Source organism: Podarcis cretensis (assembly GCF_951804945.1).
Source record: "Podarcis cretensis genome assembly, chromosome: 11".
In the NCBI taxonomy this organism is placed as follows: Eukaryota; Metazoa; Chordata; class Lepidosauria; order Squamata; family Lacertidae; genus Podarcis; species Podarcis cretensis.
In genome coordinates, this window is record NC_137180.1 from 3,245,832 (window position 1) to 3,518,905 (window position 273,074).

Here is a 273,074-nt window from a genome sequence, read left to right on the forward strand (position 1 = left end):
AGAGCAGCGCACAGAAAGGCTATTTACCTTCCCACTGGAGTGGTACCTATTTATCTACTTGCACTTTGATGGGCTTTCGAACTGCTAGGGTGGCAGGAGGTTTCATTCATGTAGCAGTCACTAAACCTATCTTACTTGTTCAAATAATGTCAGATGTCCAAAGAAGTGGTTTATTTAGTTTTATTTGTTTATTTGTGAAAGTTTTAGAATAAATAAACAACAGGTACTAGACACTGCATCTTCCATGAATACAAGTTAGGTAAGTACATCACACCAGAATGAGACCTGGGAGGACAAAGGTTGCAACACCTCATATTAGCAAATCTTAGAAACAGAAACCATATCTCAGTGAACTTATCCTTTCAGTTTTCTCTTTGCCCTTCTGCACTCCTGTGTTCATTTTTCAGCTAGGGAGAACTGCCACACTGGTGTATCAGCTACATATGGACAACTTTTATTCACAAACCTAATGTCAGTGAACGGACTTCTGTGTAGCCATATGTAATGATTCAAATGTATCCACAACAACATGAGAAACAATGGGAAATCAAATCACTATTCTAGCACAGGTCTTCTGAAAATCTGTTTCTGAGGTCAAATCACAATTTGATTTGTCAACCTAGGACTTGGAATGATCTAACCGAGATTAAGCAATTTTGTTTAATTGAGTTGAATAGGAAAAAAGTAAACAAGTGTCTTCATTCCCCCACTTGACTCAAGTCAAAATGTCCTAAGTTAATGTATGTTAGCAATTATTAGTTTTGCCCAGTTTTGTACCTAATTTGACATGCAGGAAACCACATTCAGATACCCAAGAACAGTAGGTCTTTCTTTGTTTACAAAGAGATATCATCTTTCTATATACTTATTATCTTGTGATTGTCTACAAATTATCCAAATATATTTTTTCTTCTGAAGAAGTCAAAACTAACTGGGAAATGAATTTGTAAATATTTTGATACGTGTGCAAGATGAGTTTTTAAAGTATCTGAAAATAAGGAACTAATTAAGGATTGCATGACTCTGAAGGCAAAGAAATGCATTGTCACCAATAAAGTGGCTGAGATAATAATTTACCCAGAGAGAGAGAAAGAGAAGATAATGGACTGATGAAAATAATGGGATTAGTGTATATCTTGTTCAGATGGAATTTCTTCATGCAAGGGGTTGCTGAATAATGGAACAAATTGTCAAAGGCACTGATAGGAGCAAGTGTGAATTATTCTGACAGATTTCTGGAGGAGAGAATTGGAGGGGATAGTTGCTAGCTAGATTTCCAGGATGATAACTGATGATGTATGAACTGATTTAATTTCAGCCTGTGGAAGTGTTGATGGGAATTATGGACTAGAGTATTCGGTGAAACATACAGCATTAAGAATAGTAAGGTTAGTCTGGAAGGTCTTAATGGATCTCGATGTTCCGATGTGAATGAAATTTCAAGTAATTGCAGGACAAACACTATTGCAGGCCATGACTTGTTCACAAATGATTAAAAGTTATCACCATTCAAACATTGTCTTAATTTGATCATTTTTAGGCAAAGGAAGGATCCATTTTTCAGAAATAATGAAACCAAACCTCATAAATGTTCTGTTTCCACACGCCATACGTCACATATTCAGCACAGCGAATCTTTTATGCTCTTATAGTTGGCTTTACAAGAGAATTTGACAAATTCACTGAAGAGAGGGCTGTTGAAGGCTCTGCTCTGCCTCCACAGTTAGCGGCAGTAGTGCTTCTGAAAACTAGTTGCTAGAAGCCACAGGCGGGAGAGTGCTCCTGTGCTCTGGTTGGCCACTATGCACACAGGATGCTGAGTAGATTGGCCATTGGCCTGCTCTTTATATGTTCTTAATTTTTAATCATTTGTTTCTATGCTATTTTCTGACCGATTTTTTTAAAAATTGTGTTCTTTTGGTAAAGTTTACAGTTGTCACATTGCCTATCCAAATTAGGTAGTTATTGCTCAGGGGACTGAGGGAACTGTCTCTCATTTACATACACTTTCTGGGATCACCGGTTGTCCAAAATGATGTTGCAGATGCTTCACATGGTGATTCAGATTGAGGGGAAACCTCTGCAGAGATGGGTCAGTGGGACTCCAGGTTCCCAAAGATCTCAAGCTGACTTGCCCTGTGGTCCAGTCTATGGGACAACCAACTCTAGGCTACCCAGAGGCAGAGGGATTAGTATCTGACTGTTCTTCTGAGGTTTGCAGTTCAGACTTTTTTAAAAAAGTAAAATTAGAACCTACCACTCCATCACATTTCCACTCCCCCAAGACTCCTCACTTCTCTGTAAAATCCCTGAGGCCATTCAGAGGTGTTGGCATGCGAGGTTCCAACCCAGGCACTTCCTTTTGGAATTCTTGCAAACTTAAAACTAGAGGCAGAGCTTGAATCCTGTACTACTACTTTGCTATTTGGGTGTTCAGTTAAGCTAAAATCCATGACACAAAAACTTCCATTGTTCCCAAGAATTTGCACTGGGAAGTGTCCCAGGTTCGTGTCTGGCTAATTTAGCTGCAGGTACTGGAAACCTAAACGGGACGCAGGTGGCGCTGTGGGTTAAAGCCTCAGCGCCTAGGGCTTGCTGATCGAAAGGTCGGTGGTTCGAATCCCTGCGGCGGGGTGCGCTCCCGCTGCTCGGTCCCAGCGCCTGCCAACCTAGCAGTTCGAAAGCACCTCCGGGTGCAAGTAGATAAATAGGGACCGCTTACCAGCGGGAAGGTAAACGGCGTTTCCGTGTGCGGCTCTGGCTCTGGCTCTGGCCAGAGCAGCGATGTCACGCTGGCCACGTGACCCGGAAGTGTCTCCGGACAGCGCTGGCCCCTGGCCTCTTAAGTGAGATGGGCGCACAACCCCAGAGTCTGTCAAGACTGGCCCGTACGGGCAGGGGTACCTTTACCTTTACCTTTTACTGGAAACCTACTATCTGCTAATCTTCTTGGTTTTTAAACCTGGTAGCATTGCCATCCATTTTATTCTCTCTCTATAGTATTTCTTTGAGCTTGTGCACATCACAGACCCTCCAATTGTTCCTCTTTTCTAGGGACAGTCCCAGGTTTACAAAAGCCATCCTGGTTTCTGATTTCATCCCAGAATGTCCCGCTTTTCCTTGGGACGTCCCTATTTTCATGGGGGGGGGTGGATTTATGCAACTCCTGAGATATCTTAAGAAGACATCTGATGGCAGCCCTGTATAGGGAAGTTTTTAAATGCCCCAGAGTGGCTGGGGCAACCCAGTTAGATGGGCAGGATATAAATAATAAAAATTCAGTTCAGTTGGATTAATTGTGTTTAGCAAGCAGTCATTACACAGAAAATAATTATAGAAATATTGGAGGGTATGACATCATGGTGAACATGGAAGTGTTTCTTCACTTCATTGCAAGTCTTTTTTAAGTGGTGAGGGGAAAGCAAGTGGAGTGGTAGGTCATTCAGTCTGTATGATGAGGCACCGCATATTCATGTAATGACAAATAACATGATGAGATTAAAAATGGCCACTATGTGGTGGCTATACTGCATGCATCAGGTTAAGTCTAATAACCTGGAGGCAGGTGGGTGGTTTGGTAAGTGGTCCCCCAGTTTGGCCAGGAGAAGCAGACAGTGAGTGGTTCAGTCTGTACCTGAGTGACAATTTCCTTGGACTGAGGAGATAGGCCAGAATCAGCAGATTTATAAGGCCAAATGGGTCCCTATTGGCTTCTGGTATCAATTGATGCATAGTGGTCTGATAGCAACAATACCACCCTCTGGCTATCTGCAGAACTTCAGAGATCAAGCCAGCAAGTCCCTTGGACAGGGAATAAGGTGCCTGAGACCCTCTACCAAATTTTAGATGTTAAGATGGACCCACCCACATGTCAGAGTTGGCCCATGGGTCATGGGGAATTTAAGAATTTGGCCCACCATCTGAATTCAATTCCCACAAACCCAGGCCACTACCATAGTCTTAAAAATTCTACATTGGATTCCTGGAGTCAACCAGTCTTTTGAACAGATCAGTACAAAGGGTCCTTTTAGACTTCAATTCCACTTTTTCCACATTTGAGGCATATATATAAATTTATGTGTGTGTTTAGAACAATTTTCTAAATATCTGATTTTGATTTCAACAGCTATAGCCTTTCTTTTCCTTCCTTCTTTCCACTTAAATTAAATTAAAGGTTCTCCCACCTTTGAGGTTGATTGGGTTGAAAGTGACTGCCCCAAGACCATCCAGTGAACTGAATAGGGATCTGAACCTTTGTTTCTTAAGTCCTAATCCAGTACTTTAACCCCTATACCACATTGACTCTCATTCTAGGGAACACTATGAAGAAATCATACTTATTTCTAGAACTCCAGTTTTCTATAGAATCCGTCATCCATCAATGCATCATTGTTTGCACAAGGAAAAGAAAACTTCAGTAAAACTTGGCACTATTCCCCCCTCCCTCGGCAAAGCCCCCTCATACAGGTCTTCACGTTGTGGAATTTATTTCCATATCCCATTGAAACCCATTATCTAGTCATTATTTATCATATCAAACATCCCTTTTTAATTTCTACTTCAATGGAATTTTTTGTTCTTGCTCCCCACCCTCCTCCTCTCCCCTCTCTGCTTTTATAAAGTTGCACAACCTTTGGGGAAAAGGGAACGTTGTTTACAATGTGTAATTATGATACTAAAAAAGAAATCAAATCACAAATTCATTGTGGAGTGTTTGATCCAGAATATTGTTAGAAACATAATTAATAACTGAAAATATTTGAAACAACACTTTTTAACTGAGGGCATATTTAAAAAGCCAGGGAAAAAACACCTACCTTTTGAAGGAACAACACTTTGAATAAGTTGATGTTTGCTTTCCTTTTCCTAATACGAAAAGGTATTTTTGCTAGTATTTATCCATCATTATTCCATTGCTCTGCATGTGTATTTGGAACACATTTGTTTATAACTGTATAATTTCTCACAAATAAAAATGCAAAATGTAACACTCTTAGAGGCACATTACTAATTGGCCTGTATTCTTCAGCTTGACCCTATAATTGGCCTTCCCCAAAAAATTCAAATGGGACTTAAGTTCGTATGGCTTCACGTGCCTTGCTATCAAGGCACATTTTATTCATAAAACTTGCGCAGTATGAACCACATAATGAATGGTTGTAAGCAAAATGAGAACATCTGCACCAACATTGCTGATTTGATCTTTAAAAAAACCATCTAGCCAATGTCAAGATTGGAATTCCCACCCAATTGTTATGGTTAAAGAGAGGAGAGCAACGTATTTTAATACTGGACTCTGGCAGGTTCATAGAACACCAGCCCAGTAAGTAACTTATGTACAACAATGCAGGAGGGTTTTTTTTTTTTTTAAAAAAAAGCATCAATAAGAAGACTACCCTTTTATTTTAATTGAGGAAAGATTTCAACCTTCTTTTGCCAACGTTTTTTCTCCTAGCATTTTTCTGTAGCCTCCCAACAGATGATCTCCTCATCAACACGTCCAAAGAGCTGCACTATTAAATTTGATTTAATTAAATGTCACTTCTAATAAAGAGATAATAGGGCAAGTAGGGGTTTATGTGATATTAAAGGGGGGGGAGAGAATCTTATCTTTGTGTTTCAGAATAAAAGTTCCTGATAGATATAATTTGATCACTCAGATATCTGGCTCTTTTAAGAATTCTGTTCAAAGCTAAGTCAGAACAGAAGAAAATGCATTCTTGGCTAGTGGTCAAGATTAGAAGGAAAACCTTTTTGCATGCAGTTTGAAATGCTGAAATTTAAGGACCAAGAACAAAGTGCTGCTTTTCTAACTCTGCTGCCATCTTGCCCTTGTGGTAATTGAGACTTATTGAAGTCCAGGCTTCTCCAGTGGATTTTGAAGTAGACGAGAGGACTGGAGAAGGTGCAATCATATCTACTAGTTCAGTCATCTTATCAGTGATTATGGGCCAAATATTTTGAACATGTGAGCTGCAAAAAACAAACAAACTACCAAATAGGGATGAAATTGCTTCCAGTACTCTGCACCTCGCTTGTACATCTTTTTCAATGCATAAGGTGTTATAATCTACCAAATAACGTAACAAGTGCACATTACAGTAAATTGAGGCTGGAGATGTAAAGTCTTCTTTGAACATGAAAACTCAGGCTGTAGCTCATGAATCAATCCCAGACAGAGAGTACCTCCTGGGCCACATGAGTACAAGAGGAATGGCGGAACCTAGGATTTCCCTTTCCTTCAACCTGTCAGATCTAGCTCCTGCCAACTCAAGGAAGTAATGTACCATATTTTTCCATGTATAAGACTAGGTTTTTCCCCTAAAAATAATGTCAAAAATTAGGGGGCGTCTTATACTCTGGGCCATCTCCCCCCTTTTTCTTAAATCGGAGTCCCCCAAAATAGGGGGCATCTTATACATGGGGGCGTCTTATAGATGGAAAAATATGGTAGGTCCTGGAAATGAGACAAAGTTGACTGTAGTGAGATGACAGCAACACAGGAACAAATGATACCCAGGCAGGAGTGTAACAAGGCAAAGACTTGACCTGGAAGTATTTATAACTGAGGGGATTGATGACATGCCCCAGCCAACAGTTGTACAGAAGCAGGAAATCAGTGGCCCCTCAGATGTTGTTGGGGACTCCAACACCCAGCAGTTCCAGCCAGCCTGGCCAATGGTCAGGGATGATAGGGGTTGTTGTCTATAAACTAGGCCACAAGTTTTCCATCCCTCGCAGAAGTTAAATCTCTGGTTGGTAAAACGGTATCAAATATATGAGAATTATGTAAGTATGATAACTTTTGTTCACCTGCCAACTGTCCCAATTCAGCTGGGACAGCCATCATTTTTATAACTCTGTCCCAAGGAAAATCCCTCCCTCCAACCATTCAGATAACCAAGAAGAATGCATAGTGTTCTTTCTCACAGTACAGATGCCTCTGGTAGCTAATGCTGATATCAAGGAAGCAGATATGGCAAAGCCTCTAGGTCTCTTACGGCATTCTTCTTCAGTTTAATACAAGGGGAAGGCATGAGGCTGAGCATGCTAGCTATCCCCCCCAGCCCCCCCAGCCACTGTTTCCATTACCCTTCACAAGTTGGAGGGCAAGCATCTGAAGCCAGAAGCCTTCTGAAACACAGGGGGCTCTCTACATACACATCCAATGACTTCCCTCCTTCCCCTTCCATGGTTCATTCAGTTTATTCACCATTTCTGCATATTTTGCTATAACCATCTAATTCTGTTCCCCTGTCTTACATCACTCCAATAATTATTACACTGTTGAATTTACCTTAATACTGCCAGTGTTTTCTTTTTCCTTTTTCTTTTTTTTAGTACCCTAATTTTCCAGTGTTCTAAAATGTGAGAAACTGAGGGAATCCACTCATTCTGACTCATAACAACTACACAATACCAACTCTGTAAATTGTATACTAAAGAATAATAATTATAAGGTGTAATAGGAAAAAATAACTTGGTTCCATAAATGGGAAAGAAAGCACAAGGTTTCAGAGCAGACATCACTCAAACTTTTATGAATTCACACATCCTGCACTTGGTTCACATACTGCATTGGTAATACCTGAAGTTCCATATCTCATAAATTCTCCCTGTGCCAATGAGACTATTGGTGAGGTAAATACCATGCAATTTGGGTAACTGTGAAATTCCAGACATCGTCAAAGGGGAGTCCACCATTGAGAGCCTCCACCACATCTCTTTAATGTTTGAAGCAGACCTCAGAGAGGACAATTAATGGGGGCAGAAATGTCTTCCAGATATTAGATGTGTGAAAATTTGCATATATGGCTCTTTGTCTTAGGTTATTTTTTATTTCTTTTTAAACAGATTAATTATTCATTTGCATAGGTGCACACATATTTGTTAACTGCAAGAAGTAGTTGTTTCATATTCCAGCATCACTGAGTGATCAGGCATGAAGTGACAACGGCTATGTTTCCCTGCAAAGAAGAGTATTTTGAGTAAACAACAAAACCTAAAGGTGATACCGGAAGGATATTACAAAACATGAATTTGGGAGCATGTATAATAAGATAAATACACTTACCAAACTCCACTATGGAGTGGCGCTGAATGACAAAGAGGAAGCAGTGCATTCTATGTCTCTCATTTTGATTTCAAAAACCAATTTGACTTTGTAATCAATAACTCAAGGCAGATGCTTAGTACAAGGCTTCGACAACAGACATCACCTTGTTAATTAAAGTCTTTGTGCTTGAAGTATCATCTTATTTAAACAGCAAGGAATGCAACACCTGATTTAGAAATGACAATTTCAATCCACAAATGAGGAGCCAAGACACAAGTTCTGCAACAAAAATGGGCCATGGCTTTCATAACAATGGGATATTTGAATGCTCTACTTACAAATATCTAACTCCTACACCCCCACTGTGGGTAAAATACCTCTTGGGGTGATTTGATTCATCCTAGCAGCAATCCCACGTGACCCGCAAGTGTCTCCGGACAGCGCTGGCCCCTGGCCTCTTAAGTGAGATGGGCGCACAACCCCAGAGTCTGTCAAGACTGGCCCGTACGGGCAGGGGTACCTTTACCTTTACCTTTTTAGCAGCAATCCCAGCCTAGATCTGAGTCTGAAGCCATTTTAAGTAAAATACAGCTCACACAATTTTTTTTTTAAATAATATTTATTAAAGTTTCAAAACAGTTACAAGAAAAAAAAGGAAAAAAAACATGAAATACAAAATACAAAAAAGTAAGAACCATTAAAAACAAATCAACCTTTCCAAATCTTGACTTTCATTTACTTGTTTCCCTGACCTCCTCGCACCTCCCTTTTTTGTATTCTAGTTCAATTAGTTATTTCAGCAAATCCTTTCCATTTTTGCTTTTATCTTAATAATTTATCTTAATATATTATAACTTTACATTCTCACCTGTTAATAATCCATCTTTTAATTCCTTTATAATATTACCGCTAAAACCACATAGCTTCATTCCAGCATCCTTCTAACATTCCTTAATTTTACAATATTTCTGTAGATAGTCTTTAAATTTCTTCCAATCTTCTTCTACCGACTCTTCTCCCTGGTCTCGGATTCTGCCAGTCATTTCTGCCAGCTCCATGTACTCCATCACCTTCATCTGCCATTCTTCCCGGGTGGGTAGCTCTTGTGTCTTCCAATACTTTGCGATGAGTATTCTTGCTGCTGTTGTGGCATACATAAAGAAAGTTCTATCCTTCTTTAACACCAATTGGCCGACCATGCCCAGGAGAAAGGCCTCTGTTTTTTTCAGGAAGGTATATTTAAATATCTTTTTCATTTCATTATAGATCATCTCCCAGAAAGCCTTAATCCTTGGGCACGTCCACCAAAGGTGAAAGAATGTACCTTCAGTCTCTTTACATTTCCAACATTTATTATTGGGCAAATGATATATTTTTGCGAGCTTCACTGGTGTCATGTACCAATACAGCTCACACAATTGAATTCCCAGGTGCAGGATTCCCACAGCCAGGTGAAGAGCCAACCAGAAATAGGACAAAAGACTTTGGTATTGGATTGAAATAGGCCATAACTTTATTGATTACAGATGTAAGCAGGTTTTGGCCAAGGCATTGGATATGTATCTGATATCAAGCAACCTGCCTGATGGTTGATAAGTAAGGTGGGGTTTGACTCTAACTGAGAGTCGCCCCCAACAAGCACCAAATGTTACCATCCTGCCAGGCTGCCACTGGGAAGGGTGTTATGGCCCACTGGCCCCCATGTGGACACCCAGAAAGAAGCACCCATTCCTAGACCCCTTTAATGAGGTACCTGATCCTCTAAGGATCCAACCCAATGCCTTAGCCACCAAAAGGTGTGATGATTGCTATGAGGTAGGCAAAAACATACAGACCACACAATTTATCTGCAGGAAAGATTTCTCCTCGGCCCCAAATATGGCAACTGAATGTACCATAGCTAGGTACTTACACTGCCCTGCCCGCTCACATTTCGGGAACATACAGACTGGTGAATCCAACAGTGATCCAAGGGGGTGTGTGATTCAGATGCAGTCTTCATTTAGAGGGCCACAAGCCCTGCCCCCGACCCCTGAATGCTCCATGTGAATAGGCCAATGCTTGCATGGTCAGAGTCACCACCATGAAAAGATGAGGATGCACACTGCAAAGGGTTTCGGTACCATATCCTTCCTCCTGGGAGAAGTAAACCTGAGAGGCTGGCCTATGGATGGTTAAATCTGTCAGTTTCAGTTTCTCTCAGTTTCTCATTTTTCCAATCATAAGTTTAGTTCTCCACACATTTTTGTAGGCAGTTTTTGCCTAATATACATATTTTTGAAAAGCAATTTCCGCTAATATAATGCATTTTTGTACATTTTTTTCATGAAAGTATGTTTTTTACCTAATATATGCATTTTTGGACACACTACATGACTGGAGAACTGAATTGCAACATTCAATGGAGTGAGGATTTTAAAGTATGACTTAGTTTCAGTTCGCAAAATAGTTTCAGGAAGGGTGAATGTATGTGAATTGAATCAAATTCCTCCCCCATCCCTAAGCAGAACATGCTTTAATCTTTTCTAGCCTATAATGCTCCCTGCTGCAGAAGTTATCCCTCTCTCATGGAGCATGATGGGAACAGTGACAAGGAGGCAAAGTTAGTGTGCTCATCTTTGCTCTCCTCCTTATGTGTTTAGAAGTAGAACGCTTTAATAGGGTTTCAGTGGAAATCTGTGGAAATCTGTGCAAGGGCCTCCCCAGATTTGGCCGAGAAAATAATTGTTGTGTCCTGCTTAGTTCATGGTGGCAAGAAGCCCCAGAGTAGTGGAGTCTGGTGATGTACAAATAATTTCTGTATTCACTTTTCCTTCTGCAAAATTATAGAAGTTTGTGTCTCAGTAACCATTACCACAACAAATTAAGGTACACTAATGCTACAATTCTAACCCACTGAACTGAGAGTAAACTGCATTGAATTCAATAGAGTTTACTTCTGAGTAGACACAATTAGGCTAGTGCTGCAATTTTGTGGTTCCTGAGAGAATATCCCAGGGTCCATAGGATATTAAAAACTTTCTCTGGCATCAGAGACAGGGCTGTGACATTGGACCAGGAGAGTCAGTGCCAGAGCCTCAGTTGCTGGAGGTTCTCCCAAAGTACTGGCCTAACTGACATTGGAGCCCTGGCATAGGACAAGTCCAAAGAAAGGTTATTCTAGGAGTGTGCCAGGAAGAAGCTGGGACACTAAGGATCCTAAGCCCTCCCAGTCTCCTGATATGCCCCTCAAATGTGAGAGAATTTAGACATGTTCTGGGCCATGTCTAAACCTTTTCCACCCATTGCTTCTAATGGGAGGGAATATGTGGGGAGAAATTATAAAAAAGTCTATACCTTCAGGTCTACCAAGCTGATGAGAGCCTGGTGGGAAGTGGGATCAGGCAGTAGAACACATTCCAGTTTTGCACTGGATTGAAGTGAAATAGTATTATTATCCCATTGAACATGGAGGTATCGGTGCAGTACAGAATAGTCTTAACTCAGGACAACCAATGAGTTTGTGGTGGAGATTCAAACTGAGGAATCTTCAGTCAAAACTTTTAACTGGAGTTGGCTAATGGTAACATCACTTGGTGCAAATGATACAGTCTTCAGGGACCTTTGCCCTCCGTCTCAACAGATGAATACTTCTGCCCATTGTGTACCCCTCTAAAATTACTAAAAGTGGGGGCTTTTTATGCTGCCCAAATGCTTGCAATCAGTTCACCCTTTAGGCTCAGTCCTCACTTTTCAGCACAAATGTCTTTTCAACTTTTATCTCAAGCCTAGGAGACATATTAGGCTGAGGGAATCCACAAGTCTGCAAAGCATCCTTAGGCAACCTGTGAGCTTCTTGGCTGTTAAGAGAGTAACCCCCCCTCCCCCGGCGCATCTCCCTCCATATCCAAACAATAGTGTCTGTTGTCCCAGACTAAACCTCTGGCCTTCATATGCTTTTTAGAAAACCTTATGGGTGACAGAATCAGCAGGAAAACCAAACTTGTCATTACAGCTTGATGGGTTTTTGTGTTACATATTCAAATGAATTTATGCCTGGTTGACCTAGAAGTTCACTAGAGCACCATCAAATATCTGGTCTTTTTATTTTATTTATTTTTAGTAAGAAAGAAAACATGTCACTAAAATATATAGTGTATATATTTTTGTTCACGATTTTGGTGAGGATGGAACATTGTTTCAATTACAGCCAGTAAAAAAAAAAATTCCTCTGTGAAATAGCACAGGAAGCCCTTATTCGACATTTTGCTTTGGCTCTTTCCATTGCTTTGAGTAAATCTGATGCTATAAGCATAACTGACTCTCTGAGGACCTCTTAAATAATTTAAAGATGCTGAGCCTCATATTCTGCAGCCGAAAGATGCTGACATTATTTTAAATTAGGTTTTTAGACTTAAAATGTATTGAAGTGCATTTTGGGGAGATGAAGTTTTGCTACCTGTGCTTTTTTCCCCTCAAGAGTTCCAGTGTACAGTAGTAGTTAGAGAAGCGGCATGAGAATAAAAAAGAATAGCCACCTTTTTTACTTAAGGACATTATATTTTCTGTCAAAGACTAACCTGAAATATCCATTTCATATTCTAGAAATGTGTCAAACTTTCTCTTTTTGTTAGCCATCATTTTGTGCCTAAAAATCAGAAGTGTTCACCTTTGTAGTTTTTTTGGTGACTGATTTTTGATGTTTTGACAAAAAAGATGTTCACTGTGTGTTTCCCCTCTCATAAAGTGGAAGCAGGATTCCTGCTCACAAACAGAATTAAAACAGTGCAGATGGTCTCCAGAATTTTTTCTTCTGAGATATAACTTGGCTAGCTGGCTTATCTCCTCTTGAGCAATTTTATCTGCAGTCAGTGCCCTTTTTGGATCAGTCTACTAGGCTATTGACTTGAGCCGATGGCTGCATTTGAGGCAAGGAGTTTGTTTACTGCATTTCTGCCAAGGCAGTTTACAATTTTGACATACTAAGAGAAAGATGTGATATAAAATGCAAAGCTGGGCCTGGGGTGGGGACAGGGAACCATCCACCTGGAGCAGGCTGTGATGCTGTCTTCTCCTGCCTGCCCCAGTCTCTTTTTACTTCCCTCAGGGCAGATGGTTGCCCTGGAACATATTGACTAGATAAACTTCATCAAAATTAATGCAAGTGTGATGTTCCTGGGGTTCCCTACAAAGACCTGTCCCTGGCTGGTCACGAGGATCTGCCCCTCATTCACTCCACTGAATCCAGACACACCTGCTGCCACCACCTACTGACTTATGGGTAGAAGAAGTCAGACGCTCCCTTTGTATTGTTAGCCATGCACATCTGCACCAGACTTCTGAGATATATTCATTGGTGGCCGGTGAGGCACCATGATACATAGTCAACTGTTGATTGCTATAATGGTGGCTCCCAGTGAGTAATGAAGATAGTGACCATTTCATAGTGGCAGCCATTTTGAATTATCAAAAATTCAAAAAACATCTACAACATTGCTTTCTGGGGAAAACAAAATAACAAGTTTTTCGAAACTATGCAAACTTACCACTCAGTGTTATGGCAAACTGAGGCTGGCAGATCGTGGAGTTTGTCATCCTGCAGTATAAAGAATGCATTTGCTCCTCTAACCTTCATTTTTCCAAGGAGAACCATGAGAACAAAAGCAGGGTGTTTTTTAAAACACACACACACACACACACTAAAAAATGGTGAAATCCCCTGTTCAAGAGTATGAATTGCTGCTGTAATGAAATCAGACCTTCTCTTTTTCCTTAAAAAAACATTTTCCTTTAAGCAGCTTCACCATAATCTTGAGCACTTTTGTCATGGTGGTTTCAGATGGCATAATTGCTGCCCTTGTGCCTTTTCAAGCCTTTCATTTTATAAAAGAGAAACTTCAATCGGGAGGTTACATTCCCTTGTTTTGATTTCAGAAGAAAAAGTTTGAAATGCTGCAATCTGAAGCAGAGCTGAGTTTTGAAGGCGCAATGGTGTTGACACTGGATCTTCAGATTCTATCTTTAAAGATTCAAGGAAATGAAATGCATTAAGAAGTGAAATCTTCCTCCTTTTTCCTTTTCTTCTCCATGGTTTTCTTTTTCTTTTTTTCAAGTTTGTGCTTTTGTTTTAAGGATTTGGTTTTCATTAATTGAATGTTTCATGCACTGATACCCTCTTTATGTTCTCTAACAGGAGAGAATTTAAATGACTGATACACCACAATCATGCAAATTTCCTGCTTTTCATATTCATAAACCCTACACCTAACATAGCCAACTTCACAGCCTCAATAACACACCTCAAGGGTGTACAGCTTAAAAAGAGGCAAAGTCAGCAACTACTTTACATGACTTTTATAAAAAAACAGAAGAAGAAGAATACTTGGAGAAGTTTCAAAAAATGTAAGAGTGCAAATTATTTCTGCTAAGGGCAGAAACAAAGTTTATAGAAATCTTCACCGTCACTGACAGATACAAACTCTGAGTACTTATTTTTCTCTTGCAAAGGGCAAGAAGAATGATTCGTTCTATCCTTTGAAACTGATGCCTGCTCTACAGAAGTAGCAGAATTTACTAACAGAATATACAGACTTACCTTGGAGATATTGTGGGTTCTGCAATGAAGGGAATATTGCAATCAAGTGAGTCCCACAAACATTTTGGTTTCCCTGTGCTCCAAGCCTACCTGCCCCATCCTCTTCCATACCACTAGCCCAGGAGGCAGCCCTGACTGGCTGCTTCCTCCTCCCTAGTCCGATTGGTGGGAGACTCAGGACTAAGAAAGGAAGGACTTCTTCACACTAACCATAGCTACATGATGGACTTTGCTACCACAAGGGATGTAGGGAATGACAAGCAATCAGGATAGCTTTAAAAGTAATTAGAAGGCATAATGAATTGAGACACCGTCCGAGAAATGTGGACCCCTTTCTTTAACCATGTTAATGACCAAAATAAAGACCTTGTTACACCACCCACTGAATATTCTCTTACTTAATGTGGAGAGGGTACATTAAGTAATATATCTGAATGTGTAAGTTTGTGTCTAGAGTCAATGGATAAAACAAACTCCATTAGATGTACAGCTGGATAAGTGTTTAATGGTTTTTGTATTTGTATTGTATTTTATTTTGTATTACCTTTTTAAAAAACAATTTTGTATTTGTTTTTACACAAAGTTTTTAAACAAATACAAAATTGTTTTTTAAAAAGGTAATAAGAAAAAATGGAGGATAAGACTGTCAGTGACCACCAGCTTCTAGTCATGCCACTGTCAAAGCCTCTGGATATAAGTTGCTGGAAACATGAACAGAATAATGTTGTTGCCTCAGGTCCTTCTTGCTGACATGGGTATCTGGGCAGGCACTGTGACAACAGGATGCTGAACTTGATAAGCCTTTGGTTTTAAGAGCATCAGAGCCCTGCTGCAGCAGACCAAAGCCCTTTCTAGTCCAGCATCCTGTTCTTAAATGCCACCTTGTTGCCTGAGATTTGGTGGGTGACAAAACACAGAAAAAGAGAGACAGAGCATGTACTCTGAATTTTGGTGCCCAGATTGTGGAGTAGCTTGTCTAGGGAGGTGTGCTTGGGATGTTTTCACTGCTGCTTTTATTATTTTATTGCTGGGTTTTATTTATAATTTTGAGTTTATAAATTGTAATAATATTGTGAGCCACCTTGAGTATTCTTCAGTGTAGAAAAAAAATGGATTACATGAAATTTTTATTTAAAGGTAATTTTCTGCTGGTTATATTTTTTAATGTGTGGATGGTAATCTATAGTATTGTATTTAAGTATTTGTTTTTCTTTTTTTAAATTACACAGGTATTGAAGTTGTTAAATTCAGCTAAAACAAGCATTCATAATATATTTATAAGGTATATGGTTGTACATTATCCTCTATTTTGTGATTCCAAAACATAAGGAATACCATCCTATATAAACTTTCCTGGAAGTATGCAATTGGACACAGAGGAATTTACCTAAATATACCATATTTTTCGCTCTATAGGATGCACTTTTTTCCCTCCAAAAATGAAGGGGAAATTTCTGTGCGTCGGTGCGCACTGACCCCTCTCGCTCTCCAGGCTTCAGAAAGCTATCCTCAAGCCTTCGGAGCCTGCAGGAGTTCCCGCCGGGCTCCGCAGGCTTCTGGATAGCTGCCTGCAGCCCGAAGCCCGGGGAGCGTGGCGCTGCGCACCCCGGGCTTCGGGCAGCTATCTGCAAGCCTTCGGAGCCTGGCAGGAGTTCCTGCCGGGCTCAGAAGGCTTGCGGATAGCAGCAAGCTCCAGGAGCGAAGGTGAGGTTGCATGCAACCTTGCCCCCGCTCCCGGACTCGTTCTGGGGGCTGGGGGCTGGGGGCGGGGGAAGCTCGGGCTTCCCCCACCCCCAGCCCAACAAGTTCCGGGAGTGATGGCGAGGTTGAGCGCAACCTCACTGCCTCTCCCGGACCCGCTCTGGAGGCTGGGGTTGGGGGAAGCTCGAGCTTCCCCCACCCCAGCCCCACAGCTAAAAAGGAAGCCAAGACAGCGAGCGGGAAATTTTTTTTTCTTTATTTCCCCCCAAAAAAACTAGGTGCGCCCTATGGTCCGGTGCGCCCTATAGAGCAAAAAATACAGTAAATAGGAGCAAAAGAGGCAGGAGGAATTTTTCTTTATCAAATATTTGCATTTTTCTTGATTAAAGATTAAATATAAAGGTAATTTCCACTAAGACTAATTTTGTAACAGAGAATGCCTTTTTCTTGTGCATTTTATGATTAAAAATAAACCGGAACATGAACTATGAACAATATAATCTGTGAAATATTTCATTTTTTCTGCCATGATTGTGGTGTTCTCTTTCTCTTGGCATAATACATACTTTGCACAGATATATAACATTAAGTGATGAGACTCTAATTTTTAATAAATCCATTAACTTCACACCAGAGCAGAACAGTGTCTTCAAAGACATCCAGGGTACGTGTGTTTTTAATCAAAGGTATAGAGTGAGAAATTTGTTGGAGATCAAATGCATTCAGCTGCATAAAAAGGATTGTGGTAGGAATGTATTAAGGAATTACATTAAGTTAAGAACTGCACATGCACACACACAAATCAGAAAAAATAGACACTGGTGCCGTTTTAACTGTCCAGTGGCAGAAAAAAATGTCATGCAGCATGTGATAAAACATTGCCCTAAGAGAGAAAATCAATGTACAACAATGGTGGGGAACTTGTTGTCATCCTGATACTGGTAGACTACAACTCCCAACATCCTTGACCATTGACCAAGTTGGCTACAACTGATGGAATCCAACAGCATCTGAGTAAGCATACATAGGATTGTGTTGTTGGAGAATTACAGCTATCCATCTGCAATATTGGGACGCAGGTGGCGCTGTGGGTTAAACAGGACTTGCTGATCAGAATGTCGGCGGTTCAAATCCCCACGACGGGGTGAGCTCCCATTGCTTGGTCCCTGCTCCTGCCAACCTAGCAGTTCGAAAGCACGTCAAAGTGCAAGTAGATAAATAGGTACCACTCTGGCGGGAAGGTAAACGGCATTTCTGTGCGCTGCTCTGGTTCGCCAGAAGCGTCTTAGTCATGCTGGCCACATGACCTGGAAGCTGTACATCGGCTCCCTTGGCCAATAAAGCGAGATGAGCGCTGCAACCCCAGAGTTGGTCACGACTGGACCTAATGGTCAGGGGTCCCTTTACCTTTACCTTATTTGCAATATAGAAATGTTCATAATTCTAAAGATGGCTATCCTTGATAGACTTGAAGTTTTATCTGTGTAAATGCCAGCTGGTGAACGGTGCTTGATTGCAGCTACAAAATGAAATAAGAAGTCAAGTAACAAGGTTGGGTTAACAACAGATCTTCAGTGGGGACAATGGTGCAGGATACTAGAAACATAGGAGGTTGCCTTATACTGAGTCAAATCATTGGTCCATTCTTCTCAGTATTGTCTCCTCTAATTAGCAGGGGCTCTCCGGGGTTTCAGGCATGCATCTCTCCCAGCCCTGCCTAGAGACACCACAGACTTAACCAGGTCCTTCTGCATGCAAAGCAGATTTTCTACCACTGAGCTATGGCCCTTCTCCATCTGAAGATAACAAACTGTGGATGAGTCAAGCCTGCTAAGGCTGAGGGGTAGCATCTCACCAACCCCTTCCCTTAAACCCCATCTTAGGCGAGTAGGGAGGCCTTTCTTAGGGCCCCACTGAGATGTTGCAGGTCGGCCTCAAATGCACTCCTAATAATTGAAAAAGAAGCGAAAGAGGAGAAAATACTTAGAATAAAGGAATGGATGGAGAAAATGAGAAGCAAAGAACAAATAAGAGAAGCTCTAACAGGAAGTAAAATAACTTGAAATAACTGTATACAACTGGAGCAATGGACAAAGAAGTGGTTAAGGGAGAACAAGAACTGCAAAGAATATACAAAATTTGGGAAAAAATTATAAAAAGGGGAGATAAAGAAGAAAATATAGTGATAAAGGGGAAAACCTGTGAAATTTATAAAATATTAGTAGAAATGGAGGATCAACAAAATCAATTTAAAGAAGTGTAGGAAAGGGAGACAACAGGGCAGATAAATAGTCAAAGCTGGGGGGAAATATGGGAGAAACACATTTTGAAAATGTTGTCTATAAGGATAAAAGTAAATTATTATAAGTTAGTTTGGAAATGGTATTTAACACCAGTCAGATTAAATCAAATAAACAAGGAATATTTGGTGTTATGTTGGAGGGGATGCCAAGAAACCAGGACTTATGTTCATATGTGGTGGGAGTGTAAATATGTACAATTTGGGGGCCAAAGGGTGCTTAAGGAGATAACAGAAATCACTGGGTTAAAGCTGACTGAAATCAATTTACAATGGGGTGTAAGTTTCACAGGCTATGAAGGACTTGCTCACAAATTTATTGATAGCTGCACCAGTTACAATATTATAGCTAGGAGGTAGAAGGGGCAAGGTGAATATAAAATGGAAGAATAATATACAGAGGTGTGGGATATAGCTATTAATGTTAAGTTAGCATGTGCTATTAGGGTAAGATGGGGAATATGCAGGAAAAATGATTTTGAGGAGATATGGAAGGTGTTTGTAGAATTTGTACTGTTAAAACAGAAAGAGGTCAAATCACTGCAAGAGGTGCTGAAATTTTGGGAGGTTGGATAGTTACAATGGAATGGTCTTGGGGGAGGGGTGCACATTTTTTCTTATTTGTTTATTATTATTACTTTTTCAAAATAAAATAAAATAAAATAAAATAATATTTTTTAAAAGGCACTACTAATCATGCCTGCAAGTCCCTCAGCCCCAAAGGTAAGTCTTAGGACCGTTCATCCTGAAAGATGCAGAAAGCTGCTGCTCACCATTCCTTAACTATATAATAACTTCCCTGAGCTACCCACCATGAGCGCTGACAAGCATCAAGGAGCTCATGCTGCAGATCTGACAAAAAGAAATTGTTGCTCAACAATCTGAAAGATGCACACCATCAACCTAAAAAGTTCTCCCCAAGCGTGATGAATTTGAAGATGGGGAATGAATGCTGCTGGGGACTTGATAGTCCTATCAGGTCCCTGGATGAGCCCAAAGGGGAGGGGGACCAAAGTCACAATTCAACCAAACAGATAAAAACAAGTGGCTCTTCACAACCTAAACAGCAGAAGTGATGAAGCTTGTTGAAGTTCAGCTGGTAATGTGTTTCAGAGATCTTGAGCCAATGAGGAAAAGTCTTGTGACAGCAGGTTTCCTGCATTGGCAGAGATTGTAGTAGGGAACCTGTGGCTCTCCCTCTGTCTTTGGATTCTACTTCAACAGGTCCAGTTGGTCAGGGAAGATAGGAGTTGTAGTCCAGCAATATACAGTGGTGCCTTGCAAGATGAAATTAATTCGTTCCGCGAGTCGCTTCGTCTTGCGATTTTTTTGTCTTGCGGAGCGCGGATTCCCCGGGTATTAACGGTTTTACGAAAAAGGAAGCAAACCCGCAAGACGTTTTCATCTTGCGAAGCAAGCCCATAGGGAAATTCGTCTTGCGAAGCACCTCAAAAAACGGAAAACCCTTTCGTCTAGCGAGTTTTTCGTCTTGCGAGGCATTCGTCTTGTGGGGCACCACTGTACATTTCAATAAACCAATAAACATTCCAACTGCATGACACTTGCCATGTAGGCACTATCAATTAAATACCTGGCTCATGGCCCTTTAAGAGTCACAGCTATGACCCAGGAGGCCAGCTTCTGGACAGCTGACTTAGAGGTGTGGCCTGGTGGTAAGAGCTAGTTACCACTCTGCCAGCAATCAGGCCTCATCAAGAGCAAAGTTTGATTTCCCTCCACCTCAGCTTCTAGCAGGTTCCTACATAACAACAGAAATGGTACATTTCTTCATGAATCTCATCAGTTTCTTCTGCAACCAAATTTTCATCTTTCCGTCATCATATCTGGCTGTCATTCAGTGCTGCAAAATATAAAAATATATTCAAAGTAATTTTTTTTAAAAAAAACCTCAAATGAAAACAAACCCTCCCACATCAATATTCAGCTATTAACCAATCTGAATAAAAAGGAAGTGACAGAGCATTTTACCTGGAGTAAGCCAACAGGGTCATTATTCAATTGCCATTGCTCAGTAGACAGTTGTCAATAAAATGACTGGTAAATCATGAATCTAAGCCCATGGGGCAGCATAAACATGCCGTGTAATTGAAGTCTGACCATTTACTGACATTTCTATCAAATCAAAGTGCCTCAACTGGATGTGCTTTAGAGATATATGCATTTGCTTTTAGTTTAGAATAGTGCTTTAATGTATGAACTTCCTAGTCACCTGCCTTGGGAGACCCAGATTTTTTTTCCTTATTGAAAATTTCTAAAATGGGGATAGCAGCAGGAACCAAAGCTGTGGTCCTGCTAATAAAATGGCTAACACTGAGGATATTTCCTCTTCTGAATCTGATATCTAATAAAACTATGCATTGCTGCTAAGCTAAAGTTAATCAGATCTCATCATCTTTATTCCAAAACTCCAGAAGCTTCAGCCACATACAGTGCTGCTTAATTGAGATGTTAAATTGGGTAGTGGTTATCTGTGTTGGCAAATTAATCCATTATGAACTGCACTTCTCTCCCCCACCCCTTTCTTCCATTGTTGTAATGGATTTTATTAACCCAGTCTTTGCTATGCATGAGACTGGGGTGCAGAGGGAAGATTTATTTTTTTGTGGGAGGGGGAGGGAAATCAATGGGTATTGTAAAACATTAAGCTGCAGAGAACCTGATGTGCTCAGAAGAACCTTTGCTTCTCAAAGGAAATGCACTAAACATTTTCAGAGGTCTTTATCTTAGCAAAACTGGCCTCTAGTATTCTGAACGAGGCAAGGGTCTTGCCCTTTGCAATCACCACCAGAACATTAATGAGCAAAGCATTAATCTTCTTAAAGAAATTTAGGGGCACTTTTTGAAGCAACTAATAATGTGATTCCAAAATTGCCTTCTATCATTTCACTTGGGTTATTAAATGACAGTTGAGCAACCAAGTTTGTGGGATAACTGTAACAAAAAAAATTGAATATAGGGGATATAACCGGGTTGGAATCTACATAGGAGACATATCATCAGAGAATGCTATACCATAGCAGAACACCACAATGCAATGGATTCAGCCATGCCTCACCTTTTTAAACTTTCCATTGTGTACAGTCTGCAATTAATAAGGTAACAGAAGGTGCTTAAAAGCCCAGAAGAAAAAGTTGTACATTGCCTTCCTAGAGCCCCTTTTTGGAAGGGATGTAGCTCAGGTTCATTCTGAGTGTCGCCTTTAATCGAGTACAGCAGAGTTTGGCTAGTACTGGCAGTAGGGTTGTCATATGTCCGGAATTTCCTGGACATATCCAGAATACTGCAGTTGGAAGAAGTGTCCGGGCAGAAATTGCCAAAATGTCCGGGAAAATCTGGAAGTTTGGTAACCCATGTCAGTAGTGTCATTTTTGCCAGTTTTCCTTAAAAACAGCTCAGAAACATCAGTTGCTTAAAGGGCAACAACTTTGGGCAAAACTTCCACAACTGGATTTTCACTGTTTGAAATCCTCTAACTGAAATCCTCTTAACTGGTAGCAGCAGGACATTGGGGGGGGGGGGGGCAGAGCAGAAGCCGTGACTTCTCACTGCTCGCCAAGGCATGGATTGGTCAGGGTGGGGTTACAGGAAGCTAGTGGTTAGCAGAGGCCAATCCACAGCGCCCCTGGCCTAACCACTACCTCACCCTGACCTATCCCACGCCCAGTGAGTGGTGGTACTGCCGTTGAGAGGGCACTGCCCCCATACCACCTATGTACCACAAGAGGCTAGTCGTTGCAAGAAGTGAGTGGTATTCAACTATGCTTTACTCACTAGCTGCTGCGATGCACACCTTGCAAACCCCTACATCATCTCTACAGTTGTTTTTCTTTAGATTGTGAGTATGTGGGTTGGAATCTCTGTATTCATGTTGTAGATGTTGAACAAATAATTAAAGGTCTTTTGTCAGTTGTTTTTTCTAAATTTGTGGATGTGAATAGGTTTTGTTTTGTTTTTTTAATGAAAGGATCATGCAACAGTACTGCAAAACCTATACAGTAGTGCCAAATCTTCAGTAAAACTTTGGAAGCCATATCTTACCATAAACATATTTAAGGGGAGTGGATTATTTTTTGAATGTTTACCACTATCCTGTTGTGCATTTCCTTTAACCCAAAACTCCTGTTATAACAAGATTCTCAGCAGCAGAATGGCACATTGCTTCAGTTTACCAAGGCTGTTCATGTGAGTAGGGATCAAATTCTTAAATAGCATTTATAATAGTGGTTTGGAAACACTTATCTCAGTTTAGCAGGTACAGAAATAACTTTGCTAGCATGTTCTCTACTCTCTTGTACTTCTGTATTTATGCTAAATAAAGTATAGCCACTGTGACAAACTGGGAGTCAGATTTTACAACTGGAGTATATGTTTGCCAAAAATGCTGCACTGTATTGCATAAAAGATGGTGGCAGATGGCAGTTTGCTGAGTCGGGATGGAGGCGTCCTGTTATAATGTAAGGGGAAGGCTTATTATTCATCATGGCTTTATTTAACATATATATCAATGAGCTGGAAGAAGAGATTAATAGTAGGGGTGTGTAGAGACTCCAAGATTCACCTTGTATCTGTATCTGTGCATTTTAAAAAGTTCCAATCTGTTTCTGAGTCGCTCTGTACACTCTCCACTTTGATTTGTAATTCAACTCCTGAGTTGTTCTGTATGAATCAAAATTCTTTTTTCCTCCATTCAATATAACAGGGAATCTAAAAACAGCTACAGGCAGCTCCCTGTCTGCATGGGGCCCCCAATGTTCAAAATAATGTTGCACCAGGTCTGATGAGCCAGTGCAGCTTCAGGAACCAGCTCCTCCTCCTCCTCCTCCTCCTCCTCCCCTGGAGGGGAACGAGGTGGAAGTCAGCCCCTGGCCAGTGGCAGAGAAAGGAGGAGGAGGAGCTGCTGGCCATTGAAACCACACTGTTGCCACATTCCTGGCTCCTTCAAGACACCATGCATGTGATGTCACCCCCCCCCCCAATCTCCCTCACAAGTTGGTGCCCCTGGCACGGGGGTTGTGTTTCAGGTCATTGTATATGTCAGCAATAACATGTAAGTCTGTTCTTCCCCTGCCTTGCCCCCCATTCAGGGCCAAAAACCACTTTAAAAGGTAAAGGGACCCTGATCATTAGGTCCAGTCGTGGACGACTCTGGGGTTGCGGCACTCATCTTGTTTTACTGGCTGAGGGAGCTGGCGTACAGCTTCCGGGTCATGTGGCCAGCATGACTAAGACACTTGTGGTGAACCAGAACAGCACACGGAAACGCCGTTTACCTTCCCGCCAGAGTGGTACCTATTTATCTACTTGCACTTTGACGTGCTTTCAAACTGTCCAATTGTGACCGTTTTAGATGTGTTCAAATGATGGATAGTCACAAACATGCAGGTGATTTTGGACAGTGTGGAACGAGGCGGGGCAGAACGTGCTTATGCATGCTCCACTGACGCACGTGAGGGCTGGGAATGAAACCCCAGCACAAAATGCTCACTGCCTGTGTAGCTTTTCCCCTTCTGGACAAAGTAAATTAAATTTATAGTCATGAGAGCCCCTCCAGAATGGATTAAGCCTGCCAAATCGCAGACAAGTGGGCCATGGTTTGTTTGTTTTTGTGGGGGAAGTAAAATGGACTTGCTTTTCTCAATCCCTTTTCAGGAGTGGGAAATAGGGGGCACTGTCTCTTGCTCCCCCCCCCTTCTGGACAAAGTGGGTTAAATTTATAGTCATGAGAGCCCCTCCACAGTGGATTAGGCCTGCCAAATTTCAGACAAATAGGCCTAGGAGCTTTCTGTGGGAAAATTAACAATTAGGTTTTCCCCATAATTCCGTATTTCAGGGCAAGATTTGTTTTTTCCTTATCTTAAAATAATTAAGGGTGGTGTGTATTTTTATTTGTACATTAAAAAAATATATTGCAGCTTCACACAAGCCTTTATTTTCGGTGGTCATTTGTGTCCCCCGATAGGCTTTACAGAGCTCCTGATGGGGCTTTACAGGTTTCCAATAGGCCTGGTTCTGCTGAAGCTTGATTCCAAGGCAAGGAAAGCAACATGACCCTTTCACATTTGTGAGCTCAAACTGAAACCCCTGCAAACTTAACTGGATCTTCACAGTTATTTGAAGACCACCAAAAATTAAACTTGTGGAACTCATGGTGCATGTACAGTGCCGCTGTTGTGGCAGCAGTCTGAGATGAGCTTGGAACAAGATGCAATGGAATAAACCAGTTAGTCAGAACCAACAAGGAGGCAGCATCAAGGAGCAAGCCAGAAGGCAAATTAAGCCCCAAAGACAAACCACAGAGGCAGGAAGGAGGTTCAAACCAGAAGTTGGAACAGAAGGGCAAACAAAGGACAGAAGAATGTACCAGAGCTCAAGAAGAATTTGCTGCTTACACAAGGAACAGGAAGCCAGACTTCCAGCTTCCTGCTGTCAGAAATGGCTGCTTCCCACATGAACGGACCCCAGCTGTGCCAGTAATTCAGGGTTGATATGGGGGTAATTAGCCCTGGCAGACTCTGCAGGGTGGGGGAGGACTGTCTCACAGACCCACAGATCGTCCATGATCTGTCGCTCGCATCAAGGTGCGGCAGGGACACTGGGTCTAAGAGCACGGCACAGCTGGCACTCTCCAGAGCCACTCCTATATGCAGGAGATACCTGTTTTACAAAATAATAAGATCTGGGGGGCGGGGACAACAGGCATGTTCCAGATGGAGGAGATAAAGGGGGGAGACTGCCAAGCTGTACAGTCATTGGATGCTGAATTTTGGACTTCAAATGGACTCTCAATTTGAAATGTGGATTAAGGAGGTGAGCAACCGCTATCTTTCCATACTTGTTATATTACATCACGATTTGGCGAAGCTCATCTAGAAAGAATTTATTTATTTAAATGAAACACAAGAGGTGAAAAATTTAATATAATGTATGATTCACAGCCCTCAACGGACTCTAATTAGAATCAGAGCTGGCAAAATAAGATCAGATATGGCAACTCAGGCTGAAGATGGAAACAAAATGGTGATCATTATTGCACAGCTACAAAAAAAGGAATTCTTATGGGAAAGAGCTCCTTTGGACTTGGGGTGTACTTTGTTCTAAAATACTTCTGCTTGTATGGATTATTTTTATACATGATTGTGGACAGAAATTGTGGACAGAAGGATGGAGAGTCCTGAATCTCTGCCAGCTTTTTTGGGACCTGGAGTAGCTGGGGGGGGGGTTCCTTTTGCTCTTGGGGGAATTTAAATAATTTCCACATAATATATAGCCGGGAAGCATGCCCCACAATACAGCATTATATACAGACGTATAGGGACATTAGCTCTTTAAGAGACATCAGAGAGAACTTGTTGACTTGCCATTTATAAACTTTGTTTTTGGAACAATGCCTGGTGCCTTTAATGAGAACTTGACAAACAAAGGAGAGATAAGAGGACCAAACACAAAAATAACGACAGAGAATAAGATGGGGACAAAAAACGCCTTCTGTGTGTTAACAATATAAAAACTTTGCTACAGAAGATGTGAGCCACAGAAACGACTGATCAGACTGAGAATAAGGATGGATAATACTAGTTTTGAATTTGAAAAATAGCCAAAAATGCAGAGAAATGAATGAGGATGATTATCTCTAGACATCTGGAACATGGGAAGTCCCAAAGTTTTTATTTTTTATATATAATTGGAATATATAATTGGTGGTAATATTATTATAATTTGGATTGATTTGATTTCATTTGTCATTAACTGGAAGATTGTTATTGAAAATAAATAAAAAAATTAACCCCAAAAAATGGAACAGGAAGTCCTTCTATACTCCTTTCTGTCTAGGAGAAGTCAATGATCAACCTAAGTGGATGGGTTCAGTCCAGGACCTGGCAGATGCTACAACACAGCCCAGTGGCTCATCAGCTGCAAACAGATCCAAAAGGTCCTTAGTTTCAGTCATGGCAGCACCTCACAGCTATTGAACTATATCTTTGTAGAACCAAACTGGTTCTTTCTCCAATACCCATCTAATTTACTGTAGTATTTCGATCGCTGCAACACCACATGCAATACATGCAACACCAACATCTGAGTGATGGCAAGTGAACAAAGCTCCTCCACCCTCTATTGTCATCTCCATTGCCCTCCATGAGTGGGTGGGTGAACTTCTGAACAGGCTTTGCTGCTTCTGAGGGCTCCCTGCACACTTTACAACTGGAAAGATAACAGTCCCAAAACTTTAGGGTGCCTCCTTCAAGTCCAGCTTTCAGCTTGTGGAGAATGATGGGAATGGTGACCCGGGTGGAGCTTAGCATGTTCATTCCCACTCTCCTCATTCATGTGTTGCTTTTACAACAGTGTAATTTCTGAAGACGGCATGATTGAATTTATGTATCTATTTCAACCAATCTTGTCTGATTAACAATTCAGTTTTATTTGTAGCTGTGTGCATGTATGTATGTTGTTGTTGTGTGTGTTACACACAAAAGTTAAGGAGATTTTAAATATAATTTTTGTTTGCTATTAATACACCTGGCTTTGCTTCTACAATATTTACTGGATCCATATTGATCCTCACTGCGTCAGACTGCAACCCTTACTTATGCTCACATATAGGCTTCAATTTTTGTACCTGCCATTTCATTTGCCTCTCTCTCTGACAAATGCAGGATGCACTAGCTGGCCACTTAATTGCCATAATCAATATGAGACCAGCATAGTGACTGTAATTAAAACTGTGTGGTCAATAAACAATGTGAGTCTGAAACACTACAGCTTGCATAATGGAGAGAAGATATGTAATTAAAATGAGCTATGTAGTCTTCATGGGAAATAGGCTAGCCTAATTATAATGAATGGCTGTTTAACTTTAGAAATAGATAAGTAATCTGTAATGAATATTTTCCCCACCCATTGATAAGATATATATTCTCCTCATAACATCTCCGGGTGAAGGGCAGGAAGGGGAGTTCACACTATTCAAAGGCGGAAGAAGCACGGCAAACAACCCACCAGATGGAAGAGAGGACTATGTCGGTGCTTTTTAGAGGGCCATTTCTCTTCCAAGAACACTTATCATCCTCCGTATTTTAGGTTAGTCATACTCAGATTACACCCACTGGAATAAATGAGGCAAAGTTGCTGGTCCATTAATTGCAACAGGTCTACTCTCAATACGACTTAATTAGATCTCACCAGTTAATAGCAAGCTGGGCGCCTATCCTTACACAGCCAAAACAGTCCCAGCCCTGTACAAGAGGGAGAAGGGTACAATGCAGTGCTTTAAGAATCAGTCTTATATGATCCCATCTTGTTACATTCTGCACCAGATGCAGTTTCTGGACTGTCTTTAAGCACTGGAGTATTCAGTCCAGCACAGTGAGTGCTAGTTAACCTGGCTGCTATTTTCTGAACCAGTTTCAGTTTTCAAACACTCTTCAGAGGCAGCCCTAGGCAAAATGCATTGCAGTAATCCAGTCTGGAGCTTACCAAAGAATGAATGACTATGGCAAGATAATCATTTTTCAGGAGGTGACACAGCTGATACAGGAATAAGTGTTATTAGCCGCAGGATTAACTTGGGCTTTCATTTAGTGATCTCACTTCTGAACTACTCAATCAGCCCAGAAACAGTGCTAGCAGAGAACCAACAAACACCACCTCTATGGCCAATATGAATCATATGCTAACATCTGCATTTCCATTTTGCATGAAATAAATTTCAGTTTACCAGCTCTCATTCAGCCCATTGCTGGCACTAGGAACCTTTCCACAATAATTACTGCTATAGCTGAATTAGAGAAGGAGAAGAAATAGGACTACCTATCAGCAGCAACCTGATGGTGTTTCTCTCAAGTTATTCTGGAATGTCCACACCTACAGGTTTCAAATATATGGTTAAAAGAATGGAGGACATGGTGTAAATGCTGCGGAGCGCTACAGAAGTTCCCCTGAATTCTATCATATTTTATCTGCAGTTTACTTTACTGGTAGAAATGTATCCAGCAGAGTATAGTGCCTCCAGTTCTTCAGGAGATCTAGAAGGTTATCAAAGCTGGAGATAACAGAAAGGTGCAGAGGATTCAGGAAAATAAGCAGGGGCCACCCTCCCCCAGTCTATCATGCAGCATTACTTATCTACCAAGGCAACCAAGGCAGTTTCTGTCCCCAAATTAAGCAAAAAGCCAGATTGAAATAGGTCCAGATAATTAGTTTCATTTAGGAATGACTGGAGATCAAGCACATGTACAAGGATAGATTTTGCAATGCAGTCAGATCAAGCATCAGCACCTGGCATACTGAGGCACCTTTTGGGGCCCAGGCATCTCAGCAGCCATGAGTGCAGATGGAGCCTTAATTGTTTTAAGGTAAGAAAGACCAAGAGACAAACCTCTGTTCATCTCAGAGGAACAGCCTCCCTTCCAACCCTCATAATGGATTGTGAAAAGTGAATCCCTTTTACATAACCCTGCAAAAGGCCCTGGTGGGCATAATCCACTCTGGAAGAGCTCTTGTGCCTGTAAATTCCACCCACTTTAGCCAAAAAACAGGTTTTTAGATTCCCCATTACAATGAATGGGGAAACAGAGCTTTGTTTTATACAGAGCAGTTCAGAACCTGAGATACAGGTCCAAGTTGAGCAGGCAAAGAGCAGTTGAGGTGCATGGGATCAGGACTTCCGGGTTGGCGCCTCCGGCAATGGCGGAGTTCCTCCGATCGGGAGGAATTTGCTCCGTGGAAATCAGGGTCTGACTGCCATGGCGAAGGCGGAGACCCACTAAAATCACAGGCGGGAGAAGCCTGTGAATGTGGGATTCGGCTGGCACCTTTTGCGCCTCCCCTACTTGCAGGGAGACCTGGTTTCGGGGATCCGGAGCGACGTGGGGTGAGTGGCGCGGTGCTTCGAATTGACTGCTTTTTTCACGGAGTGAAGCCGCATTGCTGTTGCCGGAGAATGCTGACTTTTTCCTGTGGACAATTTGACTTTAAACAACTACCCGTGAGTAGAACGGAAAATTGGATTTATAAAAGTCTTAATTTGGTACCGAAACGGGAAGGTTTCAAACAGGAAGTCTGCCTTCCCCTTTTGTAAATAGATTGAAGCAAAGATGTTGCAAGCTAAGGTCTTGGAAAGCCTTATGTAAAGGATTAAACTTCCATCGATTAAAATCATTTAACCCCCCTTGGAAGCAGGAGAAGAGGGGGAAAATTTTGGATCATGTAAGCCTGCAGGAGAGAGTGATAAAAATTAAATTACCACTGCTCTGAACCTGGAAACGGGCTGCCAGTAGATTGACGTCTTGGGAGAGTTCATTGACTGTGAATAAAACATGTTGACAGTTAGTTAAATAAGAGAAATATATTGTTTCCATTGTCCTCTTCTGCGTTTAAAAAGGAGGGAAAGTAACTGAAAATTGAAACTAACTTTACTTTTTGAACTGTGCTTGAAAGGATTGATACAAGTGGAGACTGTTTCCCTCTAGAGGGAGCTTTGGAAACTGTTACAAGAGTGGAGCTGGGGAATCTCCAGCTGCAGGATAAGAACTGTGAGAATCAGGGATTGACCTTGGACCATTTAAGAATGTCGAAAGGAGAAGCCTTAGTGTCTGCATTATGTAAGATAAGCTATTTGTTGGAACAGCTTCACAAGAAGACCGATGTTATGACTACTAAAATTGATAACTTGGGACAAAAAGCGATTAATTTGGGACAAAAAGTGAGCACCAATACAGAAATTATTCAGGATTTGGTACAGGAATCTATTTCAGCAGAACAAATTGTGGAGAAGGAGAAGGAGAAAGTTGTTGTTGTCAAACCTAAAGTAATACAAGTGGGAGTCTCAGCCTTACAGAGGCAAACTGAAAGATCCCTCCATGCAGGGATTAACTGAATTTTGGGACATGGACTTGGGTCAGGAGGAGACTGGAGTTCTGGGGGCCTTTGGATTTGGAGGAATCTTGAAACATGTCCTGAAATACTTTATGGATCTTAGCTTTAACTATGGAAATCTGGCTGACCTGTCGAGGAGGAATAAAAATATTGTTGGGTCGGAGTTTTCCCAAGATCTGCTCTATAGCATCAAAGAATATGAAGAAGACCTGCAGAAGGGACTTGGGAAAGAGTTAAGAGCCTCGGACATAAGATCTCCAGGTTGATGGACTGTATGGAGTTGACGGAAGTGACTGGCAGAGTCCAAGACCGGGGAGAGGAGATGGTGGAAGAGGATTGGAAAATTTAAAGTCTGTATATAGAAATACTGTAAAATTAATGAATGATAGAAAAATGTTGGAATGAAATTTTATGGCCTTAGTAGAAATGTTATAAGGAGTTAAGCTTAAATATGTATATTAGTTTTAATGGAAATAAGATTAAAAATATGTTAAGACATTTATATGACAGAAAATAGAGAAAGATGGAAAGGAATTGCTGAAACAATTAATAGAAGTGGAATACAAAAAGGGAGGTGAGAGGAGGTCGATGAAACAAGGGAATGAAAGATAGAGTATGGAAAAGGTATGATGTATGTTTTTAAATTGTTTTTGTTTTGTTTTGTTTTGTTTATTGTGTTTTGTTTAATGTGTTAAGGTTGTGTTTTGTATTGTTTATATATTGTACTGTATTGTTTTTTCTCTTTTTTGTTTTCTTTCTCCTGTCTTTTTTCTTTTCTTTCTTTTTTGTAAGCTTTAAAAGTAATAAATATTATTTTTTTAAAAAAAAGAGGTGCATATTAATATTAACCCCTAGTTCCGAGAGGGCTGTTCAGGGTCATCACGATTAGCCACCTCATTAGGTCACATCTGGCCTAAATTGAGTTTCTATCATATGTCAGAGTAGTCTTGACTAAATAATTCCTGAGATTATCAGGCCCAAAGGGTGGTAGCTCTGTGGCAGAGTACATGGTTTGCTTCTGGGAGCTCTGTGTGTTGTTGTTGTTGTTTAGTCGTGTCCGACTCTTCATGACCCCCTGGACCAGAGCACGCCAGATACTCCTGTCTTCGGAGCTCTGTGTAGGGCTGGGAATAACTCAAGCCTGGAATCCTAGAGAGCTGCTGCCAGATAATACTCAGGCAGATGGACCAGTGGTCTGATTCCATATAAGTCAGCTGCCTGTGTTCCTATTAAGCGTTGCCAGAATGCTGAAAAGATTTCTCCATGATGCTTCCTCTTCAGAAATTAAAAACCTCTCAAAGAGTATGGATAGCTGTATAAACCTCTCTGTGTGTACATTTTTCTAAGCTTTTTGCTCAGTATTTTCCAGTGTTTCCTAGGAAATGTTGCAAAAGGGAGATAATGTTTGACTGGATTTTTTCACCTGTCTACAACTTCACAATTCTGAATGCATCAAGCAGCATATAAGAGTCAAAATAAGGTTGCATTCTTTGTGCATCCTCCTCAAATTTGTCACTTTTCTTTTACTTCAGGACTCTGTTTATTAGTAAATGGAGGTTTATCAGTTGCAGCTGTGATTGTTCTGCAATTCAGCAGTGTTCTTTTGGGTGCAATGTAACCAAGGAATGGATGCTTTGGACTGGAGGGGAGGAGTATGTAGACTGGTTACAGTTTGTTTGAATTTATCTACTTAATGTCTAATTCTGCGAGTTTGGGCAATAGGTTGCTGGCGCTGAAAAGGCTGTGGTACACAGGATCTACAGAACTTCATTCAAGCTGTGTCTTGATGAGATGAATTCTAATGACTGCCTCCCCAGTTCACTGAAGCTTAATCCCTATTCAAAGAGGATTAGTATTCAAATTTATCATCAAATCAAGAGTGATTAGTGGCCTAACACATACAGTATGTCACTGAAGAGTCTTTGAAATCCCAAATGGTCAACTCTTGTTTATAAGTGTAGGTTGGGCTCTTGTTATTTTTAAATTTCATAATATATTTGATCACTTAGTCATCTGACCCTTTGAGCATTCTTCTTCTTTTCTTCAGAAGAAATGATATTACTGCAATTTTTATTTTTTGTGTGTAGAGGGAGACCAAAGTCTGACTGCATGTCGTCTGCAACACATAGCAGCTGTATGCTAATGACCTGGAAAAGTTCTACATAGCCTTGAGAGCATGTGAGGCTTCAGTCCCGGATGTCTAAAGAAGTTGCTAATGGGACACTTCATAGAAAGGACTGGTTTTGAGGAAGGCCTGTGATCACATCATTTCACAGAAGGGGATCGGCTAGTAATTTATCTCTAGGATGAATCTGTCTTAAGAGATGCCCCGTATTGAACAGATTGAATGAGCTTTCCTTCAGAGAAGAAAGGAAGTGATGGCAGAACTGTAGAATTTAACATGCTCCTCAGGTTTGAAATGGGGCCAAAAAGATGTCTGACTTCTTTAAATACAGCAATATTTGAAAATTTACATGATATGAGCACTACTCATTTCCAATCTTTCCAAAGGCAAATGCTGAAAATGCCTTGAAAATGTCTTGGACGCCATCAAATTGTGAAAAATAACCTGAACAAAGGATTAGGAAAATTTTGAAAGTTACCTCCTAAAGCCAGTACTTGGGAGCACAGGAATCTACATCTGCTCCTGTATTCTTATGGAGCAAAACCCCCAACACATTTATTTAAAAGTAACCAAACTCAGACAACACAGCTCATGTAATTACCATTGTGCACATCCCGGTGCATTATTTTCTAATCATGGATATAGGTCTGAGATGAGGGTGGTGAGGCCATATTAATATCAACAAACAGCACACACCAGCAATGACATGGGGGTGGGTGTCTCAAAATAACATTCAAGGTCCAGGCCTACCCAAAGTGTCTTGGGAGAAGGAAGTGGGTGGATGGAATTTCAGGTGAGGGATATTACTTGTGAAGTTGTGTTCTGTACAACAAGCATGAATTTGTACATTTTAAAAATAGTTGCAACATGCATCTCAGTGAAAACTAAGGTTCCTTGAAGCACCACCACATAGTTCTAGGGACCAGCCTATGTTCAACTTTGATACAGGGTATTTCCTTGGACATGCAACAGTATGTTAGGCAGTGTATCAGTGAGAGTTAATTTGTTCAGTAATAACAACAATGGTGAAATAGAAGTTGGAGGTTAACCGACACTGAGGGATGGAATGTTGATGGAGGGAGAGAGCGTGTCATTTCCGAAAAGTCAGGGGTCATCAACCCTGGGTTCCCAGGTCTTGTTGGACTACCACTTCCATGATCATGGGTCGTTGGCAAAGCTGCATGGGGCTGATGGATGCTGAGAGTCCAGCAACTTTTGTGCACTGAAAATAGAAGAGACCTGGGTTAGAGTGAGGACAGAGGGACAGTGAGACAAAGCATGTATTCATGTCATAGACAGCTTCCCTCAAATAACCCTGTAGTTTCCAGTATCAGTAGGTACTGGAAACTGTAACTTTGTGTGGGATACATTATTGGTGCCAAGATTTTCAGATGTCATATGCCTTTGTAGGGACGCAGGTGGCGCTGTGGGTTAAAGCCTTACAAAAATCTTTGTAAGATTTTCAGATGTCATATGCCTTTGCAGGGACGCAGGTGGCGCTGTGGGTTAAAGCCTCAGCGCCTAGGACTTGCCGATCGAAAGGTCGGCAGTTCGAATCCCTGCGGCGGGGTGCGCTCCCGCTGCTCGGTCCCAGCGCCTGCCAACCTAGCAGTTCGAAAGCACCTCCGGGTGCAAGTAGATAAATAGGGACCGCTTACCAGCGGGAAGGTAAACGGCGTTTCCGTGTGCGGCTCTGGCTCGCCAGAGCAGCGATGTCACGCTGGCCACGTGACCTGGAAGTGTCTCCGGACAGCGCTGGCCCCTGGCCTCTTAAGTGAGATGGGCGCACAACCCCAGAGTCTGTCAAGACTGGCCCGTACGGGCAGGGGTACCTTTACCTTTACCTTTATGCCTTTGTAGGCGGTGGCAGAGAATACCTCCAGGGGAAGTAAACACTCAGTGGAGTAGCTAATGGCAACATGGGGACAAACCCTTCTGGGAAGACTAGAAATAGGTTTACCCATCTAGGTCACACACATAGAAGACCCATTGTAATCAATTGACTTAAGTATATTGATTTCACTGAGCTTACTCTGACTTAGTTGTATACATCCCAAAAGTTTAAGGGGGAAAAGTTCTATATTACATTGGAAGAAAAGAGAGGGGGGGGGGACACAACTCAGACGTACGCTGCAAGTCGATCTCTGTCCTGCAATCCAGCTTTAAGGTGTCAATGCAGTAGCTATTTGGAGAGAATATGTCATTTTCCATAGGAAAGAGAGTACACCCAGTTAGAAATTAGCAAAAGTCAAAATCCCTAATCCTCATCCAATCAATTTGGGAAGCTTTCCCCCCTTCCTTAATACTGTTTTCTAATTACAGCTCTGTCTTATGTTCTCAGCAAGTGTCTGCCTGTTTTAAACAGGATGCCAGCTCCTTGTTTAAGTAGTGCAGGCTTACCTTGCAGATGCCTCACATTTAGTCTGCATACATTACTTAAGCCTTGGTTATATTACCGCACCTTGGCTCCGCAGCTGGCTGTGCTATTGCAAGGGGTTGTTATGGATTATACTGCTGCTGTCTCCTGACCAGGTATTAATAGAGTTCTCCTCAGCAGCCCAGTAGTGATTAATGAGATGAGAAGATAAAATACTCCACCTGCTGCAGCAGCCATGAAAACTGAATTAATGAGTGCAAACAAAAAAAAAAAACCAACAAAAAAATGGGGGAGAAAAGAAAGCAATCTCAAGGCCTTAGTGCATAGTACAAGGCATATCAGCTGCTTATTTACCGCAGCGCCTAATGATGCTATTTACGAATGAGTTAGTGCTTTCTAGATTAGTGTGGTAGGAGGCAGCCAATCCAGGGGAAAATTATACATTACTATAATAATTACTGTGTTCCATAAAAATGCTTATCTATCGTCAAGACTGTAATCTTAGGAGAAACACCTTCTTCTCATTACTCCATTATGGATCTTTTGTAAGTGCAGTAATTTGGCTATGGAAATACACACTGGAGTAAAGGCAGTGATGGGAGCTTTGCACACACCGAGCATAACGAGAGCACACAAATTTTCAGCTTTACTTTGCAACACAGAAAGGGAGAAGAATAGCTTTGCCAAGTGGAGGGTGCTTGCAGCAATGGCATAAGTCAAGGGTCTCAGCAAGGATGACCATTTACTCTATGAAAGCCGCTTTTAAAAACCAATACCTTTGGGAGGTTTTCTGTGCTGTTTAGACTTGCTTTGCACTGCCCTTTCTTGCTCTCCCTCTCCTGCAGTTGTCTTTGTTTGACCTCATTGTGGTCCTCACCTGACTGGCTGTTTAGTGAAGCAATGTCTTGTTTACATCCTCTTCTCTGATTGGCTAGAAACACCCAGGTGACTGAGAACTGAGTGTAAAGAAAGACCTAGTTTCAAGAACAGAACTGATAGATCAGTTGGGAGGCATATCAATACCATTTTAATATTAATATACTCCTGCAACTACTATAATAATTTATTTTTCTCATTCTTCTACTAAAAGTACCCAGAGTGTTATACAACATAATCAGGAAGGGAACTGCAAGAACAACTAAAACAAAATTCTGAAAGCAATAATGAAAAACACTTAAAAACAAATCAAAAGTGTAGAAGCAACAAATGTAAAATATGTTACATTTTAATACAGAGAACAGTCAACTGGGTGTTACACATTAAAAGTCTGTTGAAATAAGAAGTGCCTACAATCTCTGGCAAAAGAGGAAGAAAGGAGGAGTTTGGTGGCTCCTGGGGCGGAGAGAGCTTTGAATTCCACCGCCAAAGCACCACCACTGGAAAGGTCCTGCTTTTCATTCTCATACACTGAACATCCCAAGATGGCGTTGAGAGCAAAGCCTCTGATACTGATCTTCAGTTGCAAATTGCTGCAGCCAATCTTAATTTCAAATCTTAAATTGCTTTTTGGATCTATCATATTAAAAAGGGAGATATGAGTCATTTCATTAATTCTGTAGATGTTTACCAACCAGTAAGGGACTGAACATTTCAGAAAGCATAAGTGCTGACAATATTATAACTACACAAAGTTTATTTCTGCTGCCTTCCTATGCATCCCAGAATCTCAATAGTCTATTGTTTAATAAGCAGTAAAAAAAACCACTTATTCTAAATGTAACCATTATTTAAATGCAGTTTAAAATGCTAAATTCAGCTAATGTAAAGGAAATTCTCAACATGATTTTAGTCCATGATGGATAATAAATTCTATATGCCAAATAGTCAGCTATCTAATTTATTAGTAAATAAAAATCTCAAATAATTTATTCATTAAAAAGGCCAATGCTGAAAGGATAAATTATTCATAATGAACAACCCAGCCATCCAAACTCTGTATAGAAAATGCACTTGCTATTTGGCACTCATTTATAATATTTCTTTAAAACTTCCATCCCAGTGGCTTCAGGCAGTTTTCTGCAGTTCAAGTGCACTAGAATCTGGAATAAAATCTGCAATGGCAATGAACTACCCACTCAAAATAACTTAGACTAATTGTCAATCTAGTTTGCCACAAGGGGCTGCATTGAAGAAGTGTCGTTTGTGTGCTTGGACATTGCATGAGCTAGACCTCCTCCAACTGTCCTCCTGGATGCAGGCAACAGGACCCTAGTTCTATGAAGGTGAAGCAGATACATATCATCTAAGAGACAGTGAAAGGAAAGGGCAAGAGACAGCCCTGCTTTGTGTCAAATGAGGTGGCTGTGCTTAGCAACTGAGCAAACATAAGGAGCTCTGATAGGATGTTGCTACACCTCCAGGCTTGCAGTGCATCTTCACTTCTTCTCCATAAGATGCTCTATGACTGCTTTCCTGTTAAATGCAGGTGCAATTTCCCTCCCACATAACAGTCCTGCTGGTTTAGACCAAAGGCCGATCTGGTCCAGCATCCTGTTTCCTATAGTGGCCAAGGAGAGGCTTATGGAAAGCCCACAGGTAGGACATGAATGCAGTAGCCCTCTCTCTTGCTGTTGTTTCCCAAGGGAAGATATTCAGAGGTCTGCTGCCTCCATTCCTGCAATGGAGCCTTCAGAACGAGGATTGGAACAAAAAACTGCCAGGCAGCTTTTGCAAAAAGATCAGACTACCAGTAAGAAATCTGAACTGTGGAATCATAGTTACGGAACCTGGATGGGAGTCATTAGTGGTACTTTTCCTTGATCTGGTGATTAGGAAAGCAAATGATAAGAACTAGAATAATTCTTTGTTTAGTGGCCGTTACCAAATTCCTTAGAGTCCCAATAACATTTTCCCCATATCCTGTCTCATCTTGTAGGTATGAAATAGGTTTTCTTGCTTGTTCTGTGCAGTCCCATTGAATGAATAATTCTCTCTTTGGGGAAAAAATAAATAAGCTACAGGTCTTGATCAGACTCTGCCACACTTGACCAGCTTCCAGACTCTTACTCTGAACTGTGATCAGGAATTTAATGTCAAACTCTTCAGTCCAGTCGATGCATTAATTGCTCCAAAAATACTACAGGCATTGGCAAAATTATGTAAAAAGGAAGTAAATATTTTCATGATGTGAAATAGCCCACATTCATTAGTGGTCTTTCATAAATCTAAACCAGGAGGTTGCTTGGATCTGGACAGAGACACAGTGAACACCCTGCCATGATCTATGATATTGTAAATCAGGGGTGGGAAAACCATGGTCCTCCAGATGTTAAACTACTACTCTCATAATCCCTGACAATTGTCCATGCTGGCTGGAATCGATGGGATATGAGGTCCACAAAATCTGGAGGGCCAGTGGTTCACCACCACTGTTGTATTTGAACCACAACAAAGAAATACCATCACCTGGTCAAGGATGCTGGGATGGCCCACAGCTATTCTTTTGCATAGAAACAAAAGGGGATGGTTCATGACAGGAAGAAAACATCAAACCATTGCTCTCTACACTACTTTAAAGGCTTTTAATCCTTTAAGGATCAATTGTGCTGCACAAAGTGAAGCATTTAATTGGGAATAATAGCAAACCGTAGTACCTGTCTCACACTTGAGACTGAAAGAAGATTCAGACCTTGCATAGCTTAGCAGAAGAGACTGTACAAGCAGGCATCTGAGGCCCAAACTGGCGGAGGCACCATTCCTGCATTAGCAAAGGTCTTTTAAAAAGTAAATAGCAGGCATGGGCATCTGTTCTAGAATGGAACCCTAGTGTGGGGGACATGGACACTACAATGCTTTGCCCCTCTGCTGAGATCCTACTCCAAGTCCCTTCTTTGAAGTGAACTCATAGGATGAGGAGAAGGGGAAAATCTATTGCAGTTGATGCTTCCTATCTGTGGAATACTTTCTCCAATGAGGTTCACCTTGCACCTTCCCAGGCATCTTTTCAGTGCCAGGTAAAAGCTTACCTTCCACCACCAACACCCGGCTTTGGATGTACTATGATAATGATGTTTTGCTGTCAGGGTGCTGCCAAAGCTCCCTGGGGCTGCTATGAGGCAGGAGATGGATGGATGGATGATAGATAATTGTATATGTTTTGTATGCATCTATTAATACTATAATATATCTATATTTTAAATACGTTGCAAGTCACTTTGCATGCCAAGCTGCTATGAACTCTTATTGTTAATAATAGTAATGTCTAAGTCTGGATCAGGGCTTTGCACCTGCTATTTCCATTAAAAGAAAAACTTCCCATTTCACAGCAATTACTTCAAATGCAGAATCTTATACATGCTTACCTGGGAATAAGTTTCATTGATATCAATGGGGCTTACTTCAGAGTAGGCCTGTATGGGATTGCATTGCACTTTTTAATAAGAGAGTGTGGCATCCTCAAGATCCACTTGCATAAAAAACAGCCTGAGGTTTTACTTCTACATGAAAGCAAAGGCAAGAACAAAAGTGCATAAATGCCTCTTTCCCCCTCCCCCTCCCCCAAAACCCATCTATTTTCACTCAATGCCAGTGATCGTTTCTCTAATTAGCAAGATCCCTCGTCTGCTTTTTACCTTTATGGAGGCGTTAGCATTTCAATGGTAGCTTTACGGTTTTTATAAAATTTTATCAAGTAAGGAGCCGAACCATTTGCTCCATTTCCCAGAAAAAGTATGCACAAATGCATAATTCCCCCTGTCAGATTGCCTTTTGATGTAAGTTTGTAAGTTTATTGTGGTAGCATTCAAAGGCTGCGCCTGAGAAGTTCTTTAACATATGCCATATATTTAACATGGCTTGTGAATTAAAAATAACAGCCTGCCATCTGCCTTTGTGAGCAGATTTTATCAAAGTCTAAATGAAAAAAAGGCTCAAAGATGTGAATATTGTCAATTAAAATATGAAATACTACAGTGTAAAAGAGGTCAGACTCACCTCACTTGAACTTGAGTCACTAACTAGCTAGCTAAGGTGTTCTGATTTGAATCGACCTTTTTATGCAGGAATACATTGTCGAGCAGATTAACTTTCAAGAATGTCCTTTGTTTTGTCAAATTTCCAACTTCAGACCTTCGCCTGCGTTTGCCATGAAGAACAGAGGGTTGCAGTGCAGCAAGGTGGTAAAAGGAATTAAGAGGGAAATCCTTCTGACTTCCGTGGAAATCAATGTGAACACGATCCTGACTTCATCAGGAACAGAATCTAATGCTAATGGCCAATCTTCAAAGTGCTCCACCTGTAATGAACCTGGACTTTGCACCCTGCCACTGGCCTTTAGGGGGGCAATGAATGGGTTCAAGTGGAGACGACTGTTTATGCTGTGCTGTAAACAGTGGCCCTTGGAAGAGTCAAGGCAAAGACCCTTAATTCCAGCAGCAGTCTGCAGAAACCTGAGGATTTGTTTACCAAGACAGTGGTACCTTGGTTTACGAACTTAATCCATTCAGGAAGTCCGTTCTTAAACCAAAGCATTCTTAAACCAAGGCGTGCTTTCCCATAGCACCGGGGGACTCAATTAACAAATGGAACACACTCAACAGGAAGTGAAACATGTTCTTATTCCAAGGACAAACCAAAACACCTACTTCTGGGTTTGCAGCATTCTTTATCCAAGTTCTTTATCTGAGAGCCAATGTGGTGTAGTGGTTAAGAGCAGTAGACTCATAATCTGGAGAACCGGGTTTGCTTCCCTGCTCCTCCACATGCAGCTGCTGGGTGACCTTGGGCCAGTCACACTTCTTTGAAGTCTTTCAGCCTCACTCACCTCACACAGTGTTTGTTGTGGGGGAGGAGGGGAAGGGAGAATGTTAGCCGCTTTGAGACTCCTTCGGGTAGTGATAAAGCAGGATATCAAATCCAAACTTTTTTTCTTCTTTTTCAAGTTGTTCATAAACTAAGCTGTTCTTAAACCTAGGTACCACTGTACTTTGTTCTAAATGTAAGGTGAGCAGCCTGCCTCCCTTCTCCAAAGCCAGGTTAAAAAACTATTCTCATGCATCTTCTGCTTTCACCATGAGGCCAGAAAAAAAAAGATTTATTCATATGTATGGGTCAAAAAATCATTGACTGAGAATAAAGGCTCAGTATATGGTAATAACCATTTCAGTGACCACACATAACACATTTTACATGTGTGTGTGAAATGGGGCCATGACAACTGGTCCCACCCCAACATCCATGCACAGGCCATTTCTCCTTAGTGCACATCTTTGCGTGCAGTTTTGTCTGATATGCACATTTTTGCAATGCAATGCATTTTTAAATATTTTCAGAGCTATATGCATTTTTAAGCACACCTTATCTCAGAATATGGGACGCGGGTGGCGCTGTGGGTTAAACCACAGACCCTAGGGCTTGCCGATCAGAAGGTCGGCGGTTCAAATCCCCACGATGGGGTGAGCTCCCATTGCTCAGTCCCTGTATCCATAATCAGGTCAGGGATGAGGGAGATTGGAAGTGAATGAATCTGCCTCTTCCCTCCTTCAGATTAGGATTCTTATGCTATGTTTCAATTTACGGATACACAGATAGAACAGATTGTTGATCTTTATACAATATCCCCATTTTATTGGCCACAGATCCAGGGCTCTTTCAGAATTCCATCCCATTCATTTGAATAGGATTGAGTTTGGAAGCAAGCAATACTGATGCTCATTTGGCTTACCCCACCATTTTTAACAGGAAAACCTGCTGTTTACTGCTGAATTGGAGCAAATACCAGTCAGGTTTTCTCCAGATTGACGCATGCTCTGATTTGGTGCTAAAAAGTAGGCTTTCTGAGGGAAAGTGGCAGGGCAAATGCAAAACTGTTTGGACCTATGCCTAGAAACCAGAGACAAGCAGAAAACTGCTCAGACCCAAGCGGAAGTGTAGATGAACCCTAAGTCAGTAGGCCATTCTAAATAAAATTTGTGTCTTGTGTATCCATCTACTAAGTGATTTTTATGTTCTAGAACTCCTTTCTCTAGTGGAAATAAAAGACAGGTAAGCAATGGTTCATTCGGAATACAAGGTTGTTACAGAAGGACTCACTGAGTAGGCCAGCGGTGTAACAGCCTGCAGTCATTCTGAAATGAGTAGCTCCTGATGAAGAGGTCAGTTGTTACCAACATTAGCAGATGTTGTTGCCATTTGTCTGACAAAAGTAAACTGTCTGCAAAACAAAGTCTCCATTAAAAGAAAATCCAAGTCTATCTTCCCCAGAGGATTAGACCACCATTTAATTTTTATTCTGGCATGTTGCCATTGTATCCTGGGATGCTGTAAGAATGTGCTAGGCAAACAAACAAACAAACAAACCTTCTTGTGCAGCAAATAAAAAATGTTTGAGTTTGTCTCTCATAATGGGGGGGGGGAGAGAATTGCCCAGCAAATCTTCTCAACACTGAATGCCTTTGGGTTGCCCAGGTTGTATTTCATTGCTGTTTGATGTGTAAATGTCTCACTTGAAAATTTCTGGTTGCAATATAGAATTGGCACTTCCAAATGGGAACCTTAAAACATCGCTGTACAGTGGTATCTCTGGTTATGAATTTAATTCGTTCCAGAGGTCCTTTCTTAAGCTGAAACCGTTCTTATCCTGAGGCACGCTTTCACTAATAGGGCCTCCTGCTGCGTGTGCCCCTCTAGCGCGCGATTTTCGTTCGCATCCTGGGGCAAAGTTCGCAACCAGGAGCAGCTACTTCCAGGTTAGCGGAACTTGTAACATGAAGCATTTGTAACCAGAAGCATTCGTAACCAGAGGTAGCACTATAGTTGCAGTTCAAGATAAAATATAAGACTGAATTGGTTTATCATTCCTCAGTCTAAAGAAAGAGTTACAGTGCAGCCCGGGGGGGGGGGAGGTTGGGGGCTTTGAAGTGGAAGATTGACCATCATATTCAAAGCCCTGCTGGCTTACGCTGGCTAGAGTGGAGGGGGGTGTTGTCCCCTCCCCCACCCTGCAATGATCTTCTTTTTCTTTAATTATTGTTCATTGGTCTCAATTGGAAGGGGATTAGACATGCAAGCACAGGTTGGCACAAATGGACTGCTGGATATCTGGAAGGAACTTGGTTCCAGGAGCAGGAAGGAAGCATAAATATCCAGGAAAGAAAGTGGAAATGTTGCCCCTCAGCAAAGTCCAAATCTCCAAATGGAGATTTCTATCCCTGTTGTTACTTATTAAATTCATATACTGCCCTTCATCTGAAGAACCCAGGGGGGTTCACAAGAGAAAAATACAAAATGAGACTATAAAATACATAATAAAACAAAAACAAACCAATGACTCCCCCTCCCACAAATGCATTTAAAAAGGGCTGGGAACTCCTGGTCGAAGAGGAACATTTTCACCCGGCACCTAAATGCACATGATGAAGGTGCCAGCTGAACCCCCCGGGAGAGCATGCCACGAACAGGGAGCCACTGCAGAGAAGGCCCCGTTCTTGTGTTGCCATCCTCCAGACCCCGTGTGTAGGAGGCAGATGAAGAAGAGCCTCAGATGAGGATCCCAGGGGCCGGGTAGGTTCTTATGGGAAGACGCAGTCCTGTATTGGTGTTAGTATTGAACTTCAATTGATTCTATATATCTGCTGTTCTGTTTTAAACTGTTTTCATATATACATCATTCTTTTTTATATAAAAAATAGCTATATATGCAATTACTTTAACATATATATGTGTGTGTGTTTTATATATGTTTTATTATCTTTAACTATTTTATATACGTTTGACTATATTGTAAATCACATCATGATTATTACTATGGGAAATAATAATAAATGTTTACAGACAATTCAAAAACAGTACAAATAAATAATCAATGCAGAGACCCAGTTTTTATTTCATTTGTTCATTCGTTCATCCAGTTGGAAAAGCATGTCAAAAGGAAAACGTTTTCAATTATTTCAGGAAAGTACAACTAGTGAGCACCTGCCATATCTCAATGAGGATGCAGTTCCACAAAACAGGGGCAGCTGCCCTGAAAGCCCTAAGTTACTGTGGAGAAGGCTTTGATATTTTAGGAACTTCAGCAAGAGACTCTCCTACAGAACACAGTGATCTACTGGGTACATAAGGTGGTCTCTTGGGTAATTTGGTCCTTGTTAATCTGACAAGAACCTTCCCTGAATCATCCCATTTCACTCTGTAATTTGAGGGACACACTTCTAGTAAAGATGCCTTATGAACAGGTTCAGATAGCTTTGTATTTGTATTTGTATTTGTATCATGATCCACTATAGGATTAGTGTAGCCATTTTAATATATTTATATCTATATTTTTGAGCTGATGTTTAGTATTATTACTACTAGTAGTAGTAGATCATCTGAAGATCTCAGGGTGGCTCACAGCATAAAATACATAATAAAGCAACTAAGTACATAATAAAAACAAGAACAAACCAAACCAATACCCTCCTCCCAAAACAGTATTCTAGCTGCTTTTAGCAGTGGCGTAGCGTGGGTTGTCAGCACCCGGGGCAAGGCAAGTAATTTGCGCCCCCTAACCTGCACGCCTGGCACACCCCCCCCCCTCCACAGTGGGCGGCGACCCGGCGGCTCGGATCGGATTCGCACAGCAGTGAGAGAGAATGAGTGAGCCAGGTAGGGGCAGAGAGCTGCGAGTGCGAGCACCCCCCCCAGATGTTGCGCCCGGTGTGGCTGGCCCCCCCCTGCACCCCCACGCTATGCCACTGGCTTTTAGTAGGAATGCTATTCCACAGAACAGGGGCAGCCACACTAAAAGCCCTGCTCCAAGTAACTGTGATGATGAAGATCAAAATGATGACGGAGATCAAAATATTCCTGTACCACTTTTGTGGCAAGTTCTATGTTTGCAATAACAAAAATACAATTAAAACCAATGCTATGATAATATAGAAACAGGCAAAGAAAACAAAAAGGAAAGCAAAAAGGAAATAAAAATTGATCTTACCCCAGAATTTAACTGTATAGCATCAGCTGATATTAATAGTTCAAGTTTTTTGGTCTGCTCTTATAAGTTATTGTATTATTTTATTTGTATTGTACCTCACCCAAACGACTTAGGTAATAGGAAACAAATTTAAATAATCAACAAACAAACAAATGCAGTGTGCATGAGAGTTGGAATTTGCCTTTGTGTGTGTGTGTGTTTTGGTGTGTATGAAAGAGAGATCATACACATTCATTTTTACAAGTATTGGTGTGACTCGTTGCTTTTCTCTTTTTAAATCTACAAATCATATATGTCTTTTAGGGGCAGTTCTCCTCTAACTTGGGTTTCCAAACAAAAATATTTGTTGTTATTAAGATTGGGGGTGGAATATGGAAAATACAAGAAATCCTTTTAAAATAGCCTGTGTTTTCCCTCTTTTTTCTTTTTCTTTTTGCCTTTACAATCCTATACATGTCTACTCAAAAGTAAGGCCCATTGAATTCAATAGGTCTTATTCCCCAGGAAGCCAGGTGCAAGACTGGCATCTTCGTTTTCTCTATAGCCAAGAGCAGGTCTTTGAAATGTGCTGTGAATGTGAATCTCCCAGCCCTCTGCTGAATTCCAGAACTAGACTGATTCCACACGATACGCCAATAAGACAACTCTCACTGATAGCCTTTTGACTTGGGGAAGATGATTCTGTTCCCCATTTCATGCCTGCTTCCATCTCCTTATGGCTAAGTGTTTCAATTCACCCTTCTCGTGCAACCTGATTATGCCAAGCCATCCAAATAGATTATAACCAATTTATATGGTGTGAGGGGAAATGGGATAGACTCATTAAGATCCCCATATTTTGGCAAGGATTTCCAGTACATTTATTATCTCAATATTAAAGGAACATCATGAAACAGTTTCAGCATGAAATGGAAAATTGCTTGCTGGAGCTATATATTTTCTCTAGGTTGAGAAAAGCCTTTCTACTCAAACTAATGAGAACTATTCCCATTGTGAGAAATCTAAGGCCAAATGTTAGGACACGCACAGTGAAGTTCTATACATGCATGGCATATAAGAAGTAATAATAAGATTTATTTATTTATTTATTTATTTCTCTATCTATTTATTTATTTATATTTCTTTTCTTTCTTTCTTTTGTCCAGACTGAAATGTTTTTTTAAATTTTTTAATTAGGTAACTCAACAAAACATATTATCTTAAAACATATAATCCTTATTTTTTTTCCTCATTCCCCCCCCCTCCGACTTCCCTGAGTTCCAATCTCTGGTTTCTCTATAAATGCTATTCTCTGCATGTTACAGAATAGTATAAGTCCTTAATTTATCTAACTAATTATTATCAATAAAAGATTTGTGAGTGTTTATTCAAAGCCTGCCAAGGAATCCAATTCACTTTGTTGCGTCTTTAGGTACTTTGTAAAAGGTTCCCATTCCTCTTTAAAGTCACACTTATCCTTGTCCCGTAGTTTATGTGTCAATTTTGCCAGTTCTGCATAGTCCATCAGTTTCTCTTGCCATAATTCTTTAGTTGGGATTTCCTCAGTCTTCCATCCTTGTGCTATTAAGACTCTCGCCGCTGTTGTCGCATACATGAAGATGTTTTTCAGCTTCTTTGGCAGGTCTTTCCCTACAATCCCTAACAAAAATGCTTCCGGTTTTTTGACAAATGTTAGATGGAACACTTTCTTCAATTCATTGTATATCATTTCCAAAATTTCTTAATTTCATTACAATCCCACCACATATGGTAAAATGTCCCCTCCTTTTTCTTACACTTCCAACATAAATTTGAACTGGTTTTGTATAATTTTTCCTAACTGCACTGGTGTCATATACCATCATCTTCATATAATTTTCTTTCAACAAAGAACAATATGTAAACTTTAAATCAATTTTCCATAACCTTTCCCAATCTTCCATCATAATGTTGTGACCTATATCTTGTGCCCATTTGATCATGACTGATTTTACCTCTTCATCTTTCGTCTCCCATTCTAGCAGTATGCTGTATGCGGCCTTCAATAGTTTCACTTTCCCTTCGATCACTTCTGTTTGAAACCTAGAACTTGTATAGCTGAACCCTTTCTTGCTATCTTCCTTATATGTTTCATATAGTTGTCGATAGTGCAACCAACTCTGAAAGTGATCTTTGATCTCATCATAATCTCTTAATTTCCATTTTCTATCATGGTTCTTTAATAAATCAATATATGTCAGCCATTTCCTTTCTTTCCAAGTGGTTTGAGCAGTAATGCTTCATGTGGTGAAAGCCACCAAGGAGACTTTTGTTCCAATAGATCTTTACAGTGGTGCCCCGCAAGACGAATGCCTCGCAAGACGAAAAACTCGCTAGACGAAAGAGTTTTCCGTCTTTTGAGGTGCTTCGCAAGACGAATTTCCCTATGGGCTTGCTTCGCAAGACGAAACATCTTGCGAGTTCTTGCGAGTTTTTTCCCTTCCCCCCCCCTTTTTCTAAGCCGCTAAGCCGCTAATAGCCGCTAAGCCGCTAAGCTGCTAATAGCGCTAATCCGCTAAGCCGCTAATAGCCGTGCTTCACAAGACGAAAAAACCGCAAGACGAAGAGACTCACGGAATGGATTAATTTCGTCTTGCAAGGCACCACTGTATATTTCTCCCATACTCTCATTAAAGATTTCCTAATTATATGGTTATAAAAGCTTCTGTGAACCTTTCCTTTCCCATACCATAGATATTTATTTATATTTCTATACCACCCATCTGACTGGGTTGCCCTAGCCACTCTGGGTGCCTTCCAGCAAATAAAACAATCAAACACAATAAAATATCAAGCAATCAAAAACTCGCCTATTGTGATGGCCTGGGAATCCGATTCAGAGGCTGAACCGGAGGAATCCCAGCCTGCACAGGAGTCCCCGCCTCCAGGGCCGGCTGAGCTGGGGCAGGGCCTTGATTCTGAAGCACCTGCACCTGTGCCGGATCCTCAGGAGCAGGCACCAGGTGAATCCACTCTGGCTCCGGAGGTGGTTGAGGACTCAGTGCCTACAGGTGAGTCTCCCCCTGGGCCCAGTAACCCTTCAGCCTCTCCTGAACTGCAGAGGCTCAGGGCAGAGAGGCGAAGGGAACTGGTTTCTCCCAGGAGGAGTGCTCACCTTAAGGCCAGGAGAGGCGGGTCTCCTGGGGGCCGGGACCACCCCTGGCCTCAGAGAAGATAACGGCCAGTCAGCCTGGTCCCAGGTTGCGGGAGCAACGTCGTTGAAGAGCTGTTTCGGCCAGCATCCAGTCCTGTTCCCCCAGAGTTTCTGTCCTTGCCCAGCTTCTCGCTGTGGACCCTGCTTCGCCCGTGGAGGACTGTCTGTCGACCCTCAACTCAGGTCCTGGACCTCGCCCCATGGTAATCTCCCCCCTGGACCAGCACACCTATACAGGGCTGCCTTCAGATAGTTATTTATTTCCTTGACATCTGATAGGAAAGTGTTCCACAGGGTACCACCACCAAGAAGGCCATCTGCCATCAGAGCTGGATCTCAGTGTCCAGGCTGAATGATGGGGGTGGAGATGCTCCTTCTAGTTATACAGGGAAGAAGGCATCATTTTGTGTTCTGTCCTGCAATTGTCACATGCAGCACTGTTTCCATTCTGCTGCAATTCATCTGCTAAAAATTACGTTATTCATCTCCCTATTCATGGTTGGAATGTTATGTAACTTAGCAATTTACGTAATTAATTTCATATAATATGTAAGTTCCATTGTCATTACATTATTCTACCCCATTAATTTCAATGCAAAGGAAATGTATTTGTATATACAGTGGTACCTTGGGTTACAGACGCTTCAGGTTACAAACACTTCAGGTTACAGACTCTGCTAACCCAGAAATAGTACCGCAGGTTAGGAACTTTGCTTCAGGATGAGAACAGAAATCTCACAGTGGCGACAGCAGGAGGCCCCATTAGCTAAAGTGGTACCTCAGTTTAAGAACAGTGTCAGGTGAAGAACGGACTTCCAGAATGAATTAAGTTCTTAACTCAAAGTGCCACTGTGTTTTACAATTTTATATATGGATGTTTTATGATGGCCTATATTTGTTATCCCTAATAAAGGTTTGGTGAAGTAACTAAAAAGTAAGTAAGCAAAGGAAATGCAATGCAAATGGGGAATTTGTGTATTGTTTCTGGACTGAAAGCAACAACAGCAGCAAATACAAATCATATTCACTGGATGGATTTCCACTCTTGACAAATGAGCCAACATGGGTAATGTTGACTCCCATTTCTGCCTTTGGCAGAATTCTCCAACATCCCTTCTCAGAAGTACCATATTTTCCGTCTATTTTGGGGGCCTCAAAATATAGAAAATAGGGGGGATTGAGCTTTTGGAAAGGATTATTTGGGGGGAATGCCGAAAATTGCTCACCTGCCGGAATGCAGCACACAACTGTTTGTGTCGCAGCTTCCTGATCACCGCCATTAGCTCTTGTGTTTGCAGCTGCGGCAGCCAATAGACACCTGCCCTGGTTGCAACAAGCGGGAGCATGATTGGTGGCCGCTGGCAGCGATCAGGGAGCTGATAGGTGGTTTCTGAGCTGATAGGTAGCGCAAGCCCAAGTTTTTAAGTGGCAGTTGGCCGCTTGATTGTTGGAGGGGAGAGAGAGATGCCGAAAATTGCTCACCCATCGGAACAAAGTGCGAGCCCAAGATTGTAAGCGGCAATTGTAAGTGACACGAGCAGTTGTGTGCTGCGTTCTGGCAGGTGATGCTAAAAGATGATTAACAACAATAAGCCCACAAAATTACCAATAAAACAAAAAAGTGAATATAAAAGCAGCAGCCAGCAAACACTAGTAAGACTAGACTGCAACAGGGGAAAGCAACAATTGTCTCAATAGTCCAAAGTCCATTTGAAACAGGAATGTCTTCACATAGCAGTGAAACGTCATCAAAAAAAGAGGCCAGGAATTGGGTCTGAATGGTGTACCGTGACTTTTAAATTTTTTGCCTCTAGTGGAGTGCAGTCAGACTACACTTCAGACAACAACATGTCTTGGTCCAGCATGGCCACCCCCTGTAATGTTTCTGCATGATTCAGTTTTCCTGTCTTGTTGGGAACATACACAAAGTTCTGACTCACACAGAGATACAACTAGCAGTGTAGTTCTGTGTGCATCTGGAGCAACTGAGTGACCCTCTCACACCCAGCCAAGAAATGTGCCAAAATCACCCCACCACAAGGGTTGCAGGCAATAGATCATGCAGAAATACAACCAGCAGCCTTCTCCATAGGGGAAGGTACTTTGTGCTCATTGGAGGCTTTCATGATTTAATCCGTTCATTTCCCATGTGGCACAGTTTGAGCATTTCTCACTTTAGTGCAAGCCAGGCAGAGATGTGGATGCAGGTCTCTTGTTGCATTGCCAAGCAAGTGGAACAGTCCTCTCCCAGAGTGGGGGATGCTGGTTAGGAAGGCAGCAGAGTTATTCAAACAATCATATGGCTGCCCAAAATGTGAAAGTCTGAGAAACAGCAAGCATCTCTTTAGCATTCAGCATCAGCTACTCTTGTGCTTCATCTGTGCTGAAAGCTCTAGATCAATGGAGTGTTGTTAGGGAAAACAAATGTCAGGGGTTTTGTTGATGCAGGTTCAAAGCAGCAGTTGCATAACCCCCTGCACTCTCCCCCATGCTTGGCTTCAAGTGCCAAAAGAGATGCATAATTGACAGACAGTTAAATGTAGCAGATTTTAGTCAAATCACAATGAAGAGCTTGATTATCTGAAGAGCAGGGAAGCAATTCTAACAGTACAATGAAACCTGCTCGGCACTTTTATGTATGCTGTTAACATCTGGCAAATAAATGGTCTTGCTGGCATGATGACAGCAGCACTCAAGCGCCTCGCATGGCTGTGGAAGACTCTGGCCTGAAAACAGTGACTTTTGCATTCATGGGCTGCTTGAGGATAGGCAAGAAATGGGAATGGCATCTTTGATAAGTGGGCACATTGATCCAGCTGTGGCGCTTTCTGCATATCTCATTGCCAACCACTTTACAGAAGCCATTTAGAAGCTGCAAGACCTATAGTCTTCTAATCTTCTATTAAATGCTGGGAAATACAGACCTGGAGCAGATCCACATGATACTGCTAAGAATCTGTCTATATTATTTCTGGCAATAATTCTCTGGGATTTGGAAGGAGGGGCAAGGCGTCCGTGTGGCTCTTAGATCATTTGAGCAGGGCTCTGAGCATGTTCCCCCTGACCATCTGCTATTGCTATGCCTGGCAAGAGTGAGCCCATGGATAGTCCTGTTCTGTGGAGATATTATGGGCAGCTCCCAACAAAAAATAGGAAAAACAACAACACAACATCATACACTAAAAACTTCCCTGAACAGAGCTGCCTTCAGATGATTGTTTGGTTTTTTCAATTTTTTGTTGGGAGCTGCCCAGAATGGGTGACATATAAACAATAAATTATTACAACTACTACGACGACTACTTCTTCTTCTACTACTACTGTTGTTGATTTTAAAAGGCATGGCTCCTAAATATTAGGGTTGTTCGCCATTGTTCACGTAATTCACAAGGAGAGTATTCTCCAAAAACAAATAACTATACTGTTGTCTAGCCCAAGTGCTTGGCTGCATCCTCTTGAGTAGACAGGTGGAAACTCTTGTGGTTTTTTAATTTCTAAAACAGAAAGTGACAGCCAGTAAACTAGTACCTGCATATAATTGGCTATCTCTTTGTTTAGAATCCTCCAAACTCATTAATCCTTGTCTCACTTTCTAAAGTCTAGCAATCTTTAACTGCTGCTGTGGAATATGAAATGCATCCTTTAATTACAGGAAGCCACACATAATGGAAATGTAGACTTGCAAAATGTAGACTTGCTACACTTACCACTTATAGTGGTAGAGTGGCAGTTTTTAAGGATTTTGTGGCATGCTACTATACAATGTTGTCAATATTCAACTAGTATTCTGGAATACAGTACCCCCCCCCCCCCCGCTGTTCTTATACTGCAAAAAAATGCAACTTTTGTGAAAGATCCAGAATGCATCCTCTGTATTTTCATTTGTGTGGCATGTGCACACACATCACCCCAGTGGGCATGATTTGGGAGATATCTGTTTCGTGCCTCTTCCCACTGATTGGTGGGAGCAATCAGCTTGCGAGCTCAGTTCGGAGGAGATGGCAGATAGTGAGGTTGGTACTGAGTCAAAGTCCTGCCCATGAGAGCAGTCATTCACTGCAGGTGACAATAGCCATCACAATAGCCAGGTTCACCAAAGCCATGTAATTTCTCTTCCAGTCTCCTATACTTCCACAATATTAGAATGCCAAATTCCTAAACTTTAAATACATCCTCAAAATCCACAAAGGGCTGTTTCCACAGGCAAGCTCCTAACGCTGACATTTCCTAATGGTGGAGCATGAGGGTGTATCTGTGTCTACAGCCACAGAACTTTTCCCAATTCAGGCACAACCCACCATTCATGACTAAAGGGTCAGTCAGCTCCACCCTCGCAGCCATGCCAGGGACCACCAGGCCTACTTCACATCCATTCCCAAATTAGTTTGGTGAGAATGTTTAATTAGGGTTAGAAAATCCTAATGAAACACAAAGCCGAGCAGGGGAGGGGATTCTTTTATGCAGGGTGCTCCTTCACAAGCAGCAGCTTTGCAGAGCAGCCTCTTGCAAGCGAATTCTGTGCCCCATGTAGGATTGATACCTTAGTTTGACAGCTCTTGTGCAATCATGTCCCTTGCAGGGTGCAAGTGGTGTTCTTGCAAAAAAGGCACTTGCAAAGCAGCACCCCTCAGGACCAATGCCTCTGCTCAACAGAAAGGTCCTAAAAATGTTCCTGCTCAACCATGGAATTTCATGGTGGGTAATAACCAGAAGTAATAACAAATTAAAGAGGAGATATAGGTTTCAGGGGCTAAAATTGAGATCCCTGAAAGTTCAGCTGCATGCACCGTGGTTAAGATTTTGTCTAGAGCTAGGCATACTTATCTGGAGGGAAATCACATTGAACATTGTGGCGCTTCTGAGTAAAAACGCTTAAGATATTACTATAGGTTGTATAAATGAGGAATGGACAGAGGGAGATCAGGCTGAGTTGCAGTAAATCAGTAAGGATTTCTGACTCCTAAAATGCTTAACAATTACAAGAACTAAAAAAGTTCCAAACCACTACATTAAGCTGCTGAAATGTTAATGCTTGAGGGAAATTAGGAGAGGGATATTGCATGAAAGGACTCTAAGTTCAGTTCTGGTACTGAAGACAAATTCTTGGGCTAAATGTTCCTTAATTCTGAATGCATATCTGCCTTCCCTCCAATCAACTATTTTGCTCGTGGCTGTAATTAGTGAACTTCAGGATTATAGTAGAAAACACTGTAGATCCCACCAGCCTGAAGTTTTCCCACCCTGGCCTAAGTTTTCCCAAAGGATTTAAAAAATAGTGTTCTAATTATTCTCAGTCAAAATATTAAAACAAGAATACATGAAAAAAAGAAACTTTAATTGCACATGGATAAATCCAAATAACAGTGACAAGTGAGTGGCAGATTCTGCATGTTGAGAGAGGAACAACAACAACAACCCTTTTCTGGAATACTTTCAGTACAATCATACAATTGCACCATGTATTCTTCAGTTCTTCTGGGCTGCTTTTATGGACTTTTCAACTTATACTTTCCTGTAAATGCTGTAAAGTATAAGAACATCCCCAGAAGAACTGAGGATCATAAACAGAAGTGACCAACCTCTTTTGACAACCTAAGTCAAAACTTGTCAAATAAAACCTGAGAAGAAATGGTCCAGGAACATAAGATGATGGGCTGATTCAGCAAAACACTTGGTGATACCAGAGAGTATCCACACTAAATGTACATCCACTGGCATCTTTTGGTTTTTCAATTTGCAAGGTGGCAAAGTTGTTCTTGAAGCTGCAGCCTTCAAAAATCAAAGCAGCAGTCTATGATTAATGTCTTTTAAGCAGGATGCATTTAAAATCAAGTCCATGCCTGAGCACTTTGAAGAACACAAAGCAAAAAACTAACTTCTTGTATCTACATAAATATCCTTGTAGATGGCAAAGAAAGAGGTTAACACTGTTCTGGATTGGAACCAGGCTATCACTTTTATTAAACATTCAGAATAAGCCAGATTAACAGCTTGAGTCGAGAATATGGGGTGGAGGCACTGGAGAATGATCCATCAGGCTGAATGGGGCACTGCCCACCCAACCTCAGTCACTCCTCAACCACCCCCCACCAGGCTGCCTTGTTATTTACATCCAGTCCGGGGGGTGGCATTGACTGACAGCGTCACCTTCCTTAGTCTCTATGTTGCCCTTGTGCAACTCACCAGGGAGGGGGAGGAAGGCAAGTACTGCTGTGATCATGACCTGGCCAAAATGGCCTTGCAGGCCAAATGGTGATGCCCACGGGTTGCAGATTCCCCGGCACTGATCTAAACAATGTCTGGTTTTTTGAGGTTGTCAGCTAGTTTGGAGATTTATGCAAGTGAATTGTTATATTGAGAATTGTTTCGTTAGTCTCAAAATAATTACCAGTGAGCTGGAAAAATCCAAGCCTGGAGATTTCAAATGGTAAATGGTTTTGTTCCACCTGACCTCTTCTGTCTTTCGTCACAGAGTTCAGTGTCAGCTTGCTTTATTTTATTCATATCCAGGAGTACTCCTGAACTGCTCCCCACCATAGTGTAATGCTGTTCTGGGAGTCGGTTATAAGAGAGCTCTGCTGGATCAGGCCACAAGCCCATCTTGTCCAGCACCCTGTTCTCACAGTGGCCAAGTCGCTGCCTCTGGGAACCTCTTGTGTACTTTCACTTAGTATGCATGCTAATTGTATGTATGGCCTACTTATGTATGCATGTACAGATTTTATGGATGAACCACATTTGAAAATGCAATCGGCTATAAGTGACAGCATGACTGTGTACCAGAATTATGCAAGCCAAAAACAGTCATGAAAAGCATAGCGCACTTATGGTTGGGTTGTTGTTTTCTAAAGGAAACGAATGGTCAAGTGTAGTTCCTGATTTAAGGATTGATATATGAGATAGCATGGGCATAATTTACATTTGCACTAGGTTCAAGGCTGGTGGGGCCCTAAGGACTAGAAAATAATGAATAAAATATCATCAACATTGATGAGTTATTCATGATGCTGTTTCTTGCCACAAACCTAAAGCATGCATTTTGCTTTAAAGATCTGAGATGCTGGAAGTGGATACTTAGTTCCCTTTCTTTTTTCTGCAGCTTTTATTTAAAAATCTATGCAGTTAAGTTCCTATCATCCTAAAATATTCATTAAAATAAAAAATGTATCTTACACAACTTCAGGGGAAGGTGCAGAGTTCATCTAGGACACAACATGTGTGGCAGGAAAAAGTCGCTAGCTATAGGATGCCAGGAGATAGGCCCCCTGTCTATGATGCTGGGAAATTGTCACTAAACAAACTGGGTAGGCAAGTAAATTGTCTGTACATATTCATTCATTCATTCATTCATTCATTCATTTAAATTATGTCCCACCTTTTCTCCAAGAAGATCAAGGTGGCATGCATAGTTCTCCCAACCCCATATAATCCCCACAACAACCCTGTGAGGTAGATTAGGCTGAGAGGCAGTCACTGGCCCAAGGTCACCCAGTGAGCATGTTCAAGGAGGTAGTCAAACTCTGGTCTCCCAGGTCCTGGTCCAGCGCTCTAACCACTACACCACACTAGCTCTCATATTCTCAGTGCTTCAAATTTTCTTTTACAGCACTGCATTCATTTCTCCAGGTCCCCCCCCCCCCCCGCACATATTCAAACAGTTCTTTAAAGAACAGAGTGTTCAGAACAGGATGAATGCTCACCTAAATTGTCTGTTCTGTGAATGGAGGAACTGTAACAGAAATGATATGCCTTCCACCATAAGCAGACACCCTGGATCTCTTCCTCCTCTCTCCTTCAGTAACATCAGACAAAACAAGATTTTGTTGGCTGCGGTACAAATGGCAGCCAATGAAATGGTACAAGGGATGAAAAAAGTCACAGTGAGATGACGCCGCATCAGATGTCTTGCATTACTAATTGTTACAGGGGAGATGCAGAAGGGCCTCTCATTTGGAGACACAGCTAGTCATAACACATAGCTACAGCCTCTATTTTTTTAAAAAAGCATGCTTGCTCTACATTGATAAAGATAATCTTACACGGGTTGTTAGAAAATTGGCAGTTGTGAATGTTTCTCACAACTATTTGTTTACTCCTGCAGGGCACAGGGCAGTAGTACTTAAGCCATTTCAGGTTTCTTGTATAACACTGTGATTTGAATATAAGAAGAGCCCTACCAGATAAGACCAAAAATCCATCTAGGCCGGTGTCCTTTTTAAAAAACACACACAAACCAATGATAGCTGATTAGTTAAATCTGGGAAGCCCACATGAGAGCAGTTGTCCTCACCAGCCACTTGTCCCCAGTAACTGGTATTCAACGCTTTCCTTCCTTTGAAAATTCCATTCAGCAGACATGAGAAGTAGCCATGATTTCAATGGCATCAAAGTCAGTAATCCCCACCACATCTTACAGAAGAATGCCATAAGTTAATTACGTATTATATGAACTACTTTCTTTTGTCTGTCCAAATATGGCCAACCAGTTCACTGTTCAGATGTATGAGAAGGCAATGAATGCAACATGTGATGGAGGACAAGCACACAAACTCTACCTTCCATCTCCATCTCTGTTGCTGCTCTGTGAGCTGAAGGCTGTCTGTCTGAAGGGTGAAACATGCTTTAACTTAAGGAGGCTGGTTTTTCCAGGACTTTGCATTGCTTAGGCAGCCTCCATGAAGATTGGAAGCAGTGCATGAGGTGGGGAACTGCTGCTGCCCCCACTCTTCTCTTTGCGGTGGGTGTGTAAGGATTGGGCTGGGCAAATAAGGACTGGAATGAGACAAATACACAAACAAGGAGCTTCCAACTAAGATCATCAGAGACAAAACTAGCCTAAAGTTCAGAGGCACTGAAGAGTAAAGTCTTGGTGGCCCATTTCATCTCAAGGTGAGGAGTGAGGACATAGGCTAAACCTGACAGGGCAGCTTACTCTATGATTTAAGCCCTTCGTGCATTAATTAGATTCAAACATACCAGTGTTTTGATGCTGGAACCCTACATGCTTTCCATGAAAAAGTCCTAGATTCAATCCAGGGAAAACTCTTCCCTGAAACCCTGCCAGTGAGTGCTGACAGTACTAAGTTAGGTGGACCAACAGGCTGACTGTATCAGGCAGATTCCTATGTTCCTGTGCTTTTAGCAGATATGTATCTTCAGTGGGATTTTCTTTTTTTAATGCATGTATCAACAGAGCACTATAAAGTTCTCCACTTCAGCTGAGAGGACTTCAGACACATCCTGTTGCTTTTTCTTCTATTTGCTGCTTCAAGTTATTGGTTTGGGGGAAGTGGTATATAAATGTTGTTCATAAATAAATGTGTTTGATAATGTCCCATCATAATAATGATAGTAATGGACTGTTTCATAGGCACTGAGGGGGGGCTGAGGGGCCAATGCCCCCAATATTTCCATTGAAAGGACCAGGCACCCCCAAAGTTCCAAGGGGCATGCTTGTGTCATATGTGCAAGTCCACACGACACATCAGCATGTCCCAGGGCATGTGTGAGTGACATAAGCACACTGTGAGCAAGCCACGAGGTGCGCTGACATTGTACAACTCCAGTGCCCCTCAATCGTGGGGACAAGGCAGCAGCCCTGGGCTGTTTGGGTTTTATTTCTATTCCACATTTCCCAAGCTGCCAATTCCTTGCCCCAGAAGCCTTTTCTCTTCATTGAATAGGTTTTGTGCTTTTCTGTTCTGACCACTACATTCTGTCTGTAACACATGTATCCTCACAAGTAGGGATAAAGTGCATTATTTTATTTTATTTTAAGTTACCCACATGAACAATGTAAGAGAGCATCTCAGTCTTAATTGACTTAGGTGTGATATCATTAACCAAGCAGCTGAAAAGGAGTTCAGCAAAAAAGGGGAAAGTATTATTTTAAAAGAAATGGAGATGATATAACCTCTCACTTAAACAGAAGATATGTGCTGCTGTTGTACGGGCATATTATTTTTTTCTCAATTTCTCCCCATAATAGTGAATCCTGGCATTAATTTATATAAGGGTAACTTCTAAGTTGTTGTTCATTTCGGTCTATAGAAGCAAATACAACTGCAGGATAACTCTCTCTCTCTCTCTCTCTCTCTCTCTCTCTCTCTCTCTGTGTGTGTGTGTGTGTGTGTGTGTGTAGGCAATTGCCCATCTAGTCCGGAATGCTGTTCTCACAGTGCTGAACCAGATGCCTGTGAGAAGGACCCACGCACATGAGCACTCTGTGGTTTCCAGCATGTGGGATGCAGAAGCACTACTGCCTTGGACCACAGAGGCCGAGCACAGCTCTCAAGACAACACTGGATGTAAAACAGTGCAGGCGATTCACCCACACAGGGCACCAAGCCAAGGGGATGCCAAATAATCATCCCCATTATCATCATCCTATGTTAATATGGGTAAATACATTTTTAAACTGTACCAAAATGAATTATTGTGAAAATAAGAGGGGGGCAAACCCCGGCAGCGTGATCCCCAGGGTGCCATCGTGGATGCCCCCCCTCTGCCCTGCTGGGCACCCTACCCTTGTAGGCGGCATGCCCTGCCCCCAGGATGGCACACCCTGCCCCCGCCTGCTCTCCGCCCCCGGTGCCGGGGCATGAAGGTCCGCCACTGCTCCCCTGCTCATGACTTGTATCTGGCCATCTAGGCTGGTGGCTCCCTGCCTCCAGTGGGAGTAAGTTCCATTGTTCAACCAAGTGCTGCATGAAGAACTGCTTCCTTTTATCTGTCCTGAATTATCCAACATTTAGCTTCATTCAATATCCATTTCTTCTTGTGTTATGAGAGAGGAGAAAACTTTTCTCGGCCCAGTTTCTCAGAAGACAGGGGAAGGGGGCTGAAATTCTTCTTTTTCACATCCCCCTAAAAAGGAAGGCCACTCTGAAAATGTTCTACAAATAGTCTCTATGCTAGGGCTGAAGCATTGTGAAGGATACAAAATGGTGACCAGGCCACCAACTCAGCAGCAGCAGCAGCAGAATAAAACCTTTTTAAAAAGAGCAAGAAGCTGTTCTACGGCAATCCCCAATGCCAGTAGTAACGCCCATCCATGAGAAACTGCTGAAGAATTTCACCTCCCCTAGAGGCATCTAATGAAATGATTTTCTCCCCACCTTCCAACTTCTCTTACCACCAATATGGTGAGTGTCCACATGCACACAACTCAAGTGTTAGTACATTTCATATTGCAGGGCAGAAAAGAAAAGAAAACAAATATTGGAACAGCACAACAGCAGCCTCACGTTCTTGCAGGGCTGCCAGACTGACCTGTGGAAGCTACAACTGTAACTTTATGCATGCCATAGCAAGGGGAAAGTCTCAGCTTCAGAAACAATGATGGTAGCTCACAGGCCCACATCACCAATCACACAAGCAAATCAAGGACCCAATCCTAACCTAAAAATTCAATGTGAACGCTAAACGTAAAATTAAACATACCCACAATGTAGTATTATTAGGCAAGGGTGTGTTTGCTGCATTGTTTTTGGTACCTGCTAAAAAAAAAAAAAGTTTCATCAAGCCTACTAAGGTATGTGAAATTTTAACATGTAATTTGATTGTGTATCCTTTTTTATAAATTGCTGGTTTCATTTACATTTTAATGTTTGGTTTTTTGTAATGAATATTTTCAATTATTCTTTGTAAACTATTAGAGGTCTTCTGTCAAGTAAGTGGTCTGTAAATTTTGTTAAATATATACATGAATAATAATATATACATGTATTACTCATGTATAGACGATAAACATGTGGAAAGTGGGCTTGGGGATTCATCTTGGGCCCCACACACGTCCGAGTCCCACTCTGCCTCCTGTCTCCATCATGGTTGTTGTCATTTCCAGGCTAATGTCTGTCTGGAGGAGACTTCTCCATGTATGGAGGCTTCCTGGGTGATCAGGTTTCTAAATGTGAGACAAAAGGAAAGGGAGAGCATACAAATTATAAATTAGCACAGCCTAGGATCTAAGAAAAATTATCACAGTAGTTGCTGAAGGAATCGTTTTGTGTCCATGATGCTAAAAAACTCTGCTCCACCAAGTTAATAAAATCTCTCCTGTACTCACACTGTTGTCCTCGTATTGCAGCTCAGAAATTTGCTTGCAGGAAAAAAAAATCTCATCTTCAATAAAGCAAATACTATATTTGCCTCTGCCTTTTTGTCTCCCATTTCCACCCGCCCCCTTTTGCAGAGGTCAGGCCAGAGTGTCATGAGATTACAATAAACTCAGAAAGAGCAGAATTAACTCCTCCTCTCTGCCACAAATTGCTGTAATCATTGCTGCCGTAACTTATAGATGCCCTTCTTTGGCTTACAACAAGCACTTAGCTTAACCTTGGATGCCCTTACATTCATAGGAGTTAAGAGGTGGCTCTTCAGATGCTGATACTAATATACAATCAGAAAAGCATAAGTATGGGCAATCTTATCATAAAAGGCTGCATGCATTAAAAATTCCTGTTGCTTTCTTTCCAGGCTACTCCAATTGTGACCTGCTGAAATATGGAAGCAGCAAGTATTTGTTCCATGAGATACTATGCTTGCCAGAGCATAATTTTTGTAACTGACACCCGAGATCTATTTTATAAACTTCTGTGGACCTATGGTGTGTTTATAATAAAGGAGGTGTAAAAGTAAACGGTGATCTTCTAGAATGAAATAATTTATATTTAACAGGCTATAGAAGATTGAAAAATCTTCTATAGAAAAATCTGATATCCAATGGGGGAAATTGTTATTTGCTGAGTGAAAACAAAACTAGAAAAAGAGGGTCATATATTGAGATTCTCTTGTTTAGATCTGTTTTATCTCAATATTTCTCCAGTTCTGAATTCACATTTTCTTCCTGAAAATATATTTATGATCTGTTATATGGATCCTGAAACAAAAGACTTGGGACACATTTTGAAGAATTTAGGAGTCCTGATATAAACTGGGGGAAAGAGAAGAGGTTATATTTACAAATATGGTTAACCTCAGAGCCTTAAAGAAAAGTGACATTACAAATGAATTTTGGTTTTATATCAGGTTTTTGTTTGTTTGTTTGTTTGTTTTTTTACATCAGTTTAACTTTCATGGCTTTGTTGACATCAGCACACAGTCCCCTCAAGCAGAGCCCACTGCTATTCCAATGCCTGCCTCAGGACGCCTGCATTGGCCAAATGAATCATAGAATCATAGAATCATAGAATTATAGAGTTGGAAGAGACCACAAGGGCCATCGAGTCCAACCCCCTGCCAAGCAGGAAACACCATCAGAGCACTCCTGACATATGGTTGTCAAGCCTCTGCTTAAAGACCTCCAAAGAAGGAGACTCCACCACACTCCTTGGCAGCAAATTCCACTGTCAAACAGCTCTTACTGTCAGGAAGTTCTTCCTAATGTTTAGGTGGAATCTTCTTTCTTGTAGTTTGGGTTGAGGAATCCGCCATTCTAATGTCCCCCTTTGGAGTATTGTGGGAAATTCAGGTGGTGTCTGCAAGTTGCCCCACACGGATCACAGCACTGCACTTGGGGCCCACCATTGCCACTAGGGATGGGGGCGCAATGGATTTGAATTTGGTTTGCATTTTAAAACTACTCAGTCCACACTTCTCAAAACAACATGTGAACCAAGACATAACTATCCTTTGAACTTTGCTCTGAATCTTACAATACTTTTCCAACCACAAAAATGTGATTATGAGAGGAATGAGTACATTAAAATGCATTTATTAATTTTTAAAACAGCCCATAAAAATGAATTATAGGCAATGGAAACTGCTTGCAGAAATGTGTATATTAAGCAAAACTGAGTTTCTCCTGATGTACAAAATTGTGAGTATCAAGAGAAATGCACACAAGAATGCTGACAAATTTTCATGATAATTTATTTTGAAAAATTCATAAACTGATGCAGAAATTTAGAGAACTGAACTCAAAAACTGGGATGAAGCAAAATTGCCAGATTTGTCCATTTGTAAATGCCACCAGCACAATGTCCATCTGTGACTACCAAAGTATTAAGGGGACACACGAGAAAGTATTTTGCCAAGGCCCTTACTCAGTGCTGCCTCAAAGAATCCTGGTAAATGCAGTTTGCGAAAGGAGTGGCAGCACTCTCAGAGAGCCCTGCAGTACCCAGGATTCCTTGGGAAGATGTTAGACCTGTTTAATGTGCAAGGTAGATGTGCCCTGAGAGAGAATTAAATATCTCAATAGCTGCTACAGACTCTCGATTGTCTCCTCAGATTTCATGTGTGCTGTTCAGCAAGAGGGGCAAATTTAGTTTGACAATCTCATCTGAAATGCTTCAGTTCTCACCTCTTTTTATATACCCAGAGCCTTATAACCCCCCCCACCGAAAAAAGTCTTTTCATCTCCTACGTTATGAAGTTTGAAAAATGTAAATAGCTGGCCATATGCTTGCATGGTTTTCATGCCCCAAAGTATATACCAATATACTTCAAACCCTGACAACCTTTTTTTTCCTTTTTCTTTTTTTGCATAATTACAACCCTCCTACTTTCCATGGTTGATATATTTTCACACCAAAAAATCAGCCAGCATACAAGCTTCACAAAAGAACAGAATCTTTTAAAAGGATTCTGTTCTTTAAAGACAGAAAGGAGGAGCCCAGCCAAACCAAATTTCTGCATATAATACCCTGGGAGAAATACAGTAATAATAACCAAACACCTCAAAATTAAAGTGGAGAAAGAAACGCTTATGTGGACAAGACAAGAGTGTAGCCAAAGGACCTGCTGCTATTATAAATGATCTGCAACTTTGCAAAAGAAATTTGTGCTGAAGCATCAATAGCAAGTATATCTAGAAACTCTCAAACTTTTGACAGGCAAGCCTCTCCACAAACGGAAGTGCAACCGGTTTCATGATCCTCACTATCATTACCTAAGGACCTCATATATAGCAGAGAGAGAGATGCAAAGCAGCGCTATTGAATAGGCTCTGCTGAGAGATCAGCTTCTCCTTCCCTCAACAGTCACTGGGCCTGGAGCGAGAAAGTGTTTAGGGGGGCCATGACCCCTTTGTGGTGATGACGAGGAAGAAGAGCTGTGTATCATCAGGATACACAAACATAAGATTGGGAGGGGGGCACCTGGCTTGCCAGTAGTGCATGTGAAAAGGATCTAGGGGTCTTAGTAGACCACAAGCTTAACATGAGTCAACAGTGTGATGCAGCAGCAAAAATAAATAAAGACTAATGCTATTCTAGGCTGCCTAAATAGAAGTCTAGTGTTCAGATCAAAGTAATGGTACCACTCTACAGTGGTACCTCGGGTCACATATGCTTCAGGTTACATACGCTTCAGGTTACAGACTCTGCTAACCCAGAAATAGTGCTTCGGGTTAAGAACTTTGCTTCAGGATGAGAACAGAAAGCATGCTCTAGTGGCATGCTTGGGAGTTGGTGGACTCTCCTTCCTTGAAGGTTTTTAGGCAGAGGCTGAATGGCTGTCTGTTATGCATGATCTAGTTGAGATTCTTGCACTGCAGGGGGTTGGACTAGATGACCCAGGGGGTCCCTTCCAACTCTACAGTTCTATGATGCTATGATTCTACACTCACCCTGTATGGTTCTATGAAAAAGCCCTCGTGGGACTATGAGGTGTTTGATAACCCCTGCCCGGGTGGCCTAGGGCTTTGCTCTTGCCTGCTTGTCACCACTCACTACTCCTGACACGCAGACACAGAGAGAATAATTTGATAATTAATAAGGCACACTGGGGCAAAGAAATTAAGAACATAATTTTAAAAATCAGAGACAGAATATAGACTTGCACTACTAAAACAAGCAGAGGGAAAGAGACAGAGAGAGAGGGAGATGAAATTAATAAAATATAATCACTTGAGACAGCCTAAAGAAGGCTACACACGGAACAGCCCCATAACTATTCTGGGGGTGGGGGCTATTTATATCAAAATATCACAAATTGGAGCACTGTAGCTCAGTGATGTTTTTATCACAGAAATTATTATTATTTATTGAATTCATATACTGCCCTATACCTGGAGGTTTTAAAGGTAAAAGGTAAAGGTAACCCTGCCCGTACGGGCCAGTCTTGACAGACTCTGGGGTTGTGCGCCCATCTCACTTAAGAGGCCAGGGGCCAGCGCTGCCCGGAGACACTTCCGGGTCACGTGGCCAGCATGACATCGCTGCTCTGGCGAGCCAGAGCCGCACACGGAAACGCCGTTTACCTTCCCGCTGGTAAGCGGTCCCTATTTATCTACTTGCACCCGGAGGTGCTTTCGAACTGCTAGGTTGGCAGGCGCTGGGACCGAGCAGCGGGAGCGCACCCCGCCGCAGGGATTCGAACCGCCGACCTTTCGATCGGCAAGCCCTAGGCGCTGAGGCTTTAACCCACAGCGCCACCTGCATCCCCCACCTGGAGGTTTTAGGGCGGTTCAAAGAACAAAATCAAAATATAAAACAACAAAATATATAATCAAAATAAAAACAACAACCCAATAACACACACCCCCAAAGCCCCACATTTTAAAAGGGCATAGGATGTCAATCAAATCAACCAAAGGCCTGGTTAAAAGGAATGTTTTTGCCTGACGCCTAAAGATGTGTAATGATGCCAGGCGAACTTTCCTGGGGAGAGCAATTTCACAGACAGGGAGCCACTGCTGAGAAAGCCCATTCTCGTGCTGCCCCCCTCCAGACCTCTCAAGGGAGAGGCACACGAAAAAGGGCGTCAGAAGATGACCTCAGAGTCCAGGAAGGTTCATATGAAAAGAGGTGGTCCTAACAAACTTTTACAAAACCCAAAGGTGTTTCAGCTGTGGTCTTCCTCCATGGTCTCTGTGCTTGGCAGAAATGTAATGATAGCTCAAAGTGCAATAAGCCAAATGGAAATGTAGCACCACCTGCAAATGCGAAATACAATAATTAAAAGTGGTATTATTCATTTGAAAATTAAGGTTGACATTTTTGTGCTTCTTGATGTTTCATGAACTACGTTTGTTCAGTTGGGGTTTTTGTCAATATATACTGTTTGTATTCCTTTGCTTTAGGTATAAATAAATATTTATTTCTACCTAAAGCAAATAAATAATTGAATTCATTAAATTATGTTTTATATATCATATGCATTTATATTAGTTTGTAACTGTTTTGGCTCCAGTCTTTTTATTATGCTCTCAGTTTGTTGGTATTTAATTTCTTTCTTTCTTTTACCACTCAAACAAAAATGTAACCATAGCAAGATTAAATCCAAAGGATTTTTTTTTTAAAGGATTGTAATGATTTGGAAGGAAATGGGTTGATTATACATAGGAACCAGGTGGTTAGCAAAAGCTTTCAGCAGAACTCTTACACGTTGCTAGTCCCTTGGCTTGTGATTTGTTCAAAGTCACTGCCCAGCCTCCTAGTCACAACCCACCACCTGATGATCAATAGTATACAATATGAGATGTGCAGCCATAGAAGAACACACAGCATCTTGTACTTGGCTTGCATCTATCTAGGAATTGTAAAGCCTTTCAACACACTGATAATAAAGATAAGCCGCCTTTTGTTCAAAAGAAATCAACATCACACATGAACTGTACTTGAGTCAACGTAGTGTGTTAAACATTTTATTCCCAAGTACAAAATGTAGGTACAAAATTCATGTACATAGTGTAGTTCATAAATGGGTGTGCGAGTTTCAAATTTGTCAAACATATTTGAGAATAGCAAGCAGAAAGATGTGGCTTCTTCTCTGTGGTGATTTTTCTAAACAAAGACTGCACTGATAAATTGCATTTTACACATGGGTTTTGTGCTTGGATGTCACTTATCAAGTGCATAATATTTCATCAAACAACACTTAATTTTCCATGTGTGTTTAGCTTTCTCTTCTCTCTTTTTTTCCTGTGTGTGCGTATATAGGAGAAATGACTGTGGTGCTTCTTGAAAGTCTCCCACTTGCCTGTGCACAACAGTGCTGTCAGTTGAAATATCTTCTACTCTCCCTCCCTCCCTCCCCACCCTGCAGTTGGCCCCCCGAGAATTCACACAGAGATGGTTTTCTCCTGAAAGCAAGTACTTGCCTTCTTTAGTGGAAAAACTGGATGTTAGTTGCTGAGCTGTTTTTCTCGAAAAAAGACTGAATCTCCAACAGCATAACTCACTGGTTGCTTATAACATTTTACTCACTGAGATGAGAGCTACTCATCTCTTCTATGAGCTGAATTAAGCTTTTCATGGGTAAACAGTTCATGAAAACTGTCTAGCTAGGGACAAGCAGACAGATCCAAACTGAGCTGTCACCTTATATTAGTTATACCCATGAACCCTTCTGTATAGCAGTGCCTTGATCCCAGGATCGCAGAAAACTTTTCTTTTTGTAGAATAATTTGTTTTGAGATTAATTGTTTGTATGTGCACATAGGACCAATTGATTGCAAAGGTACAAAAATCTCCAAGATTAACTTGCTGCAATTTTATCATAGTCATTTGGATAGGAATTCATTGTTATACAATTGAATCTACAGACTAAACAGTTACATTGTTTACCAATTTGCTTCTTTGCCCAGATGTAGCTTCTCCCAGACATTCACACATACAGTCCTATATTTCCTATTTCATTCTTGAAATGAGAAAGCAAGAACATTTCAGTTTGCCATTTTGCCTTGCTTTTGTCTAAAATGCAGCTTTCATTCTCTTCGGTTCCTCTCAGAGGATTTTGCGAAATCATTAGGCAGCCATGCTCCTCAAGATACAAGAAGAGACCTTCCCCATTTCCCACCCCCATTCATCTATTCCATTTTGTTTCATCACAAACGATGGGGCAAGAAATTATACAAGTATACAGAGGGTTGTGTTTTCATAACACCCTATACTCTCTAGCATATTGAGTAACAAATATGAGGGATAGTTGTTTCTGAGGTCACAAGTTGTGTTTTTCCTCCCCATCGGCTCACAGCCATGTGTGCGCGCACAGACACACACACACATCCTTTACTAGCCAAACCAGTGAGTTTAAATTTCACATTTGCTTTGACAGCCTGACAACTGATATTACATGACCATAGCTAGGAGTGCTGCATTACTTTTTAGTGGGAGTTATTTCATTCTGTCTTGGAGCCCTAAGGGTGGGGTGAAGATTTAACTGAAAATTAAATTCCAGCAGGGAATCTTTTAATATAAGGGGAGGGGGGATGGTCAGAAAGAGAGGGGAGAAATGAGAGGGTTTAGGGGGCGGGGAGAGAAAAGGCCACTAGGGAAGTTCCATTTAAAATGAACATGATTATTTTAAAATGCATTGGTCGTGCTTGACAAGAAATATATGGGCAGAGTTAAAAGGCAAGAGGAAATCAGAAAAGTACAAACCACAGCAGAGCAGAGGTGGCAATTTGAATGAATTATACAGCCCAAGACTTTAACAGGAGTGCTATTCAAGTCAAGACAAAATGAAAGTTTTACTAACACCCAAACTTCTGATATTTTTATTTTATTTTAAGCAGGAAAAAAATTCACATTACTTTGTAGATTTTAAAACCGTATTTTTACTTTATAGATTTAATTCATGAACACCTGACAGTTTTGTAAATTGTAATTGGGAAAAATCAGGAAATTACAATATAGATATAGTTTTAGATAGACAGACAAACAGACAAAAGGGGGCTATAGAGTATAATGATTGATAAGACTCATACACCCAGAAGGTAAAATGAACTAAGTGTTGACCTACTTATATTTCATTTGTGAGAACTGTATCCATACTTATACTATGTTTTTTTATATTTAATCTGTTTTATCATTGAACTAGAAGCCAGAAAAAATGCCTCCTTAGCTATTGCGGGGGGGGGGGGTGTTGTTCATGCACATATAGCATTGTGCAGGCATTGATATAACATGCAATTATGATTCTCATTTCTAGAATATTTTAAACCCCCACCGTTACTCCAGATGTAACTGCAAATGCGCTCCTTTGCTTTGTATGATCTGTGCCTTGCTACATTATAGATTTAAGGATTTCTTCATAGGAACTTATCTTGGTCAAGATTTGTTACTTTATTGCTAAGTCAGAAATTAAGAAGAATCTCCATCCCCCTCTTCACTCAAAAAGAGAAGGTACAATGTGTCGCAGGAAAATCCTTCTTTGGCAAAGCAGCCTGAATAGTGGGAAAAGCGAATAATATATGAAATCTCGAAGAATATATATATATATATATATATATATATATATATATATATAATATCTTTTGCTGGCCCAAAACACTGGAGTCTGAAAAAATAACCCACTTTTTTTTAAGCGGGAGGAGAAAAATTCTATCATAAGTTAAAATATCTATGGCCATTTAGATTGAAGAGTTCCTTCTTATGGTGATGCACTGAATAAAAATCACAACTATATCTGGTCACTTGCATCCATATATGAGTTCATTGAAAATGACGTGGGGTGTTCTGATCTTCACTGGGTGCACATAATCTCCACAGAGTTATGATGGCTTCTACTAGCTGAACTGCTAACATCAGCATCCTTATATAGAATGAAAAATGTGCACTTTCTATTGTAGGAAAATGTTGCTATTGTTGTTTAATTGCAACGGTTTTACAAAAATGGTGTAAATAATGTAAAATTAGTAGCCTCTTGTGCATACAAACAGAATAAGACATTGCCCTAAGTGCCTACTAAATACCTAGCTCTACATTTTGGAGTTTTGCAAGGGGGAGTTGAGGGAGAATTTGATTTCATCTGTCAAACAAGTTAACAGACATTTTACTAAATTTTGCAAAATGAATATCTTCCTTGTTGCTAGTCTCTGAAAATGCATGTTTTCAATGGAAATATTAGCTGAAACATTATGAATGCACAACTATAAATGTCATATGGGTCATTTTAAAGTGGGGAGGATACATTTTCTATCATGTTAAAATATCTCTTAAAGCTATTTAGATAAAAACCTTTCTTCACATGGTTAGAATGCTCAGTTGGTATTAATTCTTTCCACACAAAAATTAGCAGTGGTGCATGTTCACATTACATTGTATTGTCATTTCAACAATCCAGTGTAGGGTAAACTCATGGATGACAGAACATGGTCATTTTTTCTGATTCCATTGCTGACATCATGCACCAGCCCCACCCTCTGACATCCATGAGTTGAGCGAGGGTGTTTGCAAAGAAGAGTTTTATGCACCTACTGCCCAGCTGGAACACTGTGTAGTTGAGATTCCTGTTTGTGTGAAGGTGGTGTGTGTACAACTCTATGCATTTTGCATGGAAGTCTAACCCACAGACCGCACCCAACTTTGCAATACGTTTGGGGGGCAATAAAAACTTTGTACTTTGAACAGAACTGAGTGGGAAAGGAGTTTTCTTAACAGGGAACTCTGGAAAAGACTGACCACTGGAAAGCAAGAAAACTCTGGTGCTCTGCTGGAAGATTCTGCAGCTGATCACACTGGTTGATGGATGGTGTCATACCATCAACAGATGGTAGACCCAAGTTTAACAGGTTATGTACCAGCTGACTTGTACAGGTCTAATGGTCTATGTGAGTACTGATGCACAAGCCAGGATCTTTAGCATGGAGGAGCTAAGTGCCTCATTACATTAATTCAGTAGAACCTCAGAAGGTACTTCATATCTAGGTGTGGACAAAAACAAGGTTTTAGAACATTTGAATTTGCCTTTTTTATTGTTCCTTGGTAGGTCATTTTTATCAGTATATATACTGTGGTTAAAAGCAGGATAATGCTTAATTAATGCTGTAAAGGTACATGCTAGTTAGGAACATTCCCTGGAGTCCTGGAGACTATTATTAGAATCTCATTGTAATATATTACTGGTCTTCTTTTATTTTTGGTAAAATTATTCTATCGATTGCTCGCCAAATTGCACAGAAGATTGGAGACCAATAAATTCAATAATCACCTCATCAACTAGTAATCAGGTATCCCTTTTGGGTGAGACTGCTTTTAAAAATATCTCATAGTAAGTTCCTTCACTGAGGAAACAGCAAACCTAGATAAACATGTACATTGGATATAATTCAAGTATTTAATTGAAATGCAACAGTGGGTAGATTGTTTCATCAATTCCCAAATGGCATTGCAAATGTGTAAAAAGCATGGGCAAAGAACAACCAAGTTTTCAGGGTAAATGGGGACTTTTCCCCACAAGATTGGTGATTTTCTGCAGTATATTATAATATATGCACCACTGAGCAGAATGTGTCTGGAAAGGGGGTTTGTATATTGCAAGGACCAGTGCAGTGAATATATCTCTGCAATTGCAGGCCTCTGTCCATAAGGGCCGGTGTAGGATGCAGTGGGCTGGGTTTAGGATTTGCCCCTGTGGCTTGTCCACAGTTCCATTTGCCCTGCTGCTTTCCCAGGAAAATCTACTTTTTAGCGCTAAACGAATCTGAGCGAACATCAATCCATGAAAACCCGATTGACATTTGACTCAGCAATAAAGATCAGGTTTTCCCAGGGGAAAGTGTCAGGGCAGTTGGGAGTCTGGTTGAGCCCACTCTATAGAAACATATTTGGCACCCTGGCCTGAGCTTTCCACCTTTTATATTCCTGTGACTGTTCCCCTCCTTCCTCTCCCAATCCATTGTCCTGTGCCGCAGCTTTTCTCAGCCAGGTACCCTCCAGATGCTTTGGTCTCTAAGTTCCATCAGCCTGTGCTGGCATGGCTGGGGTTGATGGGACTTCTAGTCCCAGACTTCTGGAGGGCACCTGGTTGGGGAAGACTGCCTATGCTGGCTTGAAAGGCTCTTCATTCTCCAGATGCTTCCCCTCCCGCCCAGTGCCATAAATTCCCAGGATTGCCATTTACACCATATGAAGAAAAATCAATTGCTCAACTATGTATTTTTAATGACACACTCCACAAAGCATGATGAACGTTTGAAGCTATAGCGAGGCTATAAATGTGAGGCTCTCCTCATAATGTATCACATTATGCCTATAAAATGTTATTTAAACAGATTGCTTTGGAAGGAAACCACCTTTATTATGACACTAGTTCACTGTAGATTTGCAAAGTGTGGTGACTAACCATGACAGAGGAAAATACTACTTTACTGAAAATAATGTAAAGCTAAACAAGCAGAAATAATAAACATTTTCTTTTTTAAAAAAAGAACACCACCACACTGCAACAAAAATGTTTGTTTTTAATGTATTAATTGTCTGTGGCTTAACCTAAATGGTGGCAATGCTTATATCATCTATGTCTACGTTCAAATCTGATGTAAATATCTCCAGTCTAAATCAATGTACTTGTAAAACACAACTATAGACAACACATATTTAATAATGATAATGATAGACCCGAGGCATTTCCAGATGATAAAAAGCCTTAGAATTTGCTTTTAGGGCCATGACACTGGGGGTGTGGATCTTACAACAGGACAGCCATATTCATGTGTACCATTTATTTTAAAACAACAACAATAAGGCAATATTTATTCCTTTATATGGTATTTGTTTAACACATTTGAATGCAATCCTTTTCCCAAGAAGCTCAGGACAGCCTATGTTGGTCCTTTTATCCTGATAACCATGAGAAGCAGATTAGGCTGTGAGATAGTGATGTTGAAGGCCCATCCATTGGTAAGAGCAGAGAAGAAGCTACACAGACTTCATAAAAAATGATTCTGAGGAAGACATACCCTTTCTGGTATTCACCATTTTTGTTGTTGTTAAATGGTTTAGATAGGCAGTCTTTTTGGGAGGGAGGGGGGTTGTAAAAGGAAATATTCAGCTATTAAACACCATCCTCCTCATTATCAACTTAAGGGACAAGAGGAGGACTCATGCCTATCACCACCAGTGATATCACTGGAACTGCCAAATATGTGTTCATCACATTTCACAAAATCACATTCCACACAATGCTCAGCACTGCAATTGGTAGAAATCATTGAGATGTGGGGTATAGCCCTGTTTCCAGTGACAAAATACTATGTTTAGAAAGCTGGAGAATATCGCAACTCACAACAGAAGCACATGTAGATATACAATGGGATCCAATTCCAAGGAAATAAGGCTAAGCATTTAAAGGATGTTTAAGTGTGGAGCCAGCTGCCTGCTCTTTGCCTTTCTGCACATTACATTTGCCAGTCCTTTGAGCTGAGCAACTGACAGATAATATCCAAGTGAGGTTACTCCTCAAGTTATATCTGGACAAAAGAGTGAGTCACAGACCCATTTGTTGAGAATATTTATATATACCTTTTGCATAGTACAAGTTGGCTTGTGACCATGTTTTGTAAAAGGCTCTATGTGTAGGTCTTTCACCCAAAGCCCAAAGGACAGACTTCCCCTCCCCTTGTGCTGATTTATAGAATCATAGAATAATAGAATCATAGAGTTGGAAGAGACCACAAGGGCCATCGAGTCCAACCCCCTGCCAAGCAGGAAACACCATCAGAGCACTCCTGACATATGGTTGTCAAGCCTCTGCTTAAAGACCTGCAAAGAAGGAGACTCCACCACACTCCTTGGCAGCAAATTCCACTGTCAAACAGCTCTTACTGTCAGGAAGTTCTTCCTAATGTTTAGGTGGAATCTTCTTTCTTGTGGTTTGGAACCATTGCTCCGTGTCCGCTTCTCTGGAGCAGCAGAAAACAACCTTTCTCCCTCCTCTATGTGACATCCTTTTATATATTTGAACATGGCTATCATATCACCCCTTAACCTCCTCTTCTCCAGGCTAAACATGCCCAGCTCCCTTAGCCGTTCCTCATAAGGCATCGTTTCATAAGGCCTTTGACCATTTTGGTTGCCCTCAGGGTCCGTCTGTCTCAATCTCGGCAATAGACAAAGAGTAAGTGCTTCTGAGAAGCAACCTCTGGGAGCATAGGAGCCAACGCCTAGCAGCTGAGGTCTCTTCAGGGGCCCCATATAATATTTGAGGGGCCCCCAAAATTGACGGGCATTGATATTCAGGTGGTGTGGGTGTGCTCTGTCCTGTGATTGATTACATGGTGCAGGGCTTACTGCTCCCCCCCCTTTTATTCAAGTTGGCACCCCTGTCTGGGAGCAAAATCTGGGAGGGGAGCAGGTGGCAAAATCCAGGTCTGGAGGTTGTGCCTGCTCCTGCCCAACAGCTCTTCCAAAAGATTTGGTGGCATTTAAAATCCTCAAAGGATGGGGCTTCATGGAGTTGCCCTCCTCCCTCTCCGGGTCGGTTGCGCAGTGACTAACCATTTGTGTGACAAAAACCATCCCACATCAAGCACCACATACGGAGCTTTCATCTCAGCTCAAGCACAATATGTTTAAATAGAAATTGCTCACACGGATTGCTGCAAGTTATCAAGTGCTGAAACTCCATGAGAAGCGACAAGACGTGGAGTAATGAGCATGCATATGTAAATTAAACTTTAGGAAGAATTATACTTGGAAATAGTCAAAAATGAATCCACTGTGGTTTGTATCCAATACTATCCTTCTGCTGATGGAAAGGTCACTGATGCAGCAGATCCTCCATTCAACAGAAGGAGGCATTTTTCACCTGTTTCACCTATTTACAGGCAGCACCTGAGCTTTGTAATTCCCTGCCTATAATGCTTTAGACACGTGCCAGCTTCTTTCTAAAATACTTTTATTTGTTTTAGAAGTTGTATTGATTTTATCTTTAGTTTTAATGATGGTGGGTTGGTTTGTGCATATTTGTTTTTCATTGGTTTGTGAATTTTTGCTGTGTTCTACTTTTTATCCGTACACTTTTTGATCAAGAGATTTATAAGTTTTCTAAATCACTAAATATTATGGTCTGCACCCACCTACCCACGTAGGAGCTCCCTGTGCTACCTGAAGGCCCTCTCTTTCCATCATATGGAGCTGATTTACTGCCAGAAGCTTACACAGAATCAAAGAAGGGTGTTCTGTCATTGGAGGCACTTGCGTCAGAGGCAGCTCTATAGTTCTCTTTGCCAGGGGCATCGTGCCCATAGAGGCAAGTGGTGCAGGGCGCCAGGGCACCAAGTTCTGGAGGATGCCAGGGAAAAGGTGGGGGCTGGGCCCGGCCCGGCACCTCCTGGCATCAGCTCACTGCCCCCACCTCGCTGAAGCAGCGCCGTGCCCGGAAGCTCCGCCTCTTCCCCGCCAGAGGAGCCGCCCTCCAGCTGCTGCCCGCCTCCTCCAGCCCCGCAAAGCTGCAGACAGAGCCGTAAAAAGGTCAGCAACTCTGGGAAACCGGGGGGGGGGGGGCAGAGGGATCTTTGAACCACGGCGCCGGATATACTTAAGATGACTCTGCTCTTTGCCCTACCTTGTTATGTTATTGGAAATACTACACAGTTTCTGTCTAAAAGTGAGGAGAAAGGGAATAGGTGGGTCTCCCTGCCCATTTCCCCACATTCTTTCTTTTCAAAAATTAATCTCACTTTTCCACATTCTACACCATTTCAGAATGAAAAATCATATTGTTTTCTGTATTAAGCCACCAATTCTTACACTAAGGAAATACATTTTCCCTCAGTAATATATTATTACGCTTACCAGGCATTATAGGTACATATTAAACACTAATAGTTTCTCTGGTGTTTATGTTAAGGCCCTCAAAATAAAGTGAAAAATTTCCTGATGTTTGTGCAGGATTGCTAAAAATATCCTAGCAACATAGAAGCAAAGCTGTCAAGAGAGCAAAATTAAGAATCACTGGTTTAAAAAAAAGTCTGAGTAGGTTTGCTAAGAAACATTGACATTCATCGTGAATCTCATTTAGGAAAAGAGAAAAAAGAGAGCGGGAAAGAGGAGTGCTGAGATGACATGGCATATGTATTTCAAATGAAAAGGGTGAATGAATGTTGCCATTTATGGGTCAGTCCTCCTTTGCCATGCATTCACTGAATGCATTTATGCAGTTGGGATAAATGTTTAACCCATTCAACATTCATCTGAAAATAAGTGCAAGATTGTAGACAGTCAGATTCATACAGGACACATAGAAGGATGAGCAGATTTATGTCATTATGTTCCTTTAATTTATTTTCTTTCATAAGATTAATATACCATTTTATTGGAAAAGCCACTTATTGCTGGTTGCATAAAATGATATGAAATATTTATTTTAAAATACCAATAAAATCAAATGTTAAAAACAAGTTGTCCTAAAAAAAGTAAAATGTAAGTAAAATCAGCCTGTTTAACTATTAGGTCTCAAAGCAGTTTATGTAATAAGTACTATATAGATCTTTTTATATAGATTATATATATTACATTAAAGGTAAAGGGTAAAGGGACCCCTGACCATTAGGACTAGTTGTGGCCGGGGTTGCGGCACTCATCTCGCTTTATTGGCCTAGGGAGCCGGCGTACAGCTTCCAGGTCATGTGGCCAGCATGACAAAGCCTCTTCTGGTGAACCAGAGCTCACACGGAAACACTGTTTACCTTCCCGCCAGAGCGGTACCTATTTATCTACTTACACTTTGACGTGCTTTCGAACTGCTAGGTTGGCAGGAGCAGGGACCAAGCAACGGGAGCTCACCCCATCGTGGGGATTCGAACCGCCGACCTTCTGATCGGCAAGTCCTAGGCTCTGTGGTTTAACCCACAATGCCACCTGTGTCCCATATTACATTAAGAAACATCTCAAATTATTTACGTAATAACAAATGTGTAAAGAATATCCATTATCAGTATAAATAAAATAAGAGAGTACAACAAGACAACATTGTGTAAAATTCAAACAAGCACTCACACAACCGCTGCAATCATTGACTCCCTCAAACACTCTCTCTGATACTTAAACCACCCACAATGAACAATATTACAACCCACATACAAAGGAGCACTGCCAAGCAGGCACATATAAGATACTCTTCCCATCTCTGGGTATGATTTAATGCCAATTTCTTAAATTGGGCCCAGAAGTGTAATAGGTATCTAGTTCCTACAAGTGTTTTAGCAGCTGTATTCTGCACAAAGTGCAGTTTCTAGACTACCTTTAAGGGCAGCCCCACCTATAGCATATTAGCATAATTTCTCCTGGATGTGACCAAAGCACAATATTACTGAAGCAAAGTGTTGTTTCTCTAAACCAGGTGTAAAAAGCTGTTAAAAAAAAAAAACCCTCTGATGCTACCTGCACTTCCATATATAATGCCTAGCCTTAGTCCAAGAGTACTCCCAAACTACATTCCTGACTCTTTAGAGAGTGCAACTCTATCCAGAATCGTTTGCACACCTCAGCCCAATTTCCAACCCACAATACCTCCATCTTGGCTGTATGCACAACATACACAGAAAGTGCATTGCTTCCCCAAAGAATTATGGGCACTGTAGTTCATCCCTCAGAGAGCAACAGTTCCCAGCACCCTGAACAGACTGCTGTTCCCAGGATTCTTTGGTGGAAGCCATGTTCTTTAAATGTACTGTCTGCACACAGCCCCTCTCTGGTTTCAGATTGCCTTCATCCAGCCCCAAACCACCTCCATACACCTGTTCAGGAGTTCAACTGCCTTCTTGGAATAGGGAATGGAAAACAGAGGTAAAACTGTGGGTCATCCACATATTGACAATGTCCTGGATGACTAAGCCCAGGAGCTTCATGCGGATCACAAAAAGTCCGGGGGGGGGGGGGATTAAGCCCGGAGATGGATGGAGCAACTTAATTCTGCTTTGCTGTTGTTCAATCATAGATTGTTGCTGCCTCTTTTTGTGCAGGTATTTGAAATAATATGCAAAAAGACCACATTTAAATTGTACTCATTTTGTATGCCCCCTTTTTTACATAAAATAAACATATTTGGTGCACATCATAAAATATGGAGAAGTGCGTTATCCAACCAGGAGTTTTATTCTGATCCCAAGACCATTTAGAAATTGCAGGGTTGGGTCAATCCATTATGAAAAGTGGACCCAACTAATTCTTCCTCCATCACTAGTGGAGACTTGAAGCCCCACAAAGCCGTTGGCCTAGAGGTGGAACAGAAGTCACCCAGCTCTCCCTGCTGCAGGCAACCTGCCAAACAGAACCAGAGCACTACAATGCCTTATAGTGTTTTTCCAAACTGTACATTCTAGAAAATAGAAAGCACCCCGCAAAAATGTTAAGTGAAAAACATGAATATTTCTTTTATCATACAGGATTTTTTTATTTTTAAAAATGTCTGCAGTAATGAACTGCTAGATTGTACCAAAAGTGGGGGGAAATGAAAGGTGAAAAATATCTTCAATGAAGAGTACTTTCCACTGGGGACTCCACTGGCATTCAGCTGTCTCATTTAATTATCAGTTTCCTAATTCAACCATTATTCATGAACTTTGCCTTGTTCTTAAAGAGCTCTGAGCTTTGCTTGCCAATGTTATGGCATATTATGAAGTGTAGCTATGTGGTGGGGGAGGTGAATGGGGTTGGGGAGAAGAATGCATCACTTTCCATTGCTGCCATGCATTTTCTTTGAACTCACTGCCCTCTTGAAGGTAGCAGAGGGGGAAAACCTTTTTTGACAAGCCACAAAACCCAAACTCTGTGTGGGTGTCAAATTCAGCATTGTGCAGCACTGGGCTGGCACCAAACCCTCTTGCATTATTTAAGTCAAATACAAGCAGACAAATTTGTGCAGCAAATCAGCAGTAAAAATAATTTGCATGGGGATCTACAGTGGTTTCCATTTGACTGCATTCCTCTCTGAAACCAGGTTGAAATAATTGTGCAAAAAATAAAAATGAAGTTCCTATCAGATGTGGGCAAGAAATGTTGGAGTAGATTCTGCTTAATTTTAATTGGCAATTGGTAATCCATATGTAGGGACGCAGGTGGCGCTGTGGGTTAAAGCCTCAGCGCCTAGGACTTGCCGATCGAAAGGTCGGCGGTTCGAATCCCTGCGGCGGGGTGCGCTCCCGCTGCTCGGTCCCAGCGCCTGCCAACCTAGCAGTTCGAAAGCACCCCCGGGTGCAAGTAGATAAATAGGGACCGCTTACCAGCGGGAAGGTAAACGGCGTTTCCGTGTGCAGCTCTGGCTCGCCAGAGCAGCGATGTCACGCTGGCCACGTGACCCGGAAGTGTCTCCGGACAGCGCTGGCCCCTGGCCTCTTGAGTGAGATGGGCGCACAACCCCAGAGTCTGTCAAGACTGGCCCGTACGGGCAGGGGTACCTTTACCTTTTTAATCCATATGTAAGGCAGAAACATTTATATCACTTCTCTAGTTTCTCTCTCTCTTTAAATGAAGGGCCAGGAGTTTGAACTGAAACATTCCAAGGACCAATTGACTCCAGATCTTTTTGTTGTTGCTTAATTACTGACAATGAAACTCACTTGTTGAATACTCATGAGCGAAAAACTACTTTTGTTAGCCATAATCAGATGTCATCTATTCCCATAAATGACTTTAGTGATGTGGTTCAAAATTGGAGATGTGAAAAAAACGGTACCTCAAAGGAGAGGGTGCACTCATTCGCTGTTTTGCCCTGTGTATATATATATGTGTGTGTGTGTGTGTGTGTGTGTGTGTGTGTGTGAGAGAGAGAGAGAGAGAGAGAGAGAGAGAGAGAGAGAGAGATAAATATCTCACAACACATACATCTCTCTCTCTCTCTCTCTCTCTCTCTCTCTCTCTGTTTATGTGTGTGCTCTACTGACTATCCACCCTGAACCACTAAGCTCTACTTTCTTACCAAACACAGCTAGTCTCTGTTGCTGGCTTTCCCCATTTCTAAAAAAATTAAAATAACAGATTGGCAATCTTCAACTGATCCTATTTGGTCCTCATACTGACCCATCAGACTGGGTTGCTGCTTGCACACGGGGGCTCCACATTTGCAGGACACCATCACAACTGGGTCATGTGGTACAAGCTGTTGCTTCTGAGCTGTTGCTTGTGCAAAGGGTTCCTTTTTCAGACATCCATCCTGAATGTGCAAACATCAGGAGAAGGCTAGCCTGGAGACCTGGCATCTGGGGTCAGACTGGTAGTGCAGCTGCCGTCCACCTTCAGCTCATGTGCTCTGCAAACAAATTACAGGAGAACAAGGACATGATCAGTCTTTGAATTGTGCTTAACCACACTCAGCCTGGTAGAGTCCAACAGTGTCTATCAACAGTAGCTAGCAGAGATCAGAAGAGTGAGCCTGCAACCCCTGTATCAGGGCCTATGAGGACGTAGGAAGTTGTCAGGAACAGGGATGAGGGGGCATGTTCTACCTTGCAACAAGCTATGCAGAACTGGGGCTATGTTCGCATTAGGTGTCATGAGAGTTAGAAATGGCATATAAAACTCACACCCCCCCATAGTGTCTGCAACACACTGACCTATCTGTTTGGCACAATGGGCTATGTCTGGTCACTCTGTATGGCATATGAAAATGTTGTTTTGCTTTCAGGTTTGTTTGTTGGTTTGTTTTGCTAGCTCTGATCAGAGATAGTCAGAGACAAGTAATGTTTCTGAATACCTGTTGCTAGAAGCCATAGGAGGGGAACGCTCTTGTGCTCAGATCCTTCTTGTGGGTTTCCACTGTGAGAACAGTGCTAGACTAGATGAGTCATTTGCCTAAGCCAGCAGCCTCATCTTACGTTTCTAATTCATAATCATTTGTTTCTCTGCTCTTTTCTGTCCAATGGTGTTTTCATCGGCTGTGGGGAGGACTGCAGGGCCTGCTCCCTTCCAGGGCCTTTTCCAACTGACCCAGGGGGCGTGGCCCAGGCCCTTATTTGGAACAAACTTTTGGGGAAGTGTGGGAAGTGTACTGCCATTGCTTCCCTGTTCCAAGTGGTTAATGTGTTTTAAAATGTCCTCAAGCAGTCGGTGGCAATTTAAATTTTTATTTCTTTTTTTCTCTTTTTTTCTTTGTTGGGGTGGGTGGGATGGATATTTGGTTGGGGATTAATTTTAGTATAATTGTTCTGTTCTTGTTTTTTGTTGTTTTATTGGTTCTGTATAGTTTGTGTTTTGTTTTTAAGGGGCGGGATCAGGGCTGCCTGGGAGTGGGACCCCAGCCAACAGGATGGCTGGGACAAGTTCCACAGGGGGGGAAGCACTGGGACATCCAATCTCGGTGATCATGGGCAGGAGGCGGAGTTACGCTAAGACCAGACCATGTCATTACCGAGCAGGCAGGTTTAGTCGTTGTTTGAAGACTATCCCTGCCTCCGGATCTGGCCAGGTCAATTATGAATAAAACCACTGCCATCCACGACCTGATTGTGGATGGAGGATTTGACCTGGCATTTGTGACAGAGACCTGGTTGGAGGAAGCAGATGGGCCTGTCCTTGCCGCTGCTTGCCCACCAGGTTTCTCTTATGCACAGCAACCCAGGCCTTGTGGGCAGGGAGGGGGGGTTGCAGTGATTTTTAGCAAGTCATTAGCTTGCATCAGGCATCCTACTGGGAAGATCCAGTTTTCTGAGTGCATGTTCTGGAAGTTGGGCAATAGGGGCAGAACAGGATTCCTTTTGGTGTACTGACCTCCCCGCTGCACCAAGGATTCCCTGTCCGAGCTGCTTCAGGTCATGGTGGATGTTCTCCTGGAGACACCTAGTTTGGTTGTCCTAGGGGATTTTAACATCCATGCCGACACGACCTTACAAGGGACCACTCGGGACTTCGTGGAAAGCATGGCCTCCATGGGGCAGTCCCTGAATAAGTTTGGCCCAACTCATAGTCATGGACATGCCTTAGACCTGGTGTTCACCTCTAGTGACGTGGGTGATCTGACACTAAGTAATAGTGAAACAAAAGTGCCATGGTCAGATCACTTCCTGGTGCAACTGGACTTCTCCACGACCCTTCCCCTCTGCAGGGAGGTGGGACCAATTCGGATGGTCCGCCCCCGCCACTTAATGGATCCAAATGGTTTCCAGAGAGTGGTAGGGGATGCTTTATCCCATGTTGATGGCCTTTCAGCTGATTCCCTGGTGGCCCGCTGGAATGCGAAGTTAACCAGGGCTATCGACTGTCTGGCTCCGAAGCGCCCTCTCTGATTGCATGGAGCCCGGACAGCCCCGTGGTTTTCTTCGGAGCTGAGGGTGATGATCAATCGTTGAGACGGCTAGAGCGTCGGTGGCAGAAAACTCACTCTGAATCTGACCGGACACAAGTTAGAGCTCAACGTCGAGCCTACCAAGTGGCGATAGCGATGGCGAAGAAGACCGCCTCTATTGCATCTGCAGAAAATAGTAGCAGGAGACTCTTTCAGGTGGTCCGCAATCTGGTACATAGGCTGAGACCCTATCTGCCTGCAGACTGTCTCGCCAGAGTGGTGCATGCTCTGGTTGTCTCCCGCTTGGACTACTGCAATGCGCGCTACGTGGGGCTACCTTTGAAGGTGACCCGGAAACTACAACTAATCCAGAACGCGGCAGCTAGACTGGTGACTGGGAGCGGCCGCCGAGACCATATAACACCGGTCTTGAAAGACCTACATTGGCTCCCAGTACGTTTCCGAGCACAATTCAAAGTGTTGGTGCTGACCTTTAAAGCCCTAAATGGCCTCGGTCCAGTATATCTGGAGGAGCGTCTCCTCCCCCATCGTTCTGCCCGGACACTGAGGTCCAGCTCCGAGGGCCTTCTGGCGGTTCCCTCACTGCGAGAGGCCAAGTTACAGGGAACCAGGCAGAGGGCCTTCTCGGTAGTGGCGCCCGCCCTGTGGAACGCCCTCCCATCAGATGTCAAAGCGATAAACAACTACCTGACATTCAGAAGACATCTGAAGGCAGCCCTGTTCAGGGAAGTTTTTAATATGTGACATTTTAGTGTATTTTTTGTTTCTATGGAAGCCGCCCAGAGTGGCTGGGGAAACCCAGCCAGGTGGGCGGGGTACAAATAATAAATTATTATTATATTATTATTATTCTTTTGGTAGAGTGAGATTTACTTTGTATATAATTGTCACAGTACCAAACTCATTTAGGAGGTTGTTGCTCGGGGGGCCATGATATGCTGTTCTTTCAAATGGGGGTGAGCCAGCCTTGCTGTATTTAGGGGGGTCCTTCTCTTTCTGCTGAGCGGGACCCTGGATGTCTGCCCCAAAGTCCCGTCTTGATGGCATTGCTGCTGGCTATAAACATCTTATATGGAGAGCCAACTTCATATTTGTCCTTCTCATACATTAAACAAGCTACAAAACACTTACCGGTAGTCTCTCAGTGAAGAAATTGGGACTCCACACTCTTCTTAGCTAATGTGGTATGCCAGCATTGGAAACCACCTGCCCATGGGCCTAATTAGGTTCAGCAGAGGTCCTGATTTGGCCATTTCCCCCTAAGATACAATAGGGACCCTTCAAATGTGGCCTTGTATTTGACACCTTTTCAATTTTGGTGCCAAATGTTAACCCCATTGGGATTAGTTCCACTCAGGAGGTATTGATCAAATCCCAGATGTATGCAGGACCTGACATCAGTGCTAATCAATAGTGGCTCCTAGGATTGGCTGCTCTCTGACATTCCCCAAAAACATTCCTTTGCAGTGAGGTGTATGTTCAATCCAGACTGCAAAGAAAAAATGTGTCACCCATCAGTGTGGTGACATCAGGTGATTGGCAAATGGGCAATCCCAACCACCTGTCAAAGTGACCCACAGGAGGGAGGCTGTGGGTGCAGACCACTGGCTGAATTCTGTACCTCACCCTGTTGTATGCCATGGTTCTACCAGAAAGTGACGACTAATTTAATTTCATGTGTTGGTGTCTGCCTCTTTCTTCTGTCCCTCAGCTAGAATCAGCATTGTCTCCACATTCTTCGTGGGTATCAAGCATACTGATTCAGTGCACTTACACTAAACAAAACAAACAAAATCTTCATGTGGAAGTATCCCTAGAGAAAACTCCAAGCGTGTCACAGCTAATTTTCCTTTAAAAAACTGCAAATTATCTTCAAGTCATTGAATTTCATGTATTAACAGCAATAATCCTGAAGAAATTGGCCATTAATGAAGTTAACAACCAGTTTGCTAGAGTGCAAGTTGCTATTGGCATTACCCCAGGTCATTAAGTCAAAAACCATCACTTGTTAATAATGACTGATTTTTTATTTTTTTTAAAAAAATCATTGCTTAAACACTAAATTGGCACTTGATAGGCATTTAAATAAGCTGGAGAACACATTTAAGATTAAATTTCTTCTTTTATCAGTGCAGGCATCTTACAAAAGCTTGTTAGACGTTTCCCATAAAAAAATAAATGTAGGAATTTACTCAGTGCTTTGACATATATTCTCTTCCTATCATCTGTTTTATATTATTATTATATTAATTAAACTGAGCAGCCCTGTGTTTGTACTACTCTGTGCCCTCCTCAGCCCAAAGCTTTCTGATAAAACTGCCTACCTATTATAATAAATCTTAGTAGCTTGCAAAAATAATAGGGCCTATGAAAGTAAATTCAGTCATTTTAAAGCCTAATGTGATTGTGTTGAACAAGACCATACTGAACAACCCTGCCCAGGCGAGATTGAAATTGTAATTCAATGAAATTATTTGGCATCTTTATATGACTTACACAACACATTCTGGTACTCTGTGCTTACAAAGCATTGAATTATTAAGGTGCATCCAGATGTGGGGAGATTGCATTAGTTTTCCTGATTATAATGCTATCACTTCTGTCTTGCTTTCTAACATTGCTTCTCCTCCAGTCCTTCTACACATGCTTCCCATGATTCTCCCATGAAAGCAGCAGGAAAAAACAGTATGGAGGTGTGCCGCCACAAATTTCATCACTTTACTCCTGCAGTTTTCCAGGGGCAGTTATTCTGGAATCAAATAACTTGGAAATGAACTCAAACATAATGTGGAAATTAGCAGTTGGGAAACACAGGGGGGATAAAAAACCTGCCATGTGAATGCAGCCTTAATGTTTTGAACATTTGTGCAAAGAGTAGCCTCTCTTTGAAACAGTAGAGCAGGAGAAAGTGGGGGAAGGAGAGACCTGCTAAAATACAGGCTAGCAACTACAGCATGCAGAAAAGTTGCTAAGGCTTCCTTCATTACTTGAGTTGACCCATTACAACATACCTCCCTCTTTCTGAACAAATGTTTGCCGTTCTTCATACCCTGTGCCAGCCTGGAAAATTAACAGCACAAGCATTTACCAGGAATCTTGAGAAAGGATGTGGAACCTCAGAGGCTGGATATGTTTGATGTATCATAGAAAATGTGAGATTCAAACCTATGTTTGTTTGTTTTAATGAAATTCCAAATAAAATTTTAACACTACAATATGCAGGTTCACAAAAAACTGAACATTGTCTTAGAACTTAAAACTCAAATCTCAAATTCAGATTCTGACCTTTCTTTTAATATCTGCATGCACATAATCTCCTTTAAGAAGAGAAAATAAAGGAAAATAAAAAGTGTGTTGTTTGGTTCTCCATTTTTCATTGTCTGTTAAAACCAGGGTTTGTTTGTTTTTTCATCAGAAAGTCACCGGAACTTAGTTCTGATACCTCTCAGGTGGGCACCATTGCCATTCTAAGAGAATGAGGGAGGTGTTCCAGGTGAGTTCCGGCACCTCTTTTTCTAGAAAAATAGCATATGTTAAAAACAAGCAGGTATAGACACATTCCCCACTCACACATTCTCTAAAGGGTGTGTTCTGGTAGTGAAAATGAAACAGGTGTGGGAAGAGATGTGTATTCTGCAATACTGATGCTGAATTTAGACCTCATGTCAGACCATGGTTCGGAAGTTCAAACTGTGGTTTAGAGCTGTGTGACTTCTTTCCTTTCCATAAAATATTCCCATCTGTAAGAGAAGTAGCCTCCAGAGGTTGTAACTGGTTGTAACTATAGTTTTTCAATTCAGAATTCATGACACTTCAGAGCATGAAACTTAGAAACCCACTTCAGAGCATGGATTTTGAATCTGTCTTCCTGCCTACTCACACACAATAACTTTTTCAATTTGGACACAATACCATGGCATAAGCCATAACCATGATTCAGGATGAAACCAGAATTCATTCCGAAACATCACTAATCTTTTCTGACTCTGGGCCAAAACTAACAAAATGATTTCCAATAAGGACAAATTTAAGGTTCTACACTTAGGCAGGAAGAACTAGATGCACATGGGAGATATCTAGATTGCCAGTAGTACATGTGGAAAGTATCTGGGGGGTCTTAGTAGACCACAAGCTTAACATGTGGCGCAGCAGAAAGAAAGAAAGAAAGAAAGAAAGAAAGAAAGAAAGAAAGAAAAGCTAATGCTATTCTAGATTGCATCAACAGAAGTATAGTGTTCTAATCAAGGGGGCAATAGTTCCACTCTATTTTGCCTTAGTAAAACCACACCTGGAATACTGTGCCTAGTTATGGGCACTACAAGTTAAGGAGGATATTGACAAGTTGGAACATGTGCAGAGGGCAACTGATCAAAGGGAAACCAAGAGCAGATTGAGAGGTGATACGATAGCCATCTTCAAATATTTCAAGGGCTGTCATGTGAAAGATTGAGCAAGCTTGTTTTCTTCTGATCTGGAGGCTAGGACCCAAACCAATGGCTTCAAGTTACAAAAAAAGGAGGTTCTGACTAAAATCAGGAACTTTATGACAGTAAAGAGCTATTTGAAAGTGGAACGGTCACCCTCAGGAGGTGGTAGACTCTCCTTCCTTGAAAGATTTTAAGCAGAGGTTGGCTGGCCAACTGTTATGTGTGATCTAGTTGAGATTCTTGCATTGCAGGGGGTTAGACTAGATGACCCTTAGGGTCTCTTCCAACTCTACAGTTCTATGATTCTAAGCTTTATTTTGTTGTTCTGGTTTTTAAAAAATCAAACCATAGTTCATGAAAATTGTAGGATATAGATCATCATTCATACATTACAATTTATAGCTAACTTTGAACATAACTGTACATTTGAAAAAATTCATAAATATATTTTAATCAATAAATTGTATTTTAACGTACATTTCTTGATGTGCTCTTGGCAGTGCAGGAAAAAATTAAGGTTTGAAGTTGCATCTCAGTATTGTAAAATATTGTAAACATTCTAGAGGTGCAGTATGATCTTTAGAAAAATTAACACTCTTCATGTTGATTCAATTAGAAGCATAGATAGAATATTAGGACTGGATTTTTAACTGTGCTGAGCGAACTATTGAATCTAATAATGCATAAAGACATAACGTTAATAATATTCTTGTGAAATATTTTAAATTATGTAACTGATTATGTAAAGTATTGCTAATTTAACAAGTTTTTCTTGGTGTTTTTAAAACACACCTTGCTATACAAATCAGAAGAGAATGACATGCCCTTCAAGAAAAGGGAAGCATATTAATGCAACCTGACATAAAATGAATGATAAGCTATGCAGGAGTTTGACTAGACATAATGTTTCTCTGTGCATGCCTTATGTATCATTTTAAAGCAGAGAGTAGCAACAAAGAAGCAGGGAAGAGTTACATAATGCAGAAAGTGAGCTCCAGCTCCAGCTTCTCAGAGAGAGACGCCTGTGTTCTTGAAGCAGCAGAGACAATTTTCTGCTTCCATGTTTGTAATGCAAATGCTTAAAAGAAAGTTTCCAAGTACTGCATTCAGTGACTTCTGAAAGGTAAGGAATGCCTGGCATTCAAGTTATATTTGCTTCGGGCAGATGCAATTCAAATATTGCACAGTGCCCTATCCTGCCTTTTAATGAAGCACAGAAACAAATAGTGATTCTGGGTCACATAATTCTTTCTTTCCCTAAAACAGAAAGAGGGGTTATTTGAAGGGGGCGCAGAAGCCATTCAGTAGGTGCAAAAGGCTTAATGACTATGTTTTCTCTCCAGTAATTTTTAATGAAGTAAATAAATTAGGCATAATGTGGTACGATGTTAATGCAGCTCTGATTGTTGTCGCTTAGTTGTTTAAGAGTAATGAAGTGCTGCGCCCTTTAAGCATAGCCTTAAAATATGTCGCACACACAGCTGCTGAAAGGTGCTTCTGTTGCTGACTATTTCGAATGCAACTTTTCTTTGTTCTACCTGAAATCCACACATATGAATGATGTACTAGTGCCCTTTGATAATTCTTTATTTGTTTTCAGCTTGTTAACTAACATATTTGAAACTAAGCGGAGGAATTAGACTCAGTTTTTTACCAAATAAAATCCAACCTCTGATCCAGCAATTTACATAGGCATCTGATAGCAACCTAGTGCACAGAATGGATATTTTAAGCGTACAGATTTGTAAAGAATCCCGTTCTGTGGTGAGAAAAAGAGATGATCCAGAAGTCTCCCTTCTACATGTGCAAGTAAGCACACCACTTGATGTCAGGAAGCTAGATGACACATGCAGATCCAAGGTTGTAAATGTGCCTGCGGATGCACATCATCCTTGGGAATCCCCAGAGAGCCAGCACAAGGGAGGCAAAAATGCAATGCACATGGGAATGTGACTCTTCTTATGTGCTCTTGTCCCCCTCCCCTCCACTCATTACTAGGCATGCATTACTACTTAGCTAACTCTGATTCAGAGGCATACAGCATAATAAGGAAAAAAAATTAGCATGCCTAAGTTGCAATGAATTAGCTCAACAAGAATGGTCGTGTGAATATTTCTAAACTGCAGCGCATACTGTTGCTGATACTGCATAGATTAGCACTAAACAGGAAGTGCAGGAAATGCTTCTCACCACATTTGAGGAATAGGAGGAAGAGCAGATTGAATATGGTTGTTCCATTCATTTTGCATCTTGCTTCAAAAATTCTGATGGTCATTCTGAATTCTATGAGACTGAAAGCAATATTCACAAAACTTCAAAAAGATTGTTCATTGTCTCAGACAAAATTCCTAGTTTGCAACTTGAATGTGAAATTACCTGAATTTTGCAACTGAGTTCTCAACCAAAAAAATACATGCAAAAAAGTGCCTCTTAGGAGGAAGTGTGCACAAGATGCATTTATATGTGCAAAATGCTTTGTATTAGGGGAATTTATTGTAAACATGTGTATATCAGTCAAACCACCATACAAAAATGAGTATATGAGAAATGTGCATGTGATGAATAATAATTTTTGGTGCTGATTTATTTATTTTTAAGTTTGCAAACTGACATGGCAATGGGACAAACTGAATTTAAACCTTAAAAAGATGAAGAACTGGTAGAAATAAGTATTAACAGACTCGTCTATCCCTCTCTGATGAGCTCAGACATTCTTCCCTACATTCACTGAACGTGGGGAGGAAAGGACTAGAATCCAATCTGATGCATCCGCCTCTGAAATCCGCTAACCAGCTAGCCCCAACCTTGACCTCTACACACACATATGCAGTACAAGGTGCTTCTATATAGACTATGATTGAGAACTCTGATCATGCAATGTTCCTCACACAAGCCTCCTCACACAAAATTGCCTTTCCTGCCTCATGTGCAGGTAGAGTCAACATGCTCAACCCTGCATGGAGGGAACCTATGAAGAGGCCTATTATTGAAGCAGTATCACTGTACAAATGGAAGACTTCAGCAGCTGAACTGGCAGCTGGATTTTCAGTGTATACATTTGGGCAACAGAACTACACAAAGGAATTGCTCCAACATGATTTGCATGTCCTCTGGATGCCACACTTCGGTACCTACCAGACAAGGAGGTAGAAACTTCAATCAAAGCAGGGGCTTTGAAATCCTAGGTTTGGGCAGTCCTGTCTATGCTGAGCCTGCCAGCTGTTTTGGAGATCAGTATGGGATTCATCATTGCCTTCAGAAATTTTGCAGGTGCCTCTTACACTGAATTAGTATGTCTGACATCCAAACAAAAGAAACCCCGGCATCTCCAATCACCCTGAGTCCTTAGTAGGAGAGAACATTGTGACACTTTAAAGTAGGGTTGCAGAAACTACGGCCCTCCAGACGTTGTTGGACTCCAACTCCTATGAGCTCCAGCCAGCATGTGCAATGGCCAGGTATCCTGCAACATCTGGAGGCCACAGGCTCTCTGCTTTGAAGTCTCCCTGGCTTTCTCTGGCATGCGCTTAATAAGCAACAGCCTACTGAATCAGAAGCATGGTGTGAGCTTCTTCGGATGTTCTCACAACTATTTGAAAGAAACCATGTCGAATAAATTCTGTGTGTTGGGCGGTTTGCCTCCTCTTGAAGACGGGACCCAGAAACAAGCAACCTCTCGACCATCTTCTGGGCCAGGAAGAGAAGAGAGAGGCGGGGGGGGGGGTCCCCGCGGGAGAGGAGCTTCAATGGAGGGGGAGTCCGCGACGGGACAAGCGGCTTTTCGAAGGGCGCCCCCTCCGCCGCGCTCTCCCGTCCTCAAGCGGAGCTGCCCGGCGGGGTGGGGCGCGTGGACGTTTGATAATCTCTTCGAGTTATTTGCGGGTGAGGGGCTGGCAGAGATGGGGGGGGTGTTTGTGGGGGGCCCATTTCCAGAGGGCGAAGTCCTTCCCGCGGCCTCCTCGGCTTGTAGAGAGAGCGCAGCTTTTACCCCACGGGCGGGCGTCTTGTCACGCAGCCAGAGGCGCGCCAGCCCAGGCCAGCTTCGCGTCTCCGTGCGCCGGCGCGCCTTCTCCTTGGCCCCGCCCCCGTCTCCGAAGCGTCCGCGCCCCCCCCCTTCGCCCCCCGCGTCCGAGCCGGAGCTTCTCCCTCAGCCGGGCGCCCACCTCGGGCGCCTTCCGATTGGCCGAGGCGCTGACAGTGGGCGGGGCCTGAAGTCGCCGGCTCCGGCCCGCCCTCCGCTATAAGCCTCTTGCCAGCTTTCCCTCAGCACCTCTCGCCCTCCGTCTCCTGCGCTCGGCGCGTCCCTGTCAAAAGCCAAGCCGGGGAAAGAAAGCTGCTCGGACAGGCGCGGCTGTCATGTGAGAAACGCACAGGCTCGGCCCTCGCCACGGCCCTTGTCTTTCGGCGCCTTTCCCTGCCGGCGTCTTCTTTTTCGAGCGAGAAAGAAACTCCCGTCCCCCCTCGCGCCCGCCTCCCGCCCGCATTTCTCTCTCCGGCGACCACTTGCCCTCCCGCGGCCGGCGCTCCTCAGTTCACGGGATCACAAAAGAAATCTCGGGAGTCGCTCGGGGGCGCCTTGGAGAGCGAGCGCGGAGGAGGGGCGCCCGGACGCCCAAGCGCCACAACCCAGAAAGACCCTGGGCCGAGGGCCGAGGGCGGAGGCGGCGGCGGCGGCGGCTTCTCCGGCCGCGGTCAGCAGTGGCGTCTGCGAGCGCAGCCTCGGAGGAATGCTCTCGCCGAGAAGGGGATTTTAAAGCGGGGAGCTACATGACTGCGCGGAGCAGGGAAGCGCCAGCATCATGCGAGGTAAGGGCTGCTGCCTCGGGATCCGCGGGGAGAGCGGGGCGTCGGGCGGAACCCCTCTCCAGGCGCCGGGGGGCTCTTCACAAACCTGCTTCGGGGCGTCTAGAAGGGATCAAAGATGGAGAGGAAATGGATGCTGACGTTGTCAGAAAGTTCTCACGTTCGTGTCTCTCTTTTTCGGAAGCATGTCTTCGATGATGATGATGATGAAGGGTGTCTCAGCCGGGCCTGAGCGCTTTCTCCGCCTTCTTCTCCTGATACTCCAGCAGAAGTTCCATGAGCGGCGTCCTGCGGGACAGCTTCTCCGGGAGCGTCTTCTAAGTTAGTGGGAGGCTTCCTTGGGGGCCAGTTCAGCGCCACCCGCTTCCTGGGGAGAGAGGCTGGCTTGGCGCTTCGGAGGCTCGCTCTTCGGGGAGGCGGGCGCACAGTTGGGAGCGAGTTTCGAAACACAGCTCCCAACTCGGTCTTCTCCCGGGGGGCGCCCACATCCACTAAGCAGGTGGCCGGTGCTCAGGGCTGGAGAAAGGGAGCATCGCTCTTCTTTTCAGAATAAAGGGGGGGGGCACATATTTGCGTGGAGAGCCGGGATATCTTGGTCGGCGCACTGAGCGCAACTTAGCCCAAGGGGTGCAGGTAAAGACCGCAGGCAGAGCACCCCAAACTTGAGACGCGCCCATTTTTAGGAGGGTCCGCGATCCCTCTGCCTGCTTGGGGGCAGCAGGTCCCGGAGGAAGGAGCGGCAGCTGGAGGCTCCCCTTGACACAGATGGCTCCTTTTCCTGGGCACCTTCGTTCACCTATGAAGGTGGTCCCCACAGACAGGCATCTCTCTCGTGCTTAGCCTGCTGGCATCCCAGTCTTGTTGACTGTCTTTCTTTGGAACTCACCACTCGTGGCACCATCGGTCCTTTGGCATCACTGTTCGAGTCCAAGGCTGGCGGCAGGGGTGGGGAGGCGGGGTTTGAAGGGGGGTGAGCTGAGATGTTTGAAGGACAGGGGGCTGAGCTGCCTGCGGCCCTGGATCCTGCCTCTTCGAAGGACTGCCGGGGTGTCCCTCGGTCAGGAGAGTCCCCCGAGGTGCGGTTAGGCAATTCTAGGCTCCGGACTCCATGGCCTTACGTGCGGGAGGAGCGGCTCTCTCTTTAGATGTTAACGTGGATTCCTTCAACTACTTCAAAATGTGACGAGCTCCCCTCCCCCCCCCCCAGCTTATTCTGCTGAGTGGACTTTTCTGAAGTCTCTCTGAAGCGCCCCCCCCCGCATGTTGACTCGACTCGTTTTTAATTCGCGAGGAGTTCCTTGAACCGACACCTGCTTTCACCTCTCTCTCTCCTCCCCCAAAGAAACCCAAGCCATCATTCCCAACCTCCATTTCCCAAGCACATCCCACCACTCCGCGAGGAGTCCACACGCGGATCCTAGTACTCCAAGTTATCAGCCTCGTATTCCCTAAGCCAGTGAAACTCGAGTTTGCTGCCGTGGGCCCTCTCCGGCCTGATCCTTATATTGATGTTTTTATTCCAAGTGCTTTTATACCGCGCTTTCCGTCAGAAAAGATCGCAAAGCTGTTTAGAAAGGTCCCCGAAGCATTGGATGGAGAGGGTGGGGGGCGCAGGGAGTGGAGTCCAAAAAACCCCCCGCCCAACGTTGATTATTATTATTATTATTATTATTATTATTATTATTTAAATGTGTATACCGCCCTTCACTCAATTCATGTCCATCACTCCTTCCGTGCAAAAGTGTTTTTCAAATGATAGACTTACAGCTCAATCCTAATCATGTCTGTTCCATTTAAGTCAATAGTGCTTACTCCTAGGTAAGTGGGGTTAGGCTTGCCACCTAAAACAAAATAAAGGGGGAGAGGAATGTATATTCCTCTCCCGTCCAGCGCGTTTTCCGCTGGACCAGAAGCCTTCGGCCGCGCCGGTGGCACTGCTCCATCTTTCTGTCTTGCGCGCCTAACGGAACTTGCGCTCCGCTTTCTGGTTGGTCTTCTGACCAGCGCTCTTCGCCCTGTTCTCATGTTCAAGAAGGCCGGCCCAACGGGCTTCCCGCCCCTTCACTCAGTAGTGGATTGGCCGGTGCCTTTGAAAAGGAGAAGGCCACTGCTGTCTAGCAGGTAGCTTAGAAGAGGCCCCCTTGCTTCTTCGCTACCCAAGCACGCAAACTTTAGGATTGCGCATGGCTCTGTTTCGCTCGCTCTTACTGGGCCGCTCAGAAGTCTGATGTGACGGGCGCTTGCGCGTTTCCTCGCTCCCAATATCTAACCCACTCCCTACTTAACCCGGGTCCCTTTGAAGGAGACTTCGGTAAAGCTGGGAAAGGGGCGGGAGAGTCTCACAAACTCAACTCACGCTGCTTGCTGGATATGTATTTGCTGAGTGAACTTTTCTGTCTCTGCTGTCTCTCTCCCGCAAACGAGTAGGAGGCGGGGAAGGCAAAAGCGGAGATAAAAACTGACAGCGCCCTCCAAGGCAGAAGGGAGGGGGGGCGTATGTTAACTTGGTAAGATGGGGAAGCAAAAAAAACAAAAACCCACCTCTCTGTGTGCGCGCCCTCCGTAACAGTCTCACTCCTCTCTAGATCCCCGGAGACAGGCCGTGCGCAAAGGAAAATAATTTGGGGTTGGGTTTTTGAGGGTGGTTGGGTGGGGGTGTCGAGGGGTTCAGTTTTAACTTGTTGATCTAAGGAGAGGAGAGACTCAGGGTTCATCCAGACTTGCTTTTGTGCAGTGTTTCTAGGCAAAGGTACGAGTTCGGTGTCGGAGCGAAATTCCCGATTCCTACTAAATAATACTAATACCAATACTAATACTACTACTACTACTAATAATAATAATACCAGAAGCGGGGGGTGAGATCCCTGGGTGTTGATGTGAGGGGGCAGTTTCCTTCATGCCTGTAAGGAATGTGGCTGTGGGGAAGAGGTGCTGTGCCTTGCAGGATGACTTTGAGCCTAGGGACAAAAAAGCCGAGGATGATTCCCCGGAAATGGAGGTGCTTTGGGGCTGAAAGCAGGCCGGCCCGTCGAAGGGCGCGCGCAGTCGGAACGACCCTGCTGGAGGGGCGGCCCGCCTGTGTTCTGTCGAGGGCCGGAGAAGGCCTGACAGCAGGCGGTGCCGTGAGGCCTTCCTTGCCATGGCTGGGCCTCGGAGAGTGGAGGAAGAAGGAGCAGCACTTGGGGGGGGGGAGTAAAGATAAGCTGGGAAGAAGCCGGGAGGGGACGAATATGGGGGGGCGTTTCATATCCACTCCATTGATGCAAATGTATATCTTTTTGTATGGAGAGGTTCCTGGGGTGAGGCTGGCTTGTTGGCTTTCTGACCTCGCAGCTCAGTATCTAGGGAAATGCACTCTGCACGCGCTCAAAGCCATTCTCAGCTTCGTTTCTCACTTTAGATGAACTGGGTTTCAGAGGCTCGGCTGCGGAAATCTGGGGTTGTTTCCTTCCGGCCTTCTCTTGAGTCCTGTTTTTCTGATGGAATGGGACGGAATTGGAGGCGGCAGCTACAGTGGCTAGAGTGGACCACGAGGGTGGGAAGTTCGAAGTCAGATCGAGGACACTCCACACATGCCGGAAAAAAGCCCAGACGGATGACCCGGCTTATGCAGGAAGTGGGGCTACTGTAGCATTGTAGAGTTGCTATATTTTGAAGAGCAAAATGACGACCATTCAAAGCAAATAAATGCAGTTTGTCTCAATTTTTACCCCTGAGAAAGAGGACGTGTCCTGGAAAAAGAAGACACATGACAACCCCATTAGAGACTAACAGTTTTTTATGCCGTGCATGTTTCCTCGGAAGTAATCCTTGCTGTGTTCAATGGGGCTTACTCTCAGGTAGGTGTGCACAACGAGGGCTAAGCACACTTATTAGGGAGTAAACCGCTTTGAGATGAGTGGGATTTCTTTCGGGGGTGGGGGAGGGCATGCTCCGGCTTGAGTTGCGTGGTCGGACTGAGTTCCATGGGACTTCCAAGTAAACATCGCTGAATCGACATTTTTTGTGTTGGGATATTTGGAGAACATGATCCTGTTGGGTCATATGCATGAAGAGGTGGCAAGCCTGAGCAGTGGAAAACCAAGCGATCCACCAGATATGCGGAAATGCGCTGCCAAAATAGAAGGCGTTGCTCTTGGTTTTGGGGAAAGCGCCTTCTGGACTCGGATAAGGCACTTCGCTGATTCGGAAGCCTCGCGTAGTTCTGCGGCTTCCCATTTCCCTTGGCCAGGGAAGGCTCTCCTTCACCCGCGTAATGTAAACCTTCGAAGAGCATTGTTGGCGAGCTATGCGACTTGAATGGTCCTGCAGGTCGACCAACCTCGGGCATTTCTACCTGGGGAAGCAAACCCTATGGCGACCAACTGTGCTTACTTTCGAGTAAGCACGCAATAGGATCGGGACCATGCACGTCCAGTAACTGGGTTGCTGAGCACAAAAAGGGGCAGGCAAGGATCTAGAAGGTGTAGCTGACTTGAGGGTCGATAAAGGGCCTGTGTCAGTCCGACCAGCCACTGTCTGGTCTGAAACCCGTTTTGCTTTTACCTAAGCTATGAATCCGGCAGCATCTGCTGTCTTTTCTCCGTCTGTCTGTCTCTTTTGTATGTTTCTGTGTTGGAGCCGGGGCTTGTCATGTGCTCCACTGACCCACTTCTTTCGGCTGAGAAAACAAGTCCAGAGACCAGGGCAGGATCCCCTCCGCCCAGTCTCCAGCGCCTGACAGGCAGAGATTACTCAGCGAAAGCTATCCAGATTTTCCAAGCGCTTTTCTTTCATAAATATTTTTATAGGTTCTATATATCACAGGACATCACACACACACACACACACACATCTTGCCTACGTCTTCCTTAACACCATGCGTGAACGGCAGTTCCATTTGGACTGTAGGTTCCTTGCACGTAGAATCAACCTGAAAATAAATTTGCAGGACTGACACATGGTTTTCCAATTACTCCACAGACAGATGCAAACGAAGCTTCGGTGGGAAAATATAGAAAGGCTGAGTTATAGTCCCTTCCCACCGAAAAATTGCGGGGTTCGTTTGTGTACGTCTGCTTTCCTCTCCATCCGCAATGTGCTGCTTTTACAATATCTGCTGTTCCCCCCACACCAGTCTGGTTCTGTTCACCCTTACGCAGAATGAAGCCCCATTCAACTCAGTGCGACCTATTTCCAAGGACGCTTGGGGTGCAAGTTTGCTCTCATCTAGTTTTAAAAACGGCCTTTGCACCATGTCGTCAAATCTGCCTGAATAAAACGCGAATGAAGAGGTTCCCCCCGTGGTTTCCCGAAGGATGCGAAATTCACATCCGCTCCAAAACTCCGATGGACCTTCCTGGATCCGTGGACTTTACCCCTTCCTAAGTAAAATGGGTTTGGCAGCAGCCCTAACCTTTACCGGAAGGAGCTAAGGCCCAAGAAGTCAGCGGCATTTACTTCCAAGTAAGTGCCTTCCCATGAGTGCACTTAGAGCTGCTGGCTTTGCAATCAATGCCACGGATGAGGCCCCGAAGGGGAGCGCCGTGGCTGCTTCCGTTTCTGCCGGCCTCTGCATCTTCTCGCTCGTGTCCCGCACGACCAAAGGCACCTCCTGCCCCCTTCGCCTTCTCCGCGCGACCTGCAGGTGACGGCGCCCCGCCACCAAGACCACTTTCTCCGGGCAAGGCCCGCCCCCGCGTCCCCAGAAGCCGAAAGTTCGGCCGAGGGCGGGGAGGGCGGCAAGAGAGCCAATCAGAAGGGCCTTCTCGTGACCAGGAATCCCTCCCGCTCGCCCTTGTAAACGTTTTGTTGTGACGGGGGTGAAATCGGGGCCGACTCGAGGGCCTCGACGTCGGGAAAGAGTCCAGGGAAACTCTCCTCGCCCCTTTTGCTGGCGTAGCGCGTCCCCTCCCCGCCACCCGCCACCAGCTTTGCAAGCTCGGGGGAGGGGGCTGGCGGCGGGATCTGGAAGGCTGCGCCCCCCGCGGCAAAGAGCCCAGCCGAATGCAGAACCTGCGGGTCTCTAGGCCTTTTTCCCCGGCGGGCAGCCGAGGCGGGGAGCTGGCCTTGGGATCCCGCCCCAAGGAGCTGCGCCTCGCGCTCGCTCCCGGCCCCTTCCACCACAAAGCCAGCTGGAGGACCGAATGGCGTCAACCAGCCTGGAAATCGACGGGGCGGGAGAAGAGTCAACTCCGAGCCATGCTAGAGCTCCTGTCTTGGTTGCCGGCCTAGGCCCCTCTTGCAGTAGGGGGGCAGGCTTGACTTGGGGCGCATAGGTTGGGTATAGCGATACGTGAAACATCAAGGCGTCTTGTAGCATCTTAAAACCCAACAAATGTCTCATGGCCCACGCGCATTCCTGAATTAGATCCTGTATCTATCCTGAAATATACTCAGAGTCACAAACATATCCGATTCCGACCAAGTGGAGTCCAGTATTAAAAAGCGTTGCTAAGTTAAACCTAGTAGGCTTTAAGGTGCAACAAGACTGCCCTCTTCTCTCCCCCGCGCTCACCCTCTACCAGCTCTGCCCTCATCCACCGCTGTAGGCGGAGGCTTCGTCCCATGTTAGGGGTCCACAATGGTGGAGGCAACGTTGTCTGGATATGACCACAAATTCTAAATAAATCTGGGTATGCTGAGCAATTTGCTTGCATTTATGAGTAACGGGCCTTTGTTACCACGGAAGAGCAATGAAACGAAACGTTGGCACGAAGTGCAGACAGAATAAATCGACCGGGTAAGTCAACATGACAGACTTCTAATAGTGTAGAGCTGCGCTCCAAGCCCGCATCGCGCAGCCCGATCCTATGCACGCTTACTCGGAAGCAAGTCCCACCGTCCTCTGTACGGCTTAAGCCCATGTCAGTATGGTTAGGCTTGCATCCTCAGGCCCGCTGCACTTGGTGGGGCTTCATGGCGAGGAACGATGGTTAGCACCGGTGCTCAGATTGAAGTTGGACTCAAAACGCCTCTCCCTTTGACATCTCATTCTGCTGGGACAATGGTGCCAAATGAACCCCGATATGTCTTTTGTTTTATTTAAAACAACAACAACAACAACAGCGAGTATCCCAAACGCCGCCTGGTTCATCTAGGATCCTCCAGCCCACAATCCTAGAGAAGGTCGAGTACAATACTGTACTGGCGATTCGTTCGATTTAGGGCCGGAGTTGTTTGTTAATGGAATATTAATCACACCGCATTTTCAGTTCTGTCCCTGAAGGGGAAGAGGACGCGGGAATCAATAGATTTATTGGCATTCAGCAAAATCAAAGCACGTTAACCTTGCGAGGCTGAACACGCGGTTATAGCAGAGGAGGCGATAAAGGTCTTACTTAGCGGCGATGTATATACATCTCACCATCTCCACTTTCGAAAGATCCCGCATTTTTTCGCTCCTCTCCTCCTCTCTATCTCCGCCCCTCCTGGTTGGTTGAACTTCAAACTTCAAGTCAAAGTAGGCGAAAGGGCGGCAGAAATGAATTGTTGATCTGCCAAAGTAACGTCTGAAGCGTGGGTAGATGAGGAGGGGGTCGGTCTGATTTTCAAATCTTGAGGGGTGCTGTATCCCTGCCCTGACCAGAATTCGATGAGTTGCAGTGTTTTTTCAGATCCCAGAATGAGGCTCTCTGTATTAAGGCGAGTCTCTCGTGTCTTGTGCAACAAAATTTCACAGGAGCCTGGGAAGAGCCAAGTTAACGTTTTCCTGTAATTCAAGAATTCTCTGCTATTGCCACTGTATAACGGAACCACAGAAGTGTATTTAGCATCTGGTTTGATGCAAGCTTCTTTGTGCGTTTCACACATTAGTCTTTCCCTCTTCAACTAATCGCTGTAGTTTGCGATTAAAAGATCTCTGACTCGCAGAATTGTTCGTGGTTGTGGGGACGGAGGAGCTGACAGAAAAAAATAACTAAAGAATTCACATGCAATTGTTAAAATGCCCATTTGATCTGGACATTTAAAAGGCACTGCCTGATTCTTCCAAAAAGAAAAGAAATGCAACATCTCTTGAACACCTTTTTCACATTAAAATACATACTTATAGAATCAGTGGGTAGTCCAGATTTAAAAGAACAAACACATCTAAATTGTGGCTTTCCCATGCAAAAACCCCATGGATTTTGATGCTCTGTGAGATACTTAAAATGTCAAGGGTTTTGATACTTCTTAGTGTTGCTGGGTCTGTAACCAAAATGGTAGAGAAGTGACAAGGTTAACTGAAGCTGATGAGATCCTAAGCATGCCTTATCACTAATAAGTATCCACAACCCATCATTTATTGTAAAGATGTGTTAAGCCAATACATCACAAATTGTTTTCAAATCTGTTTACAGTGGCAGCAATGCATTCAATCTCAGCTTCACAAATCTGGCATTCAAGTGTGTGCGTGTGTATTCTTTTTAGCCTCAGAATAGGCCCCTAGGAAGTAGAATGGTTCCTCCAACAATTTGGAGGTTTTTGGGATGATCAAAAAATGCATAAAACTCAATCTTCATGACTCAAAATATATAATTTGTCTGACAGTGAAATGTAGGTAATTTCGCAAGATTATTAACATAAATAAATTTCTCATTTTATTATCAATAATTGTGTGTTACTGAAACATGATGATTAATTCTGAATGCCATCCTAAGGAATTATTTTTTTATTCTTAATTGATTTGGTGTAATATCTGTGAAACAGTCAACAGCTATCCATAATACATTAGCCAGAATTGATACTTTTATTTGAGTTGGTCACCACTGGGGTTCAGTTTTTATTGATGTGAGCAATGAAAAAAAAATCAGGGAACCATTGACCATTAAATATACTATTTATATGTGGCATAAATAGATACGACCAGGCTTATTAAAGGAACTGTGAGTAGAAAGGCCTTCAATGACCATAAAACACAAGCCAACTTTGCAGCAATACTTAACAAATCTAGGGGACATACAATGCTGTATGATACTGCTTAGTACTGCTTAGTACCTTGGATACATTGGTTTCATTTTACATGGACTGATATCTTTCCAGTCATATTACATAAATCTAGCCTGAAATTGAAAATGCCGTGATCTTTTTGAAACTCTTTCCATAGATTAGTATTTTTCTTTTCTCACTGTTTTTTTAATTAAATAACATATTGAAAGGCTTTACTTTAGTAAAGTGCTTACAAATAAATATAAGAACAATTTTAAAAATATATTTAGCCACCTTTGAAGCACTTTTAGTAATAACAATTCTGCCTTGGTCATATGTTCAACCTCTTTTAGATTTTTAAACATATTCTGTTAGACACAGCCCCTTTGAGGGTGATCAGTCTAGACTATTATAAGAAACAAATCAAGTGATATGAAATTATCAGGGGGGAAATTCAACAATGAAACCAAAATAATTCAAGAACCAACCATACGGTCCAAACATACAGAACTTACTTTTGAATTGCCCATGTTAATCTAAACAGTTTGGGATTTTTTTCCATTTAAAATTAGATATTAGTATTGAAACATGTTCCTATTTTCAAAGGAAGGCCAAGAAACTTTAGGAAATGAAGAATTAATTTATAGTTAATTTACAGAAATATCTCACATTATAAAGCACATACCCCTTTTAATCCAAATGTATTTGGAATCAAATGAAATATTCTGTGACTTCCTAGGTAAAGCAAGGGTACAATTAATGCTATGAATACCAGTAACAGCCACTTGCAATATTTTTGTAATGGTTATGTAGGGCAAGAAAGCAATATCAGAAGGGAAAACCCCCAATAAGCCATCAAGCTGCGTTTTTGCTTTACGCAATGGAGTCAGAGGAAAATGCCTTGGCGTCTGTGAAACTGAAGGATGTCTGCTTTTGTAACTGAAGACAAAGGAAGCACATAGGAATTAATATTGATTGAAGTAATCATCAGATGAATGGAAATTAGATTTACCAGTGTACCAATACAATATACGTGAGTCAGCCCTTTCATAGTCCATGTTGTGTCTTCATTGCATGACCCTGCCCATTCATACCTTTACAAGACAACCCACGGGTATTTTAATGACAATCATACTAATTACTAGAAGTGTAAGTAACTATCAGTAATTACACAGAACTCATAGTGAGCTAGATAGAGAGTGCAAAGAAATTCATAAAACATTAAATAAGAGCATCCTGAATAATACAGAGACCTCAGTGACTCATGGAGTCATATACTGTTTGGATATTAATAACTCATTGTTGGGTAAGAATACCATTTAAATCATTCTTCTATGGTTTCTATGAAAACTGATTGTACAAGATCCTGGTAAGGTTACAGTGAACAGGGACAGTCTATTTTATATGTCTTTTTGAATGACTAAAATGTGTTGTTTGCCTTTTCCAGTTCAAATATAATGCAGTCTACCTTAGTTGGAATGTAAGTTTCATTTTAGAATTAAACTAAAATTAAGTAATGCCCTGCAGTAATAACATTTACGCCTGTACACCCAATACAATAAGGGCTATAAATTGCCATCTGTGCTATGTCTGAAAATGCCCTTTGATTCAAAGGGTTTCTTAGTGTTTACTTGGTTACCAAATTTATTACCAATATCCAATGTTGGTTCCTTCAAATTCATATACCGTGCTTCTCCCATTTTTCATCAGACTTACCTTTTTTAGGTCTAAACTACAATTACACACCTTGTGCAGGAAAATCTACATGCTGAATGTTGTTTGGATCATGTCCATTGTGTTGCACCTTTCCAAAACACATAGTGCTGAGAATTTACTTTGAGAAGTGTTTGCAATTTATCTCAACATGCAAAGTACACTGAGTGTACTTTTTATGGTGTTATTATCAAACTATTCTGATGGACTGTAAATGTTTCAAGAACTAGCATGAGGCTGTATAATAAAATACCTAAGGTTTTTTTTTAAGACAATGCCAGATTATCTCTGGATTAAAAGCTCCATAAACAAAGTATTCTTTCAAGAAAAAAAAAGGTCAAGCATTGGTGGTGGATACTCATGAGATGAACTCATTATTTGAGAGATTATTTCATAGTCTACAGGGAAATTTTGCTATCCTGAGGCTATTCACATGAACAAGAAAAATCAGATTAGAATCTGTGTACTGTATGCCCATCTGGTGGCTTGAAGTTTTATGAAATGCAAAAGATTAAACATTGCCTGAGATAATCAAAGCTATAAAAGCATTTAGCATTTTAGAAAGGGTGCAGTCCTGGTCCCACTGAAGTCAGTAGTAAAACTCCAGTTGATTTTAATGGGTTGCTGCCAAGCTTTGTTGCCACAGAACTGTACAGTCTCCAAACTCCCGTTGAAGGTATGAATATGAAACAGGAGTAAATTTTAAAACGCCCAGTTGAATAGATGTTGTCAAGGTAGGATTCAGAGGAACTTCTTCCTCTGGATGAAGAAGGTGCTCCTTCTAATGAAAGAAGGTTTACTCTGCTGCAGGAAGTTCCTCTGGATTTAGCCAATAGTAAGGAAGCAGGGAAATCTCAAATTTACAAAGTACTCGGAAGTAAGCTCAGTGGGACTTTGAGTTCAGTTGAGTTTATTCTCCAGTTAGTATGGTTCAGATTGTAGCCTTGCTGCCTTGATTCTACATACCCAGTTGACTAACAACACAACCCTACGTTTATTCAGAAATAAGTCCCATAGTGTCTAATGTGTCTCGCTAGCAAGTGTCCTTAGGACTGCAGCCTTAATAAGTAACACAGTTGGCTACCCAAAACTCAATAAACCCCTAGTTCCCAGAGTGTTGGATAATTCTCAGTTTGTCTTGCAGGAATAACTAAAGTGGCTTTATATTGTCTTATTAGACATTTTGTTAATGTTGTTTGGTAAAAGGATTTAGAGAAGACTGGGAAACTTGATCAAAAGGAAATTGACAAATATATAATTGGACCATTTTAACATGTAGCACTTCAGCCGGGTTTTGCAATTCCTTAATCTGAAATTTGAATGTAAAATATATACAGTACAAGGCTTTAAAATTCATTTTTGTTTTCTATCCTGCTCATTCATACATGCAGTCAAATAGCACGATAGAGGCTGTCCAAAAAGACAATACTAGCATTGTATGTAGAGAAAACCCCAAAGCTGTGTTCATTTCTTCCTCTTCTATTTTATGGCTGTTTGCATGATTTTATATTAAAGAAAGGACTTTGGCTTGATCTTTTATAATCTAAAAAGCATTAGTCTTTAATTCTATGCACAATTTTCCTTGGGTGTATAGGCTTCATGTCATTCTACCTATGCAATGTCACTGAGAAAAGTAAAAGAAAATATGTGTTCAGCTGATCAATGCACAATCATTGTTTTATAATTCCTTTATTAATTCCCATTTTGTAATTAACAAGTTGCATAACCATATTATGACATACTGTGCTATATTCCAGAAGGTGTTGGGATTTAATATTTTGTTGTATCTGCACAGTAATTGCCTGCACAGAGATTTGTGACTGATCATAGACTTCTGTGGGTGATAGCCAAAGCTGTTGCTCCACTTGCACAACAAACTTCTGCATGCACAATGGAACTACCTCCTTCCCCTCCAACCTCTGCAGTCCCCTCAGAATATGCTCCAGAATCCCAAAGGATCCTCCAGAGCAAATTATGGGGAGGCACAAGAACAAGGGGAGGTTGAGTTGCGTGAACAGAAGTCTGTGCACAACGTTGGATACTCCCATATTTGTGTTGATGCAAGAAAACAGGGAAAGAGTTGTGATAAGAATTGAGTTGTTTCAGTTAGAAGGCTTCTAGGTGGCCTGCAGACAGTAATAGATTCTGTTTCAAACAAATCTATAAGAAAAGATGGTGCTTGTATAATGGGGTAAACTATTTTACCAATAATATTCACTGCTGAACTGTTGTTGTGACAACTTTATTGTTCAAATGATGTGTTACTTTGCATGATCATTTGCTAGCTGCCCTGGAAGGGGAGAATATAATAATCTTGAATGAATGAGTGAAGTAATCCAGTACACACTAAAGAGTAATACAAGTATTGAGGGATCATATTGGTAGGCTAAGTAGGTTCTTGGAATGGCATAATTCAAAGAATTCCATCTGTGCTGGAAGAAACACATGAATTTATGCTGCTCTGCTGTTTCTGGGCTGCCTAGTTCCCTGTGTAAACTGAGAGTGCATTTCAAATGATTTGTGATATCATGGGGAGTATTCTTCAATGCATTCCAAGGGCTACTTTCTGTACTGCGTTTCCTGTAAATTTTTATACCTAGGTTGGTTTTTTTAAAGGGACCATTCAAAAACGTAGGGTGTGAATATGACAAACAGGAATCTGGGAATGCACATACTTATGGGTACACCTGGGGTGAGAGTGACTGTGCTCCCTTGTCAAGTGTACCTTTCATGATTGTGTAATGCTTTCTTCACTTTGTGAAGTTCTTGGACGTATTCTTATCATGTACTACACTCTGCAGGTAAGCAAAACCCCCTGATCTGGTTCTGGGATGGGCAAAGAACCTGTATTAAAAATTACGGACACCAGAAAATTGTGCCTAGGCCACTTCAGCAGAGTTATGTGGCTTGAGGTGGATTTTTACTGTGAAATGCTTACTGTTTACAAAAAGCTAAATGACAAAAATAGCAGCCATATCTTTGGTGCTGAATATATGCACATATCCTGCCCCCAAATACACCATCACATATTCAAAAGCAAAATAATAATAATAATACATTTTATTTATACCCCCGCCCCTCCCCTGCCAGAGCCGGGCTCAGGGTGGCTAACACCAGTAAAATTACAGTAAAAACATAATTGGGGGGGACGGGACCCCAATTTAAAATACAGGTTAACATGCAATTTTAAATGCAGCATTTGTGCATTTTATGTGACTAGATTTTAATTGATTGATTTTTATTCTTATTTATTTATTACATTTACATTTCATATTTCTTCCATGATGCAACTGAAAGCAGCATACAAAGAATTTTCAGGCAGTCTCCCATCCAATCACAGTTCAGATCCAGACCTGTTTTGCTCCATCAAGGTGGTTGCTCCTGCCTTCAGAGTACCCTTCAGAGAAGAGCTTTGCTTAAAGCTCTATGATTCTATATGGTGTTTCCTGCTTGGCAGGGGGTTGGACTCGATGGCCCTTGTGGTCTCTTCCAACTCTATGATTCTATTCTAAAGGCACAGGCTACAGCTAACTGAAAAGCGCAGGGAATCAGAATGTTTTATTACAAATGGTCTTTCCAGACAGGCCAATCTCAGTTGAAGTGCAAATAAGTAAAGGCAAATTTAGTGCCAGTTGTGATTTCAGAGGATTTAGGATTGGCTTAACTAGTATAAAGATGTTACATATTAAATGGAAGCAAGTTTGGCACCTGTGACTGATGAAGAAAATGATACAGTCTACAGATATCAGTTTGATCCTAGTAGGGGGTTTTCCTCACACCAGTTCTATGTATCTGCACCTGAATAATCCAAAAGAACTACATTTTTAAGATTTACCTTTTGTATTGACATTCCCAACTTATCTTTCAAAATTGCTTCTTCACTGACAAATATCTAATTTTAAACAATGCACTGTGCTAAGTCTGAAGCAGAAATATAATGGAGTGGCAATATTAAACTCTAAATGAAATCATCTGCTCCTTGCTTAAACCAATTTTATGAATTGCACCTTAAAGTTTACATTTTCAAGAAACAAAATACTGTTACTTATGGATAGAAGCTCCCCACTTCAAAAGCCAGTCCTTGTCATCCCTTAAATAATTGTTAGTGTGCAATACTATGCATGTTTACTCAGAACCAAGCCCCACTAAGTTCAAAGGGGCTTAGTCCTAGATAAGTGTGCACAGGATTGCAGCCTTAATAAACATTCCAGATAGATGCATAATAAATTCTGCAAACTACAAAATATTCATTTGTACAGATCTAAAATGATACACTGCTCTCATCCAGGGAATCCTGTGCATGGTGGAAGCCTGTGTGTAATTGCTTCAGTGCTTGTGACTCCTTAAATCTGTTGCATAGAAATCAGAATGGGGAGAAACATATGGTTCCATGTGCATTATTGGCAACCATAGCTCTGAAACAGTTGTCGTCTTGCTTGACTGCCTCAGCCTTTTGTGTGCTTGCTACAGCTGGCATGCCCAGGAGAAACTGTGGATCACTCGCCTGGATTAGGATGTCTATCTGATTTTTAAATTATTCACAATCAGTGGCATGCTTGCTTACTCAGAAATAAAGACCCATTGAATTTAAACACCCTAATCCAGGATTACAGCTTTATTGATTTTGATGGTCCATAGGATTACAACTTTATTGATTTTGATGGGGGCATCCTGCTTAAAATCAAGCTGTGATTTTACTGATCTGCATTTCCGTTATGCAAATATACATGTTTTCTAATAACTTCTGAAGGGCAAAAGGATGGGGTCAGATCATGCTGTGAAAATAATCTAATGATAGACTATGATGGGCTTCCTCTCTGCCATTGCTTCTTAGTGGCATATTATTTATATCTATAGCTGTCTTCCTAATTTATTCAGTAATTGCCATTGGCAAAGAAAAGGGAAGCACCACAATTTGCAGGTAGCTGTCTTCATTTCTGCATGTGGCTTTGCATCCAATACAGGAAATAGGCATTCACACACACACCCCGCCACCACTCCCCCTTTCCTTTTTTCATCTCCTTCCATCCTTGTTTACCTATTGTTGTGTTTACAGGGCAAATGGTACAATTATGCTGTTCACTTCAACATTTGTATAAATGTCAGGCCTTATCCCCTGGCTAACTTTTCAGCTCTGCAATATTGGAACATGCAAAGCATGCAAACGGCATGAAAAATGTTCATTTCAATTGCTAAAATTAAGAATGATCACTATCAAATCATGCAAATCACATGTTTGGTTCAGTTAAAGGGTTAATGGGTTTTGTCTCAGTGACAGAAGCAGAACCTGTAAAACAGAAATTCACCAGTCCAGCAGGTGAGTGGCTGTTTTTGAATCTCCAATTTTTACTCAATATATGGAGAAACAAAGCAATTGTTTCTGTTCACTTATTAAGGAAGCATTTATTTAATTTGCCTTCGTTGTGGTCAAAACTGGTTGCGTAGTATATTTACACCATCCTATTTACAAAATGATCCCAAACAGGCTGGGTCTGGGATGATCGGTGTGGCTTATTGAGTAAATATTGCCTCTCTCTGAACTGGCTTAGTTTAGCCTCAGTGATGTCATCACATAGCCAGATCCAATTTGGTACATAGTGCTGAGATATCACCCTGGTTACTCTGTAATTAGTGATTAGTTGGGCTCAACTATGTGATAAATTCTGAAAGAAGGGACAGTAATTTGATGGGAGACGGAGTGCAAGGTAGCAGCATATAGGGAGAAAATGATAGTGAACAATATCAAAGTTAATATAATATTCTATGACATCAGAATTTGGGGGGGGGGGTTCTAAGAAAAACTCTACTTTTGCCTCATAAATTGAAATGGAAATATGTTCAGTCCATTTCTAGTATTTAGAAACATTCTTTGCATGTTTATTCAGAAGTAAGTTCCAATGAGTTACTTGCCAGTAAATGTTCATACAGAATTGCAGCCATTAGACCTTGAACCAGAGCTCAGTGAGTTCATGTGTGTACGGATTTCCCTATTCATTTTTCAAAAGTCTCATTCATGTCTTTGTGTGCCTCTCATTGAGTGTCTGGAGCCGCATCTTCCTTCAAAGTGAATCGGGAAATATTGGTGAGCTTTGTGTGTATAAGGATGCCATCCACAAGTACCAAGTAGCGCTGGCAGGGCCAGTCCAGCCATCTGGCAGAGTGAAGCAGCCGTCTTGGGTGGTGGAATCCCACAGGGTGGCACACTAGTGGTCTCCCCGCCCACCCCTGCCGCCACCACCAGGGTCAGGTGGCGGCATCCAGCCGAGGCTCACTGGAAGCCTCCACAGCCATCTCAGCTGCATGACCCTGGTGAGTGAGGCTTCATGGGGAGGAGTAGCAGGGGCAATACCTTCCTGTTTGCCTGTTTGGCGTAAATAGATGGGCTGCCCCTGATCACTGGATTAATTAGACACAAATGTGGGTGAGTGTATTAAATGCTTCCTACTATACTTAAAATCATGAATGAAGAGCAGATGTTTTTGATAATACTTCAGCTGAACAACATTCACATTTTGGTAACACTGCAGTTTGTTTCCAAAGTCACCAGTTCTGAAAATGGACTAAGCAGCATGCAATGTGATGTCTGGGGCCCAAGTCGGCACCACTGTGTGCTGATTTGTTTGGTGTCTCAGAAAATGCTAAGACTGCCTTGTTATATACTTCTTTGTCACCTGAAAGCCAGCTAAGGGTCCAAGGGTTTGGGAATTGTTAACAGCTCATTTCTCTGTTAGGACAAAAAAATTTTTTGCATAATTTTCACATTGAACAGTCTCAAAATTACGACTGGCTATGCCTCAGAAAATCTCAACAGAGGGATCATATTTAATATGGGTAGGAAAAAGGAAGAAGAGGAAAATAAAAATAAATAACTTGTATATTCCTCTGCATCTTTTGGGCTACAATATCTTAATCGTGTTGCATAGGGCATTGAGATCAGAACCACAAATAAAACACTGTGTGTGGACTGTAGAATCTCATACCACCGGTGCCAGAAAAATTAGCATAAATTAAATGACTGATTGGTTTATGGAATCAGAATTATCATTTATCACGATCATTTTCATAGCACTTTGCATCTATGAGCTGTTTTACAATTGTTATCTCATTTCACTAAGTAAACTAAAGTTGTGTGGTAGGTTATTCACAGAGGAAGAAAGCGGAGTGCCATGCCATAGTTATTTATTTATTTACTATCTAAACCATGTCACTCTTACCTTTCTTCAAGAGAGCTCAAAATGGTTAACATTAATTGATTAAAACTATGGATTATGAGCTGGGATTTATTTATTTGTTTGTTTAATGGGTATATGGATTTCAACCTGAATGTCCCATGTATAAATCCAACACATTTAGACTCATGTACTGTAGTTCTGTAAGATTTTCCCTGCTGTTTGGAAGTGACCAGTCATTGCGCTAATAACATGATGTCTATTTGCAAGGGCTTTGTTAAATAAGTTGGTGGTCTCCATCTAGTTCTTAATGAACTTTCTCCACAAGACCCAAAAACAAAGCAAAGGGTGGGGGAATGTGAAATCCTGCACTGCAGTTAGCACTAATTGAAATTCCTGGTAGCAATCTCAGCAGTTAAGGCCAGGGCTTGAATGGACTGGCAAGGGGGTGGCTTCTCCCCCGCTTCTTCCTCCTCCTTTCTTTCCTGGCTTTGGCGGACACAATAGTGGAATGGCATGAGAGACACTTGTGCTGCTGCTCCTTAGAGTCCCTCCATCCCCCCCCCCCCGCCAAAGATTTCATTATATTAATTTGACATGGCATCAAGTTTTCTGGTATTAGAGTGCATGTCAGAAAAAATGTAAACATGCTAAGATGTAGCACAAAGTGTTATACAAAAACAGAGGCAGCTACACTGGCTGCAGTCCTGCATTTCAACAAGTTAGAGGCTTAACTCTGTGTATATTTGCTCATTTCCTCCCGCTCTACACACAACATGTCCTTTTCACAGCCCTTCACATCATTTCCCCCCAAATAAGATGTCTCACTATTTTTTAGCTATACCATCCATGATTGCACTTGATCTATCTCTTAGGATCTTCCTCCTAAATAAATTTGTTTAAAAGTGAGACCCATTGCTGGTGCTGGTGCTTTTAAAATGGAGCTTGTATAGTTTGAAAAGGTTCAGAGGAGGGCAACCAAAATTCAGGACAGACAAAAGAAAGCACTTCTTCACACAGCACTTATGGAATTCACTCCCACAGGAGACAATGATAGACAGCAACTTGGTTGGCTTTAAAAGAGGATCAGACAAATACATGGAGGAGGATATGGCTATCAATGGCTATTACCCACAATGGCTCTGCTCTGCCTCCATGGTCAGAATGGCTTCTGAATGCCAGTTGCTGGAAAAGGCAGAAGGGTGGATTGCCGGATTGCCCCTGCGCTCACCTCCTGCTTGCAGGCTACCACAGGCATCTGGCTGGCATTAGAGGAACCAGATGCTGGACTAGAGAGGCCTTTGGCCTGAACTAGCAGACTGTTATGTTCTTATGAGGGGGTTGTCCTGCTTCTGTTGCACTGTAGCGCATTAATGCCCTTCATGATGGCAATAACATAGTAACACTAAGAAAGCATCCCAAACCAACTCTAGGGGCTCTGGATGCCCGAGCACCCACAAAAAATCCTGACACAACATCCGGAGTCTTGTGAAGCACTGGAAGTCACATCCGAGGCCTCGCAAGACCTTGGAGATGCTTCCCTGTCCCAAAGCAACTGATAAAGCAGAATTTGTTTGGACAGTCCACCACCAATGCACTATTATTGCATAAATGACATTTTGCCCAACACACCTGCAAAAAAAGAAAAAGAAAGATGCCAGTCTGGAGGAGTCTGCACCCTCAGTCCAATTTCATAATGCAGAATGAGAGATGTGTCTTTATTCTTCTTGGTTTATTTTCTGCAATTACTTTGGCCTTCAGAATTTGAGTTGTCAGAGCTATGAATGCTAATCAGTAAGATAAAGCCCACATGAATATTGTCTTTTCTGATGATAAAGTAAATTGATTTTATCAAAGGGACTGCAATAGAAAATAGTTTTTAAAAGAAATGTATTTGGAGAGAAATAGAGAAAACAGCAAAAGCAGTTGTATTTGAGAGATAAAACAAAATCCTTGGCTTGGAGAGGAGGATAGAAGTTGATCACAGTGTCTGATTATTCATTTCCCTCTTATCTCATTGTTACTTTCAAAGGAAAAGTTTCAGCAACATAACAAGTAGCATAATTATTTTTTGCTTCTACAATGATGGATTTCTAATTTAGAAATAAAATATCTATCATCTATCTATATATCTATCATCTATCTATTAACAGTATAACTTTGCCATCTTAGAAAGTGATGTAAATAACATGCCAAACTAATACCTGTAAGACTGATTTGGAATATTAATCAAATACTGTTCCCAGCCAGCCTCTTTTCACTTCCTTGAATGTTCATGGTGTAACAATACCTGTCTCAACATCCCATATACCTGAAGCTAAAAAAAGGCAAACATTCCCCTCTTGAGAGCGTGCAAAATGCTAATGAGAGAGAAGCTCCACTATGAAGGCTTCAAGAGCCTACACAGCATTAATGTTAAAAGATCATTGGCTGAAGAAAGACCACCGCTTAGTGGTGGAGCACCTGCTTTTTGCATGCAGAAGGTCCCATGTTTAATCTCTGGATTATTCGGAGGGGACTGGGAACATACTCTGCCTGAAACCCTGGAAAACGGCTGCCGATCAGTGTGAACAATACTGAGATAGATGGATTTAGGGTCTGGCACGCTGTAAGGCAGCTTCCCGTATTCTTCAAGGCTGCAACTAGCAAATGGTTCTGTGTATCAAATATGAAGCTTCCAGTACTGTTAGCTACCAAATATAAAACAGCGTAAAATATCTGTAATAGGCTGACATTTATAACCAGGGGCTTCGAATGCCAGGCTGAGGAGTTCCTTGCAGTTTGTAACAGGCTTCACTTTATGCCTTCCAAACCTACCCTTGCAGTGGACTGAGACATCATAAGGAATTGAAAGCTACACTTCACAGGTTTCTCAGTATTTTTCCTAATATAATACACAGTATTTGTGTGCATTTTTGCCTGATATACACATTTCAGCAAGCAATTTTCCTAAATATAATTTCTGCATTTTATACACATTATAGTAAACATTATTTGATGGAAAACTGCACCACCAAATTATGAGTGGTGCAAATGTGTTTTGGTTTGCATATTTTTCCAGAAAGTGCAAATTAGTCATATATTAGTAGTCATATATTAAGGTAATCAAATACTCTCAGATGCCTACTGATAATATACTATAAAATATTGAATATGTTATGGATGGTTCACCAGAGAATTCCTAGTAAATATATTTGTGGAGCCTGAAGGGCAGTGGTGGGGAACTTTTGCATCAGCTTTGTTTTTACCCCAAATTCTGAAGAAAGTCCTTACATTTCTAAATCAGATAGAGCCATTAACAATATATTTCAATTTGTATCAGGGATTCCCTAAGCATCCAAATTGTTCTGTGCTGTTTGCTGTCCATGAACCAGATGGCCATTCCCCCACCCCTAAGAAATGAAGTGAAGCTGACCAGGGAAATGCTCAGAGTGGGAGGGGGGAGGTGGTGGGCAGGATCTTTTCTTTTGACAGACAGGTCTAGCTTTTAGGCGCAGTGTATTATTTCCCAGGGCACCTCCAATTATGGTGATTTGAGGGAGGCATTAAAAACTGCATTTGTTATAGACTTTTAAAAATTATTTTTAAAAACCAAATTATAAAGGTGCCATGGTTTAAAAAAACAAAACCCCAGATGGGTCTGCCTACAATTTGGCTGGCTCAATTCACATTGAAGGGGCTGCTGTTCCTGTAAATCTCATCCACTTTTGTGAAAACGGGTAAAAGTTACTACTGTGCTTATATTTCCCATTGTAGTGAAGAGGGAAACAGAGCCCCAGTAATGAGTTGAATTGGAAAGACACTGGATGCCTCCAAAACCCATTGGGCTGCTACCCAAAAATATTAAAAAATATACAAGGTGGCTCTTGTGTCTGGTGTGCACATCCTTACTTGTGACCCTCCAGTTTTTTCTGGATTCCATCTCCCATCAGCCTCTGCCCAACATCTTAGCATTGGCCTAAGGGACCTGTGGAACATTTTTCAACTCAAAGGCTGTGTTCCTGCATGGAATCTCCCAGGGACTACATCCCCATGGTGGGTGGGGCCACCCACATAAGTTGACAAAGCAAGCTATGCGACTTAGCCTTTGACAGCAAGTGCCATTCACCTTGTACAGCAGACTGTGAGTCAAAGACAGAACTTCCGACACCCAGACCTGTCCATCTAGGCCAGGAAGCCTTATCACAGTTCAGGGACACATTCCAGCCAGGCAAAAGCACTTGAGGAGGGTGCAGAGAGGACCAAAAAGGGGTGTAGCCTGGGGAGAGTCCCAAAGGTTAAACACAGAGATCTAGAAGGCTGTATTTGCCCTCCAGGCCCGAGGTCCTCCACTCCTGCATTGTACTGACCATCTGTATCACCACTGAGAATACAGTGGTACCTCGGCTTAAGAACTTAATTCGTTCTGGAGGTCCGTTCTTAACCTGAAACTGTTCTTAACCTGAAGTACCACTTTAGCTAATGGGGCTGCCGCTGCGCAATTTCTGTTCTCATCCTGAAGCAAAGTTCTTAACCCGAGGTACTATTTCTGGGTTAACGGAGTCTGTAACCTGAAGCGTCTGTAAGCCGAGGTACCACTGTACTACACAAGAATACTAAACAAGTTCCTAAAACAATGAACATGTGAAAACACTCACATCCCATCCTCTGCTTTAGCCTGCCTCTCCTAGTGCAACATGGTAGTTTTACCTCTCTTCACTCTTTAGGACTGAGAGGCTGAAAAATCAAATTGAAGAAAGCAGAAAAATTATGATCATGATACTTGATCATTGATAGTTGATATTTATTGATAGTTTTTAATTTATTTGCTTGGGGAAATTTCCAGCCTGGTACTGTAAATTATTGCAATGCAATGTTGCAGCTGTGCAGAAGAGAGTTTCCTTTTCCCAACCCTGTTTTGCAGGGAGGGTGAAGCAAGTGGGTTTAAATATTGGAAAACTAGGGGAGACACTTTAGCCTCTCCTTCAAGTACATCTCCCTCCAGAGTACATTTACTTCCATCACAATGGACTAGAAGAGATCCTTGTTTAGTGTGGCAGTGCCCCTGAGACCTAATTTAGCTTTTATAGGAAATTCAAAGAGACAGAGTGAGCAAGAGAGAGCAGAACAAAGATGTGAGTTTGCACAGGGAATATTGATACTTGCCGTTTGCTTCTCTAAATCCTTAAAAAGATTCTGCTGGGGCGGGGGGAGTGCTGACTTGGACTTTTTCTGAAAATGGACAGCTGAGCTTAAGTGCTGCGTGTTAACATTCCATTATGTATGTTCTGTAGTCAAGAGGTCCTATCACCTTGATACAACTATTTTGTCACTTTCTAAAATATATCATATCATACTGTTTAGAAACAAACAAGTCTTTTTAAAAACAAAACAAAACACTGCTCGTGAATGTTAGTGTGAATAAAATCAAGGCATCCCCATTCCTGCCTCTTTTTAAAAAAACAAATACCTCCAAACTAGATGAGAATCGTGCTTTTAATAAAACACACTTTCAAATGAACAAGGCTGTGTTTTCCCCACTGCCAAGCCCTACAAATGGATCCCGACAGGCCTTTTTCATGTGTAACCCACATGAATCGTATCCAGCAGAGTTTGCTCAGTTTTTGTCCTGATTACCCATCCCCTGTTGTACCCATTACATAAGCTCCCCTCGGATCCTGAGTAGCGCTACTCTAAAAACACAACATGAAGCTATTGTGTGCATTTGGAGAATTTTTAGTGGGAATCAGTCAATTAAATTGCTGTGAAAGGAAGTAGCTGCGGTGCATTGTGTCATTCTGATCTCAGTCACAGCACATGAGTGATTCTTTAATGTGCTGCTGGCACTATTATGAAATACATTTTTCATTAGTTAAAAAAACCAGGTAAACTATCCTTCAGATGATGATGATGATGATATTTGTAAGCAATTGTGTGTATGAATTTGTGTTTGATTGTTTTTCCCTTTTTACACTGTTCCTCATATTAAACACACATGCTAAGGGTTTCAGCCATTAGATTTCCCAATTTCCTCGTTTAAATGTTCCTATTTTGTGAGGATCAGCTACCTGGATCTGATTCTTCCTGATATTACAAACATTTGAATATTTAAAACATTCCCCCCCCCCATATTCTTATATAGTGTGTGTGTATATAAAAATATATATATTCTGTTCATCCAGATGTGGCTTTCATTTTTTTAAAAGACCTGTATAAACTCTGACCTGTATAAACTCTGCCACCATATGGAAAATTAAACAGAACCAAATGGTTTCTAATAATATAAATATCTATGTTTATTTAATCAGCTTATTCAAGCTGAGTCCCTTTGCCATTTCCTTCTGTTCAATAATACAAAGTATCTGATAGACTTCCTACAGAAACCCACACCAAGAGAACTAGTTTGTTCCATAGTTTGTATCATATTGCTCAGCTGAAAACTATTGTTGCTGTTGTTGCTAAGCAGCTAGATTTATAGACACTGATAGAATTATGCAGTTTATCCAGCCAAGTTCAAATAAAAGGTCAGCCATCTACATCAACACAGCAGTAGAGCCAAATGAAGTAAAATAAAAAGCCATATTCTTAAATATTATTGCTTTTCGTAATACAGATAGCTCAGGTGTATTGCAACATGATTATGTAACTGAACTACACCTCTTTGGTTCTGCCTTCAGCTAATTTGATTACCAGTAATAGGTCCAGTCATAGTAAACGCCGAATCCCTGCGGCGGGGTGCGCTCCCGCTGCTCGGTCCCAGCGCCTGCCAACCTAGCAGTTCGAAAGCACCTCCGGGTGCAAGTAGATAAATAGGGACCGCTTACCAGCGGGAAGGTAAACGGCGTTTCCGTGTGCGGCTCTGGCTCGCCAGAGCAGCGATGTCACGCTGGCCACGTGACCCGGAAGTGTCTCCGGACAGCGCTGGCCCCTGGCCTCTTGAGTGAGATGGGCACACAACCCCAGAGTCTGTCAAGACTGGCCCGTACGGGCAGGGGTACCTTTACCTTTACCTTTAATAGGTCCATCCAAATCTATTTTGTTCAATTTCTTTTATTATATGCTCTGAAAGCACATATGATGTTCGGGGGGGGGAGAGAAGATGATCACTGCAAAAAATAAAAAGTTTTAAATTTTACAACATAGTATCTATTATTATTTTTTTAGGGGTTTTGGTTTCATTGTAGACCTTAGAAGCAGCTGCAAGATGCCTCTCTGCACAGTAAAGTCTATTAGTGACACACCTGAAGATAAGCAGTGATACAGTGGATTCCGTGGTTTGTCCCCCAAATACAGGAAGCTGCCTTATACAGAGTCAGTCTATTGAACCATTTGCTCAGTATTGTCTACGCTGACTGGCAGCTGCTCCCCAGGTTTCAGGCAGGTTTTATTGCAATCTGACTTGCAACCTTAATGAGGTTCAGGGAGAGCCCTTGCCCTTTCCCAGGCAAACGTCATAATGTGAAGAGAGGGAACCAGCAGTGTGGCAGAGACCCTCTTGACTCCACCCTTAAGGCCTTACTGCCCCTGTGGATACTTCTCGACATCTATTTTCATTGGAATGCATGGGAATGGTAGCACTTTCCAGAGGAAGCTGATTTAAATCAGGCTGGGAGGCATTGGAAACAACATCTCCTAAGCATCCAAGTGACAACAGGTGCTTCTGAGTAAGTCTGAGCACATCCAATATGTCTGCCTTGGCAATCTTCTCTTCTGATCCTGCAAGGCCATGTTTGCTTGGGAAAGAGGAGGAATGTGGAGGACTGTCCAGAAGCTCACTTGAGCTTCAGCTTTCTAAACTTTCTTGGATTACTGTAATAAAGCCATTATGTTTGAGAAAGACTGGAAAAACCAAGCAAATTGCAAGGTGAGCCAGGGGGAACTCACCCATCCTTAAAGCAAGACTGGTTTGTCTGGTAGGTCTCATACTGTATAGCAAAATCAGGATTTGCCTCCCTTTTCATTTTGTTTCATGTGACTCAATGAGCTTAGTACAAGTGCCACCATTCTATCAGAGGGAAATGGAAAATTGTTTTACCATGAAAATTATGTTTGCAACCTTCAGATAAGAAAATAATAATTCTCCCTTTTAACAAAAACTAGTACAGAGATGCCAGCTTGTGAATGAGATGGGGGGGGGGCACCATGCCTGTCACATCATGTCCAGATGTTGTTCCTGGTTGAGGATCCAGGAACATGGCAGCAGCAGGGCATTAATGGCCAGTGGCTCCTCCTGCTGCTGCTGCTGCTGCCGCCATGGGCCAGGGACTGTTTTCCCTCTCCTTTCCCAGACACAGATAGGAGTGTTCCCCCCCCTCCCTCCTTCTTTCAGGCAAGGTGGGGCAGCATAGCTGAGAAGAAATGAAGTGGGTCAAGAATTCCCTCAGCTCCAAGGAACGTCACACGAGAGTGGACGCAGGTCAGCTACTGGGCCTCAAGGAGCCCCCCCCATCACACTTCACCCCATGGCCCATGCAGGGCTCCACAAAGCCAAGGGAAGATGCAGAGCAGGTAGGTTGGGCAAGGGCAGGATGCAGCTGCTGGCAAGAGGAGAGGTTCCCGAGCCACAAGGGCTCAAAAGATGCACCGGTGCTCTGCTTCTTGGGGATGCGGCCGTGTTCCTAGCACTTCTGACCTGACATGGCGAACATTGAGTCACACACCCCCTTGTCCCCAAGGATTCAGCATCCCTGCTTCAGTAAATCAAAATCAGAGGAAAGCACGTAATTCAGTGTTTGTGTGTTTAAAGTAAAAAGACTGAAGGACATAAACAAGATGTGCTTAGTCTGTCCTTAATACCTACTGTGCATTATTAAACTCTTGGCAATGTAAAATGAAGACATTATAACGAGTTGGGAGAGTATATTGATTTTTTTTCATTATTAGCTAAAGGTTTGCAAGCAGGAGAAACCCTATTCAAACACCATGGCAGCAAGCAGTCATATTTCCAAGATTCTTTTGTAGAATACAGCAGGAGACCAGGGAGCATTTTGCTTTAGTTAAGTCAGTTGTGTGGTTTGATTTCTTTTTAAAGAACTAGGAGGCTAATGTTCTTTTTCTTTCTTAATAATGACAGTTGTGTGTCAATAAAGCAAAAGTCTCTGTAGCTTGGGTTTGCCTCTTTCTCTACTGCTGCAGCATATAAAATCAGGGACATGATCCTCCTGCTGCTCAGTTGCATGAAGGGAGTGGAGTAAGGATCAATGGCTCCCTCTTTTCTCCATCCAGCACCCATGACTAGTCCTTGCACTCAATTAGTTTGATGACCATGGCTCTGGGAAGGAGACTTTGAGCAAAGTCAGTAGAATCTAGGGATGTATAAATGTGCCTCAATCAATTCTAAAAATTCATTCACACTTTCATCTTGTATTTGTCATTCAGCTGCAATTGGTTTATTTTGCCCAAGTCTTTCTTCCATTTCATTGGCCACTGATGTGGAAATGTAAGAATTTTTACTTTTATGTATATCATAGAGCACAATATCTCAACCACCAGTAGATATTTACAGATAAAGTACCCTTCCTTGGCACTACTTTTCAAAAGTAATGAATTTCCAGGGAGGAAGCCCTGTTAGACTTCTGCTGCAAAAACAACTAACAGTCTTGTAGCATCTTAAAGACAGAGTTAATAAGGTGACTAATGGTCCATCACGAAGCTATCTATGACTGCAATTCAGCCATTGAATATACCTATTGAATCCAGTAAAAGGTAAAGGTAAACTACCCCAGGATGGTTAAGTCCAGTCAAAGGCGACTATGGGGTGTGGTGCTCTTCTTGCTTTCAGGCCAAGGGAGCCGGCGTTTGTCCACAGACAGCTTTCTGGGTCATGTGGCCAGCATGACTAAACCGCTTCTGGCACAACACCATTTACCTTTCCGTTTACCTATTTATCTACTTGCACTGGTATGCTTTCTAACTGCTGGGTTGGCAGGAGCTGGGACAGAGCAAGGGGAGCTCGCCCTGTTGTTGGGATTTGAACCACCAACCTTCCGATCGGCAAGCCCAAGAGGCTTGGTGGTTTAGACCACAGCACCACCCATGTCCCTATTGAATCCAGTATACCCATTGAATCCAGTGACCCATAGACCAATATAAACATGGTGTTCTATCTTTTTCCTATCACTCAGGCATCACAGAGAAAAGGTTTAACATCCTGTTGATATTTTGCTCTTTGTGTGTCCAGATTGTATGAATTACTCCTCACTCAGCCTAATGCCTGCTTTCTTTTTAATTGCAACATTTTATTTCATAAATACATATTTTAGTCAGAAAATGGTTGTTCATGTGTGCCTGTTGAAACATAATGCTCAAGCTAATTAGTTTGAAATGTTTGTTTTATGTTTGAGCACTTTAAGTTCTTTCTCCTACCATGTAAAAAAGAACTTTAATAAAGAATGGAAATGGGACAAGGACACTTTTAAAACAAAGGGGATAGATGGATGGGATGGCTTTTCTCACCTTGGCAAAGAGGCTCAAACTTTAACTCACTGAGGAATGCAGATGAAATCTACGGTAGCAAAACAGTTCACATCTTTCCATGTGAAAAGAACAATAAATAGTGCATTTCACTGGTTTTAAAAATTCCCAATAGGAAGCAGATTGACACTGCAGTCTAACCCCATTGGTCCCTTTGAATGCAGTGGGTCTTACTTTTGAGTGGAAATGGTTAAGATCCTAGCCTTAGTGCATGTTGGCTGCCTCCAGCAGTGAAAAACAACACTTAAAAAAAAGCAATAAGGCAACTACTGAGACAGCACCAATTATGCAAAAATGAATATGTAAGTAATGTACACTGTAGAGCAACTTACGTATCAATCTTCATATAACGTGTGGATGTTTTGTTGTGCAAAACTAAGATAAAAATCACTCATAGCAAGGGTCCATGGCATGATGGGAGATGAACAGGTGGGCAGAAGGAAATCTGCTTGATGGTCTCTTTCCTCCAGCACCCCTAGCAAAACCTAGTTTTTCTCTTTCTAGTGAACATTTCTACAGAACTCTGTCTGCACCCTGCACCCCTGGTTCCTTTTGTTTCCTGAGCCGAAAAAGCCTCATGGGAGGAATTGCTCCCTGGTGTCTTTTCCTGGACATTAACTGAAGCACTGGAAGGCTAGCTGATTTTGTTGTTATCCTTTTTCATTTAAATTGGTTTTTCTTAAATGTAACAAAAATTAAGAATGAAAAGATGTCAGGGACATGGTAGGCAGGCTCCCCGGCTTACTGTGTTACAAGGAAGCCTGGGTAAGGCCATCACGTGGATTTCAAAAAGCCCAGACACTTTGGAAGACTGCAGACGCAGAGCCCCAGAGGAAGGATTTGTATCATGAAAGAAAGGACATCCTCAAAACCTTCCAGTCATCTTGAAAGTAAGGTAAGTGTAATGAAACCTGCACATCCCACCCAGTAACAATTTCCTTGATTGTTTTCCCCCTTTCCTCTTTGATAGTTTTTGAATGAAATTACTTTTTCTTGTTAATTGATGGCGATGGGTCAAAAAATGCAGGAGACATTTTCAGCCCAGTACCAGGTTACCACCAGTGGTTGTGTTGGCAGCAGTGAGTCAGTCATCTTACCTGGCTTCTAGGTTCACTGAGACATGTTATAAATTTTTAAAAATATATTAAGCATTAATTTTGTGATGATAATTTTGACAGTTATGCTCCATGATGTACTTTCTAGAAAGCAAAACACATAAAGTTATGTTGCTGAAATAAAAAAATGGTAGTTTACCAGCATTTTGAAAGTATTGGTAAAACACCATGAACAAGTTTCTTTCAGCAGAGGAACTGTGACAATATCTTCACTTAATCAGCTTTTTCTCTTCATTCCCGACAGTGTTCCCCTTACTTGTTACTCAGACCTGTTTGTTCCTGCTGAATGGAGCAAATCCTTCTTAGTGCTACATATGCATGAACAGTTTGTACTATAAAGAAAACAGCTTTCTGTTTGACCACACTGAACAACAGCAGGACACTTAAGCCATCTGGGAAATAAGATTTGATCAGAATTGTATGAAAACAAGTACAACAAATTTAGGAGAAGGATTGTGTCTGAGGGGCAGAGCACCTGCTTTGCACCCAGAAAGCTCCAGGTGTGGCTGGAAATGCCTCCTGCCTGAAACCAGGGAGAGCTGCTGCCAATAAGTGTTGACAGTATTGAGCGAGAGGGACCAGTGGTCTGACACAAGGCAGCTTCTTGTGTTCTGGAAATGATAACAGAGAGGTGAATAGCTTACATTGCTGCCCCTGTGAATCATTGAGTACTTGCAGCCCACTCAAATCTTCTGAAGAGATTGCCAAAAGAAGAAGTATATGCTTGGTGGCAGCTCCACAAGGGCATCCTTGTGGAGTATCATATTAGCAGTGACAAGGTGGAGGTTGTGCATACGGTCAAGCCAATCCATGTGCTAGACAGATTGCATGGAGACACTGTCAATGAAATGAACAACGGTTTTTGTATGTGCCTTTCACAACACAAATTGAACTTACTTATTTTTCTGCTGTGTTGTGCCACCATGAAATATTCAGGTACATATATGCAGCTGATTTTGACTCCGCTGTTACAGTAAATGAATCTCAAGGGGTGTCCAGAACACTGCCTAGTCCTGTTCTGTTGAATGAGTTTCAGTTAGTAAGGCTCAAGGTGATTGTATCAATCAGGGCAACCATGTGTGTTTTAGACCCTTGCCCCTCTTGGATGATAAAAAACTATCAGGGAGGGGACATCAGGCTGGGCCAGGGAGATGATTAATGCCTTCTTGTGAGATGGGGTAGTCCCTGCCTGCTTGAAGGAGGCATTGGTAATACCACCCCTCAGGAAATCCTTCCTGGATTCAGAAAATCTAACTACAGGCCTGTTGCCAAACTCCCCTTCTTGGGCAAGGTTCTTGAGAAGGTGGTAGTGGCCCAGATTCAGGAGTTCTTGGAGGAAACTGATTTTCTAGATCCATTTCAGTTGGGGTTTAGGCCCAGTTTTGGCACAGAAACTGCTTAGGTCACCCTGTATGTTGACAAACCACATTAACTTGATCAATTGGAAAGAGACCCATCTCAAGTTGGCATTAAATGCTGACCTGTAATGTTCTGTTGTGTGTGTTCTTACTGTTTGTATCCTCTTAGGAACTGCTTTCCATCAGGTCAGACCATTAGCCTGTCTAGATCAGTATTGTCAACACTCATACCCTCCAATGTTTCTCAGATGAAAATAGGGACATTTTCATCTGAGGAATGTTGGAGGATATGCTGCCCCTTCAGTATCAGTGTTTCTGCCACTGCTCCCTCCCCAGGAGTTCTCATCCCCCCACAACTGACCCTCATTGATTTCCCCATTTTCAGTCCCCTTGAAATTCCGGAACTGTCCCTGGAAAATTGGGACACTTGGGGGATATGTGTGCTGACCAGCAGTGACTCTCTAGGTTCTCAGACAGGCATACAGGTGATTGGACCTGGGCCTTTGCCTGCAATGCAGATATTCCACCACCGTTCGTTCCCCTTACATCTTACAGATATAAGGTCTGTGTATCCAAGCAGAGATTGCCTTGTACGTTATATATACAATGCTTTCAGAATACGATACTGTTACTCACACATATGAAGCCCAAGGATGGAGGGATTGGATTCAGTAGATCCTACAGAACACCACAGAGCCTGAGAATGAGAAGGTTATTTCTGCCTGAAGCAGACACTTTCATGCTAAATAGATCAAAAGAAGAGTGTGTGCCTATTTGTGTCCTGGTGTTTTGCTCTGAAATGCTCTTTTTATACACGCACTGCCATGAAATGGGAAAGATGATGGAATGGCACTGGGCCCCTCATGGCTGACTTGGAAGACGATGGCTGCTCAGAGTATTTTGACACAATAATAAGACATTGCTTCTATGGTTATTGCATCATAAAGTTGTTGCATCAGGAAAGCATTGCTTCCTTCCCCTCCCCCATCCATTTTCTTAACTACAAAACTAAGTTCAGAATTCGATTTGGCAGCTGCTGAGGCTCCTTAATATAGCAGCAGATGAACCCAGGCAAGGAACAGATCTATCACTGTATCTGACTGATCTTTCTGCTTATGCACAGTGACAAATTCTCACCTCTCCATATAGATCAGCAGACACTGTAACCAGCCAGTCACGCATAAGTTATGACAGCACATCACATGCTTGGCAATTTGGAGCCCTGGGGAACAAGGTGAAACATGTATTTATTTTATATGGAAACAGCAGCCTTTTCCACAGGAATTGGTTGGGTTCCCGTGCATCCTAATGCAAAAAGGCATAGATGCTCCCCTCACTAATTCCAAAATAGGTACAAAAATGTATCAATAAGGGAGAGAGGAAAAATGCTTTAAACCAACCTACCTACCTTCCTTCCTTCCTTTCTTTCTTTCTTTCTTTCTTTCTTTCTTTCTTTCTGGAGTCAATAGTTATGAATGGAATTAAATTAATGAGTCAATAATTAAGAATCTAATTAATTAATTTAAATTAAATTAGCAAAAGAATAACAATCTGTGAGAGTGTTCTATTTTACACACATCCCCTTCACATACATGCATTCACAAACATACACATATGTTCTGGATGCCAGCTTTCCAAATTTGCAAAATAATAGTAAATGAGGGGTGGGGAATCATCAGCTATATCTTTCTATATCCACTTACATACCCGCTCTATGGCTTTGCACCTACCAGTGGGCTAAGGCTTTTTCCACCTGGCTCATCTAAAAACCTGGTACAAAACTGGGACTCTTTGAAAGCAAGTTGCTACCTATTAGATTCATTTTTTAGGATAAAAGCACTGAAACAGCTTTAGGTTTTCATACATTTTATCCATTTTCATATCCAGGTATCATGTTTGAGAGGGAACAAGGGGGGTGGGAGGCAGTCCTTTGAGGTGCAGGAAAGAACAGTGACTCTTAGATTACACAGAACCCCCTAAGGTTTTATTATCTACTTACAATACCTTAAAACTCTAAAAAACCTCCCATCCCATAATATGGATAAATTCCATTAGACAGTCCTTTATAGATGACAGAGCCTTTTTACACATGGAGAGATAGCCAAGGACAAAGCAGGTTTAAAACTCTGGACTAGTCCATCATTCTAATCTGAAAGGAATTTCATAATCATCTAGTATCACTTTAAAGCACAGTTGCAGTCCCCAAACTTTTTGATGAAAGAATATCTTCTGAAGCACTAGAAAAGTAACTTGCTACAAATTCTCCCTGTCACTCTTTGGAATTTACCTGATAAGAAACAAAGTTGTTTGATATTATAGATGGATGAACTCACTCAAAATAATTCCATGGACAAAGTCTACTCCACTCGCTCCATGGAATTTGGAAGATCTTGCACAGCTGAGACTTGTCAAAGTCCATCACCCAAGCCCATTGCTTGTCCAAATTAATCTCTGCACTTGAAATTGGATTTAAAATGGGGGTCCAATACTCTGACCATTGACATATTTGATTACTAGTGAGAGGAGAAAATGCTGGTGGATCTTCTGAAAAGTATGTTATTAAGCAGAGACATTGTCCCATTAAAAGACTCCTAGAGTCAAGGTACATATTATGTCCAAGCAGGGATGGGGAAGGAATTATTTTCAGTTAGCATTAAAAGGCATCTCTACCTAATTTGCACCTTCCAAAGCAATGCATGAACTGAAACACTGCCATCCTTTGAAATTCACATGTTTCTGAATTTTGCAATGTTGTTCTCTAGACAAGTAATGTGTACAAAAATGCATATACTAAAGTGTACATAAAAATGGAAATATTAGTAAAACTAACATAGAAAAAATGTGTTATATTCAGGAATGTAATCTGTACATTAGGCAAAATTGCATACAAACATTAGGAGAAACTTGCACCCAAGACCAGATGAATTTTCACGAGGACTTAAAAAAAGAAGAAGCAAACAGAAGTGGAAATGTGGAGAACTGGACATAAGATAAAGACACTGAGACAAATTGAAATGGGCAGATTCTCTCATCCCTATATTTAAGCTAGGATGCACCTTTTTTCTTACTCAAAAGTAATTACGGGGAGCCAATCCAGATAAGACACCACAAGGACAGGAGGTTTAAATATTCCCTCCGGAGCTGCAATCTGCAGTCTCCCAAGACTCCTTCACACACAGTTCAGTGTGACAGCCAGTTTAAAGCAGCTGCAGCTAACTTTTAAAAAAAAAAATTATTAAGTTTCCAATAAACACATATAAACACAAATACAAACAACAATAAAAACATACAAAAACCAACAAACAAAACAAAAACAAAACAAGTATAAATTCAAACCTTATTTTCCAAACCTAATTTCACCGACTTCCTCACACCTCCCCCTTCTGTATTCTAATCTCATTTATCTTGTCAGCAAATCCATTCCCATATTTCCCATAGTTTTTAATAATTCTATTCTTTTTCCTTAATCAACGCCCCAGCAAACCACTAATTTTTAAACCCATATCTTTTTAAACTTCATTAATTTTATAATATTTATCAAGATAGTCTTTAAACTTCTTCCAATCTTCTTCCACTGTCTCTTTGTCCTGGTCTCGGATTCTGCCAGTCATCTCTGCCAGTCCCATGTAGTCTGTCATCTTCATCTGCCATTCTTCCAGAGTGGGTAGATCTGGTGTCTTCCAATACTTTGCAATAAGAATCCTTGCTGCTGTAGTGGCATACATAAAAAAGATTCTGTCCGCAGCTGCAGCTAACTTGTGGCAGATGTTGTTGGACCTCAGAGGCCATCATCCCTGATGACTGGTGATGCTGGCTGGTTCTGATGGGAGGTGGACTCCACCAACATCTAGAGAGTCACAGGTTCTCCATGACATTTTGAAGAAGAAATACATTTGTGCACAGCTGCCTTCCTAAAACTGGTCACATGAATTACAGTTAAGAAGTGAAATTTCTCCTCAAGCGTTCCCTTGTGAGTGAGTAAATGATAATGCTTCTCTTCATCAAATAGATTTTTGTGTGCTGCTGCTTGGATCTAAGAGTACACAGCATAGGTGAGTGGATCATGTTATGAATTTTGAATTTTCTTCTTTAATTTCTGTAGCTTTCATAGAAAATTTTGGTAATTCATTCTGGCTACCTTTAGAAATGGTGTTTCCATGTGCTGCTCTGGTTTCGCCAGAAGCGGCTTAGTCATGCTGACCACATGACCCGGAAAAACTGTCTGTGGAAGCAGACAAACGCTGGCTCCCTCGGCCAGTAAAGAAAGATGAGCGCCGCAACCCCAGAGTTGTTCGTGACTGGACCTAATTGTGAGGGGTACCTTTACCTTTACCTTTAGAACATATCTGTGAACCTCCTTCTTGTCACAGTTGTTTCCTGTGGTTCCAGAGAGGGAAATCCAGATCAAGCAAATTGGAGAAGTTCCCTCTGAACTTTTGTTGTTTCTTCTCTGAGGCATTTGGGACTTAAAAACTCAGCCCTATATGTGTTGATGTTAAAATAAGTCTGATTGTGTTCAATGGAAGGTAATTCTAGAGAAGGGGGCATATATACTGGTGTGTGTGTGTGTGTGTGTGTGTGTGTGTGTGTGTATCACACACACACACACACACACACACACACATTTATAGCCACCCTCTCCTCCAGAAGGCTACATGGTATGCATCGTACACACACATTTAATTTCACAATAATAATTCTGGAATACCATTGTTCCATCTAGTTCAATATTGCGTATATTGACTGGTCGTGGTTCTCTTGGATTCCCCATAGAAATCTCACACAGCCTCACAGGAGGATGCCAGGAATAGAACCTGGGTCCTTTATTTTTTTATTTAGCCCATTCAATCTCAATTACATCACATCACCCTGCCACACTCAAGGTGGTGTACATGCTTCTCCCCTTCCCTCGTTTTACCCTCAAAACAACCCTGTGAGGTAGGTTAGGCTACAGTGGTCTTCATAGCTGAGTGGTGATTTGAACCTTGGCCTCCCAGCTCCTAGTCTGACCTTCTAGCCACTGCCCCACCCCCAGTCTCCAAAGGGCTTCCACTCTCCAGAGAGACTGGTAATTTAGGAAGCTGCCTTGCACTGATACTAACACCTTATACTATGCTGCCTTATCCCACCCACATCATACATTTAAAGCACTCCTATATCACTTACACCACTCTTATACAGGGTGGGTCTTTTAAAAGAGGCTACGTGGAACATGTGTACTCTGTATCCGCGGGGCCTCTTTTAAAGGACTCACCCTGTACCATCTAGCTCAGTATTGTCAACACTGACTGGAGCAGATCTCCAGGGTTTCTGACAGAAGTCTTGCCCCAGCCCCACCTAGAGACTGAACCGGGGAGATTTTGCATGCAATGTAAATGCTCGACCGCTGAGCTATGGCTTTCCCCAAAGGGAGGTTCAGTGGAATGATGGGTGCCAAATTACCCAGTGTGTTTCATAGCTGAGTGGGGATCTGAATCTGCATGTGCTTGCAGCTTAAATCTTGTTGCAAGTTCCAGCTTCTAGAAGGAAATTATTATTATTAGTAGTAGGAGGAGGAGGAGGAGGAGGTGCTTATTTCAGTCTCTCTTTTTTAAAAAATGTCGTTTTCATTGCTAGCTGTTTTTTCTTTTGGCATGTTATTAATGCTGGTGCTTTGTTTTGGCTGAATAATTAAAAAGTGGCAATCTCCAGTGTATCATGAAGTAAACCTGAGAAGGAAAGTCAAGGGCTACCTGGGGTTTCAGTTTCTGCAGAAGTCCAGTTTGAATATTTCTCTCCTCTCTCTCTCTGTTTTTTGTTGTTTTTTTAAAAGAGTGAAAGGCTGGTGTCTTATTTCATTCATCACTTATCTGATTGCTGCTTTGAGACAAGCCAGTTTTTGTTGCAGAACGAGTTAATACAAAGGGGGCCGATGAAGAATGGGGGTGGGGGTGGGGAGGATTGGAAACAGTAGCCTCAAAAATTCTGACGACCACAAGGAATATTTGGGAGGCACCCGCCACTTTCACTGACTCTCCTCTCCTCTGCTCACCTCTTTCCTCTCTTTTCGTTTCCTTTCCTTTCCATCAAAATTGCATATCTAACCACAGGCAGCCCCAGGGTGCCTAAAATGGAAATGGTGTCATGTTGTCATTCTAGTATTGTATATAGCATCTCGTTTTCGAGAGGGAAAGAGAGCACAAACAGGCTCAAGCTAAAACTTGGGAATGCAGCGTATCATAAACCACTAATTAAAGCAAGTGGTACTCTGCCTCCTAGATTGCTTCTCCATCTCCCTTTGCTTTCCTGACAGCTACTATGAGGCCTAAGTTCAAAGATGTCTGCAGTTTGCTCCACTCCGTCGCAGAGGTGCTGTATTTTGCTCCATTCATGAAAGCTTTTCGGCACTCTCTGTATAGCATATGACTCTAAATCTTATTTTTCTGTAAACTACAGTAGAGACCTTTGTCCCTACTGTGATTTAGCTTCTTTTATTAGACCGTGACGGGGCTCGTATCCAAGAAATGAGCGGATTTACTAATCTTGGGACAAGTGAAAAGCAGGAACATTAAGAAAAGCTATTATATTTTGTGAAAACCGCAAATCAGATCCAGCTTATACTTTTGATTTGATTATGTTCTATAATTGCAAAAGCAAACTTTTTGAGGGAGGGGGAATTACTGTTTATTGTCATGGCAAGATTCCAGTTTGGCATTAAAACTGAAAAAGAGTAAGTTACTTGACTGGAAGAAGGAAACCAATTCCAGTGTCCACGCTTTAGGGAGGGCTGCTGTTCCAACTAGATCTATTTGGAGCCCAAATAGATCATTAACAGGTTAATCTTGCATTTGTCTACTCAGAAGCAAGCCCCATTGATGGCAGTAAGATTAGGACTGTGTACATGCTACAGTGTTACAGCATGGTGAACTCATCAAAGCCTTCAGCTGATTTGCAGGTGGGGGGTACCATGGTCACCATGGCTAAAAGGAAAGATGATCTCCTTGCAAGATCTTGAGGGAGGGGCTTACATGCCATGTAGTCCAATCAGATCTCATAGATGGTCAGAGTAGAGGCTCCCTTTAAAACAGGCATTGGCAAGGTTTACCGGCCATGGGCTGGATCACTCCCATGGAGATCGTCCGTGGGCTGGACTGGCACAGCGCAACGCCAGAAATCGCAGCTGTGCATGTCAGAGGTGCCATAAATTGCTTCTGCACATGCCCAGATGCCGAAAATCGTGCCTGCACAGAAGTGATTTTTGGTGTCTGGACATGCGCAGACGCGATTTTTGGTATCTGCGCATGTGCAGACGTGATTTCCAGCACCGCCCGACAAGTCCCCACACTGCACTGCAGCGGTTTAGCGCAGTGCGCGGGGGACTCGCAGAGCGGGTGGCTCAGTTCAGGGGCTGCTTGTGGGCCGGTAAAATGACCTTTGTAGGCTGCATCCAGCCCATGGGCCACACGTTGCCATCCCCTGCTTTAAAAGGACTGACTGCCATCTCACCCAGCTCCTTCATCCTTTTCCTCATGTAGAGGAAACTTTAGATGTGATCTGGCACTGGGACAGAGACCAAGGTTGCTGTGGCAAGAAGGCCTGTACTGGATGGCACAACTGGGATGGTTTACATGTTGATGGCCCCCTACCAATTTGCAGGCTGAATGGGGTGCAAAGAAGAGTGTTAATGTACATGGGGGTCACACAGACCTGATAATCCCATGTGCGTTTTTGTGCATGTTTGTCCACACATAATCACTTTCAACTGAACTCTGTCTCAACATTTCCCGTCCACACTAACAAGCAGTGCTTGATGAGACATATTTGCACTGCATTGCTGTCCCCTCACCTCAATTAGCATCTCCCCACCCCCTCCCTGCACATCAGAAACCCAAAGTCCATTGTGAGCATGCATGCAGGGATTTGTCTACCTGAGCATGGGACCATTTTAAAATTATTTTTGAGACACAAGTTTTCTGATATAAAAAACAGCAGGGGGGTTTTAAACAACAACAACACATGTGTTTCACTACTGGCCCACCAGCAGTTTAGCAATGAGCATATTTCCAATAGAAGTCAGGGCACAGTGATAGATGGCACCCATGTGTAGGCAAAACAACCTGCCCACACAATGTGCTTCAATATGCCCAGTTTATTAGCATGCAATTTTGTGCTGGATTTTATTTTCCTTACTGTATTATCTGCAGATGAGGAAAATTCAAATGAAAGGAGGGGGAGGTCAGGCTGTCACTTAAATGCAGGGCTGGCCCACTCATGAGGCTGGGTGAGGAAGCTGCCTTGGGTGGTGCAAGCCCAAGAGGCAGTGCTGTGTGGGTGCCACTGGCAGAGAAGTCGTGCTGGCAGCAGCACCAGTTTCTGGCGAGATCTCACAAGATTTGGCTGGAACCTGCCATTGTTTCTACTGCTTTGTGGGTTCTACTGCTCTGCAACCCAGGTAAGGGAGGCTTCGGCAGTGAGGTAGGGCAGCATGTTCCCATTTTACCTCAGGCAGCAAAACAAGGCACACTTCCTCTGCCTGAATGAAGACAATGTCACATGGATGATGCAGAAAACAGGCACATGTGGCATGTATTGTGTCCACTTTAAACTGCTATGTGTACACAGCCTAAATATCAAACAAGAGGGTTTAGGATTGCAGCCTATACACACCTCAGTAAATCTCACAAAACTCAGTGGAGCTTACTTCTGCGTGCAAAAGTATAGGACTGTCATATTAAACAGTCAAAATGTAAAAATGTTTGGGGCCTTCACGGAATTGGTAGAAGGTTGCCTAGGCTTGAAAACAGTCCTTTGCCTGGTCACCTGTGTTGATTAAGAAATATTTTTAGGGGACTCGACAGAAGTGCTTTATAAAAGTTAGACTGACAGAAGTATGTTTGCGCAATTTATGTGGAAATAAACCACTGAGCCTAGGGCTTGCCGATCAGAAGGTCCGTGGTTTGAATCCCCGCAACAGGGTGAGCTCCCGTTGCTCAGTCCCTGCTCCTGCCCACCTAGCAGTTCAAAAGCATGTCAAAGTGCAAGTAGATAAATAGGTACTGCTCCGGTGGGAAGGTAAGCAGTGTTTCTGTGCGCTGCTCTGGTTCGCCAGAAACAGCTTAGTCATGCTGGCCACATGACCCAGAAGCTGTACACCGTCTCCCTTGGCCAGTAAAGCGAGATGAGCGCCGCAACCCCAGAGTCATCCGCGACCAGATCTAATGGTCAGGGGTCCCTTTACCTTTACCTTTACTTGAAAGGCTGGATAAACAACATGGGTTTCAATAATGCTTCTGCTGTCAGAACGCTGTATGGATTATGCAATACATTGCCAACAGCAGCATAAGCTTGCATGGGACTGTTTCACACGACACCTCCCATCATTCCTAGCCATTGGCTGGGTCTGAGATTTGAGAGCCCAAAGTGTGATTAAAACTTCAGGCAGGTGCTAACATTACTGCTTTCTGCTGCTTCCAAATGTGGGAGTTGACAGGGCAGTTTGTGTACAAAATCAGTATGGAAGAACGGAGGAGGAATAACCAGGAATAAGCCTAGCAGAGGATAAATGACATGCATCAAGCTCCTACTGTTGAATGCACTATTTTGACACTTTAAGAGTACTTATCTTTAAGCTCTTAAAAATCCCATCACTTGCAGATGACTTGCCAAGCTTCTATTCAGCTTCTTTAAAAGTCATACAGTGTATAACATTATCTGTTCTCTTCTGCATATATTTCTTCTCAGATTTCACAGTAGAGCATGCATATTTCTTTAGAGATCAGAGCAGCAGCAGCAGCATTAACACATCCAATGTTAGGGTTGCCATATTTCAAATAGTGAAAATCTGGACAGAAAAGTTGTTGAGCTGACATGGATTGCCATACACCTGGATTTTCCCAGACATTTTTAGCGATTTCTACCCGGACACTGCTTCTGACTGCAGGATCATCTGCTATCATCTGCAAGATCACCCTCTGCTATTCCTCTTTGCCCTTACCTTAGCAGTTTCCCAGGGATCCCTGAAATAATGTTTTACAGCAACCCACACTCCGTGTCCTGAACTGGCCCAAGTCTGCTGAACTTTATAAATGGACCTCTTAAGTTATTATTGTTCAAGCAACCTCTTCATGGATTCATGATGGCTCCTGGCTTGAATGCTGATGATCACACTTTAAGAATTTCCATTGTAATGGCTTTAGCACCAGTGTAGTCCACACATCCCCTTCATTTTCAGACTTCACCCTCCATTCACACTTGTTTTGATTAGGGCTTTTAACTTGGATTCAACAGCTCTGCATCCACACTGGTCCTGTATGAAGGCTGACATCCCTTATTAGCTATGGATTCTGCAAGCACTGCTTCAGAAATCAACGAAAATGAAGTCCATGTATTGGCAGGATGACACTGTTTGCCATTGTTACTTTTTATATTTAAATATGAGACCTATAAGCACACACAGGCAGGAATGCCATCACCAGCTCTTTCATGTGCACACAGAGTTAATTCTCCACAACAACTGGCAATGCAAAAGACACACCAGTGTATTCAGGGCTAACTTATGCAACTATTATCATTATGTAGTGGGGAAGTCCACTGCTTTTTAAGAGAACTCACTTTGTGTCTTAAGATTAGGATTCCAGTATTTTTGTAACTCAGGCAGTGCAATCCTTATACATGTTTACTTAGATGTGAACTCCGCTAAGTTCAGTAGGACTTACTCCTGGTCTGTGTTCATCGGACTGCTGTCTAAATGATATTAATAATGCTTTTCAAAAGGTTTTGATATCATGGAAGTTCACTTCTGGGCTACCACCTGTTTCCTTGGCCCATATTACCTATAATGAAGCCTTTGGTAATTTTGTAACGTGTACTACTCAATTAAACATCATTTTGAAGCATTCTAATTGCCACTGCTAATTATATGATGAAATTATAATCAGCTAGTCATCATGAAATTGTGACCTAACTATTTAATCCCAGAATGCTTAGAGAAAGGTATAATATTTTTGAATTAAAATAAGATAGTAGAGGTGTGTGTGGAGGCGGGGGAGGGGGGTAATCTTAAACAGAAACCAAAGGCAAGGGTTTGTGCATTTTTGAAATTCAATTTTATTTAATTGAAAAGCTATTACATGTTTAAGCACAGGAAAAGTGGCAAGTATAAGAGAGAAGGAAGGCAAAACTAAAGCCTAGGATTTATTTATTTTAAGATGCAGAAGTTTGACCAGCTGTAAATACTACACAATAGATTGGCTACAGTTAAAAGAAAGATTAACGCTTCCTGCTTCCTAACATATTTAACAGAGGAAGGACCATGGCTCAGTGGCAGAACATCTGCTTTGAGCGCAGAGGATCCCAGGTTCAGTCCCCAGCATCTTTGGGTATGGCTGGGAAATTGACTGGCAGCCAGTGTAGACAATACTGCACCAGATAGACACCTGGTTCTGCCATTGCTCTGACCCCCTTCCCTCCCCATAGCTTCCCATCCTGCCCAAGGGGGGGAAATGGTTTGCCAGTGGAGAGGGGTGCACTTTGGGGCAGGAGGGCAGTGCAAAAGAAATGCTTGTAAATATGAAAGAGTATCAGTTCCCTCTGGGCTGGAAGAAAGGAAGCAGCAGGGCAGGGGATCCAGTGTTGCTCAGGCATCCTTCTAGAACTGGATCAAGCCTTTGGTAATGTCCTCACTCCACAGGAGACGCTTACAAGGCATAACCATGCTGCGCAGGGCAGGGGTTGGTGGGCCATAAGAAGAGCCCAGCTGAATGAGGCCAAAGGCCCATCTGGTCCAGCACTATGTTCTCACAGTGGCCAACTGGACACTTATGGGAAGCCTGAAAGCAGGACATGAGCACCAAAACACTCTCCCCTCTGGTGTTCTCCAGAAACTGTTCCCTCTGATACTGGAAACAGAACATAGCCACTGATAGCCTTTTCCTCCACAATTTTGTCTAACTCTCTTTTAAAGTCATCCAAGTTGGTAGCTGCCTTTCAGGACATCTTCGGGAGAAGAGAAGGCTAAGGAACAAACCCTATACAAATCCAGAGTGGAGTCCCTAAATCAACAGAATTGGAATTATTATTGTGCTTCAATAATCCAAAAGATCTAAAATGCTAAGATAGTGACAAACAGAAGTGTAGGATTTGCTACTGATCTATAGTTTGAATTGCTCTTTTTGGGGTTTGTTTTATTTATTCCTTTAAACAATTTACAAAGGGGAAAAGGGAATAAAAACGAAGTAGAAAAATGAATATGGCTGACTATGCCAATGACATTCTAACTATATACGGTAAGCTTTCGCCATGGGAATAATTTATCTCTTTTTTGTTTCTCAGGGTTTTTTATTTGTAATAGATGACATTTTCTCTTCTGTGTGCATGTGTCTATTCGGTATTGTTAATGTTTTTTTAAGATGGTGAATTGCTAAGATGTAAATAAACTCCATTCCTCTTCACGAATCTCTAGGGGAACAAGAAAGAAATAATAGACCCTTTTCCTTGCTCATCATAAAGTTTTACAACTTGATCCATAAACTAGTTACTCCAGAGCGCTTGATGCTAAAGCAGCAAAGCATTATATTCCACTTGTATTTCCCTGTTACTCTTATTTTTTGTTCTTTTAAATGCTTTATTAAAGGTGAGGTTTAATAACTGTTAACATATCTTCTCTTAAATTAATAAAATTTCAATTAGGCAAGACAATTTTTCTGTGTGACCCTGAATGCAACAAGGCTTTGTACTACCATTCTTCTCCTCCCTCTTAAGTCTAAGGCTGTTCAGCTCAGTGGCATAGCAGCTGCTTTGCATCCTGGCCATCCCAGATTCAATCTCCAGCTTTTCCAGGTAGGACTAGACCCTCACCTGAAGCCCCAGACAGCTGCTATCAGTCAGTGCATAGAAACACCCAATGAGCTCTATGGGACAATGATCCTTGTCTGTATAATGCACCTTCTGATCACTATTTTCTCTTTCTAAGGGTCTGAGATTCCCCACCACAAGCACAAAAGGAAGAAATACAGAAATAAAGACCATGACCTAGAAATGCATACAGTGCACCAAAGTTATTCAATAAGATTTCCTATGTCCATCTCTCCGCACCAACACTCTACTTTTTAAACTGTCCCATTCGCAGGAGAACTCTATGGGTGGGGTGGGGTGGTGCTCAGATCAACAGTCTGTGATAACTAGGGACTGTTTCCTACTTCAGTGGATGTTTGGAATTTGGAGGTTGATAGAGAAAAATGAAATAATAGATTCTAGAGGCGTAGTCATGTTAATTCTGTTTCAGCTGGTGCTGGGGGAGAATTAGATTCAGTTTGCATTTAAAGGCAAACTACCTAGGAGCATTGGAGGTTGCCAAATGCTGAGTCAAACCACTGGGCCCATCTAGCTCAGTAGTGTCTGCACCAACTGGCAGCAGCTCCCCAGGATTACCAGTCAGGGAGCGTCTCCCAGTGCTACTTTACGATGCTGGGGGTTGAACCTAGGGCTTTCTGCACACAAAGCAAATGCTTCACCACAGAGCTGCTATGTCCTGTTCCCAAAGTACCTCACTTGCATTTTCAAAATAGTACAAGAATAAAAATGCAGCCCACCTTTGGAACTTAATCGTCTCTGATTTTTGCAATGCAGTTCTCCAGCTGAGTGACACATACAAAAATGCATAAACTGGAGTAAAGTGTGCATAAAAATGTATTGTTTTAGGTGAAAATAACATACAAAAATGCATTATTTTAAGGGAAATTGCTTTGCAAAAGTATGTTTATTGCTCAGAATTGCATACAAATATGCAGTTAGTATAAATTTGCACCAACATGCTAATGAATCTTCGTGAGGACTTTAAAAGGAAAAGTGTAAACTGATGTGGAACTGTGGAGAACTGGAACGAACATATGCTTTCCCAGAGAGAGAGAGTTCTACCATTGGGAAATCATCACATAGAAAGCCCAGTCCTATGTCATGGCTCCTTTGGCTAGTAGGCAGTGGATGTTGCCAGAGCACTTGAAGGTTCTAGAATTGAATTGCCCAATTAATTGCAATTCAAAGATTTCATGCTACAGTTTCCCTGAAAACTGTCTTTGTCCAAGGATGGACTTGCCTGTAGTTTGGCTATGAAGATAAATGTATGGAGTGTTACCCAAAGCTATCTCACTCTTCTGATGGGATATGCAGGGCTTTTTGTGCATCTCATGCAATGAACATTTTCAGTGAGTGAGTGAGGTGAGGACCCAAGGAAGAAACACTAAAGGAAGGAACAGTTCTGTCCTGTAGAGTCTGAATGCTGCTTGTGTACGAAGAAGACAACCTGCTTTCTATGCAGCAACCAATTGGTCAGTCCCAAGAGAAAGCAGCTAGCTGTGACAGCTATGCTATGTCTCTGAATACCCAATTCTGGGAATCCCAAGTGGGGAGAGTGGGTTTTGTTTTTGTGGGGGTTTTTGCTCAGGTCCTGCTTGTGGGCTTCCTGTGGGCAGATCTCTGGGTGGCCCCTGTGAGAACAGGATGCAGGGCTAGATGGGCACTGGCCTGATCCAGAAGGGTTCCCTGTATGTTCTTATGGAAATACCTTGCCACAGAGAAAATGCTAAGAGAAGCTGTTGCCACTTACATATTTTGTGTGCAAATGTTGCTTCGTTGCCTCCTGGCAAAAAGTCTTTTTGTTAGCATGGTGTACCTTTTACTATACCAGATGCCTTTACCAAGTGTAACAGAATTTAAGGAGGCAGATAATTTGAATGAGCATCTGTAGTGAGCATGGTGTAATAAGCCAGCATGGTGTAATGCACTGGAGTGTCTCAGGTACCAGGATTGAGGTGATCCAGCTTCAAATAGCTACTCAGCTGCAAAAGCCCCTGGAAGACTGGTACTAATTGCCCCTTCTCAGTCTGATGTGCCTCACTGGACTGTTATGGCAAAGGAAGAGCCTTGCATATCACCCAGAGCTTAAGAATGACTTGAGTTCTTCTATCACAGCCCAACCACGGAGAGCGCTGTTCGTTCTCCCCTAACTGGCCTCTGCTAGAAGTTGGGCATTGGGTGTCACTGGTCCCATTATTGTACCTACTGTTGTACACTGCCATGTTATATTGTATGAGCTGGTGGCACTTAAAGAAAATTAAGAACCTAAGAAGAGTCAGCTGAAGCAGGTCAGGGCCCATGTAGTCCAGCATCTAGTTCTCACAGAGTGGTCAACCAGATGCCAATGGGAAGCCTGCAAGTGGGACATGAACACAACAACATTCTGCTCACCTAGTGTTAAAATAATAATGAATAAATATAAATATCTCCTACACCAATCACTGGGGAACAACAGCAGGGAAGGGCTATTGTGCCCAGGTTCTGCTTCTGGGCTTCCCAGAGGCTTCCCAAAAGTCTGGCTGCCTCCAATGGAAAACAGGATATTACTAAATAGGACTGGACCCAATAGGACTGAACTAGGTGAGACTGATAGGCATGGGCTAGACAGGCCTTTGGCTTGATCCAGCAGGGCTCTTCTTAGGTTCTTAGCTCTGACTTTCAGCCTTGTAAGGGTGCCCAAGATATTTCACAATATCCAAGGTGGTTAAAAATAAATGATAGCATTCGCTGAATTTGAAACAGCTTAATTTTAAACAACAAAAGGGGGGGAGAAAGCACTGGACAGCACTTTCTGACAGCCAAGTAATTCATTTTTGTATTTGCCTGCTGTGTGCATTTACATTAATTTTTCAGAATTGAAAGTCAATGTAATTATGATTCATATTATTCAAGTTCCTGTTTTGTCTAGTGAGACAGCAAAATGACAGAAGTATACTGGCATGAGAAGAGACTTGCCAGTTCCTTCTGCACACTAGAACTCCCCCCCACCCCCGCCCAGAATAAATATTCTGTAGGTTTTCAGCCCATATCAGAGGACAACAGAAATGCCAGACCCAGTTAAAGCCACATTTAAAGGAACAGGACCATAATAACTACAGGACCGCTGCTGCTTACTGATCAAAATAAAGCTACCCACGTCTGTATTTAAGAGATTCAAATATTTGCAGTGCATGCTGTACATTTACAACCATGAAAGTAGGCAGTCACAACCTTGCACATTCAGTGCTGAAGTGTTCAGGAAAAACTCCTTACATTACAGGATTACCCGTAGCTTGTATGTCACAGTAATCTACAGTGCCCTGCAAAAATGGTGTGTGTTTTTTTTAAAGGAATGTGCAAATAGCAAGGTTATTACACAGCAGTCAGAGCCAGTTAGGGAATCAGCCCAAAATAGCTGATATGCAGTGCATATTTGACTGTATCAGAATCACAATAGGATTAGACAAATAGTTGTGATTCAACCACTTTGAAGGGAGAGTAGCAAATCACGTGTATTTAACTTCTGCTTACCTAAGATTCTTTTAATCCGAAAGCAATGGAAGGTAGAAAAAAGACTGTGGACACAATATACATTGCATTAGAGCTGCACAGAAGACGTGCCAGTCTTGAATCAGCTGTTTTGCATTATTTTTTCCTATTCTCTCTCACATGTGAGCTTACCTTTTTTTAAGGCCACCAAAGAGCTGATTCTCAAAGTATTTCAGCGGCCCCAAGGGAAATGTCTTTGAACCCTTTCCTCCCCTGTCACTTAATAGCTGTTTTGATATTCAGTGATCTGGATTTCAGGATAGCCCAAATCTCCTCCTCCCATTCTCTTTCTGCTGTCAGCAGCTTAGTTTCGAAGCCATTCAAGAAATCGTCAGTCATGCACTGCCAAGTTTTACTAGAAGACTCACATCTTAGCAAGAGAGAACTCTATATTCTGTCAGCCAGCATTGTGTGCACATGAGGAGCAAGTGGAAGGAAAGTTTCTTCTATCACCCTCTTCAGAGAGAGGCAGTTAGTGAAAGAGGAAACCTACACCTCCCGTTCCAGTTCCAGCACAGTCATGGCAACTGAAGCTTCCTTGCTTGACTATGCATCTGACAAGGTGGGTTCTGGCCCATGTAAGCATAGGCCACAATATGTTTGCTAATATTTAAGGTGCCATGAACTTTGTTAATATTATCATTAATATCATTGCAATGTTTATCTCACCCTTCTTCACCAAGGAACCCAGGACAGCAAACAACAAAACTATAAAATAATACTTTAAAAAGATATATAATATAATATAATATAATATAATATAATATAATATAATAATATAATATAATATAATATAATATAATATAATATAATATAATATAATATAATAATTATTTGCCTCAACAGGCTAAAATGACTATACACCTGACTTTCTATACAGATGTGCATACATGGAAAGTTGCCTCAAATTTTATTTATTTATTTAGTGAGTTCAAGGTGTTGTACATAATTCTCCCTCTTCTCATTTAATCCCCACAGCAACCCTGTGAGGTAGGGTAGGCTGAGAGGAAGTGGGTGGCCCAAGGTCACCCAGTGAACTTCATGGCTGAGTGTAGATTTGAACCCTGGTCTCCTAGGCCTAGTCCAAAACTCTAACTGCTACACCACATTGGCTCAGTATGATTTCAGTGGTTCTTCTATGTATACACAACTGTATGGAAAAGTCATTGAGCTTGAGACAGCCTTGGAAGGTAAGGTTGTTTATCCATCTAAACTTGTGCTGGAAAGCACAACTTCTGTTTTCCAATAACTTTATAAAGTGAGAGTTAGATTTCTCTACAGCCTGTGAATGAATTTCCATTTCTTTAAGGAAATACAGTATGCTTTAATGCAGGGATGGGGAACCTCTGGCCCTGCAGATGTGGTTGGGTTCCAACTCCTATTGTCATCCCTTGGTCATGCTGCCTGCGGCTCCTAGCAACATCTGGACAGTCACAGATCCCCCCCCCACTTTAATATTGCACAGAATGGCTGCAAGTGCATGAAGAAAGAGAAGCGGCATCACCCCCCGTGTGACTGACACACACACTCTCTTACAAAAAAGAGAAAAATATACAAAAACAAAACCCTAACTCATTCCCCCCCTCCCCACTTCAGAATGGATCAATCTAGTTAAGGTTGCCCAAGTTCAATCTGTGATATCGGTAGTTGCCATTCTTCAGGGTTAGCATTTTTAAAAAGGATGCCATAGTTCAACAAAATCATCTTCATCATTTGTATTATTTAATGTGTGTAATCTGTTAATTTTTCTAATAAAGCAATACACCACACATTCTGCTTCCATGGGAGATACACAGATGTTCCAATCCTTTCCTATTCTGTGCCACTAGTAGACATGCCGCTACTAAAAGAAAAGTAATCAGTTTTTTATAATAAAGGTTAGATTGAGAAGAAGCATTTCTGCAATAACTTTGACACTTTGTTAATTTTAGCAGCTGGGCGGAGCTAGGCTTGTCTTCTGTCTCAGAATGAGCCCAAGGAAAGAGGGCTGGTATCTGGGCTGCCAGGTGCCAGGGCTCACCAGCGCTGAGTCCTCACAATTTAAAGGAAAACCCTCAGGACAAGAGGAAGTTGGTTGGCCTACCGATATAAATGATCGCTGCCCCCTCGGTCTAAACACCAAAGTGCTAATTAGAATGTCAGTATAATATATTCAATGTTAATGTAAAGGATGTTCTGGTGTGTTTTGCATCTCAGTTTCTCAAGAAATCTTTTTGTCAAAGCAAAAGCTTTACAAATAAGCCAAGTGCTTCATGTGGAGATGTGCTTCTCCATCAGGAAATGCATGCAACAGTTCTAAGTATGTATGCCTATTGAATCTGTCACAGCATCTTTCATTTTGTTGTTGTTTAGTCGTTTAGTCGTGTCCGACTCTTCATGACCCCCTGGACCAGAGCACGGCAGGCACTCCTGTCTTCCACTGCCTCCCGCAATTTGGTCAAACTCATGTTGGCAGCTTCGAGAACACTGTCCAACCATCTCGTCCTCTGTCGTCCCCTTCTTCTTGTGCCCTCAATCTCTCCCAACATCAGGGTCTTTTCCAGGGAGTCTTCTCTTCTCATGAGGTGGCCAAAGTATTGGAGCCTCAGCTTCACGAACTGTCCTTCCAGTGAGCACTCAGGGCTGATTTCCTTAAGAATGGAAAAAATTAGGTGGTAATAACTTATACAATTAAGAAGCTTGCACCATTTAACTCAGAAAAATAACACCCATGGGACAAACCATTCATGACATTGCTGTGCTTTCAGGAACATAACACAGAGTAAAGAACAAGAAGCACCACACAATTTTTTTGCAAAGAAATGTCAGACATACATGCGTGCTATGAAATGAAAATGCACAAAGAATGGACCAAGAGTCAATGATGGGTGTAAAGCTGAATAAACATTTTGACATTTGACCAAGAGTCACATTTTTGTTAAATTAACATAGGTGACTTGCAACGTAATTAACTGATGAAATGCCATACTTCTCTATTATGCAATGCAGAAACAGAGAGCAAGGAAAGAACAGATGTTATCAGATGATGCCCACCTTCACTCAAAGCATCAGATTAGTAAAACAACAACAACAGTTAACTTCTCTTTGCTGCTCATGCACATAGCCATCAACTGTTCCCCTGGGACTCATCACATACTAATGAGACTTGTGGCCATGAGGCCAGCAGAGGTGCTCTCTGTCTAGGGATGGGGGATAAATTCAATTCAGTTTGCATGTAAAGGCAAACCTACCTAATGTACACTTTTCCAAATAGCTTGTGAACTGAAACGTAGACATCCTTCCAAAGTCGCAGTTTCCAAAGTCTGATTTTGCAGTGCAGTTCTCCAGCCAAATAATGTGTACATAAAACACAATAATCCTGCCAACCTAGCAGTTTGAAAGCATGTCAAAGTGCAAGTAGATAAATAGGCACCGCTCCGGCGGGAAGGTAAACGGCGTTTCCATGCGCTGCTCTGGTTTTGCCAGAAGCGGCTTAGTCATGCTGTCCACATGACCCGGAAGCTGTACGCCGGCTCCCTCGGCCAGTAAAGCTGAGCGCCGCAACCCCAGAGTCGGTCACGACTGGAGCTAATGGTCAGGGGTCCCTTTACCTTTACCTAAAACACAATAAAGTGTGTCTAAAATGCATGTGTTAGAGATAATAACACAGTGAAATGCATTAGGGAAAATGTGAATATATGGGATTTTACAAAAATGGGTATACTGGGCAAAATTTCATAAAATGTGTATATTATGAGAAATCCACACTAAAATACTAATGGACTTGGGGGGGGGGGGAATGAAAACTGATGTGGAAATTGGAAAACTAAACTTAAAATCCCTATCCCTGTCCCATGTTCTATTGAACTGGTAATGTGCCTCATCTTGCTATTTCCAGTGCCTCATAGTCTGCATCCTTCCCCTTTCTTTTATTTTTCCCTGTGTGTCCATTTTTAGTTTGTACAGTCATGCCTTGGTTCTTGGACAGAATGCGTTCCGGGAGTCCGTTCAATTCTTGGAACTGTTCGTCCTGCAGCCAATCAGAAGCTGCGCCGGATGTTCGGCTTCCGAAAATCGTTTGGAAACCAGAACACTCACTTCCGGGTTTCGATCATTCGGAAGCCGATTTGTTTGGGAGTCAAGGTGTTTGAGATCCAAGGTGTATGAGCCTCAGGGCTGATACCTGTTCTCTTACAGTGTCATGTAAAGTGCCATGTATATGGATGGTGCCCTATAAATTGACTCTCAGCCTGTCAGCTAGCCCTGCAACATTAAGTGGCAGGGTGGGCAGATGAAGATTAGGCTACTGAGTTGGGGGTGGGGCTAGTCCTGTTCCTACTGGCCTCCTGTTAGATGTACTGGACAACCCTGGATAACCAAGCTGCTCCTTTGCCCTAAACCTTTAATTCTACTCTTTCCCAGGAATAAAGGCAAAGGCTAGAACAGTTAAGGCAAAGGCTACCCCCACATTCCATGGGCTCATAGGCTGCAGAGTATTGTTCCACTGCGAAAGTAGTTCTGGGGTGGGGGATACATATATTCCAAAAAGTCCTTGCTGGGGGACGTGGGCAGCTGCTTACACCCCTTATCAGCCTTTGCACCATTTTTAAAAAATCCTTCATGCTGAATATTGAGTCCAGCAATTTCAGATCATATCCCATGATGATTATATGGCAATGCTATGTAGCCTCTCAGATATGTCTGCACGGCATCCAAAAGCCAAGTCAGGCTAAGTGAGGGTGGGAATCTTAGTCCTCACTTACCCGTGGAAAAGTACCTGGGGTGGCGGCAATGTTTTTTTACAGCTTATGAAAAAGTGCACATGCCCAAAGAACAGCTTCCCCAAACAGCATGACATGTTGCTTTTAAACTCTTGGGTAATTTCAGCCTTAAATTGCAACAGAATAGAGGATGCTGATGAGTGGATTAAAAAAATAAAAAATAAATCCCATTGTGAATGCAGGTCTTGTGCTTAGGTTTCTTTGGGACTCTGGTGATAACCACAATAATTGAGCCTTATGAAAAAATCAATGGATTGAAGAGTGTTGAGATATCTTCATGCTGTTTTTAAATAGAAACATTTTGCTATAGCTAGGGTACCTAGTCATTTAAATTTGTGCCTATGCTTTACTTTCAAAAGATCAGATACCCAAGAGCAGTGTTTTGTGCATGCCATATTTGCTGCCTTCAGTTTAGAATGTAGATGGGCATTGTAATGCAGAGTTCCTGTGAGCTTGATCTGACAACCTTCAGCACAAAGGCAAGGCTCCTGTTGTTCGACAACCAGACTTAATGATCACAGCAAGTAGGATTGAAATTTTATTGGCGCTCTTCAGTGTGACTGTGATAGTGTTGACACTAAATCAAATTCAATTAGCAAGGGCTTGCTAATGAGTTACACAACTTTGTGAAGGAGAAAGGACAAAGCAGTTTGCCATCACCAGAATGGAGACTAGTTACTAAATTGGGGTTAACGGAGCAATAGCACAATAGAGCTGTGAGATTTTCTCTGGAGGCCACTGTGAAGAGAGAGAGAGAGAAAAGCTTTTCTAATTAATATTTTAACAAACATGTTGTCTTGGAGAATATGGCAATGGGAAGGAACACGCATGAAGCTTTGTAGTAATCAAGAGCATTTCCAATTATTTTTAAACAGTGATGCCATTAAACAACTCTTAGGTCTGGGAGAACTGGAAATATAGAGGCTCAATATCCTAATGGGGAAGTCTGCCCATGAACCTTTTTTATCAGCTGCTTGAGCCCAGTTCACACTTAGCAACTGAACCTGGGTTTAGTGATTGGGAGTAGGGTGTGACCTTCACCACCTCTTTGTGCAATGATGCACACACATACACCCTTTATCTGTTTAGGAGTTGCCCAGGACCATTCCCAATTCAGTGTAAATGGAAATCATTCATTGTCCTAGGTCACAGAGTATGGTCTGAAGGGGCCCCGCTGAAAACTGAGCAGGTCTCGGTGTGAAGGAAGGAAGGGATACTAAGAAAGGAGGCTGCCTAGGAAGCTTATGTAGATTGTCTTGAGCCCCTTGATGGAAGAAAGCTGGGATATACATGGAATATATAAATGGGAAATAAACTCACCATGGAACACTGATTAATTTCAATTTTCAAAGTGAGTTTAAGAGATAGCCAAAACTGAGCACAGGAGCCAGGGGGAATTCACACCTGAGAGGGGCCAGGCAAGAAGGGGGCATATGCAGTCCCACAGCCACTCTCATCCCCAAGTTCTTGACCAATTCAGATCTCCTTCTCCCTTGTGTCACTGGTTGGGAAGAAGTGGGAATCAGCTGAGTGAAGCTTCAGTGTGAAGGCTGGAAGGCTTCATGAAGAAGTATTTTTGAAGTGCTTGGTTAGGTCAGACATTTTAAATCTCATTCCTAGAAATGAATAAATGTTAGGCTTCAGTCTCTCTTCCTTTAATAAATCCAAACAAACACCATTCAATCCTATTGAATTAAAATCCACCACAGAAGTTTTAAAATAAATATGTACATTTTTAATAAAGATAATAAAAAAACCTACTTCCCGCATGACGACCAACCAAGTTAAGCCCATTTGAGCACTATAGGAGGGCTGAGTAATGACAATTTTGACACTGATGTTTCCATTGTCCACTGTTATATAAAGCTTTTGTAATGCTTGTGAATCTGAGCTTTTATTTATACAGGAACTTTCCCATCCCCTCCACCTTGCAGTACAAAAGTGTGTTTTTTCCACTGAGAGAATTTCAAGGATATAATGTTACATTAAATAGGCTCTCTACTGTTAAGAAGATTCTTCTAGGTGACTAAATGGCAGCAGTGTAACGGGAGCAGTTTGATCTTTAATCGTAGTGTTCTATCGCCTTTTTCATATTGTTTCTGCAGTTGATAATGAAGTTGACATTTTATATTTATATTGAGAGTGGGTATTTTTTTAAAGACTTTGCACCCCATTCTGTAAAAGAGTTTTTGTAGTGGTTAGAAAAATTGTTGCTCATCCATTTCTATAGATTTTCATGCCTTTTATCTAAGGACTTCACTTTGTTTCACAGCTTTTAGGAAAGTATCACAATTCTTCCGAAGGGCAGATAAGCATTTCCTTTAGAATTGTTGAATTGGGAATGGAACTCAAATGGTTCTGTATTGCAACCCACAACATACATGTGACTGGTTTTCCTGTACTCATGCATTCCTAACAAATCAGACCACAGATCAAAATGCAAACTAGATCATGTGAGATCTAGTGCAACACATGCAGAAAGCTGAAATGAGAAAAAGGAGTCCATCTGAAATGAGAAAAAGGAGTCATGACAAAAACTATAGAAAAAGTAGTCTCAACCTGGTCACCTGCTAAATATACCCTGTCAGTCTCCCTAGGTTTGTATTTATAGTCAGAAGCAGTAATGGGACATTTAAAGAGAAATAATTCTATAGAACCCTCCAAAGCTCACACTGCTGAAGCAGCAATGTCAGAAACTGAAACTGTACTTCGGGGTCCCTGTTCTAGGAACTAGAAGGGATTAGGCATGGAGAGTTGTGATGGGCGAAACCAGATTTAAGTGTAACGAAGGAACTATATTAGCAATGCATATTTCATGTGAGTTGGTTTAAATTATTGTATTATGTGTGCCTTACTTTATTTTGTTGTACACTGTCCTGTGACTGTAATGGTGAAGGGCAATACAGAAATACTTAGATAAATAAAACCTGCCTCTATACCAGGGGTCAGCAAACTTTTTCAGCAGGGGGCCTGTCCACTGTTCCTCAGACCTTGTGGGGGGCTGGACTATATTTTTTTTTGGGGGGGGGGAAATGAACGAATTCCTATGCCCCACAAATAACCCAGAGATGCATTTTAAATAAAAACACACATTCTACTCATGTAAAAACACCAGGCAGGCCCCACAAATAACCCAGAGATGTATTTTAAATAAAAGGGCACATTCTACTCATTTAAAAACATGCTGATTCCCAGACCGTCTGCGGGCCGGATTGAGAAGGCGATTGGGCTGGATCCTGGACCTTAGTTTCCCTACCCATGCTCTATACAGTCATACCTCATGTTGCGTCCGCTTCAGGTTACATCTTTTCAAGTTGCGTCCCGCAGCAACCCAGAAGTACCAGAACGGTTACTTCTGGGTCTCACCACTCGCACATGCGCAGAAGCACTAAATTGCTTTGTGTGAGTGCACAGATGTGGCACTTCTGGATGAGAATGCTTCGAGTTGTGGACATGCCTCCGGGACGGATTACGTCTGCAACTCGAGGTTCCACTGTACTAGTTTATTGATTTATGTTGTCCTCCTGTATGTTGTTTTGCTTAATTTTCATTTCTTTTGTAGAGGACATGCCTTCCAAACGCATTTGCCTTTTGTCAGTGAAATCTGTTGAAATTGCAGTAGCCCGTGCACAGCGGAATGATGAGGAGTACGTGCCACATGCTCTATATTACTTTATTTACACTTCAAAGCTGGTAGATTACAGAAAAACATCTTGCCTCTGCCGGAGCAGAGAAAGCATCCTCTCTCCTCTAAAGCACGGAGAGAACAACCACTGAGAACAGTGGAAAACAGGAAACCAGTGTACGTCACATCCAGTCTCCTTTCCCGTGAGAAACTCCAACAGCAATTGACTGTGGAATGTAAACATTGTCTTGTGACAAGCATTTCGCTGCACAGTGAAGAGAGCAGAAACCAACAAAATCATGGTGGGCCTATTATACACTGTTTCTTTCATGAGTTAGCATGCCCAGGTGACCACCTTAAGCCATCCAAGCCTTCCTCTAGGCCCCTTCTGCACAAACACCTTTGCCTGTGGATTAGGATCACTTTCCCAAAGGCATAAAGACTCTTGCAATGCTGATGCAGCCTTGGCACTGCGTTCCCAGAGATGCCAGGCTTCCCGGCCCAGGGGAGCTCAGTGCTATGCACCTGGAGAGGCAGTGCTGGGCCAGGAGCCAGGAGCTGAGGAGCTGTTCACATTCCCCACCTCTCTTTAAGTGCTCCACTGCACACACACACACACCCTGCCACCCCCCACCCTGCACACTTGGCTAGTGACGGCCTCTCTATTGGCAGGAAAGGAAGCAACCACTGGCTTCTGACCACTTGCTTCCGCTTCCACAGTACAGCTTTTTGTGCTCCCAGAGCTCTGGGCATTTTGGCATTTTTTAAAAATCCCCCCTGGACATATGGCAACCCTAGATGCACATTGCAGCATGTTAAAGCCAGACGTTTTGGCCTTAGGGCTCACCCACACTGCCACTTGTCCCATGCCTAGAAAGCATGGGTCTGAAGAAGTTTCTGCTTGTCCCGTGCTTTCTATGCATGGGTCCAAGCAATTATGCTTTGCCCTACCTGGAAAAACCGTTCTTTAGTGCTGAATCTGAACAAAGGGCAATGCATGGAAAATTCAGCGCTAAAGATTGCGTTTCCCCATGGAAAAGCAGCCGGGCAAGTGGAGGTCTGGATAAGCCCTTAAACAAACACATGGCTTTGTTCTGAAGTTGGATTGCCTTAGATTGGCTTTTAATTGAGTGACATTTCATACTTGTCATGTAAATAGTTAGTGGACTAAATAATTGGTGGACTAGCAAGTTAATACAATTATGTAATTGTGACCAAGCAGCAGAAAACCAGGAGAAGTGTTCCGTGTAAAAGCTGTTTCGCCATAGGTTTGGCCTGTGCTCTAGAATAAGATTTTAAATAGCCAGTTTGGCTGCTAAAGTTTCCAGATTCTTATTCTATTAATTTTACCTCTCTGCACTGCAAGCTGTATTTTAGTCAGGATCAATAACACTTTTGAAGAAATAGTGCTACAGATTTTGGAAATCTGGCAGCATTAAAATTTATCAGGCAGAAGGTTTGCCTTTTTCTTTCCCTGTTCCTCAGGGCCAACATGTAAAATGTACAGCTAATGATTACACCCTCCCCACTTAGGAATCTCACAGATTAATACTAGTCTTTGGTTTCTCTTCTTAGACTTGTAGATCAACACTGGCCACTTGAAACAGATACCAAGTTGTTCCTCTGACTTTTACAATAGTTTTCATAATAGTGGTGCTGGTAGTAGTAGCAATAGTAATTGAATTATTATTATTATTATTATTATTATTATTATTATTATTTTATTTATATCCCACCCATCTGGCTGGGTAGAATACAGTAGAACTGTAAATAATACTAAAATACTAATACTAATACTAATACTAATACTAATACTAATACTAATACATAGAGCAATCAGGTCCATCTTCTACACATGGCATTGCATTAGACATATAGGAGTGTTGCCACTGAGGAGAGAAGGTATTGGAAAGGAATTCCCAAGTGCAGAGAACTAGGAGACAGTATAATGTGCTTAGTACATCCACCATTTTTTTTCCTGATAGCTCAAACTGTTAAGCAGAGATCAAGTGTGTTTGTTTATAAAGTTATGTGAGCAGGTCTCTATGTGATTGTCCTACCTAGATCTGATTCCCATTTCTGCTTAAACTTTCTTACAGTGTTATCTTACATTTGTAATTAGAGCTATAAATTGCCCTTAAAACTCTTTTAGAATCTATAGTATGTATCTTATAAATGTTTAATTGTAGTGAAGGCCTTCTCCCATGATTCTGGAGGGATATATACAGGATATGGGAAAACCTAAAGGCTAGTTCAGGTATTTAAAATGTTTTTCCAACAGTGAAACCTGACCTTCCTTGGAGACACTTCCATAGCATGACATACTGTGAATCAGACTATGCAGCAGTTTCTGCCACCACAGCATCACATTTGGAATTGCTGCCAGAGAACAGAAGATGCATTTACAGTTGGCTCAATTCGCATTCTTGCGTGGCTTGTGGGCCTTTGCATGCAAAGTGAACTGTAGACTCCTGACTTTTATGACTAAAAGATGACCTCAAACCTACTCAGTGATGCTTTCAACTGTGAATGATGAAGTATTCATTTAACCTCAGGGATGTGCTAGGGAAATACCTGAGGGTTACCAATACACTTTCTAGGCAGCCATTGGCAGAATGTGGAAGTGGTGAACTGAAAAAAAGAAGTTTTGGCCCACACTCGATTCATTGTTGTGGGTCTTGTAGCACCAGGCGCAAAAGCTGCAAGAAATCTGGGTGAACCAAACACTGTGTAAGGCTGTAGTGAAGAAGGGTAGCTTGGGAATATTCCTCAGATGGAGAGTGCCAGATGTTTGGGTAAGTGCAGCATGAGAGCTGCTCAAGGCAGATCATTAGTGAGGGAGAATGGACAGATCATTCCAACCAATATGCAGTGGGATACTCTTTCCTACATCCATGCTGGATACCAGGAATATCACAAAGTGCTGGTCACAAGAACAATAATCAGCATGGTAGCCTTGGATCTCATATGAACTAGAATACCTTCTCCCAGGTGCCTCTGCCCAGGAAGAGGTTGAGTTTAAGTAAGAAAAAATATGGAATGTATGAAGTGGCCTAGAATTGTGTGTGTTTTTTTAAAAAAATAAAAAGAATAAAGTTTACCAGCTAAAGAACATTAGCTGTAAAGCATTCGCTTTGTATGTACTTCTATCTTTTCATTTGCTAGGGTTTATCCCCTGCCTTTTACTGTCTAGAGTTAGGCACAGGCGAGGAAATGGTCCCTTTTTGTCCTCCTTAGTTTAACTAGCCAGGTTGCCAGAATTGTGCTCAACACATTTCTATTGTGGGAGAGAGAGACATCTGGACTTTTCATTGGCAGCCTACATAATAAACCTCACATGAAAGAGAGCTCCATGACCCAGTGGTTTTTCCCCTTTTTTAAAAAATGATCTGTGTAGGTGTGAGTCTTTTCTGTCCAAGTGATAGAGGAGACATTGAGTTTTAAAAGGATACGGTTTATGTACTTTCCTAGGTTTTTAATTGGATTTTATGACCTGCAAAAGACAGTCCTGGTTTTTGTCTGTGTGTGTATTTTGTTCCTCTTCTTAGACCACTGCTATTCTGTTTCTAGAAGCGTAAGCTGACCTGGCTTTTAAGTTGCTTGGATACTTTTTTTAAAAAAATTCTTGCATAATTTTCTGCTGAGGCTAGATGTGGCATCAATCACATTACGTGTCTGTAGCTTCATCCACAGCTATAGTCTACTCTAGCAAGTAGTGGGATCCTAAGAAACATGGTGGGTTTTCCTATCTGGGCACTAATATTATGGTGGTGGTTGCTGCTGCTGCTGCTGTTACAACAGCATTTATATCTATTAAAGAACAGGGGGAGGGGTCCTGAGTTTTGGTTCTGAGCCTTGTAGAGGAAGCAGGAACAACCTAAATTAAATTTTCTTTTAACTCATCAATGTAGGTGTAAATGTCTCATTTTCTTGAAGTGTAAATAGAGTCAACTATTTGGGATAAGGACCCTTGTGGGAGAGGCTTTTCTTTGCTGTTTCCCGCAGTCCTGGTCTGGACCTTATCCTCTATGCCTGCTATTTGCACTGAAAGGAAAGGGCTAATTTATGCCAAATAGTGCAAGTAGCAGGTGCTGGTGGTGGGGTTAAAGCTGCTTCCCTGCCTCACCAGCATCTCAGTCTTGATCCCACTGCTGTGCCTCCTATTTGCACTCAAAATTCCATTGACGCAACTGACAACTGAATGAGAATGAGGTCACATTTCATTTGTCCCTTATGCTATTAAGTTATGCAATGTGCTAGCAGGTGGTTTGAGATGTTCCTTAGTAGTATTGACATAGAGAGGTTACCAGGTGAAGGCTACACCCACTGATGTCTTTGTCCTGCATGCTTGCACTACTGCCTGAATCCTTGGAAGGATCTCTCATGTTTAGTCCTATCCCTGCTTATGGACGGAAGAAAGTTTTGAATCCTATAGACAGATGTGGCCTTTTGAATCCTAGAGATGGTGATTCTGCCTATAGTACTCAAGCTGGCAGGGATGGGTGGGAAAGAAATTTGAATCAGTACACATTTTAAAAAAGCTAATATACCTAATTTGCACTTTCCAAAACAATATGCAAACCAAAACTCCTTAAAATGTGCACTTCTCCAGCTAAATAGTAGTTACAGAAATGCATATACTATGGTAAAGTGTGCATAAAGTGCATGTAACTAGTGAAGATAACATGCAAAAATGCATTCTATTAGGGTTTTTTTTGCAAAAAAGTGTGAATTAGGTAAAATTGCATACAAGACTTGCAAGGCTTGTGAGAGTGGACTTCCTCCTCCTCGTTTTCTGTGGGTGTATGGGGCCCTGAGATGCCTTCCCAGGGACCACATAATGCACCTCATCCCATTATTTTGCTATAATTAGAGGTGTTTAGAAACTGTTGTGCATGTAGTTACATCTGCGCAAGAGAGGCAAGCTTAAGTCCTGGCCTTGAAAAAAAGCCCAAGTTGACCCCTGATGAGCTGATGGAAGAATCCATTGCAACTTTCCCACAGCAGTGTCATCAAGGAAGGACTTGGGGGTAGAAGGCCAGGGCCCTGCAGCAGGTCAACTCATTTTGTGACCTGAAGACAATGAGTGACCTGAAGAAATGCACATTGCCATCTACAGAAGTGGAGGTGTAAAACCTGCAGTCCATGGTGTGCTGTGTAATCCTGCACCTGCTAACTCAGCAGTAAGTCCCATTGCATTAAATGGAACTTATTCCCAAATTAATGGGTATAGGATTGTATCTTAAAATTACCTAACCGCACCACTCCTTCGTTGTATCAAGTTCTTGTGGGACAGGGGAAAACAGATTGCCAGAAATAGGAGGTGAACTATTTTAAGTGAGAACTATTTTTATATTTTCCATCTAAAATGTAAGGAGCCCAAATTGACACTTTGTCTACAAGCTGCAGTTGCTGAAACTGGCCATGAGGAAAACAAAATCCCATCTCTCTTGTAAAGTAGACTCAACACAGCTGATACGATTTGACAGAGAGGCTAGAAATATGAAATCCTGCAGTGCTATTTTTAAAGATTCCACTTCTAGAAAGTACAATTCCTTGTTGGTAAAGTTTTATATATTGATGTTGGAAGCAGCACCCAATTCCCCCCCCCCCCCTATTTATTTGCTCTATGTAGAATATTTGTAAAGTAAAAAAGCTGAGATTTATTCACATTTAGACTACTATAGGAAAAAATGACCCACAAGTATTTAGAAATCACTACCTTTTGTGGGTGGCGCTGTGGGTTAAACCACTGAGTCCTGGGCTTGCCGATCAGAAGGTCGACAGTTCGAATCCCCACAATGGGGTGAGCCCCTGTTGTTCGGTCCCAGCTCCTACCCACCTAGCAGTTTGAAAGCACATCAAAGTGCAAGTAGATGAATAGGTATCGCTCTGGCGGGAAGGTAAACAGCGTTTCCGTGTGCTGCTTTGGTTCGCCAGAACCAATGCAGGCCACATGACCCGGAAGCTGTCTGCAGACAAACGCCGGCTCCCTCAGCCTATAGAGCGAGATAAGCGCACAACCCCAGAGTCGTCCACGACTGGACCTAATGGTCAGGGGTACCTTTACCTTTACCTTTCAAAGCTAACATCTCTTTGACAAACTAAAGTGCTAATTGGAAAGTTTCATGTTATTTGTTTCTGCATTCATTTAATCAATCTATTTCTCAAATTTGTATTCACTGCTTCCATAGAGAACAAACAGGAGAACAACTTTTCAAAATCTTTAACAAGGACAAATAAGACAAATTAAAATAGTATTGTAGATGGCTGTTATATCCTTAAAAACCCCACAAAAAAGCAACACAGCAGCCAGTTTAATCAAAGTGATCTGTTTTCTAAAAGAGAACTGAGAGGAACACTGACAGACAACCCCCCCCCCCACACACACACCTTAAGAAGTTTCATAATTTGGGTGCCTCTACCCAGACAGCTCCAGGATTTATACCCATCAGATAGCAAGGCAGCATCAGTAAAACAGTCTCCAAATTTATCAGTGTTCAAGTCTGGTGCAGGAAAGGGGATATATGGGTAAATCTAAAAATGGCAATAATATGGGTGGGAGTAGAAATTCCTTGTGACGGAACTGGATGACGTTTAGAGGCACAGCAGCTCCTCCAGAATGAATTTTTTTTTTTTAAATAATATTTATTAAAGATTTTCAAATATAACAGAAAAAGAAAAACATCCAAATTTAAAACCTAATTTTCATTGGCATCCTTCCAGGACTTCCCCTCCCCTCCCCCTCTTGTATTCCAATTCTTTCAAATAGATTCAACAAATTCTTACCCCAAATTTTAAAATTATTTATCATTGACCCAATTTAAAAAATATTTTCCCATCCCCTAAAATCGACCTGTTCCCTTCCACGAGTTCCCCTCTTTAATATGCAATACAGATTAAAATAAACAGAAAAATAGAAAAAAGAATAAAATGTAATTTAACACCCTTTGGATTCCAAATTTCCCTCCCCCCTTTCCCGGTTGCGTTCCCAATGTCCGTCAATATCTACTGTCATCCTGGAGCTCCCACATCTAAACCACAGTCCTTCACCAGTCCGCTTTGCCGTCTTTTTATTAGTCTTTGCCGTCTTTTGGTCATCTTTGATTTCACATGTCCAATCTTGGAAGGAGTCTATCTTCCAACTTTGTCCAGTTCTTGTTATTCTTGTTGTTCTTGTTGTTCTCTCTCCTCCTCTTTTTTTTTTTCCCTGCTCTCCTGCACAAATGTTCTAATTCCAAAAAGCTTCTAATTCCTCTGCAGAGGCTTTGTTATTCAGGAACAAAACATTACGTCAAGTCCCTTCCATTCTTCAATAGATAAATCTATTGTCTCCTTTAGTGTGTAGACCTCTGTAGACAAAATAGTGTTCCATTTCTGCAGTTTCCCAGGAGATAAAAAGTCCTATTCAAATTCGATGCCAACAATACTTGTAGTGTCCCACAGCTCCTCTAGAGGGATTATAGTAACTCAGTTTCCTTCCCGATCACACCCAACAGTCAAAGTAACTTATTATTCCTTGTTTTAAACAATTTATATCCAATTTGTAACTAATGTGACCAGCAAAGTCCTTGTAACAAAGTTCTCTTTTTGTTCTTCCGCTTTGACAGCTCCTTTGACAGCTGTCAAAACCTCTATTTCTCCTCTCCCGGCGCTCTTACGGATCGCTCCCGGGGTTTCCAGGGGGGGGGTTGCCTTTTAATTCACATTCCACTTTTCTCCTCCAGCCCAGTCTTATAATTTTCCATCGCGAAGTTAATAATTTTATCAAAAAAAGGTTGCACTCGATCTTAGTTGTCAAATCCTTTGCTTTAGCTCCTCTACAACAGGGGGGAGGCTGACTTCCTTTTTGCACCTCCCCCACTCGCTCCGAATTTAAAAAGAATTTTCCCCCTTTTTTAATCCAAGTTCCAATTACTCACGGGTTATTCTTTTAAAGTCCAAATTTTCAATGGAAGAAGTCAGCGCTCTCCGTCGAATGGCATGCGGCTTCGCTCGGCAGGGGAAGCGGAGGACTCACAGCACCCCCCCTGTCACCCGCTCCGCAGCCTTTAAAAAGGTTTTTGAGGGTCCCCGCGTCGCCGGCGCGGTAGAACCCAGCCCCTGCCGAGCAGGCTCCCTCCGGAGCTCGGAGGGAGTCCGCCATTCGGCGATGGCGTCAACCCGGAAGTGTCCTCCAGAATGAATTAATCCTGCAAGTTACAGCTGAGTAGGTCCATGGAGGTTGTGCTGAATACATTGGTGGTGAGGAATTAAGGAACCTTCTATGACTTTTTTATTTTAAAAGTGGTAGAAATTTATGAAATTTGCAGGTTGTTAGCCTGTTCTGAGCGGGTGAAGCCTGTCAAATCTCAGAAGGATAGCTGAAGTGGTTTTTCTGCAAGAACAGCCTTTATAGTTTTGGTGGGGCTAAAAAATATCCACTTAATCTCCCCTATTGTTTTGTGGTTATTTGATGTAATGATGGCTTACATAAATGAGGTTACTCTAGGCTTTAAAAAAAAACCCTGACAAATTATGGAAAATTAGCTTGGGGTTGTGTGTGTGGCTTGTGCGTATTTTCCAAGCATTTTCCAAGCAAGCACCACTTGCAGAACTATCAAAAGCACAGAACATCTGCTCCCCAAAGCACTGTGATGGAAGAGCTGCCCTTGTCAATCACAAAAAGAGTTCTCCATCCTCTGTCATTTTTCTTATTTGGCAATATTAGAGAGAAATTTTGCAGGCATGTTGTCTGCACAGTTGTTTTTCAACATCAAAATCTCTGAATTACCCCAAATCATTTTAGAGATCCCTTCTTCTGTTCTAGGTGTTTGGAGAAGTCTTCTTTCAGCTTTGCAGAACTGTCTGAAATGGCCCACTTCAATTCTTGATTTGGCATTAATTAACTTCAACATAGACCCATTTAAATTAATAAGCATGACACAATTAATTTCAATGGGTCTACTCTGAGTAGAACATAGTTGACTGCAACCAGTATAAATTAAAGGAAGACTATGGAGGGAAATAGAAGAATTATTGCCAGAAAAGAGGCCCAAAGAAACATGGTTATTTACAGCAGTAAGAGGCAATTGTGGGTTTGATTTCTCTCACGTCTTCTTTTTCTGATCTTTTCTCTCTGAGAAGGAGAGACTTTTCTATTATTAAGCAAGATTTCACAGACACTATTGCAGAATAGCCTCTGTGTTATTTCCTTCAAATTCACACCTCAAACTAAAAGTGCAATATTTCCACCTGCCTGGGAAGGAGTGATGGCTTATATTGAGTGAAAATGTGTGAAGTGAAAATAATTCAGATGACAAACAGAGCAGGTGTTGCGCATCTTTTTCCGGGTCTTTGGTAGAGGCGTGTCCCTTGGTGCAGAGCCTTGGCAGGAGATTTGGCTTGCCTTAGCTATTCAATAGTCTTATGCTTGATTCAGTGAGTGAAAAATTACCACTCATTTGTACCTGATCTCAGTAAGTGTCCAGCCCTATCATATGCCTCTTTACCCAGAAGCAAATCACATGGAGCTCAAGGGGGCTTTCTACCAAGTAAGTGAACACAGGAGTACCACCTGTGATTCTCTTATGAGCATTCTGTTCCACCAGTTTTTCAGTACGTGAGAGCTTTTAAGACAGAGAGAAGTGTATTCTTCAGCACATTTATTTGCAGCACAACTTCTGTAGTTTGAGAGTGGTTTTCTCTTCCCCCCCCCCCAATAATGTTCAGGTGCAGTGGCATCATTTAGATATTTTGAATTATTTCTTTTTGCTTCTTTTTCCAAATAAACATGGTGAATTGTTATATCTTTGCCTCAGCAAATTGTGGTTAATCTTAACTAGGGTTTAGTAAAGAAAAACTGGTTTACAGTCCTAGTTTGTTCCCCTAAACCATAGTTAAGCTTGACCATGATTTGGTGTTCAGATATGACAATAAACCATAGTTTATTGAGGGTGGATATATAAACTTTTGGTCTCTTCATGGCTGCACTGGAGAAAGGAGGAATGCCCAGGTGTTCTTTCTGGATCTGGAGCCAATAAGCACACCAGACAGAAGTCACACACAATCTCCCCTTCAGCTGCCCAGAGCTCCAGGTAGAACAACGAGAGAGACCCCGGCCAACAGTCTCACAGTATCTGGGACCTCGACCTGTGAAGAAGCTTTCTGAACCTCTTCAACCTACAGCTTTTATAGGCAACTTTGATTGACTTAATTGATCAGCCCGGGACACCGGGTGTGACTCAACATGAATGCGGAGCAGCTGAGAGACTCCAACCCAATTCACTGCAACTGGGTATCCTCCCCACTAGCCAATCAGCACTTAGAACACAGGAGACCCAGGAAACGCCTGACACAGGAGTGTGGAAAACAAGTTATACCAGCATGAATCGGAAAACTTTAAACCGGGGATGTAAAGGGAAAGAGACATGTCATCTAATTCCTTGAAATTACAATGGTCTTCCGTGTTTCCCCTACACCAGGTTTATGCACATGGTAAAGTTTAGTACTATACCCAGTGCTTTGGGGGGGCATGCAGGGGTACGCATACCCCTAAACATTTTGTGAATCTGAGTTTGGACTCAATGAGGGGCAGTATTTCAATATGAGTAAGAAAATGAGAGTACTCCTAAATATTTTTTTAGAAAAAAGCACTGACCCTCCCTCTTTACCCATGTAAGAAGCAGTCCAGCCCTTTATATAGCCCCATACAAAATTGCAGCTTTCATGTGAACCACTAAAATTGAACAATGAAGCAAATAATGCATTCTAAACCACAGGATATGAATGTTCTTTAAGCAGTCTTTTGCAGGAGGAACTATTGGCCTACAGAAGAGCTCCCCACCCCTCTTAAAATTATCACTTTGTACAAGCGTATTATTCCTTAAAGTAGATTTCTGCAACTAAATGAGACAGCTTGTTCTTCTTCAATGAAACTTCTTGTGTTCATGTTGTGGGAGAAATCCATTGCATCCTGTTCCACAAAATAGCTGGATGTGGTCCAGATTGATGGCCAACCTGCATTTGGAAATCTTCATATGGATTGGCCAATGACTTTAGCGTGAATCCACTTACAAAACCAGGATACATGGATATATATATATACAGATAAAGGAATGCAAATTCAGTGGTACCTCAGGTTACATACGCTTCAGGTTACATATGCTTCAGGTTACAGACTCCGCTAACCCAGAAATAGTACCTCGGCTTAAGAAGTTTGCTTCAGGATGAGAACAGAAATCGTGCTCCGGCGGCGCGGCAGCAGTAGGAGGCCCCATTAGCTTCAGGTTAAGAACAGTTTCAGGTTAAGAACGGACCTCCAGAACGAATTAAGTACTTAACCTGAGGTACCACTGTAATGTGGTATCCTAAATTCAATCTGAAGGCTTTAACACAGACTATCAAACTAAGATAAATGGCAGAGCAACTCTTTGGCTGACATTTTTCAGGTAGTAAGGTAAAGGTAAAGGTACCCCTGCCCGTACGGGCCAGTCATGTCCGACTCTAGGGTTGTGCGCCCATCTCACTTAAGAGGCTGGGGGCCAGCGCTGTCCGGAGACACTTCCGGGTCACGTGGCCAGCGTAACGAGGCTGCTCCGGCGAACCGGCACCAGCGCAGCACACGGAAACGCCGTTTACCTTCCCGCTATAAAGCGGTACCTATTTATCTACTTGCACTTAAGAGTGCTTTCGAACTGCTAGGTGGGCAGGAGCTGGGACCGAACAACGGGAGCTCACCCCGCCGTTGGGATTCGAACCGCCGACCATACGATCGGCAAGTCCTAGGCGCTGAGGTTTTACCCACAGCGCCACCCGCGTAGTAGTGCTGCTTAATTAATATTTTTCAGAGATCAAGTACACAACATAAATGATGCCTCTAATTCTAACTCGTCTCTACACCTGCAGATTCCTTTTGCCCAACCCAGAGGTGCCAGGTTGTCCCCAAGATTGAGGGAGTCCAGCACGTGCAATGTGCATGTGGTGTAGTGGTTAAGGGTGGTAGTCTTGCAATCCGGGGAACCGGGTTTGCGTCTCCACTCCTCCACATGCAGCTGCTGGGTGACCTTGGGCCAGTCACAGTTCTCTGAAGTCTCTCAGCCCCACTCACCTCACAGAGTGTTTGTTGTGGGGGAGGAAGGGAAAGGAGAATGTTAGCCGCTTTGAGACTCCTTCGGGTAGTGATAAAGTGGGATATCAAATCCAAACTCTTCTTCTTCTTCTTCATCTGGAGGAGGCTGAATGCTCTGGAGGGACAAGCTGCTGAAGCTGCAGTAACCTCGCACGTGTGGGGCACTCAACTGGCCCCCTCAACATTCAGGGACCCAGGGGCCCTTTCCAACAAATATGGAGAAATGAATGGTGTGCCTTAAATATAAGGTGTGAACAAGACGTTACATGAATTGATAGTATGTGATAATATATGAATGGTATATAATCACATATATATTGTCACACTATTGTGATGCTGTTGGCATGCTAGGCATATACTTTGTTCTGGCCATCAGTCAGGGCCATCAGCAGAAGCAGAAGCAGTTGAGTGAGAAGTAACTGCACATGTAGGATTTGCTAACCCTCTCTCTGTGTTGCTGTGCATCAGTCCGGCCCCTGAAGTCCTGTGGCTTCATCCAGTTCCTCACAACTTCACCAAGTGGGGAGCCTTTTCTATTCATGTAGTCTCCACATGCAGTTTAGAATCCTTTTGTTCCTGCACTATATTTCAGAAATGAGGAGAAACATTTGACCTCAGGGGTGTACCTAAATGCAGGGCCTGGCAGATCCTTTGTATCTGCATTCCCCCTTCTTGTGAGCATGCATGGCTTGCGCTGAATATCTGCACACCTATACAAATGCTCAGTTTCATCTGTTTGCAGGGGCATGCTAAACTTTCATCAGGAAAAGCAAGCAGCTCTCATGCCTCGGGTGCAGCAGTGACGTCTATGGTGAGGGCGAGCCACCCTTCGAACACTGTCATGTCTGCGGCTTACCTGAAGGGAGCAGGGGCAGAGCAGGGCAGGGTGTGCCTGGGCCACTAGATTGACTCCACTAAGACACCTGCACAGCCCTAGCCACCCAGCCATCCTGTCCGAATGCAGCCTTGTCTGGCTGCACCAATGCTGGTGTTGGGAGAGCAGATCTGCCCACTATTTGGGCTTTTTCTGCTAGGCTAGTCTTTTACAAGGCTACATAAATCTGCTTTTGTTCCTTTGTAACCACCATTGATTGTGGATTTTGTAGGAGCATTGCCAGGTAGATATTTCCGGTGCCAGCACCTTATATCAAAAACCTGTGTGGCACATGTGAAGCATCCTATATATTTCTTTAATATTTACAAGCTACATGCTTCCAACAGTGCAGGAAGCTCTAGCCAGCATCCACTGCATTAGAATTTAGAACTGCAGCATGAACTTAAAAGGCCTCTGATTGCTAATGCGATCAGAACGTGACTTTCCCCAAATGCCGTGAAACCTGAGCTCTAGCAAATCTTGCACAGAGACTCGCAGGAGATTCTAAATACTGCCATTCTGCTCCCTCATATTTTATATAAGCAATACTTATTCAGGGTGATGGCCTGTATTCAGGGTTCCAAATGAATTTTTCAAAGGCTGGGCAAAAAGTTAATTTCAGTCTTTCTGGCATTATATTTGCATAGTTATTCGTTGTGGAGCCTAGGTTGCTTAGAAGAGAGTGTCAGACATCTACATGGCATTTCAGAGCAATGTATTCTTATATCTGGATATCAGGTGAGCTGAAAAATATGTACAATTCTGTGTCAACTGGCAGGTCCCTATTAAGAATGCATTTGAGAGAGTAAGTACATAGGCAATACAGTGATACCTCGGTTTAAGAACAGTCTGGTTTAAGAATGATTTGGTTTACAAACGCTGCAAAACCAGAAATAGTGTCTTGGTTTGAGAACTTTACCTTGGTCTAAGAACAGAATCCAAACGGTGGAAGGTCACCTGCGGCAGGAGCAGGGCCGTCTTAAGCATATCTGATGCTGTGGTGCAAAGATCCCTCCAGCGCCCCTCCCTTTCTCAGAATTTAGAACTCAGGGCGCAACTCGCGGAGCACCCCGGGAGCCGCCGCCCACAGAAGACGCCACCGATGTGGTGGACGCGGTGTGCCTGGCCAGACTGCTGGAACCCCACACTCACTTGCGAGGCTCCGGGGCGCCTCTTCCTCCTCTGCTGCCTGACAACGACAGCCCACTGCCGGCGCTCTCGCTGCTGCCCAGCGGCCTAAGGGCCCGAGGAGCAGGAGGCAGTTGCCACGCCGCCGCCTGTGCCCTGGGGAGTGGTGGTGGTGGTGGGGCGGCAGGCATCGGTGGGGCGGAGCCCTTGGGAGCCACTCCCACCACTGCCACTCCCACTGCTTCCTCGGACAATGATGACAGTGGCTTGGCGGGCGGGGCGGCTGAGGGGATTCCTGCAGCCGAGGGAGAGGTGGCAGCCCGTCCTCAGCCGCTGCCTCAGCGTCAAGGAGCTGCTCCTCGTCTGCTGCAGTCTGCGCTGCCACCACGGAGCACTTGTGGGAGCAGCACAAGCAGTAGCAGCAGCATTGCCAAAGTGCCCTCCAGAAGAGGGGGTGGGCCGAGGAAGGTAGGAAGGAAAGATGGTTGGCGGGGCGCATCTGGCGATATGCAGGGTAAGGAGAGGCTGCCGGCAAAGCTGTGCAGCTCCCCCACTTGCTGGGGGCCCCCGAGAGGCCGGTGCCCTGGCGCAACGAGCCACTATTCCCTATGGGAAAGATGGCTCTGTGCAGGAGGCCTCATTAGGGAAAGCGCGCCTCGGTTTAAGAATGGTTTTGGTTTCAGAACGGACTTCTGGAACGAATTGAGTTCGTAAACCGAGGTACCACTATATAACACTTCAAAATCTGCTAGTGACTGACACACTAATTTATAAAAACAGTATAGATGTTGTTTGTCTGATTATAGGCACTGCTAACATATCTGTTGCAATTTGCATGTAATAGTGTATATGGAGAATGGATCTGTAGTGAGATAGCTATAATATAGCAATAAATTATAGATCAGATTAGATATATTCTCATGCATGGGGGTATTAGATGCAGAGCGCTAAAAACAGCAAAATGTAATGAAAACCTATTTGGCAGACAGTGTCTATCCAATCATTGTAATGTATTTGTGTTAAGATCATTTGGTATTCCATTTCAATAATGAGGAGGATAAAATGAACAAAACAACTCTAGGACTGTTGGGCAAATTAATAAGAAGTTTCATGTGTGCATATTTATTATTTATTTATCATTTGTAAATATTTCTTTCCTGTAATAATAATTTGTTCTGAGATTACACCATCAATGAACTGTGAATTTGTATAAGAGATGAAGTATAAGAAAACTAGTAATATTTTACTGGCTTGACTTCTCTCAGTGTAGGATTGTGGAACCTTGTACAATATATAGAGTTTACCATTAGATAGGACAATTGTTTAAAGATGAGGGGGGTGATATGGCCCCTTCCCTGTGTCCCATCCATTGGCTGCAGGTTCTAGCAAATCTTATAATCGGGTTGTTCATTAGTAAAAAAAATATGAAGTAAACAATTAAAATTGAACACTCCAGAAAATCCAGATTGAACTGTGTCTTACCAGATGGACTGAGATGGCAGGGAGCCCTGGGGTGGAGGACAAATTCTTACACAAAAGTATCCTGCTTCACAGAATGTGGGTCAAAACCATCCTAATCCATAATCCATGCTTCTGGTGGGATTAGGACTCGGCAGAGTTGTCCCTTCCCCAGACTCCACTTATGGGAAGCTCTGGTACTGCAGAGGCCCCCACAATGTCTCCCCAAAGACCAACACAGCATACACCACCCCTGAGTTTGATATAAAAACCCCAGACAGGGTGTTGTGGGGTCAGAGCAGGGTCAGTGATGAATCCACTGGATCAAAAGACAATTCAATTCCTGGGAAGGGGTAAGATTTGGGCTTCTGTGCTGCAGCTGCCTGGAGTTGGCAAAGCAGAATAGTTGGGAAATGCTCCCCTGCACATCTTCGCCTTCCACACTTGCCAGCACGAGCCACTTCCCCTCTCCCCACATCAGCTACCATAAAGATTTATATGGTTTCATGTGAAAAAGATTGTTTTAAGATTGAGGCCTCTGCCCATTTACCTGGGCATAAGCCTCATTGAAACCAGTGGGACTTACTTCAAAGTAAACTATCCTAGGATTGGATAGTTAGGCTGCAACCCTAGACATACTGCATTTTTCCATTTATAAGACTATATTTTTTCCTAAATTTTTGAAGTTTAAAATAAGGGGTCGTCTTATACATGGATAGTGCATAGTGCATTTTCTTAATTTTGGGTTTTAAAAAATAGGGGTCATTTTATACATGGGGCGTCTCATAAACGGAAAAATACGGTACTTTGCTAGGAGTAGTTCCCATTGAATTATAGGGGACTTATTTCTGAGTGGTCAAGTAACTAAAAAGACAGTAAGTCCAGTGATGTAGCTTATACCTTAAATAATCTTAATGCCCAATTAGGGAATTGAAGCACTGCAAGAGCAAAACATTAGTAAACTCTCTTTGGGATATAGAAGGTGAAAAACTCAAATGTAATGAGAATTTATGTTGTGAACAGTCACTGACACTGAACTTGAACTATGCTTTTATATCTTAATTTCAGCTCTATTTATTTTGTGTTAGGGTCATTTCTCTTAAACGAAAATGGCCAGTAAAATTTGGCCAAGCGCTCATTTTGTAGTAATGCCATTGCTGCCATGCTTGGAAGTCAATGAGTCTGAAAAAGAGTATCTGAAGGTCTAATTTGTCACGTAGAATAAATACGATAGTGACTTTATTCTTCCCAAAGCTTTCTGAATATAATCAAGAGCTTCAAAATATCCATTCTGGCATGCTTCCACTTCCAGATTCCATGCAATCCAGACCTGTAGGATGAAATGATGATGTTTCACTTTTTATTTCCCACCATATATTAGATCTGAAGTTGCTGACATTATGTTGTTAATATTCTCACCATACTTTCCTTCCCAGCATCCCTTGTTTTGGAAGGAACTATGGGATCTGGGATCAAACAGTGTGGGAAGGCTTGTTTATTTATCTTTAGATTTATATCCCATATTTCCTTCAAAGAGCTCAAGTTGGCATACATGGCTCTCCTCTTCTCCATCTTCACAACAATCCTGTGAGGCAGGTTAGGCTGATTGACTGGCCCAAGGTCACCCAATGAGCTTCATGGCTGAGTGGGGGCTTGAACCCTGGTCTGATACTCCACTACACTACACCAGCTCCTGTTTTAAACTTTAAAATTTACAAGAATTATTTGAGAATAAGAAGGGGTTCATTACAGTACCTGATTCATTCTGAGGAGGGAAAGAAGAAAAGCTTATTTTATTATTATTGTTAATTATCATTATCATATTTATGCCCCACCTTTTTCACACACCAGGACTCAAGGCGGATTAGGAAAAGGCTTTATGGACAAGGCCAAATGCAACTGGTTTCTCATGAAAGCGCATCCCAGGAGTCCATGGAATGGAGATACAAAGAGAGAGAACAAAAACAACCCAGTAGTCTAGGAGTATGAGCCAAAAGGTGTGACCTTCTCTCTGACAGTCATTCCCAGATCCCTGAGACTAGGAGCCATTCCACAGAGGTGATCTTTGCTTTGCCGCTGAGGATCCACTCAGCAGGGAGCTGTGGTCAGTCACAAGTTCCTGGCAGGTGTATTTAACAAATAATTGTTGTGTATTGAGTCAAAGGATTTTATATCTGTATTATTATTGTCTGTATTGGCATTAGGGTAAAATAACTGCCTGGGACGCAGGTGGCGATGTGGGTTAAAGCCTCAGCGCCTAGGACTTGCCGATCGAAAGGTCGGCAGTTCGAATCCCTGCGGCGGGGTGCGCTCCCGCTGCTCGGTCCCAGCGCCTGCCAACCTAGCAGTTCGAAAGCACCTCCGGGTGCAAGTAGATAAATAGGGACCGCTTACCAGCGGGAAGGTAAACGGCGTTTCCGTATGCGGCTCTGGCTCGCCAGAGCAGCGATGTCACGCTGGCCACGTGACCCGGAAGTGTCTCTGGACAGCGCTGGCCCCTGGCCTCTTAAGTGAGATGGGCGCACAACCCCAGAGTCTGTCAAGACTGGCCCGTACGGGCAGGGGTACCTTTACCTTTACCTTTAACTGCCTTTTGGTTCCAGAGGGTACAGCTATTATTGGTTCATTTAAGCTGCTGTATTTGGATCCTCTGTCTTATTCGTTGCCTCCAAAAGGCAGGACTGTGATTGCCTGATATTGTTCCCTCCAAAATGAATCCTTTCTAACTAGTTCCCTGTCCCTATAAATGTAGCTCTCCCCTCCTCAGGTCTCAGTCTTGTTGCTTTAATAAAGAAGTGTTACTAGAGAACTGTCTCCAGCATATTATGTCAAGAGAGCTGAAATCACAAACCCCATGTCACAACAATAATGACATGTAATTAAGCAAATAATGTGTGTTCTGTGTCATAGTAGTGCAGAAAATCTAGTGACCCAAGACATGAGCTAAAAGTGTGCAAAACATTCCCTTTGTTTCTGCAGAGATTTCCACTAAGAGTTTGATCACCACCCCCAATCAAAATTAAATCTGGTATAATCAGACATCAGGGCTGTGCAGGATTGCACCAGGAAAACGCTAATATCCATATCAGAGATTGCATCTAGTAGATTACCAGGACATCCCTATCCTGAGCTAGTAAAAGCTTTTTCTTTATCTTCTGAAGGGTCTCCAGAGAAATCATGTGCCAGCTTATAAAATTGCCACAAAATGCCCATTTCAATGTATCTTTCTCATTTTACTTCTTTTGTTTTCATTTTTCATACTCATACTTCTGTTTTCTCATAGTTACAGAAGCTGAAATTCTTATTTCAAACACAAACCATTTCCCAATCCAATCAGTGAGGACCATCTTAGCACCTCTGGTTGTTGACACTTCAAAGTGATGGGAGGACGGGAAATCTTTAAATATACACAAACTAATGGCGTTAGCAGCTGCATTTGAGACACATTTCAGCTAAAAGCCTGCTGTTACGTGTAATAACCCCCTTTCCTTACTGAGGAAAAAGCATCTGAGTCACCTGAAGAAATGGGATTCATATTTTCTCCCAGACATGTCCTTTTTTGTGCATGCTGTTTAAAGACTAAACTGTATAAAACAGAATTGACATGATGTAATTACTTGCCTCTTACACTGTGCTAACTTAATTTGCTTTTCATTCCCAGGTATTTAAAAGACCATTATTTTCGCATCAGACATTACTGACTGCCAATTAAAGCATTAGATCGATGAAGTAGAGAGAGAAGAAGAGAGAATTTTGTTATAAAGATTTCCAGGTAGATCTACTGGTAGAGGAAAGAAAGGGATAGAGTGTTTTACACACATACACAAACGCAAATACTTAACTATATATTAATGAAGCTCCCTGCCCTTCAGCATCGCCAAAGAAAAATATATCAGTTGGGAAGGGAAGGAGAACTCTTTGTTGTCCAGCAGATACTAATGGAAAAGTAATAGGAACTGAACCAGGCGGTTGCTGGGGTGTATGGGCATGTATGTGGGGGTTTCAAGTTCCCTTTCTTCTCTTGGAGATATCAACTAAAGTTGTACCCAGTAAGAGTGCCTTATCAGAGACTGTCAAAGTGCCATAGTTTGGCACCTGTTTGCTGGTATTATTATGTTTCTGCTGTCTGGATGCTTCTTACTAAGCCTAGTATTACAGCTTCTCTTGGATCTTTTCAACTGAATGATAAGAAATCATTATGTCCAGTGAAATGTGAAGCTAGGAATGGGTAATGAGGAAGGTATAACCACCCAAAATGAAAATGCAAGTGCAGTCTCTTGTTACTCACTATCATTTTAAGCAATAAGAGATATAGTACTAAGATCTGTCTGTCATGTACAGTACTTTGAATTCAGGATGTTTTTCTCCCCTCTGCAGTTATAGAAAATGTTAGTACTTTGGAGGTGCAAAAAGTCATTGTAATTGCATTATGCATAAGAATGGTGCAGAAAGAGAATCTGGTTTAAAGGACTATATTTTCCCTCCTCTAAATGAGCATTAAAATATGGCATGAAAGGTCATTATAAGCACACCATTAAGACATTTTAATAAAGATGCTATTTCTCACAACGGTAATGTGATTATAATTTAAGGATTTAAGAATATTATAGAAAGTAGCTTAGTGTTTTACCATGGTCATACACAATCTACTGGTTAGAGAAAAGAAAAGAAGAAAAATATTTTGATTGTTCCAAAGTTCTTTTTTAAAAAAATATTGTCTAGGAAATTAAGTTTTTCCTCACTAGGAAGCAGGAATGATTTGTACATTGTCTGTCAGAGAATCACACACTTGTTAGAATTAGATACCTAGAGGATGTTATTATGATTCTCGTTATACTTTCCTCACTGGATTATTTGATTAACTACCAACTTGTGAGAACCTGTAGTTTATTATCTAGAATCATCAGACTGAATCCAATACTATTCCTACTCAGAGTAGACCCATTGAAATTAATAGGCATTACTAACAGAGGTGCATTTCATTTCAGGTGATTCGGAGAGTTGATACATGTATGAGAAGCTCTGTGTTTACATATGTGTGTGTAGTGGGCAGAAAGAGAGAGTCCCCAAGAGTCATGAAAACGCTTTAGCCTGTCTTCAAAGAACTGCACAACTAGTTCCCAATTTCCAAGGGAGCTCTTTTCAAAGAGCATCTCCTTGTGCCCATTATGTTTGGATACATGGATGGAGGAGGGTGTGGGTTCTGCCCTCTAAAGGGGGGAAATAGCTCTTTGGATCCTGGGCTTCAGATACTGCCTGACCTGAGACATAAAAGACTTTCAGTTATCTTCAGTGCCTCATCTTATTTTCTCCCCCGCCCCTCTTTTCTTTTGTATTGCACTTCTGTTTCATTCCGCTAATCAAATCAACTATAATTATAACCTGTGGTAATAATTATTACAATCCCTATTGTTTTAGGGGTCCTTGGAGCATTGACTCTCATTTATCACACACATAAATGCATCAAGTCCTTTGCAAAGTTTAGGGCTACTTGAAAGCATTCTATAAATGAAAAGTATTGCCATTACTGCTAATGTACAATTTAGAGCTTTTCTTTGATTTTTCACAATGCCGCAAGTCACCCTTGGCAACTGATTAGTTCCTTAAGATTTTGATGGGCTAAACCATTCTCAGACTTACTCCTGGAGAGCTCCCAGTGTGATTTCTGTGTGATTATCATGAACATCAGGCAGAATGTATGTTTGGCTTTGGTGAGCCTCCACTAAGAGGTCTCACTTTCTACAATGGTAGTACCCATCCAGCAAGATGAATCCAGATTTTTCTACAATGTTTAGGAGACCGATCAGCCTCTTCCTCTCATTTCACAAGACTCCTTCTGTTCCCTCAGGTTGGGAACTACAAGTGAGCCATCTCCACATAAGATTTTGCAGGGAAGTCAAACCTCCACAGTGAAGGGAAAAAATACCCCTAGGAGACAGATAGATACTATAGACAAAGTACCAGGAGCCACCTTGGCATTGCATTTTCCAAACCTCTACTCATGATTGCTGGCTGGGTGACTTTCAGGAGAAGAATCCCAGCCCAGTTTAATTAATCTGATTTCTAAGGTTTTACAACCGTATTTAATTAACCTCATTTCTAAAAATGTTGCAGTGAAGAGTGGCTCCCTTCACTGTCCTTTGCAGTCCTCTCCCTCACCACACTCTGAATTTAGTCCTTGAGTTAACATGAGTATCATGAGCCAAATCATCCCTTCTATATTTTTTAAAAATAATATTTATTAAAATTTTAAAGGTTACAGAAAGAAAAAGTAAAAATACCACATTAAACAAAAACAAAACAACACATCACAATATGAAAAAACAGAGAAATAAAACCCATTAAACAAAAACAAAAACGCAAACAAAAAATACATCAGATCTCCTCATTACTAATCTTTCATTAGCTTATTTCCTTGACCTCCTCACACCTCCCTTTTTTGTATTCTAGGTCAATTATCTATTTCAGCAAATCCTTTCCCTCTTTTAAAATTTTTGTCCTGTAAATTGTCTTAATATAATGTAACTTTACTTTTCCTCCTTTCACCAATTAACAGTCAGTTATTCCCAAATCCTTTATATCATTCCTGCTAAAATCATATAATATAATATTATTCCAACATCCTTCTAACAGTTATTAATTTTACAATGTTTCTGTAAATAAATTTCTTCCAAATCATCCCTTGTTAGGACTTGTGTGCTACTCCTTATACAGCTAGAACTGCATCACACAAAAACAATAGAAGGATATCAGCAGATTTCAGGTAACTCCAAAGTTTGTAGAAGTATGAATAATGTTTTGGGGAGGGGGCTAAGAGGGAGGGGGGAAACCAATAGCCAAATAACGGCAGTGTGCATTTAGCGGCTACAGAATATTGACTTGCTGTTGTGGGAGGGTGAATGAAGTGGAATGGAGTACTGTACCATTGGGGAGGGCATGGCTGTCTGGCTGACTGAAACAGTGAACAAGAATACTCCATTACATGTCCCTTATGTACATGGGGATATTTACTCCCCCTCCACTTATAACAACCTGGGAGCATGATTAAGAGAACTAGCTCAAGGTCACCCAAGAGGTGATGTCTGTCCATGTGGGGACATGATCCCAGTCCTCCTTAGCAGTCTGTTTTTCCCCCAAATTGTTTATTGCTTCCCATAAAACATCCCAAAGTGATTTAGCAATAAAAAAATCAACAATAAATGTGTGTGTTTTGCTACTGCACTGTGCATAATGATGGCTTTGAAAAGCAGAGAAAATAGAAAGTTGTCCTCTTGATTCATTTATTTTGATAGCTCAGTGATTCCCAGAGTGTCAACAGGACACACTGAGGTGTCTTGAGTCATGAGTAGAGGTGGAAGGAGGCACTGATTTCCATCTCATTCTGTGTTCATCTAGCACCCCTTTGAAGGCTTGCAGTTATGAAGCCATACAAAGTCAGCTGGAGTAGAGTTACATAAACATAGGGCCACTGCTATAGAGGCCATCTCCTCACCCCTGTTAGCCTAATTCACGGGTGTCAAACACAAGGCCCGCGGGCCAAATCCGGTCCGCCAGACCTCGTCATGTGGCCCGTGTAGCCGCCGCCGGCCACCAGCCTTCACCTTTTATTCTCGCTTTTTTTTTTGACACAAGAAAGCCGCCTCTTCAGCGCATGCGCGGCAGCCTACAAGCCAGAGAACATCTGCCCTCTAGCGGCACCGGCCGTTCTACACAGGAAACCTCCACTTTACATGCATTCAGGAAACCTCCACTTGTTTTTATATTGAGCGCATGCCATCCTGTGATGTGACAGATCCAATGGCTGCCTGAACCCTTTTCTCCTGTACTGTAAGTTCTACAGATACAACCGGCCCTTTGAGGGTGACCAAACTGCTGATGCGGCCCCCGATGAATTTGAGTTTGACACCCCTGGCCTAATTGCTTGCACCTGCAGGTACATAACTTGGGCCTCCTTCCAAAGGCTTTATTGAAGCTGAATCTGCTTTTACTCCAGGAGTGATTTTAAAGGGACAATATACATTTAGACTAGTATGAATCTTAAAAAATGCACAAGCAATAAAACACATCACTCATCTACCTCTTAATTACCTTAAAGTAAGAAATAGACAGTTCCCCCACTCCTCCCATCATAAGGGAGTATAGGGAAAAGGAAATTCCCTTTTACTCCCTGTCCCCTAGCTCCTAAACCCATTTGCCTGCAATTTGGTAGACTTAATTCAGTCTGAAAAGGCCCATTTGCCAGTAAGTTTCATCCACTTTGTCCAAAAAGGGAAAGTTATAGCTCTTTTTGATTCTTCTCTATAGTGACTGAGAGAACACAGAGCTTTGTTTTATATGGAGTGACTTTGAACCTGAAACAAAGACAGCAGTGGCAAGTGTACAGAGTGATTTGGACACTCCAAACTTTTTAAAATGCGCAGATACATGTTAAACCGTGGGTCCCATGCATTTTCCTACCATATAAAAAAAAAAACAACCCCACAACTTCACCATTTAATGAAACCGGTGTGTGTGTGCGCGCACGCGTGTGTGCGCACGCCTATGTGCACTCTGAGAGATCATAGCTTGAGAAAGCTGCAAAATACAATTACCTTTATTGTTACATCTCCCCAATTAAGTTTATTTCCCAGACCACAGCAGTGACCTTTCAGTCAGCTAAAATCTCTTCCTTCCCTCCTTACATTAACAAAAGTTGGCCTTCGCATGCATTATTCACTGGCTGCACTTCGAAACAGAAGCCTTTGGTGTGTTTAGAAGAATGACTTAAAAAATGGATGCACTCTTTTTGTCACCGAGCGCAGTCTTGGTCTCTGGAAGCGCAAACAAGAAGTGCTGACAGAGTGATTAAAGTGAAGTTCTTGGCTTCTTGTTTTAGAAAGGTTTGATGTTGTATTTTGTATTATTAATGAGCACAAGACTCAAGATTAGAAACCCAGCAGTGATGCTTTCTTTTGCAGCTGACCTTGCAATCTGGCAGCCAGGATGCCTTTCTTTTTCCTCCAAAGCTCACTTCAGTCAGAAAGTATCCCCCAAATCAGCTGTAATCATGTGGCTTCCACATCACTGTAAATGACAACTCAGATAAGGAAATGCGCAGGTAATTGGTGGGGACAATTTCTTCTGGTTCTGTTGCTTATTTGGATTGCATGTCCACACAGCACATACATTACTTCAGGTGTATCTGCTAGAGGCTTGCCAGGATAGCCATCTTCAGATATCTAAAGGGCTATCACATGGAGCAAGCTTGTTTTCTCCTGCCCCGGTGGGGGGCAAGGAGGGATAGGACCCAAACCAATGGCTTTAAGTTACAAGAAAGGAGATTCAGACTAACCATCAGGAAGGAATTTTCTGACAGTAAGAACAGTGGAAGAGACTCCCATGAGAGATGGGTGACTCTCCTTCCTTGGAGATTTTCAGCAGAGGTTAGCTGCCCATCTGTTATGGGCTCTTTAGTGGAGATTCCTGCACTGCAGGGGGCTGGACTAGATGACTCTACAGTTCTATGATTCTGTGTCATCACAAAGAGCTTCCAGGGTGGCAGTAGTCATGCATCTAATCTGTGCTTCCCATAGTTTCAGTTTCTGAAATACATTGATGTGATGCGTACGACAGCATCAGTTCTCTGGTTGGCTCAAGTTTCAATAGGGGAAGAAGTCTGGGCCGAAATCAATTGTCTTTTTTCTACTTAAAGGACCCCAAGCCCAGTATTCTCTTTCCAACACTGAGGTTCCAGATTCTTCTGGAACCTCAAAAGTGGTTCATGATCGCCACCCTGTCATAGTCTGCCTCCAACATCTTGTTCTGGAAGGCGTCCTATCAGTGAACACTGGGATATGCAAATCTGCCTATTTCCAGTGCATGCCACTTTTTCACATTTCTACCCATAACTCCATTCCATTCTGACTCTACATTAATCTGTGAAGTTTCAAGTATACCCCCCCACTAAAAATGCATATTTACATTTGTATCTTCTTAAAAAATGCATATTTAAAGATGGAGTAGTTCCATGCCAGTTCTGCATTAATTTGTGAATTTAATTTTTTCTCTCTCAAAATACATATTTACACATGTACTGCCCCTCAAAATACATAGAATTACATTTAAATGTGTATTTCCCCCTCAAAATACATATTTTAATGCATGATTTGATCCACTTAAGCTGCCGAGAACTGCATTGCAACATTCAGAGGGGTGTGAAATCCAGTGGATAGCTGAGTTCCAATCTGCACATTAGTCATTTGTTCAGGAATTCATAAAGATTGACTTCTTCAAGCATCCCTAACTGAACACTATATTGCCAATTAGCTATCTTCACTAATAGCCACCAGGAGAGCTAGCCTCCATGTCCCCATGTGAAAATCTGAATGGATGATATGTATTAAATTAGCATAATCACTTACCTTGCTGGATTTACTACTCTCATTGAGATTGCAGGAGTGTGAAACATTTGGTTTTAGACTTAGTCAAATCTTCCACAGACACACTCAGAATTCTTTGGGGAAACTCCTGTTTGTATTGCATGTTTGTGTGTCTGTCTTTGACTCTACACGCATGTGAATGATAAAGAATTGCCCAAGTACCAGTCAATTCATTAACGTACAGTTTGCCTATACAACAAGCTTGTGTTGTGTGGTTGATTCTGTTCTACAGTAGTAAACCAGAGATCGGGGAAACTGTGTCTGAAAGGAGTGGCTATAGTAGAAAGGTATGAGTTTGTCACACTGACTCTGTTCTTTGCTCTAGCAAATGTTTGCATGGAGGCTGGCCATTCCTGAGTGCCTCTGCAAGTGTCAGACCTACTGACTCAGAGTAGAAGGCATGCCAAGACAAGGCAGTCACTAGGACACTTGTGGAACCAGATGCTATCATGCAGCCTAGTAACAGGAGACAAGCAATGCTGTAGCCAGATTTTATGGATTTGTGAAGAAAATAATTTTTAGAAGTCTAAGGGAGTCCATGTATTTAATTGCTACCTTTATATGTCACCTGCCCTCCAAGGAGTCCGCAGCAACATGGTGGTTCTCCACAACCATCCATTTATCCCTACCTTTTAAAAAAGCAGGGAAGGCATTTGAATCTCCCTTTAATGATCAGTAGTGCAGCTAGAGTGCAACTTTAACCAGTAGTGCAACTTTGGGGGCAGGACCCACAGCCCAGGAGGCTCCTAAATGGCCCCCAGGAGTGGAACACAGCAGCATCATGGCTTCAGTGGCCAGAGGCTCCTCTTCCATGGGCTCCTGCTGCTGCCACTGGCAGGGGGCCGACCCTCCTTCCCCTCCACAACAGCAGGAGGAGCCAGCCACTGAAGCCATGCTGCACTTGGCTCTGCACTCGGCCTCCTCTGTCCCCTGATTTTTTGGACATGGCGGCAGCCCCCTCCCCAAAATATTGGAGGGCCCTAAAAGAGCTCAGTCCCCAGGAATTGACACCCCTGGCAGCAGGGAAGTCCGTGTGGCCCCACAGGTTGGGGCACCAGATTGGATTTGCTGATGTACCTGCACAGCCCTGACCTTCAACCAAGACCTTAAGGATCAGGTGGTTATGTATCAACAAAATGCCTTCCCTCTTCCCACAACAGTATGGATAATTTTAGAAGGCCATTTTTGCTCAGCTGCACCATTCATAGGATTCAGGAAAGACATGTTGCCTTGCTTGTTCCTTGGCTGCCAGATGTAATTCCTCAGCATTGACAGAGATCATGCCATAGGCATATTGGTATAGAATTTCATCTAAGCCAGGAGGTAGTGTCTCATTTGCTACAACTTAACCTCCTACAAAGACTGAACCTGACTCGCTTTGCTCAAATGTCCCAAGAGCTGCAGCAACTTAGATGTCACAATTACAAGACTTGCAACTGAAACTATTCTTTGCACTTATACTTACAAGGAAGGCAGTAAAAAAGGACACTTAGAAGGTTTGTTGGAGTTTGCATGGCTGAAGTAATACAAAACAGCAAGATATACAGAGAGAGCAAGCCCACAAGTTCATCTGATGACATTCCCTAAGGATAATGCTTGCTTCCCACAATGAAAGCACTTATCTTTTAAAATTGCACAAGGTTTCTAGACATCGCTACTGAATTTCCTTTGGCATATTAAAGTCAGTCAAGGAATGTGCACCCTTCAAGAAAAGTTCTGTAGGTCTTTTTTGCAAGAGAGAGAGAGAGAGAGAGAGAGAGAGAGAGAGAGAGAGAGAAGGAAGCAAAGGCCAGTTTCGGGTGAAAATTAGCACCATTTTCTCATCTTAAGTAGAGCTATGTTAAATTTTACATAGAATTCACTCTGGCCTATGCGGTCCCCTTTAAAGCTTTACTCCGACAGAGATGGGTGCATTGCCTTTAAAACAGAAGCCTGCAAAAGTCACTCAACTACAGGGAGAACATATTGGATGTACAGAATTCAGCTAGATCCATGTGCTGCATTGTCTTATATAGAAATGGGTGCAAGGTGCAAGGTGGGTTATTTTTTACGAACTATGATTATCAATATATGTGTATTTAAAATGTTTTTTATTCTATGACAACAAAAATGTCCGCTGCCCTTTTATTAAAGATGGGCAATGACCCACTGGTTCATGTCAGGACTGAGGCAGAACTAGGCAAAGCCTTTTTCCTCACAAAAGAGAAATTGCTCATTTTATTTCTGAGTCAATATAAATTCACTGTGATCTTGTTAGACCAGCAGTGGTGCTCTAGCCATGGAGAAAGGGGGAAAGGGAGATCTTTTCTCCCCCCCCCCCTCCCCGGTGTGGTACACTAGTAGTGCATCAGAACAAAACTACATTTCCCAAGGGCCTCTGGGCCTAGCATCCTGGAGCACCACCAGCATGCTGAAGAAGGAATGCCTTATATGGCTCTCCTAGCCATATAAGGACTGCTTAAAGAAACTGGGGATTTGGAGAATGGGGTATAAGTGGTGAATTCATCTCCAGTGTAGATTTTTAACATTATAGCACCCAAGTCTGAACTTTGCTAGAATTTCTGGTGTATCCTATGGCATTCTATCTGGCATATTCTGATTTTATTCATCAAGTTTAATGGTTTTGTTCCCCTTGGTTTATGTTCTTTTTGAACTTTGATGGAATAGATCCCATTATCAGATTTCTCTCTCTTTCTGCCTTGTCCAGAAAAGATGCTTATGCTGAGAGCCATAGCAATTCAGATTGCTAAAGTCTTCCTTGAGGATATCACATTCATATATTTATATTTATTCATTCAATTTATATCCTGCTCTTCCTCCCAAAGGACACCATGACGTGAGTTGTGTTTATTTTGACTCGTGCTGAGAACCTGCTGGAAAATGGGGCTTCCTTCTATACACAGAGCAAAGAGATATGTGTGTCAGGAGTGCCAACTTGAATAAAATATTGGGGGGCCCAGGTAGGCCCTGTCCCGCATAATCAATCACATGACGCAGCACACACACACACCATTTGAATGGAAATCCACATCAACTTGGGGAGAGGGACAGTGCCATCAGATATTTTATTGAACCTCAGCTCCTAGGAGTTGGTTTCTATGATGTATGTGCTTGTCACACGTGCTAATTTTCACACAAGGTAAAAGATTTGCAGGAAATTGCCATGGATATTGTCCACCCATGGTTGTGAAGCCATTTTGCCTCATTCATGGGAGTTGTCTACTCAGCTGGTGAATGTAAGAGGTGAATGAGAGATAGGTGAACTCTTTTTTTTTTTCCCAATGCAGAATCATAACAAAAATTACAAACATTGAATCCAAAATAATACTATACAAACAAAAAAAACCAGAACATGCAAAAAAAAAAAAAACCAGAAAAGAAAAGGGAAAAAAAACAAAGGAAACAAAACTAAACTAAACAAAAACGAAAAAGCACACATCTACAGAAAAAAACCATATCATTACGTACATAAACACAAATTGACTTCCTTCCTTTGTTCTAAGACCTCAAAGAATTTACTCTTACTGTATTGTTGTGTCTAATTAGATTACTTCCACCTTTGTACTTTTTTTTTACACCATTTTTCTTTTTCTTTAACCCTGTAAAGCATCATTCATTACATACCAATTTACTTACTCCAGAACAATGTTTTTCATATACTCTTTAGCACAACCCCATTCGTTTAATAATTTCTGGTCCGATTGTCCCCTTATGTAAGCTGTGAGTCTTGCCAGATTTATGCATTCACAAAATTTAATTTGCCAATCTTTCACTGATGGAATTTTTCTGCCTTTCCAGTTTTTAGCTATAAGCATCCTGGCAGCTGTTGTTGCATAAAGGAATACTTTCCTTTGATTTTCGGGGATATCATTTGTAATTAAACCTAAAAGGAATGCCTCCGGTTTTTTACTGAAAGATATTTTAAACATCTTTTTGAGTTCTTCATAGATTTCATTCCAGAATTGTTTAATAGGTCGGCATTCCCACCACATGTGAAACATTGTTCCTATTTCTTTTTTTACATCTCCAACAGGTATTCGATTTTAATTTGTAAATTTTAGCCAATTTTACCAGAGTTAAGTACCATTGGTACACCATTTTCATAAAATTTTCTCTTATTGCATAACATGCCATGAATTTAATATCATATTTCCATAATTTCTCCCATTGGTCCAGCCGAATTACATATCCTATATCACATGCCCATTTAATCATAACTTCTTTTACTTCTTCATCCTTTAATTCCCATTCTAATAATAAATTATGCATTTTGGATATATATTTTTTTGAGTTTTGTAATAATAGTTTTTGTAATTTTGATTCTTCTTTTTCAAATCCTATTACTTTATCCTGGTTGAATATTTGTGCAATTTGGTGATATTTTAACCATGTGGTACAGTATTGGGTCACCTCATCGTATGGTCTTAGTTTTAATTGGCCCTGTTCTTCCTTTAGGAGCTGCTGGTATGTTGCCATTCTTCCTATAGTATTTTTCTTTTTAACTGATATTACTTCTAGCGGTGAGACCCACAATGGGGTTTCCGGTTCTAACAACCTTCTATGTCTCACCCAGACCTTGTATAATGCATTTCTAATTACGTGGCTTAGAAATTCTTTATGGACTGCCACTTTGTTATAAATTAGAAAGGCATGCCAACCATATCTGTTGTTCCATCCCTCCAAATCCAAAATGTCACTGTTATCCAATTTGATCCAATCCTTGATCCAAGTAAAGCATGCCACATTGTAATATAGTCTCAGGTCTGGGAGTCCAAAACCTCCCCGCTCTTTTATGTCAGTTAATAATTTATGTTTGATCCGTGGCTTTTTGCCTTGCCATATAAACTTTGTTAGGTCCGTTTTCCATTTTTAAAAACAATCATCTTTACCTATTATGGGAATCATTTGAAAAAGGAACAGAAGTTTTGGTAAGACATTCATTTTAATAGCTGAAATTCTACCCCAGAGTGTTAATTTCAATCTTGTCCAAGTTTCCATTTCTCTTTTTGTTTCTTCCCAAATTTTTTTATAATTATCTTCAAACAAATTTATATTTTTCATTGTTATTTGTATTCCTAAATATTTCACTTTTTTTACAATTTGTAATCCAAATTTTTCTCCTGGTTCCTTTTTCTCTTGATCTCCTATGTTTTTTACCATTAGTTTCATTTTTTCTTTATTCTAAGCAAAACCTGATACCCTTCCAAAGGTGAACTCTTTTTGGATCAATTTGGAATTTCGCTTGGCTCATTGAGGTACAGACTAAAATGGCTCAGGTTATTTCTTTACTCAGATTCCAACATTTGGGGCCCACATGGTCAAATTCCAAATACTGTAACATCATCTGGATTATTTTATTATATTTATCCTCTTACTCTCGCAGATCCATATTTTAAAGCTGCACACCAGAATGGCAAGGCAATTCACTAGGTTTCAAATTTATTTTGGCTATTACTTTGATCAGAGTTTTTGTTTTCTGCTCAGTGTAAAAGTACAAGATGAGACCGTGAACATTAAGGGTTTTTTCCCCTCCTGTGATCAGAATGAAATGTTGCAACAGAGGGAAATTAAACACCAATTATTTTTCAAGTCAGGGAAAATTATGGCCCACAACATCAAAGACTTGTGTTTTGTGAAATAAAAGGACTATGGCTAGCTCTATTCTTTGGCATGTAACTCTTCATAGGGAGCTTTTCTTATTAATCAGAAATATAGGATGCCTAGGACTGTAGTATAGGAAATGGAGTTTATGATTAATTAAGTGATATAAAAACAGCTTAAATAAATAAATAAGATTTACAAGTCAATTTTATATATATTTACTCTGGAGTAAGGCCCATTGAAGTCCTTTTCAGGCATTATAAAAGCAGAAATGTCAACATGTGAGAGGGCAGTGGAAGTGAGTGCACTGCTGCCAGGATCCACCGTTTCAGTCACCTGACAGTGTGCAGAAAGTGATGGCCTGGAGCAGGGGGCCTTTTGTATCTGTAAGGACTCCTCATGTGTTTCAAACCCCATACAGTCACCTTCCAACAGTTGAAACAGGCTGAAATGGCAATGAAGAGATGGAAGAGGTAACAGGCTCATTTCTGCTATCCCTCAGGGGTTTACATTTCCCTCTTCATAACCTGCAGTGGGTGATTGTTCTTAGTGTGTCATTGTCTATGGGGCTGCAGTCTCAGTGCATAGCCCTACAACCATGGACCTTAGCCTTCCAAGGTCAGATCCCACCCTGCAAGGTCAGACCTCTTTTTCCACCTTTGGAACGGAAGATCTGAACTATCTTGCAGGCCCCAGAATTTTCATGTTTAGGATTTTTCAAATAAAGCAGAAAACTCTGGCAGAACTGCTAATATATATTTTAATACAAAATACTTGACATCTGGTTGTCTGCAAACATATCTGGTTTGCCAAAGAAAGTATTATGGCCTGCATTTTTTTATAAAGAGAAAATAGTAGGGCTTAACAGACAGACTGCGTATGCCAGCTGGGGCCACAGACAAATCACTGCACCAGCCTGGAACTTGCACAGCCACTGGGCCACCTGGAGCCCAGTGTCATCATATGACTCATGATGCAGCAGATCCCAAGCAGACTCAACCCCTCCTCACCCCTGGAATGCCACGGAGCATTCTGCAGGATTCTACCACCAAGCATTTCTGCTTCTCCACACACCAAAGGGACAGAAAAGGGAACTTTGTGCTGGCACAGTGACACGGACATCACCATGTGGGCAGAGGGCATCAAGGCTGCCCCTCTGCCCAATCCACTCTCACTTCAGCCCAGTGCAAAAGGGGTTTGGATTGCGGCCCCAAACAGCTAATTTCTTTGTGTATTAGAAAGCAATCCTGCTCACTCTAGGGGGAAAAGAAGAGTTGCTAGTAAAATCCCATTCACCAAGTCATCTCAAATACAAATAACAATCCACAAACTTCAGCTCTTCCACACTTATTATTACCCCACTGAACTAAATGCTATCACAGTTATGTGGACCATAAATAACGCAAGGTAAGAGCCTAAAGAAGAAGCATTTATCTATGGTTTCCTCAAGCAGCTTCTTGTCTTGTTTAATGAAATGGCGCGATCTATGCCACTAAGACCCTGCTCATTTAATCCTTTTAATGGAACCTAATAAGACTCCTAATAAGAGTCTTTGGATCGGTACAGGTGCTGTCACCAACCCACAGAGCAACAGCATCCTCTAAAGCCAGGGCTCACTTTTTAGGGAGAAAAATTCTCTCTTGGATTTGTCAAAATGTGTGAAAATCAACCTGGCATAAAAACAGATTCAGCTGGTGAGTCTTATTATTTTTATTTTATTTTGAATTTTTTCATACTGTAGGATTGTCACATGAGGGAATGTGACACTCCTATTTATTATGGTAATTCTACTATCTCAACCATGAACTGGGGAAACAATTGAGTATGACTGGTTCTTTCAATCATCTTTTACAGAACATTTTGTATTATATTTATTCTAAACGTTTATTTTTGGTGAAAGCTGTGAATAGATAAATAAAGTAAAGGAAATATTGGGATTTTAAAGGTAAAGGTAAAGGTACCCTTGCCCGTACGGGCCAGTCTTGACAGACTCTGGGGTTGTGCGCCCATCTCACTTAAGAAGCCAGGGGCCAGCGCTGTCCGGAGACACTTCCGGGTCACGTGGCCAGCGTGACATCGCTGCTCTGGCCAGAGCCAGAGCCAGAGCCAGAGCCGCACACGGAAACGCCATTTACCTTCCCGCTGGTAAGCGGTCCCTATTTATCTACTTGCACCCGGAGGTGCTTTCGAACTGCTAGGTTGGCAGGCGCTGGGACCGAGCAGCGGGAGCGCACCCCGCCGCAGGGATTCGAACCGCCGACCTTTCGATCGGCAAGCCCTAGGCGCTGAGGCTTTAACCCACAGCGCCACCTGCGTCCCTATTGGGATTTTACTGTGGATTAAATATTATCAAGAAAGATGACAAATCAGATTGACCAGACAAAATTTTTCTTCAGATTTTAAGGCATTTTTGATGCAGGAATGGGGAACATGTGAACTCTTAGACCCTGCTGGACTACAACTTCCATCATGTCTGACCATGGCTATGCTGACTGGGGCTGATGAGATTCAGAGTCCAGCAAGATCTGTAGGGTCACAAGCTCCCCAGCCCTGATCTATGGGGTCTAAAGTGAACCTTAGAAATTTGACTAGAACAAGAGATCTCTGGCTTCTCCTAAAACCACACACAAGCAACTTCATTAGAGCAAAGCAGCAGAACTGCACACGGATCATATGTGTGATCCAGACCCTGTAAACATGAACGTGGACTCAGCTCTGGAGAGTTTATGCATGGACAGCTCATAGGCATGTGAGGTCTGTGAAGATGTTATGCTGAATGTGTGTAGTCTCTGGTCAATGGGCAGAATACAAATTCTTCTATGTTAATTAATGCTGCGTGATCACATCACCTGCACAGTTCTCCAGTGTGTATGTAAAGACGCTCAGGCTCCCAAGCCAGCTTTACCACACCTGTCTGACTCTGCAAAGGTGGTAGATAGTGAAGTCCAAGAGAATCCAGTTAGCTCAGAAGGACAAGAGTCAAACTTGATTTCTGAATATGAAGTGTCCCTCTGACAGCCAGACTTAAGGTTTTGCTATTGCCAGGACTCCTGTTCTTGGGTTGGAATAATTAAGTTGAGGACAGGAAGGGGAGACTGTTCCAACCCAGGATAGCCAAGGAGAATAGTGATGTTAAAATAATCCAAGGGCTCACGTGAGAAGTATTTGCCAATAGTTAAACCATATCATTCTATTGCACTTTTGTAAAATAGTGTTACATTCAATCTTCAGTGCAGAAGGATTTGGTTTTATATATTAACGACTGTATTTAAAAGGTAGTGGGGGGAAGTTAAATTTAGAATTATGCTCAGATCTTAAGCCGTACTCAGGAATGCTCATTCTTCCATCCCTCCTACTGTCAAAGGATTATAGATGGTGATTTTAGTTAGGGCCTAAAGTTGTTAAAAGCCAGTATGAAATTCTGCAATTGTAAGATTCCAGATCTGTAGTGCTCTTGGCCTGCTTAAATGGTGGCAAGTCATTGCCCATTTTAGTTCAAAACTTGCACTCATTTTTAAACATGCTGTTTCATGGCATTTGTTGATGTTGTGACCTTCGACTGTTTCACACACTGAAGGATTTTACCACTTTGTGTAGGAAATAGTTAGCCAATGCTCTGTGCCCCCATTTTTTATAATGAAAAATCCCTGCCATCTATCCCCTCAACCATGCAGGTAACATCACTTGTGAAGTGGGTATTCTATATCACTGCTCAACTGTGCAGACTTCCAATTTGTATCACCTTTCTCCTCCATTCTGACTGACCGTTTGTCTGAAATGTCCAGCAAGTGACATTATCTGTGTGGTGTAGGGGATGAACTGGACACCCACATTTGTTCCTGCACATAAAGTCTTCCTGTGGCCCTGGGCAGCAATAACTGACTCTTTGTACACCCTCATTGCTGCCATGGTGTGCCCTGCATAGGCAGAAAGTTGGGGCCAAGTGCAGATTCCTGAAGCATACATGCAGTGAAAAGAGTGTTCAAGGATTATGGGAGTTGTAGCCAACAACATCTGAAGGTCCACAGATCCCCCATCCCTGACTTAGAGGACACACTAGTAGGGAAGTTGGACAAGAACTTCATTGCTTATTTCTAACAAGAATGGAACAGTAGCAGGAAAGTCCTGGCTCAACCAGTTAAAACTAGTCACCTACTAACTAAACTTTACGAAGAAGATTTCAACATATCTCCATGCTTTTGTTTACTGCAGGGGTGCAGGACCTTTTACAACCTGAGAGTCACATTCCCTCTTGGTCAATTTACTTTGGAGCACATGCCAGAAGTGACTAGGGCCGGAGGCTAAAGGAGGTGGAGCAAGGGATGTGACTCTACCCTTTGTACAGTAAGGTATATTTCAACCTCACAAAAACTGAGATATCTTTCTTTCTCTACACACACACACACACACACACACACCCTTCCAATCCTTCATTCAGGCAAGCAAAAGGCATTCACACAGTCCAAAGGACACAATCTAGCAAGACAAAAGCACTCAAGGAGCGAGTGGAGCAGGATAAAGTATGTGGTCTGGGATGGGGTCATGGCCAAAGAAGGGTCCTCAGGGTGGGAGAAGAAGGACTGGTTCCGCACCTGAGCCTGCGGTTCCCCACCCCTGGTTTAAAGAAACAACTACTGAATAGTACTGTTGAAATGCTAGATAATCTTTAAGGCTTCCAAATAACTCAACCAGAGTGAGGGCTCATCCAGACCTCCTTAGGTGCTGTACTTCCCAGGCCTCAGTCCATGCTTTAAAGCTCCATAGCCAAGCATTGTTGTTTTCCTGGGAAAGTGTCGGGACAAACAACACCAACACCAACACCTGGACACAGAGCTTTAAAGCCCAGAACTCTGCATAAAAACATGGTGCAAAATGAAGTTTGGATGAACCCTGGGTGGTGTTCTATGTAGTAAGAATACAGTGGTACCTCGAGTTAAGTACTTGATTTGTTCTGGAGGTCCGTTCTTAACCTGAAACTGTTCTTAACCTGAAGCACCACTTTAGCTAACGGGGCCTCCCACTGCTGCGCGATTTCTGTTCTCATCCTGAAGCAAAGTTCTTAACCCAAGGTACTATTTCTGGGTTAGCGGAGTCTGTAACCTGAAGCATATGTAACCTGAAGCGTATGTAATCCAAGGTACTACTGTACTGTCAGTCTTCCTATCCACAATCTGGAAACTATCAGTAGCGTAGATCCAGAATTTAAAAGGCGAAATACAGGAGTTTCAAGATTTTTTTCACAGTTCGTACTCGTACCCTGGCTCCCTACTTGCTTGAGCTAGTGGTAATATCCAGAATGACCATAATTCCTCTGCCGTAAATTTGATTGCATTGTCAGTGACAAGTCCACCTGATATGCCAAAGCGAACAAATTTAGATGTCCACTATTGATACTCTTTGGTTGTTATGGGTTGTGGTACAACAATACAGTTTCCTTTTGTTATTGGGCCTTCCGATTCATCGTCGTCAAAATACTTTCTAGTCATTCCTGAAGCATTGCTAAGATATTTAAGCCATCCTAATCTGATACAGTATAAGACTTCTTGAACTTCTTGATCTGATTGAATACAGTGTACCTCGGGTTACAGACGCTTCAGGTTACAGACTCCATTAACCCAGAAATAGTACCTCAGGTTAAGAACTTTGCTTCAGGATGAGAACAGAAATCGTGCTCCGGCGGCAGTGGCCCCATTAGCTAAAGTGGTGCTTCAAGTTAAGAACAGTTTCAGGTTAAGACGAATTAAGTTCTTAACCCGAGGTACCACTGTAGCTTTTTTCATCTTATTATGCTGATTTTCAAATGCTGGTAGAGAAACAATGCCATATTAGGTTAAGGGCTGGTTAACTACTGAAATATTTTTTCTCTTTTTTTGTAATGTATATAATTTGCTTTTTTGTTGTTCTGTTTTGTTTTCTACATGGGTATTATTGTTGTTGTTGTTTGTCTCTTATCTTACTCTGTGCACTCATAATTATGTACTTTCTATTTTTCAATAAAGAATAAAAAATAAAAAGAGTAACATCACACAGTATAAATAGAAGCCTTGACATCCTACTCTAACTAGTAACCATCAATTGCACTGTGGGGCTTAGGACAAGGTATCTGCCATGACCAATTTTTTTCATAGAACATACTTGACTACTGGGGTGAATCTCATTGTTAGATGTTCACATTGCAATGGTACTTGACTCAAATCTTTTCTTCTGCTTAAGGTCACTGAAGATTTATGGTCTGTGAGGAAATAAGTTGGATCACATCGGTATCTGTAAAAGCTGTAGTAACACTCAGACTAGTTCATAGCTGCTTGCATCAGCAGTAACCATTGTGGACTTGTTGACATCACAGAACTTTATTAGAGATCAACTCCATTTTTTCATTAAGGTAGCCTCATGTTCTACTCCTCAAACCCAGGACATGTTGGGTTTCAGTAGCAGGCTTATTGCCTCTATTGAACTGTCTTGCAAATATCAACCTATATAGATCACCATTCTGAGAGAGAGCACCTCATTTCTGTAATGTTAGGTTAATTGATATTTTCGGGTCCCTTATGACTTGGAGCTTTTCTGAGAGTGGCTTTATTGCATGTTGTGTGGTCGCTCTATTTCACCATGGTAAGAAATTAATTTCTCCTTGTTTCACTTGTGTCCAGATTCATAGAGCATATTCAAGATGACAGATAGTGTTTTGTCATTGGTATTTCATTGATGTGCCATGAAAACAGTGGCTCCTTTTATGCCTCCAAGGAGTTCTGCCATTTTTCTGTGAAAAATCTCAAGAGCATTGTGATTCCAAATGGCAAGCAATGATAACAAGAGGTCCCAAAGAGTGTGAGAAAGATAGTCAGTTTAGTGCTTTGCTTTGCAAAAGTGTTCACTACAAACTACTTGAGGCATCGACTTTGGAAAGTTCTTCAGCTCCTGTTGCTTTTGGGAGAAAGTCCTTCAGTATGGAAAGTGCATATTTTTCTCTGACTGCTGCTTTGATAACCTATAAAGATCAGATGCTGATGACTGGTACAACTGGTGCAAACCACGAGGTAGGTTAGGCGAGTTCCTTAATTATGTCAAACTCTTTCATCTTTTCTAGTTCCATTTCCACATGGTGGAGTAACAGAATGGTGTGTTTCTAGTAGTATTCTGCATAGGTTTGTACTAAGTCTTGAAACAATGTACACCTTTAGGTCACTGTCCCCAAATTTAACATCTCCTATTTTTCAAAAGTCCCATTCTGAGAGCTACTCTTCAACTGAGATTATATTGCAAACATGATGAACACTAACTGCTCCTCTTTATAGATTGTTTCTGTGTTATAGCATCAAAAAGCAGTGTAGGGCATCCCCTGGGCTGTGTAAAATGGTTTTTGCCTTGTTAATATCTGGAATGCTGTGAAATAACTGTGACAACACCTCCTCAATTCATCTTGAAATTAATGACAGTCCCACAAATAGTTAGGTTTGTTCTTCATGGAGAGTAAATAACAAAATAATGACATCTAAGAAGAAAATTGCATTAATTGCTGTGGTCACACACTGTACCGTTTGGACATGATAAAGGTAAAGGTAAAGGTAAAGGTACCCCTGCCCGTACGGGCCAGTCTTGACAGACTCTGGGGTTGTGCGCCCATCTCACTTAAGAGGCCAGGGGCCAGCGCTGTCCGGAGACACTTCCGGGTCACGTGGCCAGCGTGACATCGCTGCTCTGGCGAGCCAGAGCCGCACACGGAAACGCCGTTTACCTTCCCGCTGGTAAGCGGTCCCTATTTATCTACTTGCACCCGGAGGTGCTTTCGAACTGCTAGGTTGGCAGGCGCTGGGACCGAGCAGCGGGAGCGCACCCCGCCGCAGGGATTCGAACCGCCGACCTTTCGATCGGCAAGTCCTAGGCGCTGAGGCTTTAACCCACAGCGCCACCTGCGTCCCTGTTTGGACATGATACATGATAGCAAAAAAAATTTGTGAACCACCCTGAGACTTCCAGGTATAGGGCAGTATAATAATAATAAAGCACCCTTTTTTGAACATTTCCTGCACACTGTGAACATATTCCACTTGCAAAGGATGAGTCTTTTCCCATCATACTACTTTTAAAATAGTCAGATTGTTTTCTGGGCTTTCTTTTGTGCAGCGTTTGCAGATATTTGAGGAAAGAATTTGCCCTTTACAAGATATGTGCTCCTTCCAGTGTTATCTCTGTCATGTCATTCCCAAGTTCTATTTGCTCCCTGAGCTGTCTGGTAATCAGCCCTGATTGCCTTCCCACCTCAATGGCTTTGTGAAGGGTTGATTCTTGGGGGAAAGGTATTGGGTTGGCCCTGTGGGTTGGGGATAGATGTATCTTGTCTGTAAAGCACATTAATATAAACATGTTTACAAGCACAAAAGCAGGGCACAACTTGCTATATCACTCCAGCTACTTTGGTGTATTTTGAATGGTAGAAACATATTGTCAGAAAATTTTCCAATATACCGGTACATTTAACCAAAAGAACAAACAGTGTTGTTGGCTTTTATGTAGATGGAGAAGCAAGCTGTTGCAGAATAAATGACTACAACATATAGCAAACACATAGCAAAGTCTCCAGGTGTGTGTGTGTTTTGCTGGGAGTTGTGGGCGTTATCCCTATTTTGAAACTTGGAGGGAAATGTGTCACTAGGAAATTTTAGTACACCAAGAGATTATTGTATAAAACAAATTTGGGAAGAAAATTTATATATAGAAGACAGCAAATAATTGGTTTGTAAATAGAAATGTCATATTGCATACTTTTCATTAAGATTGCAGGTACCTAGAAATATATGGAACACTTTTGGGGGGGAGGGGAGACAAGGAGTAAAATGTAATGTCTACACAACCCCCTCCTCCTTATGTCCTGAAAAGTGTGGCCCTTACTACTTTACTGTGTGGTCATCATTACTACTTAGAGACAGCCATTCCCTGGGCAGCTTTATATAACACCAGCTAAAGCTGCTGGAGATTATGTGCAGAACATTGAATCTGATGAGCTCAAATATGAGATGGCCTGCACTAGCATAATATTTGGGATTACAGTCGTAATCTCTTTAGGGAAAGTGTGCTGTATCAGGGAAATGGTATCTTGAATCTCTGAGGCCTAGTGGGTTTGAAGAACAAATAATCTTATGTTTATTTTGCAGCAATGTCTTCTGTCACCGTAGCCATTCTAAACTCGCATTTCTTACTCTTTTGTTAAGGGTTCAGAACATCGTTCCCATCATTTCATTCAGTAAACATGTTTAGCCCAGAAACTCAAAAGTAAATGCAGTTTTAGGGATGCAGCCATTTATTACTTAATATATAAAGTAAAAACTAATGGCCAAAATTTTTAAAAAAGGAAAGCTGTGAAGCTAGGTCATGAACCTAGCAGGCATTCAGTTTTTTCCCTGGACAGCAACCTTCCAAGGCCACATGGCAAATTGCTTTTAAAAGGGATTTCCCAAGCTGATTTATGATAGGGGTTTGGCATCAAAAAAACTCCACTGGGCAATGGTTAGGGGTGTAAGAAGGACATAGGTTTTCATTCCTGACCCATGTTTGTCAGGACATTTGTTATTGCAAAGAACAATAGCAAATACTGATTTATTTGTTGGAGCTAGCAAGTTCTAGTCCCATTTCCATTCCCGTCCACTGTGGCTGCTTCCTGTGTGAGACTATGCATAATGGTACATTTTTTTAAAGCTGGCTGTCATCTGTAGTGTTCCAGTGAGGCTTTCTTCTCTTACACCCATTGTTGGCTGAGCTGCTGTGACATCCTGAAAATGCTTGCAATTATTGGCTAGAATTATGCTGAACATACCAAGTGGCTTTGGGTTTGTTAAAAAATCACCTTGTTGCACAGTTTTCTTTACAATTTCATGAATCACTTTTTATAGAAACAATCTTCACCATGCCTAGCTGCAAGAGGCACCAGCAGTGGCTGGATGTCAAACACGTTCAAAGCCTCCATACAGGGGTGCCGACTTGAATAAAATATTGGGGGAGCCCAGGTAAGCCCCACCCCACATAATCACACGACACGGCACACACACAACCCATTTGAATGGCAATCCCCATCAACTGGGGGGGGGCAGCCCCCTTAAATATATTATTGGGATGTGTGTGCAAAGGGACCTTGACCTCTAACACCTGGCACCTTATGCCTCCATAGGTACCAAACACTAATTACCTGGTTTTGTGGATTCTGAATAAAAGAGCAGTCAGATATATTTATATATGTTATATTTGCAAGTATTTTTCTAACAACATTGTCACAACAGATGACAGAGGTGGAAATATATCTTCCACACAGACAAGTCCACAGAATCAAGATCACAAGCAGAAGTTAAGAAGGCAGCCCACACCAATATTTATGGCAAATTTTCATATTTCAATGTGGCATTAGAATGGCATAGACCTGCAAAACGTGATTGAAACTTTAAATGTGGCAAACCTGGTAAGGGAAACCCATTTTTGACCACCCTGGAAAGAAAGATCCACAGGCTGTATTATGTTGTCAGTTATTTGACTGCCTGCATGAGGAAGTGTGGCAAGCTTTGAAAAAAGAGAGGGAAACCTAGTTCTAGATTGTCGAACAAAGCTGCAATGTGAACAAGGTGTAGGAGCTGCTGACAATCATTAAATCTGCAAAGGAAACTTGGTACACTGGGTGTTAATTACAGTAATTCAAGATGTTTCTGAGAAGACACAAGCTTCTTTTTCTTCAGGCCTGTACAATTAATTGATTTGAGTTTTCTGTTACAAGTCCTTAAACTGTCCTGCTGTCTGTTAGACAAAAGAGGAGTGCCTATGAGAACGCCATCAAGTCTGCATTTCCCAACATCTTTAAATCTCTTTTCTCTAGGCTAGTGAGGATGCCTGTTCCATGAGCTATCACAGTCATCAAGTATGTTTCCCCCTCTTTTTTATTAGTTATGGAAAGAATCCGGAGCTATTTGTCCTGCACAGCATTAGGTACGTCCAAGTGGCTTTAACTGGAAGGATGAGAAATGCAACTGCTCCAGCATTTCCAGTTAACTGCTGTCAGAGCTGTGTAGGAGGGAGCATCAGCCAAACCTTGTACCTCAGTTCACATGGTTGGTGTGGTGTTTGGCACATAGCCACTAGATGGCAGTGGGTGGGGAGGCTTGACTGTTCAAGCAAGAGAAGGAACTCCAGCTGTTGTTACAGCTCTTCACAAAACCCAAGTGGCTCAACCTTAGAACTGAGAGGATGGGGGCAATGGCAGCTGGAAGCATATAAACTTCATTGGCAGCTTTCCTGCAGTGATGTGCATTCTGCTAGAGCACTTGGCTGTGCACCATAATACTTGTCAAGCACCGTAAGATGTTGACATCTAGAAAGGCTGCTTCTCTTACACTTTCACCTGATATACCCTTCCTTAAAAAGGGCCACAGGTGGCGTTACCATCAATTTCCTTCTCTTCTGTTTGCTGTCTTTGAGTTCACTCAGGGTGTATTTAGACATTAGGAAAACTTCATTATTTTTCCTGATTATAATGCTAGTGCACCTGTCACATTTTCTATTGTTCCTTCCACACTGCAGTACCTTTTGTGTTGTGGAACTGTCCCTTTTTGACCAATATGACAGTGTCATGCTAAATTTCATTCACACCAGGGGCATGGTGTGAAACAACTAACATATTGGGCAATGTCACTACTCTCCCATGCTTTCTGCACATGCTTCTGTCCCCCCATGATTCCCCAATGAAAAGAGAAGGAAAGAACTGGATTCCAGTCTATTGCCCAAAATTTTGTCACTTACTCCCGCAATTGTCAAGGTTAAGGGAGCTGTAAACCGATATTTTATTGGAATCAAAAAACATGAAGATGAGTGCAAACATACACTATATGTAATTCATTTTCTGATGGTGGCTTTTGCGTCACATGAAAGCTTAAATATCATGCAGAAATTAAAGAAACCCTAAGGAAAGAAATGGAATAAACTGCCATGTGAATGCAGCCTCAGTCCCACAGTCATGTGGAGATAGTATTTTTTTAAATAATAATATTTATTAAAGATTTTCAAATATAACAGAAAAAGAAAAACATCCAAATTTAAAACCTAATTTTCATTGGCATCCTTCCAGTACTTCCCCTCCCCTCCCCCTCTTGTATTCCAATTCTTTCAAATAGATTCAACAAATTCTTACCCCAAATTTTAAAATTATTTATCATTGACCCAATTTAAAAAATATTTTCCCATCCCCTAAAATCGACCTGTTCCCTTCCACGAGTTCCCCTCTTTAATATGCAATACAGATTAAAATAAACAGAAAAATAGAAAAAAGAATAAAATGTAATTTAACACCCTTTGGATTCCAAATTTCCCTCCCCCCTTTCCCGGTTGCGTTCCCAATGTCCGTCAATATCTACTGTCATCCTGGAGCTCCCACATCTAAACCACAGTCCTTCACCAGTCCGCTTTGCCGTCTTTTTATTAGTCTTTGCCGTCTTTTGGTCATCTTTGATTTCACATGTCCAATCTTGGAAGGAGTCTATCTTCCAACTTTGTCCAGTTCTTGTTATTCTTGTTGTTCTTGTTGTTCTCTCTCCTCCTCTTTTTTTTTTTTCCTGCTCTCCTGCACAAATGTTCTAATTCCAAAAAGCTTCTAATTCCTCTGCAGAGGCTTTGTTATTCAGGAACAAAACATTACGTCAAGTCCCTTCCATTCTTCAATAGATAAATCTATTGTCTCCTTTAGTGTGTAGACCTCTGTAGACAAAATAGTGTTCCATTTCTGCAGTTTCCCAGGAGATAAAAAGTCCTATTCAAATTCGATGCCAACAATACTTGTAGTGTCCCACAGCTCCTCTAGAGGGATTATAATAACTCAGTTTCCTTCCCGATCACACCCAACAGTCAAAGTAACTTATTATTCCTTGTTTTAAACAATTTATATCCAATTTGTAACAAATGTGACCAGCAAAGTCCTCGTAACAAAGTTCTCTTTTTGTTCTTCCGCTTTGACAGCTCCTTTGACAGCTGTCAAAACCTCTATTTCTCCTCTCCCAGCGCTCTTACGGATCGCTCCCGGGGTTTCCGGGGGGGGGGGGGTTGCCTTTTAATTCACATTCCACTTTTCTCCTCCAGCCCAGTCTTATGATTTTCCATCGCGAAGTTAATAATTTTATCAAAAAAAGGTTGCACTCGATCTTAGTTGTCAAATCCTTTGCTTTAGCTCCTCTACAACAGGGGGGAGGCTGACTTCCTTTTTGCACCTCCCCCGCTCGCTCCGAATTTAAAAAGAATTTTCCCCTTTTTTAATCCAAGTTCCAATTACTCACGGGTTATTCTTTTAAAGTCCAAATTTTCAATGGAAGAAGTCAGCGCTCTCCGTCGAATGGCATGCGGCTTCGCTCAGCAGGGGAAGCGGAGGACTCACAGCACCACCACCCCCCCCTGTCACCCGCTCCGCAGCCTTTAAAAAGGCTCCTTCGCAGGTCGGGGGGGACGCAAACGGTGCCCGCCGAGTCACCATGCCCATGGGTTTCAGCGCCCATGGTTTTTGAGGGTCCCCGCGTCGCCGGCGCGATAGAACCCAGCCCCTGCCAAGCAGGCTCCCTCCGGAGCTCGGAGGGAGTCCGCCATTCGGCGATGGCGCCAACCCGGAATTGCATGTGGAGATAGTATTTGAGCTGGAGGCATGAATGCACACAGCAAACACAGTGCAGTGAGTCCTGCAATCCTAACAAGCACTTGTCAAAACGAAAAACGGGGCTCAAGGACAAGCACATGGAAGGAATTTAGCAGTTCTGTCCAGTATGCAAACCAGTCCTGAGGAGCTTTTAAAAATACAGTGGTACCTCTGGTTACGAAACTTAACTTGTTCCGGAGGTCCATTCTTACCCTGAAACTGTTCTTAACCTGAGGTACCACTTTAGCTTATGGGGCCTCCCGCTGCCGCCACGCAATTTCTGTTCTCATTCTGAGGTAAAGTTTTTAACCCAGGGTATGTGCACAGGGTTAGCAGAGTCTGTAACCTGAAGTGTTTGTAACCTGAGGTACCACTGTATGTGCATGTCTCATATTGCATGGTCAGTTTCTGTTTCCTTTCACAGAATTAGTCAAAGTGATAAACCTATCTCACAGACTGGGGAGGAGAGTAGAGCGGCTTCAGTATAGCCATGGTACTGTGTTATTCATTCTTTTTTTAAAATGAAAAGCTGCAGAAGAATTGTGGCTAGATGTGTGCCCCAGAGCACACATTCCTATGTAGGAGTGCCCATTCAGTGTGTGGCTTATTTTTAAAAAAGATAAACATAGAAAATATTCACAAAATGGTGATGCATTGTGATTGGGGTAGGTAGGTTTTCTGGCATTTATCATTTATTCTTTTTAAAAAAACAAACAAACCCATGCACTGGTACTCCTATGTTAGTGCTGTGTAGTGGAGATAATCTGGACAGATTAAAGCAATACAGAATAAATTACTGCAATCCAAAATCTTGATAATTTATTTAAGTATACCCAAGGGTTTGGCCACACCCAGAGGTACGTTTGATTCTCTGTCCTCTGGTCATCAGCCTTCACCTTCCTATTTCCCAAAAGCCAGATCACAATCTGCTTTTGAAAGTTCTGCCATTGCCAAAGCTGCTTGTGATACCACAAGTGAGGCTGCTATGTAAGAAACACAAGCCTAACACTTCCTTGCATGCCTTAACCTAGTTGTACTGTTCTTTGCATCTCAACATGATACTCTCAGCAGGCATATGAACAAATGTTCTGGGTTTGTGTGCTTAAAAAAAATAAATGTAAGCGTATTACAAAAATTACCATATTTTTTGCACCATAACACTCACTTTTTTCCTCCTAAAAAGTAAGGGGAAATGTCTGTGCGTGTTATGGAGGGAATGCCTACAGGTGGCATGCCTACGGATTTTCCTCCTCTAAAAACTACGTGCGTGTTATGGTCGGGTGCGTGTTATAGAGTGAAAAATACGGTACATGTTTTTCAGAAATTCTCAGCTCAGCTCCCCAAGGTAGCAGTTCTTGAAACATATCATATATCATGTTATCAGGCATTTTTGGTGTCTCAATTCATGCATGGTGCAGCTTGAAAAGCATGTTCAAGAGCTCTTGTAGAAGCTGCTGGACCACAGAGATTACCAGGGCTCCATTCTGTATCCACACACTTCCCTCTGTTGCTTCTCCGGAGGAAACAGACTTTCTGCTCCTAGATGCAATGTGCTACCCATTGTTCTACCCATTTGCACAATACTCTACAAATGCTGCATCCCAAGAGTATTTCTGATGCCTGGAACATGTGTTGCACGAACAAGTGAAAAAGCTGCTTGTTTCCCAAGGAATCTGTGAATAGCTGTCTTCTGGAAACCAGCTTGTAATTCATTTGTTTGTAGTGAAATTGCTCATTTCTATACAATATCTTCATATAAATCATTTGTGGCTGTGGCATATTGAATAGGCCCAAAGTAATCACTGCTAAATAATTTTACTTAGTCATAAACTCTCATCATACATCATGCTTAAATTGTGATGTATTTTGTAAAACATAATTAGCTTTTTTATGTGCACTTTTTGTAGAACAGCCAGTTTGCTTGACTGTAAAGCAGGACATCTTGAGATTCCTTTCTTATATACAGAAGGGTTCTTGATCCATATTTCTGAATGTGTTCAACTGACAGTCCTTAGAGCTGACATGTATATAACTTATTGGCATGGTGAAATCTGTACGTGGTGAGCCTTTTCACCTCACTGCATATTTTTCCCCACCCAAAAATCTGGAGACAGTTCCATACATTCACAACTTTCCTTCAAATCTGTGGCCCACTGGAAGTTGCAGGACCAACACCCATCACCCTCAGCTGGTATGGCCAATGGTTTGAGGGTGGGGCTGTAGTTCAGTTTCTCCACCCATGGTTTAAATTGTCCCTTACTTTATAGAGTTACTTCCTGTTTTACTCTCTTAGTAAAAACTATGTTCACCATAAATACTGGTAATTGGCTGAAATAAAGAAATAAGTTCACCACAGCTGTGTGGTTCACATGAATTACTTTATGGCCAGATATATAACATTCACTATGTGATTATGTGGTAAAATGAGGCGTTTACCACATTGAAAACCAATATGTGATCTGGTACTTATTGAGAGATAAAGGATGGGGGAAATGGGATCTCCCTAGCTTTCGAAATGCAGACAGTCTTGCTGTTTGGATGAACCAATCTGAATATGCTTATGGAAACAATGAATGCCTTGTTGCCTCTGTCATATGGAGTTTCATGAAAATTTTAGATGACTACGGTTTGTATTTGTGATCATATGATATGAACTGCACCGTGTCAAGAGCAATTGAGGACTTGTTATTACACAGTACATTATCCAAGGGTGTGGGAGAGGTCAAGATCACTGCCGGCAAAATTATTAGAAGGCTGATGAGAAGCGAAAGACTAATTTGTAGAGGAGAAGAATGGATTTTCATGAGGTATAATTAACAAAAGGAGAAGTCTGACTTAATGTCATGATAAGTAAATTCAGGGTGAAATCTGTGGAGCACCCTCTCAAGGGGAATGGGAGGAGCTTGATAATGTGAGCTCATTAAAACCAAACTATATGAAAGGTTTGAGAACTTGCATCAGTGTAGGATACAATTTCACAGTCACTTGTTATGGCTAGGCAGGAAAAGGGCTTGTCCATCTGTCTCTTCCATGATGCAAAATTAAGGAAGAAAGAGAGAAAATTGTATTGTCAAGCATGCACTAATTCTTTGTTTCTTTTCTAGCACAAATTGAAGTGATACCATGCAAAATTTGTGGTGACAAGTCTTCTGGAATACACTATGGAGTCATCACATGTGAAGGCTGCAAGGTATGAGACGTGTGTGTGTGTGTGTGTGTGTGTGAGAGAGAGAGAGAGAGAGAGAGAGAGAGAGATCTGTATTCTGTGCTAGTTTTCGTCATTTCTATAATTATAAGCTGTCATATATGCTTTCAATAAGGACCAATATTTTGTACAAAATATTGCCTTCTTGACGTTGCCTTCTTGACTTAGCAATGAAATTATACTCTAAATGCTGCTGTGTTTGAATTTTGGAATTATCTGTACTAGCAACTATTTGAACTAAACACTGATAGTTCAGTATAGAAGTTTCCTAATTAAAAATGTTTTAAATTTACCTGGATCTTCCACTTTCTCCTAGTTAACGTGAAATAAATTCTGTCAGGGAACTTTCAGGCTGCAGGTTGTTATTCATGAGGAGAGAGCTTAATCACAAAACCAAATCTGGAGACATGCTCAGCTCATACCCTCCAACATTTCTCCGATGAAAATAGGGACATCCTAAGGAAAAGTAGGACATTCTGGGTTCAAATAAGAAACTGGGACAACTTCTCCAAATCAGAGACATCCCTGGAAAATAGGGATACAGAGGGTCTGTCAGCTCAGTGGCTTAGCTCAGCACAGTATTGGAGCAAAAGGAACCGGGGAAGATTTTGTGAGCTCTTCTCTGGGAGTCCACACAATCAAAGTCTGGTTTACCACGTCTTGTGAACCAGGCCTTTATATGAATAAGTGGAGGAAGCAGCAGGTTCCACATTAAGAGTCCCTGTACAGCTAGCTATATGCACTTCCTCACAATTAGTCCAAAGAGGTATGTGAAATACATTTTTAAAATATGTAAGGCTTTATTAATGATCATTAGTGATGTCAAAAAATTCTGACGAAAACAGAAAAGACATCGGAAACTGTCAATGTTTGCTTATTCATCCAGTGTCCAGAATGGAAATCAATCCAGCATATATGATTGGTATTTTCTGCAACTGTTTGTGTCTGCAAATGCTACATAACGATATATACCTGAGGACATTTTTTCCAGTTTGCATTGTGGAATATCCCATTTTCATTCACTGAAACGAATGGTGTGGAGTCATATAATAATAAACTGATTAATTGTGCAATTAATTATGTAAATGTCACCATAGCAAATAGTGAGACAAATAATGTGTTTTCTGTCAGGCACCCTGCAGAATAGAAGCTGTGCAGCCAGTGACGGACACAGGGCAGGCGGGGCCTCCTCACCTCCCTAGGGATCATATGGAGAAAGAAAATATGTTTAGGTACATCAAAAAGGATTTCAGTACCATCCAGATCAAGCTTAGAACAGAGACTTAGGCTGCTGTCTTAGACACCCTCCAGGAATTCTGGACTGCAGCTCCCACCTATGGACTATTGCCCAAGCTCACTGGGCTTCATGGCAGTCGTAGCCCAAAACATCCAGAGATCACCAGGTTGTGGGAGGCTGCTGTCTGCACTTGCCTGAGACTTCCCTTTGCCTAGGATTGCATTGCTAAGCAAGAGTTTCAAGTTTGTCCAACTATTATGATAAATATATGGATTCACTCTCTTTGAAAACGATAACATTATTTTCTAGCCAAACCCCCAAAACGCTTTGAATAAAGGTGTCTTATATTGACCAGTGATCCATGGAAGTTGCCTGGCAGCCATTCTCAAGGATCCTCATTGGAGTGCTGAGGAGGACAGAACATGCACGAAACATGCCCTTCCCTTAAAATTTACATTTTGCCATCTGCCAGCACCATCAGAATTGATACAATTCCCATCCTGATGCTGCTGTGATTTGTGATGGTCATAGCGCTGGATTAGCCTGATTGATACAATCATTTAAAACCCAGCATAAAGACGATCAGGAGCAAATCTGGCTTTGAGCAGAAAAGGAGTTCCTGGCCTTCAGAGGCAGTTGAACCAGCCAGTGCTGCTCCAAGGCTCAGTCCTGTTTAGATGTGATTAGCATTAATGGCTACCTTTGTGTGTGCCTTGTGGGCAGATGATCCCCCTCAGCCCTGCTGCATGGAGACAGCTCATGGAGATAAGGAGAAGCTCTCCCACTTCAAGCAGGTTTAACCCTATTGTTTTTGAACTGGTTTTAAAAGTATCAGATCAATTAGCCTAATCTCTTCTGCTGCAACCCTGATGGGGTGGGGTGGGGAGGGGGCAAAGTACCAGCTTTCATTTCAATTGTAATTATTGATATGTTTTAAACAGATTTTATATATGTATATATATTTAAATCTATTGATGTTTAATTGTATTTTAATTATTAATTTTTTTCTGTTTTTAGTGTTCTTGTTTTTATCTGCAAGCTGCCTTGAGTCTAGTCAGGAGAAAAGGCAGGGTATGTTGGTTGTACTGTGGTGCTGATAATGCCAAGGTTGCAGGTTCGATCCCTGAATGGAACAGCTGCATATTCATGCATTGCAGGGTTGGACTAGATGATCCTCAGGACCCCTTCCAACTCTACAATTCTATGAAATTGATGGTGGTGGTGGTGGTGGTGATATTACAGAGGGAACTATTTCAGGGTTCCTCCCTAACTTTTACTTTGATTGGGTATGGAGTTCCCTCTATGGCACATGCAGAAATGACCTTCCTGACCCACTATTAGTCTCTTCCGCTCAATCCGCTGGAACCTTTCTTTGCATGCAGGGGAAGTCTCTAACTCACTGAGGGTTTGAGAAATTAATATAAAATAAATAGATACCACACTGGCTCTAGAGGTTGGTATGCAAAGAGAATCTCATGATGATTTTCATTATCTTTATGACTTTTCTTGCACATCGCAAAAGCAGCATTTAGAAAGTACGTTACACAATGTCATTGAATCAAGCTCTCTCTCTCTCTCTCTCCCCCCCCCCCAGGGATTCTTTAGGAGGAGTCAACAGAACAATGCCTCATACTCCTGCCCAAGGCAAAGAAACTGCTTAATTGACAGAACCAACAGAAACCGTTGCCAACACTGCCGACTGCAGAAGTGTCTTGCCCTAGGAATGTCTCGAGATGGTAAAGAGCTTGCTTCCTGCTTCCACAGATCAATCCTTTGAAACTCATTGCGCTCTGCTTTTCACTCCCGACAGAGAGGCATCTTGCTGCTCTGTAACAGAGACCATGGCTCTTCCCAAAACCTAAGGCATTTTGATGTTTGATGAGGTGTCTATTGGAGAAAAGACTAACATGAAGGGTGATAAAATGGTTTGATATTGCTAGTGGACAATTTGCAAAAGAATAAATAATAAGTATTGGGCCACAATTCTGTAAAGAGTCGGTGGGTGGAGGAGAGTCTCCATAGCTTGAGGCATCTCTCCCTCAGCCACCCTACAGCTGAGGGGGAGGCAGTGGCGAGGCTCGATGTAGCCCGCCCTGCTCCGGCTTGCCCCACCCAAAAGGTGGCTTGCCCCACCCCGGGCGGAGGGCTCATGCGACGCTCCAGGCTCCTGAGCTACACCTCTGGCCAAGAGCAGCCGTATAACTGACTGCCTCAGTTTGGACATATCAAGGGCTGAAATAGCATTGCATACCTGTGATGTCACACATGCATATGAAGCCAGGAGGAGGCTAAGACCCAAGCCCAGCCCACCAAGCTTGGTGGAAGACCAGGTGAGCTTCCTGCCAGCCGGGCTGTGGCTGGAGTGGGAGCTGCCAATACATTTGCCACAGCAGCTGCAGTTGGTGGTAGTGGAAGGGGGAAACAGTGGCAGCAACGGAGCACTGCAGCAGAGCACCTTGGCTGTAGGAGGGCTGGCCACTTGCAGATCCACCTGAACTGTGATCGCCACAGCCACTTCTCCCAAGAGCCCCACAGCTGTGGTGGGAGGAGAAGGCAGCAGCAGCAGCAGTGGGGTGGCGCAAGGCAGCACTCCACTTGGCACTTGGCCTCCTCTCAGTACAGTGGTGCCCCGCAAGACGAACGCCTCGCAAGACGAAAAACGCGCAAGACGAAAGAGTTTTTCGTTTTTTGAGTCGTTCCGCAAGACGAATTTCCCTATGGGCTTGCTTCGCAAGACGAAAAGTCTTGCGAGTTCTTGCAAGTTTGTTTCCTTTTTCTTAAAGCCGCTAAGCCGTTAATAGCCGTTAATAGCCGCTAAGCCGCTAAGCCGCTAATAGCCACTAAGCCGCTAAGCCACTAATAGCCATGCTTCGCAAGACGAAAAAACCGCAAGACGAAGAGACTCGTGGAACGGATTAATTTCGTCTTGCGAGGCACCACTGTATTTCAGAGTAGGGTGAACCCCCTGTTAAACAACATAGAGAGGGCTGATGACACCTCAGCCCACAGGAGCTGGAACCTATGTGTGGCAGAATGGAGGATAATGAGGGCACATTTGTAGGTCCCACTGAGTGCCTGACAAGCCACCACAATTTGGGGCTGTGTGTCTGTAGCATGGAAGATCCTTGAGTACACTCAGGTCCCGGCTGCGGACATCCATCCCCTCAACATGCAGCTGCAAGGATGTTGGTGGGCACAGGTCTCTGGGCGGCTTCCAGCAAAATATAGAAACACCATAAAGCATCAAACATTAAAAACTTCCCTATACAGGGCTGCCTTCAGATGTCTTCTAAAAGTCATAGACATCTGTTGGACATCTAAGGGGAGGGCATTCCACAGGGTGGGTGCCACTACCGAGAAGGCTCTCTGCCTAAACAGCGCCATGGAGAAACAGTGCTTGTTACTGCTCTTAAAATATTACATGTAAGCTTTTAGATTATAGGTGTACGTGTTGAAAGCAATAGTAATAAAATGGAAATCTGTGTTATTACATGTTCAGATTGGATATTCCTTAGATGAATCTGATGAAATTAAAAAAAGAGAGAAAACCAAATACGGTAGTAAAGAATCCTAGCTCAGAGGCCTTGCATTTCACAGGCCCAGTAGAGATATGGTAGGGAGTGCAGGATATGCTATAGGTTGAAACAGTGCTTTTTTCTGGGGGGACTCAGGGGTAAGCATACCCCTAAACATTTTGTGAATCTTTGTACTTTTGTCCATTTACTGTATTTATTTTTCCCAATTTAAACTATAAAAAGGTGATTTTCTTGAGTCAAAATGAGAGTACCCCTAAACATTTTTTTTTAGGGGGAAAAAAAGCACTGGGTTGAAATATAACAAAAGGGCACGTTCCCCTCGCTGGTGCCTTTCATTTTTCTTGCAAGGCAGATCTGGCACAGTGAATACATTGAGTGTTCATGATTTTGTTTCTGACCCATCAAGCTGCACAACTCCACCAGGGCTGTAGGATTCAAGCACCAGTAGCAAGTAAGGCAGATTTGGCTGTTGCCTCATTTCCCATTCTCGGATGCAACATCCCTTTAGAATCTTTCAGCCATGCTTTTATCCCATCACTTTCCCTCATCTCTAGACAACAAAAGTTTTTTTTAGTTAGTGTAAAATAAAATGAACCTTTGAATAGCTTAGAATGAGATAAGTGGTTTATGTTTACTTTAAAGTTAGATTTTTAAAGTATGTTTAGCACATGGTATTTTGCTGGCCAAGTGGTTTTGTTATGGTTATGGTAATTCATTGTGAATTCATGAAAAATTGTGGCAAAACAAGCACAGGAAGGTTAATGAAGTTTGTCTTCTAAAATCAGTGCAACTTCTTGGATGTTAAAGTTCAGCGATCTTCTTTCATAAGCCCTCATTTCTGCTGAAAGGTTCTTGAAATTGTGTTAAAAGTATTGGCTTTAAAGGAGTATCTCCTCTCTGCCCTTCAGGGTTTTGATGTCGGCTCATACAGGTCTTCGAATACAGCTGCTAGGACTGTGTCCTTGACCTGTCCAAAAGCTCCCAAAAGTTTGAAAGCCTTTTCTATTATTTAGTCAGGAAGGCAGAATTGCTCACCCCACGATACTTGTCAATCTTTGTAGCCTTTATAGTTTAGCCATTCATATGGAGACAATGAAATGGAAGGTTCCAGAGGATTTAAAATAGTCTTCTCCTGAGATTTTGTGTTTTGCCAAAAGGAAATGTGTAACAATTTTACCTCAGTAGTTTATCATACTTGATGCTGATAGCAGTCCTGTTCAGAGGTACCAGCAGGGCAGAACTTCAGAGATGGAGTCCAGGGCCCACTCAGCAGAATAACAGGAGAAGGGCCAAAGCTCAGGGGTAGAGCAAATGCTTTGCCGGCAGAAATCCCGGGATCAATGTCTGCCCACTGCAGGCAGCGGCGGAGCTAGCTGCTCAGGTGCCTGGTGTGGGGGCATGTCCTGCAGCCGGGGGCGGGGCAATCCATGCCCATGGGGACGGGGCGATCCACCTGTGGGGGCCAGGCGAGCTTCTCCGCCACCTCCCTCTCAGCTGTAGGGCGGCTGAGGGAGAGGTAGTCCTGAGGTAGACGCAAGTCCCACGCTGCAGTTTTAGGCAGCACAGAACCTGCAGGCGCATAAGCCACCACATCACTCCTAAAAAGTGAGCCCAGTTTTTTTAAGCTCATTTTGTCACCCCCCTCAGTGATGACACCTGGGGCAAACCGCACCCCCTTCCTCCGCCACTGTCTGCAGGTAGGGCTACCTGAAATGCCAGTAAGTGTAGACAGTAGTGAGCAAGATGGAGCAATGGTCTCTGACATAAGTCAGTTTCCTCTGTTCCTAGGAGGGGCTCCAGTGCAGCAGGGCTGCCTTGCCACATTTCAAAGTGAATTAATACACATTTTCATCCAAAAGGGATTGAGACCTCCAGAAGTCATAGAATCATAGAATCATAGAATCATAGAGTTGGAAGAGACCACAAGGGCCATCGAGTCCAACCCCCTGCCAAGCAGGAAACACCATCAGAGCACTCCTGACATATGGTTGTCAAGCCTCTGCTTAAAGACCTCCAAAGAAGGAGACTCCACCACACTCCTTGGCAGCAAATTCCACTGTCGAACAGCTCTTACTGTCAGGAAGTTCTTCCTAATGTTTAGGTGGAATCTTCTTTCTTGTGGTTTGGAACCATTGCTCCGTGTCCGCTTCTCTGGAGCAGCAGAAAACAACCTTTCTCCCTCCTCTATGTGACATCCTTTTATATATTTGAACATGGCTATCATATCACCCCTTAACCTCCTCTTCTCCAGGCTAAACATGTCAAGTCCATGAAGTCCAAAGTTAAAGATCACCTAATTGCACCACTTGTCCTATTAATAAATGTACAAAGAGAAAAAGTTAAAAAATTAAATAAAAGCCATCCATAGTTTTATCTGTCTACATTCTTTATAGGTGATGAGTCCCAGCCAACACTAATCCAGGGAGGTTTCACCACATACCTGGCTATGTAAACTGAATGTCCTTCTGTAGTGTGAGTCTCCTGGAACTTGTGGCAGAAATGGTTGATATTTTATGTTTGTGTTAACAGTGGGCCAGGAGCACAGCTGGGGCACCAGGCTACAAACGCTCTTAAAAATAAAATTCAATAAATTTTAATACTACTCCTCTAATTCTAATTACCATTAGAATCCTGTAAAATGCTTATCATCACTAATTATAATCTATATCCAGTTAACTTTGATAAACTATATATAACACAACGGGCAACAGTTTTACTTAAAGTAGTCCTATTGAAATTAATGCTCCTAACTTCTTTGATTTCAATGGATCTGTTCTGAGTAAAATTTGACTGACTGCCACCCATATTACCTAAGTGCCCTATTGTATGGTTGGTCCAGAATACCATAGGTAGCACCTTTTCCATTTGGTACCACGATGGGTGTTTTGATTAACTGCTCAGCACTTGCTTCAATATGTGTTCCATGAATTATATAAATTGTCTGTGCACATCTGGAGCCGAGCCTTTGCTGTTGTTAATCACAGATTCTGGAACCTCTTCCAAAGATAGGTCTACTATACCACATTACAGAGCACATGCCTTTGCTGCATTTTTAGGAGTAATTTCGGAAGCAGCAGTTGTTACGGCGATTTGTGACAATTCTTTTGCTTGATGAAGTGGGTGGTTTTATATGGCATTTTTTGTTATTTTAAGCTGCTTTGAGACTTGGGAGCAGAGACAAACATATAAATATATTTGAGCTCACTGCTTGACAGTCACATGCGGTATTGAAATTGTTAGAGTACTTTCTGATGAGCTACAAACCATGTAGCCCATAATGTTTATATTACAAGACACTTACCATATTTTTCACTCTATAGGACACACTTTTCCCCCTTCAAAAATTAAGGGGAAATGTGTGTGCGTCCTATGGAGCGAATGCAGGCTCCTTGGCTTCAGCGATAGCAATGCAAAGCCTCCGGAGCACAGAGGGAGTGCTCCCTCTGCACTCCAGAGGCTTCGCGTTTCTTTCGCTGAAGCCTGGAGAGCGACAGGGGTCAGTGCGCACTGACCCCTCTCGCTCTCCAGGCTTCAGGGATAGCCGCCTGAAGCCTCCGGAGCACAACGGGAACTCACGCTGCGCTCCGAAGGCTTCGGGTTCCTTTTGCTGAAGCCAGGAGAACAAGACTCTCCTGGCTTCAGCAGAGAGGGAGAGCTGCGTAGCGCCCCTTCAGCGAAGCGGGAGGAGAAATGGAAGGGGCTCCGTTTCTCCTGCTGCTTTGCTGAAGGGGCGCTGAGCAGAGAGGGGGAGAATTTTTTTTTCTTGTTCTCCCCCTCTGAAACAAGGTGCATCCTATGGTCCGGTGCGTCCTATAGAGCGAAAAATATGGTATATTGCTACTAGAAAAAAGCCTGAAATATGATACTTGTACACCTCTTCCTTAAAATGGGGGGTCAATATGCACTTCAGAATGGTTAAGGTACATCAGGGCCACCCAGCAGGCTTTAATAGAGGATGCATGTTGCCCAAAATATGATTGTCAGGGCTGCCCGAGGTCCCAGCTCACAAAGGACCAACGCCAGTCCGTTGTTATATACAAAAGTCTTTATTGAAACGCAGTTTCGATTTCAAAGCCGTGGCGTGCAGCCCTACGTCTTAAACCCTAGACCGCTGAAGCTCCGTCTGAATCTCCACCCCCCAGACACCAGTTTAAGACTCTAGCCTTGCTCCACCTCCTCCTCTGCTCGTTCCTCCTCTGGGTCCGCCTGTCCGCTGGGGTGTTGCCCTTTCTGGACTCTTCTGATGCTGAGTCCCCGGATTCTTCCCCCTGCCTCCGGCGTGCTTTAGGACCTGGCTCCCAATCCGTGCTTCCTGCTGTCCCGCGCGCCTGTACATTTGAACTTGGCGCGCGCGCCCAGCCAGCAACCTTTCTCCTGACCGTTACACTGCTCCTGTCACTGCTTCCCCCCTCGGGGGGGCTAGCTGGACCTGACTTCCCCTCCGTTCCCTCACTCTGCGATGGAGGCGTGGCCAGCTCTGACTCATCTTCTCTCCCTACTGGAGGAGACGCTGGCCCTGATTCATGGGACTCTTCCCCCCCACTCCGCTCTGGTGGGGGAACTGGTCCTGATCTCCCGCTGCTGCTTTGGGAGTCCCCGCTGGCCCCTTGCTTCTGGTGTGTCCCCCCTGGGACCCCCCTTGCCCTGGCCATCGGCGCCCCCCTCTGTGAATCTTCTGAATCGTTGGAGAAGCTCATGGAATCTCTCGGGCCACTGTCATACTCCCCTACGCTGCCCTCAGATTCTTCCCCTTCGCTCTCCGTTTCCTCTCTCCCCTGTGTCTCTGCTCCTGAACCCCTGACAATGATAATTGCTATAAAAGTATGAAAGGAAGACATTTGTAAGCTCAGAATCCATAGAATTATGAAGGAAGTTTGTCACATTACTTCTTGCTCATCAGAAAACTGAATTTGGTGCACAAGAAGCCCAAGAATACAGCCCAAGAAGCAGTCATTATTAGACAGTTTTACATTTATCCATAAAGACATGGCAGATAATGTTCACTTCAAATCAAGCAACATTTGAAGCAGAAGGACTCCCATGTCATTTTCAACGGGAGCAGCAGTTGCGGCTCAGGGCTGCTAGCCACCAGGCAGAGGTGGCTTCTGATTCCCACATGGCCGGTGGGGGGCGTCATGTCTTCCCTCACCAGCTGTGGGGGCTAACAGGGCCTACCTGTGACTGGTCCAACCTGATGGGTGGGACCTAGGTAGTGGACCTAAAGGGAGACTTCCCCATTGGACTTCAACCAGGTCTGTTCCCCAGGTTTAAAATGGGGCCACAGTTGTCTACAGTGCCTCAGTCAGAGTTGGATCTCCCACCCTCCCACCCCTTACAGCATGTTTTCCCCTGCACAAAGTTGAGATGGCAGGTCATGCTTAGGGCCTTGCTATGAAAACATTCCTCCGGGCAAATTGGCCCTTTCTGGGGGTTTTCCTTCCTCATAGCAATTGTCACAACTTGCTAGTAGATAAGAGTTGGATCCTTAGTCAGGAGGGAGAGAGCCCCACCCCTCCAAAATATGGGGTACCCTGTTAATGGGGTCCAGGGGTGGTTCATTTGTCTGGATGCCCAGACTGGGGGCCGATGGGCCATAGCACCTGCCTGAGGTGGTGAACTTGGAGGGGTCACCTTGATTTGATGTATGTCATAGGGCAACACCTAACTCAGGATCGACCCTGCCAAGCAATCAACCAGCAGTAGCTTGGATGATTCAGGGTACATGCCTAATGCCTACACCAAAACCTACTGCCATCTGAAATCAATAAAGCTGTGGCCTGTTTTGATCTCAATATGCTTTTCTTGTGTTTATTACATCCTTCAAGCCCAGCCCTGCTGGCACCAGGTTTCTTTGTCCACTCAGAGTTCATTTTAGGCGTTGGGAACTTTCAGTAAAGGATGCAGCGCTCTTCAGGTGCAGCCCTCATCTATCCTGCCAATGCAGAGGGTTCCAGACTATGTAGGGTGCCCATGTGCCCTACTCTACAGAGCACAGCTGTCAAGAGTGCATCAAACTAGAAAAAAGGGTCATGAAAACCTTACTTTTGCTTTGCCTTTTGCAAAAAAAAAAAATCACTTAGCAATAATTGGATTAACTTCATTGGCCACTGTACAATGGTCTCTTTGCCTTTTGCAAATGATGGAGACATGCCTTTGAATTATGACATTGACTTATTCCGATGGAAACACAATTTCTTCTTCTTTCATCTCAGGAGGAATGAACACATTTAGCACTTTAAGATTATATGTTGCAAATGTATGTCTGGAAAGTAATCCATGAATATGTTGCTTCTTTGGAAGAAATGCCATTCCTATAGAGTGTTTACCTTCAAGTCTGTTATTTCCCCCTAGGCCTTAACTGTAACCTGTAACATTCTCTCTCTTTTTCCCTTCAAAATAAGTGTGTGAAGATAACAGCCACGTTGACAGGTTGTGATAATAGGGCTTTAGGGCTTGTTATCTTCAGAAGGTACTAATCCTGTTAGTGCACAGATTAAAGGTTTGGGGGAAATTGATAAATCACACAGGATACAAATCTGAAGGCTGTACATTTTTATAGAGCACTGGTTTGCTCTTTGGTGAACATGGAGAGATGAAAAAGAAATAGCAGGCCTGCTCATTATTCACAGCAGGATGTTGGCTGCTTGGCACATTTACTTGGAAACAGGTCCTATTGGTTTCAGCGGGACTTACTTTGGTGTAAGTGACTGGGGTAAGGATCACAGGCTACACCCTAAGGCTTTTGTCTGTCAAAAATGTAGCAGCAGCTGCACATGTAAGAGAACAACGGGTTGCCATTTTGTGATGACGGTATCATATGGTTCAACTGCCCCCATGAGATCAAAGCAGATCTTACCATATCAAGTCTCCTCCATCATTTCAGAAATGAAAACAGAGATAGACAAATGTGTGTGTTTTTTAAAATTATATTCTACCTTTCGTCACCAGAGCTAACAAAAATATATTTAAATGAAAGAGCACAATTCTGTCTTTTAAATCAGAAGATAACCTGCTGCAGTGTAAATAGAAACATAAATATTTTGAAAGATTTCCAGTAGCAGTTCAAAACACATATGATTTAGTAAAAGGAGCATCTTCATATACTCTGAACACAGAGCTTTAGGATTTTGAAACAAACTGGGAAGCTCTTTAAGAACCAGCCTGTGAAAGCCTCACTCCCCCCACCCCACCCCCAGCTAGGAGGCTGGATGCTGCATTCTGGCCCAATTGTAGGTTCTGGTTGCTCTTCAAAGGAGGCTCCACAGAGAGTAAATTACAGTAAAGTGATCTTAATACTGGATACTAGTTATGTAACGTAATCAGCCAAACTAGAGTCTTCTGAAAGTCATATAGTTGTTTATCTCTTTGACATCTGCGGGGGGGGGGGCATTCCAAAGGGCTGGCATGACTACCGAGAAGGCCCTCTGCCAGGTTCTCTGTAATCTCACTTCTCACAGTGAGGGAACTGCCAGAAGGCCCTCGGAGCTGGACTTCAGTGTCTGGGCAGAACGATGGGGGTGGAGACGCTCCTTCGGGTATACTGGGCTGAGGCCGTTTAGGGCTTTAAAGGTCAGCACCACCACCAATAATGCCTGGGTTTTTTTGGTTGATTTGTTTCAGCTGTAAAGTTTGGAAGAATGTCCAAAAAGCAGAGGGACAGCTTGTACGCAGAGGTACAGAAGCATCAACAGCGACTGCAGGAGCAACGGCAGCAGCAAAGTGGCGAGGCTGAAGCCTTGGCCCGAGTCTACAGCAACAGCATCACCAATGGCTTGAGCAACCTAAACAATGAAACTGGTGGCACTTATTCAAACGGGCACGTCATTGACCTGCCAAAGTCCGAAGGCTATTACAATGTGGATTCTGCCCAGCCCTCCCCAGATCAGTCTGGCTTAGACATGACTGGAATCAAACAGATCAAGCAGGAACCTATCTATGACCTCACTTCAGTACCAAACTTGTTTACCTATAGCTCTTGCAACAACGGGCAATTAGCTCCTGGGATAACCGTGGCAGAAATAGGTAAGAAAAGTCTACCTTTAACCTCTCATAATGACTCTGTGTGCTTGTATTTCTAACCCTGCAGTTTCCTTTGGAATGGATTGGTCCTGAGGCATATGTATGGCTGGGTTTGTTGTGGATTCAGTTAACAGAATTCTAAAATGTTTACATTACGTAAATGGAGCAATTCATGATCTGTTTATGAAGCTGAAACACCAGAGCCACTGATGAATCAATCAAGTGATAATTACTAAATAGGGAGCTTGTATCAAACGAGCTCATTATCAGGAGGGCTTTAATGATCTTTTTGACAACTATACACATTCTTGTCAACAAAGAGCTCAGAAGGTGGATCATTAATAGAACTCACTCTTAAATTAATTACAATGCACAACATCATTGTTTGATCTTGCACTGAACACTCTGGATTTATACCAGTAAAACTGCATTCCGGATCTCGAATAGATGGGTTCATACTGTCTTTGTAAACTCTTTGGAAGATGTGGTTTCATGTGTTAGGGTATCATTTATCCAACTTTGACGGTGATGATTGATAACCTTGTTGTTAGGTGTCTTGCATAGCAAGAAAAGTGATGTTTTCCTGGTGAGCAATGTTTGGTTCATACCCATAAGAAGTGTTTTAATTACAGAAACCAACCAGTTGTTTACCTTGCTTTCAGGTGATGCATATTGTACTGATATCTATGGCAGAGTTTCTCTTGTATTTTTTAAACTTATCCTCCCTTAAAGTCCCTTTAATTTAAGGGTAATGCATACAAACCAGTGGCCACAGAAGAGCTGCTTGAACTTGCTGTTCATTGAAATGTCCAAGACACCAAGACAACAGCTAAAATATTTAGTTCTTCAGCACCTTTCCTTATAAGGCTGAAAGCAGTGTACATATAATTAAAGATATATATTAAAAGTGTACATATATTAAAAAGCCAAAAGAACCTAAATATTCCACTCCCAAAAGTGCTAAGAAACTGAAGGAATGAGAAGTCTTGACCTGTCCATAGAAGTTGTATAAAGGTGCTGTCAGGCAAGTCCACCAGGGAAGAAAGACTGTTCAACCAGTATGGATTGCCACAGACAAAACCATGCAGTGCGCAACCATGGAAAAGGGGATTTAATTAGTTTGAACTTTAAAATATAATACGTTGAAGGAAGAGGCAGACCATGTTTTATGGGCTGTGGCATTGGTGATGCAGTCCATGAAGCAGCTTCTTCCCTTTAGAGGGAAATAAAAGGGGTAGAAAGCACTGAAAACGAATTCAGGTTTGGTTTAGCCAGTCCTTATGTTGATCTTGTGTCTTTCCTGTTCCCTAGAAGTTGGCAATGCAGTCCAGTTTCTGAGCTCTTTCCTACAGAGATCAGGGTCAGTAAGGTACTAAGAAGGGACGCAGGTGGCGCTGTGGGTTAAACCACAGAGCCTAGGACTTGCCAATCAGAAGGTCGGCGGTTCAAATCCCCACGATGGGGTGAGCTCCCATTGCTCAGTCCCTGCTCCTGCCAACCTAGCAGTTCAAAAGCACGTCAAAGTGCAAGTAGATAAATAGGTAAACGACGTTTCTGTGCGCTGCTCTGGTTTGCCAGAAGTGGCTTAGTCATGCTGGCCACATGACCTGGAAGCTGTACGCCGGCTCCCTCGGCCAATAAAGCGAGATGAGCGCCGCAACCCCAGAGTCGGCCATGACTGGACCTAATGGTCAGGGGTCCCTTTACCTTTAAGGTACTAAGAAGACAGCAATTTCCATGTTGACCTGTGTTTGTTGCAATCAGTGCTGTTTCTGTCATGCTGCAGTTCACTTTCTGCCAAATACTAAGTTATTAATCTCCCTGTCCATTATTTACTGTAACAACTATTTATGTAACTTATGTAACTCACATTCATTTCAACAGGAAACTGAAACAATGTAAAAAATAATTGCCTATTTCATTCACTTGACTAATTCGCATTCCTGACCACAGACAAACATTCAAACTGAAGCAATGTCTGCTTCCTTTTCCACTTTCGTCTATATTCTCCAACACCCCTAGGAGGAGGTACAGAAGCTAAAGATGAATTATTCACTCAGATGTATCCCTGTTCTCCTTTGATTCTGGTAAGACTTCCAGGTCATCAGGCATGTCTTCTAAACAACCTCCTCTGTACCTCCCTTCCTAGAAATTGACCATGAGCAGGAGAGGTTGCCACCATTTTTCTGTCTTTGCTTTTGTGCCTTTAACAGCAGCCTGGTATGCAGCAATTTAAGCAAGACATTTCCTGGCATGAAGATAAATAAAAATGTACAAATAAAAATATGGTATCAATTGGAGGGAGCCCCCCTGGAAATGGCAGACTTGGTCCTAATCCAACCAAAACATGTAATAATTGCAACATTTTAAAAATGGAAATGTGATATTAAAATCCGTTTGATCTAGTTGCATTAGTGATAAACAAAGTATGAGTCAGTGATTGGGAGGGGGTGGAGAATACAATAGCTACCCTGTTAGGTCCCAGGCCATCCCATGAGAAAGCATGATTGAGGGTTGAAAAGGTTCTAACCACATTTTCCAGATTGGGATCATAGCGCTTAGCTCCTTGCAAAACTGAACAATGCTTCCTTTTGCTTTAAAGCTGCATAAAAGCCTTGAATGCTCAGCACTCTATGCAGATTACTTGTGCTGCCTTTAAAGCAAGTCTGCCAATCCAAGCTTGTTCTAGTATTGCCAGGTCCTGAGCAAATGGGGAATCCTGTGCCTTGGCTTGACAAAGAAAAGGTTAGCAGGTGTGCTGCTAAAAAGCTGCACCCCATAGATGCCAAGCTACTCCTTGCTCTGTTGTCCTAAAAACTCACAGGGACTCTTTTAGAACAGGAGTTGGAAATCCTAGTGTGAGTTTTACACAATACAATTTGTTTTCCAAAGACACCACACATTCATCTAAGTGGAAAAATTCCCCAGATGTATTAAACAGGGCTCAGGGTGGCATATACTTCTATACTGAAACATGTTTATACATACCTTGTCTTTGTTTTCATTGAAACACCCCAATTTCTTGTGCTGATTTGAAATGGTATAGAAACTTTTATCCTATGAGGAAGCTTGAGAATTTTTGCTAAAAGGCTATATTAGAGATCCCTAGCCTGTTCCCAGGGCTGAATGCCCTGGGGAGGTTTAAGCCAGTTTATGCTTGCAGTTTAGAGGTGCTTGTTGGGTGCTATGCAAATGTCACTGCTTCGGACTCTGCTGAATTTACCCAAGGCAGTAGCTCGTCCCGTGTTTGAATGTGTTTACTAGACATTGATCAATTAGCTACAGAATACACCCCATTTTATGCAATTTCTTTCAACCCAGATTTCTTCGTTGCACACAAACTGATTCATCTAGGGACTCCTTGAGCTACTGTTCCTTTTATCTTTCTTCCCCACAACTACTTTTTAAGATCCCACATAGAAAATCATTTTTAATTACTCTACTCTTCCTTTAAAGATCCTGTGTATGCATCTCAACTATATTTATATGGATCAATATTGCCATCTAGTGAGTAATTTAACTACTACTATAGCAAGATCCTAGGCAGATGCAATTGAGATGCAATCAAATACTGTAACAGGGTATCTATTTAAAAGTTCTAATCATATTCAATAATTATTTTGACACCATGCCTGGACAAATTCAAAGGGTGCCATCCCCCCCCCCCGTAAACTATATTACTGCCTATGCTAAACTGTGCTTAGACCATTTATTCAGAAGTGGTTCTCACTTAGTACCAAAGGAATTATTCCCAAGTAAAGCATGTATATGATTACCGTCTTAAGTGCTCTCAACAATCCTTGGAATGAAGCCTTGTAAATTACAATACAAAAAATTACTTGATTCTCTCTGCATTTCTAAAACAAAATTTAAAGTCAAATAAAGCAATGTTAAATGAAGTTCTCCCACAGTATCCACCATCTACTAATTTCTACCGTCTCAGAAATTACTGTTAAACATTATTAAATGTTCACACCTGAAAACGGCACATATTTCCCCCTCTTCTAAACTCCCCTAAGTTTAAATGGTTAGGGTTTGGGGGCTTTGTCTGAAAAGTCCTACAAAAGGCACTCACTTCAAAAAGTGCGTATGCAATACTGTTCTCTCTCAACAGCCTCTCTTTTACTGCCCCGTCGGCAGGATGCACAAATCAAACCCTAAATCTAGCCCTTTCTCTGTTTATGCTTTTTTCACAGTATTACATTCACTTCACCACATTTCCATGTTGATTTGTGATTTCTTTTAAAAGTCCTCATGAAAATTCATCAGCATTTTATTGCAGGTTTCTCTTTAATGTACACATTTTTGTATGCAGCTTTGTGTAATAGTCAGATGTTTGCAATGAATTTCCCTAATGCCATTTTGTATGTTATTTTCATCAATATAAGCGTTGTTATGCACACTTTCCCCAATATATTCATTTTTATAAACAGTTTTGGGTTAGGGAACCGCTTCGCAAAATTCAGAAAACTCCAAATTTTGAAGGTTAGATGAGTTTCAGTTCATATATTGTTTGGGGAAGTGTTGATTAGGTGGGTTTAAAACTTAGCATTCTGGCTTCACTGCTTCTGGTTGGTTGTGTTAAAAGGGTTTAAAACCTGGGGAAATAGGGGAAAGACTCCATCCCATCCCCTGTGTTGCTCCTACTCTGAATTTGGGGGTGTGCAGTGGAGATCACCATGCTGTGGCCGGCTGTGCTGCACAGCCTAGTCATGTCCAACATTATTTCTCTGGTATGTATTGAAGGTTGTTTATGCTGGGAGGGTGAAAGTCATTTATGTTCGGATGTTGAAGGCTGTTTATGCTATTGCCACCAAAGTCAGAATGCTGAAAAATTGTGGGATGGAGAAAGAGTAAAGATGGCTGGCTCATTGGACTGGTAAGGAAGAAGACAGAGATGTCAACAAGAGGTGGAGCAGAGCTAACAACAGGCAGAGCCAACTAATTCTATATTTGCCCCGTCCTCTCTGTGACAAGTTCTACAGAGGAGCAAGAAGCTGTCAGGCAGTACCACCCCCTAGGCTGGATGTAAGTAAGTAAGAAGGCGGATTGGGGCTGGCTGAGAGCAGACAGAAATTGGTAGGGCAGTGCCCCATTTTCTCTAGCAGACAAGCCTCCACTGGCAGTGAGGTGCAGAGAGAAAAATAGAGATATGTGTGCTATCTCAGGAATAGCTGAGAGTAATGAGGCTGCAAAGAAATCCATGGGAGAAGGAAAGAAAAAAGAGGAATAATAGAAGTGTAGCTGCAGCTCTCTGGGGTGGTAGAAGGAAGGGGGAATGTGATGAGCTACAAAAGGGAAATTGAGGCTGTTGAGAGACCTGGAGGTAAAGGGAAAGCGAAAGAGGGAGAAGCTCAGAGAGGGTTACAGTCATGTCTGGCGGTGCAGAGAGAAAGCGAGAAGCGAGTGGACTGGGCTGGGCTGTGATACAACAGAGCACAGGATGAAGTAGAGGGGGGAAAGGAAGGAAGCAAGATGAACAGAATTATTTTTTTAAAAATGTGTGTTTTGGAGTGAAGAGAGAAAAAGCAAAGGGTACCAGTATAGAATGGATTAAAAAGAGCACAGTGATAAAATTGAAAAAAGATAAAGAAAAAAACTTTTGTAGTTAACATAGCCATGCTATTCTTGGGTGAGAAAAAGTAGTAAACAGTAGAGTGATTTACGCTGTGCATCCCTGCTATAAATTAATCCAGTTCATCATATGTTCTGGGCCATCTAATAAGGTCACTATAAAATTGACAAATGATGGCCCTTGGCAGTGTTCCTAATTGAGGTTTAATCAATTTACACTAGTGCCAAAGCCTTTCAAATATCCTCCTTTTTGTTTGGAACGGCAGTGAGTGTTCCAAGTGGGAGTGGAAGACACCATCTGCCTGCAGTGAGCTGGAGCCCCCCCCACACACACACACACTTCATGTTTTGTTTATGCCACATCATTTTGAGGGCAAAAGATTGGGAAGGAGAGGGGGCAATTTTCTCATAAAAATGTTTCTGCAAAGCAGCCAGGATAATTAGTCCTGCTCCAGTGTGATGCATCACTGCTACTATAATAAAACACACACACACACACACACAGATTAAAAATGTCAAAATGTTTAGCTCAACATATTCAGCAGTATTTTACTATGTTGTGAACTACCCTGTGATCTTTGGATGAAGGGCGGTATACAAATATCATCATCATCATCATCATCATCATTACAGTTGACAATGATCCAAAGGAGTGTATATACAATCACACTCAACTTGTTTTTAGAGGTGTTTAAAAAGAAAGACAAAAAACTGCCCCACAGAACTCCCCAGCTGTTCTATCAACTCTGAGGAATCTCCTAGGATTGGCACAAGAGATCACCGGGACATGGGTACATTTACCTTTTAGCAATGGCTTGGAGCCAAAGGTATTTTAAAATTGGCAGACTACATTATTTGATTTTTGACCCTTAGAGCTTTACATAAGACGGTTTGATATTTACTTACGGTACTTGCATATTTTCTAAAATGTATTATATGCTGATATTGAGTTACTGATATCAAATGAATGGAGCTTGGTTTATAGAAGGATAAAAAATGGTTATAGAAGTGAAAGATTATAAAAGGGAAGGAGGGAGGGTTGGGGAGAGAGAGAGAGAGAGAGAGAGAGAGAGAGAGAGAAAGAAAGAAGTGAATCCCATATTGAAGCTTGGTGATAGCAGTGGGCCCCAGGTCTGAAGAAGTTGGGCTGCTTGTCCCATCAGCTCCTAAAATGAAGTTGTAATTCATCATGGTGGGCACCATTTTGATTAGGGCCATTTCAGAAGTGATATTGTCCTGCTCATTTTTGAAAGAAGTTAGAAAATGGGCATATTTTTTGTGAATCACTGATACAGAATTTTCCAAAACACATGTCCAATATCTGCATTTGACTCTCCCATTATTGCTGAGAAATACATATTTCTTTGCTTTGCTAAAGTATGGGAAACATGTCACACAGGTTTCTTGTTCCATATGCTAACTAGAAAATCTGTGTATATTTTACAAGTCATTATTTTCCACCACTGAAAGTTGCATCTATTTTTGTTTCATGTTGGTATGACCTCAACAGCCTGACTTTAGTCAGCTCTGCCTGCTTGCAATCTGTCCAGGGAAGGGCACAGCCTCTCACCTTCGTCTTCCTTACTCAGAGGCCACAACTGGACCATGAAGCCCTATCATGTCACTTGAAGCAGTTACGTCTCCCGCCAAAGAACTCTGGGAACTGTAGTTTGCTAAGGGTGCTGAAAGTTGTTAGAAGACCCCCTTTTCCCTCACAGAGCTACAACCCCCAGGTTTGCCTGGGAAGAGGGACTAATTGTTGAACCACTTGGGGAATGGTAGCTCTGCGAGGGGGAAAAGGGGGTCTCCTAACAACTCTCAGCACCCAAAACAAACTACAACTTGCAGGGTCCTTCGGGGGAGCCATGACTATATTACAGTCATATAATAGTGCTTTAAATGTATGATGTGAATGTGGCCTCAGTTATTCCTTTGTGCAGCTCAGCAGGAAGGAGGATGGGGAGAAAATTAGAAAAAGTTGGCTCTGCCAATCATTGCCCACTGAGAAACTACCTAATTTGCAGCTCTCAAACCAATATGCAAACTGAATTCCAGGTATCCTTCAAAATTTGTACTTTTCTGCATTTTGCAATGTGGTTCTTCAAGCATATCATGTGTACAGAAATGCATCTATGAGAAAAGTCTGCATTGAAATGCATAATATTAGAGGAAATTAGTCAAAACTGCCTACAACAGTGTGCTTATTAGGGGAAATTCACACTAAATTGCACTCTATTTTTCTTGAGGGTCTTTTTAAAAATCACAAAATGCTGCAAAAATATGGAGATATGAATTTAAAATTAGAAAAATGAGAAACAGAGAGAAACCAAAACTGAGAGATCTGTCCATCCCAAATTCTTAAGTTGCAGAAAATAATTGTTTACAATGTTTGAGGCCTCCTTGGAATAAAAATTGTTGCTGGAAGAATTTGCAAACAAGAGGAGGAGGAGGAGGAGGAGGCTGGGGAGGGGGCTTCTTCTGATAATCACCCAAGGCATCCCTTTTCAGAGAAAAGAAAGAATTTTCCTAATCATAAATTCATGCTTGAGATTCTAAGGAAACTCTTACTGCAAGAGAACTTGCTATCCAGAGAGAACTAACTGAAGAAACCCCAACACTCATAGCAGAAGGGAAAAGAGAATATGAGCTAGAAACGGGTAACTGAACAGAAAATGGAAAGCACCAAACATTCCCTCTGTAGTTATAGGAAGACATTGTTCTGGACAATCAAGGGGAACAGGCAACCCTTCCACAGTCATTATGGAAGTCTTTAGCAGGACTTACCCCATAAGAGGGCAAAGGATAGAATTTGGAGAGGTGTCTGTATAAACATGTGCACATTCATGTTGGGAGGGTTTGAGCCCCATCCAGGCCCTGCCTGCACCATCCAACACAGGATCTCCATATTTCCCAGGTTTCACCAGGGGTCTATCCAAGCCAGCCAGTGCCTCTTTAGACCATTAAAGGTAAAGGTAAAGGTACCCCTGCCCGTACGGGCCAGTCTTGACAGACTCTGGGGTTGTGCGCCCATCTCACTTAAGAGGCCAGGGGCCAGCGCTGTCCGGAGACACTTCCGGGTCACGTGGCCAGCGTGACATCGCTGCTCTGGCGAGCCACACGGAAACGCCGTTTACCTTCCCGCTGGTAAGCGGTCCCTATTTATCTACTTGCACCCGGAGGTGCTTTCGAACTGCTAGGTTGGCAGGCGCTGGGACCGAGCAGCGGGAGCGCACCCCGCCGCAGGGATTCGAACCGCCGACCTTTCAATCGGCAAGTCCTAGGCGCTGAGGCTTTAACCCACAGCGCCACCTGCGTCCCCCGCCTTTAGACCATTACCTGGGCTGAATTCCTTGCTTTCATTTACAAAACAACAAGCTTTTGTCCCTGGTGGAAGCCAAGAGACAAAACGTGTGTTCTTCCCATGGGCTTCATGAGAAGCAAACACTTTCTCATTTTTCAGTATTTGTAGGCAATAAGTAACACAAAAGCTATAATTGACATTTATGGCAACACATTTTTCCATCCAAGAGAGAGTGGAAGCAGAGAAAGAAAGAATGAGGGCTGCCAGCCAATTGCCTGTGAGAAGCTGAACCTGTGCCATTTAGCCCGTGAAGGCAGAGGTAACAGAGAAGTGGGCAGGCGATGGCGTGCCAAGCATGCATGTGGCAACGGAGTGTGGTGTAGTGGTTAGAGTGTTGGACCAAGATCTGGGAGACCAGGGTTCAAATCCTCACATGACGCTCACTGGCTGACCTTGGGCCAGTCACTGCCTCTCAGCCTAGCCTACTTCACAGGGATTAAATAAGGAGGGAACCATGTACACCACCTTGAGTTCCTTGGGTGAAAAGGTGGGATATAAATACAATAATATATTTGTTTTAATGTGGGAAGCAAGCAACAAGCCTGTAATTTCTGTGGTCACCACTTTAAAAATAACTACTAAGGGACAAGAGGATAAGGTCTGAGTCCACATTTAGAGCACAAATTGTGTGTGTGTGAGAGATTGGAATCATTTCAAGATCCCCCTTTCGGGGGAACATTTTGATGCTGACATGCCCCATCCCATATATATTCTCAAGTATATTTATGGTTTCTTTTTTCAAGTCTTAGTGTCCTGCTCCTCTTGTCTAACGTTTGGGATGCGTTGGGTGGGTTGTTGTTGTTGCTGCTGTTGTTTTCTCCCGCATTTGTGGCAGTAAATAAGAACTTGGTGGTACAGAAAGGGAGTGTGCAAATAAAAATGTTTTTGATACAGGCTTGATATGACTTTCTTTTTATAATATTCCTAAAATATTAAGCTGGGGGAGCCTGCAAGTGTGAGAGGGAAAATGTTTCGAAGAACATAACGAAAATTATCCAAAGTACCATTTGCTGTTTCAGAATGGTGTTTTCCTTATTGGACATAATATTTGGGATTAGAATCTGTTTCATCTGCTGCATATACTAGGAAGTGCAATGTTGGTCACTTAAATGAGGTGCAAATAAATTCCAGAAGGGGATCTGTATTACATCTCTTGCAGCAAAAATGAAACAGACCTGTGGCAACTTTAAGTATGCAATCCTAACCCAATTTATCAGAGAGTAAGCAGCAATGAATTCAATAGGACTTACTTCTGAAAAGACATGAATTGTGCTATAAAAGATTTATTACACTAAAGGTTTTGGTGGACACCAATCTACTTCATCAAATGCATGAAATATTATTCTCAATATGTAGGGTGTGTGAGTGTGGGTGAGCTACAACAGCACTACTGCAATTAATAACAGAACAAGGTGAAAGCAGTAAGGAAACAATACAACGTTCCCATTGGATTGGAAATCAACATGTTTTGCTTGGGTAGTGGAATAATTTCCTTAGTTTTCATGAGGATCCGAGTAATTTTTTTACATGGTTAAGGTGCATGCTACTGTTAAGTGGGTTTCATTCTTCAGATGCTTGACCATAAAAAATCCAGAAGCTACTTCTCCATTTTTATTTTGTAAAAGCACTTCTGTCCAGATCAAGAGTAGAAAGAGGCAAAACAAAAAATCCAAAATGCTCCCTCCTATCACCTCCTCTTCCCCCAACAGATATTATGCTATTCAGTATACAGTGGAACCTCTACTTACAACCATAATCCATTCCGGAGGTCCGGTCCTAACTAGAAACATACATAAGTAGAGGCGCACTTTTCCATAGAAAGTAATAGAAAAGTGAATTGATCCATTCTAGACAATGAAAAACACCCCCTAAAACAGCAATTTAACACGGATTTTACTGTCTAATGAGACCATAGATCCATAAAATGAAGGCAATAATCAATGTACTGTACTATAAAATACATAAGACAGTACTGTAAATGAAAAAAAAAATAACATTTATGTTTTTCCTTACGGGCACTGATGATACAGTAGTCATTGTTTGGATGGGGGGGGCTTTTATCCATTTATGCAGTCACACAATCAACCAGTAGCTGAAGTGGGTGCCACACAGTCAGAAAAACAAGTGCTCTGCAGCCGGCAAACTGGGCTCCGGCAAACCAGAGGCCTCTCCCCGGCCGCGGATGCCCCAGTGCTGCCCTGCAGCCGGCCGGCTGGGCAAGCTCCAGGCTGCCAGCAAAGCCTCTGTTCGTATCTAGAGGAAAGTTCATAAGTCGAAGCACCTACTGAAGGTTGTAACTGGAATTGTATGTAAGTAGAGCCGTACATAAATCGAGGTTCCACTGTACTCTGAGAAGCAACTTGAGCTCTGAAGTTCCCACTGAAATCAAATAGGCACATGCAATCCTTATATTCCATTGCCTACCCAAAACCTATTTGTTTTGCCAAGCATTTTTAGAGAATTTGCTTCAGTGCTGGTCATTTGTTCTGCATTTTGAAAATTTAATATTTTAAAGATTTAAAAGTTTTAAAGCTTTAATGATTTTGATGCTTGTTAAGAGTTGGAGTTTACAAATATCCATTAAAATGAAATAAAAAACCCTACAAACATAGCTTACTGCTTTTCAAAAAATTAAGACTGCTTAAAAAGCAGCTCACAGGCAGAGAGCTAAACTAGTTTAACTGGGAGGACAGGCTGTAACTGTTCTGTGCCTTCTCAGCATATTCTGAAAGAAAAGCCGTTTCTGCCCCAAAATGTGTCTGTGATGGCTCTGCAAGCTTCTGTGTGCTCCCTTTTGGGTGCCTCTACACAGGCAACTCCTTCTTGTAAGTAGTGGCTGGTGCCCAGTGGGGCTGGTTGGGAAGAAGGCAGGAAGACCAACAGTAGGTGGAGCAAGAGCCCCTGACAAGCAAAACAGACTCCTCCTAGTTTTGTATCCATTCTCCTCCCTGGAGTTCTGCAAGAGCTACGGTTAGACTAAGGAAGAAGCAACTAACAAGCAGTGCCACCTACTGGCTTGCTATCTATCTATCTATCTATCTATTTGTTTGTTTGTTTGTTTATACATACTACGCCCATCTGGCTGGGTTTCCCCTGCCACTCTGGGCAGCTCCCAACAGAATTAAAAGCACAATAGAACATCAAATATTAAAAACATTAAAACCACTATCCATAAGTCTTTTCTGTCATGTTTCAAGCTTAATCTTCATTTTTTAAAATAAAAGTTGTGTTTAAGTACATGTTTAAATGCTATTTAAAAACAACAACACCATATTTAAATATGCATTTTGTATAATTTTGGAGCCTCACTCTTGCATCACAATATTCAGAGGAGTATGAAATCCAAGTGATGATAAAACGTTCTGATATGCACAATAGTCCAGGAGGTGCAGATCAGATGTGTTTTAATTGCAATTGACAGAATCAAATTAAGCATCCTTACTACCCAAGGAGCAGCAAAAAGGTGGTACAGTCAGTTTTTAGGTCCTCAAAACCAGCTTCGCCCTGTAGTTAGCCTTCACTGCAGCCGTGCTAAAGGCATCCCTGCCACTGGAAAACATTACAAAATGCATCTGTAGCTTTGCTATAATGTTTGAACAGAGCAGGAGAGGAACACTTTGCTTGCCAGTAAAATCATCTTATTGTGAACTGCACTGGCTCAAGAGTTGCTGCTTGCCTTGCGGTACTTTTCATGTCTTTTCACAAATTGTTGTGATTCTACCTTTAAGCTTTGCTTTGTTTCTTTTTAAATGAAAAGCAGTACAGTATAGGAATATTTTAAATAAATCAATAAGCCATGAGAAATGAAAAGCAAACCATCATGAGACTAGGGCTAGCCCCTTCCATTTGTCCACAGGTGGGGATCCTCTGGCCTGCCAAGCTTCAGAGCCTGTTTTGGGCAAAACCATGCTCATCCTTGCCAGGCCTGATGTGAGATATAAGTCAGCAAGCATGGGGTGGGTGAGTCAAAAGCACCAGGGAAACAACTGCAATGATTGCCCTCAACAAGAAATGTTTATCCTGTTGTATTTACAGCCTGTGAGTGTTTTCCTTAAAACTACTGATAGGTTCACATGAGAATAAGTGTTAATGGATGACCCAAAATGAAGATCCCGAATGTCCCTGTTTAGAAACCTGAATTTGAGCTCATCAAATCCTGTTGTTGGTGTCTCTTAAGCATCAGCAGAGAATCCTGTAGCAAAGCTCATCTGTAGCTTAATCTCTGTTGCTGTAAATTCCATTTATAAAACTAATGCAACTAATTGCCTCTGGTTCACTGACTTTTCTCCTGGTGCAGTCCCACTCTTAGCTCCTCCAGAAAAAGAGATACCAGTCTTTTGGACTGGGGTTCAGAAGCATGCCATTTATCACAAATGACCTAGCAGTTGGGGCCAGTAATATTAGTTCTAGTTAAGAAAGAGAATGTGTGATAAAATGATACAAATAAATACTTCCAAGAACCAGAGTAAAGCCATGGAGCCAATACAGCATTAATTCAAAATGGATCCCTAAGAGAACTCAAGTCAGTGTATAAGCTGAAATGAGCTCTTAGCTACTCAACTGTATCCTAAGGGTAAGTAGCAAATTAAAATTCATTATTCATTTTAATTGAGGATGATTATCAGTATTTTAGGAGACATACTTCAAAGTTCTGTTATTCCCTGTGCATAAGAAGTGGATGCTAAGAAAGCAGGGCTCTCTCAAGAGAAAAGAGGAACAAATGAAAGACAGAAGGTGCTTCGGAGACACACTGAGCACGCTGGGCTCTGAACAGTTTATTCTTGGGCCAGGCAGGAAGGACCTAAATAAAAAGACACGAGGGCCGTACGCTGAATCACATGATGGGGCTAGAGACGTGTCTGACCTTTATGCCACATTAAGGATCTCTCTCCAATACTGATGATGCTGCGGGGCTTGCTGGCCGGCTCAACAACTTTGGGAAATCTCTTTTAAAAAGCTCCACCCCAGACACCAGCAGGGGGTGCTGTTAGTCTTCCACCAACATTCCTATTGGTCAATTGACTGACTGACACCAACATGTGATAAAGAAGTCAAGGATGTGCTGCAGTTTTAAGCAGATTCCATTCTTTTTGCTGAGTAGTGAAGCTTCAAAGGAAACTGGCTTTTTGTGGGGAGAGCCACAAATTGTGAAATTTTCAGACTTTCAGAAATCTCAAATCTAGGAAAGGTTTGAACTTTTTCTTTCATTCATTTTTAAGCATCTTTTTTGTTTCCTGGGTACTTTTATTCTGATCGTCTATTTATAAAAATGATCCCACCAAGATTGCAGGATATCAAAGTGAAAGGTTGTGAAGGGTCAGCACTGCAGGGGAAAGAGGGGGAGCCTCCAAAGCACACCAGTGCAGGTAGATAAATAGGCACCACTGTGGCAGGAAGGTAAACGGCATTTCCGTGTGCTCTGGCACTCGTCACAGTGTCCCGTTGTGCCAGAGGCAGTTTAGTCCTGCTGGCCACATGACCCAGAAAACTGTCTGTGGACAAACGCCGGCTCCTTTGGCCGGAAAAATGAGATGAGCGCCGCACCCCATAGTCACCTTCGAGTGGACTTAACCATCCAGGGGTCCTTTACCTTTTTACCTAATCAGTGCTCACCCCCACCCATTTTCTGCACTTTCTTAGTAGATTTCACTGTAAGACATTAGGAGCTCTAACTTCGATTCCCTTCTTGTTTCAGATTTTTGCACATTCAAATTTTAAACAGAAAATGCCATCTCCTAAAACAGACTGAATTAAATTGTTCTAAGTAAATAATTAATAAGAATCAGGAAATGAAGCAAAAAGGTCAAAGTCAAAAAAGGATCTTAGGTATTCATTTCCAAGTGTATTTATTTACTTTATCCAGGAAAGCGCTTTACTGCTTTTGAGCTTGTGCTCCTAAATTTAGTGTACAGCTTCCTATAAAACAAGGAAATGTTAAACTCTCATTTAAAAATACCACAAAACTATGCAACACAATACACTGCTTGCTTGCTAAAGGAACATAGGGAAGAAATGGCATAGACTTCCTTTGAAATAACAAGTCCCATCTATAGGCCTCATTTGTTTGGCATCCTACTTCTGGCACTGAGGCATCTGAGCCTGCATTTTTATCAAAGCTTATATTTTTGATTAAGGCCTGTATCTTAAAAAGAGCTTAAAGATTTTCAAATGTTTATGCCAGGCAGAAGACCAGCTGCCTAAGAACCTTGGCAATGTTTATTCTCCTGGACAAGGGGGCCCCCTGATTTATAGCAGAAAACAATTCTCAAAGTCGTAAAAAGGGAATTACAGGCTGAGAGCCAAGGTTACACTGACCCTACATATTACAGAAGATAAAAAAAAGAGATAAACATAATTAAGAGTGGGTAAATAGTAAAATAAAACCATGTGCCTCCCATTAAACTTGAGCCATATTTTCCTAAGGTTGAAAGGTCAAGAGCAGTGAAAAAGGCAACTGGCTTGGCTGGAGAAGATAGGTTTCTTCCTATCTTATTTTGAGGCTGGAAACTGTTCCTTCCTTTTTTACTTTGAGAAGGTTTATTCTTCTAAAAAGCTATCTATGTTATGTATTAAATATATTGGCTTAAATGTAATTATGCAAAGGATTTAGAAAGAAAGAAATGTTAAATCCTTATGCTAGATTCTTACTTCATATAGTTGGAAGAGATCACAGGGGCCATCAGCCATCAGCCCAGCCCCCCTGCCAAGCAGGAAACATCATTAGAGCACACATATGGTTGTCAGGCCTTTGTTTAAAGACCTCCAAGAGAAGGAGATCTTTCAATGATGATGTGAACTCAAGATCCTTGACATCTGTTTAAGATAAAAATTTAAGATTAACCATTTGTTTTGGAGGGCAATAGGGCAAGGAGGGCAAGAGGTGAGCTGGTAATTAAGGTTCCTTGTTGAGACACATGTAAGATATATTACTACTTATTTGTCATTTATAGATAGAAGAATATATAGCTTTTTGTTTCCATAAAAGGGCAAAAGGAAATGGGTGTATCTTTTGTGATTGGTTCTAGCAAACAGCCAATAGGAATTTCAACCAGGCTGATTGGACAGAGGCAGCCACAGGAGGAGCAAGGGGGCTGGATTAAGGAAATATAAGTGCTGGCCATAACGGCAGGAGGCCAGGCCAGAGCTTGGTAACCATATACCACTGTGCCTCATATTTATTTGTCTGACAAATAAATTATTATTTTAATTTCTCTATTGCTGCGTTGAATATTTCATTCCAGCTAAGCGTTAACCACAAGCAGGGTGCTACAGCACAAGGCATCTCTGAGAAGAAGGCGCTGTTCCTATGAACAGTCTGAGCAGCACATGACCCCAGGTCAGTCTAGGCAGGCTGCTAGTAGGGGCAGAGAGAGGGAAGAGGGAGAGAGGCAGCTTAACCCTTTCCCCTCTGGTCATTTTCAGATGGAGAGAATTTTTAAGGCAATAATCAGTCTGGAGTCTAATAAGCCAGAAGTTGCTTAACCCTTTTCTCTCTGGTCCTTTTCCAACTCATAAACACTCCTCCACAATGTTTCTTTATCTTGATCCCCACTTTTTCACCTCCCAGTACGTAAAAACACAGTTTGGAATGATTATGAGCTGAAAAATAACCAGCAGAGAGAAAAGGGTTTTGTAGCCTCTGTCCATTCACTCTTCTTCTGACCAATCTTAAAACCTGGGTGATTTTTTACTCTGAGGTAAAATAATGATCTCAATGTAAAATGTTGTGATCATGCCCATTCTCCAACTCTGAATTGGGCTCCAAATTCCATGGTTTTAGGCAAATGATATTTAACACTCACAGAGAAAAGCAAATCAGTTTATTTCTTGGGCTTGTAGGAGGCAACCTATCTTTGGCAAAAAGCCTTCACACTTTCCAAGAGAGTTATAGAGATGAAGTTGAGAAGTATGAGCAGCTGGTACTTCACAAAGCCAATAAGATTTAAGAAACAGAAATAAAATATGGGCTGTAGCATGAAGTGTAAATCCAGTATATAATAAATTGATGCTTTCTTACTAAAGTAAATAACTATCATTTTTAACAGCATCTTAAGATCTAACTGATAATGCTCCTTTTCTGTACATGTCCATGTTGTTGATATTTTATTTAAGCCTTCAGTGAAACTCACATCTTAGCTATAAGTAACCTTTGAAGATACTCTTCTGCGGAAAAGTCTGCTGTAGTCTAAAAATAAGGGACTATGGTGTCAGGAAGAGAATCTACTGAAATCAGAAATAGAAAAGGTCAGTTGCTATTTTGAAAGCTGTGTACTATATAACTCCAGTTTTGACATGAGCACTCTGCGCCACACACTGTCATTTTCCGGCATCATTGCATTATACAATCCCTATGGAACTCAAAGCGGGTGGAGGGTCACTTTTCAATCATCTAGGAGTCATTTCCATGGCACAGATTGTAACACTGGGAGAATGTATACCACGTCTACCTGCAATTCAAATAGCAATCCAGCAACCTAAGTCTGAAGCATGTTGAGCTGAGAACAATTGAAATAGCTTCCATTTATACCTGGTGTGGTCATGATATGGAGAACTGTCAATATGTACTTCCACATCATGTGTGAACTGACCATGCTGTCACTGACTTAGGACATTTCCACACAATGCAGAAGAACTTGTTGACTCTGTACATTAGTGCAGCGACTAAAATAAGGCATCACTCTAGCCCATTTTAAGCATTGCCTGTATAGCATATAGATAGGCCAGACTTATGAGTAGATAAAGTAAAGGGTAAAGGGACCTCTGATCATTAGGTCCAGTCACGAACGACTCTGAGGTTGCGGCGCTCATCTTGCTTTATTGGCCGAGGGAGCCAGAGTACAGCTTCCAGGTCATGTGGCCAGCATGACTAAGTCACTGGCGAACCAAAGCAGTGCACAGAAACGCTGTTTACCTTCCCGCCAGAGCGGTACCTATTTATCTACTTGCACTTTGACGTGCTTTCAAACTGCTAGGTTGGCAGAAGCAGGGACCGAGCAACGGGAGCTCACCCTATCATGGGGATTCGAGCAGCCGACCTTCTGATCGGCAAGCCCTAGGCTTTGTGGGTTAGACCACAGTGCCACCCACGCCCCTTATGAGTAGATACAGGTATACTATAAATCCTTGGCACTTTATATTTCATGGGTATTGTCAGAGCTGCCTCTAGGTCCCAGCTCACAGAGGACCAACGCTAGGCTGTAGTAATGTACAAAAGTCTTTATTGAAGTTCAGTTTCCCTTTCATAGCCACAGCGTGCAGCCCTACGTCTTAAACCCTAGATCGGCGAAGTCCCGTCTGAGTCTCCTCCCCTATGACACCAGTTTAAGATCCTAGCCCTGCTCCACCTTTTACGCTGCTCTCTCCTCCTCTGGGTCCTCCTGCCCGCTGGGGCATTGCCCTTTCTGGACTCTTCCGACGCTGAGTCGTTTAGCTCCTCCCCCTCCCTCCGGCGGGCTTTAGGGCCCGGTTCCCAATCCTCATTCTCTGCTGTCCCGCGCTCCTGTACATTTGAACTTGCCTCTCGCGCCAGCCCAGTGACCTTTCTCCTAACCGTTACACTACTTCAGTCACTGCTTCCCTCTTCCGGGACACTGGCCGGATCTGACCTCTCCTCCATTGTCCGACTTTCTGATGGAGGCGTGGTCAGCACTGCCTTATCTTCTCTCCCTGGTGGGGAATGCACTGGCCCCGATCCTTGGGACTCTTCCCCCCCACTCTGCTCTGGTGGGGAAGCTGGTCCTGATTTCCAGCTACTGCTCTGGGAGTCCCTGCTGCCCCCTTGCTCCTGGGGCATTCCCCTTGGGAACCCCCTGCCCCTGGCCACTGGCGCCCCCTTCTGTGAATCTTCCGATTCGCTGGAGAGGCTCATGGAATCCCTCGGTCCACTGTCCTCTTCTCCTACGCTCCCCTCGGATTCTTCCCCTTCGCTCTCCATCTCCTCTCTTCCCTGTGCCTCTGCTCCTGAGCCCCTGACAGGTATGATTTTGGATAAAAATTGAAATGCAAGAATTGGTCCTGGGCTAAGCTATGAAAAATGTGAACCCAGGTCACTTTTTACTGAATGCCACAAAGGAGACTCATAGATTGTTTCTCTGCTGAATATAATGTAAAATCCCTTTCTTCCCCAAATGGCAACATAGGCTGGATCTACACTGACCTATTTAATGTTATTAGAACCATATTAGATATATTGTTCTAAAATGTCACTTGTAAAATAAAGCATTTATTACCTTTGTTTTTTTCACCAAAATGCTGTCACCCTACTCCTGGTTGCACTGCACCACCCTCTTGTGTCACATTTTAATAACACATTATGAATGTTAAAAGTAAGACGTTATGTGTCCATATATGTTATACAAACCATTCCTTAACCCTTCCTGAACATTAAAAACCTTAAGTGTAGATTCATCCATAATTTCTGATATTAGCACTGTGACCCATGAGATGAAATTAATGCAAAATGAAACAACTAGTGTACGAGAGCAATAGAATAAAATTTGAGAGGATTGTGGTGGGAGAGGGAGAGAAATAAGAACAGAGACATACTGGTTAAGTCTGCATTTCCATTTCTCCTCACTAGCTCTGTTTGGGAAAGGGTTACTCTTCTCCAAGAAGGAAAGGGAAAATAATAATTTGATAGTGAAGACTCATCCAAATGATCTGAAGAAAATAATTTGAGTGTTACCTGCTGTAGTTCTACATAAAGAAAGTAATTCTAACCAGTGAAAAAAAAGTTTTGTGGTGAGTATGCTCCATGGCCAACATAACATGGGGATTCTGAATAGCAGGAAATATGGATCATGGAGACTTTATTGGTTGAGGCACCAGGCCTCTTGATGTGATAGAAAGTTGCATTCATTCTGAAGTGTCTGGGTAAAAACAGATCTCTGCTGCTCTTACCCGCCCACCCACTTTAACTGGCATGTGTTCTGTTGTTGGCTAGTCTATGAAAAAGCTCACATTAACTTGGACTCTTCATCTCTAGCTTTTTTGTGGCTTTTTCAAAAGACCTTTCAGCCCACTGTCTTCCATTCGAAGACTAATCCCTTTCTCTCTTTCATCAATGCCAACTAAGCAAGCAAGCAGCCTCCGATGCTTATGTAACTCTAATCAGCCCACAGAATGAGCTGTCAGACTCGGGTCCCCTGAGTCCAAGCACAGCCTTTCTTTGATACATTCCAGCTCCGCTGGCCTGCGGCACAAGAATCTCAAGGCTGCCTTTGCACCTGGCTTGTTTTCAGATGCCAGCACACACAGCCTTGCTGGCAGCGGCTGCTTCTGCTGCCCACCCTAAGGCTTTGCACACCTAGAGGGAGGTTTGCCATCATCCTGAGGAACAAGGGGCACATGCACAGAAGCTATGATGTGGAGCGGCAGAGGGCTTTAACTTCAAAAGCTGCTGAACCAACTTATTTCAAGATAACTAACATTTATGAGACAAAATAGTTTAAGAGGAGCAGTGCTTCAAAGGTTTAAATATTAGCTATGCCGATCAATAATAGTGCAAGGTGGTTGTTAAGTGGTTTTGGCTACTTTGTGGAGGTTGCTTGGAATTCTCCACATGATTTCTGTTATTGCTTGGAAAGCTGTTTGTATGCAGTGGCTCAATGGCCAGGATTTTGGAGGTTTGATTGGAATTTCAACATCTTGCCCTGTTACCAAAAATTGAGATTTTTTTAATTTAAAAAATACTATCAATGCAGATCCATTTGAGATTGGCTGCATGTGTAGCAAGGAGTGCATATGCGCACTGTGAATGTGAACCTGTGCCTACATTGCTGCCATAGGGAAATCTGTCCTTTTACCAAAAGCTTGTGAAGTGACTGGGATCACTTCGCAGGGTGCATTGGGTGAAACTAGAATGGTACTTGGTCTCACAGTGACCACAGATCCTAAAATATGTATCTATATCTTACAGTCTTTATGGGACACAAACCTGCCTATACAGGGGGCTGGGCCTTGGCGGCCCAGGTGTCCTCAGTGGCACTGAGTGCCTCTTGCCTGCCATCTACATGGGTTGCCTGGGACAGTGATCCTTGCTCTGGAGACCTCCCAGCTGGATTTCTGTACTGTCTTGTATGGCGTGTTCTCATTAAAAGAGAGCCCGTGTTGCGGTCGGGGCCAGCCAAGCCACCCCTCTATTGCCAGGCGGGTTGGGATGGTTGGTCTCTGGCAGGGATTGGTAGGTTGAGTTGCTGGGGTAATTCTGATGTTGCTAATTTGGGGGAGGGAACAGAGGTTTTTTAAGCAGTGCACACAGCGTTCAGCTTTCTCTTTCGCTGCATGCACCGGATCCCCCGCCCTCCCTCCCTTATTTTGGGTCTTGTGAGTTGACCTTGCTGTGCCTATCATGGGGTCGTCTGCCATTGGGGCAGGGGCCTGGTAGGAATTTTGTCCATTTGGCTGATTGGCTGGTGCCATTTGGTTTTGCCTACTGCGTAGCAAATCGTCACAACTTGTAAGGTTGCGGTTAGGCATTGGTTAAAAATTGGTTGGAGGAGGGGTAAGGATTGGCTGGGCCTGCCCCTCCAATGCTGCTGCTGCAAGGGAATTCCATTAAAGGAATTCAGGGGCTTGCCATGCTTTCGTCCAAATCCTTGGAATCGAGTTTGGCCCGCGTAAGCCCCTGGGAGCATGCGAGGAGAAGGTGAGGGCCTGTGGCACAGCTCCAGTTTCTCCCCAATATTGTTTCCCCTTACTGACTTTCGCTGGAATCCAGAAGTCAGTTCTGTCCCCAAGCAGGGGGACAGATAGTCCTAACCACTGTCTAAGCAACCACTCACATCCATGTGTGTTAATAAAGTTGTGGCCAAAATTATGCCAAAAACCTTAAACAAAAATTCTATGTAATGTGTGTGTTATTTTTTGGGGGGGAGAGTATCTTGGGGACCTTGACACGCAAGTGGTGTTGTCCCTGAAGATGACTTGAAGTAGAACTTGGCTTACAAAATTATGGCTGGTTTAGCCAAGTAGATTTGGATTACACAATTTATTGGACGAACTACATTGTCTGCCTGTTCACCTCAAAGCCAAATCCAGGAGCTGGCACCTACCATTGAATTCATAAATGGCTTGGGACCCAAATGCCTAATGGAACATCTCTTCCCATAACAGTCTGCCCATGTCTTAAAAGTCTTCATTTGAGGTTCTTCTCTGAGTGCCCTCTTTAGTGGAAGTATGTTATACAAGCTGATCTTTGGTGCCATAATTAAAATCTTTTCAGTGCTAAGCCAAGTCACCCTTTATTTGTCATGGAATTTTTAATGTTTATTCTGCTTCATTGTGCTGTATAGTTTTTGCTGCTTCTCCATACACATGTTGTACTTGGTATTAATAATTTTTATTTATTTCTCTTTTATACTACTATGCATATTTGGATCATGAATATTTTAAATAAATGGATTAATTAAATAATGCATACTTCCAGATCCATGAGCTGAGCTGAGCTGAGTGCCATTTTGAGCAGAGAAGCAGCTCAGCTCATATTGAGTGTCCTTGTTATGTCTTACTGGTTTTTTCAACAGTTGTGCAATATGGTAAGGTAAAGGTAAAGGTACCCCTGCCCGTACGGGCCAGTCTTGACAGACTCTGGGGTTGTGCGCCCATCTCACTTAAGAGGCCAGGGGCCAGCGCTGTCCGGAGACACTTCCGGGTCACGTGGCCAGCGTGACATCGCTGCTCTGGCGAGCCAGAGCCGCACACGGAAACGCCGTTTACCTTCCCGCTGGTAAGCGGTCCCTATTTATCTACTTGCACCCGGAGGTGCTTTCGAACTGCTAGGTTGGCAGGCGCTGGGACCGAGCAGCGGGAGCGCACCCCGCCGCAGGGATTCGAACCGCCGACCTTTCGATCGGCAAGCCCTAGGCGCTGAGGCTTTAACTCACAGCGCCACCTGCGTCCCTTTGTGCAATATGGTAGAATGTAGCTATTGTACTATATTGCAGAATGTCTCATTCCCTGCTTTCCAGGGCTCCTGCAGACAACCTATATATTGAGCATTCATCCTGTTTTGCTTGTAGAAGTTAGAGTATATCATTTTTTTATTGAGCATTCATTCTTATTGATTTGCAAGGAGCAAGCTTCCTGAATTTATCCTGATTTCCTTTTGGGGTGTTTATAAGCCATTCATTCATTTCACCTTTTTCAAAAATGCATTTCCCCATTACTTTCCTGACCACAAAAGAGTCTGTTACTTTTTTAAAGTGGATTCGTTGAATGGTGGGGATAAAGCAGTTCCGTCCACTTTAATTGCACATTCCCCAATATGGGCTTGAATCTCTTCCACTTCAATTTTGCAGCACTTGCATTCCACATGTACTTACTGTTAGTTGCTGTTTTGCCATCACCTTATGGCCACAGGAGTGATGTTCAAGCAAGATGTACAACCAAAGATTTGTGTTTGTTGTTGGCTGATTATTGGGTTATGTTATCTGACCCTTGCAAAGACAAATTAATAGAAAGTGCAAGTAATAAATTGCTGCTTCTACATTACTCTGAATTGTTTATTCAGTATTCTCCAAAATGTGATCCTGGCAGTGGAGTACAGTACCACTAAAAAAAAGTGCCCCGTGTGTTGTAGCAATGGGGAAAGTGTTCTTGAGACTATTGTTCAGCTGCCAGCTCATCATATGGTCACCGCAATAAAGGACTGGCTGTCGTTATCCTCAACTTTACTATTATCCTAGTATTACTAGATAACATTATTATTTAATTCTGTCCTGCCTTCTTAGCAAAAGAAAACATGATTAGAGCAATGTAAAACAAAGTATATTTAAAATAATAATGATTGTGAAGCAGAGTTTCTTCCTTTTTCTTCCTCTTTCTTAGACCGAATTGCACAGAATATCATTAAGTCCCATTTGGAGACATGTCAGTACACAATAGAGGAACTACACCAGCTGGCCTGGCAAACCCACACATATGAAGAAGTCAAAGAATACCAGAGCAAGGTACCAAAAACACAGCTCACTGTATTAGGCTTCTATATTCTTGTCAGATGGACAGCATATAAATTATTGTTGTTGTTATTACTCATTCCTAATCACTGTTGTTCTGTGCATTATTTCTGCCAATTAATTGCTGGATAACACACTTGAGGACAGCACTTTTGAAAAATGACATTTTAAAACAGGAGCAACGTCTTAGGAAGGAATTCAGTGGAGCACTATGGCAAACACCAACACACACATCCAATAAACAAATAAAACAACACACCCTCCAAGTGTACATATTTTCCAGGGACAGCCCCAGGTTTACAGAAGTCTTCCTGGTTTCTGATTTGATACTGGAATGTCCCACTTTTCCTTAGGACATCCCTATGTTCACTAGAGAAATGTTGGAGGGTATGGCGTTTATGTGACACCCCCTTCCCCAAGCCAATGAGATGCAACCTTTAGAAGACATCAGAAGGCAGCCCTGGATAGGGAAGTTTTTTTAATGATAATCTTTTATTATGTTTTTATATAAGTTGGAGGCTGCCCAGAGTGGTTGGGGCAACCCAGTATGATGGGTGGGGTATAAATAATAAATTGTTGTTGTTGTTGAATAGGACATCCCTTACCCAGTAGCAGCAGGGTCCCTTTTCCTTTTAGAATAAAGTTTTAGCAGCCAGCTGGAAGGCTGGCTCAATGGGTGCCAAGGGGCGAATCTGAGGACTCCAGAGCACCCACAAGCACTGCACAAGGAACCCAGTCATAAACAGGCACTGGAGCGAAAAGATGCTCCGTGTGTTAGAACAAGCCTTGCTCAAGCAGGTTACACCAGCCACTCTTGGGGCTTTGCTCCTTGTCCTCTTCAGCTCTGTGAGGGAACATGGTCTAAAAGACATGGGAACTGAGTCCCACTGGTGGATTCATGTTGTTCCCTAAAATTAGCAGTTCCCACATGTGTCAGGGCCTTTTTATGAGATGTTGGTGTGGATCCTCCTCCACTCAGATAAGAAAACATACAGGAGATTGATGGACTCAGATGTCCCTCGATCTGCCGGTGGAAGCTCAGGGGCTCACTGGGCAGAAAAGTCTGAATAAACCTAATGGGAAGGAAAAAGCACATTCTCCAGAAACCAGGTGAGACATGCACACCTCTACCTCAGAGCGGGGGTGGGAAACTGGATCCAACATATAGACTGCTTTGACAGGTGTGTGCGGCCGTTTACATGGGGCGAAGCATTTTCATTTGCTCCCAGTTGTTCCTTGGCAAGTGATGCTGTCAGTGCCAATGAGCTGAACAGCACTGACATCACGCTGCTTTGGGCAGGGAGTGGTTGCACTATGGAGTTCCTGACTGAGAAGTCCATCGTGGAGCGAATCCCATTGGGATTTACTTGTCAGCCCCCATCAGGTAACTGGCACTCACAGCATGTCTGGCTTGCTAAGTAACAATCAGGACACTCTTTAAGGGTTCCAATTGTTCCTTTGCAGCCACATCTTTTTACCTGCCCCACACCTGATGTTACATATGACAACAGGTGTGGGGCAGGTGGGTATGATTTGGGGAAAATTAGGACCCATGCCAGGTATAATCTGTCTCATGGACTGGAAGTTTTCCACTGCTGCATCAGAGTCTAATGATTAGATAAAACCCACTTCTGGACCTGTGAGCTGTGCATCTACTCGTGGAGCAACTCTGCTTGCATTACTAGAAACTATGCTTTGTAATGATTCTGGATCAATTACCATAGAGTTCAAGGAACATGCAGGATCTGATCAATTTATTATATTTGCCTCATCCTCAGAGGAGGTCAGTTCAGCAGTGAGTACACCCTGAAATTTGCACCCTGGACTTACATGAATGTTTTTGTGTTTAACACCACAAAACAGTCCTATTAAATAGACTTATTTTTTCTTGCTATTTTAATTTATGCACTTAGTAATTATCATAGTAGGTTAAAGCATCTGCACAATGGGTGGTATTCAACTATGTTTTTCTGAGAAGACCTATTAAAATTAATAAACCTAACTTAAGTCATGTCATACATTTCAGTGGGTCTACTTGAAGTAAAGCTTAGTTGAATACCACCTACTGCTTCAGTAACCATAGGATCTGCACCTATCACATGAGTAATTGTCATCAATATATTATTGATCAAGTGGCTGAACAGCATACATTCATTTCATGTCTGAAGGATCAACTTGCTTTATGATTACCTTCTGCTCTCCTTTTGCACGCACATTTCTTCTGGAAGTCAAGAGAAGCATTATGGCAGCAGTGTGCAATCCAGATCACACATGCCATTCAGTACGTGGTGGAATTTGCAAAGCGGATAACAGGCTTCATGGAGCTCTGTCAAAATGATCAAATTCTACTTCTCAAATCAGGTGAGTAAACAGGGATGGTGTCAGTGTTTCCATTGGCCTTCATGACCAAGGGCCCTCCAGGTGTTTTAAACAACAACAGCTGGCTGGGGCTCAAGGGAGTTGAGCTCAACTTCTGGAGGGGATCAGTTGGGGAAGACTGGTCTACAGTTAATTTACTAACAGCAGTATTTGAGGAACAGAATTACCAAAGCTTACAGAAACATTGATAAATCAGCTTCAGGATTCAAACAGGGTATCAGATGGGACATCATGCTATGTCACTGAAAAAGCTGGAGTGTTAAACAGTGCCTAAAATTTGACTATGACCTAAATGTACAGAGGATATCTCTTTGTACCCCCTTACACCTGAGTAGAAGTGAGAGTTTTAAAATGCTCATACCCTTTGAACTCAGTGGGACTTACATCTGAAAAGACATAGATAGGGTTGCCCTGCAAATAATGTTGAGCTGGAAAAAGGACAAAAAAGGCTGATAAAATCAACTTCACTACAGAACTGCATTATCATCATTTCAGCCAAGCAGCTATCTTCTAATGCTGTTTTTTTCTTCCAATGCCTATCAAAAATAAATAAATAAATGCAACAAAAGTGTTTAGAGAACACAATATTTTGTTGGTTTGAAATTATATTCAGTTGTTCTTTTTTCTCTTAATGAGATGGGGGAGGGGTGGGATTTTTGGAGCAAAGCATGCTGGACTGTTTTTTACTTTTGCAGGACAACCTCAACTCCAAAATAGGCAAAGCAAGGGCTTGGTGGTCCACAATACATTCTCACAATTGAGTCGTCCAATACTGTTTCCATGCATATTCAGCCAGCACTGTTATGATTAAATTAGAGTAATTCTGTGACTTCTCCCTTCTGTCACAGGGGAGAAGCAGCTCATCCACTCATTCACTGCCTTTTTCACAGAATATTACCATAATCCCACAATTGCAAAAGAAGAGCTGTGGGCTGGCTTGCACTAGCCATTGCATCTAGCTGTGGAGACCAGGAATAAGAATTTGTTTGTGAATACCTTCTGCTTCCAGAAAATGGCTGAATGCAAATATCTCATCATGATATATCTGTACAGTAACTTCTGCTGTCTTTCCAGGCTGCTTGGAAGTGGTTTTAGTCAGAATGTGCCGTGCCTTCAATCCACTCAACAACACTGTTCTGTTTGAAGGAAAATATGGAGGGATGCAAATGTTCAAGGCTTTGGGTAGGGTGGTTTCTTCATTGTTTACTCAAGCCATAAAATTGTGGTGTGATCTGGGTATATAACGGTGGCACCTGCAGCCATATTTTATCAAATGAGTATCAACTCATCACCATTGAAGATATTTGAAATAAAAAGAATTTGTTAGACTCCACTGTTATTCCCCAGGCACTGCTTCATAGAATCATAGAATCATAGAGTTGGAAGAGACCACAAGGGCCATCGAGTCCAACCCCCTGCCAAGCAGGAAACACCATCAGAGCACTCCTGACATATGCCTGTCAAGCCTCTGCTTAAAGACCTCCAAAGAAGGAGACTCCACCACACTCCTTGGCAGCAAATTCCACTGTCGAACAGCTCTTACTGTTAGGAAGTTCTTCCTAATGTTTAGGTGGAATCTTTTTTCTTGTAGTTTGGAACCATTGCTCCGTGTCCGCTTCTCTGGAGCAGCAGAAAACAACCTTTCTCCCTCCTCTATGTGACATCCTTTTATATATTTGAACATGGCTATCATATCCCCCCTTAACCTCCTCTTCTCCAGGCTAAACATGCCCAGCTCCCTTAGCCGTTCCTCATAAGAACGGCTTGTTTCCATATAAGTGAGGTCATAGGTTAATAACACTCTCGTTAATCTGAACCTCTGATTGTGTAATCATCATTTTAGATGCTTCTTCTCCAGCCCTTTGGGTAAACAGAGCTGGGAGAAACATTAACGCCATATTAAGATTTGGGAAAAGGGCAAAGGAGAAAGAATGTAAATCAGGGCTTGGATCCGCTTAAGTTTTTTATTTACTGTGTAAGGTATAAAAATGATGCTAACGTACACTGAAGGTGGAAAACCTGAACTGATGTTTACTCTGATTGAGCACTAAAGAGCAAGGATTCACAGGGAAAGCTCAGGGCAAGAAAAAAATGCACAGACACAGAGCTTTAAAGCACAGGCCTGTGCCTGGAAAGAGCGAGGCAAAGGTAAGTGTGGATAAGCCCTTAACTGCATCACCCTTGACTAATAATAATAATAATAATAATAATAATAATAATAAACTGTACCCCACCCATCTGGCTGGGTTTTCCCCACCCATCTGGCTGGGTTTTCCCCAGCCACTCTGGGTGGCTTACAGAACATATAAAACATAAGAAAATGTCAAACATTAAAAATTTCCTGATACATGGCTGCATTCAGCTGTCTTCTAAAAGTTGTGTAGTTCTTTATCTCCTTGACATCTGAAGGAATGGCGTTCATCTGAAAGGAGGGTGTCACTGCTGAGAAGGCCCTCTGCCTGGTTCCCTGTAACTTCATTTCTTGCAGTGAGGGAACCACCAGAAGGCCCTCAGAGGTGTCTGGGCTGAACAATGGGGTGGTGATTCTCCTTCAGGCATACTGGGCCAATATGCTGCTGTCCCCTTTGTACTGTTGTATTTCACTGCTTTATATCTTTTTGTGAGCCTCCTTTATATTACTATTGTATGGTAGAAACAAAATTAATGCTCAAATACAAACTGTGAGAGTAATCAGAGTAAAATTATAATAATCATGAAGTGATCAAGAACAAAAGGTAAAGCTGATTCATGAAAAGGGATTATATTAGTATCCACTTATAAGTGTACCTTCATAAGTGTGCCAAATAAATTTAAGCCACAATACAAGGCACAGGTCTATACATTAAACTCCAGTGGAAATGAGTTGGAATTATTTCTTATCTCTGAACTTTGTCAGCCACTCTGGAGTCTTGTATTCTTTTAAAGACTGGGGTAAAAGTGCTTTAAATGAGTAAATAAGCACATACAACTATATATTTGACTGGAACCTCATATCACACTTAGTTCTATGTTCTGTTATGTTTCAATCGGGCTTGTGGGAGGAGTTTTTTTCTGACTATTGAATTGGCAACAACTGATAATCTGCTGTAAAACTATAACTCATTACACAAAAAGATTAGAAAAGTAACTGAAAACATACCTAGCCTTCTTTGTAGCATTCGACAAAAGAGTTGGTTCTTTCTCTTTTTAAGTTTTCCATGAGGTTGGATCCAGTGCTTTTTTCTGGCATACTCAAGGGTACTGGTTGGATCCAGAGTTACTTCTATAGATGGAAGAACTTGTGAAAGAGCATAAGATTCAGCTAAGGTTCCCACTGAATAAAGATGATTTTTACCAGTTCCCCCTTAAGCCTCCCCTCCAACCTACCATGTTCATCAGAGTATGATGTTCTTTAGCAGTTATTTCAGAGGTTGCAGATGGAAAGGAGGAATCAACAAAATACAACCAACTTCTTCCAGTAGAAACTTCCCATGACTGGAGTTTTACTCACAGGAACTCTGGATTCAAAATGTTGTATCTTTAGGATATATAAAGGTAAAGGTAAAGGTACCCCTGCCCGTACGGGCCAGTCTTGACAGACTCTGGGGTTGTGCGCCCATCTCACTCAAGAGGCCGGGGGCCAGCGCTGTCCGGAGACACTTCCGGGTCACGTGGCCAGCGTGACAAAGCTGCATCTGGCGAGCCAGCGCAGCACACGGAAACGCCGTTTACCTTCCCGCTGGTAAGCGGTCCCTATTTATCTACTTGCACCCGGAGGTGCTTTCGAACTGCTAGGTTGGCAGGCGCTGGGACCGAGCAGCGGGAGCGCACCCCGCCGCGGGGATTCGAACCGCCGACCTTTCGATCGGCAAGCCCTAGGCGCTGAGGCTTTTACCCACAGCGCCACCCACGTCCCCTTTAGGATATATACGAGGCCTCAAATAAATTGCCCAAAGGCAATAGTTTAGTTAGCTTCTCATTTGTACAAGAAATGGACCTTCTCTGTCTTTAGTAGCTATAAGAAAAATGACAAGTGGTCTGTTGTCCTGTCACTGAAGTACGATAGCAGTGAAAGCCATGCTTGCTGAACATCCCTTACAGACCCCAGAGAAAATATCCTCAGTTCTCATGTACTGATGCTAATGTTCTGATCTCAATCAGCAGCTCTTCAGGGAAGAAACTACTTTTCCTCATAACTATCTCTAAGCACCAAGAATGTATGCGTTGTTAGTGTAGGAAATTGACTGGTTCTTCTGCATGATATATATGTTTCACTGCCTGGGTGTAAGGGAAATGGAAGAGAACTGATGCCCATTCATTATGGACACATGCATGCATTTGATCACAATAATATTCCTGGGAAAACATTACATGTGAAGCAATATGATTTTATGTTGACTTTGTCTTCTGCACACAGGTTCTGATGACCTTGTGAATGAAGCATTTGACTTTGCAAAGAATTTATGTTCCTTGCAGCTGACTGAGGAGGAAATTGCCTTGTTTTCATCTGCTGTTCTGATATCACCAGGTAGTTATCTTCAACAAATTATACTTTCCCACCTGCGTCCCATAGAAACTTCACTATTTCCAGTTCTTTTCAGCCTATGCTGATTACTGTTGTTCTTCACATAAGTACGTACGTTAAATTACTGAATGGGTTTGATCTGTCTTGTATTTTGCCTGTAATTCAATAAAAATTACAGCTGAAGAGGTTAAGCATTGAAGCTGGGCTACATGATCCCTGAAGTTTACAGGAACAAACTTGGGTAAATATGTGCTGGAGCAGGAATGAGCAATGGTCGGCCAGATGGTGATGGATGGTGCTATCACGCCAAACCATTGGCATGCTAGCTGGGACTGACCACACTGTACTACTGCATGGCTTGGCCTTTACCATAGTGTATTATATTGCAGTGCTTCTGCATAGTGGGTAAGTTTATCCTGATTCATGTGGCAGGTTTTTTAAAGTGCTTCACAGCAGCACATAACCTGGTGACTCTTCCCTTTTCACATGGCAGAGAGCAGCGGCTGATCAACCAGTGTAGGTTTTTGTTGTTGTTGTTGTTGTTAGGTTACAACAATTAAAACACAATGTTGAAAACAACCTGAAATCACAGAAATGATGTGGTTCCTAAAAGATATACATCTCAGGTGCCAAGAGCCAGCATAAAGAGCTACATCGGTTGGAGAAAGAGGCTTGGAAGAGATTTTTTACTCTCTCATAGCTACCAGGCACATTAAAACTTGGTTAAATTTAAATCTCACCTCATCCACCTTTAAACAAACAATCTGCATGAAAATACTAGAATAAAACAGACATTTAGTTTTCCAAATAATTGAAGAGGTTACTTGGAGTTTCAGGAGTTTCAGCAAAAAAATGTCTCCACCCACAGGCAGAAAAGCAAAGAAGAAAAAAGGATCAAAATGACTTAAAAGAAAAGAACTTGGTTTCATCACAAAAGGATCGTGCAAGCTTTAGGAAAGCTGCAGGGTGTAAAATCTATTTTAGAGAGATTCATTCACATGATTTTTCTTTGTCAGGGAGCCATTCCACATGACTCCTTTCTTCCAGGAAGACAGCAGAGAGAGGAAAGGGGGGATCAAAAGCTGCTGGGAGCCCACTAAACTCCACCCATTGGCAGCTTGAGCTCAGGGCCCAAGTTAACCCTTTCGTGCATGCAAGTGTGAGTCAGTAACTGTATACTGTATTGCAACAGCATCTTCAGCATTTGCCAAAAGCTGCATAAAGAAGATGCCAGATGTATCTCTGTGGGGAGGGAGTTACACAAGTGCCAGAGAGAATGCCAACCACTTTTAAGATGCTGAGGACAATGGAACTACCAAGAGAAACCTCTCTGCAGGGAAGGAGGTGGGCTTTCAGGCAGTGGCAATTTGCACAGCTAAACCTGAAGGGTAGAATGGCCAGGCATGCCAAACTGTAAAATAGGATTAGTGGAGAAGGAGAAGAATTGATGTTACAAGTTACAACTGCTGCTGTGTGCATGTTTGAATACAGAAGAGGTATGGCATACAGACTATATAGCTATATAACTCTGGATATCGTACAGCAAAGTTTCCATTGCACTTTAATTCAATTCCATTACTAAACTTTCGGACGTTTTCCTGGCAGTTATTTGATATTTCAAGGATAGAACCGAAGTATTATTTTGTTGCCCCTGTTACATGCAGCATTATCTTGATGGAATTCATCAACAGGATAATAAAAAGAAAAAACGTAAATTTCAGGAAAGCAGCTAAACCAGAACTGCTCTGACCACTGCCAAATATCTCCACATATGAGAAAATAAGAGGCTCAGAACTACAGCAGAAAAGATGCCATTTCTAGTCCAAGAACCAGAGAGCACCAATCTTCAGTCAGAGCAGGAACTGGGAGAGGACATTCAGCATATTGGTTCAAACCACATTGCTTGCAATGGAAACAAACATTCTTGTTTTCAGTGGAATGTCCTTTAAAGTTATGTGGTTTCAAGTTTCACAAATTAGTGTCCCAATCATAGACTTACACAGTGGTCTGCTAGATTGTGTGGTAAGATTCCAAAACATCTATTTTCCCCAGAACCTGCCTAGTACAGCTGTGATATGTGAGCAGCTTGCAGGGGCTGGGAAAGCCGTAGGGCAAGGGTAGAGAGGAATGCATTGCTGCCTGCACCTAAAGTGAAAACTAATATCAAATAAACCGAAGTACTAAAAACTTAGCTCTTTTGAGATGGAGAGCTAAAATATTGCACTTCCTCCTGATGGTGGGGTTACAATGGTCACTTACCCTGTTCAGGTGGGAGGCAGTTGTGGCCTGTCGTGGCAGCCAAGACTCGTGGGCATGGCTGGACACATTGCAGGATTGGATGGCCCACCAAATCCTGGGCGCCTGAGGGAGCAGAGCCTCACTTATGGACTGGGAAGCAGATGCTTCTTCTCCAGTCCACCAGGGATGCTTTAAAGCCGACTGAGCCTGGCACCTTCATCACAGCTGGCAGAAGAGCAAACCCTCCCTCCCGCCTTGTCATGCTTTTGTAATGTGTCTTGTTTAACCTTATTTTGCATTCTAAGTCACTTGTTTTTTTACTATTCCTTGTCCCTTCTGCAACGATTTAAGACAGTATCTTATAACCCCATACTTACCCCAGCTCAGTCCCCGACAAAGAGGAAAGCAAACAGCATATCTGCTAAATAAGTCTTCTGGGAAAACAACTTTGTCAGTGGCTAAATTCCTTTTCCTGGCACTCAAGTGTCGGAAACGTATAACTGAATGCCTTGATGTGGGTTATCTGTGAGAGGTTTAGTACTGTGGCCCTACCTTGTTTATGTACCCCTATGATGTTTTAGTTTATAATTCTGTATTGTGTTTTATCTCTGACTATCGGTCGAATAAAGGAAATTGATTGACTATTCCTTGTTTTACCATATTTTCATTGTAGTTGCTTGTTTTAATCATGTTTACCTCCTTGTAATACCTGACCTTGCTCTGGTTGCTAATGGTTGCCATATTTGGAGCCAGGAAGAAATTTGCCTGCAAACAGGCTAGGTTTTGCCTTTCCCATAGCAAAACAAGCAACTTTCCCCATAGCAACTTTGGGCAGGTAAGGCATTGGGTGGAATCCTAGTTATCAAGGTCTCAGTTGAATTGGTGCATCACCCTGACCAAAGATCAGGTGTGTACTCAGGGTACCCTGTTAGAGGGGCCTTGGTGGAAGTCTCTGTCCAGAAGCCAAGTGTGGGGCAGGTGGGAGTGGCCACCTTGGTAGTTTGGCATCTTGGGGACACCATAAAGCTTGGCACAACGCTGTCAAAGTTTCAGCTGTCTAGCAGGAGGCTGGATGGATATACACCGCCTGAGCAAAAGTCCACCTGCATCTGGAATCAATAAAGTTGTGTCCATTTCTAATCCAGATTGTAGTCTGGTTGAGTTTGTTCCTTTATGCCTTAGCTATAGCTTCTGCGCAAGGAGGGGTGGCTCTGCAACTGGGACCACAACACTATTAACACCTATTGCTACAAGTCATCTTTCCATCTTTCTGGCTTTAATTTATGCCTTCATTTGAATTTATTTTATTTCTTTTGGCCAGATCGGGCTTGGCTGTTGGAACCAAGGAAAGTCCAGAAGCTTCAGGAAAAGATTTATTTTGCACTTCAACATGTGATCCAGAAGAATCATCTTGACGATGAGACTTTGGCAAAGGTAGCTCTTCAGTACACAAACTGACACTCCTATGTAAAAATGTGTACAGTTAATTAATATTGATTTTAATTCCCCCTTTTTCTGATTGGCTATTAGTGATTCCAGTGTTCCTGCCCCCAAAGGCTTTCTTGTTTGAATCAAATAGTTCTTCACGCTCCTACCCAGGAATTTTCCTTGTATATCAGAACTCACCATGTGATCTTCAAACATTGCTGTGGCTTCTATTCCACACACATGCTAGAATCTGCCCCAGAATTTAAAATCTGCCGCATCCAGTGTGTGAAGGGATTTGCACGTAGAGCAATAGATTCTGCACTTGGAGCTGTGCTGATGGAGTCTCCCTGCCCTGCAGTTTCCCCCACCCATATGCAAGGGAAGAATGCATGCCCAGCTAGCTTTCGCTCCAGCTGATCTGCTGATCACAGGCTAATAGGCACAATGCAACTGCAAGTCAAGCTTGCTGATGTTAGCCACCAATTTAAAACATCAGTCAAGATACATTATAAAAACTCAAAGAAAAATAATTCAGTTTCAATCCCCATGCTCTGATAATTTGTATTACAATTAATTTATTTTATTGAAAAAAAACTTATTAGGCTCTAATTAAATTTTACAGCAGAGACCTGTCCCACCGCCTTCATGATGAATTGTTGTATTCTGCTCTTAGTTTTATAGTATGAATTTGAATGCAGTTATCGGAACTGTTTTCACTGTAATTGGAACTGTTTTATGACGTTTTATGCTTATTATTATTATTATTATTATTTGCTGCTTTGGGTTTATTTTATAAAGAAAAATAACCTCATAAACATAAAGCAGCTGGGCTGATTTGGATAAGGCCTTTGGCAAAGGGAATTCCAACGCTTCCCCTCCATCAGGAGCAGCCAGCATGGCGAGGCCGCAGTGCCCCAGAGCTGCTCTCCCAACATGGGGAAGCCACTGAGCGTGTGCAGTGTTCCTGACCTTGCCACCTCCCTGCCGCACCCCATATCATTTGATGAGCACCAGCAACACTAGTCGCAGTAGGACAGCTGCCCCCAGCCATACATACACACCAGGGGCTTCTGCTTCCTGTCACACACCTCTCTGTCATTTTCATGCACAGCTGCTGCTTTTAGAAGAAAATTGCAGCGGGAAAGCCAATCAGTTTAGAAATCAGGATTTCATGAGACAATTTCTTTAAGAATAAACTTTCTCTCAATTTGCTTCTTTGTCTGTCTTATAGTTAGTAGCCAAGATACCAACTATCACTGCACTTTGCAACTTGCACGGAGAAAAACTGCAGGTATTTAAACAATCTCATCCCGATATAGTGAATACACTGTTTCCTCCATTATACAAGGAACTGTTCAATCCAGACTCTGCCACTGGCTGCAAGTGAAGGCAAAGCTAGAATATTTCATGGAATGCATCACTCTTCAGACAAAAGAATTGTTTTCATGGAGACTTTCTTAAATATGTCACTACTGCAACACTAGGAATGTCCTGCACTTAATAGAATTATTTTTCACCGCTACAGTTTGAAGAATGTAAATATGCACCTCTGAGTGGGGCCTGTTTTTGTTTCTCTTCTTTTTCCCTTTATGTTAATTTCCCCCTTCTTTTTGTTTTGTTTTGTTTATTTTTAACTTACCAGAAATTTGCAAATATAGAACACTGGGTGTTACCTTTATTTTTGATTTTTATTTTATTGGGGGCTTTGTTTTTGGGAGACAAACTGTTTATAGAAGTTTATTGTAGATATAAATGAAAACAGAGGAGTACTTTGCGGTATTACTCTTGCTGTTTATTGTTCAAATATAATTTAAGAAATTTCCACTAAACTAGGCTTACCTATTTCTATGTTTTTAGCTAGTTAAATGCATGTGGCAATATGTGGCTGTCTTGGAAATAGGTGTGTGTGTAGGTGTATATATATATATATGGGCATGAGCCTTCCCTGCCTGGATGCCGTGTGCGTGCATGGAGGATACCTCAGGGGGCTTAAAAGAGCTCTGTTTCAACCCTCTCCTCAGCCAGTGTACCTGGCCCTGTGCATGCAGCATTCTAGGGGAATCTGGGCAATGGGGGGTCTCTCTGTGCCTCCCATACCCCCATCTGAGCTTACATGAACGAGCTTTAGGGACTTCCCATTCTCTGTAAATTTCCATTATGCTATGCACAAACTGAGAGGAACAAGTGAAAACAGGGCTCCTTTACGCCCTTTGGGGATCTTTTAACACATGGGCAAGGATCATGTCCTGTGTGTATACATACATGGATAGTATATACCAGGGATGGATGGCTTTGACATTCTCTATCCTTAAAACAGCAGTCAGGTGCCAGAAGTCTATTTTGTTGCACATCTCTACTTCACCATGCCGGGCGGCTAAGCTCCAATATGCCCAAGAGAGATGAAGTATTTAAAAAGCATTCATACATTAACACACATAAAAGCAACATTTCCTCCAAATAAAACTACAGGCAAAGTTTAACCACAAATTTGGTAGCAACCCCAGACTCAGGATGAAATTGGTTAATGAATCACCAGATAGCCATCCCTGCTATATACCAATATAGTACATATATACACACACATATATGGAATACGCAAACACTTGCTGTAGCTTAAAAAATGCCTATTTTCTAGGGACGCTCTTCTGCATTTTTAACTCTTCATGTAATGTGCTAGTTTTATGTTGGGCAATTAGGATTTTGCTCTGCCATCCACCCATGTATAATGACAAGATGGTACCTTTTCTGATCAGTTTGTATATAATGTGAATGCAGTACGCAGTCAGTGAATGAAAAGTCAGGTTAGTATTATGGTGCCAAAGCCTTGTCTGGATAATTCAAATGGACAGAGAAAAAGTTATTGGGAGATTACCCCCCCGCCCCCAGTGATAAAACATATATTAAACCTAATATTATAGGACACAATGCCAATAGAGTATTTAAACCACAGAGTAAAATGTAGACTTGTCCAAAACAGTTTTTTTGTGAATCAGAAAGAGTTTATTTTATTAACACTTCGTCAAACAAAAATCATCACTATTGCTCTGATATTCCCCAAGGGTGATGGAGCAGCCCAGTGATGTAACTCTGAAGGAGTAAAGTAAAAGTTACAAGAGCAAACAACCTGTTATCATCCACTAAGGTATTATTGTGAGGCTGTGAGGTGAAAGTGGAGGCTTTCCATCTGCATACCCATTGTTGAATGCAATTTTAATATCCCAGTGTCTGGATCAACAGCTGTTTTCACTAGTTCATTTCAAATCCAGGGCTTTCATTGCTCAACTGGTATGTCTAAACAATACAGGAGTGCTAGTTCAACCCATTGAAGCACCTAACATTAATACCCCTGATCTCTGAACCATGAATCCTCAAGCCACAGAGCTTCTACATAACATTCCACTAGCATCTAAGAGATTTCATATGAAACCTATCCCCTACTCCCCAACCCCTACGGTTGTAGATGTGTTAAGAATTGCAAGGGCAGAGCTATTCCAAGAGCAGATTTCTCCCAACTGTAGACTGGATCTAATCTCTCTTAGCAGTCTTCTTCAAAGCTGCATCTTAGATGCCTTGGGCATGTGTTGTCCTTCAACAGCTATCCAAGGATGGTTATAGAAGATGCTAGTCAGGACACAAGAATCCATGTATAAACCTTGCCATCTCTGCAACATATTTGTGGTCTTCTAAAACTGCCCTGGCCCACCTTCCAAACCTCCTGGAAGCCTGCTAGATACTATAGGATGTATCCTCTCTTGCCTTTCTTCTGCAACCCATTATGTTCCACCTTCCACTGACACAAATATATTCTTTATACCCTCTGACAACAATGGCCCATAGCAATCACATCAGACTTGGGATAAGCTTTTTTAAAGTCCACACTGTACTATATGCAGCTCCTAATTTTATTGAAATCTGTTCTCTGCATTCCAGACTTTAGTTTGGAAAAGCACAGCTGTAAAAAAAAAAAGTAGAATGAGTTTTTTGGTGGTGGTGGTGATTTAAGCCAGTACCCCATTTTCCAAAATAGCAACACATTAACTGACATACGCAAATTCACTTTTATTTCCTAAATTAATTTGCTGTGCCACCTAGAGATTCCAACATAATTTACAAATGTTTGTCCTTTGTTGTAAATGAGAACAAAATCATTATATGCCTGACCTACATTAGAACTAGTGAAGATCTTGCACTCTATTTCATGGAATCATAGAACTGTAGAGTTGGAAGGGACCCTGAGGGTCATCTAGTCTAACCCCCTGCAATGCTGGAATCTCAGCTAAAGCATGCATGGCAGATGGCCATCCAACCTCTGCTTAAAAACCTCCAGGGAAGGAGAGTCCACAACACTCCAATGGAGACTGTTCCACTGCCGAACAGCTCATACTGTCAGAAAGTTCTTCCTAATGTTTAGTCAGAATCTCCTTTTTTGTAACTTGAATCCATTGGTTAAGGGCCTAGGCTCCAGAGCAGGAGAAAACAAACTTGCTCCATCCTCCATGTGACAGCCCTTGAGATATTTGAAGATGATGTTTCCACTCAGTCTCCTCTTTACCAGACTAAACATACCCAACTCCCTCAATCATTCCTCATAAGAATTGGTTTCCAGGCCGTTAAAGCATCTTGGTCGCCCTTCTCTGCACACTTCCCAGCTTCCCAGTGTCCTTATTAAATTGTGTTCTTACATTACTTCCCTTGATCTGGACACTATACTTCTGTTGATGCAGCCTAGAATAGCATTGGCTATTTTTGCAGCTGCATCACACTATTGACTCATGTTCAACTAAGACCCCTAAATCCTTTTCACATGTGCTACTAGCACACCAGGTCCCTCCCACCCACCCACCCCCGGTGTAACTGTAGAACCTTTCATTTGTCCCTATTGAAATTTATTTTGTTAGTTTGGGCCCAGTTCTCCAATCTGTTAATGTCATCTTGAATTCTGATTCTGTCTTTTGTGGCATTGCCACCCCTCCCAGTTTGGATGAATACCTTCATCCAAGTTGTTTATAAAGATGTTGAACAACAATGGTCTCAGGGCAGAGCCCTGCAGCACCCCACTTGTCAGGTTTTTTCCAGGATGATGGGGGGGAACCCATGCTGGATGACAGTAATCACAGCATCCTTTTCTAAGTGCTTATAGACTGACTGCTTAATTATCTGTTCCAGGACCTTTTCTGGTATTGACATAAAGCTGACCGGACAGTAGTTAGCTGGGTCTTCTCTTCCGCACCACCACCACTTTTTGAAGATGGAAACAACATTTTCCCACCTCTAGTCCATAGGCACTTCACTTGTTCTCCAGGAATTATCAAACATTATAGACAGAGGCTCTGAGATTACATCCGCAATCTCCTTTAGTAGCCTTGGGTGCAGCTTTTCAGGTCCTGGAGAATTGAATTTATTTAAAGTAGTTAAGTGTTCCCTTACCTCCTCTTTTCCTGTCTTGGGCTGCAACTCCCTCCTTGCCTTGTTGATTCTGCTTTTACCAGGTTGGGCATCACTTTGCTTTTGGGTGAGGACAGAGCAGTTCTGCCTTCTCTCTGTTGCACAATAGCATTTCTTCATCTTCTGCACACAAGGGACATACTAATACTTGATCTTCCTCTTGCTTCAAACATAGCTGAAGAAACCTTTTCTTTTCTTATTAACCTCTCTTGCAAGCCTGAGATCATTCTGAGCTTTGGCCTGCCTGACCTTCTCCCTGCAACTGTTGGCTACTCATGTTTACAGTGGTGTAGCATTTGGGGGGCACAGGGGCTGTAGCCCTGGGTGCAAAATTGTTGGGGGCACAGAATTTCAACATCTGGTACTGCCTCAATGCAGCTGCATGCTTCTGGTACTGGGCTTCTCCATGCAAACCAGGAAGCGACCTCTCCAGATAGCGGAATGAATTTCATTTTCTTATCTCTGCAGCTGCAATCTCCTGGTGACACGGATGCCATTAGGCAATTGAATGTGCATTGGCACTCCATCCTTTTCCCTCCCACTCATCTGCTCCTCCGCACTGGCAGCCCACATTGTGTGTGTACCCTTCCTTCATGATTCCCCCTTCCTTCCATTTCTTTATACATGCCTTTCTTACATCACATCTCAATAGCTGCAGTCTCCTGTCTCAGTAGATGCAGTCTCCTGAAAGTGGAATTAATTTGAAGTATATATAAAAAAAATTATCCAATGATGTTTAGAATCATTAACCAAACCGGGATCAGATCTTCCACTTCCCACCCCATCACCACAGGCTATGTCCCTCCAAGTGGCTCTGGGTATCACATCGCCATATTTCCTTCTGCCCCTTATAAAGCTCCTGTGCTTTTAACAACAGAGAGACAGGCAGAAGTTACACTATAAATGGCACTGGTTTTTCAGCGACTGATAAAGAATTGTTTTACAAAATAAGAGTCTCAGCTCCATGCCAACTGAATAGGAAAAACCTCCTTTGAATACTCTTGGACTGCCTCCTGCTTCTTCTTTCTTCTTCTGCTTTCCCTCTTCAAAATAACAGGATATGGCGAGACAACAGAAGCTGTCCTTGTAACTGATACCCCTTCTTCCTTTACTTGATTTGTCTCTCCTCCTCTGGAACCAACACAGCAATAACACTTTATATTGTATTCTGATAATGTAAAAGCACTGAGCCACTTTATTCTCAGTGTCTGAGCAGACAGATGTAGACTGCTTGTTACACTTCTACAGGGACTTAATTTTGTATAAATGTCACTCCTGCTGGCTCTCTGTATAAAGAATTAATTCCAAGAGTCATATTTCCTTCTAATGGAAAGATTACTTTACTGATTGCTAGGAAAACAGGGTAATAGAAGACACTCAATTAAACCAAGCTGTTTCCAAATGCAATATATATTTGATGATTGGTTTGTGTTAGGGACCTTGCAGGATTTGAGGCAGGGAGGTCTTGAGCTCTTTCAACTCTCATCTAACATAATCTTCTTGTTTTCCTTCTTGATACTCTATGTGGGTTCTACATTGTGGGGATGTCGGGATGCTCCCAAGCTGTAGGATTTGGGTTGAATCTGTTTTTGTTGAATCTGAGGATATATTTACATGGGCTGAAGATCAGTACTCACTTTAACTCCACACTATCAACGTGGTAAAAATGACAGACAAAGAGCTCAACAGCAGGCAGGTTTTCATTTTCAAATAAGCACACATAGTGAGGTTTGCACCAGTAAAACGAGAATTCTAATGGTCCAATCCAAAAATAAGGTCACCAAACTATTGCCCTGTGCCAGGAATTCACTATGTGAAGTAGAGACTATGATGCCCAGACAGATTCATATTACCATTCCTTTATATAACCACAACTTCTCTCCTTGTTGGAAATAGCACAACAGGCCACCCATCCAAGAGCTTTGCATCAGGGTGGAATTGTATTTTCCAAAATGGTAATATGGGATCAATGGTGAAATCCATATGGAATTGAAACTTTGAAACTTGAGACAAACAGCTATTTTTTTTTCTGGACACTAAAAAGGTGTGTGTGTGTGTGTGTGTGTGTACACATGACTCAGCCATTCTGCCTCCTCTTTATAAACTAACCAGTGTCTCTGATATGCTGTAAGAACTGTATATCAAACACTAGGGCCATCTTATTCTTTCCTTTTAAATCTTCACTTTGTAAATGACAATCACTGCTTGATGCAGATGTTGCACTGTATGCCACTCAGGGATATTACCTTATTAAAAATAATAAGATATATAAAATGACAGTAATAATAAGGAAACCATTATTAGAAATGTGTTGAAAGGCACAATTTGAGATGCCAAAATGTGGAAGACCCAGACAAGGCTTTCAAGCCAGCTATTAGAGATGATGAGGTTACAAACTGAATTCACTGTTACTATTTCCTCAGCAACATGCACCACTGATTTCACACTTCGATTGTGAGCACGAGATCCATATTGTGAATTTCCATCCTTCAGAATCAAATTCTGACCATATAAATAGAATTTCAAAGTACAGTACTGGCATATTTAACATTTGGTCTGCAAAGCATTTTCTGTGGTCAAAAAAAAAGGATGGATTACTTGCACTACCATTATAAACACACCTGCTTGGATATAAGTCCTTGTTAAGGCAGCAGGACTTGGTATTTAATCTAAGTAAGTGTGTTTGGATCAAGATCTTTGACAGACAATTGTAACACATTTGCATAATTGCTACAGTTTTGCTGATTTACCACATGGAAAAATATATGGGATAGCAGTAAAATAACAACCAAGTTGTTCCTATTGCAAAAGAATCATCCAGCTCAGCCCCTCTATTTGTTGACAGACCAAAGCACTTCATAGGGTATCCCACCCTTAAAAGAATTAGAGCCAGCTCACACTCTCATTTCTGCTACCAAATATTCTCCACACAATTGAGCAGTATGTGCCTATAATCGTGCAAAGGAAGTACTGTGTGGATTGGTGGGTATCTTTGAAGCGATTCCATGATTTGTACCTGTACTTTTTAACACTTATGCCATTGCAAGAACGCCGGCAAAGTGTGTAAGCTCTGTCCTACCATTTCTTGCAGTACATTTCTTAGAGCTCATTTGGCCAAAAGGAAATAAAAAAATGCCCCTCAGATTGGCTTAGGAACTGCCCCTTCAAATTAGGTCCTTAGAGATCCTGGAAACAGTATTTCCCAGTTCAAATGATGTCCAAGGGAGGGGCCACAGTTCAGTGGTAAAGCACTTGTTGCATATGCAGGAGGCAACTGGTATCTCTATGGTTTTGGTTTGTTTGTCTTTTAAAAAATGGATCTTGTAGCAGGTGTAAAAAGAACTCTCCATAGGATTTTGGAGATTGCTTCAAGTCAGAGCTGGACCAGATAGGCAAATAGTCTGACCTGAGATCAGGCAGCTTCCTGTGGAACCAAAGGTACAGCATAGGCTCTACATAAAACTATTGATGCATTTGCCCACTTAAATTCTCTACTTTAAGTCTTTCTCTTTCATGTTGCATTCTAGAAACAATTGGAGAAACAAGATGGGTAAATGTGCTCAGAACTCATGTGCCATCCTGCACCATCCTTCCCCAACTTGCTGCTCTCCAGATGTTTTGGACTACAACTCTTATCAGCCCCAGCCAGCATGCCCAGGGATGATGGGACTTATAGTCCAAAACATCTGGAAAGCACGATGTATTGGAAGGCTGTTCTATGCTGTTCACCCACAAGCTTGGAAAGGTCACTTAGATATCAGTGATGATAAATAACTTTCAGAAGAGAGGAAATGGTTGTGGGGTTTAGGGGAAGCATAGACGTTAGGGCAGACAGGATATGGGTTATAAAATCTCAAAAGTTTTATGAAAAGTTTGTAAATCTAAAGGCATCCATTTCTGTAAGCATGGTCTTTACTTTAACACTTCACCATTGCACCATTGCAGGAAAGACTACTTACCATTTCGGCGGCAGCAGCAGTTGCAGCCTGGTGAAATCAAATTTGAACTGGCCAATCATGGCCAAGCTAGGGGCTAGGGGCAGTACTTTTGAGGTCCATCTCCACTGCATTTAAACTGGCTGCTTGCCAGGTAAGTGGGCCATGCATATCTATGGCCTTGCAGTGGGGTCACTCAGGTCACCATATTGAGGGCCAGGGAGGAATTTGCCTGCAGACAAATTGAGCCATTTTGGAGATTTTGTCTACCTCCCTCACAGCAACTGTCACAACTTGCTGACAGAAAAAGGCATTGGGTTCAGAGGCACCACCCTTGGCCCAGCCTTGGAGTGGCTCAGCGCCATGTAGTGCCCCTGTGGCATCACGGCGTGGCACATGGTATGTGCCTGTGACATCACGTGTGGACACACGAAGCCAGGAGGAGGCCCAGCGCCTAACCCAGCCCACTGAGCCTCCTGCCAGCCGGGCTGCAGCATGGCTGAGGCTGGCAGGGCCTGCGTGGCAGCCGCTGCTGCATCCACCACAGCAGCCACAGTCAGCAGCAGTAGGGGGAGAAGTGGTAACAACAGCAATGGAGCACTGCAGCAAGGTTCCTGGCCACAGGGGGGCTGGCCACTTGTGAACCCACCTGAGCCACAGCCGCTTCTGTCGAGAACCCCATGGCAGAGATGGCGGGAGAAGGTGGCAGTGGCAGCACAGATGCTTGGCCTGGGAGTGGGGGAGAGAAGGTGGCAGAGGCGGCGGAGGCATTGGCGGGGAGTGCTCTGCTTGGTGATTGGCCTCCTTCGCCCACCTCAATATTGGGGGAGCTGAACCCCCTGGGAAACCATATAGAGGGGGCTGAAGACACCTCAGCTGGCGCCTATGATTGGGTTGAACCCTTAGTCTAAATGGGGGGGTAGGAAGGAGCCCACTTGTTGCTTTTTGATCAAAGTATCAAGGTACCCCAGTACAGGTGTTTGGGGGAAAGGATTCTGTCTGAAAACCCAGATGGGCCCAACAGGCCATATAACTCATCAAATGGTTTCCTGGAGGGATTGTCCTATTTGATGTGTGTCATATGGGGATCCCAGGAATGACCATGAATCAGGTAACAATTAGGTTGGTTGTTTTGAGACACATGCCGAAGCCAACTGACATCTGGAATCAAACTGTGGCCATTGCAATTCCAAGATGTTGTCAGGTCATTTGTATGGCTTCCTGTGTTGCTGTCCTGGCAGCTGGAGGCACCTGGACCAGCAAATAAAAGAAGTGATCAGTTGAGCATACCCTTCTTGCCTAGCAAGATCTTGGCTTGAATCCTTTTCAAAATTAAAATGCTACATAAATAATGGATGAGGGAACAGGAACAGCAGAGAAAGTTAAACAACAACAACAAGGGGGGAAATGCTGCTGTATAGAGATTATCTCCAAGTCTGAGGGGCAGGTCCTGTTAGTTATTGTAACAATGGAAAGCCTCTGATCTGACTTTTGCACAGAAATAAATCTTCAATACTAGAAATGCGTTTTAAAAACTTTACTTGCAGAACAAAGTTTCAAACGTTACGAAATAACAGAGGTACATTGTTTCCAGTTTTACACACTTTCTCGCACTGGTCCCAGCATGAGCCTTTAAGCATCTGACACTATTACCAAGGAGCTTTCCAAAATCTATGTCTCCCTCCTCCTCCTCCTCCTCCTCCTGCATGCAGACTGACCGGCACCCAAAGACCTACAGCCCCCTGCTGCTGTGTCTTTGGGATGCAAGCAGCTTCATTTGCATATATAGGCACTCGTGAGCCAAACATAAAACTCAGTCACCCATGGGTGGAAATACAGCAGCTCTATAGGAAAATACTGGCTACATGCCTAAAGCGTTCTGTAGAGCAACTGGAATACAATGCGGCTAAAACACAGCATTTTATGTAACATGAAACCGAATTTCAACAGGTCCTTCCCTTAACTATAGATGCTAGGACTGAACCTGGAACCTTCAGCCATATGAAGCGTGTTCTCTACAATTGGCTCTAGTTCCTCCCCTTGACAGTCCAGACAACGTTGACTGTCTAGTATAACCCACACACCAAAGACACAGGTGCAATCTCTGAAGCCACAGAACTTTAAATATTACTTTTATGCATACTCTGTAAAAGCTTCATAGTACAAAGATTTGCAGAATTTAGGCCTGTTATTAAGCACATTTAGTTTGAAGCAAGTTCTGTTTATTACAATAAAATAAATACATTTTAAGATTGCAGACTTTGGACTGTAATCCAAGTGCATTTATTAAGCGATAAATTCAATGGAAATCATTAAACTTATTTCCCCCAAAATTATGTTTAGAATGGAGGGAAGAGTATTTTCAGAAGCAAGGCTAAGGGTGGTATTTGAATGTTCTGTTTAAAATTCACTGGTCTTGACATGTATTTGATTTTATAATGCCTTCTACTTTCTATATCACATTATTAATATTCACACTGGTCATTTTGCCACTTGTGAAACCTTAAATATGGGAAATATTTTAAGTAATCTTTTACTCTGATAAGCCTCCTATCTAAAATTTATGGCTAGGTAATTCTTCCTCAAACCAGCTATGTTTATACTTTTCCCCTCAATGACATTGAGAAACAGTAGCTCTTTCTTGTTGAGAAGGTACCTGATATTTCTCCAGTGGTAACTAATGCAACAGTTCTTCCTAAAACAGCAATCTGAATGTATAGTGACATGGATTGATTGTGCTCATATACTAGTGTTTTATAATTAAAAAAAAATTCATCTGCTCAGTTTACAAAGAAACGCACAAACATTTGTGAGGAGAGGCACCTGTGGTGTGGGGCTCAGATTATGAGGCTCAGATTATGAGGATTAAACTGCGTACAGTGAGTTTAGTAACTTGATGTATAATACTTGCCTATTTTTCTCATCCCAGTGGTTCAACCACAGAACAATGGATGAGTGGAAGTCAACAGCATTGGATATAGCAGCAATAAAATCTGAGTGTTATTATTTTTTATGAACATTTGCAGAAAATGTTTGCTTTGCACGCTGTCTTCTGTAAGCTAACATAAAGAAAAAGCTTCATCTACTATAGATACCAGTGTTGATTTTATTTTATGGCACAATTGTTGGTTTTTTGTTTTATTCTTTTTGGAGGATGGAGCTGCTAACTTGTGACTGAAATACTGCTGTTGTGTGAGAGGGGAATGTATGCTTGTTTCTAGAAAAGGCAGATACCCTTTAGCCAGTGGCATAGCGTGGGTTGTCAGCACCCGGGGCAAGGCAAGTAATTTGCGCCCCCTAACCCATGGATTTTAGTAGGGGCAGAGAGCTGCGAGTGCGAGTGCGCCCCCCCCCCAGATGTTGTGGCCGGTGCGGCCGGGCCCCCCTGCACCCCCCACGCTACGCCACTGCCTTTAGCATAGATGGGAATTGGCAACAGTCAATGTTCAACAGCAAATGGAGTTCAGAAATATTTTTTTTTTAAAAAAAAACCCACACATTACCTTGTTGTTGTTGTTTTATTACATTGCCACATTCATCCTTTATTATTCAGGCAGCATATACTATTCAGCCAGTTGGGCTGCTGCAGAGAACAGCCTCTACCTTGAAGAGTATTCTACTTAAAACAGCTTATTTAAAGAAAGAGAAAAGCACTTATATTTGTCTTTGATTAGATTCCCAGCTTAAAGAATTGAAGCAAAATAGATTAGTCTGTCAGCTTCTTCTAGGGATCAAATGCACTATGATTGTGTTCTTTTCAATGTGTCACTTCAATGTCTGAATCAGGCAAAAAAATGTGTTATTTAATAAGATGCTCTACAATGACATGACCTTTAGAAGTTCTTTCATGCAAAGCAAGCATTCCTCTCTGGGTGGTGAGGATTTGCTCCTGCACTTATTTTGGAAAGCCATCAAATGGCGTTAGCAAATATGGTTCTCTTTGCCTGCAACCTGGCCTACAGCTTACAAGACACAGAGGCACAGTGATTGTATCCATGGCCATAAATAAAGCACAAATGAAATATATGAAGCTTTCTAAATTCTTTTTGAATCCATGTAGGTAGGAATGCTGCAATGCCTTTGGTCTAACTTTTCCCCACTCTAGGGCTGCTTCTTCCATTGATATTTCAAGCACTCACATTAGTCCATGGCCAGATCTTTTGTCACATGGGAGGACCAGAAACACTTAGCAGCTGAACATGGGTAGCTCTGCTTTCTCCTGGGGAAGCAACAACACTAAGGTGAATAAAGGGGCAGAGAAGGATGTCAGCAATGGCATAGTTGCCAGGGGAGAAAACACAGGAGGGTACAAAAGCCACAATAGGCATCAGAAAGGACATCTGAACAGAGTGCCCTAAGAGACTTGCATGAGGCAGTTCTGAGGATATAGCTGAGGACATATTTATCTCTCGCAGAAGCTCCATGAACCTTTTCAGAGTAGATCCAGGTGGACACGTAAGATGATAACTAGCACAGCCATTACAGGTTGTGTTTTGTTTTTGTTGACTGTGAGAATAAAGGGTTCAGCCCAACAACCCTTAGGCACCACCTCTCTCCTTGTGCTGTATTATGATCTCAACAGTCCACTAAGCACATCCTCTTTAAGAATGCCATTGATGTCCGATTTGTTCTTCAGTAAGTGCCCTGCAAGTGTTGAATTTTCTACCAATTAGATTGCCAAACTCCAAGCCATGACATCTTTCAGCTGTATTGCTGGGCTGGCCTTTGATACTCAGTTGAATCAGGAAGCAGAAAATATCAGAGAATTTGATGAATATTTCACAACTGGTCACAATACCAAAAATCACTCTATAATGCCCCCCCCCAAAAAAACCCCTAAAAAGCTCACCAACTTTAGGGGGTGATCTCCGAAGAAAAGCTCAACAAAAAAAAACTCAGCTTTGGCTGCCCCCCCAGCCCCCCCCCCCAAAAAAAATCCTGGCTATGGCCATGATTGGAAGGGTGCAGTTTAAAAAGCAGTCTTCAGAAGACTATCGTGTCAAAGTAACTTGCTCTGGTTGTAAAAATGAGGTGCGACTTACACGAATTAGGACTTGGAATAGCTACACAATCTCTTTTGCTTACTCAACTCTCTACCATCTGCCTCATTTGATCAACAACACTGAAGAAAAACACAAAGTAAAACCTGAATATGTATTGTAGAAATGTAGAAGACAAATACAATATTTTTTCAAATGGAATTACTTTTAATAATATATACTCACAGAAGGTCTAATACTATGTATGCTGTCTCTGTATTTTTTCCTGTAAATATCTTTGGGACAGTTTAAAAACACTGATTTTTTCCTATGTCTCTGTTTAAGCATAAGACTTTGTAATGCTTTTATAAAGAGAAAAAAAACATCAAAGAGCAAATTATGTACTTGCTTCCTATGAGTGTAATGTACTCTTCAGTTTTTTATGGAAACTGATTGTAATAGATAAAGCCTTTTGAACAGCCTTGGTGTTAGTGTCACACTCCTGTTTTATAACAGGGAGGAGGAGAAGGAGAGTTGTCAATGAAATGTTCCAAATGGGACTGTGCACTGAAAATTGTGCATTAGAAAAATTCTGTTTCCAGAACAATTGCTCAAAGAGCATGTGAGCAACTCCACTGGTATATTTTTCTGTGCACATCCCATAGAAATAAATGAGAGGTGTGTAAGTCCAGGCGAGTACTGCACTAAACTGTTAGTACAAAGTTGTGCTGCTCTCATTTGCTTCAATGGGATTCGCACAGGAAAAATATTGTAGTGAATTGAGCTTTATGCCTTTTGACAAACCTTTCCAGTGTGGATCAGCAGAATCTAATATTTCTCTCCAATGAACAAAATATTTTTATACACTTTTCATTTCTTATTTGAATCTGAGGTCAGATCACTCAGTAGCTACAAGATGAAGCCATAACTGACCTTCACCAAATAAATGTTTTAAGGACCATAGCGGGGGGGGGGGGGGGAACCTTCACTGTATTACAGCTATGAGAAAGGCAGACAGGAGCACAAATACAAGTGCAAATGATTTGGGTTGCCTTTGCAGGTTACCTAAGTTTGATTTTCATGGGTAATATTTTATGATGACCAATTTATTTTAAAAAAAGTAATAAGATTTAAATAAAACTTTCTAATATTTTTTGAAGAAAAAAAATCCCTGGAAATGCTTCCTTGCTTTTAGAATTATGAGAGAAACTGATTTTCATATACTTCCAAGTTTCAAAGGTTAACTATTTTTATCCTATTTCCAGTAACTTTTGTTAACGTGAAGTGAGATGTTACATCTCTGTGCTGTTGGAACCACAAGTTATTTGGTGCTTGGCTGTAGCTGTTATTGTTGTAAGTTTATTTTATCTTCCTTTTAGGAGTAGTTTGCAACTTTAATCAAGCATGCTCACCACTCTTAGAAAAACAACAACAAAGAATCAGAGTTGTGTTCTGGCCTGAAAACAAGGATAGACAAAAAAAATACCCAGTCAAAAAGATTCACTTGAAACCATTAATTATTATTATTCCCTAGAAGTAAACATCTCATAGAATCAACATTAATTTCCTCCCCATGAAGCTTAATTGTATGATAAAATTAATAACGATGTATTTTATTGGCCTTTAGATACAGAAAGCAAATACACAAACAGATGACAAAACATTTGTTTGACATCTGCAGTTTCCTTCTGACATCGTTCTCTCTCTCTGCTCTTTCTCCCATGTTTAATATTTATGTGAACGTGAGTAAAAACTACAGCCTGATTCATTTAGAAAGTGACCATTATTATTATTTTCTTATAAATGTTTTAGGACCAGCATCCCCACAACCCATCAAAAAAATTAAAAAGGTTTTCTATTTCTTTAGAATGTAATAGCTTTTTGTCTTATTTTATGTCCTGTAAGTTATTAGTTCAATACTGTTAGCATTCCATAATAATGCACACATGATTTTTGAATGTTTTCTGTAAATGACAATCAATGTTGATGAAGTTCCTTTCTTTAATGCTTAAGAAAATTAAAAAAAAATGTATAAGAAATCAATTGTTTGACATTATTTTTTTTCCTCACAAAATTTACTCTTGTCCTTTGGCTACAAGCAGGGAAAAGTACAATTTAATACAGAGTTCCTGCATTCTGTGACATCGTTGCATGGCCAAAAGATGGGATGTGGAGTGGGGTTAGGCAAATGAAGAGGCCAGGCTATGCAGATAGGAGCAGGCTCAGTTATTAGTTGCACTGATCAAATACTATAAAATAAATGGACTGCAATCTAGGAAAGAGTCCCTTGTAGGCAATGAGATCAACACTAACCTGGAGTTAGATAGAAAATGATTATTCACTTCAGGTGATCAATAATTTCAGGTTTGAACAACCAGGTCCCTACTAGCACTGCCCCAGGTGTCTGCTGTTAAAGTCATTCAGCAGGGAAAAGGTAACGCCAGAATTCTAAGACTTTTCATCTGGGACTGAGCTCTGCCAAATGCACCTTCTCCCTAGGAACAGCACATGAACTTCCAAACAAGAGTCTGCTGTGGTCACATCAAGAAGGATAAGAAAGGGAAAGATGGGACAATCCCAGCTGGAGGGCCAGTTTGGGAAAGGAATGTGCACACCTCTTTATGAACAGATCTCCAGACACATACAGTACTCCCAATTTAACAGGCCTTTTATTTGTGTACATAATTTTGGAGTTAGGAGTGGCTACAATATTTGATAATATTTCATCAACTAAATATGCCTGAGAGCCAAACTACACTTGGCTTTAAAGTCATCACGTGGAGTTTTATGAATCGTTTGGGGGTTTTTAATCTCTGAAGAGCAACCTTTGGGAGGTCCAATCAGGATCAATTCCACAGTGCATGGGAAAAGGAGGCAAATCCTTTCCTATTCCAGGTCACAATGAAAATCTACCTCCCTAAAGCTGCTACTTGTGTCCTCAAGTGCAGTGAGCCTGCCACCTAGGTGCCTAATGGGTATAATCACAGAGACATGGTACTACATTTTTGGATTGAAACTGTCCAAAACTGTATTGATTACAGATGTAAGTACTTTGGCTTTGGCTTAGGCATTGGGTGATTTCCAAATCAGCCAGCTCACCTGCTGACTGCCAGTCCCAGATAGGATGAAATATATCAAATAGGAACAGCTCATCAGAGTTGCCACTGGGGGGGGGGGTGCTATGGCTCTCAGTCCCAATCTGGGTTTATGGAAAGACACACCTCCCTTGGATCTGGACTTCTTAGGAGAGGAAAGCAGTGCCCTACAACCCCCTGCCCCCCCCCATTCCTTACTACGCATTCTACCAAATGCCTTATCTGCCAAAGCTGTGACGATTGCTATAAGGTAGGCGAAAAACTCTGGACCAGACAATATGGACATAAAATTATTCCCTGGCCCCGAATACAGCAACCGATACATCCATAGCAAGGTCATAACACATAATAACATCCAATCAACCATAACATATGAACTCTGAAATTAGTAGGAAAAAGCTGAGGAGGGTGGGTGAAGAATGCACGACTGCAGTGCCATGGTTTTTAAATATGTTGGGTCCTTCTTAATAGGTGGGCCCTTCTTAAGAGAGTAGACCCAAGTGAAAACCTCCGGTGGTCATCCTGGTGAGCAGGATTTGTACAGGAAGGAAGCTTCCGTTAGCACCAACTGGTGACCTGTTTGGTTGATTTGGGGGCATTGAAATCTATGGGATTTAAGTGCCCCAAACCAGGATTTTGATTGCTGATATATGTAGAGCATATAATACTTTCGAATCTCAGAGGTGGGATCTACACACATATTAAAAATGCTGTGAAAATGCTTTTTAAAAAAAATTTTGAAAAATGCATTGAATTTTGCATAGCTCACTGTCGCCATCTAGTGTCACATTTGTATATTGCATTTTACAACACATTTTAAAATGTTTTATTTGCAGCTCTGTAGCTGAGTCCAGAGACACTAAACTAAAATAAATTATGTTCTCTATGTGTTTTTGTTTCATTTTTACACAATTTCTTAATTTTTAAAAGTTTCTTAATTTTTAAAAGTTTGCTTAAACAGTCTTTAGCCCCTTCTAGCGTTGACCATCTTCCTATTTCCAACCTAACAGAAAGGCAACTTTTCTTGGGTTGCAGAGTTAATATCTGATTGTTCAATTGGGAATTTAAGATATATTTAATTTTAGTCTCCTTTATTTTATCTGAATTGGGGTGAGGCAGTAAGTTTTTGACCTCACAAACTGAGGATTGTGTTGTTGATTCAAGTTTTTCAATTTTCAGCAGGATATTGGATAATTGTGAAGATACCTCGTCCAGCCTTTTAAAAATACAGTGAAGGGTCTTAATTACTAAGTGTAACTGCTCACAACCGGGGAACTCCCCCATGTCAGATGCCAAACCATCTTCCTGTGCTGAGGGTTTTTCTTTCGTATTCTCCTTTACAGGCTTTACTTTTGAAACATTTTGAGTCATCGAAATTGGAGTAGCTTCTAAATCAATTAGAGGTAGGAAGCGATTTTGGGTTTCCACTGCAAAGCACTGCTCGGCATGGACACTCTCTCCTCCATTCCGGTGAGGTACCAACCTTGATAGTTTTGGTTTAGGGGATGATAGGGGCTCGTCAAAGTCTCTCAAGCGTTTTTTCTGCCCCATACTTTCCTCAGGCCAGGGATTATACGATTCTTAAAATAACATAACACTTGACACACAATTAAAATAATGTCTCAACTCTTTTAGCAGCTGAGGCCGGCTCGCTGATAAGAGAGAAACAAAAAGCAGGCTGCAGCAGTCTGGAGCAGGGCCAAATCTCTCAGAGAGTTTCCATAGCATGCGGCTGCAGCAATTATAAAATACTTCAAAAACTGACTGGGTCAGTTAAGATAAAATATAAAAGATTAAAAGAAGATTAAAAGAAGTCCGAAGAGCACCGGTAAGCGCGTCTTACCTCGGCGCCATGTTGGCCCCTCCTCCAACATTTTAGTTAATGAGTTTATGGCTGCCTGCGACAAACAGTAAATGTTCTTACACCTAGGATTGTATCTAATGTTGCACAAATAGACTTCTGCTCACGCAACAGGACTTCTCCTTCCTTTCCTCTCCTCTTCCTTCACATTCCCCAAAAATCTGCTCTGGAGGATCCTCCAACCCTCTGGTGATGTCAGGATGCTGTCAGCGGCTCCTGGCTGGTTGCCCAGGAAAATATAAAGACAAGGAAAAGTTTCTTACAGTCCTTTTTTATTTCAAACTTTACAGAGAGAGGCTATAGAACCCAGCCTCTTGGGATAATGGTGATGTCCCGAGTGAATCTCCACCCCCCTTCTCTCCCATTTCCTCATTCGTCATCATCACCACCTCCTCCACGGATGCCACTAACTGCCCTCTGTCTTCAAGCTCTTTGCTCTCCAACTTTTAAGGCTTGCCGGGTTCTGGGAGATGGTGGGTCTGGAATGCTTTCTAATGACAACGTGTCCGTCAGCTGCTCTGGCCCTCCCATGATTTCCAAACTTTTCTCCTCATCTGCCTCTGAGCTGTGACCTTCCGCAAACCCCTGTTGTAACTCTGTACTGTCTTCCTCTTCCTCCTCCCTGGAAGGGCCAGGATGGGGGGGGGGCGGTCTCTACCATTCCTCCTCCTCTGCCCAGTCACTGACAGGTGAAGATTTTGAGTGTGCTACAGAGGAGAGAAGAGGAGGGGAGATGGAAGTCGGCTGCATGAGCAGAACAGCAGCTTTTGCTATAAGCCATAATATATTGCTAAACTTCACCCAGCATCTCCCAGTTATGATGAGGAAGATTTATTAAATCTGTACTCTGCTCTTCATCTGTAGATCTCAGGATGGTTCATAGCATAAAAATACAAGATAAAAACACAAAATGCATACTAAAAGCAAGAACAGAAGCAAAACAAAACAATAAACCCCCCACCCCCAACTGACATTTCCACACAATTCTTCTACACTCAAGATGTTGACTTTCTGCTATAAATTCAGTGCCAATCCATTCTTCCAAACAAAACCTCTTTTTGCAGGTACTTTGGGACTCTGTTAACATTGGTTTTATTTATAAATTTGAAAGCAGAGCATAAACAGAGGCAAACAGGAGGTTCTTCTACACAACAACAGATGACTATGATTATGTATTTTTAACCTACCCTTCACCATAATATTTTGAAGGCAGGTTAGTTAGAACAATTTTCAACCAATAGAATAGAGGGGATTACTCTATTCTATTCTATTCTATTCTATTCTATTCTATTCTATATGCCTTATGTATGTTGTTGTTGTTGTTTAGTCGTTTAGTTGTGTCCGACTCTTCGTGACCCCCTGGACCAGAGCACACCAGGCCTTATGTGTATATGGTATCAAAGGCCAGGGTGCATCTTCTTTACCACAAAAACTGTACACTAAAAGCACACCTCTGTTACCCCACACCAGATCCTCAGAGATATGTCCTGCACCTTCAAGTAGGGTTGGGGTGTGGGGAGAAGCTTGATGCAGTTCTGTTTTAAAGGCAAACCTACCTCATTCATGCTTTCTGAAACAATGTGAAAACTGAGGTGCAGCCATCCTTCAAAATTTCTCCTCTCCAAATTTAGCAATGCAGTTCTCTCCAGCCAAGTAATGTATACATGGACAAGGGTCACGTGTGCCCCCAAAAGGTACATATTAGTGAAAATGATGTGGAAACATGCATCATATTAGAGAAAACTCTTTTGCAAAATTGCGTGTTTTAGGCAAAATTGCACAAAAATGTGTCTTAGAAGAAATTCACACTAAAATGCTGAAGAATTTCCCTGGGGACTTGGGGATGGAGCTTGAATCACAAACTGGTATGGAAATGTGGAGAACTGAAGTTAAGTATGGAAAAATGAGAAACAGGGGGGGGGGACCAATAGGAGAAATATACATGTATAAAAATGGTCTTTGAAGGTACACAACACAGTGTGACTTTAAATGAAACTATGGGTGAAACCAGGGCCGTCTTTAGCAGATGCAGCGCCGGGGTGCAAATATCCACCCAGTGCCCCCAAATTATCACGGATAGTGTTGGGGTGCCCATAGTTGCGCACTGCCAGCCATTGGGGGGCCACAGCTCTCCCCCATGCCGCTGCAGGACAGTGATCCCCGCAGAGGTTTGGGAGGGAAGCTGCACACCCGCCAGCCTTATGGTTGGTGGGGGGCAGCTGGTGGGCGTGCAGGCAAAGAGGAGGCTGCCGGCAAAGCCACTCGCTGGGGCATCCCTGAGCGCGTGAGCGGCCAGCACCCAAGCGCAACACACCACTAAGCCCTATGGGAAAGACAGCTCTGGATGAAACATCAGGGCTTAGATTGAAACATTTTCAAAGTAGGCCATGCTGGAAATAGACATATATTGTACTGAGCAAATGCCAATATTCCACCAGGTTGCAGAGCAGAAAGACAGAGAAAGGAAGCAGGGTTATTCTATCATGGCTACTCAGAGCTGCCTTTGGCTTTTCTGCAAGTGTCACCTAGCAGCAGTCATCCCATCAGGGTCCCTGCACTGTTTCCACCCCAACTGGTCATTATAACTTTAAGAACTAGTACCTGAGCTTGTTCCTTTCCTCCTTCCTCCCTATTCCCTTTTCCTTTTATGTCATCTATTTTAGATTGTTTTTCACTATCTTTAAAACTTCTCTGGAAGCTTTTTGGGCTAACAGTTGGAATAAAACGCTTTATAAATAAATAAGCCAATGCACTGTGCATATATTCCTAGTATATTCTGGCCAAGTCTTCACCTGCCACTTTTAGAAAAGTCACCAATAAAAAGAAGATATTTTTAGAACTGTCACCAAGGGGAAAGTGAAAGAGTAGGTAGAAATAAGTGGTGCTGAAAGAGAAATGAGCCCAGTAATATTCTTACAGGGCAGAGAGGAGCTCTACTTCACTTTGTTACAGATACAGGATCCCGATAAGTGGAAGGGACTCAGGACTCATCGAGACTGACCCCCCCCCCACAACCTCATAAACTCATAACACTACACTACAATTTAGACTGGAATTTTATGTATAGTAACAGGAACTTAAAATAGGACCTATTCAACATTCCATAGTAAGAGGATGTTACAATGTGGAAGATATATGGAAAAAGAAGGGTGCTATTTTTTTCTTTTCTTTTTAAGCAACAAACTTGGAAGTAGGTACCCAGACACACCCAAAAGGTAAAAGGTCTGTGGGTTAAAGCCTCAGCGCCTAGGGCTTGCCGATCGAAAGGTCGGCGGTTCGAATCCCTGCGGCGGGGTGCGCTCCCGCTGCTCGGTCCCAGCGCCTGCCAACCTAGCAGTTCGAAAGCACCTCCGGGTGCAAGTAGATAAATAGGGACCGCTTACCAGCGGGAAGGTAAACGGCGTTTCCGTGTGCGGCTCTGGCTCGCCAGAGCAGCGATGTCACGCTGGCCACGTGACCCGGAAGTGTCTCCGGACAGCGCTGGCCCCTGGCCTCTTAAGTGAGATGGGCGCACAACCCCAGAGTCTGTCAAGACTGGCCCGTACGGGCAGGGGTACCTTTACCTCTATTGGATAACAGAAAATAGTAATGTTTCTTTTGAAATATGTACTGAACATATTACTGAATAGAAAACATTGCAAAGAGTTGTTTTGGTTGTGTAAAAATGTGCAACAGTTTCAGCACCTGTGTTTGTTTACTACAGATATCATGGTGGTGGCATATAATGGTTAGAGTGCTGGACCTGGGAGGGCAGGGTTCAAACATCCACTCAGCTGTGAAGCTCACTGGGTGACTTTGGGCCAGTCACCATCTCTTAGCCTAAGCCTAACCTACCTCACAGGGTTGTTGTGAGGATGAAAAGGGGAGGAGAACCTTAAGATCCTTGGAAGATAAAGGTGGATATAAATATAATAAATAAGTAAGTAAAATACAGCAGGGGAAAAGAGCATAAAAATGTTTTTGGAATTAAAGGCATTCTGAGGACCTAACGATTTTACAGCAGCACTAGAGTGCTTTGGGAAGCGAAGATTAATTTTTTGTTCCACAGTCACGGAAGGATATAGAGAGCCCAGAGATGGGCGACTTGGGAACATCAGGCAGACGTACCCAGAACTTAGAGGACATGAGGCACCTCCTGCCCTTGCTTGCCTGGTGCCTTTGCCCTGTGCAGCAGCAGCAGAGCTGAGCAGTGCTATTTTTGCAGAAAAAGAACTCACCATGAACACCACACTCGTTCTCTTAGAATGGCAATGGCGCCACCTGAGAGGTGTTGGATGCAGCAGTCACTTTGCTCTGTTGGCTCACTCCCCACCCCCAAGCCTGCAAGAGAGAGGAGGGGAAGGGGAGCTGGTGTTAGGGAGGCAAAAGGACTGGGCACACCCCCAGCCTCTCCCCCTCACCACCACTCTGTTGAGGGACTTGGGGCGGGGAGGGAGTGGAGAGTGGGAGAGGCTGGGAGCACGAGAGAGAGTGCTGAGCAGCAAGCCCCTTCCTGGTGCATCAACTTTGCCCCCTCAGATATGTTATTGCAGGGGCCAAATTACCTCGACCCCTAGGAGTTGGCACCTGCGTCATGGTGGTCAATGGATTGGCTGAGAGAAGTCATAGTCTCTGTGGAGATGAGGGCACACAGAGCAGAAATGGGATAAGGGCAGCCAAACTTCACAGGGATGCATGGACAAGGAGTGAAGGTTGGGCTGGGAGGAAATAGGAATTGATGGTTGTGTGACAATAATTTATATTATTATAGCTACAGAATGTATTGATGCCAGGGGTTGAGCTTGCCTAGCTTTGTCAGAGGTGGGGGCCAGTGGCACAGTCATACTGCTTCTTCTACATGTGAGTGCTTTTCATACAAGTCGTGGATAAAGAGGTGAGGGCAACTTTCCCCATCACTGGGACAAGAGTGACCACAACCCTAAAGGCTCAGAAAGCCCCAATGGGTCAGGATTGCTTCTACTGTGAATGTTCTGTACTTAGGCATTTATTTTTCCTGCCCAGAGTAAAGGCTCATCAGCTCTTTTCCACCCATTCTCTTTCCCATGCCCCCTTTTTAGAGCCAAACATGCACATTGTAATGGGCAAATAATAACAAACAAGCACCATGCTTAAATAGGGGAAGCCTATGCCCATCTCATAGGGCACCATGGACAATGGCCCTGGTCCCATCCATGCCCACCATTAACAGGTGTGTTTCTTTCACTTCCTTGCTGCAGGTGCTGCTTTCCACAAAATGTCCATCCATTTGATAGTCACAATTTCAGCCCCAAATTGGTAGGTCTACTGCAGTCGGAGCCTCATCAGAGTCATGTGGAGGGGACTGATCAGTTTCCCTGCACCTTTCCTAATGCCCAAGAGCAATGGGCCCATCTTCCTAAAGCAAACTCCTAGTGCCGTGTAAAGGAACTCATCAGCAGTTGTGCAACTGAAAGCTTTGACCCCAAAGTTTAAGAATTTCAGAGCAATCTTGCCTTCAAATGAGCAGACAATTAAAAGAGATAATCAGGGCATTTCCAACCTCCAAAACCTTTAAATGAAAATAATCTACACTCCAAGCTCAATCTATTTTCCCTATCGCTGCAAATCACCACAGTTTCCAACTAACAAGAATGGTTTGCCCTACTTGATCCGACAGCCCTTGTAAGAGAGGCACTTAGCATAACATTACTATCATTACATCCCCAGGTTAAAGGCAATGAAACTCCGGGAGTGGCAAAGTCAAATCAGTTCAATTGTCTGATTGTTCATGCTCACAAAGTAGTGAGGCCGGCAGGGGTCCGGCATAAAACTTAGGGTTTTTATAGAGGAGCTCCTTTAAGGTAATTCATTGCCCTCTGCAGTAGCTTTAAATCAGAAGGGATAGAATGGTCACAGTGAACATGGCTCTTAACGGTTCTCGAGAGCTCTGTAGCAGATAGCCAGCTGCTAGGCCAGATGTCAAAGGTGCATTAAGAGCACTTGCGCTTGATCTCACCCATTCCGGGGAAGTGCAATGGATGTGGCTTGAAGCACTGCAATAAAAAAGAGAGTGATTAATGAAGCAGCACAACTTAATAAAGCAAGTTGACTCCCGCTTCCTTCTCGCAGGCATTTTCACTGTCCACAAAGCAGTTCTTTTACTTACCAGCAGGGACGTGTAAAATGTTAATCATCAATCTGTGGGCCATTAAAGAAGTTGCTTTCCCTCTCTCAACTTGAAAAACCAAGGGGGGAAAGATAATAGGTTTGGTTAACAGAGCTCTTCAGATAATGGAGGATGTTCAGAGGGAGGCATTGATGGAGTCAGCATGGGAGCTCAGCACATTAATCCAGCCTTTGCTTAAGGACTGCTGAGTTCCTAATGCTGGGCATTGAAACCCATGCCTGAGATGCAGGTCAGCCCACTTGCATGGCTAAACAGTGCTGACCTTCTACAGGCAATCCAGGTAGACAAGAAACTGGCCTAAGCCCGGAGAATGCAAGGGATACTTTTAGGCAACCCTCCAGAGCAGATGGGGCAGGGAGAAGGTGGAGGAAAGTCTAGTTGCAGGACCTGCGCATCACACACAGTAGGAGTATATTGTTGTGTGCACCAAGTCTCTGAGTGCTAAGAAACATTGCTTACCTTGCAATGAAGATCACTGGAGACTGTGGTGTCTTTAGGGTGTATGGTTTTATTTGCACATATATACAACCTGAGCATAAGATAGTAGGACTCACAGCATTCACAATCCAACAAACCATGCTTCCCCACTTGTTTTCTAGGGGGACCCCCCAAGCCATAGCTTGGTTTCAGCATGAAAAGCAAGTCAAGTCTCTGTCTCCTTTCCAAGCCCAGCTTCAGCTCTTGGCCTATTGTTCTCCTTCCTACAAGATGATACGGTCTTCAGCCAGATGCAAGGGGTGTGGGCTACTCTTTCTTCTGCCACCACCATTTCCTAGTTAGTCCAATGGCAACATGGTCCAGTCTTTAGCCATGGAGATAAGATACTTACAGGCCTGGTTAGGACCATTAACTTAACAAGACTGGTTTGACCACTTCAGCAGTCCCTTCTACTGGAAGCTACCATCTTAGATACAGACTTTGTTGGGACTCAATGCATACTCCAAACCAACACTACTTCGCTGAAGCAAAAGTTATTACTGAATACCATTGCAAGTGGGATACCATTTCCTGAAGTAGAGTTCTGAATTATTGTTTCTGGGATTGTTTTAGTCCTCCCCAAAGACTATGGTACAATAGTGTTGTGTGAATGTGCTTTTATCATGCAATAAAGCTCATTTTATCATGTGATAAAATCCTTTCGGCCAATTCTCTGGTCTGGACATGGCCACTGGAGAGAGATGAGGGGAGAAGACACTTAAAGACTGCTGTTAAGCACTGGGATCTCTGCACTGAGAAAGCAGCATTTATGATTCTATCAGTTCCCATTAAAATGTTTGTTTTATAACACAGCATGAAAAAGAATGTATTTATGGGCGGTTGAAGGTTAATAGGCTGTCAGATCCGAACTAACAAATACTGCAATGCCTTAGCTGTATTGCAAAGTGTGGATAAAGTGACCTCAAAGGCTGCTATTTAAAGGCAGGAGAGGTGAAATAATTAGAATCACACAGAGACAGAATCTTAAGTGGTGACAATCAAAAGAACACAAAGGGGCTTGCAAAATCAAGAAGCCTGTCAAAAAGCCAGTCCAGCTGGGATTTTCGGATTGGATTCTGGATCTAAAATCCTCGTAAGTTCCCACATTTACCTGGGCTCTTCTTTATTCACACATTTTTTTGTACTAAGAAACTCCTGAAGCTTTCCATAAAATAGAATAACCCTTCACATCACACAACTGACTGCCCAGGTCTTTTCTTTGGAGTATTTGCAATTATTTTTAACTTCACATTTTGTAGCTTGTTAAGAGAGAATTGGAATGAAAAATTAAAATTAAAATACTCCACAGACTACCAAGTAGTTCTGATTTATGCCTCTGCTGAGTCTTTTAATTGGAAGAAGTTGTCAGGCTTTTACTTACAACAATAGATTGCAACCTGGAGAAGCTGCCTTTCTCGAGAAAGTAAGAGAAGATGGAGCTACTTTTTGCCCTATGCTACTTTCCCCTGTGGCAGAAAGTGAGGAGGAATTAAAGAACCTTTTAATGAGGGTGAAAGAGGAGAGCGCAAAATATGGTCTGAAGCTCAACATAAAAAAACCGAAGATCATGGCCACTGGTCCCATCACCTCCTGGCAAATAGAAGAGGAAGAAATGGAGGCAGTGAGAGATTTTACTTTCTTGGGCTCCATGATCACTGCAGGTGGTGACAGCAGCCACAAAATTAAAAGACGCCTGCTTCTTGGGAGAAAGGCGATGGCAAACCTAGACAGCATCTTAAAAAGCAGAGACATCACCTTGCCAACAAAGGTCCGTATAGTTAAAGCCATGGTTTTCCCGGTAGTGATGTATGGAAGTGAGAGCTGGACCACAAAGAAGGCTGATCGCCGAAGAATTGATGCTTTTGAATTATGGTGCTGGAGGAGACTCTTGAGAGTCCCATGGACTGCAAGAAGATAAAACGCATCCATTCTGAAGGAAATTAGCCCTGGAAGGACAGATTGTGAAGCTGAGGCTCCAATACTTTGGCCACCTCATGAGAAGAGAAGACTCCCTGGAAAAGACCCTGATGCTGGGAAAGATGGAGGGCACAAGGAGCAGAGGACGAGATGGTTGGACAGTGTTCTCGAAGCTACTAACATGAGTTTGACCAAACTGCGGGAGGCAGTGGAAGACAGGAGTGCCTGGCGTGCTCTGGTCCATGGGGTCACGAAAAGTCGGACATGACTAAACGACTAAAAAACGACAAACAACAACTTTCCCCTGGTCTGTCTCTGCTCACTCTTCCTCTAGGTATTCTGTAGCACGCAGGACTCCAACTGATTCTATGCTACAAACTATCAGCATTCCTCATAACAAAATTGCCATTTGTGTTTTTCGGTGGAACAAAACTGCTTTATTTCTGTGACAGAAACCTACTTTCTGCATACCGTCAATTCAAACCTTGCATGCATTTAACTTGCATGAACACAGCTGTATGTATTTGGTGACTGGCCAGAAGGTGGTGAGCTTAAAAGCTCTATCCACATTGGATTTTCCTGGTGCAGAAAGAGCTTTTACGTTCTCCACCTTGACTGCTGGGCTCTCGGAAGGTCTTGTGCAAGCTACAAAAAAGTTCCACAAGATCTCATGGGAGCCTCCCAGAGTTCCATAAGCATGACCTACTCAGTGCACCGGTTGTAGAAAAGTAGGGGACATTTCCAGGGTTATTATGCAATTTTGGCTTTATGCGCAATCCCCAGAATCTAAAACCCATGCAAGTTGTGAGTCAATTGTATTTTGCTGGACACCTTCAACAGAAAAGGTTAAAAAAGTTTCACATTCATTTTATCCATCTTGCAAACACTCTAAGACAATGTTATACAGTGGTACCTTGGTTCTCAATCTTAATCTGTTCTGGAAGTCCGTTCCAAAACCAAGACATGCTTTCCCATAGAAAGTACAGTGGTACCTCGGGTTACATATGCTTCAGGTTACATACGCTTCAGGTTACACACTCCGCTAACCCAGAAATAGTACCTCGGGTTAAGAACATTGCTTCAGGATGAGAAGAGAAATCGTGCTCCGGTGGCGCGGTGGCAGCAGGAGGCCCCATTAGCTAAAGTGGTGCTTCAGGTTAAGAACAGTTTCAGATTAAGAACGGACCTCCAGAACGAATTAAGTACTTAACGCGAGGTACCATTGTAAGGCAAAACGGATTAACCCATTCCAGACTTTTAAAAACAACCACTAAAACAGCAATTTAGCATGAATTTTACTATCTGTCAGGGAACTGCCATCGGAGCCAGAGGGAGAGGGAGGGCTCCAGAGGGATTCCGGAGAGCGTCCCGGGAGGGAGAGAAGCAGCCCATCTTCTGGGGAAGGAAATCAGCGTAGCACCAGTGGAGAAGGGGGGCAGATGGGGAAATTGGCGAGGTGGCTCCATGACTCCTCGCCGGAGACCAGCAGGGAGAGCACGGGTCCTCCGCTGCCCACACCCTCCCTGCGCAGAAGGCTTCCGCACAGGGAGAGTAGGCGGAGACTAGGCGTCAAAGAGCTTCTTTGCTGAAAGAAGTTCAAGAAACGCCCACTGACGGATTCTGCCAGCGATTGAGGCAGCCACGGGTGAGTGGCTGTCCGGACAGAAAGGGTTCACTCAGGCAACCCAGCCAGGTGTGGCGCCGATTTACGCACGAGCATCCCCTAGAACCATTACACTATCTAATGAGACCATTGATCCATAAATTGAAAGCAATAATCAATGTACTGTACTATAAAATAAATAAGACAGTATTGTAGATAATAAAAATTAAAATTAGGGTTTTTTTCTTACCTGCACTGATGATAGTCATTGTTTGGATGGGGGGCTTTTATCCATTTCCGCAGTCACACAATCAATCAATCAGTAGCTGAACTGGATTCCACACAGTCACAAAAACAAATTAACTTAAAAAGCCTCAAAAACACAAAATAAATAGCAATAACAAAAGCGCCAAACAAAATCCATTCCAAAAGTCTGACTTTATTCTATATTGTCTTTCTTCCATGGTGGACCCCAAGGCAGCTATATGGGGTTCCCGGTCATCTTCTAGAAGAGACTTAGACTTGCTTAGTTTCAGCAAGAAGACTGCCTTCAAGTCCATCTCCAAAGATTCAATCTTGGTACAGTTTGAGACCATTTTGAATCAAGCTATATCAGCTATGCTTCACAGTGAACTGGGCTGGATTCATGCAATGCCTACCACACACAGCTCCGTTGGTTTTTCCGCTTCTTTGACTTGATACCACCTATGACATAGTTGGGGCAATGTTTTAATGGCATGCCATTCCTATGTATTTTACCAGACAGGCACAAATCTGCCTGCAGAAAGAAGTCAATGTCTTCTCTCCTTACTCGGTTCCTTGCATTAGAAATATTTATAATTTATTTGAAAATCTATGTTGAGAGAGAAAAATCAATATAAAGAAAATAATTGCTTCTATGAGAACATAAAAATCAACGTTACAAACTAAAGGAGGGTTATCTAATTTTGTAATATATACTTCAGAAAGTTTAGTAAATCTTGACGAGTACATCTTGCTCCAACTCAACAATACTGGAGAAATAATTTGATATGTAGCCCTGTTTCCCAGCACATTCCACTAGACAAGAATGCTTGCCACTCACAGCATTGCGTGACAAAGTGCAACACCGGACTTCCGGTTTGGGTCGCGGACAGCGAGGAAGCGCAGAAAGCCCTCGTTAGGGTTTTCTGAGCAACACGGAGGCTTGGGGGAGCCGCAAAGGCACTGCGCCCCCCCCCCAAAATCCCAGGGGGGAGACCCTTGGGGGATAGGCTACCCAGCAGCGTGGGAGCGGTTTCGCCATTTTTTCGGGGGGGGGGGGGTCAGAAGAAACTCGGGGACGACGAGACCGTGAGCACAAATGGGAGAGCACCGACTCCGTGTTGTGATGCCTCTAGCTTCTGCTGAGAAAGGCGACGAACCTCCACAAATATAAAAACGGATTCCCCTGCATGTCATAATTTAAAACATCTTTAAAAATTGGAGATTAAGCAAGGAGAATCCTGGATGCCTTAAGATTTTGGCAAGGAATCTATCCGGTTGGGGACAGAAAATGGCGCAGGTTACAGAATCGCAGGAGTAAAAAAGGAAGTAGCTGCTTGCCTGACTGAGTGAGTACAGAACGTTTATGGCAACTTTGCCAAGGCAAATTAACTGTTAAACACAAAGTAGCAAAGAAGACGCCTGTTTGAATTTTGTTTCTTTTACCCCCCCCCCCACGTACTTTGTTTCCTATTTTTGGGACATAGTCTCTAATAACTAACCAAATCCAGCAGTGGGGGAGGATAAAGAGAGAGGCTGTAAGAGTTTACTACGAGTGGAGCCGAAAGGACAAAATATTAAGAGACAGAAAGGAAAAGACAAAAGGAAATCCACAATGGACGCTTTGGAAATTTGAATACAGTGAGTTAAAGTATAGTGGGGAGCGCAAAGTTTTTCTAAGGAGATTTACAACCCCCCACGTGTCCTCTTTCCGGAATTTCCCCTTTCTCCTCTTTCACTCCGACGTGCGGGATTAGTTTCCTTTTCACTTGTTTAATAACTATAGTGACTTGACCTTTATCCCCTTTGGTGTCTGAGCAGAACTTGATAATAAATTTGAGCATTAGACCCCCCCCCCCTTATTATAAGAGGGCTGTGTTTCTAACCAGCCAGAGTTGACTCTGAACGTAACAGACTCATTCAAGTTCATGTTGGACATATACTTATCACCTACCTTTGGATTATATTGGACATCTCTACAACAACTTAAACGAACAAGAAAGCTGCA

At 42.4% G+C, this 273,074-nt stretch overlaps 1 protein-coding gene across 2 annotated transcripts; it reads left to right on the forward strand.

Moving 5' to 3' along the window:
- Nucleotides 1–90,181: 90,181 nt before the first annotated feature.
- RORB (RAR related orphan receptor B) lies at nucleotides 90,182–243,135 on the forward strand. Of its 2 annotated transcripts, none has more exons than XM_079996115.1 (10): nucleotides 90,182–90,258; nucleotides 194,036–194,121; nucleotides 196,968–197,109; nucleotides 206,530–206,931; nucleotides 230,690–230,811; nucleotides 233,046–233,178; nucleotides 234,271–234,378; nucleotides 237,593–237,703; nucleotides 241,260–241,372; nucleotides 242,598–243,135. In XM_079996115.1, exons 1-10 carry the CDS (start codon nucleotides 90,252–90,254, stop codon nucleotides 242,751–242,753), a joined length of 1,380 nt encoding a protein of 459 aa, XP_079852241.1. In that variant the 5' UTR covers nucleotides 90,182–90,251; the 3' UTR covers nucleotides 242,754–243,135. The 2 variants fall into 2 exon arrangements, with proteins under 2 accessions (XP_079852241.1, XP_079852242.1); XM_079996116.1 differs by lacking the exon at nucleotides 90,182–90,258 and adding an exon at nucleotides 193,723–193,738.
- The last annotated feature ends 29,939 nt before the right edge of the window (nucleotides 243,136–273,074 follow it).

Bases quoted from the DNA above. Each gene is read 5' to 3' on its own strand.
- RORB (XM_079996115.1), top strand. The intron at 197,110-206,529 runs GTAAAGAGCTTG...GATTTGTTTCAG, and splicing joins CCTAGGAATGTCTCGAGATG to CTGTAAAGTTTGGAAGAATG. The intron at 237,704-241,259 runs GTAGTTATCTTC...TCTTTTGGCCAG, and splicing joins TGCTGTTCTGATATCACCAG to ATCGGGCTTGGCTGTTGGAA.